This window comes from Aquila chrysaetos, chromosome 17, assembly GCF_900496995.4.
Source record: "Aquila chrysaetos chrysaetos chromosome 17, bAquChr1.4, whole genome shotgun sequence".
Lineage (NCBI taxonomy): Eukaryota > Metazoa > Chordata > Aves > Accipitriformes > Accipitridae > Aquila > Aquila chrysaetos.
In genome coordinates this window covers 27,054,083-27,329,816 of record NC_044020.1, presented here as the reverse complement: position 1 = coordinate 27,329,816, position 275,734 = coordinate 27,054,083, and the positions used below count along the sequence as shown (strand labels likewise).

The 275,734-nt window shown below is 41.4% G+C and overlaps 3 protein-coding genes and 1 long non-coding RNA gene across 14 annotated transcripts; 2 read left to right on the top strand and 2 right to left on the bottom strand.

Annotated features, from left to right (window-relative positions):
* The first annotated feature begins 72,739 nt into the window (after positions 1 to 72,739).
* On the top strand, positions 72,740 to 90,412 carry NUP50 (nucleoporin 50). Of its 4 annotated transcripts, none has more exons than XM_041129442.1 (8): positions 72,740 to 73,004; positions 75,679 to 75,757; positions 76,892 to 76,975; positions 79,693 to 79,885; positions 81,186 to 81,848; positions 82,845 to 82,923; positions 83,995 to 84,113; positions 85,517 to 86,333. In XM_041129442.1, exons 2-8 carry the CDS (start codon positions 75,689 to 75,691, stop codon positions 85,522 to 85,524), a joined length of 1,215 nt encoding a protein of 404 aa, XP_040985376.1. In that variant the 5' UTR covers positions 72,740 to 73,004; positions 75,679 to 75,688; the 3' UTR covers positions 85,525 to 86,333. The 4 variants fall into 4 exon arrangements, with proteins under 4 accessions (XP_040985376.1, XP_029896059.1, XP_029896058.1 ...); XM_030040199.2 differs by having other exon boundaries at positions 72,743 to 72,978; positions 86,280 to 90,412; XM_030040198.2 differs by having other exon boundaries at positions 72,743 to 73,004; positions 86,280 to 90,412.
* Positions 90,413 to 95,939: 5,527 nt separating this feature from the next.
* Positions 95,940 to 173,121, bottom strand: KIAA0930 (KIAA0930 ortholog). 3 transcript variants are annotated; one of them, XM_030040204.2, is made up of 10 exons: positions 172,665 to 173,119; positions 135,767 to 135,915; positions 115,848 to 115,952; positions 114,473 to 114,550; positions 112,134 to 112,235; positions 111,553 to 111,693; positions 109,446 to 109,640; positions 107,064 to 107,226; positions 104,100 to 104,255; positions 95,940 to 100,893 (listed from the first exon to the last, which is right to left on the bottom strand). In XM_030040204.2, exons 1-10 carry the CDS (start codon positions 172,807 to 172,809, stop codon positions 100,853 to 100,855), a joined length of 1,275 nt encoding a protein of 424 aa, XP_029896064.1. In that variant the 5' UTR covers positions 172,810 to 173,119; the 3' UTR covers positions 95,940 to 100,852. The 3 variants fall into 3 exon arrangements, with proteins under 3 accessions (XP_029896064.1, XP_029896063.1, XP_029896065.1); XM_030040203.2 differs by having other exon boundaries at positions 115,848 to 115,955; positions 172,665 to 173,118; XM_030040205.2 differs by lacking the exon at positions 111,553 to 111,693 and having other exon boundaries at positions 115,848 to 115,955; positions 172,665 to 173,121.
* A 4,740-nt stretch (positions 173,122 to 177,861) lies between these two features.
* On the top strand, positions 177,862 to 244,395 carry UPK3A (uroplakin 3A). Of its 6 annotated transcripts, XM_030041526.2 has the most exons (11): positions 177,862 to 178,642; positions 179,787 to 179,836; positions 190,102 to 190,181; positions 194,210 to 194,319; positions 195,964 to 196,199; positions 236,874 to 236,947; positions 237,788 to 237,943; positions 240,612 to 240,891; positions 242,113 to 242,195; positions 242,675 to 242,807; positions 243,607 to 244,395. In XM_030041526.2, the coding sequence occupies exons 6-11, from the start codon at positions 236,893 to 236,895 to the stop codon at positions 243,692 to 243,694; spliced, it is 795 nt and encodes a 264-aa protein (XP_029897386.1). In that variant the 5' UTR covers positions 177,862 to 178,642; positions 179,787 to 179,836; positions 190,102 to 190,181; positions 194,210 to 194,319; positions 195,964 to 196,199; positions 236,874 to 236,892; the 3' UTR covers positions 243,695 to 244,395. The 6 variants fall into 6 exon arrangements, with proteins under 6 accessions (XP_029897386.1, XP_029897387.1, XP_029897388.1 ...); XM_030041527.2 differs by lacking the exons at positions 177,862 to 178,642; positions 179,787 to 179,836; positions 190,102 to 190,181 and having other exon boundaries at positions 194,197 to 194,319; XM_030041528.1 differs by lacking the exons at positions 177,862 to 178,642; positions 179,787 to 179,836; positions 190,102 to 190,181; positions 194,210 to 194,319; positions 195,964 to 196,199 and adding exons at positions 203,505 to 203,887; positions 225,544 to 225,658.
* Positions 244,396 to 272,873: 28,478 nt separating this feature from the next.
* On the bottom strand, positions 272,874 to 274,978 carry LOC115352603. Its single transcript, XR_003927198.1, has 2 exons — positions 274,755 to 274,978; positions 272,874 to 274,236 (listed from the first exon to the last, which is right to left on the bottom strand). It is a non-coding gene; the product is annotated as an uncharacterized LOC115352603 (long non-coding RNA).
* Positions 274,979 to 275,734: the final 756 nt, after the last annotated feature.

Below are 275,734 nucleotides of genomic sequence, written 5' to 3'. Positions count from 1 at the left end.
GAGTGAGACATTACTTTTCCCAGTCAGTTGTTATCCTGCATGTTAGAAGACCCAGGGAGCTGACACTGGGAGCACGACAAGCCCCCAGGTGAGCAGGTAAAGCTGCATAATGGGCACCCCTTCAGAAAACCCAGTCTGGCAAGCACGTCTGGCGGAGGGGCTTCTCGTGAGGTTCAGTTCACTGCTGCACAGACCACATTTTTTTTATTTAAGCTCATTTAGACTAATTTCAGGGATTCCAGTAGCAGTTCCACACGCTGGGGAGGGAGGCGATGGAAAAACAGCATTGAGCAGGGTGGACTGAAATCTAATTCAGGCAAGGCTGGCTGAATTCCAAACTAGCAAAGGTTGACAAAGCAGCATGTCACTGTCTGAGTGAGCTCTCTTGAAAATAGAATTCCCACCTCAACAGATAGCACCACTCAAATCCAGCAGAAACTTTGGTGGTGGTGTTTAACACCAAACAAGTTTAAGGTATTTTTTTGTACACAATTTTCATTTTCCACTACCTTGCATGTCCTTATTCTATGTAGAGCCAGGAAAAGAAATGCAAACACACTTATTGTGCCATTACTGAAACAAAAAGTAGAAAGGATCACATTCTCAGACCTCTAAAGCAGCTTGTAGGCTGTAAATGTGCATGCAGTTGGCAGAACCATCAAGGTTTTTGGATGTCTATTAATCCTGACAGTTTCACACATACAATTAGAAGTCAACCAACAAAAATAAGAAACACTTCACATTTGCATTTACAGTGAGTGATTAATTGCTTTATGGATATGGTCAGTTTATCGGCATACAGTACATAAATAGAATGCATGGCTCTGTGGCTACCATTTTAACACAGATTTCTCAAGTCAACTGTGTGCTTACGCAAACTGTTTCTCATCTATTAATCCTCTAAAAACCAAAAAAATCAGCTAATAGCATCTTAACATGCATCCTACATTAGAGACAATCCATGGCCACCCCTTTTCCTGACAGCCTTTCCAAGTAGTCAACAGCATTGTTTATAAGCAACAGCAATCGAGAGCTAGCTCTTATTCTAGCCAGCACCTTAATTCTCCAGACACCTCAACAGATAAAAAAAGCAATGGTCTTTGGCACAATTAAAAAGAAGATTCAAACACGGTTCTTGATTCAGAACAAAATGATGAAATCTCTCTGCCTCCATTCTCAATAAAACCAGGATGGTAACTGCAAGGTCTGTGGTTTGGCACACACTAATTTCCCCTTGAGAATTTCTTAGGCGAGAATTTCCTTTCTTGGTTGTTTTTCTCTGCTGGACAACACCACTCACCAGAGTACCCAGCAGTCCCTACTTGGACATTTACAGGAGCGACCAAATTTTCAAAGTAACTTGAGACTTTCAGGATTGAGCTGTTTCACAAGTCTAGGCTTACACATCCAAAAGAATAGCGAGAATCTACAATTGAATTTGATGAACTCTCTTCATTGAAAGCCAATTCCCTCCTCCGACTGCTACAACAGTATAACACTGATGCAGTGTAGTGAGGCGTCAGATCCAGCACACGCTCATAACCACTCAGAGCAGTTCTACACACAGATTTTGTGTATGCATACCTACTTTGGGATATAATTTCTTTTGAAAGACATTATCATACTGGGGCACTCACTGTTCTAGGATAAATACAGTTAGAGCAGCATTAAGGCAATTTACACCAACATCATACTTATTCTTTTTCTTTCCTGTATGGAAATAAACAATAGTTATAAGAAACACTTCCACTAGCACACCCATATTAGCAACAAAAGATCTGCAGACACGTTTGTGATAGGAATTACCTTGCTGTTTAGTCACTTGAGGGCCCCAGATGGAAGTCTTCTGAGCACAGTTAATGCAGTAGAAGATCCCACACACTATACCCTTAGTCAGAAATTAACACACTCCCTCACCTGCTAACAGAGTAGGCTTTATAAGTGCTTCCTAATTTGCTTCAGGCAAATTCACCTGGATCACCCTAAGCAGCTGAACCTGGTCTGAGTTATCAGCCTGATTTTGCCTGCAGCATTAGGGACAGCTGAATCCAATCAAGGTATCTACCCTCACCTGACAGACATCCTACCCAAGGCACCTTGGCTGATGCCTCAGCACATTACCTAGGCCATAGAGAGAAGCACCGATCCTGCCTCGTGGCCGTGGAGAGCCTCTCATAAACCCAGGGCTACAAAAGTCTTGCCAGATGTGCCAGCTGTCTGACAAAACCAGCCGTGCTCTGCACAGGAGCACTGCATCCACCACCTTCGCCTTCCGTCTGCGAGAAAGTTACTGATGGTGGAGTGAGTCTTTGAAACATAAGCACCAAACTGCTATTTCCCTGTCATCTGAATGGGTTATTTCAGAAAAATGTCAAAAGAAGCCTTTATCTCTACCACAGAAAGTACATTCTTGCTGGTATATTTAAATCCTAAAGGAAAATTTGACACAGACAATTTCTGACAATGGTTTATAATCTCACAACCAAGAAGTACTAAGATGCTTCTGAAGGAAAAAAAAGCATTAAATTACAACAGATCTTCCATTTACCATCCTACATAATGGGCTGACGCAAATCTCACACAGCCTTTCCTCCTGCCTGTACCATTGAACACATTGGCATTCCTCTTTATTACCCAAGCTTTGACTGAAGTCAAAACCCTTAAAGAAGTGACAGTCTACAACATTTTGTTGCATAAATGTTTGTTAACTTTTTGGCTGTTTTGCTGTATTTTTTGTGTTGTGGTCATTGCATGTATGTTCTTCTGTTAGAAACTGTCATTCTAGTCATTTTAATTTAATTGTGCATCTGATTTTGAAGTCTGTCAAGGATTTAAATGTTTCTGAATCTCTGCTAAGAAAGAAGCAAAAAGACCTGTGATGGTATTTTCCAAACACATATGGGCTCCAGTGGCTTTGAATAGCCTCAAAGCTCCCGCTGCCCTCGCCTGGCTGTGATGCTGACACAGTCCCTGCTATCATATCATGGTATTGGCTTGACCTTCTCTCACCCACAGAGGCTCCACAGAAAACAGAGTGACAGCTGTAGCTTCTACTCAAAAACACGGCCACAGTATAAGGGCTGAGCAGCAGTATCACCCTCCTTTTCTAATTACGACCACTCGGTATTTGGAAGTGCCAATGGAGTACTACACCATACGTGAAAAACCCAGGTTTAGGTTTCTATTCTGAACTAGAAGCAACCTTTCTAATCTTCTACAAGAGTCCCATCAATGTTACATTTCTGTTCATTCTCTCTCGCTACCCATGGATTTATTTTATTTTTTTTTTCTATGCCAGGTAAATTGGAAAGGTTGCAGGAAAAAAACCCTGCTCCTGCCTCAGGTAAGTCTTTAACTTAAGGGCCCCTACAGAGGTGAAGAATCAAACCCCTGTTTAGAGTGAAAAGGGTTAATGTCACTCATTTAAAACAGAGAAGTTTCTCCTTGAGTTTTGATAGAAAGCGTGGGATTTCAAAACCAGCCCTGATCTCAGCATATCATCTTTCTTGTCTTGAAGTGGCAGCATGTGAGCTGGTCCTAGTCCCCGTCTCTTACACGGACCCCATGAAAAACACCACCACTTATACATACGTACCAAAGCATATATATGCACACACATATATGCATGTATATATATATGCATACCCACACATATAGCTAGCATGTCTAACTTAGCATAGGGACATTACTCTGGAAACCCACTGCCTACAAGTTAGTCACTGTAACTCAGAGATCAGAAAAAGCCTGTAGTCAAACAGAAAGGGAATGCCAGTGCTCACGACAGCTGGGCAAACAGCCTAACAAGTGGTCCCCCTTTCCCACCCCGTACTGGGGGACCCAGCTGGTAAGTTTAAAGGACAGCACCCCATCCCACGACCACAGGAGGTCGGGGTGAGGACAATGTGCTATTTAGTGTAAGGCTGAATGGCTTCGTTCATTTGCCTCCAAAAATTAAAACCGAGAATAATAACTAACACAAAAAATGTCAAACCAACAAAGGAATCAGAAGGACACTCTACCTCAGTTTCCCAGAGAATATATTTATACTGTCCCCAGGTGGTACCTGTCTTTAAACAACAGGAGGCATGGCATGCTGTCAGAAACCTGTTCCTGAAAACATCCACACCCGTCAGAGGACAGCAAGTTCAGTCGATGAAGACTAGAGCACTCAAAGGCCTTAGCAATTGCAAGTGAGGGCTCTCCATCCCCTTTGCTCCATCACCTCTGCGTGTTCCCACAGAGGGAGGTTGGGAGGAGACCGAGGAGCCAGAGCACGGTAACTGCTAGCCAGAAGGGTTTTGACTTGCAAAGAGGTGCCTTCAAAACAGGCACTTTGGGGCCAAAGCAGCTTCTCCCTCTCTGCTGTAAAGACGCAGAAGAGAGCTGCACGCGTGCCGGGCAGGGGTCCTTCAAAACCCCGACGAGATCCCTGCGAAGAGGTGATGGAGGCACCGTGCGATGGCCGTGAAAGATGAAAAGGGTTTCTCAGCTCTGAAGGAGCACGATGTAAACTGAGCGTGAGGCGGGGAGTGCTTTGGTGCTGAGAGCACGTCTGAGGCTCTGTGGCTTGAAAACGGGGGCTTCCCTGTGAGATGCAGGGTTACAGGTCCACAGGACAAAGAGAGGTTTCCTTCACCCTTCGCAGCTGGCAGTCACATTTTTCAAATTGTCCACATAGTGTAACTCTGTGTTCATTACTTATTAAAAACTCCTTTTCACTTATTTTGCCACCAGTGCTGAAAGTCTATAATTACCTGGTTTCACCGTTCCCTGTTTCCCTTTGCCTGCAACTGCAGCGCAAGCGAGTGTGGATCAATCGCAGCTATCTTTAAGTGAACTAGAAATACATAGCTATGCAAATTGCCCTCCATGGTAGCCAGATAACATGAGAACTTTGAAAAACATGGGAGAAATGTGCGATCTAAATGTTTGGTGTCATTATTTGCTCTTAATTACATATTGCTTCCTACCAGCTGTTTGGCATGCAGCACCTGTTGTTTTAACATTGCTGGAATAAAGGGTCTTTTAGCTGCTATGATGCCATTGCTAATCACAGTTATTAGCGAGGACCAGAACTTGACCCGGGCTATACGGCACAGCTGTGCAGAGAAATACCTTTGGACTAAGGGTGTCTGCAATACTCCTAATATTTTTCCAGGATACATCCTTTTTCATTTGCATCACAAAGACTATAAAGCACTTATACATGACACCTCTAAATCCTTTATAATGCATCACGTCAAACAGCCCATTTAGTAGCGACTCCGTGGTATAAAGCAGCACAATACACTGAAGTTGCTATGCTGAGTTGTGTCAAAAGATCTGCTTTTTTAATTCCCCCATAATCTTGTGGATGGAAATAGCACATTGTAGCAGTTCAGAAGCTCTTCCAGTGTGGCATGTCAAATGTTACTGCAGCACTATTTTGACGGTGAGTCATCATGCAAGACAATGAATTGAGACAAATATTGATGTGCCACAAAGTTTTCTTCCCCCCCCCCCCCCCCCCCTCTCTTTCTCAAATCACCATGGTGGAGAAAGTAAATGAAGTGAGTGGGAGCAAAGTGCAAAGTGCGGTTCAGAAGCAGCTGACCTGCCATTAACAAAATGGAAAAAAATTACAGACACATTAAAGCTGCCACTTGCAGCAAGTAAAGGAAAAAGAGTTCCCACTGAGACGCCCTCTCCTCTCATGCCCTTCTGCCGAAAAGCCTTGCGCTTACACAGCATCTGCTCCAGCATGGGGGAGTAAGCTGAAAGTAACGGAGCAGCTTTAATTCAGGATTTCCTCACCACTGTAAGCCGAGAGAGACCTTTGACATTCCTTCAGACTATTCTCTGCACGTAACCTTCAGCCAAGGCTTAGCTGAAGAGGTGGGACAGGTTTCTGATGAAGAAACTGAACTGGGGTGCAGGAGCTCTGCGCTTAGCTCCCAGTTCTCTCACTGGAACTGGCCTGTTCCAAACCGGTTTCCAGACTGGAAGTGTGGAAGCACACTTTCATCAGGTGTCTAGAAAAACCGCAGATGAGCAGAAACACAGCACTCCAGCCAAGAGACTAAAGGGACAATAAAATGAACGCAGTGTATCTCGACAGCAACCTCGTCGCCTGCAGAAAAGATTCAGGATGAAAATCTTTGCTCCATTCACAGGAAACTCACATTTTCTTTTATGTAGATTATCACAGTTCAAGTTGGTTATGTAACCGGCAAACAAATTCACATGTTAAGACCCAATTCACATGTAGGCACAAAAATAGAGCTGGCTTAGTGAATTCACTTATTCAAGAACTACAGCATTTATGGAGATTTCGGTGTTTTGTATGCAACTCCTAGAAGCAAAGAGAATAAACTAATGTCCTGCACCTTACCTAGTTTAAATGAGAATGGGACTACTCTGGTTTACATGACACATCTGTCTGAAGAGAGTCCTGTTTCAGGCTAAACCCAAGCTAGTTATAGAACTACTGACAAAGGGAAAGCAGAGAAACGGGTGTGACTGCAACATGCACATTACACCATTAACTAACACTTCACATCCCGTTTCTCTTCTGCTTCTCTGCCCTCCTTTTCTTCAGCAGAAGGTGATCATTGCCTGTTTGTAGCTAGTACGGTCAAATTCGTGCCAAGTGAAAGCAATCTAATTATATTTGTTGGCATGCAAACACAGCCTACTATTGCTTAAGCAGGTTTCAAAAATATAGTCATGCTAGTAATTAATATATGCTATAAAGTGAGATAACAGCCATATGACAGAGAACCTTGCACTTATTACATGTCATATGCATTACTGGCACACAAATCTGAATCCTCATGTCCACAGCCAGGTTCCTAAATACCTTCCGAAGTAAGCGATCGGCTACTGAGTCCACTTTCACCACAAGGAAAGAGAGTTAAATTAAGCTGAAATACATGAGCAGTGGGCTAAGCATGTGCACACAGTCAGTGACTGTGACTCAGCTGGCACGCAGTTATTTATTTATTGTGCTGCAGTAAGTTGCTCGTGTCTTCGAAGACCTCACTGGCAATACAAGACCAGCTCAGATTTGGGATCAAAGCCTCTGTAACAAGAGTATCTACCTGGACAACGATGGCACGAGGTGTGTTTTTAGTGGCTGTCAAAGGATGGGGCAGTGACACACCGTTGCTGTTGCACGACTGGCAGTAGGGTGCCATCATGGCTAGGTGATGCAGTGGCACTTGTGGTCCTGATCTAAGGGCAAAATGGGACACCTGAATGCAAGGGTTTTTTTCAAAACATAAGACTTCCCCTCTCATTCCAGGACTGGACTTCCCCAAGCAGTTTCCTTTCTACAGCCTTAGCAGGTGCTTTTGAACTTGAGAGCAGCACATTTGTCCTCACCAGTTGCCAAAATAAAATACATCTTACAGTATTGGCTCAAGGTAACCTATGCAGCTGCCCAGAGCCACAACAGCTGATGATCTTGTCCATCACTATACGCTAGCACTGACATCATCTGTAGACATGGTATCCACATCTCACCTAATTATACTGCACCATCTGATTGATGCAAGCCAAATTTTTCAAGTCATCTGAAATGTCATCCAGAATGGAAGTGTGAAGAACACAAAGCAAGCTTTTTGTAGAATTGCTTCTTTCCCCCAAAGGCATGCACATGGCTCTCAGTGGTTTTACATGGTCTCCTGCAAAAGCCACTCGCCTAGCTGTGTAGGAGGATTGCCCTTCTGATAGCTAACAGCCTCTTGTCGAACTGTCCACACAAGGGTTATAAATACCTATTACACAAATACAATGAATGTTACCTTGGGATTTCCGTCTGTGTGTGTAACTTGTTTCCGTACTAACTGAATAGCTATTAATATTGTTGCATCTGTAAGATGTCCTCTTTTCAGTTTAGCATTGAATTTGTTCCGAGACAAATAGAGAACTGCTGTCTCTTGTGCTGTCAGGTTGGTACTAAATCCACTTCCTGCAGACACAGGTATTTTATGTTTTTCTTTCCATTCGTGGTGATTACTTTATTGTGTACTTATGTCATGCCTTAAACTTCTTTCTAGGTACATTCTCTAGCAATACGTGTGTCTTTTTTCAGCTGAGACACTCTTATGATGACAAGATGCACATCCAAAATGCAACTGGGCTTTGTATTCATTAGAAAAAATAGTTGATAAAAATATATGACCAAAAAAAAAGGAAAAACCCATGAAAATCTATGAAACAAGGATGAAAGAGCTAAACTATGGATCTGCGTTTTCTTCTCAATAAACATGCCCAATGAAATCTCTGGCTGACTCTGCCAAATCATTTTTGTACTTGATCATGATATCAGACAGTTGCAGATTGAGAGTAGGAAACATAGTTCCTTCTCCCCCATAACAAATCACGTGACTTTTTAAAATCAAATGATCTTTCAGGGACTCCACGCTTTTGAGTCTAATTTCCTTGATAGCTGCTCTTAATGCCATTGCCGTACCTTTGCCAACATCATATACGTGGTCCCCTATCTAATGTGTCTTCTTTCTCTCCTCTCCTGTAAATCAACGTGATTAGCTCTTCTTGGCTCATCGATCCTGTCAGCTCACTTTTCCACAGTGTGCTTTTATAAACTTCCAGCAGCTTCTTCCCTGAAACATCCCCAAAATTCCAATAAAACTCCCTGGGAAGCCTATCGCTCCGACACTCCTTGCCAGCTCCAAGGCACATTAGAGGCTCGGATGCTGTTTTCTGCAATCCAGATTGCAATTGTCTTACTTGTGTAGAATAGCATCTTCCGTCATGAGTAATTCCCACTGAGCCCAATGGGTCTATTCATGATATATAGCATTCTCATGATATATAGCGTTATTCAGGAGGAGTGACAGTGTTGCAGTTCGGCTCCTTCCCCAGTCTTGGTTCCACACTAAACCCAATGGCAGAAGCTCTGTGTGTTTCACCGGACTGGGAGCTGGACTCGGGTATCCTAACAGAGCTTACTTGTAGGCATAGTTCACTATATTGTGAACTACTCACCTGCAGTGAGCAGTTTGGGAATACTCACTTGTACCAAGTTTCTCACATACAAAAAGTTTTCTAAAATTTGGTGTTAGTTTTTATTGAGCGCTGACAACTGAAACCCAGTTCTATTTTTCCAACTTCTGTTTTCCCTTTCCTTTCTTCAGACTACTGACATTTTTACTGTAATTTCAGTTACTCTCTTCAAATCACTTGTAACCACAGGCTTTTCCTCACAGAGGCAGCCACCTCTTCCCACTGTGGAAATTAATGGCAAAATTATTGTTGACTTCAGTAGTACCAGATGAAGTGTACTGGCTTGTTTGTAAAAAGAACAACTGGGTTTCCCGTCAGCTCTGATTCGTCCCTACTGTTCTGCATCGGATTTTAAAAATGGTTAACTTCTGTTAATCATTAATTTTATTTTTCTTGCTGCCTTCCCCTTTCATTCCCACCTGTATCAAGAGTCTCTGTTGACTTTTGGGAGCGTAGACAATGTACTATCTTCTTTAGAGGCCAGAGGATGTCCCTTGGAGGAGATGCTCACAAAGGAAACGAAGTTAAGGAAACCTAACAAGCAAAAAGGGCTTTAAAAGAGTAGAAGTCATTAGGGCTTGTCAGAAGTGAGTGAATTAAAGGAAATTACGCACAAATGGGGCCCATTCAGGGGAACCAGGAGGAGCACTTAGGACAAGCCGTGCTAGCCTTGTCTGTGTTTGCTGACAGCAGGAAAAGTTGAAACTTGGGGACCGCTCACTGGGACATCCCCATCCCAGTGTTTTGCTGGACCAAGGTTAAGTTCTGCAAAAGAGCATCTCCCTGTGCCCTCTTTCAAACAGACTTTCTTCTGAACGTAAAGATGTTTTCATGTTGACCTCTGCCCTGCTAAGGTTGCCTCCCATTTTTAAATTCTCTCTTCAGTGAGCAGCCACTTTCCAAAACCCAGGGTATTTTTCAGCAGGACACCCCCGTTTCCCACCCCAGCTGCCCCACCAGAGTCCAGCGAGGAGGCATTAACAGGACACCACAACAGCTGGGCCACCCCTGCTGTTTCCCCTTTATTCCTGCAGACCCAGTTGCTCCAGTCAGGGAGTCCCTTTGGTGGGGCATCATGTGAGGGACACGGTCATCTCCATCCACGCCGCTCCGGCTCTCTAATTAAACGGAGACCTTCCCTCTCCAGGCCTGCCGGCGCAGCTCCTTTCATGATCGCTAAGTTCATGTGCACAAAAACGAACAATTAGAAAAGCCAGCTTGTCTTGGCAGGAGGGAATTTAGCTCCACGAAAAGACAAGCAAGCCACGCGGAGCAAAAGCCACAGGGCTCTGGCTGCCGGACAGCTGGGAATCGGATCCAGTGGGGAGGAAGGGTGGCACGTTCTTGCTCCTCATCTGCGGGCAGAGCAGAGCCCCCGTGCCACCCCTCCCTTGAGACATTTACGCGGACTGCAGGGGAAAGTAGCCTCCTGGGGCGGCTCTTAGCCTTCGAGGGGTAAATACAGATTATCAACTAATCGCCCTAAGCCTTGAGGATTAATGGATGATCTAATCTCCAATGATTTAATTCAACGTGGAAAGGCCATCGGCACCTGAAGCCTGGAGCGCATATATGCTCGCTGAATTTTGGCTCCAGTGGAGTAAGATAAATCATTTTGTATTTTTTAAGCAGAGCTGCAAGACAGCAATAATGCTTCCATTTTAAGTGGTCACCACAGCAGCAAGTAAATATTTTATCAGTGTTTTACAAACCAGACTCTATAACGGTACATATATTAACAGTGTTAGCAGTGCAATTATTAATTTTTCATATGGTCTCAAAGTGTAATTAATAAAGCCCGGCTTCTTCTCAGACCACAGCAGGCGTAGTTTCATGCTTTAGAACAAGTTTCTCGCAGAGGATGGGAGGAGGCCAGATGCTCAGTGTAACAATCTCCACTTGCAGACCTTACAGCATAGCTGATGAAGACCATCAAAATGAACCCTTGGCTGGGGACCGTCAGACCATAAATTTGGTGCACAGGTAAGTTGATCTGTCTGACTTGAGGAAAAAGGGGCTCACGTGAGCGTGTGCCACTAGCATCAGCCAAAAGGGTCGCAGCTTTTTCTTGCCCCGTACAGACCCTCAGCTCCCGCTGCCCCCCATCCCAACCTTTGGCTGGCAGCGGAGTGAAGGTCCGGAGCAAGTTTGCAGATTGGAAACTTCCCACGTGGTCATCGTCCTGGGTAAAATCCAAACCCAGAAGAGGATGCTGCGCTAAACGTGTTTGCAAATGTCGCTGGTGGTACAGCGATGGTTCACTCCTTGAGTATTCAGCATCTGCTGGAGCACCAGGTGGCCCGTAAGCCCACGCTGGGTGGCCTATGAAGCAGATGCTGTGTGGAAAAAAGGAAAGATAACAGAAAATTTTTTAAAACCAGTGAAAGTAACTTTTCCTACATTGAGCTTTTCCTAGCACTTTCCTCATCTTAAAAAAAAAAAAAAAAGAGAGAAAACGAGAATGCAAACACATTGAAAACAGAGTTAAATCAGGGCATCAAACCAAACACAAATGGAATGAAGATTGGCTCAGATAATTTTTTTAATCTCAAAGTAAAACTGAACCATTAGTTTAAACTTCTTGACACTGGATTGGAGTGGAACCAGGACACAGATGACACTAAGTTTGACCTGAAGAAAAAATGAAGCAATTCAGCTTCCAACATTCAAACAGAGATTTTCAGAACCACCTAAGCAAGCTATACCAGTGAAATCTACTGAATCTCCAAGCATGTGAGTCACAGATCCTAAAAACAATTAGGTACTTCACTAAGTTGGGTGATAAACTCCTATTAATCTAAAAAAAAAAGCCACTAAAAGAGAGATGTGTAAGGACACCTGAACATCTGAACCTGGATGACTGGAGTTCTTTGAAGAAAGTTTAATTTATATATGTATCTGTTCTGTTTGTCCTCAGCAAAAGCGGTCAAATACCTTTGCTCTTCTCTAACATTTATTTCCTTTTGTCAGAAAATTAAAGTTTTGACTGACAATTGAAAAGAATGGTTATTGTAGCAATTGTCAGCTTTGAATTTTTTTGTCAAAAATTGCTAGTAGCTCTTTTCCATGCAAAATTAAATCCTTTTTTTGATCATGTCTGCTCTTGAATTCTGTACCAATGGTTTCCTGGAGAGCATCTGCAATACCCTACAGCTCCCTGTCCCTCTGTTCACCCACCTATAAAACCATGCTAATAACAATATTTACCTCCCTCACTCAAGTGTTGTGAAGCTTCATTAAGGAATGTTCTCGAAGTACTTTGAGATTCTCAAATGAAGGCTGCCCAGACAGTATAAAATTCAATTACACTAGAAACTAAAAAGCCATGATTTAATATTTAGCATCTGGGTAAAACACAAATCTAAAAAAATACCTATTATAACTGGAGACCAGAAACAAAAAGCACAATACGAGAGGTGGAGCTGTGAGCACAGTTAATATGATAACTGCTTTCATATAATTTAGCTCAAATAAATTAGTTATGGCTTGTCAAACCGAATCTGCGGCTAACCTTATGGATAACAATGGAGAAGCGAGCCGCAAACATGCCTGATTACAAACCGAGCAGCTTTTCTCAGCTAGAGGACCTGAGCCCAGCAAAATCCAGCACCTTGAGGCAGATGATGGAGGGTTAGGGAGCAGGAACAGAAATTTGTATCTAGGCAACATCTGGAAGCGTGTATTTGGAAAAAAAACATTCTTTGTTTCTTTAATGAAAAACTGTGTTAGCAAGGACATGTAATTTGAGGTATAATTGGCTGAGAGATATTAAAAACCTTCTCACCCCAATGTAAAACGTGACTTCGGGATGATCATCAAACAGTAACAGGCAAGAAGACAACACGTACCTATGCCAAAGCATTACCAAAGAGCCTACTGCCTACTCAAAGTTCGAAGTTTGCTGCTTTCCTTTGTGTTTCTTTCCACAGCTCTCCCAGGGAAATACGTGACCGCAACACATAAACCATTCGATCCAAAGATTTATGCCATGCTCCTATCGTTAGCGTGACAGTCAGTGGGCGCAGTGCCCCGGTTCAATAATTTACTGTGAATCCGGCTTTTGGTCTTCTAACAGTAATCAAACCTGCCCTGGCCGCGTGACACCGCGGTGCTCATCTCTTACCAGCTCATCCTGCCGCTTCACAGCGTTTGCGGGTTAACGTTGCAGTAGGGTCTAGGAAGGATCGAGTATCTCTGTCACTGACCCAAACCCAGCATAAAAGGAAAAAGCCAGGAAAAACTGGCAAGTTGTACACTTTGGTTAATTGAATAGAAACCGGATTGCTTGCTTTGCCTGCTCCTGCTGAAATATCTGTAGTGAGCTGATGTCTGAGCTCACAGATGTGGTATTAATAGTTCTGGAAGTCTGGTCCCAGGTGATGGGCAGCTCAACGCAACAAACTTGCTATCTACCTACCGTCAGTCCAGGTAGAGCCGGTGAACTTCACAGCACCACGTGGTTTGCTATACAGTCTAGGGCCTGATCCGGCAAACCCTTACATACACGAAGGGGGCTGCTGCCATCCTTTAAGTTACTCAAGTGTGTAGGAGTTTGCATGACTGAAGGAGGAACTCCTTGTCTTTCGGAGATTTCTGAAGGATGAACTCCTTCCTCACGGCTTGTCTTTCTGTTTTCTAAAGGGTTAGAAAGAGCTGCAGAGGCAGCTTTCCACGCACCGAAGACTTGGGTTTGTTTTAAAAATGACGTAGACAGAGGTACGCCAACCTGCTAGATGGACTTAACACCACGTCTTGGACGTATACACAACTGCTTGTCGCGTGACGGAGTACAGTACAATTCAGCCTCGGCAAATTTCAGTTGTTGTCGTGCATCAGATGACAATCATTTCAGCCCTGAAATAAGTTCAAATCAAATAAAATCAAAGCAGTTTTTTTCCTTGATACTCTTACTTTCCGTTTCTCTGATTTTTCAGACCTCGTTGATATTTCTTGAGTCTACAAAGTGGAGAGCAGAGAGCTTTTTAAATATGTGTTGCTGATTCCCAAGGGACCTGGATTTTTTCTCCTTTCAATCGTTTTTGCTCTGAGCCCCATCCAGGAGAGAGGAAGGGGAGGGTCACACACAGAGCACAGGCTACAGCCTGGCAAAGGGCTACAGCCAAAGCCATCCTGTGTTACGGGGTAGGGTTCGGCTCTTCGGTGAAGAGTTTTATTCCTATGCCCTGACTGAATATTTTATAAGTTAGTGGCTGTTTTTTCTCTTGTCTTCCCAGACATTTACTTCTGATAACTGTTAGGTACCAGGTGGGTTTTCGTGAAAAGGAGTACTTAAGTGATCTTTTCCTGGTGTCCTATCTTTTAAGCCTGAGCAAGCGTTAGAAGTACAAAAATACTCATAAAGCTCAAAATTTCTGATGCAGTCTTAACTGTTCCTTATCAAAATGCTTATACTGTAGCTTACAAGCTAATGAAACCTTCCTGTGAGCATGTGATATTTGTGCTTTTTTTGGTTATTCTCCTACTTCTATCAGGTTATTTATATGACAGAAGCCTGTACAACTGCTTTTATTTAACCTTGAAACAGGAAGACTCAAGGGCATATTTATGATCATACCTACAACACAGAAAAAACTATCGAGTTCCTCTTTTTTAGCCAGCCAAATACACTAATAAAATCTTTTCCTCCACGGTATCCAGATAGAGATTAGGCAAGACAATTCTTCCTTCCAGCCATAACATCGTACAATTGTCTAAGTGCGTTACTCCTTGTTTTAGTTTTTTTTTCTGCAAATCCCTATGGACCACACGACAAAGCCAAAGATATCAGGCATGAAGCTGATTAGGAGTTCTTAATTCAAGAACAATAATTAGCCAACTTACAAAAAAATCATAGTGGAACTAGGCTTGCAATCTCTCCAATTTTCCATCCACTTCAATGCTAAGCTTGCCTTGTCTTTTACCAGTGGGAGGTGATAATGAAGCTTCAGTTCATGGATTTTCATGAGAAGTGGTCCCAATTATTTGCCTAGACAGGCAACTCATAAGACATAAACTCAACATTTTTATCCCAAGCAGAAATGACTATCAAAACCATTGCAAAGTACAATTTTTTTTTTTGAGCAGCTCTTCTCACTAGAGACTTTCCTGTCGAGTTTGACGAGGAAAGGCACAGGTACCACAACTCCTACGTGACTTCCTTGAGACGCCTTTTAGCAAAAGTGTTTATGGAGATGTACTGCCCTAGCAGCAGCCTCGTCAGATGAAACACTTTCTTCTTTATTTTACCACGGTTTATGGAGAAGGTGTTCTGTCGTGACTCTTGGCGAACAACCGGGTGCCTCCTGATGCCCAGGAGGCCGGACCATGGCCGCCCCTTTGGTTGCCCAGCTGGGCTGTCGGAGCAGGCAGGGGGTGAGCAGCCCTGCCCAGCCTCTCCTCCCAAAGCAGGTAGCCGTTGCTGAAGGACCACGAGTGGTCAGAAACAGCGGGGGGTTTCCTCACAGGAAAGCTTGGCGAGAACGAAAACACGCGCCTCCTCAACTTTTTCCACGGAGAACTTCAGCTTTTCACAGGCCAAAGCCTGAGTGCTCTCCTTTGAAAAACCAGGGGCAGCTACAATCGGCTCTCCGCTGTCTCCTGTGATGAAGGAGCGGATAACCTGCACAAAGCCAGAACAGTATCCGCAGCAAATTAAACCACACAGTGGCAGCATTAAGGGGGAAAGAAAGGCTGAATAGCCCGTTAATGCAACGCCTGAAATTTCCTCAGTCAGGACCAAAGCAAGCAGCTGAGCCCATGCAGCGCAGAGGCGCTCAGACATAACCATAATGCTTGGAGAGCCAAGCTGCGTCACGCAGACCTAGTTTAAGTGCCTTTGTTCTCAAGGCACAGTTAATCCGAATATATCCATCTTTGGATTATTTATGGTAGGACCCATTTGAGTTTTGGAAAGGCTGCAAGGGAGAATCATGGGAAGTATAGTTCAGGTGTTCCCATATTGCTGTTTTTCTCTGTGGGACAGACTCTACACCCCACCATGCAACATGGCCAGAGAATCCCACAGCACCCATCAGTAAGTAGGTCAATAAGAAAAACATCCCTTTTTTTTCCCCCCCCTGTAAAGCTTGTTCTACCAAGTACATTGTATAGTGCTAAACTGAACCCTAAACTCAATCTCTTGCAGAAAATTAGTGGGCAGTGTTTTTATTTTTAATGTTTCAGCCAATCCAGAACGAGAAGAGCACTTTGCCCCTGAAGACCCCACTTTCTGGGGCAAGCTCACCAGAAAATAGCAACGATTAAACATTTACAGTGTAATTAGCAAGTACTCAGATGCAGTAAAATACCCATGAAGCATTTCCATGGTCTGATAGGGACCTAGGTAAAAGAGAAGGAAAGAAATGCATAGTTTTTCATATGACTCCATCCCTGGCTCTCACAATAACCAGTTCTGTTCACCACTGCCTGCCCCTAACTTTGCGGCCATTTTTTAATTTTAACCTTGGACCTTTAGTCATTTTACAATGTGCTAAGGAAATTCAGTCTTCCCAGTCAATGGCTGGAAGAGTAAGACTCACTGACCCTTTTCGGATGCAGTTACATTTTGATCTTTGCCTAATAAACCAGCTCTTGGCTTATAGGTCATCTGCCTGCTTTCAGATATCCCTGGTTTCTCCTAGGTCATCTGTCTCTAAATCCAGATGAACCTACAAATCAATACGCCTTTTCATCCTAAATTTTGGCATGTAACTGTGCTAATAGTTTCTTTTTGTCTCAGGTCCCACTCCCACTTCAACAAGAGCTTTATCCTTGTAAAAGCAGTAGGCATAAATGAGATTTTGCATTTTCTATTTGTGTATTCTATAATACTGTGAGATTACTTGCTAGGAGATAAAGATTTGAAGATAGATACAGCATTTAATGTTAAGTTTGGATATTTTGGTCACATAGACAAAAAGACGCAATCAAACTTAACATTCACTAAATATATATCTTGCCTTGAATAGTTATTAAAGTCTAAAATTAAATGAAATTTTGCAGATACAAAACAAGAGTGGAATCTGGAAGCTGTAGGGTTTTGTCTGACAGTATTGAAATGGTTAAGGATTTTTTCTGGAGAACTTTAGAGGCACAATGGAGAAGCACAGAAGCATAAATCTGAAGGTTAAATTTGTATTGGCTTTGCTCCTCCTTCCCATAGGAGCACAGATGGTAAAAACCTTAAAGCTACCCCTGCTATTATCATGGAATAAATGAATTATCAGGTTTCTCCCTCACAATGCTAACTATGGAAGGCGCCTTCCTACTCACAACATGATCAAGATCATTTAAATGAAGAACTGCTGCTTGTTTGATCTGAAAAAAAAAAAAAAGAGATCTCTAAAAGACCTGATCACCCTTTAGACTTGGAGCAATCGCTTCCACACAGTTGCCTAAAGCCACAAAGCCAGCCAAGCCCACTGGATTTCTAAAATGATGCAAGGCGCTCTCTCCTTAGCTTCTGCATCAAAGAGCCGCTGTTTGTTTGTTGTGGTGGCTGCAAGAGATGCTGATACCTGAGAAGTGGCATTCCTAGAGGGAAGGAAAAGAAAAAAAAGAAATCAGCCTTGCATGTAGCTTCCTGGGAAGAGAGTGAAGCAACGTGAGGGATAATGAAAACAAAGCAATGCAAAGCACTAAGAAATGTACGGGAGGGAAATATTTTCTCTGATGCTATGATTAAAATTATCTGTTGGAAACGATGAACCCCACTCTGCTCGTGCTTCTGCAAGCCTTCGTGCACAACTTAAGACCACTTTAACTAACATTAAGACCCTGATAGGCTTCAGGAAAGCATCTCTCTTCACAGAGCACATAAGCAATTAAAGTAGATGAAACTGGGATTTCAGCTGATGTTCCAGTGTCAAAACACGGATGAAACACAATCAAGATTTAGCTCTCTATGCCAATATTTTTTTTCTCAAATTCAGTGAGAAAAAGGAGCAGACCATGCGAACCCAGTCACATGGGTCTTAACTAAATAACATTACCAGTTGAATCCCAAAGGTTACAGTGAACACTAGCTGTTGTGTGCACTACCTACAGTTACTTAGTTGTTCTTATCATCTATTCTCAACCCTCTATATAGCGAAATTTAAAAAAAAAACAAACAACAAAAAAAAAAATGCTGGAGTTTCACTGTTGGTTTTTTTGCTCTGGATGTCTGGGGGTTGTATTTTTAAGGTATTTTCCACCACCACAAAAAAAAAAAAAAAAAAAAGCTATGCAACCAGCCAGCTAATCCCAGCTGAAATTCTCAGTAATGACCTTCTTCCAAGAGCTGCAGCTTCATGAGCAACTTGAAGAATCCCAGCTAAGCAGGAGGAGGTGGCAGCCAGCAAAACCTGCTTATACGTTTGCTTCTGTATGTTCTGTGAAGGTGACTGTTCTCAGTGAACACTGAACTTCATATTAATAGTGACAAAGAGTAACAGTTCTCTTCTCTTCAACTGCTACTACTGTGCATGCCTGCGGATTATTGCTGCTGTACGGCGAGCGTGTGGGTAGGGCTGTACTCTGCTTTCTGGGTAGAGCTGTGCCCTGACGTGTCCTAATGTATGAAATTAATGGGGTTGTGTTATGCAGGTAATTTATAACTTGAGGTGTCAATGAGATAGCTATGAGCTTGAAGAAATGCAATTGTAGTTTAAAAGAGGGGGACAATCTAAAAAAAGATTTGTTTTTCTTCAGTCAAATCATATATAGGTCCCTTTTGCCTTTAATTGCCACAGTATATAATTTGGAAAATATTAGTCATTCTTCTTTCAAAAATACAAGTAGGGAAATTACATGGGCACTGAAGCATTCAGATGTAAGTGATATCATTAAAAAATAGCAGAAATACAGTAAGGAGAAAATTAACAGTTAGTTGTTCTCTTCAAAAAAGTTCAGCAAAATTATGAAAAACTTCCTCTGCATTATGAATTTAGTAATTTGTGCTGCATTATTTGTACAGATGAAAGCAAGTTATTGCATGATTGAATAACACAATTAGATTTTTATTGTTGAGATCTACTGAGCCATTTTACAGCCGTTGTCTGCAGCACAGCAACTGCCCCCACCAAACAGGCTTGCTGGGGGCCTGGTACCAGGATATGTAGCCAAAACCCAGCAGGGCTGGAGGGAGATCATCCGCCGATGGCCAGCACAGGTGAGTGGATGGAGGGAAACTGAGTATCTTGAGCACAACAGAGACTATTTTTTGCATTAAACCCTCAAGTAGTAAGCGTGGGTTTCGGCACTAGTGTTTTTTCCTTCGGGTACTTAGTACGGCTGGCATAAGCTTTTGGCCAAGGCTTTTGCAGCCAGCTGCTTATGCGTGCCCACTGCCTTTCTTCAACACTGAGGTTTCCCTGGCTTCTAGAAACTGTCCCTCTGGTCCCTTTCAAAGTCCCAGAAGCCCAAAAAGGAACTTCTAGGGGACACAGCAAGGAAGCTACTTTTTTCCAACTTTTCTGTTTCTCAGATAAGTGCTTTTAACATCATTGAGCCTCACGGATGCCATGTAAAAAGCAGGATGGGTACAGAAATAGTCTCAGCAGTAGTGGCTTTTTTGGTTGTAGTTCTTGTTCACGCCTCATTTTTTGTGCGCCTGAATTTGCAGGAAGCTCACAGCCATCCCCCCTGTATGTTCTGCAGCCCCTAAAGCTAGAAAAGCAGCGAGGACAGCCAGCAGCTCTCCCCTCACGTCTAGCTCCTCAGAAGCACGACTGCTCCTACAGCTCTCCGAGAAACACGACCTGCTGGCTGGCAAACCGCCGCCGCTACGCTAAGACGGATCGAGCACCACATCACTTAGTAGCTTTATTGCAGAGAGCAACAGGGGGAAAAGCTTGCTGGAGAGAGAGCAAAAAATAGCAAGAGGGAGACGGTAGGGGATCACTATTTAACCCTGTGGGATGAAAACTCTTAACGGATAAAGAATAATATTGCATCTCTACCAACGGCGGAATTTCAGCAATGGAGCCAAAACAGTGATGGGAGAGAGGCAGCGCGGCAGGGACAGAGGAGGGGTAACACGGGAGGGCAGTAAGAGGGAAGGAATACAGCTTGCCCTGGTAGACTTCCCATGGATAGACAGGACAGTTTCCTGGTTTCCCACCTCCATGTCCCACTCTGAACCCTGCTGTAAAGGCACAGACAGGCAAAGATCAGCCACAAATGGCGGGGCACGCAATTTGTATGGACAGCAGGTAAACACCGAGCACCTCCTATACAATGAAACAGCGTGGAAGAGGGAAACATCCTTGCCCAAGAAAACCAAGGCAACCTGAGGTGTGCTTAAGTGAGCAGAAATTGTTCGAGATGCTAGCTGCGGCAGAAACAGAGGCCTCTTTGAAGAGGAACAGCAAGGTAAGGTGTAAGGTATGGGGTACTGCAGCAGCAGCGGTGCAGCGGGCAGTCAGCTCTGGAGTGGAGCTGTATTGCAAATTATAGGGAACTATATATGCACTCAGTAGACATTTCATAGAATCAGATTATCCTGAGTTGGAAGGGTCACATGAGAATCATAGAGTCTGACTCCTGATTCCACACAGGGCAACCTAAAAGTTAAATCATGTAACTAAGGGTGTTGTCCAAATGCTTCTTGGACACCGACAGGCTTGGGGCCATGACCGCTTCCCTGGGAGCTTGTTCCAGTGCTCCACCGCCCTCGCAGTGAAGAACTTTTTCCTAATATCCAATCTGAACTTTCTCCGACGCAGCCTTAGGCCAGTCCCTCGCGTCCTATCACCAAACACCAGAGAGAAGAGATCAGCACCTCCCTCTCCTCTCCCCATCACGGGGAAGTTGCAGACAGCAGTGGGGTCACCCCTCAGTCTCCTCTAAGTTGAACAAACCCAGTATCCTCAGCTGCTCCTCCTCGGTCATGCCCTCTAGTCCCTTCGCCGTCTTTGTTGCCATCCTTTGGACACATTCTAAAATTGGTATATTCTTCTTACATTCTGGAGCCCAAAACGGCACACAGTACTTGAGCTGAGGCCGCACCAATGCTGGGCAATCGCTTCTTTCGACCAGTTAGCTATGCTGTTCTTAACGAACCCCAGGATACGCTTGGCCCTCTTGGCTGCCAGGGCACGTTGCAGACTCATATTGAGCTTTCCATCAACCGAAACCCCCAGATCCATTTCTGCAGGGCTGTATGCCAGCCTCTTGTCCCCCAGTCTATACGTACATCCAGGATTACACCGTCCCAGGTGCAGAATCCATCGGTTGTTCTTGCTAAATTTCATACCGCTACATGCGTCCATCTTAGACCCATGCCATCGCCCGTTCACGCAGGACGTGTGAATAGCTCTACTCCCATCAGCCACACCTGCAAGGGACTGTCAGTGGTGACTAAGAGTTCCTTCAAACTTAATTCTGGACTCATTACTCAGATGCTTCAATAGCAAACAGTGTTACTCTCCAGCACCTAATAAGATCTTTTTCTCTGAACAGTCAAAAATGAAATTCCCTCTGACCATGACTAATCAGCATGAGAACTGCTGCATACTACCTTTCATTTCCATAGTCCTGAGAATGAGCTTGCATGGGAGAGGAGTTTTAAGCCAACACAATCAGACAATAAAAGGCGGGGGGGCGGGGAAAGCACAGGTTCCACCTGAGGACTGCCATACTTTGTAGAGAAGCACTCCATTATGTTGAGCTGGAGGAAGAGAAGGTTAATCCCCAAAATAGAGATAATCTATCCTGAGCAAGACAGAGTATATGGAGGGTGATGAAGGTTTCGTTCATTTTCTCTTGAATATTAAAAATAAAAATGTAATGACTATAATAATGGCTTGTGGACAAAATTCCAGCTAAATGCTTTCAGAATTTCTGAAATAAACTGAGCGGAAGGTTTGCATTAGGGTTGGTCAAGTAACAGGACAAAGAAGTATTCAAAGCATACCAAATCCCATGGAACACGTGAAATTATTTTTCCCTGAATATAATTCCCTGAAAGACAGAGGGGGCTCAGCACTGTAACATTCACTCAACATTATATTTGTCAAATGCTATTTGTCCAGTCCTTTGTTTCACGACAATGTCTTGTCCTGTCTGATTTTACGCTTCCTGTTTAATTAGCTTTCTGTGAGAAAAGCCCAAAAAGGTATTGGTTGAGCATTTCATGCAGACGTTCCTCACCTGCCTCTCCTACTGGGCTTGCACCGCTGTGGGTCTCTGGCTGGCATCGTTTACCCTTCAGCATCCACTTGGGTATGCTCTGGCATCCACAGGCTTAATGACAACCATTATACAAGAAATGGTTCTAATTAGTTGTTTGTCTAAAAGAGGGAAAGATGTGATCTAATAGCATGAACACTAGACTGGGGACGATGATTTCTCAGCAAAACATTAATATCAAATCCCTCTTTAGCCTTCAGCCAGTTACTTTGCTGCTTTGCTTCAAGTTTCCCATTTGTAAAACAGAAATGATATTTCCTTACCTCATGGAGGTGTTGTGAACTACATTCCCACTTCACTTCACCGTGCTCACTTACCCCTCCAGATTGATAGCTATAGTTTTTAAAAGATAAGGCTCTTATTTAAGGAGCAAAAGGATTTCAGATTACTGGAAGTGATGGCGCTCTGAGTTTAAAAGCAGTCTTTCCTTTTAGCTCCTGGCAGTACTGATTTACCCTGGCAGCTTGTAGGCTTTACCTACAACAAAAAAAATGGGATGCAGAAACCATGACAAATTATTTCCCTGACAGATCTTGGGGCAAATTGTGAACCTGGCTGGTGAATTTCACACCCACTGGTATCCTGAGGAAAAAAAAAGGAAAGAGGCGGCAGAGTGTCCGTATTCCTTCTTATTGCTGATCATCAGCGAGTGTTTGAAAACCCAGGGAAAGTTGCTGGAGGTTTGAACAACCCCACCAGAAGGCTCAGTGTGTGCACACATAAGCTGAGGCACCGGCAGGACCTCCCGAGCGGCAAAGACCACGCTCGAACACTTCAACTTGTGTGTGCCTTCACGAGTGAGGGCCTCTGGATTTTTCAGACTACAATACTAAATGTCTCAAAAGAAGTTTTGAATCCTTCTGTTCTTCTTTTACTCCCTGGCCATAGCCAACCTGAAGCGATGCGAGGTCCAAACAAGAGGACCCTGCCCTCTCGTACGTTGGACCGAGCAATTCGTTGCGTCAAGGAGAACTGAGCTTCCAGCTTCTACCCCCGCCACGTGAAGTTATTCCACCTCCACCTCAGTCAAAGGCCTACTCCAATAGATCATCGGTAGACATTTGTCATTAGCGATTCATTACTGGGATTCCCCTTTGATATGTACACTGAAAAATCACTTTGCCCCCTCCTCCTACAATCAATCTGATATGCAGTTTTGGCTGAGCAGGCTGTGAGCCTCGTCGGCCTGGTGCATGAGAAGTAAGGTCGCTGCAATTATTCAGCCGTTAGTTAAGCAGGGTACATTTCTGATTTTTCCTCCCCCTTCTCCCTAAGTTGAATCTCAGAGAAGGTACAACACCTAAAAGTGCTTAATAACGGTCACCCACATATTGGATTTTTTCTGCCTGGTATCAAGTGCATTGACCTCCTCCTTATCTAAGTCGATAGATCTTGATTTCAGTCTCCAGAGAAATTTGGGTATGCTAATTACGATCACCTTCCCCACGATGGAGACCTTGTTATGGCATGTTGAAATGCTGACTTCCAAAGAGAAGAGTGGAATCGTGCACAAGGAGACAAGAGGGTCCCCTTTGAAAACACACGGTGTGGCTTTTCTGCAGGTGAAGGGCAGCCCTCGCTGGAGACACTCGCCTGGAGAAAATCAGCCCTGTACGGCTGTCAGCAGGGAGACCCGCTTCCACAGCCTTCCCTGCTCCTGGGCCTCAAAAACGGACCTGGAGAAACGCGGAGCTACTGCAAAGCGCTGACAGGCTACTTGCAAAGAGCAGCTGAGGTAGGAAGAAGTGAAGCTCTGCTCAAGTCCTCCCACCCTCCGCAGCTCAGGTGCTGCGGGCGCAGTCCCGCGGGGTCCTAACCGTGGGGCGAAGGAGGACGAGATGTCAACCAGAGGCAGCTGGGGCACGCAGGAGAACGGGACGTGCTGTAGGCGGATACCTGCAGGATGCTGCTGACACCGGCGGGCGCGGGGTAAATACGCTTGGCTGCGTGACACCGGGCCAAATGCGCTCAGCCAGCTTCGATACCGGCAAAGCTCCTCAGCATCATGCAAAAGCCATGTAGGCACGCTCTAACGTCACCCGCAGATGTCCACGCATCCGTCACATGTCTATGCAGCGTAATTCAGGGCTACGAAAACACCTGGGGTAGCTCTGGAAAAACCTGCCTGCTAGTTGGAAGGACTTGGTTAAGACCTACACTAGCACCGCTGTATTACCTCTGGCACCTGCACGAGCTCATTTAAAAGTCTCACTTGGGTGTGCACGGTCTGGCATTGTGCTTTGCAAAGACGTACTTTAGCTTATTCCTAAAGAACAGAGTGAATCTAGTTCCTCGTGGCAGCAGTCAGCTCCTCCAGTCCATAAAAACTTCATTTCCCTTCCTAAATGTCCCACCCAAATAACAACAACTTTATATTTCAATCGGAAATGATACGGAGGTCCTACGAAAAAAAGCTGTCTGCATTATAAAACCCTGAGTATACCACTGCTAACATCCACAGCTGAAGAGGCCCCATGGAAAAACATAACACCTGAACTTATTATTAAAGTTTATGTCATACTGCATATACAGGAGGGGCAACCTTAATACTGACATTTCGCAACTTTTTTATGCTTTACTTTGTAACCTTCACGTCATTCTTTTAAATACAGTTGTTTGTAATGTCACAAAAAATGGCAAATACCTTACTTGACATGAGAAGTACCCTCATAGCTGCGAAACACCCTTTTTCTTTCCTGGAATTACTCTTTCCAGCAACTGACAATGAGAGACAAGTAGCAAACAGAGCTTTTTAGGAGTGCCAAACCAGCGAACCTGGGTGTCTTGCAGCTCTCGCCTCTCTCCCACGGCGTGAACCCGCCTGGGTGGCACATCCAGGGGATGCGCGGAGAGCCCAGGGCAAACCGAGGACGCCGGCCAGGCACCGCGGGGAACCTGGGGAAGGGGATGCCCGTGATAACCCCCCCGCTGGCACCCGCTCTCGCCCTGCGGTACTTCACCAAGAGGTTGAGGTGCTGTTACCTACAGCAGGGCAAGAGCAGACGTGCAGATAGTAACCGTGGAGCCGTTGCTGCGTAGTCACTTTTATAGATACTCTTAATTTGCCACGGGTGGGGTACATCCCATAGCCTTGGGCAGAGCGATGGTACCCACCGGCGCCACGCAATGGCACAGAGGCTGCTGCTGAGCTTTGGAGCCGGCTTCTGCCCCGATGCGGAGGCGAGTGGCGAGGGCTGTGCGAGAAGTGTTTCACCGACGAGCCTGATCAAACCATCTGGCGCCAAGGCCCCTTGCCGCCGACAGCACTGCAGCCGCTCCCTAGCTAAGAGCGAAGCCGCGGCTGCTGGTTCAAATAAGAGACACGTACCAGGAGGACTTTTGCCCCCATCTGTCTTAATTATACTGAATTCAATCATTTCTTTGAAGAAAGGAAACGGTGTTCCCTGCCCCCCCTGCGTACTGAGTCACCTTCTCAGGTCCAACCCCACGCTGTAAGTCACTTGCGGATATTCCTCAGCATTTATTACAGGAATTACACCTTCTGAATAGATGCACAGAAGTGCATTTTGGACAAATAAAAGAAAAAGCCCTCTCTGTGCAATCCTGGCTTTGTTCTGTTTGACTAAGGAATGACACTTTGTACTAAATTGTTGGTTGTGTTTTTCTCTACGCGCATGCAGCTTTTCCGAAAGCGTAACCTTAGCAGTTAATAGAGTGACTCCAACACAACTGGCTGCTCTCCAGCATTTCCAGGCTGTAGAAAAAAAAGCCTTTGTGAAAGAGAGAGACATGTTGTTCCTTCCTGCCCGAGGTCTACTAGGTAGCAGAGGTTCGCTGGCAAAGGGGTGTTTGGACATACGTGGTGGGTGAGAATAAAACTGTTGATTAGAGATGCCTGGCTACTGAAATGAGTGCTACTCATTTCTACCTACAGGCACTCGACAATAACTTCCACTTGGTGGGCTGCCTAGCTTTACCCGTAAGCTGAAAAATATCTGAGGTGAGGTGGTGTCTTTGAATCACTTAATAATTAAACTAAGACTGAGCAAAGGAGGAAGAAGTTGAGAAAAACCTGGTTACAGCAAATTGAAGCTTGGCATAACTCAGGTCATAGCTGGGTTCAATTTGGCTTGGTATTTTTAGGAAAAATGTAAGAGGAAAATAATAATACATCAGATTGAGAGGGGAAGAGATGATGTTATCCTACAAGGTGAAGTTGTGTTTGGAATCTTTTTTTCCCCCCTTTGCTTTTCCAGTGAAACGTAATCTTAGTTTCCACCTCAGATGCCAACTGTGCAGCCCTCTGTGCCCCGAGACCCGGCGGACGCGGCCGCGGCCGGGTTTGAAAGGTGGAGCAGTTGAATCCAGCTGAAAAGGAAACCGCGGACACCCCGGGGGCGTTATCGTGTCGGGGTGTCCGGAACAGCTTGCCCCGGGAGCTCAGGGACGCCTGCCCCATGCAGCATGCCTTCTACCTGCTCGGGGAGCTCTCCGGGGAGCCGCGGACCTTCCCTGCCCCTCAGCAGAGATAGACCTTCAGCTTCAGGGTGTCCGTAAAAAAAAACGGCTCCTCGGCTCCAGGAGGACACCACCGTGCCGCGGGGGCTCCGCCGCCGGCACGGGAGGTGGCTGAAGGCCGCTCTGTCTCACCTCTACCAGCTTTTTCGTCCACGCGTTGCAAACCGCATGACGATTCAAGAGGAGGATCCTCTGCTTTAGAGTTTGGGGGGGGGGGTTATTGGTTTTGATTAATATGTAACTCCTCTTAAAGCCGGTATCAAACAGACACAAACCCTGAAAAAGTTGGTTTCTTGCAGCTCTACATTCCTGAGTTTCTAGAATAAATAAAGGGCAAAAAAGGAGGAGGGAGGCAGGACCGAAGCATTAAGAACCGGAGAAAAAGGGAAATGGAAACAGAGGAGCAACTTAAAAAAAAAAAAAAAGGCCCCAAACCCAGTTTTCCACATCAGCTGCGACACAATCCTTAGCCTGGAGATGTTGTGGGCATACCACCTACCTGCGTGACCGATGCGTCCTAGCAGTGCACAGCGTTTTTCCAGCTTGCAAATACTTGCATGCTCACACACCAGTTACATTTTATGGCCTGGAAACAATAGTAATGATGATAAGAGAAATGCCTATCATATAGCAAATTAATATTTCTAGCAAACTGTTCAATATTACCTTTTCCAGCAATGTTATAGAGATAGGAGAGAGCCCTAACAAATTATGTGCACAGTATACAAATAATAAATTAAATTACAAGTGAACAGCAACTCAATATTTTGCATGAAAAATCAATTTTCTCTCTCAGCTCTGTTATACAGCCAGCAAAAGAAAGAACCCAGCGTATTATCTCCTCAGACTCCCAAACTGCCCAAGTAGGGACCTTGTTGTTATTTTTCTAAGCCATTAAACTTCTTCCTTTTGTACTGGGTTTTGTTTTGAATTTCTCCTTTCACCCTCCGCTGACTCCATGATAGGGTAACTTTATAGGTGGAGCTGATAGCACTGCCTAGTTCTTCTGTCAGTCGATATTTGATATTGAGGCCTGTTTTCTCTGCATATGACTTTGCCAAACTTGAAGCATTTCGGGTGAATTTCACCATTCCCGGTTATCAGGCTCAGACAGGCTGCAGGGTGTTTGCATGTGTTTAATTTAATTTCAGTCCAAGTGAATCCACTCTTCCTGTAAACAAAATGATGGGAAAAGACGTGGCCCTACCCCGGTAAAAGTAAACACACTAACTTTGTGCTCCTTTTCTTGAGCAGCGCATCCTTACTTACAATTCATATCCTGAAATTCATGGCAGACAGCTTGCCCGATGGAAGAAAAGCCTTTTGTGGGGAACATGAAATTCTGGCAAAATTTGGCCAAGTTGCAAGACCATTAAAAAAATTGGTTTGTACATGCACAGAAGACTCTTTTTAGGCTTCACAGCTTATTTCTTTAACTATTTTATCCTCACTGAGCCTGATGCAGGAGACATTAGGCAGGATGCGTCCTGAAACTGTAAGTTTAAGCAAAGATCTCAGGAAAGGTGTTTGGAAACAGCAGCCTGGAGCACACTTACCCAGCATGACTGGAAACCCAGGTGGGAGAGGAAACTGGCTGGGGAACCAGGAGGTGGGAGCTGGGGCTCAGAAGCAGCCTGTGACCGGACTGAGGTGTGCAGAAATAAGACTAACAGAGGCTGGGAAATGAAAATTAGGTGGAGATAGCTAAGAGGCAAAGACTGGTGACTCAGAGCTGGGAACAAGAAGGGAAAAATTGCATCTTCTAGGCACTTCTGTGCCAAACACTGTCTTGTAGGATGGGGTGGGACTGAAGAGAGCTCATGTCCCATGGAAACCAGCCTGGAAAAGCAAATTGAGAAGTTTCATCCCTGTTTATGATCAAACTGAATGTCAACACGATGCCAAGCAATGGGATTTTTGCTTTGTTTTAATTTGCTGCTAAAAAACCTTAGGCGATTTCATAAATGCATTAAAAGGACATTATTAAGGTTGAAAAATCTACCATTAAGAAGTCAGAAAAACACCCTTGAGTATACAACTGTGACATGGAATTACACCGCCTTCGTTTTGCCTTTTATTATGTCTTTATTTGACTTTATAACCTCAGCGATGCTTTCTAACGCAGCCTGTGTTTGTTTGCGTGTGTGCATGCAAACATCCAGAGATATTCACCAGTGTAGATTTTACGTGGGTGGACTCAGAAATATCCTCTGCCTGCCAGCGGAGACGGCAACCAGGCTGTGCTCCAAATCCTACCACTGGGCTCCAGCAGGTCGGAGACAAAAAAAAAAGAAAGCATAGCATGTAAAACATCTCCCATGAAACTGGCCCCTTTAGAGTTTCATCCAAAATCCAATTAAGTCTTTGCAAAAGCATTGTTCTGTAGCCCTTTCACTAAGATTCATTTCAGTTAGCTTTGGATCAGGTCATCAGTAATTTTTTTACCCAGCCAGGTGGTATTTTTTGTACCAGTGCAGATTTCACATAGAGAATATCAGAAAGCCATTGAACAGCCATTGAGCAGGCTGCACGGGAAAAAGGGCCCATGCTGTAAATCAAAACTTACTCAGAGACTTTTTTTTCTTTGGATCTTTCACATTCCTGTTGAAGCTTTCATTTCATCACTGAGAGTGCAGTGCTCCCCATTTCTCTCTTGAAATTCAGGAATAAGTTTACCAGGGCGGTCTTGACAGGTTTTATTTTCAGGGGAGCTAATAAACGATGCCTCCAGCTGAAGGCCGTGCACAGCTGCAGGCATACGTTGCTGTTACTAGTTTTGGAAAGCTGCCTTTTCGGGGTCACGTAAACATGAGTTTAACTGAAATATGCGTATCTATCATACTGAAGTGGATGGGACGTAAGCCCAGTTTCTAGAAGTATGGTATACCATACATACGGTACGGTATTTGGGGGAATAGGCGTTACCCGCTTCCTTACCTTGATAAAAATTTGTAACCTACCAAACCTTCTACTGATGCTCCCGGAGGAAGAGCAGCAATGAAAGCACCTCTGCCACGCTCACGCTGGAAAATGCCCTGCTGTGCAAGATGAAAAAGAAAGGGTGTTGCAGAAAAGGCAGGGTGGCCCCAAAAACGCGTAGGGTGGGGGACCGCGAGCGTTGCCCTACCAGCGCCCGCCTCAGCAGCGACCTGTGCCTCCGGCAGCGGCCGGAGCGGGGTTCCTCGCGAGTCCCCCGCGTCCAGCCTCTTCCCCGCCGGGGGCACTCGGGCCCCCGGAGCTCACTCGACATCCCTGGATGTCGAAAGCGCCTGCCCTAAATCCACCGCCGCCGGTTGGATTTTGGGGGAGGACTGGCTCTGCGGAGGACGGAGAAGGCGCACGTATGCGCTCATCTCCCCCTTCCCCTCCAGCTGGATTTTGTGGAAGAAGCGAGATACGCATCTCGTCCCAGCGCGGCAGCTGCAGAACCTGGAGGAAAAGGATGGCTGGAGGATGCCTTTATCCTCTGCGCGCAGCAGCGGGGAGCTGCCCCACGGCAGCGAGGTACCACCACATCGGCGGGCTGCACTGCCATCTAGCCCGTGTACGCTGCTGCGGAGCGCGCTACAGATTTAGCTGGGAGGATATTAATGATCCAGACCTGCAATTTTCAACCTGCGGTGGAAACACCCCCACAGAGTAGGAACAGCTTCTAAGGGGTTCGTGACAGGTCATGCAGTGAAGCAAGCCTGTTGTCAATACACTTAAATCCGCTAGATAACAGGCTGCGCTGCCACTGGAAAATATTTAGGGGACTGCAATTGGAAAATGTTGAAAACTCACTGATTTAGACTTATCAAGCAAGAGCTCAGCTTCTACAGCAAAACGAAAACCACAGAAGTGTTGTGGAAGTGGACACTAATGCACCCGCTGTAAGCAAAAGTATCTGTCAGGACAGATAAAGTCAAATGAGCCACTTCTAGAGTCTGTGTTGGGCCAGAAAATAAAGGCCTATCTTTCCTAGTGTCTGAAAGCATCATACTGTGTTGGCGTTCCTTCCTCTTTAGTGACAGCAGCTGTGGCCTCCTCGCTTTCTGGACATTTTTAATGAGAGCCACGAGGGCAATTTGACCCCTTAGGAAACTTGCATTCAACAAGTACAATTTTCTGGCCCCATCTGTATTTGCATGCTTTTGGAAAAGGCAGGCGCATCGTTCCAGGGTTGCCGTAAGAGGCACTCACCCTTCAGGCTACAGAAGAAATCCAAGTTGCTAATCCCGCGCAGAAGGCACCAGGGTGGTAACGAACGCAGCATGGGCACAGCATCGTTATCTATTTGCAAAGGTAGCGGTCGTAGTTTCTGCCGTCCAAATCCAGGCCGCCGGCAGGAGCATCTATTCCAGGGCTGTGCCAACTCCACCAGGCAGCTCTACGGTTATGCAAAGGACGCACGTGTGAGATGGGTAGGGATGTCAGAGAAGGAGCTGCACACCCAGCTGAGATGTTGTGCTGCCCCGCTAAGAAGGTAACAGGGAGAAGTTTTTCACGGCCTAATTGGCATCACGTCCAGGCTGCCGTAGCAGGCAGAAGGACAAGTCCAGTCCTGCTGTTGAGGCAGGACCCCAAAGCGAAGCTGTCCCAGAAGGCAGGATTTTCAGAGCCTCCTTCAGCAAAGCCATCCCTCAGCAGTACCACGCTCAGCAGCGGATATCGAGAACGTCCTGCGTCCATTCCAGAACACCTGCAGGCTTGGGACAGCCCAGCCAGTGATTCACATCCAGCCTTTCTAGTTATACAAAAAATAAACAAACAACTAATCACACTTTTCCAAAAGTGGCATTTTTATAAATATCCAAGACAGATGCTTCATCTGTTCTGCAGCAGTGTCATCTAGCTTATGTAAGCGGGCAGAAATGTCAGCACGAGAAGTTTCCAAACAAAGGTGCTTTGGGACCAACATCACTTGGACCTTTCCCCCCTCCCTCACAGTTTATATGGATTTGGGTTTTATTACATTTTTGCGTTTAATTGGCTGAACTGTAAGAAGAGGTGTGAACTACTTTACAGTGCTATGCCCAAGGCTCCGTTTTGAAAGGGCCAAAGCGACCAGCTGCGAAATACCAAGGGACCAGTGGGAGCAGATAGCGTCTCCTCACAATTAAGTCACCCTTTCCACGTGAGGAAAAAAAAAAAAAAAATTTTTTAGCTCTCAAAGCAGCTAGCTAAGGCTTAATGAACACTCACAAGCCAGAATAAAATTAATAAGACTGAACCGATGAAGATAGAGATAATCACACAAGAGAGAGGCTCTGCTCCCACATCGAGATGATCACCGCAGCACCAGCATCCAGCTGAAGTCAGCAGCAGGGAAGCCTCTCCCCAGAGCATCCCATGGGCTAGAGGCAAATCTTGCAGCTCTGGAGAGTTACAAGCTCCTCAGACATGCCCTAAAACAGGTTGTACTCAACCAGTTCACAGCCCACCCCAGTGAGAACAAGAGTTTACCTGAGTTCACAGTTCGGGTTATAAAACTTCATGCTTCCAACAAAAATATTCTCCAGAATACTGCCTAGGGACCTGCCACTTGGCAGTCCTCAGGTGCACATTCCAGTGAAATATGGATATAAGGGAAGAGGAAAAAGAGGAAATCTTTTCATAATGTTATTTTTTTAAGGTGCCAATACCCATTTCCTTATTTTAAATTTATTTGGTACCCAAACAGGCAAGGTGCAAGGTTTAAAATAGAAGAATAGATCAATGGTCCATCAGAAATAACAGTGTGATAAGACCTCCTTGACTTTTGCTTTTCTGTTTGTCTTGCTGGAGCCCTGGTCAGCTCCATCATTTTGTCTTTTTATCCTCTTGCCAGTTGTGAGAAGAAATAACTGTTTCAGAGAAGGATCTGCCTCGTCACTAATCGAGACAAAGCTCTGGCGTGAAAGTTTACAAATCTTGGGCACGGGAGGGTGAATTTCTCAAGGCAGTAAACAATAGTTTGCCACATGATTTTTCTTGCGGTTGAATTTTCTCTGAACGTCACCTATGTATTGGAATAGGTTGCCAAAAGTTGCCAAGAGTAGGACACTTCCTCACCCAAAGCGAAGAGTGTCGATGCACAGAATAACTGCGGCGATGCAAACGTCATTTTATCTTGTCCTATATAAACTCTTCCACAAGACATAAATTTTGTACATTTTCAGGCTTTATTCCTTCACTTTGGACTTCTTCTCACAGCCAAAACCAAACACATTCCAAATTTTCCTTAGGGAGGAAAACTTATTCTCTCTTTCAAGTCACACCAAAATATAGCTGACCCAGTTACCACTGTATGCTTTAGAGCTGCTCAGTCAGAAATCAGCTGGGGAAATGACATTCTGGATCAAATACATAATTAAAGGGTACTAAATACAGCTGGCCATAATTTTTCAAAGGAAGAGGATTTTATACAGTCTTCTGTAAATCAACATCTTTCAATGTTTTTCACATTGTCAAAATTTCTATTTTTTTAATGTCTCGCATATTTTGAATACAGCTATTTCTACCAAAAGAGCTAGGAACTATTAAAAAAAAAAATAATAATTGAAGCAAGTTTTCAACAAGAAATTTGTTTTCAAGTATGATTTTCTTTGTGCACTGTAACCCCTCTCCCCTGAAATTATAAATTTATCAAAAAAGGAAAATGTGAATTTTCCTTTGAAAACTTTTCACCTAAAGGTATTTTCTTTTTTCTTTTTTTCTCCCCAAAATGCCTTTAAAGTAACAACAATTTTGTTATTAGATCAATAATCTGTGCTTAACTGATATCTTCTTGAAAAAAGGTTATTTACAATTTTGAGGTGATTATCAGTACTTTCATTTCCCCCAAACTCTACATTAAACTCTACTCTTCTGATTGTTATTCAATGACTGTTTTCATAAAGATGTGAAAAGAAACCTCTGTATTTCTCCATCGCCCGAATATAAGGACACATTTTGAACTCTGCAAAGTGAAACAACTTTAAAATTTAAAAGATATCCTTTTCTTCTCATGAAGAAAAGACCTAGAACCTATTTTTCAAGGGAACCAAGCATTTGCTACTTTCTTCTGTCAGCTTAAATCAATTTAAGTAACTACACATGCACTTACATTGCTGCCTATTATATTATTTTTATTTGATCACATAGCAGCTCTTCCCTTTCAAAGGCTTAACTTCTTCCACTAATAATCAGGAAAAAGTAAGCTCAGAACTTTCTCACAGCATCTCCCTTCTCATTTTTCTTCCTCCTCTGACCTTCCTCTAAGCCTCCTCCCCCCAGAAAGAGAAGAGGGGCGTGAAAGGCATTAATTAATTTATCTATCATACATATTGGTGGAAAGTGTGTCCCCCGAACTGTTTCCTTGTTAGGAGTAAGTGCCTCATCAATCTCGAGCAGACGAACCCTCATATGCAATTAAAGCCAAACAGAGTAACGACGGCTGTGATTTGAGGGCACGCCGTGCGACACCCCGGGAACACGCGCGGCCACGGCTCCTTCGCCGTGAGCCTACGCACCTCCTCGCCTGCTGTAAGCAGTCCTACGGGACAGAAACCGCGCGCGCGAGCCAGCGACGGCTTTGGCCAATTTCCATAACCGTCGCCTTGTTGGGGAGGGATGGAACCCACGAGGACAGAACGAGGGAAGCGAAGACGGGGCTCTGGCGAGCATTTTTCGGGAAAGCTTTCTGGCCCAACGTCACTGGAAACGGGCCACGGGAAGTCACCTCCCGCAGCGAGCGCTTTACTCCGGTAAAGGAGGCTTGTAAGCTCCTCAGCTGATGCTTGGGGATCCTCAGACTAATTAACATCCCAGGCTACTGCTCGATATAAACACAGCTCAACCCTTACCCTGTACGCACTGCGCTTGTTCATGTGCTGCAGTAATTGAAGGACGATAGTAAGATGTACCAAGGTGAAAGTAGAGAAATGAGCACATTTACTACATGGTTTTTTAATCTTTCCCTGGGTATAAAAATCAAACACAGAAGTTTGCCTTGCCCTCCTTTACCTCTGGTTGCTATTTGGGTTTCCTCTCCTGTGTTTAGTTCTCTCCAAGTGGTGTTTTGCAATTTGATTGCAACATGAACAGAGTAGATTATTTTTACTAATTCTTTCATTTAAGAAGCAAAAGTTCACATTGACTGAAGTGCTGATTACAGTTAAGTTGTTTTAGTCAGAACAAGTTCCTAACAGAATTTCTTTTAATCGGTTCAGTCCTGTTTTACTGTTTTGTTGGAAGTAAATTTGATCATGAAAACGTGAAGTCACTTGCAAATGTTTTATATTATTTTGACTAAAAATATCTCCTCTTAACCTGGAAGACAATTAATGCCATCTTGGCATTAAAATTGTTTCGATTTCTTTTACTCCAAACTATGCTTTTTCATAGTTTGTTGGCACTTTGAGAAGAAAACAAGTTCTTTGCGGAGCTCTAGCATTTAGTAGCATATGCGTGTGTCTGCATGTCTGTGTGTTAATCCACAAACATTCATCTGCTCTGGGAACTTGATCTTGGATCAAATCACAGACATGCACACTGCTGGGTACGTGGCAACTGGAATACTCATATTCTTGCTAAGTTTCAAATTCATTTGGGTGGGAAAGTCTTTTCCATTATTACATATTATTGCATCGTAGGAAGAGAGTTGCCCTGTTCCACCCCAGAGAGGATGGCATTGTACTTTAGTAACAGTGCTTTCTTGCTGTTCACTAGATGGGGAATCCCAAACATACATCTAGACTGTAGAAAATTTAGATGTCTAGATGTGGACAGACAAAGCCTATCCAGCTGCCTGCATACAACAGTAGAGAGGCTCCAATTCAAACCACCAGATTTAAACAGGAATCAAGTCTTTAAACTTCACAATTTACCTTCCTATCTCTGAATAGGATAAGCTACAGATTTTATTGTAGAGATTTCTGGTTTCTAGTCAAACCGTACACTATCAGCCTTATTGCAGCCCGAGTTGAGAATTAGTAAGTAACATCAGAAATAAGCAAGAGTGGGACTTACAGTCCCAGATAAATTAGGACAAAATTGCGTAAGAGTGATATTCAAACTAAACTTTTTCAGAAGACTGGAAAAATTCCACAAATTTCTATTTTCCCCTCTCTTGGGTGCAGAATAAGCATTGGTAACTGATACAGAGAATCTGTTCAGAGCCTTCTTTAGTGCATACAACATTGAACACAGAGCAACAGAATCCTATGGAAATGAAAGCATTTCGCTAGTGCTGCAAGATGGATTGAAAAGGAATTTGGGAAACTGAGCACTTGGAAGCAGAACAAGGGGCCTAGACAGGCTAAAAGAAATGAAGTTATCAAAACACGACAGTAAAGTAACACGAGGGATATACACTAAGCTGATGAAAAGCAATACAGAAATAGGAACGAAAGCTGCTTGTCAAATTTAACTAATCAGTAGGCAAGCATTTGGGTGGAGGTTCTCTAAACAGCAAGTATCTGTTGAAAGAGTATTTGAACTTCGTAGCGTCGCTGAAATCCCTTTGCATTAGCTGAGATAGCTTACTCTGAGCTACACAGGGAGCGCAAGATTGTCAGTGTCAGCTGTGAATTTTCTGGCTTTTGCGAGTTCCATTATTTTATCACTGTAGGTTTTGTTGTTGGGGGTTTTTTTCCATGCAGACATGCAGATTATGATTCTGCTCACAGAACTGCAACAAGTGAAGAGAAAACTGGCTGCCCTGGCAGTATATTCCCCAATATACTTTGTGTAGCTGCTGATTGCATTCATGTTTCTCCCACAGCAGCCCCCTGCGTGCAATGAGGAAAACATACAGGCAGTAGAAAAATCACTGTCAGAACAACAAGCTTTGACTATCCTCTCTATTGCCTGTGAATGTGTGTGAAGTGAAGAGAGGTTATGGGGAATCTAACCGTGACTACTGTTTGCAAGTGAATACAAAATTCATGTCTGGGTGACCATCTCCTAATTGATGCTGAATTTCTTTTTTTTTCCAGTGGAGCTGACTTTTGAAGCTGGTTCTTCCTGAGCAGCCTGTGCAGAGCTGGTGCCTGCTAGGAGGCAATTAGCAAGAATTAGTGCAGGTGCTTCTCTTGGGTCCCGTCCATGGGAGTCAGCAGTGCAGCTCGGAGCTCCTCGCCCTCCACGCCAACCTGGGAAGACTCCTCTGGCAGGGATGCACAATGCTGCTTGGCTCCTCCGCACAAAACAAGTGAGACTTACTCACTGAAAGCAAGATTTTTTGTCTGGGCATTGGTTTATTTAAAGCTGACTTTTCATTCCAGTTACTGTCTCTGCATAATGGACAACAGCACTTTAGCCCCTAGCCTTGCTGTTGCTGATCAATATTGATCTGAAATGTAGGTATAGTCACTGTGTATTTAGCATCTTTGGGAACCAGAGCTGAAAAAGTAACAATTTATGCAGGTTTCAGTGCCAGTTATTGGAAGTTAGTCATGGGATAAACAGATTTACTATGCCAGTAATTCCAAGATGAACTGGTAAGGGGAACAAAATGATTTTAGACTTTAGCAGCATCACTGCCTGTGTTCAGCATTAACAACTCACACTTACACTATCACTACCCAATTTTGAAGTGGCTTAAGAGACGGGTGCATATAGATGGAGCAGCTGAGGCAAAGTGAGGTGCAGTGACTTCCAAAGTTGTTCAACAGATGCACTGAGGAAGCTAGGAATAAAAAACAAGTCTTCCAAGCTATAACCCTCTATCCTCCAGTAACACCCCCTCACTTTATGGCCCCTTCATTTTCATCTCCTGTTTACTGTCGTATCTATCCACTGCCAATGTACACAGAAATGGTTCACTCAACAAAACTCCTCAACTCTCTTCTAAGTGCAAGAACTGGAAAACCCACAGTTGTTGAAGAGTTGAACTTCATGAGATGGGCAAGGGCGTGAGGAGAGGGACTGAGTTAATCCTATGTATTTATGTGGTGCCTCGCAACTATGACTGAGGTCCCTAGGGCTAATGCTTACAAACACTAGAGATCCCACAGTTGATGTGTCGATTCTATATCTGATTCTTCAAAATGTTACTGCATGGAAACTGAGTATCCCATCTATAAAAATAATTATTCCTTGAAATACCGACTTCAGCTTACACATGAAGTACAACTTGTGTCTTGTTTTCCACACGTGGTTCCTAAAGATAGATATCAATTCATATTCTAAGAAAAAGTATCCTTGCAGTAGGGAGAGGGCTGCCCTAGGAGTTACATGAAAGATGTTCTTAAACGGCAGGTGGTGCAAAGTAACGCAGGGGTTGGCCGTACGGAGTCCTCGGTTGTTGACAAGTCCGAAATGATAAACTAGGGTAAACACAGGTAGTTGAGATACTGACATTGTACTGGTGGGCTAGAAGAGCACGTTACGTGAAGCAATAGCAAGAGCAGCAGCAAGTCTCAGACGTCCTGGTAAACTGGGGGAGAAGCAGAGCTGTTGAAGTGTGGGCGCTCTCCATCGCTTGTGCATGCACCAGTCCAGATTTGTCTCCCTCCTACCACAGCATCGCCATTCTCTACCCCAAGACACATGCTGGCTGTGCTAAATCATGGCCACTGATAAAATATAAGCACGAATTAGAATTTCTGCAAGAGCTACCTTAACTGTGACCACAAGTTTCCAATATACAGAATTTCATACAGCACACAGAATTGGATGATGCACTAGGCACTTCTCTGTTCTCACCCTTATTCCCTAGCTGTATGTAAGCTGCAGAATAGAGTTTCATTAAAGCAATGGATATATCAGAAACCACTGGCACGGTAGAACTATATTCCCACACAGCATAATTGAGGCTGCAAGAAAAACAGCAGGTTGCCCTTCATAAATATTTTAAAATTAAACTGGAGAAAAGTCTGACTTACACTCATTTTGTGAACTTTAAAGATGACTATTTCTATCTCTACACCTACATATGTTCCCACACAAAATACTGTACTAATTTACAGTAAAAGAACACAGAGGATTATATCCTGACTGAGACTCATGCCTTAAAACACAATAGAAATAGTAATGTTCAGAGATGCAGAAAGTCAGAGTAGAAAGATATATTGGGGGAGGAGGAATAAATTCACAAAATCCACTAAAAATTGGGGTTGCGAGGAGAGTTACAGCTCTGTTGTTGCAGCTAGAAAGGGCAATAGACAAAGGAGAGTCATGCCCTATGATACAGCCAAACCTTGGTTAACATGAATCAGAATTAAGACTATATGCGAGTATAACTTTCATATATGGACTTATATCTGATCGTTTTGATTTAAAATATTACATGAAGTGTAGAAAAAGCGCGTCATAAAGATTAAGCAGGATTTTTCCATTCTTTCACAGTGTTTTTTGTTTACAATACAGCATCCACTGCTCTAGATGTACTTATCTTTGGGTTACTATTTGCATCCTTAGCTTTTTGGAGAGTAAATTCCAGATTCAACATGATATTTAGGTACAAATAGGGCTTTAAAAAAAGCATTCTCTAGGGTGTCTGCGTGTTTGCATCCTGAGCTGCACAAGTAAAGCCAGTAAAGGAGTCAGTAGGAGTTTTTCCACTAACATTAGCTACAATTCTCCCTCCAGCCAAACCCCCAGGACTTTGCAGTTTGGTCTCCCCATTTCCCCATCTCTTTTGGGATTCATAGGATTTCTACCTCTGTTCTTCCCAGGTCTGCCACAGACAGGCTGGAAGGCTTTAAGGAAGACACCTCACTGGGAAACGCTTCCATTTCCCAATTCACAAAAATTGAAATAATGATACTTCCTTCATGTGCTGCAGTCCAATAAGGAAAAACACAATATTAAAACCCTAACAAGTTGTTACAATTAGGAGAAACTTCCCAGGCACAGTTATCGGTAAAAAGAAACAACAGAAATCTTACCTGCCACACCTCATTAGTACCAGTTAAGGCAATCTAACATTTATGACCTTAGAGTTAAGCTGGTTCAAAAAAAAAAAAAAAAACAAACCAGCAAGGCTGTAGCTTTGTGCTTCTACGCCACGATCAAATCCACCACCACCACATAACTCAAAATGCTGACCTAGTGTAAGTTCACTCTCCCAATTTACCTATGTTCAGAAAATACTGACACGAGAGCACGGACTTGGCAGGTTTTTATACTCGAGCAGGTACTCTCTGTGCTCCTACAGCTGGTGGAAAGCTGGAATAAGGTGCTCTGGCTAATTTGGGGAAAACAAACTCATGTGCTCCCACCTGCCTTGGACCACAGTGGTACTGCAGGTGATCAAGTCAGGCGCAGATCTCGTATTAATTGCTGTAGCGCTATAGCCCAATCCCCTGCCTAGCAGAACTTGCACAAGGTTACACGTGGTTTTCTATCTGCCACGTAACAGGGGCCAGCGTTGAGGCCCGCTGCACACAACGCTCAGGACGCTCCTTCAGTCTGCTGGCGGGGACGTACGGTTTGAGCGTGGCCTTGGCACGGAAAGCGGCACTGGACGAAACCAGGATCAAATGGATCAGCTCGTTTGATTTGCTGCAGGCTCTGAGGCAGGCTCCTCCAAGGCAGTGACTTTCTCCAACCCCCGCTGAACAGGATTTTTGGCTTGGGAAGCTCAGCTGCATCACATCGTCAGAGACTGAGAGAGAAAAGAGAAGGAAAAAAAGAAAAGAATACTGAGTAAGTTTCCCACAGTCGTTAAGGGCTGCATGCCTCTGCTCCCTGCAAAACTGCTTTCCGTGTAGCCATCTAGTGGAAGGCAACCGAAATGTTCCCAATTAGGAAAAAAAAGAGAGAGAGAGGGGGTTATTTCAGGCATTCAAAAGACCTCGGTAAAAATACCCTGTAAATCGAAAGGGACAGCCACCTCACTGAAAGTCTTCCTAAAGCATAATTTTCAGTTACACAGTAGCAGTTTTATTAGGCAACCTCCTGTCTTTAAGAAAACATACTAGAGGGTCCCCAAATGTAATGGGTTGATTTCTTCTATCAGCTGGGTTCTACTTTGATGTAACTCTGTTTTACATTAGATGAGTTTGTTTCTGATTACATAAAGGTAAATGAGATGGGAATTGGGCCTATTAAGTGTATATTTACCTGCTTCCCTAAGAAATCTATTTTTGCAAAACCAAGGCTTGCTTGAGACAGGTGTAAACAACTGATAGAGAAACTAACTCGCTGCCTGAAGAAACCTGGTTTTGTTGTTACCATTAGCACAGCCACAGGTGACCCTAAAGGACTAAAGTTTTGTTGCAGCTGTGAGCGGGTGTGTACTGCTCCATTTGGTAAAATACCTTGGGGGAAAAATTCCTACTCCTTTATTAGTGTGAGGCAAATGCACGAAGCACTATACCAACTTAACAAGGAAGCCATGAGGGACAAAAAGGACATTTCTTCAGCTACTGTAGCAACTAAGTGAGGAGGCAGAACAGACTCCGGCTGCATTCTATACCAGGCAAATCTCTCTGTTTCTCCATGTATTAATAAAAAGAGACTGCAGAACTACCTGTTCTTTCTGCCCAGTTCCTTCTTCACTCCAATACTTTCATTTTAATTGCTGGGTTCATAAGAAACAAGTTACGCTGAAAGACTGAGAGGAGCTTTAGGGAAGGGCAGCAGTAACTGAACGTTAATTCTGCTCCCGACTTCCACTCACTTTCCAGACTAGAGCAATTTACAGTCATATTCCTCCCTCAGTTTCTCCACCTGTAAAACAAGATCAATGGCAGGGTGAAAAAACACTAGAAGTTGGGATTCTTTTACTGTAAGGTTGGTCTTATCATGTAAGTTTTGATATTAACAGCTGTGTCCAGCTGAAATACTTCTCTGTAAGATAAATGCTAACGAGTAATCATCTTTCCCTGGTTTTATCTAATTTACAAGTGCTGTGAACTCTAATGGTTTCACACCTAGCTGTGAGTTGTGCCAAAGCATTGATTAAATGACAGGAGAATCTGGTTTAATATTTGCAAAGCATTTTGAGGATAAGACACCAATAAGCTCTAAACTGAGGATTACTGGATCTATGCAGAGGTGAACTGGAAAGGTGAAATTACCAGCATTGCCAGTATTTTCAAATCATAATGTTGGATAAAAACACACCTCTGATTCCTCATGTCAAAAAGTATCTTTCTGACTGATGCCAACAGAGCAGGAGGATAACTCTATATAAGAAACGTCTATGAAGGTTTCAGACTGGGAAGTACGAGGATTGTACTGCTTCATTCTGAGTTCCCTTTTACTCCACGAAAAGCTGAGATAACTGGACAGACTTAGGTTGTCTGAAGGGCAAGTTATAACTAGGCTAAGCTGGGACTGTAGAATTTGTCCTTACGTGGTTGGCTTTTATTTATAATTTGAGCTCTTTTTCGCCTCCAAGATAGTCCCATAATAGAAACAATTACAGACTCTGAGTTATTCTAGGTTTTTGGTTGCATTTTTCCTAGAAACACAAAGGTCTCATTTTTTATTTTTTTGAATTCCCAGGGTTTACTTGCACAACTCCCATTAATATTGATGGGAGTTAGATATCTTAAAAATCCCAATGCACACAAAAAAGAATAGACTCCTAAGTGAATGTCTATTATAAAATGACAAAGAGCTGTAGTCTTTGCAAAAGCCAGCAAAGAGTATTCTTCTGTTTAATGCTCTAATAAGTGTCCTATTATCCATTTAGTTCAATTACACTGAGTCTGGTTTTTCCAAAGCCTTTCACTTTGTTACAGTGAGTACGGGGAGGCTGACAAGAAAGATGAGCCACTGCTAGCTCTTGGGTAGCTACGCTGATCTCTCACTATACCTCAGTGAGAACCACGATCCACTCATTAGCAGAAAGGAAACAGGCATGACAATGGCCCCCAGTAGAGCCCTGGAGGTACCAATCTGACAATGATCCCATTGTAAAGCTCTTATCATCAAAATGTTTTTATTCTCATCCATTACCCAATCTTTATGGGCTCAGACTTAGAAAACAAGGAGGAAATGGCTCTGTTCTGAAGAATGCTCAGAAGAATATAAGACAGTGCTGAACAATTTAAGCCAAGAGCTACATGGTTTTTGATATGCTGCTTAATTCTCAGAAATTGGTTTTGTTGTTTTTCCGCAACAGTGACTTTTTCTTTTAAGACACCCGTTGTCTTTTCAGAAGCAGCCCTCCACGGTGCCACAGAATGGGACACGAATACACAGTGCTTTCAAGTGGAGAAGGTATACAGAGGTACCTCAAGCATCAGTGACACCATCACAAGTTAGTTAATCTTGTCCAATCAAAAGAGTCAGTATTTGAAAATAGTGGATGCAAAATAATTACCAACTGGAAAGAGATTTCATAGTATTTTAGCATTAGCTGTATATTTAAAGGTGGAGTGATTATGCAGACTTCTGTTTTATCCCACTTCGTCTCTTACATTTCATATTTTAGCAATTCACCCAACATGCAGAATACTAGTAGCAGAAATCTTACATATATATATATATTCCATTCAGTAAATAATCCAGTTTCTTAAGTTACTGAAACACATATGTATGCAACGGAGTGTCATTGCTCCACAGAAACCCCTTTAAAATATTGGATAATAACACATTTTAATAATCGGCTACATTTTTTTTTTTTTTTATGAGGTAGACCATAACAGTAACTTGCGAGGCATTACAGCATGTCCGGTAAACCATAAGCAATTGAAAAATTATATTGGTAAACACACACGTACATAAAGATAGGTGCATACATATACACTTACATACCCTGATACGGTTATAGGACTCTATTGCAGGGACTGGATTAAAGGGTCAGACAGATTCCTTTTCTTTCCGTCATTCTTGACTGGGGTCCTGACAAATCCTTGCTCATTTCCACCTACCCAACCTTGGTAAGAGGAACAGCAGCTGGCATCTTGATCCCTTCTGTCCCTGTCTTAGTTTTCCAGTTCTTACTTTCTCAGCTTCCCTAGTTGTCCTTCCTAGACAGGTGAAGAAAGCTCTGTCAGCCCGGCGCGGAAACACTTTTCCCTGTCGGGCACACCTGATCCCTCGCACTCCGTCCCTCGAGCGCTGCCGTTGCCTGCGTGCTGCAGCTGCGGTGGGCTGCAACAACCACTGCAGCAGCCTGAAGAGAAGTCAGAGTGAAGCCGTACCCCTGGCTTCCCCCCGTCCAGCTGTTTAAACAGAACCAACGAAGTTATGCCAATGCACGCCGATTCTATACTGGCTTGAGTATTTCAATCGGAAGAGTGCTTCCACCAGTGTAATTCCCGGGCTATCGTCCCTACTAGAGATACAGTTACACTGACACCGTCGTGTCTTCTGCCAGTTACTACTGTCCTACCCCAAGGAAGAAGCCGTATTTGAGGAGACAAAACCTATTTTAATATAAATAAAATATAAACCTTGGTCGGTTTAAAGAGGTGGCTTCGTTGGATGGTAATACGTATTTCAAACGTTGTACAAAGTGTGCAATGTCAATCAACATTTGACACTGCACTTGAACGTCAGAAAGAGCTTTCTAGAAAAATGTTGTTTCCTATTGATGTCAATTTTCATTTCCATTCATAGAGAATTTGCAAACAAAACAGTGAATGTGACCAAACCATTCTATCTGTGACTACACAACAGTATGTCCCTTTCCAGTAAACTCAAGATGTAATTATTTATGGCCTCACTGATCTCAGCTCTTTATTGCCTTTAAATCCTTTTTCAGTGTATCTTCAGTGATTCAGACCAACTCTTGTCTTTATGCCTATGATAATAACCTAAATGCTGGAGTCTCAAAAAAAGTTTAAACTTTTAAAAATAGTTTATCAATGAGGACTAAAACAATACACAGAAGTATATCAAAACAAACAAACCAACCAACCCAAAAAAGCAAAACCCAAAAAACCATCAGCAGAATTTCAAATACCATTCCAAGTTTTGATAGCTATAACACACTCTAAAGACAGCAGGAAATCTGTACAGGAAAGACATGTCAGCAGGACACTTTTATGAGTTAAAAAAGTGCTGCTCAGGAGATTCAACTCACCAAATATTGAAATCATTGCAAAGACTACCACTGTCATCAATGGGTATTGTACTGATCTGAAAATGAATTGCTACCTCACTGTTGTGCATCTAAGAGTTCATCCTTCCCAACGGGTATTGGCCATGTCAAAATCCTGATTTTCAAAATAAATATACTTGCCCAGCTCCATATTCCTTTTATTTTTTTTTTCAGTACCTACTAAGAGGAAACAGTACGTTGTTGTAACATATTCTTCATAATACTTTTAGCCGATTAAAGGAAAGAAATAGGGCTTAAATACAGTATATCAATAAAATCAAAAGACTGAAGGCCCATTGGTCTTGTCAGCCTGGACAAGGATTATCAAGCAATAACTGACATAGGAGTGAGTTTATATTTATATGTGTTTGGAAGAAAACTTTGAATTTGCTTTTCTATCTTTCATCTTCCAGGAGTGATTGTACTAGTAGTGTTTATTACCAGCAAGTGGTGAAAAAATATCGGAAGTATTTTAGGAACATGTACGGAAATCAGGATTCATTTTGTTCCCTTGAAATCTCATTTTCTTCCACTTCTCCGTAAAAGTTTCAACAGTCCACTAAGAGAGCAAAAATAATGCAACACTGACCTGGGCTGCTTAATACACCTCACAGAAGGCAATCAAGGATGCCACTCAAACATGCAACTTTCAAGTGACACTTGATTTGTCATGAATTTGAAAAAAGGAGTCAAACGATTTGGTTAACAAACAGGCAAAAGTACCACAACATATTTTTGAACAAAATTCTGACAGACTAAAGGTAAATGACCTGCCAGAAGTATTTTTCAAAGCTCTAGTTAACATGGGTTTAGATGCAGGCAAAATTGCTTTGATAAAACCGCAACACTTTTCCCAGCATAACTTCAGTATCATTATTTACTGAAAGGAACAGAGATCCAGAAATTTAATTCCAGATCTCAATTTGGACTCAAATTAAAAACAAACAAACAGGAATTGAGGAAATAGATGTAATGTGTTTAGAAATAGATTTAATGATTTAGCACCCCTGATACTCCATGCCAATTTTTCAGGAGGCTTTAGAGGACAGATAGAAATAAAAGCTTACTCATACATAGTCTTTGAACAAATGCAATGCCAGACCCAATTTGCTGTTCCCTAAAAGACATTCTAAATAACTGCAAAAGGCAAATTTAACTACGATTACACCAGGGATGAACTCAGCCTATTGTTTTCTTTCCTGGAGGCTACGACATTGAGTAATTATTAGAACGTTCCTTATTGTCAACATTTGAAGGGAATAAATGACTGGGTACAAGTGTTTACCTGAGCACCATTTATTGATCAGTTGGCTTCCAAATCATCTTTGGCAGAAGACCACTTCCAGTCTTTTAGTATGCAGCTGAACGCTGGTTATTTGGCAAATATCTACATACAAGCTTCTTCTGGCTACGCCTATGGAGCCTGTAGGTTTCACAGCACCTCGAATATCTTCTGAATAGAGTTTGCAAGCTTGTATTGGTACAGTCAGAATTGTATCTAAGGTTTCATAGAATTTAGAGCGTTAACATTGCAAATAACAGTAGCTATTAGCCACGTAACACCCGCAGTTCTAGTTTCATGAAAATTTGATGTGCCATCAGTGCACAGGTTGAGAGACTGTATAAACTTTATGGGCCATATGAGAATTTCTGGCTGAACGGAAGAACTTGGAGGGCCGCTGGAAGGCACCTCGCAGCTGAGGATTCAGGCTGTCCAGCAGACTCCAGCACCCAATCCTCTCTTGGTGGTTCCTCTTATTCTAGAACAGTGAATGCTAAAAGAAACGAGGCAATTGAAATGCTTTTTCACCTTTAGCGTATTAATAACATAAAAGTTTGGAAGACATCTCTCCAGTGTGAAAGGTTGATATGCCATAGCCACAGATATGCCACCATATGCAAGCAGCCCTGATGATCTGCCCTAAAAAAAACACATAGCACCCGCTTTGCTGTGTCTGGGACAGCACATTACAATTGTAATTTCATCCTGAGCTTGTAACGTTCCTTTCCACCATCCCACTGCAAGGATGAAAAGGGTCTCCTTCATGCATTGCTGTGTGGCTTCTTGAAGGAAGTGTTTTGTATTTTAGAGTCCACCTACTTTATGCTATGGTACAGGAGTTGCCATGGGAGGTACTCGTTACAGCAAATCCTTCCACCCAAGTGCTAATAGCACAAAATTGATTCGCTCTAAATATCTTACCAACTCTCTGAAAGAAATAAGTTGAACCTCTCTTTAATGAAGTAACATGATTATCAGTACAGAGTATTACAGAGAAGTGGTAAGTAAGAGTAAAAAATTGAATTACAGTAATGGGATACTTAAATCATTCTTTACATCCATTCCCAGAGCAGTTGTGCAGAAAACGGCAGCTCTTCGACCAGTGGATTTGCTTTTGTTGGGTTAATTAATGAAATTTAAAGTTTACTTGGGAAATTCCTGTCATGTTTCAGGGAAGATCCTATTTCATAAGGGCAGTTACAGCATGGTTATACTGAGGATATGAAGTGAGAGACTTCTAGGCTTTCTAAAATAAATGTGCTTGTTTTTCAGACAGGGGAAAATAACTTTCCTCTGTTAAGAGACAACATAATGTAACCCATAAATCTATACGCTTTACTATACAGGCAAAGGACTCGGCTGTGATCTAGGCTGTGGATACTTTCTATCAAAGGAGTACCCAGAAAAATTGGCAATCCTACATTGAAAATCTTGTCTGTAAACCTTTCTGGACAGGACAAATAGAAAGAAAGCAGCATTTCATACATTTCATGTCACTATTACTATATTATCGCTTAATCTCTGTATAGGTACATAGATGGCCATCTGATTACCTATTTCCAGGTAGAAAAATGACCACCACATTCAGATGAGGAAACGGCCAGGATGCCATACAATACTTTGTGTATTGGAAACATGCTCCTTAAGCTAGCCAAAAGCCAGCAGGAATAGCCACAATATAGTTAGCAACTGAGGAAGACACAAGCCCTAGCCTGCCCACTGACAGTTTTGGCCTTGAAGATGATGACTGAAAAGCTGTGATCACACTGTTTGTTCTCAACTTCAGATCCGAGACCTGGGTCCATTTTCCTTAATACACTAGATCTGTTACTCCACAAGAAAAAAAAAGAATAATTTTTTTTTTTTCTTCCAGCCATGTAGCTGAGTGGTGGTACAGTATGACACATAAAAAACTAGCAACTATGGAAATTTTTCTTGCATTTAGACTAGTGAAATTTGCATTGGTAGGAAACATATTCCCTACACAAAACTCCCCGTGGCTTTCAAACCTGCTTGTGGACTGATGAGGCACACTGCCAATGACTTTGAAAATTTCACATTTGCTGCAAAAATATAACATTTTTCAGCAGTTTATTATGGTATATTTCCTTAAGGGAAAAAATGTCATAAATAGCATTCTGGAAGAAACACCTTGCCTTGAGACAGGGTGTTTATCAAAACGTAATGGAACCTCTGAGTAGTCCTTTCTCACTGGCACTCAGCTACATGTAACAGAGTAAGAACCAGGGTAGTCAATAACCTTGAAGTTTGCATAGGCTGCAAAGGACATAAAGTTAATTTTTAAATATCGGTTATTGTGATACTGTATTATATAAGGTAATCAGAATGATTAATGTATTTGTATGTTCATTTAATTAATGACAGACTGGCCAGAAAGTTGACTTAAACTATTCAATGGCTTCAAACAAGCAGCCTCCCGCTAAACAGAGTGGAGGATCACTGAAAGATCTTTGAGCTTACCTTAGAAGATGCTGCTTTCAAGACATGACTAAATGCATTTCTTGCCTGGAAACGGTAGATTTGATGACTATGAGATTAGTATTCACTCCTGTTCTAACCCTTGTTTATTCCTCCCAACGTTGTCTTAATCAGTTTTAGAGGTTATTGACACTTCAATGGTTTTGAGACTGCACTCTAAGGCCAGGTCTGGAGAAAGATCTAGGTGAAAATAACTCCTAGGGAGAAAGTAGTAACTACTGAAATAAGATCATCCCCTGACAGTGGAGTAATATACGAAATAATCTCCAGCCCGTGACAGACTACGAGCAATATTAACACAGCTGGTTTTGCCAATCTGGGAGCAAAGTGATCCAAAAGAACAGCAACAGTTAAAAAATGAAGACAGACTAAAATAATCTCCCTGAAGAAATTCCACAGAGAGTAAAGAGCATTGATTCTGCTGTAGGATCTGAAGAAGCAAAACTTCTGTGACTCCGTACCACAGGGCAAAGGCCTTAGGGTAAGAAAGACAGGCATGTAGCTCTTTTATTGCGTTAAAATGCCTTTCTCTTCTGTTCTGTTCTCTTCCGGCTATAAAGATTAAATATGTTGGTTTAAAGAAGCTATTGGGCACTTGAGCACAAACTCTGGAGGTTTTCTGATCTGCAGGATGCTGAACTCGGAGAGGAAGAGAATCAGCGAGCTCTATGCTTTAACACCCAAAGTCCTGGCCTCCTCGTCACAGGGATGTGTGGAGACAGCAACGTTAAAATGAAAGGTTTTGCCTTCAAAATATTCAGTATATATTTCAGCTATGGTTCAATACAGACAAGCCCCCAGCAGTAATGATCCCTCTGGTTAGTATTAAAGTCTCCTTTAATCTTCACAAATACACAGAAAATTCAAAGCATTTGCAATCCCAAGTGCATTGTACACAATATTTTTAGCAAGCTTATTAAAGCTGCCATGCACTTTACACAGGGATGACTGACCCAACTCAGGTGACCAAAGTGCATCAGCTGCCGCAGACTTCTTCCTTCTTGTGTCACAAAAAGCAGCTGGCCGTAGAAAACGCAGCTTTCTGCAGACAGGCACGACTGGTGGGTCAGTCAGCCATATGCATAAGCTACAAACTTATAGATTACCACTCTCTCTTCAGGAAAAAGCAGCATCAAGAGTCCTATAGAAAGAAGAATATTATAGGACTGACGCAGTCATATTAATAATGGACAATACAGCTAAGAAGAGGCTTTTTATTAAAGCCTATTATTTGGTTTAGTGAAAATAATAGCTTAACTGCTGTTCAGTCTGTTTCCCCCCTGAAGAGCATATTATTTCAAGTATTTCTAGATGTGAAATGAGGGCTTTATTATCTTGGATTTTGAAAAATAAAATAAAAGATGAGAACAAATCTTAATGTTTCCTGACATTCTTTCTACACTTGAATCACAAGGTTTTAGAAAATATCTTGTACAATAGCTCTGAGTACCATTTTCTTGGAATATTTGATTCTGACAAAAGCAAATTGCAGTTTCAAGTAATTCAGATATTAAATGTAGCCCCCTTAAATGTTGATTCCCTTAGAGTCCTCATTTTAATATTTATTTCAAAGTTATTTTCCAAAAATGCTTTTTCTTTTTTTGTACAGAACTGTGAACTTTATCATTTGTCTCATTGCTGACACTCATTAATTATACACTCTGTAATGAATCTTCAACTAGCTCAGCTACCAGAAAAGCATGTCTCTCCTCTTGGGGAGAGGCAATGGAATCACATTGTATCTACTGTGCAGCAAAAGTGGCCTCATTGTTGTGGGTGACGGATGGAGAAAAAGGTAATAGATTTTGCAGCCAACCTTATCTTAATTATCGCTAATTCAGATGAAGTCTATTCATAGTGTAGCTAACTTCTTTTATTAAGATAAGAACACAAATGCAATGGCTGCAAACGGAGCAAAGCAAAGATGTAGTATCAGGGTTTCTTCCTGGCTGGCATTAAATGAGTTCACTGCAGTGGAAAGATCCAGTTAGACAATGATGTTTTCAAGAAAGATGATGGAGCACATTTTATCAGAGTACATGATATAAACTCCCTCATATTTTGCATCTGGTTTAAACAGCTCTGATGGTAAGGAAAAGGTTAGTCTTAGGAGTACAGTAATTGCCAGTAACAAGGCATGAGTTGGTATTCTTTTACACACTGATAGCATGTCAAACTTTCTGTCATCTCTTCTCTATAATGGAAATTTGCAATGGTTTCTCCTTGCTAAGAGAGACAAACAAGCAGAGAAGTTAGCAAAGTAGTACTCGAATGACTTTTACTTGCCAAGACAACAATCAAAACACATATCTTAGTAAATTTAGCATCAATGTTTTCCCATCCCATAGATATTTTAGAGATGTCAAATCTCTCCTCATTCTTTGGGAGGGGAAATAGGAGGGCTTCTGAATAACAGAAAGAGCAACAGTCTGACTTTTAAAGTCAGCGTAATGAAACAAACAAAGAAAAAACCCAAAAGAGATATAAAGTGTGCACCTCAGCCATCACCCAGCCATGCTAGTACAAAATACACCGACCACAGTGATGTGTCTGACAAAGCAATAAAATTAAATTATTAACTTTTTCATGACTATTTGTTGGCTCCTTTGGCTATCACATTATACGCCAAATTAAGAAACTACTTTATGTTAATGAATTTAGAAAAAAGCAATACTCAGTAAAGGGAAAAAAAGGCCCACAGTGACAAGTTGTACACAACAATCACAGACCACAGCGGCGATGATGTGTGTGGTGGGTTGACCCTGGCTGGATGCCAGTTGCCCCCCAGAGCAGCTCCATCACTCCCCCTCCTCAGATGGACAGGGGGAGAAAAATATAATGAAAGGTTCATGAGTTGAGATAAGTACAGGGAGAGATCACTCACCAATTACCATCATGGGTAAACCATACTTGGCTAGGGGTAAATTAATTTAATTTATTGCCAATCAAACCAGAGTAGGGTAATAAGAAATAAAACCAAATCTTAAAACACCTTCCCCCCACCCCTCCCTCCTTCCCGGGCTCAACTCCACTCCCAAATTCTCTACCTCCTCCCCCCCAGCAGCACCGGGGGACGGGGAATGGGGTTTACAGTCAGTTCATCAGACCTTGTCTCTGCCGCTCCTTCCTCCTCAGGGACAGGACTCCTCACACTCCTGCCCTGCTCCAGCGTGGGGTCCCTTCCACGGGAGACAGTTCTTCATGAACTTCTCCAACGTGAGTCCTTGCCATGGGCTGCAGTTCTTCATGAGCTGCTCCAGCACGGGTCCCTTCCACGAGCTGCAGTCCTTCAGGCACAGACTGCTCCACCGTGGGGTCCTCCCCGGGCTGCAGGTGGATATCTGCTCCACCGTGGACCTCCCTGGGCTGCAGGGGGGCAGCCTGCCTCACCATGGTCTTCATCACCACGGGCTGCAGGGGAATCTCTGCTCCAGCGCCTGGAGCATCGCCTCCCCCTCTTTCTTCACTGGCCTGGGGGTCTGCAGGGTTGTTTCTCTCGCATATTCTCACTCCTCTCTCTGGCTGATGTTGCACAGCAGTTTTTTTCCCCTTTTAAAATCTGTTCTCCCAGAGGTGCTACCACCGTCACTGATGGGCTCTGGCTTGGCCAGCAGCGGGTCCATCTTGGAGCCGGCTGGCATTGGCTCTATCAGACATGGGGGAAGCTTCTAGCAGCTTCTCCCAGCAGCCATCCCTGTAGCCCCACCACTACCAAAACCTTGCCACACAAACCCAATACAAGACGAGAGGTACCAGGGATCCTTCTAGGCAGGTGCCTTCCAGGTAGATGCCAAATTAGGGCAGCTGTGACTTGCGGCCTGTGGGGAAAGCATGAGCTCACTGAAGAAGAGCAGGGGAGACGAAGGGGAGGGCAGTCTGCCTTCAACTGTTCCTCCCGTTTCTGGCATAGGAGAGGGAGGCAGGAGATGACATATGTGCTAATTCATCTTTGTCCTCTCTCCCCAGACTTTGACCAGATTAGGGCTTTTAGTGCAAGCAAGATGGAAGTGAGGGCAGACAGAGCAGAACCAAATATCCATGCACATTCAGACCCCACATTAGGATGTGAAGAGATAACAGGGTCTCTAAATCATGGAGATGATAGTTGAGGGGAAAGAACTGGGAGAGAAGAACCTGTATCTGTAACCTGCTTTTCAGAGTATGGCCATCTACAATCAAAGGGCATGGACCAAAGAAGATAATGGTGGCCACCATGAAGTCCCTCTAGAAGCAGATTGCAGCCCTCGAACTATAGTGACAGAAGGAAACTTCTCTTTCTACAGATTTTCACAGCCTACTAGGATCACTTTTCCCACCCTCTCTTCTCCACAGCCCAAGCAACCTACTTCAGGCCTCCCCATTATTTCCACCAAGCCATGACCACAGAAATGACCTTTGCTGCTGCTGCCAGCAATGGGATCACACAAGCTACTTTGCCCCTTACCCTGAGGGTGGTAGATCTTCATCTTATCTATACTGCTCAGAAACACTGAACTTGCTGTTTACCTGTGTAGCAAAGTTTTTCCTCAAATGCTTGTCACTGAGAAGAAAGACATTTCAAATAGGCACTCTAAGAGACACAGCCGTGAAGAACACCATTTTCAATGATGTGAGAAGTGTCACTGTTTACATATAGACTACGAAAGGTAACGTTGAAAATCAAAACCAACCAGCAGTTCAGTATACTTAATAACCAGCAAATTATTAGAATAAAATAGATTTCTCAGGACAGAGAGAAGACCCACAGATCATACCCACACAACCAATACATCTGTACTCAATAGGACCCTTCCTGTGAGGAGGAACTACTCACACAAGTCGGGTATGCAAGATCACTGTTCATCTACCAAATCAATAAACATGTAGCTTACTGCAGAAAATACCGTCAACTACTAACAGTAAGGAAAAATGGGGCAGTGGAAGGTTGTGTTGCTTCAGGACTATATTGTTGGCAAAAAAAAAAGGCATTACATAGGGCTGCTACAGCTACATCCAGTATACGAAAAAGGTAAATGCTCAGATGCATTTAAAACTAGAATAAATCCAGAACTCCACCAGGGCTGAGCATTGTTATCATTCATGTTTTCTACTTACAATACAATGTATGCATATTTCTTGTAGACAAGGCCTGGGGGAAGACAGAATTCAAATGAGATATGCCATAGTTTGGCTGTCTGAGTCAGCCTGATTAGACTTTCATATATTCAGGAAGATTTACAAATGGATCGTGTGCCTTTATTTTGAAAACATCCTTGTCTACACGACAATCGGCAAACCCAAAACTGCTGCCCTTTCAAGGACACTTGTCCTGAGCACAGGAAGGTGCAAAAAATATTGATAATGGAGTTCAAAATCTTTCCAGTTTCCCTAAAGGAGGAAACGAAAGACAGTCTGGAGGCTTTGAAGAACCACAGCTAAATATTAAACATCTATTCTGTTGTCTTTGAAAATGGATTCAGTTATAAATACGTAACCACCACCAAACATGCACCTTTGCAACTTTTCCCCTATCTCCCTTGAAACACTATCTGTATTCTCCTTACAATACAATTCAAAGTCTTTTTGTAGCCCTCACGTTTCATGTAACTTTACATCCCCTTCACATTAGCAACCACTGACAAGCTTTAGGATCTTTACCTCCGTCCTCGAGAGTGGAGCTGGTGCAGCCCGTGGTGCAAGGAAGGCAGGAAAGACCCTTGACCGTGTTCACTGCCGCCCTCTCCCATCTCGGGAGCCTGGCATCGGCGTGTGCCATAAGCCCATGAGCTGCCGCCTAGTTTCTTTTCCTTCCAAGGCAGAGTCACAGCCGTGTCCTCTTACTGTTAGCTGAGTTGCAGCCACAAAGGTTTGCCCTGTGTTGAGCTTTCCCGCTGAACCATTTATTCCTTGCCTCATTATAATCTTTCCAAGTCCTGCCAGTAAATGCGCTGCCTCGCCCTCACTTTTCTTAGTGGCTTCATTCTTTTTTTGCCCCATCTTCTTAAATCGGTCACCTGTCTCGGCACTCGAGATGCGTGCTTCGTGCTCTGCCCTGAAAGGTGCCGAGTGGCCGGGCACCGGGGAGCAGGGTGGGCTGGCGGGGGAGCCAGGGCCAGCCCCAGCCCCGGACACGGGTCACCTCCCTGGGGACAGGAGAGGATGCCAGCATCCAGATGCTGCACGGCTGTGGGGTCACTGGGCAGGGACCGACGGCCCCAGGCTGGGCTCAGATGGGGTCTGGGGCCGCGGGCAGGGGTGGGAGGGGGGTCCCAGGTGGGACTGGGCAAGGACAGTGAGGTCCGTCAGGGCCCTGACATTGCTTCTCCGGCAGCTCATTGGCACTGTCCAGGTCATTGGGACACGGAAAATCCCGTACTGTGTTGTGATGGGCTAAGACTGGCTAATATTTCAGCTGCTTTTATATGCTAATATTTGCATACCCACAGAATTCTGTGTACTCTAGTAAAATACTCAATAAATACTTCTTTCAAAACTATCATGTTATAGTATGCAGGTCATTTGCCGCATTTGTTAAAATTTTCCTTCCTTTGAAATCCGCAATACCCAGACTGAAAGTATGATCTTTTCAACTTTGTGTCATATTAAACTTTTCGGGGGTGGGGGGAAGAAAAAAAAGGGAAAAAAAAAAGAAAAAAAGACCTAATTGATGAAAAAGCTATTTTGTCCCTCCTGGTTTGACCGTTGTCCATGTGATCTGAGATAGCTCTTACAAATATCTTCAAGAACTTGGTTCCACTGCTATCTTAGCGAAGATTTCAGTTATGTCTAGCTCTGCGGGACTTAATACTAGAAGTAAGATTCATATCAAGGTTGTGCTCCATCTCTTTCACCTTGATTAGTCTGAACTACTGTGTCCCTGGAAAAAATCCTATGTGCAATTGATTTGGGTCCTATGTTGTTCCTTTGCCTATTTTCTGGAGTTGCTATAATTATTTTCAGTGACATTTATTTTTTAGAGAAAAGTTCTGTAGGCCAAAAATTATAGTAAACAAGGTAGCATAAGCTAGGTCTGCTTGCAGTCATGTCACGCTGAAACCTATACTATCTCATGACTTTGTTGAGCCTCTTCCATGAAAGTAATTTTTGTATACTGTGTGGATTATTCTATGTGATGCGCTAGTCTAGATTCTTCCTCCTGTAACACAAACAAAACTGGAATAAAAGGATTTCAGGGAGGTTGAGGGAATTCTAAAATTCTCCATCCTGCATCTTTCCTTAATTCACTGCTCTCCGCAAATTCAGAAGAAAAAAAACCTCTTGAAATAATGCACACAAACATTGCATGTATTGTGGACAGTTTCCAGCTTCTTAATTAATCTTCCCACAGTTTTACTCTTAGTGTCCGATGTGCATGCCACTCTATGCTGTGGATCACCTCAGTTTATTCTGTCTTGAGAGCCCTAAACCTGCTGTCCTCGGCAGATTTCACCAGCAGCAGCATGCAACACGGCTGTGCAATCAGTGCCAAGGAGCGGCCAGGCGGCAGCTGCCGTTACAGTCCTTGCTCTCGAGTGTGACGGTGTGGTCACTGAGGGCAGTGACACAGGCAGACAGGTTCACGTTGGAGAAGCCTGTATGTATGATACATGGGCACCTATGAGATACCTTCGGTGCTAGAGCGCTGGGATCAGTGTGCAGAACAGGCATAACCTCGGTATCAATTAATATGTATAATATGATTGAAATAACCAGGGAGCTGCTAAAGTCCTGTGCACAGCCCCCATCAGTTAATATTTAAAAGAAGGAAACAATAACTAGACATGATTTAGGGTTTAGGAACTAACTACTAGACAATAGGGCTTTATTGTTTATGTCAGAAGAGGTAATGGATTGTGGTCTGGTCAATAAACCTTGAAGAACCGCTCGGAACTGCCAAGATTAAGGAAGAAGTGGGTAAAACGTAATTCCTACAGGGGGAGATCACGACCCCCGACTCATTGACCACCTACTCAAATGGTACCATGTACTCAAAAGAAGACAATGATGGAAGAAGACAGAGTCTGCACACTAATTTACATGAAGGCTGAAGAAGAAAGAACCAATCTTTAAGGAAAATAACAAAGAACATGTATTAGTTAAGTGTATAAATGTAGAGAATTTTTGAAACAAAGGGTGTGCTGTCTTGAGACAGGCAGCCATTCATGCACATCTATGAAATTAATTTGAAAATACCTCGACTCTGTGTGTTACTGGCTTGCACACTGGGTAAAAGAACCCCATTTGTGGGGCAACAACCCATCCAACCCAAACTAGGGTGTGCTGCTCGCCCAAAGAGCCATGTGATGATCTCCACGGCACCTACCAAAGCAATTCACACACACCCTCTGTTACTCATCCGGCTGTAATTTGTGCATTCATAAAGTCCTATAGCAACTAATCAGGGTTGCCACTAAACAAAAATAGCTTCAATTTAAAGCTTTATTCTGGTCTTTGTGCTGCTATTCCCTTGAGCTGGCAGAATTGTTTCTGCAGCCAGGTGGTGAACCTGATCAGGAAACTCATCTAAGTGGAAACCATCCTGGCAAAGAAATATAACAGTATTAATCCAAACCAGTTCTCTAACCTCAGCTGCAGAAAACATCTGCCAACAAAGAGGAAACAACAGCTTGAATTGGGAATGGGTAGTAGGACTACTTTTTCTTTTTCTGGCAGCGGTGCCAGTTTAAGTGTTTATAAAACTATAGCACGCCTTACTCAACAAGACCTGTAAGGTTAGCTGCAGACAGACAAGTTGTTAAATGTCTTCTTGCAATAAGCTCCCAGAAGAGAATTATATCAGAGAAAAATCAGGGTGAATGATCTTTCCTCGTTACTTTATGATCAACATTTTCTACTTTGTTGTGTTGGTTTTTTTTAAATAGAAGGACAATATTTCAGTCTGCTACCTAATAATCTAAACGAAGCAATCCTGGGCTAAACTGTTACTTGGTTGAAGAGACTCTAGGGAAAACTGGTGTTACAGAGGGTAACACCAATAATATGTAACCTCTGCATCAGCTAGAAACTTCCTTTTTCAAGTCCTGTTTTAACCTCCCTGCCTCCTCAGCTTGAAAGAAGAAGGAACAGAAAATTACCATAGTTGTTGGGAAGATAAAGGACAATGCTTTTGCAAACTGTGAAACCCCACTATTGAGTCATTAAACGATTACCACAAAGAAATACAAAGAAATACTAAAATCTTTTTTCTTTCCCATCAATTTAGAAACACCTTGCTAATGCTCCTTTCAACTTTCCCCCCACCCCAACTCAACTAAATCTCCTTACAATCTCACCTGTCAGCTATATTTGAAGACAATACATAACACTTAAACAAAACTATTAAGAATTTTTTGCAGACAATTGGAGACCCAATTCAACTCACAGTGATATCAGGAAGATTTTTTTCACCATCCTTTTATCAGTGATTTCATTTAAAGGAGTATTCTGTGCTACTGGCAAGATCCTCAAGTGTAAATGAGGAGCATTTAGAACACTGAATAATGGATGGATGCGGGAGCATAGCCTCTCATCAGTTTAACATAAGATTTACCCCTAAATGTGTATAAAGTTGCTCTCTGTTAAGTGCAACAATTTGAAGACAAAATTATTTCTTTATGTCATGACTAAAGAGACAGATTTTCCCTTGCTCTCTTAGCCAAAAAAAAAACCCAAACCCCAGGATTTTCCCAATAAATGGACTTTCAGTCCCACAGGTGATAGTTTTTCCGTTATTTAACATGCAGAGGAACTATTACAGAGATCAAATGGGTATCCCAAGCATACACAGAGATTTAACAAAACCCCCAAACAGCCAGCATGTATCTTCAGTACCGTGAGACCTGGAGAGTGTTCTAGAAGTTTAATATCTTTCTAAGGTTAAAGTATATTACAATTCCTCTTCCTTTATTAATCTATTGTGTCTGATCTTCTATCTATCCATTGATATTGCAGTATATCATACTACAAAACAGGACTGTATTTTGATAATGATGCCTAGAGAAGCTAGTTTTCCAAGCATGGATCAAAGTGTTTTAAAACATTTTCTGTACTTTGAAAATTATTAGAAAATATTTCCATTATAAACTTATAAATAAAATTTGTTCACTTTAAAAAAAAAAAAACAGGACATATCAAGATCTGATAAAGGAAATTTTATTTCCATCCTTTGGTAACTGAGAAACTTCCTAAAAAATGACAAAGCCAAAAAGGCATTATCCATTAAAAACAAATTCAGGGAGGTTATATATCGTGTGATGCATTTACATTTGCTGAAATTTCTGCATTTATGCAGGCATCTCACAAAACAAGTTAATAGCACAAATGTACATTTTTCAAATGCATGGACATCTTTTCAGTCAGGTGAAATGCAAATAAAAAAACTATACTCAAGTGCAAAGCACTGGTCCAGATCCCTCCCCTTATATCTGTGTGAACAACAGAGTTATCTATCACCTCATTAAGAAAAGCCAAGTACTTAAAAGCAAGAAAATGAGTATTTAAGGATCCTATAAATCTCAGGCTGCCTACATCATAGACGCACTATTATTTCTAGGTATAAAGAAATGTCTATTTCATCATAACAGAACAGCCTTAGCTATAGAATTCAGAATAAACATTATTCTCTATGTAAACATAGAATAAAAAGCCCTGCAAAAAAAAAGAAGCATGAAGGTATGCAATATGAAACATTGTTCAGCCTAAAAAATAAGACAAATGTAAATAATTTTACTATAAAACAGAAGACTGTTCCTCTTGGACGGCAGGTATAGTATTATTGTCAAGAAACAGCACATATAAATATTTTATCACATATTTCTTGATGGTTAGAGGCTTTTTTATCAGCAGAAAGGACATGTCCATACTAGTCTGTCTGCGTGGTGTACTGTATTATCTATAAAACTGCAGACACTATCCACAAAAGCATGTTCCTCCCACTGTCCTCCACACCACCTTCAAGTTCACTGCCTCGCAGAAAACAGCTGTCATGCATCATAGGATAGTTACTGTGTACTATGGATACCCTACATTTCTGTTAAGAAATATTTTGTGGTTTCCCCAATATTTGACAGCATTTTTAGATCTATTTCCAACAGGAACCCACTTCATTCAGCACACACGGTGGATGATAGTCTCATAACACTTTGCTTTTTCCTCATTCAGTGAGAGACTCAAGCCTTTCTTACTGCATGCTATTCAAATCCTACTCTAAAAAAAAAAATTTCTCCTTGCCCCGCCCCCACCCTTAAGATTTCTTAGCAAAAGTGTGCCTGGTTGTCTCTTGAGTAGTGAGTTTACTCTTAAAAATATCTAACAGGTACAAAGAGTGTTGGTGGTGGCAGCTGAAGACCTGAGATCACAAGAATCCACTGATTTTAACTGCTAAATTGAGGCATTGCTTCCAAAAGAGAGGGCACCACCAGCACAGAGTATCACTTGTGGAACGTGATTCCTAGGGGCTAGTGTTGAACTGGGCAGCCTGCCTTCTGCATCTTTCTACTAGTTTTGGATTTTTAGGGACCAATTGCAGTTTCCGTCAATCTGAAGTCTCACTGAAGTACTTATCAGTGAATTTTATGTATGAAGAATGGTGTGGCTTTAAATCCATTTGAAAATTGGAAAATCTTACTCAAGGTACAGATTTTTTACAAGTGATCACTATTAGCATTTTTCTCATTTTTGCATCTCTAGATCAGGGATTACAATTTGCAGATGTCTCAAGCACTCACAGCTGTAAATTAAAACAATTGTCACTGTGCCTAAATATATGAAGTACTGAATAATACTAATTGCTGTAAAAAAAAACAAACAAAAAATATCATGCTAAGAGATGTCTCTCTTAGCAAACCACTTCTCTTCCTCTCCCTTCCAGCTCCATGATTCTTAACTCATCATCAAAACTGGTCATTAGACAGCACACCCTTGCACAGGGTACAGCAAAACACAGATGACATGACACCTACGTACATTAGGTGATAGGCACAGATAATGCAACGAAGATATGAAAATATATTGCTTTTAGATGCAACGTGCCTCATAAGCATGAGTGTTGCACATCTGCAGCACAAATTTTCCAGAAACCTGGATAATCCACCCATGGATAAATCAAAAGCAGACTGCACATCAATGCAAAGACCACGTATGATACCGATGGTTACCAAGAACCTTCAAATACTCCAGAAGAAATGTTCTCTAAACCCCTCAAACTCCCAAATCTTTCACCTATTCTTTCAGTGGCATTTTTCTTTTCTTCCCAGAAAAATGTTTAATTTGCTCCCTCTACCCTAGTAATAAGTGAGTCTTAAAAGTATTTAGTTTGATTCTGGCTCTGAGGCTGATCCTGTTGATAGGGTAAGTAGGTTACTGTGAGGAAAACGTGTTGTTCTTGGGCAATAGACAAAATATTGACTATCATGCAGAAGCTTAGTTTTAAGGCATAGAGATATCCATAAACACCTTACTAAATATATATCACTGCTTCTGCAGAGCAAAGTTGAAGCAAAATGAAGACAAAAATAAACATTCATTTGTAAAAAGCTTAACAGCTCGATTTTTTAAAGCTTGTTAACTTCTTTTAAGCTTTTTATTCTTGCTGTCGCAGCTTTGGAAGAGGTTTTCCTTAATACTGACTGAAAATCCTAAACTCCTTTCTTAGATATCCCTTAAGCTCAGTAATTCACTTTTGCTATATATTACTTTGTTCAACAGCTTCTTTTATAATCTATTAAAAGCAAAAATACAATTCCTTAGGGAAAAATACCATTATGCCTACCCTTGGTTTTCTGGGAAAAAAAGAAAAAACAAAATCAAAGTTAACAGATACATCAGAAACAATTATTTATATAACTGACTTGGTGTTTTGTTTTACTCTTGTCTTTACTCAGTTCCCCTGGACTAAATGGTATTTTGAATTAGTACACTGATAAGATAAAATAACCTTTGAGTTTTATCACATTTTGAAAGCTGTATGGCTTTTTGCAATGGTGGTCAACAGCACACTAACACTGAAGTTGAAGGCTGACTGTAACCAGTTTGTTAAAAGACCCCAGAAACAGGCAAGGCTACAAATTTTCTAGAAGACCCCAAAACTGTAACTACCACTGCAGAGGGTAGGTACCACTTTCTGGCTTGTATTTCCCCTTACTGTGAACTGTTCCATTACCTTGGGAGAGAGAGAGATCCAAGTCAAGCAAGACAAAGCCCAAAAATGTGTGGATGCTGAAAGTGTTTGCAGGCATATAACCTCTATAGTGGAACAAAGGGAGACAGGAAAAGTGCCTGCTTTTTGAATAGACTGGACAAGCCTGGTCTCTCAAGGAAGAGATTCTATAGCAAGCAGCAGAAGGACCGTAAATTGCTTTCTGCCAACATTAGGTGAAGAATGATGGTTTCCACTGTGTCAAATTCCAGACACTTATATTGAAACCTGTCATGAAAGGCTGTAACAGAGAGACTAGAGGCAGGGTTCAGTTTTGAGATAAAGACATAAATCTAGGTGTCTACATGCAGGTGATCACACATGCACTTTGTCTATAAGGTTGCATTACAATCAAATGGAGATACAATCAATATTACCTAGTGGTATCTAGAAAGCTATTGAACTGACCTGCTATAAGGTGTCTAGAGTAACTGAAGTCAGTCTCTGGCCTCCACTGACTAAATTACACAGTCTATGGGAACTTATAGTCAAAGAAAGCTCATGCATGTAGAGCACAGGCAGAGGCCCAGACCGTTAATTCTTGAGAGTATTAATCACCTTATTTACAGTGATAAAAGAGAGAGAGTCCAACCATGAGGGAAGTGGCTTCCTCTGGCTCAGGCAACCTCAGTGAGTGGCACCAGTCATTTTCACAGACCTGTTCATCACATGAATTAGGTTTATAACCAGGTGGAACCCCTGCGGCATGAGATGGAGCAAAGGGATCCTCATCTTGCTGAGCAAAGCAGAAGACAGAATAACTTTGTACTACCAGTGGGGCCTCCATTTATCCCATGTGGACTAGGTATGAAGAACAGCAAAATGTAATGTATTATGCCTGAACCTCTCCAATCAGTTAATATTCGTATGTGCCCTACAATCTAAACTGCTTTTGAGGAAGCCTACTGGGGTGAAGTATGCTTGTTGAGGAAATTCAAGATTGTACATCTTCCTCTGACCTTTCATTAACACCAGCCTATGCCAGGAATGCAGAAGTAATATAGCTGGCCCTCCGTGAGCTAGGGTTCACCAAGAATTTTGCTAGGGAAAGACGAGTTGGTAGCAAGGAACAATGGTGCAGAAGACAAAAGTGTGTAAGAAGAAAAGAGGCTGCTAGACTGTTAACTGCGTTAAAGGTTTAGAGTTCTCAGAAATACAGGAGGAGGACATGCGCTTACTAGGGGTGTGAGACTGATAACTGAGTCCCTTCAGGTGTCCAAGTGCTAAAACATCCCTAAGCCCCCTATAGAGGGCTTCAGTGATTTAGAACAGTACCTAAAATACAAATATGTAATTTAACAGGGGTATCATTAAGCAGCTGAAGATCAGGAAGATTTATAAAATGTATGCAATATGCAAAAAGCCATGCACCAGAAACGGTTTTGACAGAGTTTCAGGAGGTCAGCCTTACAGACTGCTGCAGCAGTTACAAAAGAAAAGCTAGGAAAGAACTGGCTAAGGAAAAGCAGGGCTAGGAACAGGATTAGCTATGTAACATTAAAAAAAAGTCATCATGAAAGATATTAATGGGGAAATGGACTGACAAAAGGAATCATTGCCATTCTCCCTCCCCAGAATTTTGTGAGTCTATCCAAATATGCACCCAGCATCATGAAAGCAAGGCCATATTTAATGAAAAATATCAACAGTTCAACAACTTCTACTGAACTAATTGCAAAGTATTTGAGGCTTCTAGAAGTTTGGCCCATGACAGCGAAGATATTTTTATGTATTGAGAAGTCTACTCTTGATTTAGCATGTCTTTACCTAAATGCATATATAAAGTCTCTTTAACGGTAAGCTTGCTGTCACTTTACAAAAACCTTTATAAGTTTTGTGGTTAGGAACTAGGACACAATAAAAATCATACAAACAAATGAAGATTCATAATAAAATGTGCATCTGCCTTGTCCACCAGGTCAAATCACCAGTTATCCAGAGTTCTTCATGCACAGTGGCTTGAGTTTTTTGGCTCAGAACTGGCTACAAATGCTGCCTAGCAAATGGGTTTTCTGTTGAATTTCCCCGAGCTTTCTTCAGTCAATAGGAGATGGAATTTCATTTTTCTAACAATGACTATAGACTTAGAATAACAGCTCTTACATTTCTAACAGAGATGATGGAAAGCAACAACAACAATAAAAAAATCCCACACAAACATTCTGGCCATCTGGACACTGAAGGGCAGAAATAATGCTTCTCTACAGCTAGGCTCTTGTAACATGCCCACAGTCTCACCGTGGGTAGAATTAGGCACTGTATTTCTACAAACTGTCATATGTAGATAATAACATAACTTGATATGCATAAAGAAATAGTTTTCTATAAATATAGAAAATTTTAGTAAACCTGATGGTTTCCTAAAATTTTATGGAGATGCAGCCAAAACTATGACATTTGTTTGTAAAATGAGAAAAAGCTTATAAGTGAAAAATAGCTCAAGTAATTAGTATTTTTTAAATTAAGACAGTTACTGCTGCAGAGATCTGCAAACTTGGTACAAACTAATCTTTTGTTTGAAGTCTGGTAGAGCAGAATTTACATTACAGTCAGAGAACAAAAAAAATTGACAGTCTTGACCTATTTTGCAGCTAAGACTGAGCAGAAGAGTGCTGTAAGCACTTTTGGATTGCTGAGATATGTTACTATGTCAAAATATTCCATTCTTTCAGAACACGATTCACCTTAATACTGGTGTGTTTGTAAATATTAATTAGGGCTAATGACCCCACTTTGAAGTAAGTAATTACTATTACAATGATGATAAAGTGGAGTTCTAATAATGTACAGAAGAATCTTGAAAATGGTATCAAAGAAATCTCTCTTCACAGACATTTTTCTAAGTGAGGTAGCAGAAACAAAACTGAACGGATATACCCCTGACTTTAAATTTTGACTTTGAACTGGTCAACTACGTCTTCTTTGGACAAATCCATTATATAGAATTAAGTGATTGCATATTAGTTGAGGAATATTTTACTGAAATCATCCCCGCTCCCCAATATAGGTGAGAGTCCAGAAAAATCCTGCTTTTTGCTTTCCTTTTCCCAATTTTTTAAGAGAATTACTAAAACACACAAAAAAAATGAATGGAAACATTTAATTTCATTTTGGACAAAGCATGTCAACTGGTCCTCAATTATTTTCCTTTGCCAACAAATATTTTTCAAGTTAATATGAAATTTTAATTTTTAGAATATTTTAGGGAAGGATAATTAATTATTCACATAGTTCCTCTACTGTACTGACCCTCTGTCTCCTTGGGGAAATGGGTGTTATGTCTTCCAGAGCTCTTTGATACACTGTGATGAACATGCCTTACACATCATCCCTTAGAAACCTATATAAATGTGCTAACTAGCCTAGACAGCCATCTTTGGCACTTGGTAGCACTGGAGATGAGTGCAACACATTAGAAATAGTTTATAGCAGGGACAATCCCATTAGGAGACAACAGGAATGACAGTTGTGCTCATTCCCTCCAAGACTATTATAAAAAGGTGAGTTCTCATACATTCCCAAACATCTTCCTCACTGGGGAGAACAGCTGTGTTTAAGACACATTGGTTTTAGCAGAATTGAAAAAAACAAAACAAAACCAAACCAAAAAACAAAAACACAGGAAAGAGGTTTCAGGCCTAACTTTACATAAATTAACAGGGAATCGAGATTAACAACTGGAGTCAACACATCTTACAGACCACTAGAAGAAATTTTCCCATTTCTTAGCAATATTAATGGAAAATGTTTGGATATTCTTGTGTAAGTACAGGTTATTTTTAATGTAAACATTAATCCTTTTCTAAGAATTACATTTCATTCTCATTTTTTTCATCAACTTCCAAATTTCTCAGTCAATATTTTGAAATGCAACTTTTGTAAAAGATCTCTCATATGACCCCTGACTTTGAAATTGTGATTTTTGTTATTTAGAAGTTATTTAGTTTTGTTATTTAAGTATAAACTCCATTTCATATTCACTCATATTCTTCTCACTGAGGACCAAGAGACAACATGGTATCCTGAGGGGCTAATTAAAAGATTGGTGGTGACATTTTAGCAAATCCAATTCCCTGCTGAGAGATACTCCTTTAATTCCCTCTTTTATAATTTTTGGACTAGAAAGAAACAGCCAAGAAAAAAAAGCTTTTTTATAGGTAGTTACTTTGAGGTACTTGGAGTTTTAACAGTTGATCAGGTAAACACTGCAAAACAGAGACAATGACAAGAGGAAAACCTATAACGACACTCTAACCCTGGATCAACACTGAGTTTGTTACCTGCCAACAGAAATATAGGTGCTAAGGCCTGTGTTGTCACACAGCATTGAATATTTCTAATCATCAAGTCTTTTGCATGGTGTAGATCAGTAGTCCTTATACAACATAACAGGCACATTTCCAATTAAAATACTTGCTAGGAATTCCTCAGAAACCTTCCAGGCAACAACATCCAACCATACAAGCATAAAAAAACCAATGAGGAAATGCCTAGAATCCTACTGAGCGACCCCGGAAAATTCCTTATTGAAAGAACATTTTATAAATGGACCTTTTCTTAAGCACTACGAGTACTTCAGTTACAATGAATATGAGTTGACAGGTAAAGCAATTTAAAAAGCTACACTTCTGGAATAATAAAATGTGCAAACAGTGGAGAAAATGTTTATCTACTTTAATAAAAAATGTATTTAAAAATAAAAGATATTTTTTTCTTTTCCTGTTTATTACATTTCAGCATGATAGCTGTATTCGACTTCTTAGCTTTTTTTCAGCAAACTACACCTGAAATGCCTCACCCTTGGTAAAAACTGATGACCTGTCAAAGCCTCATACCTTTAACGGACTGGGCATGGTGGGTGATGCAATCATGTGGGCAGTGACCTTTTCAATTTAAATCGAATGTGTCTTGCGAGGGCAGCGCTGGATTCATCTTTCAGTTCCTCTTTACGTGTTCTCTGCCCCCTACTGAGACAAAATTACAATCTTTATTTTCAGCATTCAGGCTGAAGACAGAGTTGGATGCAAACCCCTGTCTCCAGGTGATTTTCTTCTTGCCTCATACAGTTATTTCTGATTATTATTTTTGCTGCTGGAACGAGACACTATTTAGCATTTTCTAGAATGGGACTTCATACAGCTCCAGCGTAGCTGCAAACCAGAAGCTTGGTTTAACCTGGCTGAACAAAGAGCTCAACTGCAAGCCTTGGAGTGAATCCATATTTCTCCAGCGCATGTTTAGAGTTGGTGTTTTAACTGGAGCCAGTCCGAACATTTCCCAAACTCACTCTCTGGGGAGGTTTTCCTGCATCACTAAAACTGTACCTAGGCAGGTACTCCTGGGTTTTGATTACTCAGTTCAAACACTTCATGGGCTAGAATTTCTCCTGTGCCAAAATCTGCTAAGGGCAGGTTATGGTTCCCCTAGTCTGCAGGGCACATGCAAGTCATGGGGTTGCTCTCGCTTGTGCCAGCTGGCAGAGGGACCCGGTGGGCCAGCTGGCAGCCAAGGCTGGCTGGAGTGCAGGCACCCCCCAAACACCCCTTCTCTCGCTTTCTGCTCGCTGGGAGACTGGAGCCAGCTCCTAACTACCAGAGCACGATCAGATGCAATCTCTGTCTGGCAGTGCTGGGTTGCCCCAGAGGGGCTATGCTGGAGGTAGAGTTTGATCTTAGACTGTTGCAATAATGAAAGGGAAGGATTTTGAAGCTGTTCTAATGGGATATTCTGATCACAAGAGAACTGCATGGCCTTACGGATTGCAAACATCAGTGTTGCCTGACGTGGATGTGAAAATTCAGCTCCCTAGGCCAGCACAAAGTATTTTCATGTACTGATCTTTGGTTTCTCATGCTGGAAAATAATCAGTCATTACAAAAGCATAGGAGTCATCTCTGGCTTACATCCAACCAGGACGCTACTGATATCTTTCACTGTACCGGGGTGAGTCTTGGGCCAGTTCTACAAATTGATACATAGGTCGGCGTTCCCATGAAAATCAAGTGGCTTAATTTACTACATAAAGGATTGCAAGGTCTCTGACACACTTATCTCTTTTCTCAAAAGTATATTATTTCTTGAATCCAGTCTACTTATACTAAGTTTTAACAAGATTATAGTACAGAGTTGTAAGACTATACAAGCTGTGATCAAACCCAATAAGCTTATTTAGTTTTATTCTTTACTTCCCAGAAGCAGCATATAAAAAAATGTGGTGCTAGAGCCTAAAAAGGATATTGCCAATATGAGTTTTGTTGTGTTTTTTTTAAAAAGAGGATTAAGTACTTAAGCTTTTCATTTTTGCTTTTACTTAAAAGCTTAAGTAAACCCTATACACATGTACAGCTAGTTTACAGTGAGGTCTAACTACAGCGATCATTTTAGCAGACATTCATCTGAACATAGTGGACTATGCGGATGACAAATATAGAGCTCACTTCAGTTCGGTGTCTCTCAGAGTAAGACCCTGAGCCTCTTAACACCCACACCTTTGAACAGGCCAACTGAGTTTAAGACTGCTCAAATGTGTTAGCACACCAGATTCAACACCTAAATTTAGTGCTATTGCATCCAATGAAAAAAGCATTACACATCAGGTGGTAATATTTCAAGACTTGGTACAAGAAAGCACTCTGGGAAGAAAATGGTATGTAACTTTCATGAAATGTAACAACAACAAAGTGACATAAAGCAGGGATGACTCAATTTACACTACAAGTTATTTAGAAATAGATAGCTTTGTATTTTTATGTAATTGTCTACCATACTGTACTACAAGGTGAGTATATAAACCAGGCAAAATGTATTCATAAATGAATGTTTAAAAGATGACTAGAGACATCAAACGTCTTGTTTTGGGCCAGGTCACTACCTCTGTCAGTTTTTAAGTGCTCAGGGTATCAGAAGTTGGGACCCAGCAAGAGACTTGCACAAAACCATTCCTGAAAATGTAGTCAAAAGGGCTGATTTACAGGAGCAGAAAAATACACGTTTATACAACTATGCCAAAATATCAGCTCTTCCTTTCCCAATTTACTTCAGCTCTAGTTTATGCTCCAATCTTTAAGACGTATGAGTTCAGTAAAGGCTAACTTCAACCTGTAGCATAACTTGTTGAGAGAAAATGACATCCTATATAGAGCCATATTAACTGTGTTAAAAAGCTGCCCTAAAGAGTATGCATGGTGGAGAATTCCTCTTGTGATTACTCTAACGTGTGTTTATTATGCAGACACGAATACTTCTTCTGTCTGGATTCCAATGTGCTGGGTCCTGTACAAAACTAAGAAAAACATTGCCTATCCTAAAAACTTTATAAACTGAACTGATAATGTATGTATCTATTTAAGAAGCACTGTGAATGTCACTGGGAGACTGCACATGTAAATAAGCTGTACAGGTCCCTGACTCAGAGAACACAGAGTACTGGAAGAAAATGGAAAGAAAAACAGAAGCAAGTAGGAAGACAATACAGCAATAAATCTACTGTTTGCATAAATCACATGGGGGTTGCCTTTAGAAATTTGTTATTTTGCATGAAAATGCTGTATGTTCCCATGCATTTCTTAATCAGTATGTTCTTTCTGAAACAGAAGTAGATATATTTTGGTGTAAGTTTGTTCATTTTAAGATTCGCATAGGCATTTTGCTTCTGACAGTTATTACCTTGTCACTTCGTTTTGCTTTGCAACCAGATCGGCCTGGAGGCGTACCTGGGTATCCTCACAGTACCTTGAAATTGCTCAAAGTACACCTTAACTACATACAAGAATAATGCTGGACAAGACCTCCAGAAATTATAAAAAAGGTAACTGAAAGATATTTGTCATTAACCGGTAATTAAAAGTTCTAATGATGAATAGCTAGCTATTTTTCCTTGGTAGCCTGCAACAGATCTGGACAAAGTATTTCACCTGAGGGCTTGTAATTATTTGACTCTACTCATTAGTAAACTTCCAAGCCCTAATTCCTCTTAGAATATTGTAAAACAGTGCTTGTGGTCTGTTATAAACTCCCAGGCCTCCCCAGCCTGCTTCTGTTGTACCAGTTATTCCACACTCTGCGTTTGTGGAGGGCCTGTTCCTTTTATTTCTGAGGTGATGATACACTTTTCATTTTCTTTCTGGGATTTATAAAGTTATGTGCTCATTCTTAAAACTCTTTTCAGTTGCATCAGCTATGTCACTGCCTTCCACTGGGAGGAATTTCCACTGGCCAATTGGACTTCTGAACAACTTCTAAGTGTTCAGCACCGACTGACTGTAGTATTTCACTAAGCTGAACCTCTGTTCTTACATTATGAGATGACATAAAAGTAAGATCATCCTATTCTACCATGACCATCATAAAGACCTCAAGAAAATGCCTTCTAAAACTTCCTTTTAACTAAACTCCTTTAAACTGTGTTTTGCAGCATCCTCTCTTTAGTCACTTTTATGTTTGTCTTTGAAACCCAACCAAGAATGGGGCTCCTCTGTGTGGCAGGCACCGCTCAAAGAAAGAATACTAACCCTACAGAGCTTTGCAAGCAGCGTGCTTCAGAAGAGCACAGGATAGAGAAATGGGATATAAAACAAAGGAATAAAGCATAATGGTTTTATGTGGAGGGAGAGAACGAGACAATCGGGGGAAAAAAAAGTCAATAGGGTCTATATGGGGGGTATGGCACAGGAAAAGGTAAAAGGACAGGAGCTGAAGGAAACTGAGCTGAAGAGAATATGAAAGAAGGAATGGGGAAACAATGTGACCCGGCGAAGGCAGGACAGATGAAGTCTAGTTAAAACTGCAGAATCCTCTGAATGCCTGAGGCTCTTTGCTTTCGTATTCTTGCAGCCATGCCTGCCTGCTGGCATCTGCAGACATGAAACTTGGCTTCACTGACCACTTTATCATCTCTCTTGACACACTCTCATTCTCATCTCAGCATTTTTGAACACAGGTAACAAAAAATACCTATAAATAGTACTGACCTCACCCACAGTCACCCTTCTTGTTTTGTATTACACTGAGCCTCAACATAGCTACTAGGAAGGACAACAAAGAAGTGCATATTGTTTGGGGACCATCTGATCCAGAACTCATAGGGACAACATGGAATGTTTCTGCATGTTTATGCAAATTATGCTTGATTAGGGTTATCTGCTCATTGTTGTGCTGTTATCTGCGTGGCCTTAAAGAACTAACTTCTGTGCAGAGAGTAAGGATCCTGGGAGGGGTACAAATAGAGCAGCCATTAACAGCTCCCAGCAACCACAGAGGTCAGACAGCAGCTGAATACAACAGTAGCTACAGCCAGAACGAAAGGCGTTCTTCCCACATTTCAAAGAGAGCGAGTGGAAAGCAAGCAAAAAATACTAGCACCAAGTCAGTCTTTACAAATTAGAGGGGAAAAAAGCTCTCTAAGCAGAAACTCAAGAGAGCTTGCCTGCAGAAGGAAGCAACTTTGAGGTTTGAGGGCTAAACAAACCAAACAACATGAAATTCAGGGAGAAACCTCCATGGCTTAGACAAAAACGTCCAGGAACACAGACCTGAAAATCTATAAATCTTCTGGTGTGATCAGACAATAGGGTCACAGTGTTTGTTAGTAACAGAGCCTTGCGCATTGTTTGTGCCAACAGCAGCAAAGAGCAGTTATTGTAGAAACTCTCTTGAAAGACTGCGTCTCTGACTGTTGCTGCAACTATGAAGGGCCAAACTAGAATGCACCCAAACTCTGGGAAAGGATAACCTTAAACTATTAGGAGCCTGCAGGAGAGTAAGTACAGGTGGTATATTTACCACAGGTAATAGGGATATTTCAAGGATTTTATTTTTTAAGCAAAAGAGTAGAACTTTTGAAAAGGGCTGCCAGATAGACAATGCACCAAAAGGCTAAAGGAAAATGGTTTTTGTGTTCCTGGACTAAAGGAAATACTAAAAACACATGGAGTCACTGATGGCATCTAAACATAAATGGGATTTAAACCAACTGAGTGCCAGTTAGAGGAAAATTTTGATGGCACTGTGACAATCCTACCTTCGACACCAAGTGATATGAGATACTTAGGAAAGATTTAATTTTAAATTCAAGGCATTAACACTGGCTTATGCCATCGTTATGCAGTGAGACACATTTTAAAACAGTGTATCTGAAACCCCAAGAGGGCAGGTAAAATGAGTTTTCCAAGTTATTACCTGAAGATGGTTCAAAGTATTTGTACATTTTATAAAGAAGAAAAACATTTGGTGAAAATACATTGTTTGAAGGTTAAAACTACATAACACAACTGAGGAGTAGGTCTACGTTTCAGGAATGTTAAGAGTCCTAGATATGATAAAAAAATCAGTGCCTCTTATCTACTGCTAAAGGGTTCCTTCCCCCACCCCCCCATTTAATGAATTTATATGCTTTAGAAGAGTAAGGTCTTCGTAAAAGTAACTTCTTACCCTTTTTTAACAATTTTGGTTTAGGTCAAGGTGTTTCGGCCTGCAGGCTTAGCAACCCAAGTCTTAGCTGTAAACTAAACGGGGCATGAGAACCGACTGCCTTCATTTTCATCGTTCTAAGGGAGTATACGATGGCTGTACATGATGCAAAAGCCCATCACTACAGCAAAGAACATTACCTGCTCTCCAGCCGCCTCACACCAGCACTAATGCCACCTACTATTATACCACAGGGAGAAAAGGCCACGAGCGAGGCAGCCAGCGAGCCAAGGCCTTTATAAGTCAGTCAGCCACCAAGCCTGGCAAGCAACTTCTCCGGCCGTAAGCCAGGCGGGAGCCGGCCCTGCCCCGTGAGTCAGCGCCCGGCCGGGCACAGCCAGCGCGGGATGCGACCTGCCCCCCCCGCCCACGCGTGGTTCGGACACCCCTCCGCCACGGTCCGGGGCCTCATTTGAGGCCGTGAAGCACCGCGGCCGGCGGGAGCCGCTCGCCCGCCTCACACAAGCCCGCGCCGGGCGTGAGGGGGGGAGAGAGAGAGAGAGATCGAGGCGCCGGCCACGTGACGAAAATTCGAACGGCCGGCGCGAGACCCGTCCCTTCCGCAAGGGAGCATGCGCGGCCCAACCGGCCGTTGGCAAGACGAGCCCGCCCATTGGGCTGCGGCGGCCACGTGATCCGGCCGCCGCCGGCTCCGCCTCCCTTTCCCCCTCCCGCAGCTGCGCTGGGGGGGGGGGTGGCGCATGCGCGGTGGGGGCGGCCGCGGGGACGGCGGCGGACGGCGCCTCTCTCTGTGTCTCTTTTTTTTTTTTTTTTTTTTTTTTTTAAATTTCTTCCCCGTCTTTCAGGAGGGACAAAATGGCGGCAGCAAAGCGTCTGGAGGAGCCGGCCGGGGGATGGTGAGCGGTCTCCGGGCCCGGGTAGCCTGCGAGCAGCCTCCGCCTCCTGCCCGCCGCAGCCTCAGCCCCGGCCCCGCAGCCCAGCACCGCGGGGGAGAGACGGCCGCCCGCCCCGCGGGGGTACGTGCCAGCCAGCCCTCTCCTCTCCTCTCCCGCCGGCCTCACACAGGAGGACTGCAAGCCGGAGGGATGCCGAGTAGGGAGGGGGTTCGCCCGTGGAGCCTCCCGCCTCCGTGGGGGCCCCGTTTGCCGTGCCCGGGGTGGGGGGACGGGACGGACGATGGCGTTTTGGCGAGCTGCAGCGGGGCGGGGGGGGGGGGGGGGGGGCAGGAATACATCCCGTCGCGTAAAAAAGCGCAGAGCTCCTCTGTAACGTGCGTGGGGCGGGTGGGAGGGAGGAACTTCGGGTGTTAAGAGGGGGACTGCGGCTAGGCCTTGGGAAAGGAAGCAAAGCGGGACCGTGTGTGCGTGTGTTAAACCGAAAAGGGCCTACGCCGGAACGGAGGATCCTCTCAGGAAAGGAGGAAGGTGGGCCGGCTAGCAGGCGGCAGCTCTGCGCACCCCAAAATACCGCAGGGGTTTCCTGCTTCGCCAGGCAAGCTCGGGACTGGAACGCGTCCGCAGGGCTAGGCCTGCGTGTCCCCCCCCCGCGCCGCGCCGCGGAAGTCCCGCGAGGACCGTGAGACGCCGGTGACTTCTCCTGCCGCCTGGTTTTAGGTTGGGCGCTCCGGGAGCGCAAGTTTGGTAGCCTTACGGTAGACAAGGGGGTATTGGGGAATGCAAACGTTAAATCAAGTCTTATCCTCAAACTGCTGCGTTAACTAGGGCAGCTGTAGTTACTAGGTGGGTTTTAGGAGTTCAACAAAACATCTATATTGCGGGGTTTTTTTTAAATAAAAAGAGCTGTTTCTCAAAATACTCCCATCTCGACCTCTTCAGAACATTTGCTACTAGAACTTCTTGACGGTTGTGATTATCAGATAGAGGTGGTTTTGCGCTGCTTCCTGTTTCACAGGCTAGAAAACTCGTCTAGGATTCTCTTGCTCCTCTCTTCATATATGTTAGGCTCTGTTGTCAGTATTCATGTAGAGAAATCGTGTAAACACAGGTGGGTGCAAAGTACCTGGAGCCAAGGCCAACAGGTTTACCCCTCTTCTATTAGTGGAGAACAGGCTTTCTGGTTAACGTGCTTGTCCTGCTTCAGTGGCCGGGTTAAGAGTGGTAATTTGATCTTCTGTGGAATCCAGTGGTGTAATTCTAGGTTTTACTAGCCTCTGAGCTCCGGCTGCTGCCAAAGACATGCAGTCTTGTCTTCCTCTGGTTGCAAGTGTTTGTATACACTTGTGGGAAACTGTACTGGGGAGCCAATATAACTTTAAAATAAGTAGCTGTGTTTTTTTTTTTCTTTTTTCAATGAGTTAGATTTAAATAGTTCCCCAGTCTGCAGAGAATCAAGCAGGGCATGGTAGGACCTCTGCTTTCAGGATGGTGTGGATTAGGGCATTTGAAAGTGTTTACACAAAACAATCTTTTGTCACTGTACTTCCAAAAGATCCTAATAACTTGACCTTATTTGTGAAGTGTCAGACCAAAATTCATGACTTTGACATGTGATCTCTGTAAGACTGCTGTGCAGCTGGATTTACTGCTCTGTTTAAAAATACTTCATCCGCTAAACAAGATGTTCTGTAACCATGTATTGTTCCCATTTTCAGCTCTGAAATTCAACTATTTGTGGATTATTATTTTTTTTTTTCAATCTGGCCAGGTCATAATCGCAAACCTAAGAGGGTTTTTTTGAAGAGTTTTAATTTCTCTGCTCACTTGAGACTTAAATTGCTACAAAAACACATCTTTTCTTTGGAAAGTTTTCATATTTAGTGTCAGATGATATAATTAGTAAAAAAATTTTTTAATATAAAATCTGAGTAATGTGATTGCTTGCCAAGTTTTTTGGATACAAAATATCATAGCTGCATTCATTCTTTGTTTTTGCACAGCTGATAAGTTGTACTTTAGTAAAATGGAACTCAGAACTGTTACAGACATTCGTTCTCCAAAGTTGATTTCTCTTTACATTGCAGAGAACTTGCAAAATGATGATTGGCTGCTTACAGTAATTGCTTTAAAATCCATGATATGTTTTATATGTCCTTTGGAGGAAAAATAATACGATTTATATGTAATAGAATTTTTCAAATTTCTAATCGGTAATATTCTACTGATCCTGGTTTTTTTAGGAGAGCTTTGTCTTCATTCTTACCCAAGCTTTCTGTCCAGTTGCTTCAGTAGGCCCTCATCGGTATTTATTTTGGATACCATAAAGCAACTTAATTTTCTCTTGCTGCTTACATGGGTATCCTGAGGCAAGATGGAGTGGAATATGGAATGTTTTAACCAGATCTTTTTTCCATGTTTTCGGTTTTTGCAGCCCTTCAGAGTAAGTGGTGACCAGGTATATGGGTTATGGGACTGAAAGGAATTTCTCTAGCAGCATTGCTGCTAAAGAAAACTTACCCCATAATTAAACTGCACGATTCCATAGTTGCTTAAATTTAAGATCAAATATGGCTTATGACCACAACTTTAATCGCAAGTGCTGTTGATTGTTGCTGCCACAACAGCTGTTAGAAACACACTTCATTTTCAACTGTCATTCCAGTTTTGACCTACTTCTATATTAACTCTGGTTCCCATTATTTGTTCTAAGTAATACAAATGGAAGATGACTGTTGCTTAGAAATTAATTTCTGTGCGATTGATTCTATGCTTTTTTTTTTTTTCCCCCACACAGGTGTGGAAAAATGGCAAAGAGAATTGCAGAGAAGGAACTGACTGACAGAAACTGGGATCAGGAGGATGAAGCTGAAGAGGTAAGATACACATTAGATCCTCCCCCCACCCCTGCAGGCAGTAGGGTAGTTATTTACATGTGCTATTTCTCGTGGGTGAAATCTACAGTAAAATTGGTTAAAAGTGTAGTAATTAAAGATAATTTTTTATAAGTGATTTCTTTTTATAAAGCATCTAATATATGCAGACCATATGGCAAAGCAGCTTTTAACAGTTAAAATGACATCAGCAGCTCAGGGGAAAGGAACTTTACGTTTCTAAAGGGAATCCCAGGCTTGTTAAAATGTATAATGCTTTTGAACTCTTCAAATGTGTGACGGGTATTTATTGAGTTCACAAGAAAAGTGGTTTTGATTTCTTGAGATAAGTTTTCTTCATGTCTCATGTCTTTTTTTTAAAGGTCAGTAATAGTTAATTTCAGAAATATGATAATTTGGAGCACTTAGCCGAAGGTCCCTACACAGCCAGAGGAATTAAGCAAACAGTCAAATGCTATGTTTCATCTGATTGTAAAAAGATATTTTCACATTTAGCGTCTCATGCTTGCTTATGGCTCATATATTATCTCTAAACAAACTGCTAGCTTTTGTACTACTAAAACTATTAAATGTTTAGGCCTATACAATGTGAGAAGGAAAACTGACAGTACACTTCCAGAAATTTGAATATAAGAAAACTTAATTTCTTCATTTATTACAGGGTAGTAATTAGTCATTAGCTGCCTTTGCTAATACTTGAACTACAGACTGCAGGAGGTTGACTTACAGCATACATCTTAATATAGCTTCTCCAAACTGAAAATTGTTTGTAACAGTGCAATACTGACAGATTACCTTCAGCAAAGGCATCTCACGTCTTTGTTTAAAAAACAAAAATTAAAAAAAATTCCTGAATTATTGTCATAGCAAAATTGAGATTGCACGAAGGGAAATGTAATGCAGAACAATAAAGACAAGAGGTTTGAAAGTATCAACTAATATCCAAGTAGCTGGCAAGCTAATCACAGTACTATATTTTTTTTTATGCCTTCCCTTACTTGTTAGGGAGCAGTGTTACATTTGCATTCAAAAACTGATCTCAGCCATCTCTTCAGTGTGTGATGATTTTATGCCTTTCAAGAATTTCATTAATGACTCTATAACTTCCTCTTAAAGGTGGGAACATTCTCAGTAGCCAGTGAAGAAGTCCTGAAGAACAGAGCTATTAAAAAAGCAAAGCGCCGAAACATTGGATCAGAGGTAATGTAATCACTGAGCATTAGTCTTGTAGTTTGACTCAGCTGCAAAATACAACATCCGTGCTCAGGTTTTTACTTATTTCGGCTTGTAATAATACTGTATAAAGCTATCGTGTAGAATGTATATGCAGCTAGTCAGCTCATACATGCAAATTAATTTTCGCTTACTGTTCCATAGCAAGAGTAAGGCTAGAATGAAAAATGGGTAATGCTAGTACTGACTGGGTGAAGAGAGATGTGTAATTTTGAAGTATAAATGCAAAGTGTTTCAGACACGATGTCATCTACAGATGTAAAACAGCATTCGAACTGCTCCAGTTTCATTTTTTGCAGAGATGGAAGCCTGGAAATTGAAAGTTATTAGTTACCCATACTGGAGGGCTGGGGGATGTTTCAGAGGCTAAATAAGTAAAAGCCAAAATACTAAGCTGTTCCGAGAATGAAAAATGTGTCTTTTGTTAAGAATGCTGCTACTTCCCCCCGCCCCGCCCCCGCTGTGAAGAGCTTTAGTGCCACCTACTCTTTGCAATAACAAATTGAAAATTGAAAGGAAGTTGGCCTTTGTGACACGTTTAGTCCCTGTGAAAGTATTAGCCCAGTCCAACCAAACTGTAGTCCTTTCAAAAATGCCTGACAGATGCTTTGTCGTATATATCTTTTTGTGAAACTTTCTTTCAACAGGGCATGTGCCATGTTTGAAATAGAACAGAAACTTTACCTATCACTCAAATTGCTTTTGGAGTGAATGGGACTAGGCATAATTAGGGGCTAGATAGTTTTCTCCTGTGCTTTTGATTTTCCTTCTGCTGTCCAAGCAATGTAAATGAGGAAGCTGTCCTATCCCCCTTTGGCATATAGTAGTTTTAACCACAGATGTGGTAGAGAATGCAGTTAACTAAAGGATTGTACTGGGAAGAGGTGATGCAAGAAATAAAGCACAACTTGAACAGGAGGGATTCAGGGGCAAATGGAATGGGAAAACCAGAACTGACTGAGAAGGGGGACCAGGTGATTGTAGCAGAAATTGTCAGGAGGCTGGGAGTCAGCTGTTAGAGATCAAAGCTGGAAGAAGAGCTAGGATAGCCTGGGCAAAGTCCAAAAAGCAGAATTGATGGCAGGACACCTGAGGTTGCATAAGAAACCAGTGAAATACTTACAAAAAGGTAAACTTGAAATTTACTGATGTTCCTAAATGGAGCGAGCAGAATGCTGCAAAGAAAAAGACTGCAGTTCAACTTGCATGTCCAGAGAGGGAGGTAGGTAGGATTGATCAAAGAGAGACAGAATAAAAATAGCTACCCAGAAATGAGAAACAGAGGACTGCACTGGAAAAGGTAAAGCACAAAGGGAAACAAAAAGAGCTTATACCCACAAGGCCAGATACTGGAATAGAACCTAAAATTGGTAAGTTTTGCTATTTCTTCAGTGGCAAAAGTAGATGAAACTCAGAAGCAATTCTCCTTTTCCTCTGATGGCTTTGCAGAGACACTGAAAGTCTACTTCCAGTAATAAGTGCTCATTACCTCAAAAGACGGTATATGTAGTACCTAAAAGTGGCAGTGCTTATTTGTGTGTTAATCACATTATATCTTTTAAGAACATGTAAGAAACCATACCATAAAGTAATATGGTTGTAAAGATAGCGTTTAGAACTAGGGAATTGTTGTGATTTAACCCCAGCCAGCAACTAAGCACCACTCAGCCACTTGCTCACTCTTCCCCGCTTCCAGTGGGATGGGGAGGAGAATTGAGAAAAAAAAAAAAAGATTAAAAGCAATGTAACAAAAAAAAAAGAGAGAAATGCACCCCAAGAAAAGACAAGTGATGCACAGTGCAGTTGCTTATCACGTGCTGACCAATGCCCGAGCAGCGATCCACCCCTCTTGGCCAGCTCCCCCCAGTTTATATACTAAGCATGATGTTCTGTGGTATGGAATATCCCTTTGGCTAGTTTGGGTCAGCTGTCCTGGCCGTGCTCCTTCCCAACTTCTTGTACACCTGCTTGCTGGCAGAGCATGGGAACCTGAAAAACCCTTAACTTAAGATAAGTGCTACTTAGCAACAACTAAAACATCAGTGTGTTACCAACATTATTCTCACACTAAATCCAAAACACACTGTACCAGCCACTAAGAAGAAAATTAACCCAGCCGAAACCAGGACAGTAAGGAAAAGGCTGCAGAAAACGTACATATTATGTTATCAAGTACAGTCTATTATTGCTTCTTCCATCAGTCACATTGGAATATTTTGGGTAAATCACTTAAACGTTACATAGGTGACTACAAAGTATGCTGTTTTGATGAGTGGCTTGAAGTGTTGGACTCTTAATTGCGGTTGTAAATGCTAAAAGTTGCTGAAAATAAGCCTGCAATTATATATTGCTATGTAATTATTTAAAGAAAACAAGATGCTATGAATGTCTAAATAGGTAGTCAAACACATCCGCTGCTCTGAACAAGTTTTATGTATCCACTTCCTAGATCTAGTTTATTTTCATACCAAACATCTGAGTCCTTTAAAAATAGTAGCAATATGTGTCATAAGGAAGCTATTAACTTGGTTTACGTAGCTGACTTAGAATAATGTATGAAATGACACACTGAACCAGGCTAAAACAAATGGAATATCAAGTGGGGATAGGATTTTTGTGGATGAGATATATGTAACTGGTTGTCTTTTTTTTTTTTTTTTTTTTTTTTTTTTTTCCCCCCCCAGTCTGAAAGTGGAGGAGCTTTTAAAGGATTTAAAGGCTTTATATTGCCTTCTGGAAAAGGAGGAGGTGGCTTCAGTGGATTTGGTAATGGTGCAGGAATAAAGCCTTTAGAAGGGCTGTCTAATGGAAGCAGTAGTGTCTCTAGCACTCCTTTCAGCAGTTTAAAGACCACCTCTGAAACACAATCAGCATTTGGTAAGTTTTAAATAAGCATACATATTTATCAACAAATTCAGCCATAAAATCTGTAGGGTTATTTTAATAGTGAAAAAACAAATTCAGAAAACCCTGTAGTTCTGTTTTAAGGTTTTGAGACTTTATTCATTCCTCTTTGTAAGATTTCTTAAAAAGGTTTTAGACTGCTGGAGGGACAACTTATCAAATGCATGCAGTTTTAAGAGGTGGAAACTAAATTCGTATTTGATCTAATACTGGAGGTAAAAGCTTTATAGGCACAAATGGGAGTGGAAGACATTGGCATAAGACACTGAATAGTATAAAACAGCTGATAACATGTTCCAGTTAAATAATTGTCCCAATTCTCTGAATTTAATTAAAAAAAAAAAGGCAGCTAACGGAAACTGTCCATTTAGTAGGACTGCAATTTCTTTGTGTGATTTCTTTTTTTTCTTTTTTTTAAGGTCTTGTTTCTGTATTTTTTTGCAGTTTTTGGTAAATATATGCTGCATAGCTACAGTCTTAACTTTTTTTCCCTGTACATCTTATATCGCAAACAGTCTTACTAGGATTTTATCTGTTACATTTATACCTGCATTTTAAGACACTTGAAATATTTTGGCAAGTCTAACTCTAGTCTCATGCTTTGGTAGTCCCTGAAGAATACTAGTTCTATCCCTTTGTGTTAGAGATGCAGAAATGTTAACCATGCCACAGTGTTTGAGTCGGCATGCCACAGAATAGAAATGGTGGAGTTTGAAGTTTAGAGTAACTTAGATTTCAGTGATCTTAACTAAATTGGGAGAAACGTAAATATTTAATGACGATTTTCTTAATTTGCTTATTATGGTTTTTATACAGAAACCACTCAAAAATGTGCAAAATCATGGGCTAGTGCATGCAGAGTTTTTTAAAGCACAAATAGCAAGAGATAACTGAATATTTTGTTTTAATAACTGTTTTAGCTTGGTAAAGCTTGAATTAAGATTTTGGGGGTTTAGGTGAAATAAAAAACTTTCTAGTTTTTTAATGTTATTCTGTACAAGATTTCTTTAGACTTATTTTATACATCTGTGTGGTCCATCTACTTTGCCTGTCCCTGAACTAACTAACTTTTCTAAACTTACTGAGCTTAGGTCTCTGCTTACAGCACTGCTTGTTTACTTGTGGTTCACAGTGTTGTGATCCAAGAGAAGGTACATAACTGAGCAAGAATAAGTGATTTCATAAAGAAATATGGAGAACATTAGTTAGGCTTTTATGAGAACTCTGCTTTCTGGGAAGAAAAATGTTCTAAACCTTGTTTTTCTTCTAATAGGATCCACAATGTCAAATGGTCCTACTACTACTGCATTTACCGAGAAAAAGGCTGCAAGCCCAAAAGCTAATGGTGGCAGTCAACCGTCCTCATCTGGCTATGCTCAGAGTAAAGTTTGTAGCTCTAGTGTTTACCACAAACAGTTAGCAGCTTTAAACTGTTCTGTGCGTGACTGGATAGTTAAGCATGTAAACACAAACCCACTGTGTGACCTGACACCAATCTTCAGAGACTATGAGAAGTATTTAGCAAATATTGAACAGCAACACGGAAGCAGTAGTGATAGTGGCTCGGAAAACGAAAGCAACAAGACACCTGGCTCTCAGTCAGTTTCTACATTTGGGAATTCAAAGCTGCAGCAAGGATCAACATTTTTGTTTAACAACAACAAAACTGAGGATACCTCGGACAAAAAACCTGAAGCTGCATCAGAAAAAAAAGATCCATCGTTAGGAGCTACGTCAACTGTCTCATTTAATTTTGGCAAGAGTGTCGACAGTTCTGTTTTGGGTTCCCTTGGTTCAGGAACGCTTAGTAGTTTCTCATTTTCTCCTGGGAATTCAGGTTTGTTTGGAAAAGACACAAACCAGGCTAAGTCTGTCACTGCAGTATCCACCAATGTATCGGAAGCTCAGACGGAAAGTGGCAATAGCGATGACAAAGGTAAGTTCTATTTTAAATTATTTTTTTAATGGTAAGCTGTGAATGTTACTTAAGAATACTGCAAAGATGAAGTAATACTAAGTTGAACTAGATCATAATTGTGCTTGAATTTGAAACTGCAAAACTGTACCACTTACCTGGAAATACCTGGTTTGCCTACTGTTTTAAGTAACACTAAAAGTATATGCTTATCAAAACCTATGTATTTGTGTCAGATTTATACTTTCTGTAATAGAATATAATTCTCCTGCTGAATACAAGACTTGAAACGACGAAATTTAAAGCAACTGCTGTGTTCATCTTTGAGCCTGCAGGACATTTCAATCCTGCTGCTTTTCCCAGTGGGTTTATCAAGGGATGCCCTCAGCAAAATGTGTAAGATACAGAACAATTTCATACATCTTGTGTAATAGACTGTAAGGCCAATAAAGTTACATACTACCTGACAGTTTTACTCTTGCTATTTACTGAAGCTGAGTACAGTAAGTTGTTAGAAATCCTAGCAGTTGAGGGACCAGAAAGGCATAATCCTGCCACTGTCTCTTGGCTGTCATTCCTGCCACTAATTCCCTTCCCCGAAATCAAACCTGGCTGCTGAAGTATTTATTATGCTTTACTTGTACCCATTTGTGGAGACTCTTCTTTGAATTGTTGTAACTGTTTTCCCCCTGACAGAGGGTTTTGACTTGTTAGACTTGTTAAGCTTTATATTTTGGGGTTTGATTGTTTGGTGGGGGTTGGGTATTTTCATCCCATTTAAACTGAAGATGAGCATAAAGTTGCTTAAGGGGTGTGGCTGAACAAAAAGAAAGTAAGACTTTTTTCTGTAGCTGAAGCTGCTTCAGAGCCCACATTGACTTAAACATGTATTGGCAATCATTGACAGGCCACACATCTATATGTCAAATACAGCATGCATAAGCTAGTTCTAATACAATGCCAAAACTACCTTCCAGATTATATACTCATTAACATATTAAAACTTTGTATTTAAAGGAGGGGAAGAGGAGGAGGAAGAGCCACCAAAAGTCATTGTTAATGAAATAAAAGAAGATGATGCTTTCTACTCAAAGAAGTAAGTGACTTTAACTTGGAATAGTGAATAGAATTATAACTTGGAGAATAAAATTCATACCTGCATATTGCTGTTCTTCATCACTGCAGTGCATAATTAATGATGTATATGTTCTTGGACTTCGTAGTTAATAGAGCTTGTTAGGAAGCCATATTGAATATGAAGTTCCACTCATAAAATAGAGAACAAAAATGTGTAAGATCTTACTAAAATTCTTGTGTATCTTGGACACAACACTAACAGCTAGTTTGCGTTCTACTTCCGATCAGTTTTTTACAAATGAAGATGATGTTTCTGTCTAGGGCTTGTAGCACAGAAATAACATACTGTACTTCTGAAAAATCAGTTAGGTGCTCAGCTATTTGCATAGTCTAAAATAAGACTCTTCAGTTGGAAAATGCTGATTATTGTATGAAGGAGTGAACAAGTTGTATTTTGAAGTTCAAAATGAGACTAGCTCTACTAGAAGGAGTTTTTCAAAGCATGTTCAGTAGTCCAAGTAATTGCATGTCTGCTCAACACTTAGCACAGAATTTGTCCTCCTGCAAAAAGTCATTTGCTTTATCTGAGAGAAGGTCCATGCTAATTTATGAAGAATGGCATTAGGTTTATTAGAGCTTTGCTTAAAAAATGTTTTTAAATTTTACATAAAAGTCCTATTATAACTTTAGAATGATACAGCAAGTCCTTATGGTTTTGTAATTAGTGTTTTTAAACAGTAGCTTACAGTTACTACTCCTTATAGACCCTGAGTACAGGTTACTGTGCATTTTACTTTTCCCTGAAAGAAATGACGTTTGTTATTCCAATACTGAAAGAAAGAATTAACTTTCTTGTTCTGAACTGGACGTACAATCTGTTAGCACATGAAACAAGGTCAAGAAGAAGAAAGATTTATGCTACTCGCATCATGTTAACTCCTGATTATTGTTAAACTATTGGCTTACTGTGAGTCAGAGGTATACATATATATGTGTGTGTGTATTTGGGAGATATCTTTCATATCTTTGTTTTTAATTTCTGCATATCTGCACAACTGCACAAACAAGGCTTTTTTTTTTTTTTGCACAGGTGCAAACTGTTCTACAAAAAGGATAATGAATTTAAAGAAAAAGGTGTAGGAACATTACACTTAAAACCTGCAGGAAATGAAAAAACTCAACTCCTGGTCCGAGCAGATACCAATTTAGGTAAGTAAATTTCTTCTAGTAGCAAGTCCTGATGTGAAATTCCCTGCTAAGCACTAGGATTTTTTTGTTACACAGCATAACAGACCCGATTAGTGAACACCTTTCTACTGTTTTTTCAATAAATTCAAGCATTGAACAAGCAATAGGATACCTCTAATGAGTATGACAAAATAGTGCACATGAAGCAGTGCAAGGAAGTAAAAAGTTGTCGTGTATGTTTGGGTATTCATTCCCCCTTACCCCTTTTTTAATTTGAAGTGTGGCTTAAGATCCACAGTGAAGTATACATGTATCAGGTGTGATGAATGAAGAGGAACAAATTTTGTGCTAAAATGCAGGCAAACTGCCATTTCTCTGCAATTCATCCTGAATATGTAAATAGTTGGCCATGTAGGCAGACATCCCTTGTACTTGGGGGTAAAGGGGATCATTCTATAGATCAGGCACGCGGGATTTTGCTATATGCATTGCTCTTAAAATGCATGCTGAAGTCCAACTGTTGAATGGTGTTTTAGCTAACTTCAGTTGGATCACAAATGGTAGGTTGACTACAGAATTAGAGTAACCTGTAGTGTGATAGTTTCCTCAGAATATCTTTAATTAAAGAGAAAAAAACCCAACCATTTCTTTGCTTTTAAGAAATTAAGGGGAATTGATGTATTGAAGTTCTTAAGGTGTAACATTCTGGCTGAGGAGTGTTTACACACTCAAACTGTGCAAATCAATGTTTCGATACTTATTGTTGAGAAACTTTGCTCTGCTTCAGTACCCAATTTCAAGAAACTTGCATGTGGGGTTCACATGCACTTGACAACTTCCATAAAACAGAGTAAATATTGTGCTTATAGAAGACCTGAGAACTAAAGCCATGCTGCACTGTAGGCCATTGGTAAATCTCACCTCACTTTCAGTTTATAGTGCACTCTAGTGAGTGTATATGAAATCTCTGCAGGCCCATTAGGGGCAGTTTTCAAATACCCAGTGAGATTGCAACTCCTGTGTTAGTCACTTGTAAATCATCAACTTCTTTCAGTGGAGACAAGGTTTGCCAGATAAAGGGCAGTTCTTAGCAATAAAACTGAAGGCAGATATATGGCAGAGTTGGCAGTGCTTTCAGCATTTCCTTGGGGATTTGAATGTGTTGAATAGAGTAGATGAAAACTTGATTTCTCCAAGTTACCTAGTCTTTAACACAAGTCTTGATTTTCACTCAGCTGATGCTAATTTTCATGATGTTGATTTACATTCCCTCTACCTTCATCTGAGGTGATGTATTAGGAAATCTTTCCTTTTTCTTCAGCTCGTACACTAAGACATTTCGGCTTGGTGTTTCCAAGCATTGCTTTCTAGAAGCTGCTGCAGTCATAATGATGCACACTTTCCTTTTTGCTATCTTCACACAGTGCTATAATCCTTTCCTAAAATCTCACTGTGTTGAAAAACTGAACTGGAAAGGAAGGCGAAGACTGACTTTTCCCTAAATACTACTACCGTGTTCTGAACTATTTACCAGGTTTACAAAATGTGTGCATCTTCTGTGGAAGCAGATTTGAGTTTGTTTGCAACTGTTTTAATAGACCACTAATACTGAAGCTCTCAAACTCACTACATAATTTAACAAGTTGACATAGAGCTGCTGTTAGTAACCTGGTGGTAGACCACATCAGATGTGTTGTATGATGTGAGGATACAAAGTACTTATTCTACCATAGTTTGTCCAATTTTAGATTAACATGTCTGTATGTGTGTTAAAGCTAACTTTTTGCTTCTGCTTATGAACTGTGCTTGACGGTCAGAATGAGTAACTTGCATAAGCATAAACTAAGCACTCTGATGGGATTCCTCATTTGCTGCTTCTCCCTTGTCCCCTTCCCTTTTTCCTGCGTGTCCCTACTATCATTTGATATTCTTCAGACTCCTCCCTTTAAAAAAAGGAGGACACAGTCTTTCCAGAGATTTCCTCGTTCCTAATGAGGAAAGAAATCTGTGAGAACAGTGGCCATGAGCAGATGCTTAGGGAAGAATAAGACAAGTATATATGACATTTGTGAATTGCCTTCCTTCCGAATACAAACTTAAATCCCTATTTAGTAAATATACTAACATCTGTATTGCAGTAAAAGCTGAAAAATTGCTAATTGTAATTTTTTTCCTCCTCGTATGCAGGAAACATACTGTTGAATGTTCTAATTCCACCTAAGATGCCATGTACAAGAACCGGAAAAAACAATGTTCTTATAGTTTGTGTTCCTAATCCACCGATTGATGAGAAGAATCCAGCTGTTCCTGTCACTATGTTAATAAGGGTGAAAACAAGTGAGGATGCAGATGAGTTGCACAAAATCTTACTGGAGAAAAAGGAGGCCTAAATAAGTTGCAGTCATTGATTTGAGGAATTATTGCCAAACTGCTGCTGCTCTTTTTTTCTTCCAGAACTTCACTTGAACACTTAACTCTTTATTCTGATATTAAGAAACTGTTACAGGAATTCTGGAAAAATTCTGTGAGGAAAAGCTAAACTAGCTAATAAAAGCTTTAATAGAACACAAGTCTTGGACTGTGCTCCCTCATTTTTCAGTATCTAAATGCAGGACCTCTTCTGGATAAAGCACATTAATTTAAATCAAAGTGTATGTTTTTAACACCGATCGATTTGACCGAATGGACTGAAATCAGTACAAAAATATGGTACCAGAGCTTCCTCACAGACTGCGGTGCAATGCAACAACCTCCTGTTTTGAGAAGGGAGGATGTTGAAGTTTAACTGTTGAAACTGTTTCTGGACTCAGATTTTTAATTTTAATTGGTCTGTCATATTCTGGTGAGACTTAATTTTTCAAACTTGGTGACACCAGTGCACCCCAAGAACAATATTGTGTATATTATACTGTGTTTTAATTCTTACAGACTTGTGTGCTTTTGGGACTCGGGAGATGGCATCTCCAGATATTTAAAAGAAAATTTGCTTGCGTAGTCTTGTTGACAGTAGTGTTTCTTAGAGAAGAACTGTCAGTTCTGTTCTTACTGTAGCAACAAGCTAATGATGTGCAATAGTACAAGCAGACAACTGGAAGACTGTTCATCTTGGACCACAACCACAGCTGGCATTCGCTGACTTCTGACAAGTCAGAGGCAAAGGGTTGCAGTTGCACTTCCATTAACAGTCCCTCCGAGGTATTCTTCCCTAGTCCCTTGGGCTAAAACTGAAACCCAGCAGAGGCAGAGTTGTAAATGTTGTTGTACTTGTCTTGCTTCTAGTACTTTTCTGAAGATTCTCTTTTCACAAACAAATTTCAGGATTTTTATAGATCTTTATATTGCCTCTGGCCATTACCAGGAAATACATGCATAAATGTGTATCAGTAATTATTTTTCCCATGTGCTAAAACTACAGTGCTTTACTGCATTACATTAAGCAGTAGTTTGCAGCTTTAGGGACAAGCTTTCTGTTGCAAGTAGGGAGCACTGGGTTAACTTGTAACTTAGTTTTCAGCTGTGTTAAATGAACTGTGTGGCAATAATTTGTGGATCAGAACATCACTCTGTTCTCAGTTTCCATCTCAAATTTATCAGACTGTGTTTGGTTATTTAATCCTTTTTCAAATCTTGTTTGCTGGAAACTCCTTCCCTAATAGTTGTTTTTCTGCTTCACTTTCAGCTCTGGGAACTACCCAAGAGCTAGATGTTAATATTAGACTTGAACTGCTCTTGGATCTGTCACACTGACCAGCTCCAGGGAGATGGAAGCAGCATGCAAACCTGCCTCTAGCTAATGCGGCACAGAGGAAAAAAATCCTATTCTTTAAAAAAGCAGCATGATGCAATTCTCACAGGGGGCCTGGAAATCCACAGTAGTGGCATCCTGTGGGTGGGGAAAAAGGAGTAGCACCATTTGATTAGATGCAGCACATCTTACCTGCTCCCCACTGCTCGCAGGGACGGGGCTGGGGAGGACAGGGGCAAATGCCTGCCTTTAGTCCTAAATCACTGTACAATCCAGGTTATGGCCTTTTTTTCCCCCCTTAACTAAAAGGAGGAAAAACTTTATAAGATTTATAGCCCTCTTGACCAAAGTTCAAAAACGAAGGCCTTCGCTTACATTTCAGCTACACTGAAGTCACAGGAATTGTATTTTTGACACTCAAGTGTAAAGGGAGCTCAGATAATATTTGAAATATAAAGTGGTGCCTTCTTTTTTTTTCATCTGGCTCAGTACTTAACCATTAAAAGTAAGTGACATTACTTTCCTCAAAATAATGTGCTTTTTTTAAAGTCTTGCTAAATACCTAAATTGGAGGCCAAAAGCTGAAGGCATGCATATTAATTGCATATGAATGAAAAGCAGAACATTGCCTGAAAAGTTTATTACAGGCTCAGGTTTTAACGTCCAAGGGCTCAGTTAATTTTGCATTTGTCTTCTGACTGTAGTGTCTTAAACACGTCGCCATGCAGAAAGGTTTTGAGGCTGGAGCGCTGGGTGTGGTAAGCAATTTGTTACGCATCCCACTTGAAGAGCAGCTCTGTACAGATTTATCGGTGGTCTCGGGTTTGTGTTTGGTTTACTTCCAAAAGCTCACGGCTATGTAACTGTTTCTTCATCCACTGAAATGCGGACCAACTAACTTGAACAAGTGAGACACAAACTGAACGTCCCGTGCATCCTTATGATTTGCCTCTGAAGTGAGGCAGTCTTGGGGTTATGCACACATGTATTTGGCCAAATTCTGAAGCTGGCAAACTGAATAATGGCTAGTCCATCTCTGTCATGTTTTCAAGGGTGGACATTCTGAGGGTGAGCACAGAGTGTAAGGAAAAATAAGTAGAAGAGCAATAAATTGGGTTGGAAAAATTAAACTTTACAATATCCATGGTAACAAGTAATACCTTCTATTAGCTGTGGTAAAGACTATTTGAGATGAGACACCTTAATTCGAGATGAGACACCTTAATTCTTTAGCAATGTACGTATTTATCAGTAAAGCTAGGAGAAGGTATATAATTTGAATCTTGTGTTAATTAGTATGTCAAATATATGCATAAACATAAGATTTTAAACATTTTTACACTGGGAAAGTTGCCACTAAAAGAATAGGGAAGAATTTTACTGCAAATTAGAGATTTTAATCAACACCATTGATAGTGACCCTGCAATTATCTGGACTATGAAGCAGGAAAAGGAAGCTGTGCACTTTTCACTTGGTGTTCAGTTATAAAGCACAACCCTTCTCTAGTACTGTTATAAAAACAAATTTTTGATAATGCTTCAGTTTCTAGTTAAGAAATAGTAAAGTATATAAATACTGTAAAAAGCCAGAGATTATTACATAGAAATAAAGGCCTAAAATGAGTTAAAAGCAAAAGTTAGTGGAGAACATAGAAATCAATATACTAATGCCTTTGTTACAAAGCGGGTACATGGAATTCTGATCAAAATTCCTTCCTTGAATAGCAACTTAGTGAGGCATTCCTGTATCTTGGTAGATACTTAATATATTTAACAGCTGGATATCAGATACCTGATATTAAAGATGCAAGTTTCCTCCCTAATTTGAGTTAATGCTTTCACTGTTTCAGCTGTACATAGGTGTTGGAGTGTCTTAATGGATCATGCATTCTTCCTTCTGCTGTGATTTTGAAGTTTTGGCTGCGTAGAAATCTTTCCTTTCCCTCTCACCTCCCCAAAATAGAAAATCAAGATGTCTGCTGCTTTTAATTATCAGAATCATCTGTAAGGGAGATTATTACAGTTGGTTTGAATTTTATTTTGAAATATTAAATGGCTATATGCAGGGGGTTTTTTTGTAATGTACTTAAAATTATCTATTTGGGAGCACAACAGGTGTTCCTATAATCCCTTTTGGTTGATGAATGTGAAAACGTAAATGAAATTTACAGTTCAAATGAACACGTAGAACGTAAACCAATTAGGAGGTACGCTTTACTGTTAAGAACTTCCATTCAGCTCCCTTTGCAGCACTGTAACATTTAAAATGTCCTTAAAGACTTTCTTTCTGATGCCTTAACTTATTTGCATTTGCTAAAATTTTGTAGCTGGTGCCTGTGTGCAGAAATTAACTCACATTAAACAATTTAAAGTGGCATGAGCTAGCATAAATCCAATGAAAATGCTGAATGTGACAATTTGTTAATTGTTAATAGATTTCAAACTGCTCTGAATTTTTCAGTGGATACTTAAGTTTCACATAACTTGTCATGTAACAATGTTTTCATTAGTTCTAATACATTGAGGAAGTGTACAAAAATCCATGGAAAATGTGAATAAATGAATGGGAGATTAATTGTCTCGTGTGTATCCCTTTCGACTGTATAACACTGTATTAATAAAATGAACTTTACAATCAAGTTGCTTCCAGGTGAACTCCTGCCTGGAAAATCCTGCGCCCAGCCTTACTGCTGCTAAAAGAAGCAATGTCTTCCCCCGCCCATTCCTCAAGCCGGCTTTCAAACCTGTCACATCGCTAAGAGCCAGTTCAGCAGAAATGCTTTCTTCTTCAAGGTCAGTGAGCTGAATGAGCTCAGAGGCAGGAGGCAGGGCTGCCTTTGGCCAGAGAGAGAGAGAAAAACTAGTTCTTGCATGCTAAGAGAACGACTGTAGAGATCGACCTCTAAAAATCCTTCCACTTGCAATATTAAAAAGATTTAAGAGCAAAAGTAATCTGTGTTTGCCTGATGGCATATGTAGAACATATTTCTAGATCTAGCCTAAAAGCGCTATCCCAAAGCCAGGCCACAAAGTGATTGTTGTCTTCAGTGGCTTGTGACAGTCTGGCAAATGGGGGGGGGCAGAGAATAAGATCAAGACAGACTTGTTATGACAAGTGTAGATCATCTTTCCAATGCACTGGGAACTGCTGAGACCACGAGCAGCTGCCATCCAACTGTACTTTCTGCTGTTGGCCACCACCATGCTGTTTAGCCCTACCTTAATTCTCTTTATAGTTCTGGAGCTATCCACTTTAGGTCCACAAACGGGAGCTACTTCTTGCATGAGGATACAACTATTGGTTAGCAAAGGTTATCTAGACATCCCCTCAGTTACAATGATTGGGAAAACTAAGAGCTTATGTTGCAGTTTTAAGGATGCAGTTGCTATCAAGAGCATCACATTTCTACTTAAATTGCCCAGTACTTTTTCTTAAAACAAAAAAACAAAAAAAACCAAAACAAAAAAACCCACACAAACCCCCCCCCCAAACAAAACCAAAACAAACCCAAAAAACAACTTCATGCACTTGGGATGTTGGCATTATTCCACATTTCTGGACATCTAGTTCCTTCTTAAAAAGACAGCCAACACCACTTACAGAGTCTCCATAGTTTTCATCAGCCATAAAGAAAAGAAAGCAAAGTAACAGTTCTCGAGAGCAGAAACAAGCTTATTATTCATTTCAGGCAGGGGCAATCTGGGACATCAAATGCTTAATGCTTTGCTAATCACCAAAGATTTTACCACTTGAACAACAGGAAGGGGCAAAAGTAACAGTGCAGAAGACGGCAAGTCCTCAACACCCAAACTAAGAAAATGCAACACTCCAAGAACAGTCTGCATTCATCAAAATCAGCCTCTTTCCTAACAGAGCAGACCAGTTATAGCAACCAAGTCATACAGAAGTCAGAACTGATTCATCTGAAACACACATCAAGTATAAGCTAAAGGCTATGTACATGTCATCGGCCACAAACACAGCGAAGGGGAGAAGTAAACTTTAATCATGATCCAAACAATGCATCGACAGACAGGTTACCTGCTGTAATCAATCTCCTGCTAAAGACAAAACTGAAAGCCAAATGAAGAGTAACAGCCAGCCAAGTAATTTTGACTAACACAGCCTTACATATGACGCAACACTTGAAGCTGTGAATGAGTTCAGACTCAACGTTTGGTAAACAGCTTGCTTTGGTAAAATGTTTGCTTTGTAGAAAGGTCATAAGACAGATAAGACAAAGTTTAGGTGGAGAAGAGCAACAAACATCTTTGGATATTCTGTAGACGACAGCTGGATTACAAACCTCTGCACTACTGCACAGGTTACAGTACGTGACTGTGTGAGCACCCGTCACTGACCGACCTGCATGACATACAGGAGGAGCGGCACACAAAACCCAAAGGCTGCACAAGAGGAGTGAAGAGGTAGAACAAGAATTTACATTGTTTGAAGTAGTCATCGATATACGTATCCAAGTTTCTGTTACGGTAGTATGCTGCTCATTTTCCTAAGGCATCATACTCCTTTAGAAATTTTTATTTGCATCTGAGCATCCCGAATAAGTAGTACAATAAATATTCCTAATCATCAGTTTAGTGGGCATTACCATTAGGAACATCATAACTTTTACCAAGAGGTAGCGCAGAAATGGATCATCTCTGGAAGTCTGCAGAGGCTTCAAAGATATAAATAGAATTTGCCTGCTCAGGCAGTACCACTAAGTAAAAAGTCTCTGACTGTGGCTTACTACCTTATATCATAGATGACATAATACAGTACAAAATTTTTTGTCTGTTGGTCAATGCTAGTTTTGGAGCCCTACCTGAACTGGTGGGCGCTCGGGGCATTCTTCTTACCCACAAACGGTAATGCTGTTGACTGCAGCTCCAGGGAAAACTTGCAGATGGTTTCTCCATTGTAAAAAGCAAATTCCTAACACTGAAGAGAAAACGGTAGATCATACACCAAATTTAATTACTGTGGCAGTTTACAGAAGAAGTGTTTCCCTGCCTTTACAATGAAGTCAGAAATGACTACTGTGAACAGTCACCTGTGCTGATACCCTTACGTGCTGGGCAGGTTAACTGTGGAGGTACTCACCAGGAAGCACATAATTCAGAATTGTTGCTGTGAAGGAAGCTTGAAGAATAACTCTTCTTGCTTCTTGATGCTACATCTATCGCTCTCATTTTCAAAGCAAAACCTAGTCTGACACTTGCAGTGATGAGCAGGGACGGAAGAGTGGGTTCTGCCAACACCCTTGTCTTTCGGGAGCAAAGGAATGCCTCTAGACTTGGTGCAGGCTTAAGGCATTCTCTATTTCTAAGTGACATAGGGTTTTGATGAAGACGCTGGTTGCATCTGAATTAAAGGTTGAGTCTGAGACTTTGAAGAGTCTGTAGACTAGCGAACTGCTTTTGCTGGATCTCCCCAGCAATATTGCTCCAGCAGGAAAAGCAGAACCACGAACAGCCTTTTGTCTCGGGGCGAGATGGGAGGCGGAAGAGCATGGGTTGAGTAATCACATATTGTGAAATACCAAGTTATGAATCACCAGAATCAACTGAACGTTGGCCTAAGTAGATAACAGGGAGAACATTAAAGCAGCTGGAACTAACACTTTGAGACAAAGCTTTTTTTAAATGTAGGTGGTCTCCACTGATCTGTGCAGGGTGACTTGGTCTTTTTGACAATTATCAGCCAGCTCCATTCATTTCAATAGGGTTTTAAAACTGTTTATTCCCATCTTACCTTAACCAATTTCTTTGAAGTGAATTCAGGACCATGCAAGTTAACTACTTGCCTACTTATTCACAAATTTACGTTACTGTCTAAAGTCCATCTAAAGCAGCAGCATCTTCAGCAGCATGCTCACACCTCCGCAGGCAGCAGCCGCCCCAGTCTGCCTCCCTTAACAGGGTGCCTCCTCGCCCTCTCCCACCCCTCGCATTCATCCTACACTCCGACAAGGATGTTCTGCCGAAAGATCATTCTTTTTGGGTAGGTGCCATAGGGTATACATCGCATGCAGGTACAATGACGGCTATGTGGCTGGCCAATTTTGTCCTCTGCAGTGGAAGTGCAGTAGAGGGAAGAAGTCCACACTCCTCACACATAAGTAAATCCCATTTGAGCCCACAAGCACTTCCATCTTGTCTGAACAAGCAAATGGATCATCTGCCTGGGTTTTCATACCACCATCTCAGCCAACGTTAACCCTACTGGAAAAAGCCAACTCGCTTGACTTGGGGAAGAGTGTTCTGGCTTAACAAATCATAAATGACTTATTTCCCATGATGAGATCACCAGATCCCATCCTTACCCCTGTGAGGAACCAAGCTGGGGACAGAACTTGAATTAACTCATATTTTCCTTGATGTATTTTAATATCTTTTCTTTACTGAGTAGCATCTGCTCCTCCCAGATTCTCATCTACACTGTTAATGGAAAATCGGACCCACAGTCTTCCTGCATTTTACTCCTTTGCTTTCATAACACTTTTAATTACAAGTTTCAGGAATGACATTTCTGACAGGACTACACAAGTAACTACTTGCTAGCAAAGATGCGTATTTTTTCTCCAATCTCCAAAGTGTGATTTTACTTTGTAAAATCAGACCTTGATGATAAGCTTGTGTGCCAAGCAACATTATGGTATTTCTTGGGAGCATCTCTCCAGCTGAGGACAGGCAAGACACAACGCCAGAGGACAAAAGGACATGAGTTAACTTGGCTCCCCAAAACAGGCACTCTATTGAACAAGATACACTGCCACACCGTTAAAACAATATTCTTCTTCTAGCATATGAAAGAAATTAATTCATTAAAGTTGTGAAAGCTTTTCAAAAATGTATGTGCCAGACTTCTATCCCCCCAGCATTTGGATTAAAAACCAAAACCAAACCAAGCACACCTTTTCCTGTCACTAACTCTTGAAAGACTAAACAGGTGAGGTTTATTACCATGATTTGTAAGCTTCTGCTGCTCTTTGCCTTTTGTACTGTTTTAAATAATGCTTTCTCCACCATGGCTGCTTTCAAAAGCTTTCAATTTAAAGCATTCAAGGAAAATCACACTGTTTGTTTCTAAGCCATACTTTAGTATTTCCCAACCAGTGAAGATGCCTGTCCAGTTGCAGGTGCATACACAGAACAACACTGCCAACAATCTGCTCAAATATCCATATAAAGAACTAAAACACCCTGCTCTCCTTCCTAAGCTCTAGGTTTTAATTTTGCCTAATATACCACACATCTCCAAACGATCATGCATGGCTTAGCATAGATGTTGTTACACCACACCTGGGTTAGTAAACCAGTCCTGGTCTGGGATTCTTTGAAATGGAATCATCAGCATGTCAACTGGTATCTATAGTTGGCAACATTTGTTTGACGAGTGTTTAATTTTAACTAATTTAGATAGAAAAATCCCCTGAAGAAGCCTACTGTGAAAGGTTAATCACAAAAATCAGGTGGAGAGGGAGGATGCAGTGCCTTGCAGGTCTTTAAACCAAAAGAGATTCAATATCAGTACACACAATTTAAGGCAGAGTAAGCAGTTTAGACCTGAAGGGCAATCTCATTTTTACAACATTGCACAAACCCATATTGAAGTTCTTCCTGAATTATCAGGAAGAAATCATTACAGCCATCAGTCTCTCAGTGTTACACACTGCACAAACCTAAATGTTAATGACTACATAATTAAGTTTAAAACAAAACACAGATCAGTTTAGAAAGGCTGTTTGGGGTTTGGTTTTTTTTAATGCTACCATCTAAAGGAAAAAACAAAAAGCTTTTTTTAAACAAGTTCAGGAGTACATTGACTTTTACCTTCTTCCCCCTTACACAATGTCGAGTTGTCAGAGGCTGATCACGGAAAGATTCAGCAAGCAGAGTCAGAAGTTGGGCTTCACTCACAGTGGAATAAGAACGAAGAGTTAAAGAGGCCGCTTTGCCTCACGAGTGTCTATTTGGCAATGCGTACAACACTGAGGGCCACAGAGCGTTATTCCACCATTTATGCTTGCCACCAGTAAGGAATACATTCGAACTCAAACACCACTAGGCACAGTAGAGAGAAAACACTATTAACAGAATTCACGGTCGTTTAAGAGGTCTGTTTATTGGCTGCAGGGTCCAACACTTTCTTCGCTGCTGCCATATGCAAAGTCAACTCCATTTTTGGTGCACAAAGGTTCTCCTTGCTCTTTGTTCAAAGGGCTCAGGACAGTGCCAGCATGATTTTCAACCTATCACCTTTTAATCAACACTGATGATCAATGAGGCAAAAAAAACCCAAACCATGCAACATGTGTTAGGCTGATAAATTAGGCTGAGAATATTTATATATTTACACAGAGAACGTTCAACGTTGTAACGTGCTTGCAGCCTTGTATTATCTTGACCAAGCATCCAAACAGCTACATTCTGGTGTAAAATACTCTTTTGTTTAAGGTTTGGTGTAAAAGCTACTTATTTCACAATGCCTTTACCTGGATTCTACCGCACCTATTTTTGACACAGAATTTCTACACACCAGTGCCACACACTTTCAGTCATACCTCACAAAACAAGATAAGGCATTCGCAGATATCTGACTGCTGTGATCACAAGAAATCAATTTTCCAGAGCTTTCAGCCATGACCTTTGGAGACCATGAGAGTCTTTCAAACACAAAGGGTGAGTCCGTAGGAGACGGCCAGTTCTTCCAAGAACTATAAACTTGTCATTTCTTGACGCTGCTACACAAAACACAGATAGAATTTAAGACTACTTTATTTATTTCCTAAATAAAAATTTGTTCTTAAACCCCACTGGATAACAGGGCTTAGGCACTTCTGAAGATTTTATCTTATACTATCTTTAATAAGGGGAAGCTTCAGACTACAAAATACAGGACAAGTAATCATCTGGAAAGGGAAAAATTAATGACTGGCAAGAAGCAGGTCAATAGTCTAAAAGTGTAGACTATTTACGTGGACTCCACATCCATATAGAACTTCAGTGACCAGATGGGATTCTGGGCAAGGGTCTGCTGGAAGAAACCTGTCTGCAGGGCCAAGGACTTAACTATCTGAATTAAAACTTGGTGTAAGAACACACTTTGGAAAAACCATTTTACTGTGAAAAGTCACCTGTGCATTCAATTCTCTTTTCTGGAAAGCACAGCGTGCCCAGAAATGGAAAAATGAGTAACGGTGATCCAGAGCCCAACATGCTCAAGCCTTGTAAACAATGAAGACCAGGAGAATAGAGAGAAGGAACATGAACCCACACGAACTGGATTAGCCAAGACAGCTGAAAGATTTGTGGCATTTCTAAAAATGGCAGCTTCTTTTAAACGGAGACTTGGAACCCACCCTGCGCTGGCTGGCAATACGAGAACACAATTTCACAAACGTGGTGGTCTCTAAGGCAGAGCAATAATCTGCTAATACAAAATAATTGATTTAAGAGTTTTCTTTAAAAAAACAAAGGCTTTTTACTTGTTAAATTGATAGCAGTGAAAAACCTGTTAAGGGTGAGAAGATTTACATCCTTGCATTTGACATCTAGCAATATACATCATCTATGGAGAGCTCAAGTAGTAACCCTCAATCTCCAGATGGAGTGAATAGGCAGAAGGATCGAAGAAATTAGCTGAGTAATGAGGTATGGTGGGATTCTGTAAATAAAGCTGTTCTGCAAAGCTTCCCGAATTTGTTAACTGTGCTGCATTCTCAAGCATCAACATAACTAATGAAAACCCCTGTGCTCCAACGGTTAAGACATCGACAGCCATACAGCCTTTATGGCATGCAGAACACGCCAGTTCATTCCTCAGCAATTATTTACAACGGCCAGCAGAGGCTCAGAATGGTTTACCGCTTAGGAGCTACAGAATTAAAAACCCCTCCAAATTAAAAGGGTGAGAGGTTCCTATTAACATTCCCTTTTCTTTTTTGGTATAGTGCAATAGCATGCTAAGGGCCAGCTGTGCCACCTGGACCCAAGCAAAACTCCAATCATCTTCCCTGTCAGTCTGTCTATACGAGGACAATAAATTATAATTTTCAGGGTTTGTTTAAAAGCAGAACAAAATGTTGAATTTGTTTTCCCCCACTTGATAACAGAAAGTGGGAACCAGGGGCTGTACATAAGAAGCTTAAGTCAGCTGTTTAGAGAAGGAATAACTGAGAATCTGGCATATCTACTTGTTTCTGAAAAGCACTATTGACATTCAGTAGACTTTTTGACCTTCTTTTCTGTGGATGTCCATCTGGGCATACCTGTAGCCCTTCTCTAATAAAAAAAGGTGAGTCTTCAACGTACCTATAGCATATCCTCTAGCAAGATACAAGAAATAAATTGACTTTTTTTAGGACATTTATATTGCAGCCCTTCAAAAAATAGACATCAAAATCCACCCACGTACATGTAACAAAGCAGAGGATACCTCCTGCATAACAGACCTGGGATCTGAACTGTACTTTCTGTAATGTTGCCTTCATACTAATGTACTAGTTTAGAATCATTCTTCATTTGCTCTGAAATCTTATGCAGCAAGACTTGCTCAGTCTTCCAGATCACATGAAATTAAGCTACCTAGATGTAATACACGATACCAAGAAAGCATTACAAATTACTGTTGACTGAGAAGTATTCCAGCACCTATCACTCAGGTTCCAATCTGGATATATTTCCTTTTCTCGCGTGTTATTCCTCTGGCTGTTTGACTGAAAGATATCAATTGTCACTAGCAGTACAAATACTAACCCTCTCTCTCCCTTCCCTCCCCAATGAATATTTAAAGGAAAACTGAGCACTGATTTGCCCAGCTTAGCAGTATGAAAGCGCAGAATAAGGAGCATCTTGAGAGGCTTCAGAGTAGGACTGGTCTCCTAGCTGAAGACTGGTTTAATTCTCGGCACGGGCATAGGGGGAATATTTGTACCGACTGACATTAAGCACGCTACCTGGGGATCTCAGGTAAGCACCGAGGCTGCCTAGCAAGTTCCTTGGGGGCACTTCAGCGGCTGATTTAGGACTCCCCCTCTCCCCCGGCTCAGGACGAAAGCCTAGGCACCCGAGTTACACGCCTCGGCTCAGACCGTGTGAACGCCCTCACGTACACGCACCCACGGAGCAGAGTTCAAAGGCTGCAACGTGAAAAGCGGCCGTGCTGGTCGTGACGAAGCGAACATTTTTTTAACGCTCTTGCAACGCGTTTGAAGCGAATTAAAAACTGGTCAGGCATCCCGGCCATGCACTCGTGCTGCCCGTGGTAGAAATGCCATCACTCTGCGCTAAGGGGATTGCTTCCAGGCCTAGCCTCAAATGAAAAAAGACCTCCTTACCATGCTGGATTCACCGTGTTGGGCTGAATGATAAAGTTAGTCTATCTTTATGCTGAAGTGGAGCTATTCCCATGGAACCTGGCCTGAGGAAAAAAAGCAGAAAGTCCTATTTGAGAGGTGAAGTCATCAGATGCTATTGAAAGAACAACAACAAAGCACTTCGGGAAAGGCTGGCTACGAGGGAGACAAAGGTCCAGGCTCAGAGCACAAGCCATTTGGTAACTGTGGCAACAGCATTAAGTTTAGGTGCTCAAGAGTCTGAAAAGTGACAAAAATGGCATCTTCGCTCTGCCTCTGTGCGTGTACTGGAGTCTCGCGTGCTCTAAGCGACACGCTACCCTACCCATTGCTGTGCCAGTTATGCAGTCATAAATAAATGGAAGTATTGCTGGCTCCCATATCAAAACAGTGAACCAGGCTGCAGTAGTCTCAGTATTCAATCATTCAACTTTCAAATGTCAAGGACAGCAGAGTTTTGCTATTTAGAGAAAGCTGCATTTTACCTGTAAACATAAGGCTTTTTTCCTGAGAGCTCCTGACACACCATTTCAGACCTCCCACTATGCAATTTTTAGTCACTTTTCAGAGCAGAATTACATTTCAATCTTTTGTCTTTCAAGAAAACTCTCCGTGCTTCGGCATGTAACAGTACAGCGAAACACCACCAGGAGATGAAGAATCCGGGCAAGCTGCCCAACCATTAATCAGCTCTCATGCCCTCCTTGGCTACAAACGCTACCGCAAGTACGACTCTACGTACTCCGAAGTCCAGTGCACGCAGGAGGACGTTGGTTATCGGTAAGGTTTTTAGGTTTGAGTCCGATTATGGCCTCCCATTTTTCCACTTCAGACTCAAACTTCTATCGACTCAGCTAACAGATAAGCAGCATTAGTACTGGATATGAACCTCGGCTTTACTATAGCAGCACATTTTAGCCTTCTTTTCACTGGCTTATTTTCTTAGCCAGTTCTTGAGGATGAAAATGTTGCTGTTCTTTGGTAGATACGGAAATCTGTCAGCGGAGTTCACCTGTCCTAACAGTGACACATGAACAAATGGGAACATCTTCAGCCTCTCTCAAGCTCTGACCTGACCTGCTGCACATACCAAAATGGCGACGTATCTTTGTAGCATCCTTTTCCTTTTCCTTTTCCTCCCTCAGTAGGAAATTATTCTCTCATCCCTTCAATCCCCCCCCACACGCACACACACTCACACGCACGTTAAGCCAAACCGACACAGAGAGCGTATGGGCAAGAGTCTATGGAACGACGTTCATTAGTACATCATTACGAAATTCTCAGGTTGTTTCTCTCAAAGAATATAAAGTTTAACACATTCTGTACATATTGTTGGTTTCTTAGTTATAAAGTAAACACAGTAACAAACTGTCCATAAAGAGTTGACTCATTTTAAACACAGCCCCTTGTCGTTTTATCTTGCTGAAAGTCCTCTTCCAGTCAGAAACACTCAAGCGATGTACTGCAAGTGGGCATACGGTGTATGACAGCAGAGGAAGGAAGAAAGAGGCACTTTTGATCGGCTGGTATTCTTGGACTTCCCTTTTTCCTGCGGAGGTTTATGTTCCTGACACTAGATGGTAGTGTTAGCACAGAAAACCGCTGTGGTTAGGCACTTGGCAACAAGGCTCCAAGGCAGTGCCCGCTCTCTGCTATGTCATCAGAATTGGTTTCTGCCGCACTTCCAGGATATCTGGGCAAGGGAGAGAAACAAAGAGAGACAGCAAACTTAGGAGGCTCCCCAAAGTAGCCACAGTACCAGAAAGAATCAAGACCTGGAGATGCGACTGTGGACTGCAGCACAGTCCACGCGTTACGCCACTAAAGGAATTTAAAACACAACGAGTCTGCGACTTTGCCTGTTGGAGTCCAATTTAATTCCTCCCCAGCTGCACCCTAGTTGAGAGATGGTAAGCCACAAATATATCCCATCACGTAGATATGACAGCTGATCTACTAAGGATCATTTACAGCGGGATGAAGCAACATGTGTCAGACACGGAGTGGCGTAATCTTCCAGAGAAACAAATGGAAGTGCCATTACAGGAGATGCCAAGGGTTCTCCCTTTCTTGAAGGGAGAAATGCACCGTCACCGAGAGCCTTAAGGAGACTTTTGGCTCTGAAGATGTGGGTACAAATAATTCAACTGTTTCATCCATTCTCCAGCCCAAAGCCTACATTTCTGCACTCAGAAAGCTGCCACAAAACCCACTCCTTTTGTTGGCTCCTCAGCTCCATATTGTCCAACTATGACAGAATATGAACCTCTAAAATATCTGTCACAATCATGGGCATCTTTCCAAATGTGGACAGTAAAACCAGCACGCTGGCATGGCAGTACACAGAAATATCTGGAAACTGGGCTACTATGTCCTTTTCAAGGCTACACAGAGAATAAAGAACATGGGAAATGGGAGCACACACTTAATTAAGAGGCTGATCACACACAGCTGCATAAAGAGGATGACGTGAGTAAAAATTGATCCACAGCTCCAGAGGGCTCTAGCCACACTTGTAAAGGATGAAACACAGTGGAGTGGGTCCAGTGAAGGGCCACAAAGATGATTAAGGGATTGGAGCCTCTGACATACGAGGAGAGGCTGAGAGAACTGGGATTACCTAGCATGGAGAGAAGGCTTAGAGCAAAGGAAGTCTTACCAATGTGTATAAACTCCAGACGTTTTAAAAATGTACTTTGATCACTATGACTGGGATTTTAATTTCTTAGTAGAGGCTTCCTAAACTACTCAAGGGAGATGAGTATCTTTCCCACTTCACCCTGCCCCACGTGTAATGCTCCCGCTTGCTAGAAAGCTGCCACTGGCGCAATGCATTAATTACAAAAAGGCACTGGCAACGGGCTCCACCCGACGTGTCAAGCTAAAGCAAATGCAGGTAGCAGAAAAACTGCAGATTAAAATTCTGCCTAACAGCCCAGACATTTCATGTCCTATTTCTGTGCATCTCAATATACATACTGACTCCTGCAACCTTATGTTAAACAAATTACATCTCGGAAAGGATGTTCAGGCTCAAAGCAAATATTTGAGCATGGAGGCATTTATGCCACCCACTTGAGCAAGTATGAAATGCCAGCAGGAACAATGCATCTTCTGTGAACTCCAAAATGCCGGTGGTGAGAGAGGGAGTGAGCGAGCTCGATAACTCCAGCTAACTAGCTGTAAGATTATCAACACAATTATCATAAGGAATAATAACGTATATTGCTGAAACAGTGTTCAAAATCAGCCCTTAATTACAGAGGATCAATTTTTACTGGAATCTGTAATTCTAAATCAAAATAAATCCCTACGTACAGTGAAGGGGCAAATGTAGAAACACCTCTTTGCTAAGTATAATTTCCACTTCTACCTTATCAGCTACAATTTCCTCCTCTGTAGAGTAAGAGCCAGTCTACTTTTGCAAGAGGCTCTGACATCTCAGCCTGCAAACAAGGACAAGACTGCAGCTATTACTATTACACTAGCATAATACAACCAATGACATTAATACCCATACTATCTTCTCATCTCTTTTAGCAGCAAATTAACCTGTTTAACAACAGATTTCCTAACTCCTTTCCTTTTAGCTACCTTTCAGGAACAGTCTGGAAATAACCACTGTGTAATAGATCAGTTTTGTTTTCAGGTGTGTTTCCTTTTTAGACCCAGACAAGAAAAAGCAGGCACTGATCAAAAGCCCACAATCCAGACAAACCTATTCAGAAGTCATCCCATCTGCTGGATGGGAAGAGAAGGAAAAAGATTAAGTTCTTAGAGGAAGTAACAGTTATAAGGATCTTCCAAGGTTAGAGACAGGACTTTACATTGCTCTGGGATCATAACTTCATTCTGGTCTAGATTTTGGAGTTGAGCAATAGTTCTGCCTAAGATACTGCTGTACAGCTGGATCAAACTTTCTTTCTGCCCACAATGGTCAATAAGAAGGTATTTCAGGGCTTCACTTGAGAAGAATGAAGAGAATGGATAGTAACACTAGTAATGTCTATATGAAAGAAACCGCCACTGCATTGAGACAGAGGAGAGAGTCCTTAACCATTGCTGCCTTCTCAGTTTTTAGACTTGAATCTCAAGAGTCCCATGAGCACCCTCACACTGCAAGCTGTATCCCTGAAAGGCTAACAGGCTTGCTGATGGGTACAGTTCAAACAGACCAGTTGTTTTCTCTAGTCCACCTGTATTTGTAGGCAGACAAGAGTTATCTGGATGAAAATCAAAACTTCAGTACTGCCTGCAGACTGTAAACCCCAACTTACTGTGCTATCCTAGCCCAGCTGAACAAAGTTGGCCGTCATCAATGTAGTAATTGGCATACTTAGACCAACACCACAGGGGACTCTGATTATTCATGGTAGAACACACAAACATCATTATGTCTAGCTGAAGACATTGGACACCTGACAGATTTATGGGCATTAGCGTGGGCACTTTGATCAGTCCAATCAGCTTACATGGAAACTAAATCTAAGAGTCAAAATTGGCAAAGGAGGTCACTCCAAATTCCAGAGCTGCCTTTCTGCAACTCTCTGTCACAGGTTTCTGCTACAACTATTGCTGTCAGTGGATGGGCTCACAATGAGTTGCCTTGCACTAATGAGCTGGATGAAGTTTGAATTCCAGTATTAAAGCAACTACTGCTCCTCTGGAAGTTTGTTACAACAATCTACAAACTTGTTTGAATTGTCACCAAGCAAAATCCACCCAAAGCTAGAGAACAGGTTGACCCCATTCCACTTGCTCACACAGATTTGCTGCTATACTATTTCCCTTACAGAGAAATACTTGTTCCTCTGTCTTAACAGCAAAATCCCACAACACAGAAGGCTGTCTTGGAATCGAAGGACTCTCTGTTTATGCAGAATACATGTTAAAATTCACCTGTTAAAATTCGATGCAATGGCAAAGTGATGTAAGTTAAGTGTGCATAGAGTAGAAAGTTTTCATCTGTTCTGTTCAGCTTCAGCCATGAGCCCACCAGAGACCGTCCTGTTCCAGACAAAGACCGCGACCTCAGATTTGTTGCATTGTGCAGATCTGTAAAGGTAGAAGATAGCAAGCTTAAAGTGATTGTACTTTCTGCATTTTATTGGAAGACTTCTGAAAGTCAAAAAAAGGAAAGCCTACTATTCGTTGTCTAGAGATAAGTCACATGCAGGACACTTATTAGAGTGAGTGAGCGGCTGCGTGGTGCTTAGTTGCTGGCTGGGGTTAAACCACGACATATTTTTATATTTTTTAGATCAGTCAGATCTTGCCTAGCACAGAATTCACCACTTACAGTGAAGATAATGAATAATACCAACAGCTGGCAGCAGTAGTAGACAATCACCTGCTAATAGAGCGGCCAGGAGAGGGAATGAAGCCTTTGCTACCACAGTGCACAAGCAGAATCCTAACCCAGTCTTCCCTCATATACAAAATAATAGAATATCCCTAAAATTAAGTAGTTACTCATGCAGAAATTCACAAGTGTAACAGAAGAAAAATTGTTTCTTATGAAGAAAACTGACATCTACCAGACAGGGGTAGAGTCAGCATTAATAAGCCAGTTTACTGCACGTCTCCATGCATTTCCCAAGCCAAACCTGGGACTCTTCAGCAGTGCCATTCTTCTCATAATTAGTTTAGAGGTCCATAAATAACTTTTAAAACAAAAGGATACCGAGTCCATTGTAAGCTAGAGGAGTTTTTTATAGCTGCAGATGTCTCTCACAGCCAGGAATGCATACACTGTATTTTTTGAGTGTTTCTAAACTTTCCCTCCATTCCCCTGTAAAACTCAGCCCTGTTGCCCAGTACTAAAAGCAGATGTTGAAGTGAACATAATAATTCTGGACCAGAGTGATTCAAGCTCTGGGACTCATTTGTTTAAAAGTGGGTCCTGATCCAAACAAAGAGGTCCTAGCAAAGCAAAAATACATAGTGGCAGCTGCTCTAGAAACATGCATAACAATATGGGAGGAAAAAAAAAAAAAAAAAAAATCTGTATCTTGTTTTCCCTCCTTCCCTAAAAATGTGTATAGCTAAGCAGCCTATTCCCTCTCCCCACGCATTACCGCTATGCCAAGAGCACTGTGGTGATCAGGTCAGAAGGGTCTGACTCCAGTAGCTGGAATAAGTACAATTCTTCTGCTGTGTCATGCTTGCACACAGCAAAAGCAAGTGAAGTGGGCCCTCATGGGCCACAACAGGTCTGTCTGCATCTGCGGCAGCACTGGCCAGACCAAGGACACTGGCTGATCTTTAGACAAGCAAGTTATCCTCCACCCATGAGGCCAAGATGCCCCAGAATATCTCTGCTTCTACAAAACCCCATCACTGGGTGAACTGAAGTCAGCTTTCCCACTCTGAAACAAGAATTTCACCACCGCAGCTCCTGAGCAAGCACTGGTAGGACACGCATGTTTCTGAAATTTGTAAAGAAATCTCATTTAGTTACTTCTCCTTCTAGAAATCTCATCTCTGAATAAATTAGACTTCCTAGCATAAGCTGTTAAAATATTCCTGTTTATTTTTAGGACCAGGAACAATAAGGTCAAAACATTTATAACTAAAGTGAAACCACACTTCTTGGTATTTTATATGCGTGATATAAAATATCTGGAAAACCTGGAATTTGTTTACTTCCGTAAATATATTCAAAGGAAAATGAAAATAATAGGAATGTTCATCATTATCATTAAGTACGCTAGGATCAAACCCTGCAAAACAATACTGAGCAGACACTACCACCACCCACGAGGGCCTTGAACTCCATTCTATCCTGTGCAACCTCCAGGAGAGAGGTACCAAAAGCAGGACTCCATCTGGGAAAGCTGCCCTTCTCCCCGCACCGTAGTAATTGAGCCAAGCCCTACCCTTTGCTTAGTAAAGCATGCTAAAAACATGTCTCACTTGAAATAACAGACATCTTGACCAGGCAAATTAAGGAAAAAGAGATGAGGAAAGGTTTCTATTGACAGAACCCTGAATCAGTTGTAAACAGTTTAAGTTGCACAGAATTTGAATTAAACATTATCACTTCAGCTTCTTTTTAATGTGCAATTCTTTATTAGCTAAGCCAGTCCAGTACCACTGATGCGTAATACCTTTGCTACTACGAACAGAACTTGTGATCTGGAAATTACCTTTGTGTTTCTCTGTTAGCATGCCAACAGATAAATTTTTTTGGCTTTTCTACTGAATTGTTTTTAAACATTTGAAAAGCAGTTTGGACTTCGACATTTGTGAGTTTCCCCCCTAACAAAACTGCAATATGATTGGATTTATACACTATATCCTGAATCAGAGTCTATTTTTTATCCTGTTGGTTGTTTCATACTGAGTAACTAGAATTCAAAGGAAGAGTTCCACAAGGCGTTAAAGCACTATATAAACAAATTCAATAGGTTTTCTTTTTAAAGAGTTCAGAACTGATCCAAAGCCAGTTGAAGTAAATGCTTTTTCACCAACTTTAACCAACTCTGGATCAAATCAGGGAATTCGGAGAACTTGTCCATGAGAGCATGCTCTACGCCACTATACTGTGATATCTGGACGAGTGTCACCTGAGAGTGTCGTACTGGGTAAGGGGGAGGATCTTTCCTGCTCAAGTTTCTCTCAAATGAGTCTATATAAAAGGGGGAGGTAAGTTTTAAATATGTGCAGGAATTGTTGGTCTCCAGCCTTCAAAAAGATGCTAAGCCTGTGAATAACCCCATTTTCAGAGCGGCACTGGGTTGGACTTTGTGGAGCCAGGTTTTTCACACTGCAAATGTTTTGGAAAAAACGGCATTGGGATCCCTTTCCATAGCTCTGTGCCCTCTCCAGACAAGTCTGTTTAGCTGATATTACTTCTCTCACCTCCACCATCATCATCTCTGAAGAACTCCTCGCTGTCATTTGCTGAGTGGGATTTTTTCATCTCAGCAATTCGATTTCGGGGCACTTTTCTCTTGAGGGATGGGGAGAAAAAGGATGGGCGATTGTTGCGTTCTGGGGTTGGTGGTGTGCTGAAAGAAGTGACCTGAAAGGGAAACAGAAGGAATGCTAGAGAAAGTTTTGTTTTAAAAGTTCTATGCTTCTAGTAAGAAATAATCAGTCTTGAATATGTGTCATGAGGCAGTCACATGCATAAAAATCAGAATGACAACTGGTGTCTAGCTGTAAGTTTTATCAGAGTGGCCAGAGAATGTCAACTGAACAGTGATCTCAGCTTCAAGATGCTCACCAAGATGAGAATATTTTGATATATCATCACCCTTAACTGTTACGTCAATAATGAAAAACATCTCTCCTCAGCTGATCACTTTTAACAAGGATTTATAGGCATAAAGGAAAAAAAATTATTAATTTCAGCACCAAGAATGTCAATCTTATTTTTGCATGTTGAAATTCAGAAAGACTTAATAGGCTAAGAATGTATTGTATTGGACACACTAAAATTGTGCATCTTCATTTCTTTGGCAAACGTGAGGTAGTAGTTTCCCTGCTTAGAAGGATGCCACATGGGATCACTGTGAAAGGTCACAGTGCCTACGTGAAGCAGGGTCACAAGGCAATTACTTAGTCCAAGATGCTGACGCAAAAGTGACATCAACATACAATTATATGTATGTCACATTTCAATATAGGATGGAGAAAAACAAGTCGAGATGCCCCTGATGATTTGGTTTGTCTAAGTGATGACAAATGCAAGGATATAATTGTCTATGGTGAAACACAGGTTAGGGATGAAACTATAGAGACACCCTTCCTTCAGAGCAGTAGTTGCTCTTGAGTAAACCGCAATTATAGTCAACGATACCCATTTCAGAAAAAACTGAAATGCAGTGCTTATTACTAGCAAAACCAGTAGATATTTTAATAGTTTCATTTCAAATGAAAAAAAAAAAATGGGGATAACTACTTTGCTAATGGAGGTGAGCAACTTCTATCTCATCCTTCCTTTTACACACAGTTAATTTAACAATCCCATAACTCTCCCTGAGATGACACCTGATATTGCTCATACCCGTCTATACAAATAAGGATGGAGGTGACATGTGAGCGAGGACAACAGCCAAGCCAGGTTGGTGTTGCACTGCAGAAACACTTTATGTTGTCCCTCTATCATTGTTTAAAGAAAAAAAAAAAGGTAGAAGCATTCTACCACCCAACTGATCCTCATAGTGCACTTGATCTCTAATTTGTGCTTGTCTCTATTTTTAATTCTGCAGCTATTTCATACTACACCTGCAGGGAAGACCAGAAACAGGCAAATCACCATTAAAACCATTAGCAAAAAGCAATGATAATACATTATCAAATCCATTTTGACATTTTCCAGTTGACACTGGAAGTCTTGGAGCCAAAAGATCAGGAAGTCCCTCCAGGCCTGACTTCTCCAGGCTGTATCTACTGCAGACAGCAAGCACATCCAGTTAACAAGCTCTGTGCCAGCAGCTCATTTTGCCTTTAAGGAAGCCAGAAACAAAAACCAAGCAGCTTGCATGGAGACATTTAGAAGCAGTCCTGCAGACCTTTAAACTACACAGGTTAGCTATGTTACACAGGAAACTAGACTAGAATCCATCAGGAACTACCCAGCCCAGGTCAGGACACATCTGTGCAGTTATTTTGAAGACATGTTGCCTAATCCCCATTAACTAGGTAAAATGCCTTAATGGAAAACAAGGCTCAGGACTGAATAAGGACCAAATCAGCACCTGTGGACTGTTTCTATTGGTATTTTACTGCACTTGCATTAAAATTAAGCATATGCATAAATATGGTACCGCATCTAGATCCATAATCTTTGCTTTAATATACAGGCTTCACATTGGCAGCATTCGTCCGTGGCAGAATCTCCTAACAGTACCATTTCCTGTGAGGTTTAGCAAGCAACCTACATAATAGACAAATTCCATGTTTCTAGGTAAATCCCATCTTGTACAGAAATGGAATCTATTAATTTTCATAGAAAACCGGCAGAATCATCATTTTCCCTGGCATCAACATCGCTGCTGTTTCAACAAAACACTCCTCCAGAAGTATGAATCATCCAGCTATCTCTGTATTCGGTATTTGCTCAAGGGAAACTGCTAAAAATCCATCTGCATATACCAAGTATGTTCAAAATATACACAGGCAAACCTAAGTTCAGAACCATGATGTGAGTTAATCCCAGCTTCAGTCCATCTACTGGCTTTGGAACAAAACATGTTCATGCTTAACCTTAAGTCAGTATTTCTGTCTGCTACTTACTCTCTCATGCACTGGGGATTCTGGATTTGAATCTTCTTCTGTCCCATACGGTGAAGTGTCACCAGTAGAAACTCTACTCACTGCCATCTCTGCATGTCCTTTCCCTTGTGGCCCTTTCATTCGGACAAACTCCATGTTGTTATATTTATAAAAGCCGAAAGACATTCTTTGAGCCATCTTAGCTGCAACACTCACCTGCAAGGCATCAAGACAGGAGAGAAAACGATGTAATATCATCTCCATGTTTCAAAAAAAAAAAAAAAAAAAAACCAAAAAAAAAACCCCAACATTTTCTGAAAGCAGTTATCTAAGAATAAGTAAAAAACATAGTGGATAATGATCGTTATCTTAATTCTTACAAGTATTTTAAGCCACAATGTGAAGTGATCTCCAAAAGGGAAGTAACTTTACAGATACAAAAACAGGCTCAGAGAAGAATCAACTCCTTCAGCTATCCAAAAGGCAGAGTTACTCAATGGCACGCTGAGATAAAAAGAAAGGTTTTTATCCAGACCCCCACAACGTGGCACAGCAGAGCACAAGCAAGCACGTGCATGACTCAACACAGCCTGCGCAGGGACACTTGTGTGAGTCCAAAAAGCAATCGACACACACATGAGATGCTTCAAACTACCAGAGCGCACTGCACAATTCTGGCACTACTTTGTGGCAAGTCAATTCGGACTTTTGTGTGTCCACACTGTCAAGGCCAAAGCGTAAAGAACCAGCCCCCATGCACAACTAACCTGCATCGCATTGCTCACCGCAAAACCCTGACAGCTTTTGAACCCTCTCAACAGACAGAAGGGCTCAATTTCCAGTTACCACAACTGAACTGAAAACTGAACTGAGAACTGAAAAAAGGAACAGACCAATATGAAAACAGTCAAGGTTTTGCCAAGTGAAATAAGTAGGACTTATCTGTAAGTTTAAGTGGTTTATCACAGCTTTCAGCAATTTATCGCCTGAAAGGGCCAAGATGCTCATCATTTAACACAACTCGTATTGTACTGAGAATTAATACAGACACAACTGAAATCAAGCAACCTTCAAAAGCATAGAGAGCTTGCTTCTGTTCTGTTAAAAGAATGGTCAAATTTCAAGTTCTGCCTTTGGCCATCATTGAGTATTTGAAGAGCTAACAATTTTATTTCACCTAACAGAACAGTGTAAAGTAGCTGTGTGGTCAAACAGGACATTCCTAGGCTATGAGGTAGCTTTACCACATCAAATCTTGTCTTTCCACTGCAGGCCTTTCTTCTTATGTTGTCTTTAGTGATTCTGCATTCCAATGTATTTTAATAACGCACCTGCTGATTGCGTGAGGCCATAAGATGACGGTGGGACAGAGAAAGAATTTCAGTTTCATGTTCTCTCAAAAAACTGCTAGAAGAGTATAACTACTCACATTTAAAGCAGGGAAAAGGGAAATTATTTAAGACCTCTCCTGACAAGGGTAGGAACAAAGGAAAATGAAGTTTACAGTCACAGCAGATATTGTGAGGATTTTTTTGTTTCTTTTTAAAATTTCTCAGGACTGTCTTCATAACAAACTGAGAAGTTTATTGGCTTTTGCACTCTCTTGACTTCAGCACTAAGTACTGAATTTGAATCTGAAAGTGCTGGCATTTTGTGTTGCTGTAGGAAAGCAAAGAAAGCTTCTTTCTGTGGCAATGAACTACAGTGGTCTTTCGAAAACAGCTGAGTACAAAACACACTAAAGAAAAACTTGTTTTACATATAGCAAGGTAGTTACCAAAGTTTAAGATCTCCCTGCAAAACATGCCTTCTCTGAAGTAACTAGAAATATCTATGACCTTTCAAGAAAATGAAGGGGGTCCCAGAACTCTGTTATTCAGATCCATTCCTGTGTCACACTCTTGACTCCACACCTTTTGGCAAACACCAGAGTAATATACCTTGATCTGAATGCTCTCAGCTGTCTGAGCCAAAAGCATTAGCTTTCAGGCACCTTTCAAAGCCAAAAAAGACAGACTACGATGCAGATGATCTAACAGGACAAAAAGCTAACAGCCTCAGCAGCAAAGAAAAACTGTGGTCAGAGTATCATTGTGGCAAAGGATGTTGTCTTTCAGAAGCACCTTACCCTATTGTCATAGACCTTCTTGAGTGCTTCATAGCGGATGGACCCCTGAAAAATCACCCCTTGGAAGGTGTTGCTTTTGTCACTGGCCACTAGCTCCACACAAACCATTTCTCCTTCTCCCACAGTCATGTCACTGAAAACCTGCCAAAGATGCAAGATGAAACACTTCAAGGCAAACTGCAGCTGTTAAAGTTCAAATATATTCAGATTCCCATGATTCCCCTCAGGCCCAAGGCAGTTTCAATGTAAATGGCAGAAAGCAAGGGAGCTGTATGCTCTGCCCCAGCCTTTCAAAAACCAGACTTCAGGCAGTGCACACTGCAAATCATGTGTTGAGATAAGCAGCTCTCACATCAGCCTGTCTTGCTTTAGCCCATCACAAAGACAGATGCCAAAATCCAGCTTTAAGCTCAGATTTCAAACATTAAAGAAAGAGGAAGGTCAAATAAAATAACATAAACACTACTGGAAGATTACCCTCAATTAGCCAAGAACATTTGTTCAAAAGGTACAAGAAAACAGCTAATCAGGACATAAGACTAGAATAGGACAAAACTCTGCTGCTGCAACAAGGAACTCACCTCTTCAAAACTGTCAATCATGAAGAATATGTTGGGGTAGCTGATCTTTGACTCCTCTCCTTTACTGTCCATGGGGTGTTTGCTAGGAGACGCAAACACTTGCTGACAAAGACATGGAAAAAAAAAAATAAAACTTCTCATGTAAATGTGCTCAGGAATGGACGCACTGAATTAACACCAAAACACCACAGTCCAACACTGCTCGGTCAGCCACCATTTTCACTTACGCTAGAGATTCTGGACATCCTGCAGGCAAAGCTGGGCAGGTTTCTGACTACAGCCTGTTTTGCAATAATGACAACACTCGTAAAATCCTTGAGTTTTCACATGCAAGTTATCAAATACTAGTTGCTCCACAGTAAATGTCCCCGTGTGTACCTGACCTCTCATCATCCTATGGTACAGCTAAGGTATATTCCTTTTCATTAACAGAGAAAACCACCTTGAGCTGCCTTTAAATTACTGCAATGCGCTGCAAAGTAAAAGCACACACAGCAAGAAAGTTACTGTGGAGTAGCTGACTTAACACTACTTGTTTGTACAGTTAATTTCATTGTTATTGTTTGCTTAGTACCACAATAAGATCAACACCACTCTCTGATGTCACAAGACTCCTCAGAGATGACACCTGCACCAATGCCTGAAACAAGGACATCTTCCAGGCATCTTTGCTCTCATGCCATCCAAAGTAAAGCAAAAAAAAAAAAACCCCAAACTCATCTCCAGGCAGACACACCTGAGGAAAATACAGTTTGTAGAGATCTTACTGTCAAGTCAGCAGAGAATCAATGTAGTCTGCAAAATAATTAGGGGAAAGTCAGCCTTTTTTACACTGGTTTTGTGCCTTAGGTACTCTACTGGTATGAACACAGTAGCTTTGTCACAGGTCTGGAGTAGCACATCAAGTCCTATGCCTGAGGAGTGCTTCTACCTGTTCAACATCTGGCTGCACACTAACAGGATAACATATGTTTTCTAAAACAAGAACCATCAGAGCAGTTATACAGATCCACAAAAGTCGGCTTTTGTTCATTTAAAACTAAGAGCTTCAATGATGCATGTTACAGTGAAATGCCCTACTGCAAATATGCTTTCCACAGTATATGGAATTGGCTTTTCTCTCTCCCTAGATCAACTTCATGATACTGACATGTTACTAGTATGTACTTGTAAGTTTTAATGTGTGCTGAGTTTCTCCTAGGAAAGGGGAGACAAAGAAAAATTTATAAGCAGTCCCACAGTATGAGCCTCTAGGAATGAGGAACAGAAAAGCCCCTCCTTATTCTGAACTCTGCTCACACGCAGTAAGGGCAGGCCCCTCATCCTCATCTTCCTAGTTTCCAAATCTGCAAGTAATATTTACAGATTTTTCTCAAAAGAGTTTTGCAAAAGTTAACTGGGGATGAAATTTGGACTAGTAAACAGTGGAAAAAGCGATGAGAAATAAAGGGCTTACATCAGTGGTGTAATATGGTGTCTCAACAGCACCAGAAGGGAATTATGTGCCTAACTAACGCAAATTACAAATACAATAATCAGTGTTGATAGTTTTGTTTGTAGGCAAAGCAACAATTGTTTTAAAATGGTAAAACAAAATTAAAGGATTAAAGAGCACTGGTTTATTTTAGGTAAAGCCATGCAAGCAGCTGAATGAGCTAAAGGAATGGAAATGCCTAGGAGAAACAGGAACAGGAACCTTTTAAAGAAGAATTTCTGCCAACTAGGAGTTGTTGCAAGATCTGCTAGAAACTGAGTGAAGAAGTCTGGGGCTTCTTGCTGTTATCCCCTCCATGCTTATTATTCAGTCTCCTCCACTGTGCTAAACCCTGGATTAACTGTATGCTGCACACAAGCAAGCGATAAAAGCCTTTGGTGTGGAGATGGAAGGAATGAGCAGTTTAAGAGAGAAAACAAGAATCTCATAAAACAATAAAAAGGTAAATCGGTAATCAGCAAATTGTCTACCATTTAATAGCCCTAGACGACAGATTTACCCTGAAGGTTTCTCATAATTCAGGTCTCACAATTTCAGGTTTACCTGCAGATTGGTTAACAGTTGGGCATACTCCACCCCCTCCCCAATCCAGTAGCAAAGACATAAATCTTGAAAGCATGCAGAGGTCTTTACAATTTTTTGAGAGGGACTATAAAGAACATTTAGATCTCACATTTAGATGACTGGCAGGAAATGTCACTAGACAAATATTTAAGATGCTTCACAAGGATGCATCTGTCAGAGCACAGCCTGAGAACACTGGCCTGGTTTTGATACAGTTTTTAGGATTAGGTAATACTGGATGCCAACCTCTTATCCACAAGTAATAACAAGGTAATCTCACCTGAGATTTCTTTTTGTGAATGTGAATATCTCCTCCATCAGAGCGTGTGCACACAGCACATGTCACCACATAATCCAGCTGAAACAGGGCACCAGATAGAGAAATAAAGGTTTAGCGTTAGAAAAACAAAACATTCATGTGCATGAAGCAGAACACATTCTCTCTTAATTTTTTTAGCTAAAAAGTAAGATGTTTTGGTATTGCCTTTTTCTTTATTCTCTTTACTATACTGAAACTCCTGCAATTTTCAAGCCTGTGTTTATTAACTCAGTGATACTGAAATCTTTTGCACAGATGCTTGCTGAGGTGCACAACCTATAGGTAAAGAAACTCCTGTCAATATTGTTTAACAATAGCTTACTGGTCAGCTGGGGGGAATAAGTATGGCACGCACATATAAGCACACTTTAAGGTAGAAATGGAAAAGATATCCTCCCTTTGAAAAGGGAAAAATAGAAACACTAATGAACACAAGCAGCACATCAGAGAGGTCAGAAACCATTAACACAGCCTGCCAAACAACCCGAAAAAACTTGTAAGGAGCAAGTATGATAGCTCTGGACAGCGACGCCCAGCTGTAACAGCATCTCTGAATTTTGACTGTAGCAAACGGATTCTGGTTTTATTCAGCATCAAATAAAGGCAGAAACTGCTCTCTGCAGAGTTGTTCTGCAACGAGACTTTTAGGAGGAAAGGGAGAGAATGAAAACAATTTGGTTTTCAGGATGTGTGCAATAAGCCAGCAGTCTCTCATTTCAAGATCATAATCAACAAAACTTTAAAGGGATCTCGAATGACTGTAGTAATGTTCAGCTTCCCTAAGCGTCAATATAACATATGCAATAACTGAACAACCTATGAATTTAATTAAAGAAATAATTTTTGCTAGCTTCATGTTTCCACCACCAACAAAAAAAGTTTGATTAAAGTTCTGATGTCAAGAGCAGCAAACTTTGTGTAATACGTAACACCTTAACTGCATTTCTACTTAGCAGTTCCCTCTCTTAGCTGCACCTGTATTATGAACTCTAACGGAAATGTTGCTTGTCTAACAGTCTCGTTCACTCTCAAGAACTACTAAACTTGACAAAGCCTTCCATTTTGCAGAGCTTTGTTACAGAGCATAGAATTCAGCCCAGCTTCACTGGATATATTTAAAGTTTTTTGAGGAAAGCTATTAGGACTGTACTGAAAAAAAAAAAAAATCTCAGTTTATGTTCATTTAGACTCTGAAAGGCAAAATTAAAGCCATGTTTTTTCCTCTATCCTTCAGAAGTGTTCAAATCCCCCAAGCTAGGGAGGAGACAGATCAAAGCCTTCCCTGAAACCTCTCTAGCATAAATAGCCCACAAAAATTAATAAGCATCACTGTTACCTTCTGTAAGATGAGGTTCAAGTAGACGCTCTCTTCCCAGTCAATGTCAGGGTCTCCCAAGCCAGGAAGCTTCTTAGAATCTCTCCGGTAAACTTCAACTTCAACCTGCTACGAAAATATCACATCTCCTTGAAAAATACTGCCTAAAGATACCTATATGCTTACATAAAACTGACACCAGAAGCTGCATGTTGTGTAGCTTCCTGCTGTATTTTTCTGTCAGGATTGGATTTTGTTGACCGTGGAAAGTCAGCTCTTGTGGAAGGCTTTGCATGGACGTGAAGCTGGGGGGACAGGGGATGTGAAGGTAAACAGGTGAGAAAGGCAGGTCTGTGCAGGGGAATCTCAGTTTTGGACAGCAGCTTCACTTATTCCTTATAACGGGTATGTTCTGGCAAAAAGGAAATTAATAAAATGAGGGATACACACACATACGTATTTCTCGTAACAGAAGTCCTCAGAACCAAACGTGTCACTAGACTAATGCTCAACTTCATCTAGCAGGCAGCTGTTGCTTGTTCCCCCCTGGGGCGGGAGTCTCTGGGAAGATGAAGTCCACTAATTAATGCCTCACAGAGGACATTTCGGTAACCCCTCTTCTAAAGGTTTCACACCGTCAGTACCGACTGGACCCAACTCCATGTGAGATTTTCAGCTGTACTAAAAACAAGCAAATGAAAAATCCCAAATAATCTCAGAAAGCAGGAACAACTCTACTGATGCTAACAAATCGAAGCAACTGAGATAAATATAAAACTTGACTTGATGTAGTACAGAGCTGAACAGTAGTTTGACACTTGGAAAAAAAAATATCTGCAGCACAGCTTAATCTCTGAACTGGTGTGTAATACAAAATAGGGTGACAAGTACCACACTTAACACGTCAAAGCTATGCACTGTCTTAACAGAATACCTGAAAAAGCATTTGTTTCTCTTTGCTTGTCAAATATCCTTTTTTGTTAACACAGATGTTTAAGAAATATCCGGAATACTGTGACCGGTTGACACAACTATAAACAGGGCAATTCATGAACCTTTTTTTGCTTTGGTCAGGGCAGAGAAAGAAGGGTAGAGCTGATTTGTTAGAAAACAGATTGTCATAAAGGTCAGAATATGTGAATGGAATCACACAGAGTAAGATTAAGCCCTATAGTAATTGAAAATAAGATTAAGACCTATAGTAACTCTGCATCTATTTCAAATCCTCTGGGAAGGATAAAGCTACAACACCGAAATACAGTGTAGAACAGTGAAACAGTACAATATTTCAGGATTGACACTACCATCAGATACCATGAAAGCTGAATGCACTGTTTTCTATCATTCTTCTTTTAACTTACAAATATCTTTTAAAAATGCCTATAGACTCATACATCATTCCTTTATTTTGTTTTTATTTCTTCTAAAGCTCCTAACCATGACTTTTTTCTATTGGCAATATAATTGTTCAAACTAATGAGAGTTACTGTAAAAAACTAAGACACGAGCATCTGAAGGAAATAATCAAATTTAAATTCATCTCCAAATAAACAAAGGTGATATTTTGCACTTTTGTGCCTAAAAGCATGGAAACATCACATTCACAAGATTCCAGAAATACCCTGTGAAACAAAAGCCATCTTGTCTCTGAAGGAAAGACGCAGCGAGAGGACCGGGTGAAGGCAGGACTGAGTAGTTGGAGGGTAAAACTCCAGCTCTAAGCAACCCCAGGGTAAGCGAGACCAAGTACTCCGCAGACACCACCTCAGTCTCTTCTGCCTCCATGTCTGTGCAGCCTTTATTGTAATCCAGGGAGAGTTCAATCATCTCTTAATGATGAAGTTTAAAACCTCCCTTTGCACAAGTCAGCCACCTATTTTTTCTGCTGGTGGAATTAATTCACACGCTGAACTACTTCTTCCCAGCAATTACAAAGCCATTGCACAACAACTCTTTCACAAAATGCCCCCCCAACCCTGTCACTGATAACAACAGAAAAAGGGCCTTTCTTTAATCACTTCTTCCCTACGCGCTAATTTAGGGCAGGATTCCCAGGCAGTACAACCTGTGGGTTAGGGCACGGTGGATCACCGTGAATCACCACCACGGCTGTTCCCTGAGCCAAGCGCTTAAGCCACACTGTATTCCAAAGGAAATTAATTCAGGCAATTTAAGGAATTCGGGTTTTTGCCAGGCAAAAAAACCGCACAGGGTACAGATCTCTGTTCAACAGGTCAAACCAGGCAGGACAGGGGCGACCTCTTCCCGGAGAGAAAGGAACCGTCAGCAGCCAGAATTGAGAGGCAGCACTCATCCGACCTCAGGAAGACAGAAAACAGATTTCCAAATGCTCTCCGTGGCACTGGCACCCGCGGGATGTGTTTCGCGGCTCTGCCTGTGCCCAGGTAAGCGTCCTTGGAGAGCGTCGGGGGAACAAACCAGCCCTACCCAGCACTAGGGCAGCAGTTACACCGAGAACCCAGCGTTTGCTACAGCAGCCAGTAGTTTCGGATGCTTTTCCTTCCACACCACCAAAGGATCTGCTTTATAAAGCACAATGAGCCCTCGCCAGGGTGCTGTAACGAGCAGCACTACCGCTCCCCATCTGACTGGTAATACGCTTCACAGGGCAGGCACACACATTACAAGTCACTTTTGGAAAAAATCTCACCCCTTATCTCATAAACACCTCTATCTGCAACATCTCTTTTACTCATTTCTAAACAATTCTTCCAGAAATAGCAAAAAGGCATCCATAAAGCGTCTCGACATAAAGCAAAGTGCTAAATCTGGGTTGGCCAAAACAAACAGCACTTTCCAGGGGCTCAATTTCCCATGCAAGTGCTGTAGCTCAGAGATTAATCTCAGATACCCTCTACCGCCACAAGTGCTGGACATGTGAAGGTGGCCATGCGATATTATGTGAAATAAATCAACAGGCTCGGTTCAACTCATAGCAAATGATCCTGCTGTTGCTGGCACACTGTCAAGTCTCAGGCAGGGCCAAGGACGTAGGAAAGACTGGGGCTGACTCCATTCAGACCCTGCAGCCACTTGTTCAGCATTAGCCAGTAAAGGAGGCATCCAAATCAATGGTTAACAAAAATAAAAAGTTTGAAAAACCTCACACAAAGAACTTTAAACACAAATTTTCACCGTTCCGTACATCTTAATCACTATCGTTTAAAATGAGCAATCTAACTTTCTTGGCAGGCTGACCTAATTTGCCCATGTCCCAAGGAAGCTTGCTCAGCATCTCTACACTTGTCTTCCTGGTACTATGTACAAACAGCATATACGCCAAGAACATAAAATCAAAACCTGAAGCCTCAGAAAGCCCCATTACTCAGGCTCCTTACGTGCAAAAGAATTGCAGTTGTAAGATCCCATAAATACTGCAGAAGTAGCTACCTGAGCTGTCACCAAGGGATTTTCTTCATTTAAGTCCCAATCCAAGGGGTAAGTACTAACCTTTTAAATTTCAATGAATCATTTCAAGTGAACGTAGGCACTTGGGATTGACAGCATGGGAAACAGAAGACTGATGTGTTTGCTGTTCTGACCTCTAAGTACTCAGACATCAACAAATAGGAGCACTGTCAAAATCTCAGTGAGTTCCCACTAATAGAAACCATTACATGAGTTTAAGTAAGTCAGTGTTACCCATGCTGAGCACAGCACTTCCTAAATGAAGAGAAGTGCCTGTCTTACAGAAGCGTTGCCTTATATTTACATAGAAATAGCATGGTAAATGGGATTTACCCATTTTAATTTTATATTTATATATATATATAAATATATTTATATATATATATAAATATAAAATTTTATATTTACATATATAAAAAATAATATATATATCAACATAGATATAAAAATAAAAAATTAGAATATAATTTCTTAGTATACCTTATACTTTTCATCAGAACACCGTTTTGTGATATTCTAGGCTTAATTCATGTTGTCATGTTTGGCCTTGCAGAGTTAAGAAATTACACAGACTGGAGAACATGCTGGATTTCAGATAGCTGAGTCCTCCCAAGAAAACAAGTCTCAGCCGGGGATCCAGGAGACACTGGGTCTTTTTCCAGGTCTGCTGCTGATTCACTTGGCCATGCCTCACCAATATGCTTGTTTATCTGGCTTTAGGTTAGATGTGCCTTCCTGCAAGTGTGAAAATTTATTAATAGAAAGAACTACGTAAATACTAATTATTTATTCCCAGTGAAATCCAAAAGCCAAGCTGGATATTTCCTCATTCAAGTCAAGATGATGATCCTTCCACAGTTTCAGCAAGCTGAAATCCATTACGCCACCTTTATAAAGTTTTCACGGGGTTACCAAGCTAAGGGGCTGTAAAGGAGAATTACATCAGCTAGGCTGACCTCCTACATGTCACAGGCATTTCACCCTGTTACTTCTTCACAAAACCCAGTTAATCACATTTGACTAGACAGTGCCTGGGAAAATACCTTATTTTGAGAACTTGTTCCAATGATTAATCATCCTCTTGGCTGAAAGTGTGCAACTTCATTTAATTCAGCTGCTTTCCTTTTGCCAGCCTCTGGTTCTTCTCATGCCTATTTCCACTGTATCAAGAAGCATTATAATACTCAGGTTTGGTTTGTGGGTTGTGTGGGGGTTTTGGGTTGGGTTTTTTGTTTTTTGGGGGGTTTTGGGGGTTTTTTTTTTTTTTGTTCGCCTTCCAGATAAACCAGACAAAACTCCTTTAGGTGGCCTCCGTGGCTCTCAGCAGGGCACCTCTGCAGAACTCGTGCTCCTTTTCCACCCACCCTCTCGGTATTTCACCAGTATTGGAGTTTTCTGGTACCGGCACAGCGCTGGTGTCCGCACTCTTACTACTCCCTCAGGATTGCACTTTTTCTGCACAGCAACACGACTGCATGCTAAATAACGTGCACTCTGTGCCTTGCCTGTCCTTTCCCGAGCCTGCGTGCACGCCTGGCACTGAAGTATTGAACTGTACTAATAAATGGATCCGTGTCTCCCAGATATCAGGCTGCGCAGTCCGGCGGTCACGCCCTTATAATTTATGCCGCACCAATGCGCGTCATCTGCAAGCCCGAATCCACTGTAATTTTATCATCCCAGTCACGGATCCCCGCACAGCCCCCTTATAAACACCCCCACCCGAGATCGCCTGCCCCTTCGCCCGCTCCATTGTACCACTCCTGTTCGCCAGGACCCGCACCGTCACCCTGCTTTTCCTCAGCCCGTTCCTTCTCCGTGCTTGGCGAACGTTCTGGCCACCTTCTTGCACGTCCTCGCGTCCTGGTACGCTCCGTCCCCGGGACCTCACGGGCTCCTGTGCCACAACGCTTGCACCTACGCCTAAGTTACACCAGAGCTCCTGGAGAGGAGCCCCACGGCTACTCCCACCCGCAGCTACTCCCACCCGCAGCTACTCCCACCCGCAGCTACTCCCACCCGCAGCTACTCCCACCCGCAGCACGCGCTATCATGGAAACTCTCGTCAGGAGTTATCATCTGCACAAAAAGCGCATCCCAAGTGCAACGGAGCAAAGCGTCTATTAACGCTGATGCGTTTTATTCACAGAAATATGCCTTTCAGAGATGTATACATTACGGACTGGTTATCTTTACTAAAGAACTCAAGCCACACAAGATCTTGTACTGGAAGCCAGTATAACACACGTGTTAAGTTATACGTTTCCAGACACCTGAAACATTTTTATCATAAAACCCAGAAAAACCCATCTGAGACCCTAGTCCAGGTTTAAAATCTTTGCGATAAACTAGATACTTCTTCCAGCATGCCTATTTGCTCCCTAAAACTTTGAGAACACAATCAATCTTTTAAATTGGTATTAATAATGTGAACACTGGGATATCTAGGCCCTCCCCCGCAAAAAAAAACCCTCACTCGGGAGAACATTAATTCTATATAGTTCCCAAGGCATCAGAGCTGTTTGATGAAACCTGTGTGAATTGAAAATCACCTTGTTTGCACAGCTTAGCACAAAGCCTTTGAAAAACTCCTGAAAAGAAATCTACAGTCAAAATTGATACAGGCTGTCAGCTGGGCAGCATGGAAAGCACGGGGTAAGAAGAAGAGGGTCTACAAGAAGCACTATTTTGTTGGCATTCAGAAGGCATCCAAAAAAAGCAGATTCTGGTTTTCTGTTAATTAATGGGATTACAGGTCTATCTAGTAGTAGCACCACTTTTCAGGTTTTTTTCAGACCACATTCACTAAAAAACAGTAAATGGGAGGGGGTTGAACATGAAAAGGGAGAGGAAGATGATACAGTGAAAAAAATTCAAGACTTCTTCCACAATATAAGTTCAGCAAGGAAACACTCCTACTATCTCCAGAGCCAGCTGCAATACAGAGACCGAAATTTGATTTTTAGGATTTTACATTGACAGGTTTGGTTCAAAAGATCAGGAAAATACAGCAAAAGAAAAAAAGTTCCTTTCAAAAACCGGTCCATTTTCTACAAGAGCAGAATTATCCCCCAGCATGTGCTCACCAGCACAGTTTTAAAAGCCCCCATCACACAGCGCGTCCAACTATTGTGAAGCCTAGCGGCTTTCAACATTAGAAGCGCCTTTCTCACTTAGAAATCTAATTGTGCATTACCTGCCAGCCGCTCGTTTTACCTCTTCCCACTTTAACAATCCCTGTTCGGCACCGAGGTACCTTTAAGTAAACGGTGTAACCCAGACGGACGTTAACAGAGCAAACTGGCATTACCAGCACGTCTCCGTTTTCTGGACAACGCTTCACTCTGGGACGCCCGATGTTTTGTACCTCCGCAGGCGCTCACTGACGTGCCTAATTTTTCCTGGAGCCAGCAGGACAGCGGACGGCTTCGGCGCCCGCTACTCGGCTGCTTTCCTATCAATATAATTGATACATACCATGCTCCACGCAGCACGAGGCATTTAGTTACCAATTCGGACAGTGAAAGAAGGTTACGTTTTTACCAGAATAAACAATCACAATAAATTTTCTCTCTTAGGGAAATGAAAGATACCTTAAAAAAAAAAAAAATCAGAGAAAATATTTTAACTACAACAAAGAAATGGTGCTAAATGCTAAACGCCAGCCACCAAGCAATGTCAGGACAAAAAAAATTAAATTGTATTTAACTGTAACTGCAATATTAATGTAAGTTCTAGTTATACCTCCAAGCTGGGCAGAACATTAAAACCCCTTTTTCTTCTGGATCCTTCGAACACACGCATTACAAGTAACTTGAAACACTTCATACAACACCAGTAGTGCTACTATAGTAAGACAGTTTATGGATGTGAAGAAGAGAGAATTTGTGACTACAGCAGCTTTTTATTAGAACCAACTGGTTAGACAGCAAGAACAAACTTTGGGGCATAAACAGCCACCTTTGGCTCCTTCCGCCACAAAAACTAATTTATTTTTCCCCAACCTATGCAAAGACATCAATTCTCACTCCCAAACCTCAGGTCTCCAGTAACGTGAAAATACAGTACCTTCAATGGATTCTCAAAACCCAACATACTCGTGGACTTCTGCATCATCTCCAAGACTAATGTCACCAAGGCTATCATTGATACAAATGCATTGTGGAGGCAGCAGTCAAGCTGTAATAAGCTGTTGGAATGCTTAGAAGAGTCTTAAAAAAGACATTAAGAGAAAAATCCAGGTCTAGAAGTAGACCTCCATTAGAATGCAAATGATAGAGCATTCACTTTCTATATTTTACTTTCCCTGTAGCTCTGAAACACTTTAAATCCCAGTAGGCTTGCTCCTAACAAAGTTAGTTAAAAGAAAAAAAATACATGCACACCCCCTTATAACTTTCAGAATATTATTTAATTTAAAGATGTAGCAACCCTAAGTTTTGAATCTGCCTCACAAATGTTTCAAGCTAATTTAATACACTGGTGATGGGAAAAGGAACGGTTATATTGATTTCTGCTTCTAAAAAAAAAAAAAATTATCAATAAGCTCCATGACCCTGATTTAATGCAGAGCACTCTACCCTGGTCTGAACATTTTATGGTATTTTTACCAGCAGGTGTCAGGTCTAAGATTAGCAGATATTAGAAGGTAGACTCAGTCTGAGCCAAAGCTACCCAGTACCAGAGAGGGTTTGTGCGCAGTGATTCCTGTTCATCTTGCTCTTAGGGAGGGGGTGGAGGTAATTCATTAAAAAAGAGGAAACATGGAAAATAAGACTGCTGCCTGAAACCCAGCAGCAATCCAGATCTGCGTGACAAACGCTGAAATCTTTGCAATATCTCTGGCTTCAGCGTCTCCTCCAGCTCATTGGAACAAGGCTGGCTGCACAGAGGCTGACCTGCCAAAACACGTCCAAACTTTCCCTATAGCGTGGAGCCGCCGTTACAACACCGTTTGCTTCTTTGGACAAAAACTCCCCACCTCCAGACCACCGAGATGCAGGTCACTCGTTGCTTCCTTGCCTACGTACTAGAACATACCAACAACATGATGCAATTCAGAGGGAAAAGACAGTATCCAAGGAACTGCCAGGACTCTTTGGCACAGAAATAAGACATCTTCTCAGAACAAGAAATCACCATGAATGTCATGGAGATCACTAATCTCCAAAGACTTTGGCCTCACACATATTTAACAAGCTGGGAGAAGTCACAATACCACAGACCTGTATACAAAGCAGTGTTTTTGTGTTTTGTAACAGGCTGCCAAGCATCATTGTAGAATATACACCCAGTAAGACAACATGAACTGATCTGACTAAGTCACCCATGAAGATCCATCTGCTCACTCATCCACTCGGCATCAACAGACCTGTCTCTATTAAATGGGAAGAAAATCAAAGTCTGGTATTTTCTGGAGCATGCAGAGAAGCCCTATGGGAAGGGTGCATCCCCAGTCCTGTCACATAGAGAAGCTGCAGAAGGGACAATGACATTGACAACAGATTAAATTATAAGCCTTCCCTAGAATATTTATATTCGAGATAATATTTAAAGAGGACAACTGTATTTAACAATGCAACAATGTACTAAAATGAAAAAGAAAGATTCTTTCAGATGTCATGTAGAGTTTTCTTCTTAGGATTATAGCTACCGTAATTTTCACTGGCAGTAACTGTAGATGACAACAAGAAGAAAGCCCTTCAAAACAAAATTCTAATTTCTTTTTCCCGGATACTATTAATTATTCAGAAGTTGCACCTGAACCTCCTGGAACGCACTCTGGAGCCCACATAAAGGCAGCATAATGCCCAGTAGCTATGGCAACTTGACACCCACCTTGGCTATAAAGCTGAAACAAAGCCCACTGCAATAAAGCGACTGTAAACTGTTTTGTGCAAGAGGCAAAGTTCAGCTACAGAGAAAACCATCCATTTTCTAAAAATTTGTTTCAATATTAATTATTATCTCCCCACAACTACTTTGTACAATCAAAAGCCAAAGCAACAGAAAGAGCAGTAAATGATCTAAAAAGCTGACTGTAATTTCTAGTGTCTCTGGACAAATCAGAACAGCAGGAAGATTTCTCAGACTCCAGTGTCTTGCAGAGGTTCTTTCAAAGGTCCAAATGGGACAAATTGCATGCCCACCAGCAGTTGCTCATCTTTTCCGTGATGCAGTTACCTAGGAGAGTCTATTCATAGCTTTGGACTCCCTCTTCCATTTGTTGGCATGAGAAATGCTGGGTGACCGTAACTTCGGCTACTCATTCACGACCTGCAGGCGAGAAACTTCGCAGCCCAGATCATCCCCAAAGGCAGTATTTATGCCCTACCTCTGCCAACACCATGCTGACATTTAGCTTCAACATTCAGCTTGAAGACTTGCTGCAAATACTATGTGTACTTGTAGGCAAGGGCACAGGAGGGTGTTTGCAGGTGGAGTAAGAGCCTTGGAGAATGGCAGTGGATCATCCTCTTCGTCACCCAAGTTGCAGGATGGCTGACGACACATGAAGGGTGTTGCTGCACCAGACACCGCTCCCACTCCAGCCCATACTCATCAGGAACAGGGGGTTCAGAGGCAGCTACCAGCAAACAGGCTTTTGAAATTGAAATGTAAACAAACAATTCACTCTGGTTTTTCTCACTTACCTGTAAACGGGAGACCCATTCAAGTCAAAACGATCCAGACTAGGTTGCAAGAATAGCTGCAATATTTTCTACCCTGGAGAAGGCGTGTTAGTTTAAATAAGCAGCTGAACTTGCAAAATGTCTTCTCCCTCCCTGTCCTCTTTCTCACATCTCTTGCACGTACTTAGGACTTCACACCACCAGCAATCACCTCATGTGAACGTGGGATTACCAGAGAGATGTCATCTTAGAGCAGACTGGCTATATGCATAAAAAGCCGTAGGGTTACTGATGTAATGGTGCATATATTGGGGAAAAAAATACAACATCTGGTTTAAGAAAGTGGAGCTTACACAGCTGAGTCCCTTCCCACTCTCACCCATCTTTCAAATACATTGGCCAACTTCGGACAAACTCGAAGGAGGTCTCACAGATTGTATCATCGTGACAATCAGCAATCAAACTCCACGTTACCACTGCTGCTGAAGAAGGGCCAGGGAAGCTCCACCTTTCTCAGACACCATTTGCCATGAACCACACACAGCACCGGCTACCTTTTGCCTTGGTAACAACCGAAAAGACAGAAAAGGACTACGCAGGTTAAGAGGCACGGTACATTGCTGGAAGGACACGGGGGACAGAGCAGGGAGATGAGCTGTATTTTATTACGGCACAGGGAATACTGCAGGAACAGAGTCACAGCAGATGAGAAGTAAGATTAGTCAAAGGGGATTTTTACATGAGATTAGACATATCTATAAGCCTGGCTATATCTATCATTCTGCAACTCAGTTTATTTTACCCTCTATATTTAACGGGAAGGAAATTCTTGCCCACTGAAGTGAATGGCAAAATTCTCAGCAACTTCAGAGGAGCTGGGATTTCATCTCAAGATTTTCCAACTATTTGTAACTTACAGACACACACCTCAAGGTAAACTTGACATTGGTGTATCTACAACACCCTAGATTGAAATGTTTAAAAACCAGGCAAACCACTGTAACTATGATCAGATTCCAAAGAGGAATAATTACATATAACATTCATTAATATGAAGATTCACCACACAGGACCTTTTCTTTTGGACCAAAGTAATTTGCTGGATTTATAGACCTATTTGTAGTCCTATCGCTAAAAGCCACAGACCTTGTAAGGTTTATTAGTCTTCATGTGAGAAATATATAAAGCAACAGTAATGACTGTAAAAAAGGTAATGAGTGCTGGGGAAGCTAAAAAGAAAACACATGATTGTATAAAACATTTCTATGTGGTACAAAAATGCAAACGGCAGTAAAATATCGCATTATAAAAATTTAATTTGTATTTTGTTGTCACTTAAAGACTCCACTTGCAACTATGAAACTGGACAGATATGTTTGGGAAAGACAGCCATTACAAGGAGAATCATTAGCATGATTTGCACTATTTTTTTTATTCCCGAAGACTGATATTAGTTAAGGAGGTTAAAACAGGCAGTGATTTCACCATATTTGATAAGGTTCAGCATGGTTTCCAAACACTTAAGTTTAGCTTTTATCAGGCAAAGAGCTAGAAGTATGCTTTCTTTTCATAGTTAATTTGGGATTTTAAAGAGAGTAAGATGACTAGGCTGACTGCTCTCCCTTCTAACAATCAAACAGGACTTAAATCCTTAAGGGAATAAGATGATCATGAACTGGATGGCTTGGGAACTTTTTCCTGTGCTAACCAAGAGCTTGTAGGGAGAAAGCCTCATACACCTGTGAAGGAGAGCAAAATTCTAATCTTGCACCACTTCATCATACAACCCTCCTGTACCTTCCACGGACCAACGTGTGGTAACGCTGAAGGGCTCCGGCTGGGGATAACAGAGGTAACTGCACCCGCAGACCAGTTGACTCGTCGCCTGTTCACTGAACGAGCACAGTTGCAGTCTAAGCTTGAAAACAACAAAGTCAACTCACATGTAGCCTTTATTCCCTCCCATTTCTTTTCCTCTTGATACTCAGTTCTGCAAAGCTATTCCCACTACTCACATGGATTTCAGTGCTTCTGTAATTCCTTACAACCTAATCTTTCTCCTGTCATTTATTGATCTGGTTGCAGATGACGGCTTAATGACTTAAGACTGCCTTAAAGTCAACACTTGAGTTTACCTTAGAGTGAGAAATGCTCTGATTTGTGAAGTCCAGCCCCCGAAATTCAAGGTTAATTACGCTGCTCACCAGCCCAACCCCTTTCAGAAAGGATGAGGCATCACTGCAAACATCCCCCAACCTTGATCTGTTGGCATCCTCTCCTTCCACCCAACTGCGCTTTTGGGGGAAGAACAGACTTTTGTCTATGACTAGGTCTGAACTGAACGGTAAACTTTAGAGATAAATGGGGTCTGACTTTTTAATGAGACAAGAGTAAAAGGCATGCAGGGCAATCTATAGCATCAGTTGGCAGCCAGAAACAGCAGCTTCTTCCCTCTTCAAAGACAGAAAACACCTATCTGTAACGTTTGCACTTCACCAATCTGTAACAAAAAATACTGTTCTCCTCCCTGATTTGAGGGCACACAGCAAACATTAGCTTTCAGATCCTGCACTGCCTTGAGATTGAGTTTTCTCACTGAATTCTCACTTTCTTTCTTCATTATTACATAAGTTTATATCTCAATATTAATCACCTTAAAATTAATTATAGCTCTTGCAAAATTAATTCTAATCACAAGGAATTCCTACCAAACATATTGTTTTCTTCTTTTTAATGAGCACAAGACATTCCTTCTGGATCGGCAAGTCATGGTCACAGAAAACAAGGTTTAACAAGCCTATACATCTAACTGTTTCCAGTATCTGTATATTGTACATGAAGAAGCAGAATCTGAAGCAATAAGAAGGACAAGTAAATTATAAGACTGAGAAAAGCTAATGGAACCCACAGAGTTCAAAGTTGACTTCAGCCAACCATAACTGAAATTACTTATGTGAAAAGAAACCAAAAAGTCATAGTTCCATCTCTGCAATTCTACCAATAGCAGAATAGGTATAAAACATTAAAAACGAGAAAAGTGCAAGTTGTTCAAATTACTGGGAACAGTCTGAATGCTTGATGATGCTCACCAAACAAATGAGGGGAAAGGAACAACATGCAAATCATAAGACACACAGGATGTGGAAACTGTTTTCCCCCAGCACAACTCTGGCACCAAGAAAGCCATTGTAACTGTGGCTAAGCAAGACAAGGCTGAGAGTTAAAACATGCTGATCAGTATCAGCAAGGCAAGAAATCACTGAAAAAGTAGTCCCAGCTACTGCCAGAGACTTGTACTCTGTGAATCACATCAACTTTCATTCCCCAATTCAAACACTCCACGAATCTGCTAAATCACTCTCAAAAATTGAAAGGATAGATACACGTGTGACTATTTAAGCATTATCAAACGTCGCCCCAGACCACAGAGTAACCAATATTTTCAGATGTAACAGGTTGCTCACTGCTACCTTATTCCTATAATATTATTTCCCAGCCTTTCTGAAGTCCTCCCTAGAAAAGCACACATGCCTGAAGCAACTAGTGTGCCGCCTGCAGAATACAGCCAGCAAAACAAGGGAAGGCATGCTACATCAGTAACAAAGGCAGCAAACAAAGACATAAGAGAAATAAGATTACAGAATGTTAATAAATCATTGTATTTCAAACCATCTCTGTTGAATGTAGAAATGCATCAACTGGGTTACTGACCAGAAAGCGTAGGAGGGGCGGGGGGGGAATACTGGTGGATAGACTAGACATTTAACTTCTAATTACTAGTGTTGTTAGAGTCTTGATTACAATATTCCAGAGCTTCAATTCAATTGCGTATTAATTTCAACACTGAAAACAGGCATCTTCAAGCTGCCACTGACTGTAACCCACAGATCAAAGACACTAAGTGCTCTGCTGAACTAGCAGCCTGATGAGGCTTTCAGGGAGCTCCAAGCAGACACTTTTAACTTTTCCAGGGTGTGAAGCCCAGCCTAGCAGTCCCTCAACCCCCCAGTGACTCAGATATGCTGCATTTGCGATACTGAATTATTCATTACAATTCTATCAGATGGGAGGACCGGGTCTGGGCTTCTTTTCTTCCCAGTGAAGTTTCTCTCTACTGCAGAGAATAGAGCACCTTCTCAGCCAGATGACTCGGGGCTGCCATGTTTCAGTGCAATTCACATTAAATTCTCTTCTGATCCTGGCTTTCTTGTCACCCTATTTGACTGCTTAAGAAGAGTTCTTCAAAGACTGGAAGCAATAAAAAGCAATTCATTAAAAATGCCCCTGCAGTCCACACCCGCTTCGCGAGTCCGGAGTTTACTGACTGTGACACCACAAGGATATTTCAGCTGCATGCTCGCTTTGCCTCAGACATGAATTTACGCTGGAAATAGGACACAATATGAAAGCATCTCCACCCTGAATGCTCATTAGCATGCCAGGTAGGTCAGAAGCATATTGCAGGTCACAGACACTCAGATCCAGTTCTGCGTGGAAAAGAGACGTTCTTGGCACACCTGTGGCAGTATTCTTCTCTTCGCTTTTGCCAAGCAGTCTGCCACAGCACACGTACGAAATGGAGATGGTCTTGCAAAAAAATGCACCATAAGCAGAGGCTGTCAAGTAGCAGCTCCTTTACGTTCATGTATTTAGACAACCAAACATCAGCAAAATAGCATGAGAAAGCAAACGAAATTCTGAGAAGGATAATTGTAAAAGAAAAGCCAAATCTTTGTATTTAAGATGTTGAGCCCCTTACAGAAAATCATATCAATCTGATAATGCCACTGTTCCTTTTTCATGTTTCAAAATGAGAGCAACGTGTTTCTGCTGTCCTCTGCTGCAGAAGCCACTGTTCCTACTCACTGCAACACCTCCACGAACTTCGCACAACAGAAGAGTTGAGGCAGAACAGCTGCCTCTGTACTGACTTGCATATGTTACAATCATTGTTTTTTCCCACATACTATCCATGTACAAGGAGAGAATTTATCTGGCAAAAAAGATGCCTTTTTTTGCCGTTTGTTTCTCCGTTTCATTTAGATGGTGATGTGGAAGTGCCATGAAGTATACCAAACAGCTCTTCTGGAGATATCCTGTTCGCTCACAACGTTCAAAAAAACCAAAAGCACTGCTCTGAAAGGTACAACAAAGACAGCAACGTAAGATTTTTAAAACTTGCATTTCTGCTAGATGCTGAGTTCAGGTTGTCAAATTTTCCAGCCAGACAGATGGTGACAGTGAATTAGAGATTCAGCTATGAAAATCCTGTGATTTTCAGTGGGAGTCATGTGCCTGAAGTCATGTAGCTTTGGAAACTAACTGGTCTCCCGCCATAGCCAATATTTGTTGTGTCACAGGTCCAGATGCACAAAAACATGTAAACCATGGCTCCTGTTCAGTTCTGCTTCTGAAGCTGCAGCCACAACATCAGTAGGTTAAGCTTTTTAAAGACTTAACAGCCTGAATGACTACCCCATGCATTTGGCAGCAACTCTACTCCTCCACATTTACAGGGCACTGAAAAAAACAGGACCTACTCCAAAATCGAGGCAAGCTCAGAACATATACCAACAGTGTCTTAAATTTATCTTTTTTATTGCTTTGCCCTATAAATACAGCACCCTTTTCAGGTGACAAAGCATGATGCAAGGCTGAAGGGGTTAATACAACCTAGCTCTGCTGGTCTATATCACTGAGGTTTTACCTTAGTTTCCCTACTCAGCAGTCGTCTCTTAACACCATACTAGCGTCTTCCATACTCCCGTGAGAAAGCAAAGCCTCTCTCTACAGAAAGATCAGAAGCTTGCAGCTGTAACAAAGCATAATCCTTTATAAACGCCTTGTGCACTGGAAAAAGCCAGAGATATTAAATCTTGATCGAATACCATTTTAAAATCAGAATCCCAAGTCCAACCACTCTAACCTTTTAAAGCTGTAGGTTTTGGCAATGTACAGGACCCTTAGTAAGTGAGGATCAGGGCTTACATTTTCCGGTAGGTCACATCAGCTGGTGCGTGAGGCAGCAAGCAGGGTTTTTTGAGTCTTGACTTAACAGTGCATAAAGAGCTACAAGTCAAAGGGATTCCACCTTAAAAAAGCGTACTAAATCCCTTAACCTTGAGAAGAGCTGTGCTCCACAGTGCCCTGCCTGCACAGATCCTGACAGATGGGGTCTATGGTTTTGCTTAAAGATACTGAGAGAAGAAATATCTTCAAAGCTTGGCAAGAAAAACTGCAAGAGTGTTATCAAGACATGCCAAGGAACACGGAGTTGAATGCACTTCTCCAGAATCCAAGTCTGTGTAATGGATATAGCCCAGAATTCGATGTGGCAGTTCTGCCCTGGCATAGACCATATTAACAGCTTAATTGCTGTTTCACCCATACATGCGCAGTTTAGAAATTAGTGGGTTGGAAAAGGGAAGCAAACGGAAAGTCACTTAGACCAGGGGGTCTACAAAGTAGATTATTTAAAAGGCCTTTTAAAATAAAATTTATGATGGTAGAGGAGTTTACCATCATCGCTACCAAATTGTGAGATTTATTACTTCAAGCTGTTGTGACTAAGCTGCATCCAAAGCCATTCTTATTCAGCCTTAAAATTGAACAGAACCTCTAATCTTGATCCTATCAGGTTGTCCTAGTTTCAGCTGGGATAAAGTTAACTGTCTTCCTAGTAGCTGGTACGGTGCTATGTTTTGAGTTCAGTATGAGAAGAATGTTGATAACACACTGATGTTTTCAGTTGTTGCTAAGTAGTGTTTAGACTAAAGTCAAGGATTTTTCAGCTTCTCATGCCCAGCCAGAAAGCTGGAGGGGCACAAGAAGTTGGCACAGGACACAGCCAGGGCAGCTGACCCAAACTGGCCAGCGGGGTATTCCATACCGTGGGACGTCCCATCCAGTATAGGAACTGGGGAGTGGGGGCAGGGAATCACCGCTGGGGGACTAGCTGGGTGCCGGTCGGCGGGTGGTGAGCAATTGCACTGTGCATCATTTGTACATTCCAATCCTTTTATTATTGCTGTTGTCATTTTATTAGTGTTATTATCATTATTCGTTTCTTCTTTTATGTTCTATTAAACTGTTCTTATCTCAACCCGTGGGTTTTGCTTCTTTTTCCCCGATTTTCGCCCCCACCCCACTGGGTGGGGGGGAATGAGTGAGTGGCTGTGTGGTGCTTAGTTGCTGGTTGGGGTTAAACCACGACACAGGTTTTTTCTGCTTATCCTCTATTACACCTCAACTTAAAATCAAACATTATTGCTGACACTCTTCAGCTCCAGTAAGCACAGAAAAAAACCCACAAGAAGGAACGACTGTTAATCACACAGGACAGCCATCAAAACCTGAAAACCGTTTGATAAATCGATACTTGTTTCTCACTGACATGAACCATCACACCATGGCATGCAAATGATGCAAACATGCTGCATGAGCTCGTCATCTCAGAAAACAAACATCACCATTGTCAGCATTCAGACAAACAGCCCCTCCCCGCTCAATCCGTTTTTGTTGTCCTTGTCATCAGTCCTACAGAAGATTACTGTGCTCAAAGCTGTGCACATCTTATTTTCATGAATATAAACTAATGCTCTGAGATGTCATAGGACAACGATTCACCTCACGCATCTCTGCCAGCGTTCTTCAGTCAAAACCTGCAATTGCCAGGCAACTGCAGAGCACATATAGAGCATCTGTGCAAGAACTACAATGAACTCGCTTCACTGTATACCCAAGCTACAGAGAGATGCACTTCTACAGTTACCTAATAGTCAACTTCTGCATGGCCCACGGAGAAATCATCACCAGACCGTTCAGCACAGCCTGCGCACAAGGCAGGAGCCAACAGTGCAGCTCCAGTTCCAGCCCTTCGTGGTCCCCAACAACTCTGAACCTTTGCCCTTCACCCGCCTTTTCGGTCTACCTCTGGGGATGTAAATGAGAGCACACATTGGTGGGTGGCAGGGATGCTTGAAGATATATATATTTGGTTTCTATAAATATCAGTCTCTAGCTTCTTCCCCTTTTAATGATGTAACTTTGGTATTTTGACTCCATCTTTCAAGAAAGAATGGCCAAAACTACAAAGTAAAGTAAAAACCTATCTAGTCATAATTTAAAGAGTAGGGGTAGTTATTTGGCGCACAGAACAGGCTCAAAAATTAGATACAAGAGGAGTTGGAACTGCAAAGCAGTCAGCTAATACAAAACCGGAGGAGAGCTGCACACATACCAAAAAAATCACCAAACTATGAAGTTTCACAAAGCATCTGAAGTACTTCACAATCATTTCTCAGAGGCTGAGCAAAATGCAAACAGTCAAGGGGGAGTTATAAAATACTGCGTGTGCTATGAGGCACACTCCCCATCTTAGTTGTTACAGCAAGCGATTCACTACTGCTGATTTTGTAACGACTACTACTTACGAAATCCCCTCACAAATAAAAATTATTTATGATGCTTTTAGGAGGCTTAAACAAAGCTCTGAGAGCAAATGCAAGGGTTTATTTCACTGTCTCCTCTCCATGAGAGGTTCAAATACTTTAAACTGATTAATAAGTTAAACAGACGTTGACCGGGGGTCTGTGAATGAACTTAAGTGACTGGGCTTCCTCTGAGGTTCACCCACCTTCCTTGTTGGGAAGGAGAAGAGGTTTAAACAACCCATGCTTTTATTAGGCTGAACAAAGCCACAATATTGTTTGATGAGAAACAGGAATGCATTCATAGCCACTTAAACAACAATTGGGATGAAAGTTTCCTCCAACAGCCTTAAAGCTCTAAGTACACTCGCCGAAGACTACTAAACAATTAAGCTGACAGAGAAAGAACAATATTTTGCCATCTTCTCCTCAGTAGTTGTCATCATGGCACTTGGAGGGGTCAGGGGGAAGACAAGATAATTCTGCCCATTCCTGTATCTCTAACAAAAATGTGGGAAAATCTTCTGGGATCCTTTTCTCAAGGGAGTTGACAACTATGGCTCTTTATGTCACCACAATTAAACCCAGAGAACCCTGGTATACCTTGTTAAAAACACTCTCGCATACACCACGTGCATACATCTGTGATTCAACAACAGTGTAAATTATTTACATGTGTCAGGAAGTTAAACCCAGTCTTCTCTTCCTGCATTTATCTTCCTGCTTTTGATTCTCTGCAGCCATCTCCTTAATTCCCAGTAAAACCATCATTTCTCTTGCTTCTGTTTCCCTCACCTAAGATGAAAACTGGCATGAAATGCTGAGAATTTTCTCAAATCTCTAATGAGAACATACCTGTGCAGCAGCACTAGGCTACCTGATTATATGTTTTCAAGAAACAGTACTTCTATAGGAGGGCTTATCATCTTAAATGTAAATTATGAGAATACAGTCATTTATCCACTGTATCCCAGCTCCAGGAGGCTGCATGTATTCTGCTACTGACTACCCAATAGGTGTTCATTCCCGATACTCTGGTATCTCAGGAAGGGTTCTTCCAGAAATACCAGTGACCATCTTCCTCCTCCTTTTTTCCTCCCTTTCTACAGGTTTAAAGTTTCAATTTATAAAGTATCATCATTGAAAAGCAAAACAAAAATCAGCATGTATGTTCTCCCCTTCCCCCTAAATGCAGGCTGACCAACATAAAAGCTTCCCAAAAAAGCACGCAAACTCTCTGATCTCCTCAAGTCTGTGATAGTGAAGCTTGCTTGCACTGCTGCTGATGTTCACAGCATTAACCACGGTATTTCTCTATGGGCCAATTTTGCGTAACTTCTTGTGGCGGGCAGAGCTGGAGATTCCTTATCCTTCAGATGCGTCAGGTACTCCAGAACACCAAATCCCATGGTACCTTAAATTTCCCAGGTTAAAATATATCATTACTTACCTTTTTCCCCTCTGTGCTATCACCACTGACATAGGACAGTTTTCGACGGACATAGAAGAGCATATCGTCTTGCCGGGGGGCCCATTTCTCCATAAAATATGTTGAAAACATCCAAGTCCAGAACACAATACGGTCATCTTTGAAACATCCTAAGCGGCATAAAAGAAAGGAGAAATAAGAGTTGTGGAATTAGCATGCCACATTTGATTGTGCTTAACATGACACCCGAAGTCTTTGCTACACATGGTCCAGTCGAGCCCAACAGTAGCAGAAACACTCTCTCACAGCTCAGAGTAAGTTTTTCCACAGCGTACAGCATAGCCGCCATTCGGCACGAACCCACAGCCCGTCTTTAGCCACCGGCAACCAAAACCACCTTCTTGCAGCTCAGGACCCATGAGTGTACCCTGGTTATGCCTGTGCCATGGAGAAGGACAGAACCAGCGCACTGAGAATATACCAAAGAAGCACTCAAGGAGTAATTTCAAAGGCACATAGTGCCAATATATGGTCCAGTTAATGACGTGAAGCTGTCAGCTACCAACAGGTTTATTCCGTGCTCTCAGGGAGTATAGCCAATCCTTCAGGAACTAGCAGCTGATCCCTTCCTTAAATCAATACACAGGAACAAGAACGTACCCGTGGCAGGGGTGACTAACTCACCCTCTCTCTGACAAGAATAAAACCCAGCTCTTCCTCAAGGAAACAAAGAGTTTTGAAGTCCTGAATCCCAAGTAAACAAGAAAAAGCAGGGGGAGAAGGGGAAAAACGGGAAGAGGAAGATGCAACGAAGTTTTGTTCAAGGAGACAGACAAATTACATCAGCATCAGCAATAGCACGGCAGTTGGCCTCTCACCAGGAAAAGGAGGCACAGTAGCAGTGACATCACATTTTGTGAAACTCTTCAAAGCACTTAACGATAATAAAACAGCAAAAGGTGCTGCACCTCTTCTATGCTGCAATGCTTGCACACTGTTAAAGACCAAAATTTATACTGACAAGGAGGGAAGTCACTACTCTGCCTGGTGACAAGGGAGATGAATTTCTCCCACTGCTGCTCAAGTCCTACTGGAGGCTCCTTGATGGAGTAATTGCATCCTCTCCCCAAAGCCCTACTGAGAGATAACTGCGGCTGTTAGCCAGAGTCTAGCTGTTTCAAAACCTGTGAAGAGAGAAACACTAAAAAAAAAAAAAAAAAAAAAAAATTGTATTGTTGAGAAACAGCAAAAAGCTGAAATGGATGATGGATAGTCATGTTACGTACAAGCCAGCAAGACAGGTGAGGTGTGTGCATGTACACCCGCGCAGCTGACAACCCGACCTCCAGAACATCTATCCCTTACAGTGGCTCATTTCCCTAAAAGATACACGCTGGCTGCCAGGTTGGTACCCACGTCGCTCCCCAGCCCTCGGCTAGCGTTCAGGTTGGTGGGTTTCCCTCCCAGCGGTACACTGCACGTATGAAATAGTTCTGCAGAGAGGAGAACCTTGCGTGAGACCGAAGTGACGTTTATTTACAGCGATACCTGGATTCAGCTTTAGAAGATTTCCCAGTCAATTGCCAAGCAATCTGACACATACCATAACAATGAACATGATTTTTCTTAGACACTGGTGGCTAACTTCAGGGCTTCATAAAGCAATCAATCAAACTTAATCCACAAGTGTAACTCAGCACATTTTCCTACTTCATTGTATGTGCAATATTTGCAAGACAAATCTTTCTTCCCATCTTTAATTACTGTGGTGGGTAGGAGATTAGACTTTCAAATTTTTTAGCGGACAAATAGGTGATTGAAATCAAAATCTTAGGTCTCTCCAGCTAAACCCATAAGTAATATTGAAAACAAAATTAAATTCCACTGATGGACCGTGCACAGAATACATTAGTCAACATCAAGTAGGATGGTATTTGAAAATATATATATAGTTGATTATATTAAAAAAAAAAAAAAATGAAAAGGCTGACAGAACAGAAAAAGGACAAGGTAGGTAGTTCCCAGTGCAGGTTAATTCCAGGCCATGCTGCAATTGCTTTATTTGCATGGCTGCAGTGAAGTCATTTCAATTACTTAAGGCGGCATAGAACGTAATGCGCAATCGCGAATAAAATCTGCAATACACTTAAGTACTATCCAGTTTTTCCAGCAGAGGAAGGGAGTCAAGCACTGGAGAGATACGGGATGCTGGGCACCTGTGCCATCTGAACCCCTCCCTTGGGCACAGGTGAACAGGACTGTATGGCAAACAGCTATATTTGAGAGCCTACCACGTAAGAGTGGATGCAAATGTGTTCATGCAGACTCCCAAAACTAGGCTGAGAAAGGACAGGATTCTCATCGGTCAGTATATTCACAGTAAACACTGAGAAGAGAAAAAGAACAATTCAGGTTTAAGGATATACTGCTGACACAAGGACAAGTGGCTCTAAACTACCCACCAATACATATGTAGGCTGGAAATTCCAAGTTGATTCCTAAGCATTCAAGCCATGAAGTTCAGGAGCAGCCCCCTCAGTTGGAATAGTGAAGGCAAAAATCCATACAGCTGCAAAGATAGAGCTCAACTTGGTTAAGAAGGTTCATGTGGTACCATGACAGCTGAGGACACCATGACCCAGTCCTGCCTCTGTATTTAGCAAAGAGCAGAAAACAGGGCATGCATTCATCGTGATTCATTAAAGTTCTCAAAGAAACTTATTAAATCTCATGGGTTTTTTGAGTACCTGAATTCCCAGCCTTAATTAAATGGGGAGGAGGGAGGAAAGGGGGAAAGAGGATTGCCCTGAGTTCATCTGGAGTTCTAGGAAAATCAAAGGAAAAAGAAAAAAAGAATCTACATTCTGTAAAAATCGTCTCTGAAAAAGTTATAGTGTTCAGAAGTACACCACTTTGGTTTTGCTTCATAAATGAATGAACAAAATAACCCTACCCAAGCCACTCCTAAATTTATATTAGAATGTTTTTCTATTGGGGAAAATATTTTTCCCTTGAAAAGCAAAAATCATCAAGTTATCGAAACCCAGCATTATAAAAGAGGGTTAAACCACTTTTAGATTCTGGCAGTACCTGCAAAAATCTGAGCCGTTCTCGTACAAGCTGCTTACACCATCGGATACGTTTTACACAATAAAGCCCATGAATTAATATGCTCTTCTGAACTATTTATGGGGGGTTATAACAGGGCATTAATACATGCGGGAGAACAGCAGAACAGGGTAAGGTACCAGGACTTTGTGTGTGCTTTTACCCTTGCTGGGGAACGCAGAACAAACTGATTCAACGTACTCAACATTAGACTAAGCAGAAAACCAGGGGACAGAAGTGCTGCAGCAGTGAAGCTACTTCAGCACTGCAGCATAATGCAGGGCAGAAAAAACCTGAAAACCCTTACAGCAATGTTGGAAGGCCGTCAATTCAAAACTCTACCTGCAACAGATTAGATGTAAAATTGTCCTCCAAGCTTCAGGGATATTTGCAGACATTGCTGTAACTAAAACCAGCCTGAGGATGTTCTAATTGTCCTGACTGCAGTGGCTAAAGGACTTTTCTTGAAGCCAAAAAGAGCCAAATCACTGCAACACAGCTGCTTTTATTAAACTTTAGTAGAAGCAGGAAGGACGGGGAACAGCACACAAGAAGAATTAGCCTTTAAAATCTACTATTAATAAATATTAATATTTATGCTATTAATAGCATTAACTTGGAAAGGAAACAAGAAAATTTGTAATTGTAATCCAGACTTCTTAAAACTTGAGAGGGGGCGGGAAAAAAAATCTATTCCAACTTCAAGCCAGAAACCGTCAGATCCAGTATGTCCACTCAAGCTCGCCTTCAATTATTAGATCCCCAAAAGCATGGCGTACCCTTACAGTTATTTTGGTAGTTTACAGCATCTCACTGGAAGCCTTCCAGCTTTGCAGAGAAGAAACTTGGAAACTGCTTTTAAAATTGTTTTGGGTAATGGCTTTGAAACTGTGAGGCTAACAGCCCAGCAGACAAAGTTATTCTTTTCAACACACAGAAGAAAGCACAAAGCCTTAATTTCTCAGCCTTTGCCACAGCACCCTGCCACGGGGCCTCAGCACCCTGCGGCGGGGCCTCGGCTGCACTCAAGATAGTAGGGCTTGGAGAGCAGCTCCGTGCCCATTACGTGCCGCCCACCAAAGAAGCGGACAGAGTTGGCTCGCAGTTGGACTGCTGACGACCTTACCCCTCTGCTAATATACTCAATACTGCTTCTAGCCACCTGGCAAGGACTGAGATCAAAAACAGAAGCAATTTTTCATAGCCCGGACAATCGTGAGTTGGCCGCAGCTTTCTATCACATCGGTCCATTGCCGCTTGCACAACACTCAGAAGATGTGCATGCACACGTATATACTACTGTTAAATTGGAAGCCCCTTAATAAAGCAGCTGGCACCTGAAGCCCTGGAAGCTTTGACTTCAGTATTTGGGGAGACCTTTTAAAATGCTAACAGTTTTATTTTTGCCAGAGGAGAGTTTGAGCCTTCTGCAACACCAGAATTAAATGATACTTGCAAAGGAATCAAATTCCATCTATAGTTGAGAGCATGTAGCAAGACGGCTTCCTGAAAACACTCCTCCCCTAGCAAATTCTGCTTCTAAATTAATAAAATGGAATTAAGAGTTCAGACTATAAATCTTAATACACTAAAAGTTGATTATATAATTATGAGACCTTTGTCTTGAATAAATCCTAATTACAACAATTTACTGTAATGATTCATTTACATGGATTTTATCCTCATTAGAAGCAAGATTTATGCCAGCTGCTATGTAATAAAGGTCTTTCTTTTTACCTACTAGATTTTTATATTGAGCATTCATTTTGGGGAACTGACTCCAGATCCACATAAGAAGTTGTGGTTTGGTTTTTTTTTTTAATTAATACTTTACAAAAAATCAGTGGATAAAGAGAAGCGTCAGCATATTATTTCGCTTCAAAGGAATAGAAGAAAAGATTTCCCATTTGGTGGATAATAATTTTTGCAGCATGTACCACTCAGAGCTGAGAGGAACAATAATTTCAGCTAGACAGAGTTTCTTCCTATGCTTTTATTCCTCTAGCTTGCCATGAGCTACTCTTAACTGTGAAACATCATAAAACGCCTTTCATCCAATTCTGCCACAGTGCTTAGCATCTGTAAAATGAGCATTCTTAGATGTTTAGGGGTTAATTAAATGCTTATGAAGATCTTTACAGCCCCAGCGTCGAAAGCAAACTAGAGTTCTAAGCAATTCACACTGTATTTAATTTTTGTTTTGAGTTTAGCCAAGTATTCTGCAAGGACAATATGAGAAGTGCTTCATATAGATTAAAGCTATCTTTGATATTATAAAGTTATAATTACAACTGCATAAAATCACAACGGATGTTCCCTGTCCAGTGATAGTTGCCAGCTAGCCAGATCACTAGAAATCTAAAGTTCAGTCTTCTTCCCACGCCTACATAAAAGGACACCATTTAATCCCTTCAGCTTCCCCCTATACAAACACAGGACTTCACCAAACTTTCAGAAGTTCGCTGGCAACCGACAGTTCAAGAGCAGACGCACAGAGGGAACGCGCTGCCCAAGGAGAGGTCCCAGAGCACGTCCCTGCAGCACGTTCCTCTCCTCAATACTGGGGCTGGGGAAGGAGCACCACCACCGATGCCAGCTGTAATGACACAGCACGGCGAGAAGTGCGCTTTTGCAAGCACGGAAGCCCTAAATCTGTCAGAAAAGACAACGTATACTTTCAACGTAAGTTTTTCTGGCAGAACCTTAGCTAGAAAAGGAAGGCATCATGGTAAGAGCAGTGACAGGGACAAGACAGATGCCACAGATTAAACATCCAACTCCGCCACAGAATCAACCCCCCTCCTCTTCTCAGCCTAAAATGGAGGTAACTATCCTCCCACCCCATCAAGTGTGGCATGCGCACATCCATTAACGTAATATAAAGAGGATAAGCAGAATATAATTAAAGATGAGAGAATAATTTGATAACAAATACAGCACACGCTTCTTTACTAACAGACAGTAATTTACAAGGAGGATGGATGGAAGCTCATTCGGAGTTGAATGAAGAAGAACAGTCTAAACCGAACAGAAATGTTGCTGCTCTTCCCTTTCTTTCTGTAGGCCTTCTAAGAATATATCCTCTGTCATGCTTTCAATAGTGCACACACATATATTAGACTTTTTTAAAGCAATATAATTGATTTAAACCTTGGCTTCATAGCATATCTATGAGGGAGCTGACAAAATTTGAGCTTCAAGTATTGAGTCATCAATGTTAAAAGGCTGAGAAAAACATTAGGCCAATTACTCTTACAGCTGCTATGCCATATTTACTCATTTGCCAATAGATGATATCACCTCTCTCATATTTATCACCTTCTTGGAGCACAACTAAATGGTAGGCATCACTAAAATCCCCAGAATCAATACGCAATTTCAGTACACACCTTAAATTTAAAGCCTGTTCTCACCAGATAATTGACTCAAAGGCCCAAAATAACATGAGCCAGAAGCTGCCACTTGGATCAAAGACAAATGCGGTCCTCTGCATGGAGAGGGAAAGATAAACATATTTCTACGCTCAGGAATAGACTATAAAGTCATCCACAAAGGCCTGTGAACAATTCCATGAAATAATAGGTCCAAAACACTTTGAGGTTCAGAGAAACTGAGCTCGTTTTCAACGGATAACTTCCATTTCCTGAAACACAGAAATGACTCAGAGCTGACTGAACAGAGCTGTGCTTAAGCCTTATGCGGAACTAAACAATGGCAGATAAAATGTAATTCTGTTTTAAAGATCACAGCTTACCCTACCCAGTAATAGTTTCTCTCCTATACCATAGAGCTTTAATTTTGAAACTCTATATAAAAGTCAAGCCAGGGTTGTAGCAAAGCAACTTCATGGTCCATACTTATAAAGCACCTGTCAATCACATCACATACCTATCCCTACTTGCAAAGTGATGTAATTATATCACTCTGGAAAAAAAAAAAGAAGGATAATGCCACAATGTAAAAACTTTTGATTCTGAGAACCGAGGTAGAACCTTCAGGTGCATTTGACATTCACTAGTGATGGCTCTCTGCTGCTCCATGCTTCTCCTGACCCCTCAGACTGTCCCCTAACCCTAATACAACACATTTTCATTCATATAATTAGATACAGACTTTGCCTAGATTCTGAAGTTTTCTCTTTTACCCACAGAGGCTATACAATCAGGGTCAAGGCTGATGCATCAAGGGACATCTGTCGCAGAGATGGCTTTTACGAGGTATAGATTCCGTGCACCGTAACCATACCCCTACCTAGCCACTTGCTCTTTCATTGGATGGGATAGATTTGTGCCATGAACGTTAAGACAGAACGCTTTCGTTTCAATATAGCAATTTCCAAACATCTAAACAGCAGACACTTCACAGACAGTTTATCTTGCCACCACGATTTACCACCTTCTTCAACATAGCATGCATGTCAACTACAACCAGTTTCCTGTCTCCTTGGAAAATATGAAATAGTTCATTTATATTGCAGCATCACTTGGGGTATCATAAACAACCTCTTCCTTTCTGCCTAGGAGAGAAAATAATTCATACAAATTAAACTTTCCCAATATCTCCCGAGGTTGTTGGGAGTGCATATTCTTCCCAACTAAGAATCATCCAGGAATAACTTTGATGCCACAAAATGTACCTTATAAAAATACCAATAGAATGGAGATAGATGAGAATCAGACAACAAAATTTACATCCATCTGTCGTTTACTTAAAAATTCCTTCTTTTGTGAAGGGTCTGCAGAAAACAGTACGAGGTATATTATACACAGAAGATGTTTCTAATATTGACTGTGCTTGCTTGCATTCCAACAGCAAGAAAACGCAAGGATAACAATTTCTAGAGAAATAATCTCTCCCAAGAGTGACACATATTTTGGCCTAAAATTTAGAGCAACATCCTCCCCATAAGACCAAAAAGAAAAAAAGTTTTGTTCCTTTCCCTAACTTATTTTTTTAGGAAAAGATAACAGTTTCACCATCATCATGTTTCTGGAAAGGGCCTAAACAAGCCTGCTTTTTAATAGCTATAAATTGAAGGCCAAATCCTGAATTTACTGAACTTAACCACTAAGCTTTTAAGGGTGCAGACTTACGGGTCATCCATTGCCTTGGCTGTTGCCTCTATCAGTGAGATGGGGAGCAAATTCTGCCTGTTGAGGTATCTGTTCTCAGTGCTCTAATGCTACTAATTACCCCCAATTGTAAAAAGGAACAATTAACATTATATGTATCAACAATCAGCAGATGTTCTACACTTTTTGGCAAGAAACACTTACCGAAATTAGGCTTCAAACTGATACTTTCTGAGCTTTTCAGGTCAAATGTTACAATGATGAATTTAGCAGCACAGACAGGATATAAATATTGAAGTTACATGATGAAGAGTGATTACTTTATGGATAAGGACCTACAGGTCCTATCAAATCACTTGAAGATGACAGTGACCAACTTCTCTTACAAAAAATTCTAAAGAAATCCAAATGTTTCAAGACAACTATCATGTAATAATGAACTCCTTTCAGTGAAACCAAAGATACCACTTTTTCATAGTAGCATTAAAAAGTGTTTGCCATCTTGCCAGCAGTATAAAAATAGTATCTGTTAACATGAACAATAACATAAACCACCAGCTATGTGGAACATTTGCTTACTGAAGACCAAAAATACTTGCCAATTAAGCTAATAAATAAATAAATAAGGTATCTTGAACTTGAAGAGATCATAGGGGAATACTGTTAAGGAAACACATGAAGGGTAAAATATGAGAACTCCCATTCCAGCTCAAGCCTGGCAGACCACGGAGCACCGCATTTTCTTTCTAACAGGGACCAGGAGTCTCAGAAAAGCAAGAATTATTTCACAACCAGTAACCTACTGCACACCCAAGTCTCACCCTAGTGCTTAGCAGCTGGATCTTGCACTGCACCTTAAAACATGAAGATTTTTGTCTTTGAGAACCTTGGAGTTACCCTTATTTTCCTCAATAACTTGGGAAAAAAATCTTATGAATATAGGAATTCCTGTCTGAAACTCTGCAAGTTCTCAGACTCAATTAATTAATTTGGTATAAAAGAGCAGTGTAGTTTTGGGGTGGTGGTTTGGTTTTGGGGGTTTTTTGGGGGGCGGGGTTGGTTTTTTTTAATATTTCATAACATGCAGAACTAGTTTTGATGAGAGGAATAATTGAAAAAGTGATATGGCTCATGTCAGAACTTTTAACTTTGCCACTTCTGGAAAAAACACGTTGCAAAACAGCCAGGTAGAGTGTTCCTACAGGAAGATAAAATTCCTCTTGCAGCTTACAGGAAACAAGTGTACTGTCATAGCAACGGATTAGCAATACTAGCTCCTGGTTACTAGTAGCAGGCGATAAATGTATAATTTCCAGGGCAATGACCATGGACTAACACAACAAATTTTAGTGTACAGCCAAAATGTTCCCCAGGTGGTTTTGCTACAGATAGCCATTTCCATATTGACACAAGCAAGTACAATCCAAGCACACACTAGGCTTCTGAAAGACAACAAGATGCACTTATCACAGCAAATGGTAATACTTTAAAAACACATCTAACTTAGAAATCCAGATCCCATTTCCAAGCAACTGCAAACACTTGCAGTGTAAATTTCATGGAAAGTCAAAGAACGCAGGTTTCTAAGTGCCACTCTATTATGTGACATTATTATTGTTTTTAATATTATACACAATTTCCCTCTGCTCTATCCCATGGCTTTATTTCAAAATTCCCATTGTACGTCTCCTCTTCCCTGAGAAGACACATAAATAAAATCAGGATATCAAACCAGCTAACTAGGAGACAGTAGATAGAGTCTAGAGTCTTTTATAAGTGCAGAGAGTCTTTTAAAACCTGAATACATTCATGCATGGAATCTGGAAATTAATACTCTCTCCCCTTCCAAAGCCCTGAATTTCTCCATTAAATATGATTTATTTTAAGCTTTTTTCCATAAAGAGAAATGAACAGATTTCTTCTTTTTTTAAATGCAAACAAAAGCATCTGGGATGAAAATGAGGGACTAAATCAAGATAACGGAAAGGTTACTGGAAATGCTAATAGATCTACTGAGCCAAGACAAAGCCTGCCACAAACGATGCCAGATTTTGCAAGCTGCCATCATTACCAGAACTGGTGTAAATTCTAGCCCTATTCTAGTAGCCACGTACTTAAAAATATATGTCACTTAAGAACACAGGATAGTAACGGACCATTATTATCAACATAGCAAAAGAAACCCCTTTTGGATGTATTACATTTAACATACCTCCTCTGGCTACAAAACAGGAATTTCAAATGGACTGTGATTTGTTGCAAGCGCACACGTAGACCGGGAGTGACGACTGAACAGTAAATACCTACATCACAAGATCAAACTGGAGTTAAGAAGTCTTGAATGTTTTATAAAACGCAATGCAAAAGACATGCATGAAATAGCTCTTCCAGTAAACAGGAGTGTTTCTTTTAAAGAAGCATTCAGAGGTAACAAGCAGTGAGAACTGAGACTATAAATATCCTGGTAGAATAGGATTATGTCTTAAAAATCCTTACATTCATACGCTTCAGGAGAAAAAAAGGCTGGTTTTAAAGCAAACTGCTAACCAAAGGTAGCAATTATAATTTTGCTCTCCAATGCTAACAAAAGACCACACCAATCTACTTTCAGATGCTAACCTTCGAATGTTAAAACCAACCATGCAGAAGGAAATAATCAAGCGCACTTCAGAGCAATAGGTGGCCCAAAGGAGAGCTGCCATCACGGCCAGGACTGCATCACTCACCGACGCTTTGCTTTTGCTTTAGTTTCTGTTGTAGGCTATTTTGGCTACCTTGGGAAGCTGCCCACTTTCCTCTCAGGAAAACAGGGTAAGGAACACCTTCTCTTGTGGTTGGCTTTGCTGCTTTAAGTTGCAAAAACGCATACAGGGGTGTTTTTAAATTTTATTTTTCCTTTTCAAGGCTTTGTATTTCTCTAATGGTCTCTGAGTTCTCCACTAGTGTAGTACTACAGGCAATGAAAGCTATGCTGACTAAAAAACCAAGATGAAAACGAAACGCACCCCATCCCTACTTTAGTCCCATTCTGTAAGCTTTAAGATACTATTTCAAGACCTTATCCAACCCTTTCTGCTTGACACTTGCACAGATGTCAGTAACTGCACCGCATCCCCACGTACGCACCCCTTCACCTGGCACGCTTGCATGCTCCGCCACTGGTTGCTGGGACATGTCAATACTGTTTCCCATTCACAGCATAACAGTGACACCAGAATTACATGCCAGCTCTCCACAGGCTGAATGTCTAAAATTCCTTACACTTAGGCTGCAAAGGATAAGAAAGGATATCCCTCCTGGCTGTTTTTCTTTCTTTCCTTTTTTTTTTTTTTTTTTTTTTTCTTTCTTCTTAGCCTTCTAGCTGTGAGACTGAGCCAGAACCAAGCTTCCTTTCCAACAGTATGCACAACTGCTCCAATACCTAAACTGTACTGAGATTTTATTGAACACTGCTTGAATGCTACCCGGGCACATCTGAAGCAGGGTATGAATAAAAAACAAACGGTGATGACACCATCAACAAGCAGGCCATTGACAGGGGAGAGCCCTCAACACAAGCCTGTTTGCCAAATAGCTAAAGTAGACTACGCAGTGCACAGCAACATCTATTTTGTTGGTAAGTGGCCCTACAGACTTACCTTAAAGTGAAAGAAGCAAGATAGGGGTACAACAGAAACAATAAAAAGGAAGGGGAACACGATTAATCTTACATCTTCTAACCTCATTTTGTTGGTTTTCTCCCCATAAAGCCCAGATTTATGGCACCATCGCAAAGTGACAACTGCATCCATTTACCTTCCTTGCATACCAACATCCAGCTTTCTCTGGTATTTGTATTACCTGAGACCATGGACCAAACCACAGATGTTCCTGCATATATTGGGGAAAATATGGAATCTACCATAAGGCTTTGAATGCCATTTTGATGCAAATACTTCTCGCTACGTGGAATGAATGAATGAATTTTGAGTCAAATACTCTTAGCCAAACACCACCAAGATTCAGAACATCTGAAAGATCAAAGCAAGAAAAATAACTTAAGGAAGGGAGAATTTAGTATTAAAAGCCATAAATACATAACAATTATTCTACAGCCTTTCAACACAGCTTAGAAATGCCGGGCATTTCCCTGAAAGGCATGTGCTGAGCAGATGAGAGAAATGAAATATTTCTGGTTTTACTAACAAGGACCCCAACCTTTCTTGCTTCTGGGGAAACAAGAACTTCATTCCATTAGAGAATACACCTAAGCACATGTAGCCGAGCGAGTGGCTGGTGTTTTGGGCACACAGGGCAACTGAAAGAAAGAAAAGGAGTATAACAGTAGGGATAAACAGCTTCTGATTTGCGAAAGGGGGAAGATGGGAGGAAAAAAAAAGTTACCACTGAGACCCAGCACTTGCACTTCACAAATTAGAAACCTCAATTCATATCTGCTCCCCCATCCAGATCTCCTTTGTGTAGGAAATCTGACATCTTGATACCTTTGACATATGCATTTATTTCTGCAGGAAAAAAACTGAGCTTTCTTCACAGTGTATCAGTTGTCAAGCTGTCGAGATGACTAACGTTCACATCACTGCCACATCACTATTGTTGTCCTGTTTAAGCACTAAAAGCATTTGTCAGAAATTTTCTGTCAAATTAAAATACAAAAAAGAAAATAGCAGGAATCATTGTGAAAGAGGATTCCCAGCTGGAGAAAGAAAAAATAAAGAATAGATCAGAAGCTAAGAATGAAATTCTCTCTCCTCCAAATATTAACATGGATAATTGTAATACCTGGAATAAAGAAAAAGTTATTCCTAAACCTAATGTATCAGGACAATAAATTACCATGAAAAAGACACCTCCATGTTAGAATTTTGTACACTTAGATGAATCTCTTGACTAAAATGTGTAACGAAGGAAAGTGGAAGAAAAACCACAGCCTTCCTCTAGCACAGCATTTACTGAAAATAGCCTAGTACACTATTTGAATCGCAGATTTTCTCCTGGGATGAACTAAAGTTCAAATCCTGAACACTAGCACAAGTAGCCTGGGGACAGGAGGGAACACGTGGAAGTACCACCTTTCCACCACACATGCACACAAGGCGACTCCAAATACACTTACAGAAAAAATTCAAAGGTTGTCATCTGTGGCTGATGGTTCCTTCTTCCACCATAAATTACTGCCCTGGGAGCGGGGACAGCAGAACAGATGTTGAATTTGCACCTCAGCAGCTGTAGTTCAGAGTATTAACATGAAGTAACATTGGTTTCTTTTTTTTTTCCAGTCTGCCAGGCTGTGAGCACCTGAGGAACAGACCCAGTGACCATTCTGCAACCTCTGCGATGGAGGCAATCATCTCCAGCACACAGCAGGGTGGACACAGCTGGGGCTGGCAGCCTCTCAAATCCTCTCAGCATGAGTCTGCTGATCATCTACTACGTGTCTTTTCACATTAATTCCAGGTATTTGTTCTCTAGAAGCCCAGCCAGTAATCTCACAGATAAGTAGTGCTTACAGGAGAGAACTGCCTTCTAGAGCTCATAGAAAAGACAGCAAATTAAAGGCACTAAGCTAATATTGAGTCTAACTATTTTATTATCCCAGCAAGAAAAACTGAGCTCTCTAGCTTAATGCTTATCCAGAAAACAGCTGTAGATGAGCCAAGAAATCCATAAAAGCGTGTGTAACCTGGCTGCAGTCAAGCAAGTATTGATTTCAAGGAAATCCATACCTGCACACTGTGCTATAAAGCTGTGTAGTTACAAATTCAGGAAGTCATCCCACAGCGTCAGCGACCTCTTACCAAGTTTGCAGCTTCATACCAATCAAATTATCTGGACAGAATTAGAATGGGAAGAAGCCGTCCCCTCTCTCATAACAAAAGTGCGAAAGCAATCAGCCCCCCTTCCTCCACCTGAGTCTGGGAAGATGAGTTTCTTTCCTCCTTTTCATTAGCTTCAGAGCCTAAAGAACCTCATGGAGGTAAAGAGAAAGAAGATCAGCAGAAGGTACCGCTACAGAGAAGCAGATACTGAAGAACTCCAAGGGTTTTCTTATGTTACTCCACCCAGAGGCATAAAGACTAAGTGTCTGAAAAAGTAGAAATTGCCTTTCCTTCAGCCTTCAGGTGATTTTCAGCATCCCCCATCTCCTCCTCTGTGAGATCGGATTCTTTCACGCATCCCCTAGACATTGCATCGGAAGCCCTGCCAGGTCCCTCCAGCCTCCCAAAACTCCACAAAGAACGGCCACAAACTGGCATGTTTGAGCACACACGTTCCTCTCGGATCTACGCACCCACCCGTCACCAAAGATTTTCCAGCGCTCTGCCCCACCAGACGGGAATGATTCGGTGTCATATGCCACCCAAATCTTCTCCTCCTCAGGCTCCCAATCCTCTCTATCCCTGCGTTCAAGGTATCGTGCATGCTTATGTTTTTAATGATAATGGCAAAACTGTTTCAAAACCTTAGATAAGCCGCATTAAAAGGCTCATAAACAATTGAATTAAATCACTGCAGAAAACACAGATGACGCAGCAAGCAGGAGAGTTCTATAAAAGCGTTTAAAGCAAACTTACCATCATCATCTGCACTCAACAAAACACTTCAGAAAAATGCATCGCCTCCCCTTTGCCACCCAATTCTCGCTGAACACTTTATCCTCAGGTAAGAGAGGAGGTAGGAAAGCCAAGCACTAAAAAAAAAAAAAAAAAAAAAAAAACACCTGCTCGAAACCTGCCCGGGTACCACCAGAGCCCCGCCGGCGGGGCGGCCTCTGCGCCTCAGGACCAGCGTCTTGGCCTCAGCTCAAAAGGAATTCCACACGAAGCGCACCGAGCTGGATGTAACATCCCAAGGATGCTCGTTAGGTGGCATCTCTAGATGTATCACAAAGCATGAAAAAGCCATACGTTTTCAAAAGTAAAAATAACAATTTCAACCCACACTTGTTGATTTTAACCCATATACAACCCTTTCAATCACTAGCTGTCAGAGCAAACTGGGTCATCAGGAATACTGCGTTTAACTGACTCGCAACATTTTACAGACCTTTTGAAGTAGAAATGCACATTGGAAACTCTTATTTTAGTCCCGAATCTGAAACGCAGCACCATGCAGGCTGGTACGAAGAAAGTTAACTCCACCTGAGCCAGACCCAGTACACGGGTCTATCTGGTGAGGTGACCCACGACATCTGGGCCAGAGACCTCCAACGTAAGCACAAGCTGTGGCAAGCCAGGCTGGGGGAAGGTCCTCCAAAAGACACCATGCCCAAGAGCTACCACGCTGCTGGTCCCTGCTTGGGCTGCCATCCTTCTGCCCGCCACCATCAACTCGTTCGTTTTACCGGTTCATCACTAACCGGCCGTTTCTCCACTACTGCGGCAGCATGCATCAACTTGGAACCATCACTTAAAATGATCAGCTGCCCAAAGCGTTGCCCAAAGGCAGACCTGCAAGTTAGTTAAAAGCAACAACAGAGGGCTGTCCTAAAATTCTTGTTTTGTGTATGACAGTGACTGAATCGCCACAAATAAGACTGGACTTCCCTGAAGACTGATTTTCACAAAACAACTCCCTTCAAAACCAACCTAGGGTTACTGCCACCATTTTGTTCTCACAGTTCTCCCCAACAGTGCATCTGAAAAAGCTCTGCTCTGCTCTCAGTAGATGGGCTGCCACCTTCCCCCCCCCCCCCCACATTGATTTTAAAGATTTGGCCAGGCTTTTGGCCGAGAAATTTCTTTTATTGGTTATTTAACAAACAGATGAGTACAACAGGTACCACAAGAATAGTTTCACACTTGGCAAAGAAGGGTTTCTCTATTCACGTCACATAACAAATAAAATGCCTTTTCTTTTTTTTTTTTAAAGGTGACATTAGATACGTTCAAAAACTAGACAAAGAGAAAACAAATCGAAGCTAGAATAAACAGGCTCCACAAAAGGCGTTTCCTTCACCGAGGGGGCCGTCTTCGCCATCCGGGGGTGCGTGCACCACGGGGGGGGCTGCCTTCGCTCTGCTGGGCTTGTTCCATCGGCGCAGCCGAGCGAGAAGTCTCCTCCACCAATTCTGCCTCAGGGGTGGCCGGCCACCCTTGCCAATCCGCCCACGCTCCTCCAAGACAGGCGGGGAACCGGTCAACGGACCTGCCGGGGCTGAGAGCTCGGCGTCGGCGTCGGCCTCTCTCCTCTCCCACTCGCGCTCCTCCCGCCAGTCCCGGTGCGGAGCTGGGACCGGACTCGCTCGGGGCGGCCGTTCCTCCGCCCTTCCCTACGCGGCACGGCTACCGAGGCCGCTCGGAGACGCAACCGCGGCCGCCGGCTTCTCGAGGTTGCTGTTCTTCTCGCGAGGTTCTCCTCGCGGAGCCCGCCGCTTCCACGGCCCCCGGGCAGAAGAGCTCCCGAGAGCGCACGCCTCCCGCCGCGACCCCCCGACGCCTTCGGAACCCCCGGGCCGGTTCCAGCCGCGTCTGGCCGGCGAAGGGAGCTCCCGCGGACGACGTCTGCCCAGAAGCGCCACGGAAACGAAGAACCGCTCCGCTCGAGGCCTCGGGCGCGGGGCGAGGACGAAGCTCGAGCTCACCTTTGCAAGCCACGGGGTCCACCTGGAAAAAGCAACCCGAAGCACCCGCGAGCCCAAACTGCCCGAAAGCCAGTCCTTCCTCACAGTACAGAGGCGAGGGAAGGACCCGGCAGGCGGCATCCCCTCTCCTCCGCGTCGCACACGAGCGATCCCCGCCTCGGCGCCGCTGACGACGGCATCCTAACACGCGAAGCAAACCCGGCGAGAGATTCGGCAAAGCAGCGCTGCCTTCCCCTCCCGTTCGCGGTCACGCCGCAGAGGTCCCGACGCTGCCGTCCTCCGTCAGACCCTTGGTCTGTTTCAGCGACGTTTCTGGCTCTTGCTATAAGCCTTCGGAAAAGCCCTTGCCAAGCGCCCCGGGGACGATGACAACCAGCCCGGCTACCCGAGCGCGACGGGGGACTCTTCTGCAGGGAACTGCCGACGCATCGCTCCCCGGCGGCTCGACCACCACACGGCCGGCTTCTCCCCATCCCCATCCCCTCCCCGAGACGGCTACAGGCGAGGAAGAGGAACGCCAAAACCCTTACCCTCCGTTGCCTTCCCGTACTCAAGCATTACACCAGGGTTTTGTGTCAATCTGCCTTGATTAACAAGAAGCTTGGCTGCAGAACTGAATTACCAAAAACAAATAGAGACAAGGATAGCCGGTGCTAATCTAACACATGTACACAGACTTCCTAATAAGTGTAATTATAGTATTTCAGTAACACATTTCGGTTCTTTCTTTCTACCTCCTAATTAGCCACTGGCAAGCAGGAAGAGAAGTGCAGACACAATCAATGCCAGGAGATCGGAGCACGGTTCCTCTGTGAAGCTGCTTTCACCCGACTCGGTACCGCGCTAGCAGAAAGGAGATATTTAGACTGTTGACCTGTCAGTTATTTCTGATTTATTAACAGTATTGGTAATGATCTACCAAATACAGAGAAAGCACTGACCCCCTCCTCTTGCAGACTTTTGCAAAAGACATACTTTGTACAAAGAACAGGAAAAATGGTAGTACGTTTATTCCACCACTTTCTGCTGATTTTGTATAAGAGTACTTAAATATAGTCCAGGCACCTAATTATATGTGACTATTACCAGGTATAACTAGCTATTATCCTCACATCTTGAGCAAATTTTTTTAGAGGCTGTCATAATTATTTTGTTTAAGTGTTTATCACTAGAAAAGTAATTCCCACATTCATAAGTCAGGTGCTGTCTTTTGAGTTACTTTGCCTTTTATATTTGAATAATGTTTTTACTAAGTTAAAGAAGTTGGTCTTCTTATCCTACAACCATCTCTAAAACCTACAATCTGTTTACCTACCTTCTCCTGCAGCTCCTACTGTTTAATCTCTCCTCCTCCTCACAGAAACTCCCTCCTTTCTGTGCATCTAGACAGAAATAATACCAGACCACAGCTTCTAGATTCATTAATATAACACCATGCATTCTTTCTAGATACTGTACATTAATACTGTGCATAAGAACACAGTGGTAGCACTTCTAGTCAAAGATACAACCGGTTAACGCATGTCTAATGCATGTAAGGACTTAATTCAGCCCCAATGTTATTACTAAGTTCAAAGGCTTTTAGAAAGGGAAAAGGAGGCCACAGGGCAAAGAAAATCCTCAGACACAAGTACCAATTCTACCATTTGCAGCACTCACTTTGGGAAAGGGAAGGCCTTAGCAGGTTTTCAACAACAAAATACAGTACTTCAGGATTAAAAAAAGTGTAAGAGGTGGCTCTAGCTCACCTGGGAAAGGCCCCAAGGAAGAAAAAAAAGCAACCAGAAGAGGTTCTGGCCTTGCAAACATCCCCAGGGAGGGAACACAAAGTAGAGGGCAAAGCATAGAGCAGGGCTTAACAACTCAGCAACTGAAGGGTCTTTTTCAACATTTATTTTTGGGCCCAAAAGTGTAAGCACTTCCTCAGTGGCAAAGTGGGGGGAAGAAAGGCACAACACTGCTGCACACCTAAATCAGAAGAGAAAAGAGTCCAGTCAGGAGTAGATGAAACAGTGGGGAGCAGAGTCAGATAGCTATAACCACAGCACCTGACCATTTTGGAGGAGCTCTTTCATATATTTAGAGACTAAGTTCAAAAAGAAGCATTCCCAAATGATCCTGTTTTGTACAGAAGGCATGAAAGCTTGGATGGCCTCGCTTTCAGGCTTGCCTGCATAACATTACTGAAGATTCAACTTTTGCAAAGTTGACCAAAAAAAGAAAAAATAAATCCGTGAACTTCAAACAAACCTCATAAACACATTAACGGAGGGGTAGAAGGCATTATGCTGCCCTTTATATGAATCCAGAATTTTACTGAAAAAGTTAGCATTCCAGAAAAAAGCCCAAGTCAAAAACCACCAGAAGAGGGTTGTCTCCCCCCGTCACTGACTTTTGGGTCGAGTAAGTCACTTAGCAGCCCTGCTTGACTCTATTCCATCTGTCAGGATAAGACAATATTTTCATCCTTTCACGGAGACAGATCAGTTCATAGAAAAAAAAAAATTCCTCCAAATATTTCGTTTGTAGTTAAAGAAAAACGTGCTTTAAGCTATTCTTTGTCAAAAACGCTCTCGGTTTTGTAGATTATGACTCCAAAGTAGCATAACCATAGATGAGCCTAAGAGCATCAATGGCAACATAGGAAAGATGTCCCTGCTCATTGCAGGGGGGGGTTGGACTAGATGGCTTTTGAAGGTCCCTTCCAACCCAAACTATTCTACGATTCTAAGATACCAAAGATCTATTTAGACACTGGTTAACATAATCGTCATCAAGTGTCTAGAACTACCACTTTGGGTGTACTGACAAGACACCACAAAATTGCAGTTTAACCTCTTCCTAAACCAGCTCCATGCCAGTACCTTGATCTGCCTTGGTTAATTAAACAGTGACACAAAAGAGCTTATTTTTTCTTCTCTCTTATTAGCTGCTTGGGATTAACACTGGGGTATTATTCTGTGGCAGAATTTCTTACACTGGGTTTAATATTCAAAGTTATATATCCAGTAACTCCACAGAGTTACTACAAGAACAGCATAGAAATAGCACAAAGCTAAATTCAGATAACCGGGAACTGAAAGTATGAAATTAAAGATGAAATATTTCCAATTCTTTCTGTATTAAGCCATTACCTAGTGAAATGCTAGTACAGGGCATTCCTGGTGATGAAATCCCTTGGAGAACATTTTCCTTTCAATTCCAAGGAATACAAAACCAGCACATAAGAACTGTGAGTCAAGACCAAAGGGTGTTTATCCCAGTATCATGCTTTAAACGGTAGGCAATGTAGCCGGACAGGGAGTAGAGGACGAAGGCAGGAGTACATCACCTCTCTCCTCAGTACCCTCACAGCCCCCAATGACCTGCAGGTCAGCGGCATTCTGTGCTGAAGACCTGTGTATGTGGCAGCTCCCACTGAATCTCTTTTCTACTCACCTGTTCACGCTCCCCTTGGACCCACATACGCTTTTACAACCTACAACTGTCCGTGACAGTGAACCCCACAGCTTTTACCATACATTGTGTGTTTTGGTGTTTTGGGTTTTTGGGTTTTTTTACCTACCAATTTACAATTTTATGCAATGGCTTTCTTCACAGGAAGACACAGTGAGCAATTACTGCCTATACACTGTATTCATACCACCCACTTTACAAGTCTCCGTCACACACAAGACCTGAAGCATCCTTTTTCCAGGTTGAGAAGTCCTAGCCTACCAGTAAAACATCCCGTGTGCAGAAGCCATCCCCATAGCACCTCTGCTGCCCTCCTTTGAACCTTTTCAAGTTTATAGCATTAAAGATGAGCATGTGCCATGGAATAATTCCGTGGCAAAAAACTGTTCTCATAACTTCTAACACCCGAGTTCCTCTTTTGCCTGCGTTCAGCAGAGGAGCTATTATGGAACAGCTCCAAACCCAGGTAATACCAACTTGCTCTGTGAACTTAATGTTTGTAAATCAGCTAAACCCAGTGGCAGAGTTTCTAATGCAACCAGTTTTGGGGCACATACGTGCTTTTCCACAAAACTACCTCCTCTTCTTCCCTGCTCTTCAAATCTTCTCATTGCAGAGCGCCAGCGTGACTAGAAGAAAGAATCTACCCTCATGCACAGCCAGGACCAACGATTGAGATTTCAAATGTGCTCTTGTACAAGAGGACACATTAACAGGCCTAGAAGAGGGTATAATAGAGCCCTCACAGGCAACACTTAAAATACAACCATAGCATGAAATTGCACAGCTTTGTATTAAGGAAGTTCAGCCCAGGGCTCTTTGGTTTGAATACTCTTTATCAACAATTTGTAACATAGGAAAAGAGCCCTAACAAAAAGGAAAGCTCAATATTTAATATGCTTTAATTTTCCAAGATTAAATTCATAAAAGCCCACTGCATCAGCAACGGAAACAATTCCACCTGAGGAACGCCCTTGGAACTGAAGAGCAATCAACCAACACAACATGTTTCTCCGTTGCCTCCTTACTCTTAAGATCTTGTACAGCTGTTTCTGAATTCAAACCATCCTTTTCCACTATTTTCTGTTCTATTGAATCTCACCCAATTGAGAGAAGTGTTTCACAGAAGTTATCCTGAGTGTGGCTTTAGGCACATGTGTAATGTACAATGAAAGAACAACAACACACAACACAAAGAGAAGTTCTTTCACTGACTGAATTGCTTTTTCTAGGTCAAATTGAGCACCTCCTTATACAGAAAACAGCTAAAAACCAGTCGAACAACTCCCATGAAGAGCTTTTACCTTCTGAGAGAAAGGATACCGTGGTTCAAACACTAGATTTGGTAAGCACCCTCTCGTAGTTTTGGGGTTGTTTTTCTTGCTTCCTATTTTCTTACTAAACTAAGATTTTTCTGCCCAGTACTCACCTCGCCATTTTAGATACCAATAACACATCTTATCTACGTCCTCAATTGCTTTCCTGAAGTACTTCTGGTCACCTCAGAAAACCTCAGCTTCTGGAACACACTGATTTCTGCTTTGTAAACTTCACATACCACCTGCCACTTTTATCACCTTTATCATATTTGTTTTCACTTTGTTTTCTCCCACCGAGAGGAACGCACAATGACCTCTGTAGAGGTTCATGTATTATCCAAGTCCAACTCCTCAAAACATTTTTGTGGAAGTCATGTGAAGAGAACAACTCAGCCAATCCTGCAACTCATGCTAAAGTATATTCTTCTAAGCATATGAATACCTGTACTTAGCAACACAAACATTAAGGTGAATGCTTATTTTTACATGACAGCCACGTAATATCATTTATTACAGTGCTGCACTACATCTGCTGCTGGCTGCCAAAATGCAATGGACATATAAATCTTTGTGCAGTGTTTTGAAAGACCACTAAAAGTGACAAAGAAAGGTATAACTGAACACACCTGAGTTTGAACACTAGCCACAAAGTTTGGCTGGGGTTTTAGAGCTCCCTCAAATTTGGACCCTTTTTTGATTCCTCCCATCCTGGAAAAAAAAAAAAAAAAAAAAAAAAAAAAGAAAAAAAAAACCACTTGCTTATTTGTTACTTCATTTCACGCAGGTAATGAGAATGTTGAAGGGAAACAACTGTTTGCTCATACAAAAGCATCAAGAAGTCTCAGTGCTCGGATGCTGGGCACTGTGGTTTTCTCCTTTATTTTCCTTGGGATGGTTTCTGTATTACTCAGAAGAGGAAGGTGCAGGAGACCTTACTTTCTCTCATCCATATTTGTTTCAATTCTCCATTTCCACTTGTTCTTCTCCCACTGCAGAAGATTGCTGCGTATCAACATGACTGAAGATACAAACACAACCTCCTCTAGAAAACAAAATAATTGTAAAACATAATCTTAAAGTTCATATCTCTTCCTGTCAGTCTTCTCTCTTCTATTACTACATATGCAGTGGAAACCATCATTTTAGTTAACACTTAACATTGAATCAAAGCCCACAAGATTTAAAAGCATAAACTACTGCACACTATCTACAGATTTCCACTTTGAAAAAGTGGAATTAAAACTGAACCATAAATAATTTGAGAAATATTTTCCAAGACAGAGCAATCCTAGATGTTACATTTAGAGAGAAATAAATACAATAAATTTTGGTATGAAATACCAAATCAAGACAGCATCTTACAGGCATCTGCCAGTTTATATATCGAATCATAGCAAGGGTCAACACAATTGACAGGATACCGTTATCTGCTACTGAACTGTAGTGCACAGAAATAATAAACTCATTTTCATCCAACTGTCATCAGCCACTTTGCTGTACTTCAGCCTCTCGTAGCACATGGTAGTTCAGTTCCCCAGAACCTGCATCCAAACCTCACTCAAACCCATGTGCGATTCCATGAGGGACTGAAGCACCAGTTTAACAGATTTAATTTATTCATTAGCATAACACCAGAGGAATCACCTAGTTACACCCTTCACATAAGAAGCTAATGCAGAAAGTTTCTGTGTTTCCAACTGACATAACTGTGAGAATTTAGTGCAGGTGTAACCATCCTCCCTTAATAGAGGCAACCTCAATTCCACTGGATGCAATCACTTTAAACCCAGTGGAAGAGGGACAAATGGTTACAGATTCCCTACTGCTGCTTCCAGGATCACCGAGCAACAGTCCCAAACTTTCCAAGACCTAAATCCAATCTGGGAAGATCACTTGGTAATTTATGAAGCATGCTGGCACTGCTGGAGTGCAGAAACTTGTCTGTAACAGGACAAACGTGCATTTTCAACACTACATATACATGCTATTTTTGTTCTCTGCCAAAGCAATCACTCTGTTCCAAGGCCGCTAGTCTGTAAACTTATGACATCCAGTGTCTCTATTTTCACACTTAATAAATACCACTGTCAAAACTCTGAGACACTATTGTGGTAGGTCAGGTAAAACCAGCAAATCGCATTTTGGAAGAACTCCAGCCTTACAAAACTACCGAGTGTGGTTGTTACTGATGTTTTCATGTATGTACCTCCCCTAACGTTTTATCTTTGCTGTGGGCTGCTAATTAGCATCATGCTGTCAAGGCAGAAGGAAGGAGCAATTATTACAACAGCAGTTTGCACAGAAGCAGAGCCATTTCCTGCACATGCCTACTATCACACACTGGTATTTTCCAAATTCAGTTTCTTTGTTCTAAGTAGAAACACTGGCAGCAGCTTCCCGAATGAGCACTTGGCAACTTCACCCTGGAAGCCGTAATTCTCACTTGCCTTCTAGACCACAAACCCACTCGCTTTCAGAAGCTGACAACCAACACTTTCACCCATGTTGCGGCCAAGATTTTTTTTAAAAAAAACAAACTGTTTGACACTGCATCTCTCAACTGGTTGTCCAGCTTGACACGCATAAGTAAGAAGACTAATCTACAGAAGGACGTACTTCTTTAAAAACCATGCCCTTTAGAAATCCCACTTTGGGTTGCCTTCTAAAGTCTTCAGGCTAAAGCAAAGTGGTTCTTAATGTCCAACAAACTGAATGTCTTTGCCAGTGCCTAGCTCCTTCAGTTAATTAGGCAGCACTCCCTTTAGCATTTCCATTATTATTAACCAGGCTTCTAAGATAACAAATATAGCTGTTTAGCTAAAAATAAAAACGAACCGTGTCTGCCCACTCACATACACCGCAGTGAAACCTCCTCTTACTGCAAAAGCAGGCCCCTCTCTTTAAACAAACCACATTCATACAAGGAAGAAAAATGTTTCCTCTAACAGCTTATCACTTCACTGTGAAACCATCAAAGGGGCAAAAAACCAGTCCAAGGCCAGCCTGTAGGCACTGCACGTAGGTTGCCAAACTGCAGACCTGGAGACCATCAGCCCCCTTGACAGCACACCAGCCTTTTGTGCTGCAGGCACCTTGTACCCGTGAGGAAAGGTATTGTTCCTTGACAGCCCCCAGTAAAGCACGAGATTTTAATTTAGTCCACAACAGAACAATTGAAAACAAGAAAAACTGGCTCTCTGGGGAAACAGTCATTATTGGTTAAGAGAGAAAGGAGGAGAAAAAAGGAGGAATTTTAGTAACATCCATGACATACTAACTTCGGTCAGAAATAACCCAAAACAACTGCCCTAAAGCCAGCAGCACCCTACTCCTTAAGACACAGAGCAACTACTGCAAAGCTATTATTCGGTTTAAGAAGTGGAGGTTTATCCTACCATTAACACGTTAGCTGCTGAAAATAGGCCATCCCTTTCCATTTGTAACCAGCATCACTACTTCAATTTCTCCTCCAAAGAAGAGACTTGCACAGCTGTGAATCCCTACAGATCTGGAAGGCTTGCACATGGGTGCACTACAGTGAAGTGGCCCAGGGAACATGATAATGGAATAAATATTTAAGAGGCTTCCTAGCTTTTTGCCTCCAACCTGCAATGTGGCTACAGTCTGACACTTCAGCTCTATTTCTTCTGCCCTCCCTCCGTCCCTGGGTCTCTCTCCCACATACCACATCACCCTCAACCAGCCATTCTCTCCAGACTAAAAAAAATCATTATGAAATACAGTTTATAAAACCAGAAACAGTCACAACCTTTATTTGTTGAGAAATCACTACCTCTATCTTATGACAGCTACAAGATCTCAAGTAGGAACATGTGAGTTGAGAAAGAAAGGTCTTATTTAGAAAATTCCTCAGCAAAAGCACAAGAAGGCAATGTCTTTTTCTGCTTTTCCCCACCATTGGGCTTACCAACACCCTCCCCTGTGATTTTGATTACATAGTTTACTACCTTTTGATGTTGCCACTAGAGTTTTGAAGTAAAGAATATAAATCTTAATATTCTTCCATTCAATCACCAAAGCACTGAAGGATAGATCTTACATTTGAAGAGACATATAAAGGCTTCAGATACAGTCACAGAAACTCTGATTTCCCCTCTGTCCTTTTGTATTCTGTAAATTTCAGAAAATGCCCTCAACCTCAGATTTAAGAGATAGTGACAAACAAGTATAAGGTAAGCATTACACTTTTAATTGCTGCATTTTTCACAGGATTTTGCTGAAGAAGAAACATGTGTGATTCCTTTTGAAGTTTCTTGCTAGGGAAGTAGAAAGAGGAAGGACATGCCTATGCTTGATTTCCCCCTTTTGCCCCAGTCAGAACAATACAGGATGAAAAATTTGAACCTGGAGTTTTCTCCATCTCTGGCAGGTACATAGAATAATTCAAGTTGGAAAGGACCTCAGAATTCAAGTTTTGACCCAAAAAAAACCATAGACAACACTGTTTATGGTTTTTGTTAATAAAGCAAAATTTATGTTATTTACAGGCATTGTTTTTGTTCAGACAGAGAACAAAGCCATGAAGTCACTTAACACTGCAACATATGAACTGTCGGTCTTCTGTTCTCCTTGCTATTCTCATTTGCTCAATCTTTCTGCCAAACCCACGAGCTCAGGACTGAAGAGGACAGTCCACGCTGGACGAACCCGCGCCTTCCCTAGCGCGCTCCACTGTGGCTATGCTATTCCACTCCTCTGGGATGTTGCTTACAGAGGGAGCTCTCAGCTCCCACTCACCCTTTGTCCCCAAGATATTAGTAGAGTTGTCAACCGTAGGAGAGTTTTCCCTCTGAGGCAACGGCTCAGTATTTCCCAATACCAGATGGGGAACACAGGTGCGAAGAGTGCCAGCGACTTGCCCAAAACCACAAAAGAAATCCACAGAAGAGCAGACACTAAATCCAGACCTCTGAAGTTCAGCGTTAATGGTTGGTATATCCCTCCTCAGTGCATGCATGCAGGGTTATAGACTCAGCTGTGTTCCAGTTTAGAGAGTGACTCATTCCTTCCCCTCCACCTGTAGTGCCAGAAACATCCAGTAAAAAGAACTATGAATGATAAAACCTCAGGTCGACTAAGGACTCAAAGTCTCAAGCAAGCATCAGATGGATGACAGTCTTCTATCCCCTGGCAACTCTTGTAAAAACTTTCACGACAGTAAAATATCACTAGCTGGAGGTGGTGTTCCCGGCCATGCCGCAGGAAGGAGCGGCTGCCTCTCGTGCAGAGGATCGCACAGCTTCCAGAAATGGAACACAGCCTGCTCAGAGTGCAACGCCTACGTCGTTAGTACCATTTACAAAAGCCAAATCATAAAGCCTCAGAGCAAAACATCAGAGCGAGCTTCAAGACAGGATACCAAGCAATTTAATCTCTTTCTATTGGAGATACCTAGAAATGTTATTTTAGAAATAAATGCAAAACAGCAAAATTTTAAAAGTGGCAAACAGCGTGCCTGGAATCTTACACTTTGCCTGCTTTTTTACTTTTTCATGTTAGGCTCACAACCACTTTTTCCCCATTGGCTTCTAGGAGCAACTAGGTGCACTCAAACACGGAACAAGTACTGAAGGCATCATTCTTCCATAAAAAAATTATTTTTATCAATGCATTGAATCGTGTGTGTGTGTGTGTGTGTGCACGCGCGTCTGAAACAGCTGTTGAACAGAAGAAAGTTAAAAATTTCACAATCATTATTCCGATCCTGGAACATTTTTGCAGCACCTGCATTCCCAAAGCACCTCATGTACACCTTTAAGTTTCTGTTCCTTTTTTAACTGAAATAAAAAAAAAAAGCTGTTTATGAAACAATCCAGTATGAATCTGACAAGTCTGACCAACAAACACAGCATAGTGTAATCTATGCTTGTAATATCAGAGGATGAAATTAGTTCCCCTTTACGCACGTAAAACATGGCCTACTAAGAATTCACGTGACACTTTGACTAGAGTTTAGTCACCCTTGTTATGAAAAACACAGGTCATCCATTCAGATCTTCATTATTTACACAGAATTAAACTTCTCATTAAAAGCAAGGAAAAAAAAAAAAGTAGTTAAGCATTCCTGTGAAGTATATAAAAAGCTGGATCATGATTATTCAGGAAGCCACTGGGCTTACACAGAGCTTTATCTCCAAGCAATGAGCTTGCTGCTTTGTTTCTGAAAAGATGAGCTCAGGCAATAAGTAGAAGTGACCCTTATGAGGCAATAAACTCATCCCCTCAAGACTGATTACTTAAATCACACTAAACACCTCCATTATTACGGAGTGCTGAGTTTTACAGAAATTTAAAGTCCACTTCTCAAGGTCCTTTAAGGCAGGTAAGTAAACATACTCCTTATTGAAAATACAACAGTTGTTTAACATTCAAGAACTCCTGTATTTGTTCTCTGAAAAAGCAGAGGAATAAATTTCTGGTGAAATCTTTCACGGCTCTTAGCAGAATACTGTAAATGCATTTCAAAACACTTCCCTCACCTTGATGATGTTTCAGCATCTCCAGGCAATTAAATCTAATTCTTCATAGTGCGAAGATAGCTCAAGCTTCATTGGCATTTTAATCCATTTCTCAAGTTCTGGCTGATCACATGGAGCCCTGTGAGATGGAACCAAGAACTCCCAACTCACTTCTTTTTAGCCAAGCTTGGTAGTTAGACATGCGAACAGAGATTGGAGCTAAAACAATCTATATTACTTCCAGATATAAATAATCAGAAGTAATACATCTTCCACACCCATTTGATCAAGGGAAACACCACCCAAGTGTTCAAAGGCTAAGCCCTGCCAATCTTCTATAGAAGACCCTACATGCTGCAGCCCCAACGCATTGATAAAGCCGTAGCAATGCCTAATGCAAATTTCCTGAAACTGAGAATCCAGGCATGGAGGCAGCCTCCAGCAATTACCGATATAGGGCCTCTCTCCTCTGCATGGTAGCTTACAAAAAGCTAGGTCGCTATCGAGCCATAAAGATTTTCATCACCCAAACCCAGCGGCAGCCTTAGACCGACTCTCTGAGCACATCCTGGTTAAAGGGGAGAGACAGTAAGTCCAACGATGGAATTTCCCACAAGGGAAACCAGACAGCACAACAGATTAGGTGGCCTCAAACGCACTTCTGAACATTGAGCGCACCGTTATACCTGGAAACACCCTGGAATGTTTCAAAATTGGTCCTCATGTGAAGGACTACTGATTGCCTGCTGTGCACTATGCTTTCCGATAGATCCAGTTGTAAGAAAGCAAATTATTATGCAAAGACTATTTTGAAACACCAGATACAGCCTAAATACCAGCTCCAGTAGCCGTTTCCTCATTCTGCAGTGGCAGGAAGGACACGGCCCCAAAAGGAATCGCTCTTCATGTCACAACACGCTATCTGCCTGCAAAACAATACATTCACCTCAAAGGGATTTAACTTTGAGACCTGTAATGAAACTTGTTTAAGGAACCCCCAGAGAAGGAACATAAAGAATATTATTGTTTTCAGGGTTCAACTTCTGCATAGCCCTAGCACACATTCAGTACTACAGACCAGGCAAACCAAATAACAGGAATTTCAGTTTTAAAGCCTTGTTTCTAAAATGGCATTGCAGAAAACCCTACAAAACCTTACATGTAGTATTCATGCCTTAAACAGTAAGAACTCGGAGAAAAAAAAAATTACTTAGGGCTGTTGCTGCATCTGATTAACTTCAGTCAGCAGAACTGCTGTTGAAGTGTGCCCAGGCTACCACAACGTCTCTGTAGAAGCAGCATGATGCTGTATCTGGTGTTTCCGCATTCCAACTGCATTTTATTTCCCGCATCAAGAAAAGTAATCAATACGTTCTCTGAGATCACACACACAAAAAAAGAGCAACCTTGATTCTCTGACATTCACCCTGTTTAGCACAAGGGGCTGCAAACAGACCAAAAGCAGCTTGCTTCACGTTCTTTTGAATACCGACGGGAAGAAAGCAGCTTCGCTATTCAGTGGGCTCCTGAGACCACAAATTGATTTTGCGCAGACTTTCACCTTTACACTTTATCATTCACTTCATAGTAATACTTTCAATGTCAGTGAGCTGCTACCCTGATCCTACTTAACCCATTTACAAGGATAAGTAGAGGCAACAATCATTACTAACTATTTAATTGCAGGGTTTTTTTGTTTTTCCTGAAATGTGGCCAGAACATAAGACACAGTGTATTTCAACTGTTGAAAAGTCTGCATCCTCTGAGCTTTTTCTATTGATCAGCATCCCGAACACAGACGATGAGAGGGGAGACCAAACACACTTCATCCTTCAGGAAATTAAATTTTCCATTTATTTGGAAAGAATCCAACCGGATATACTGTTAAATCCTTAGAAGATCCATCCTGAACTGTAAAGGTAAGCTGTATTTTAATCCCCAAGACAGACCTCCCATTCATCTTAAAGTTCAAAACAGAACCCAGACTTCAAAGTGGATTTGCGACTAGTACCCTATTGAAGATTTAGAGAGTATACTACTAGAAGAACAAAACCAAACAGTTAAGGTATCAGTTAGAACTACAGTATTACATATATAAGAAATGGGTAGTTTAAATTCCCCTGACTATTCCCATTGTCAGGCTTACAGATTCATAATTCAGCCCTGAGGGACTCATTTTCAAAAAACTGGGCATCCAGCAACTTCTGCTAGCATCCAAAAATTAACAGCGGCATGCCTCATTTTAAAAACTAAACCTCTTACTTAGTTGGGGCAATAATGTTCTGAAGGGTATTTGGGGTAATCTTGCCTCCTTACCTCACCATCTGTAGTCTCACTCTTATAATTTGAACACAGATATTCTTGAGCAGGACATGAGAATCCCATAAAGCTCCATCTCCATTAAAGAGAAAGAATAAACTAATAAACCAACTGCTCAAAAAATATGTAAAAGCTGTAATAAAAAAAAAACCACATTATATTATTGATCTGCGATGATGTCTGTCAAGCTCCTGACAGAAGCTAACCTTCCCAGCCAAATTACAAATCCCCTGAAACACTGATGTGTAATGGAAAACCTGACAGGCCATTAGTGACAACAGTATGAACAAGGTTCTAATAAACAATGAAAATGGAATTTTAAATGAACCACCATAAAAAAAAAAAAAGTATTTACCCCTGAGGGCTGCAGCCCTAGAGTTTACCCCAGAATGCCATTGTCCGTGACTTGATCTTACACAGATATTCCGAAATATCCCGTGCTTGACTGCAGAAGTGCAGGATGGGATCCTAGGGCACAAGAACAATACTCCTTCTGACACCAGTCATTTTCTCTTCAGCCTTAAAAGATCATTTTTTGCCTCTGTCTGTAATCCCACACAATCCTATCCCAAAATCACAAGGTGTCCCAGTCCCAGTGTGAGATCCTCTCATTTGTCCCCCTCTCAGTCCCCACCACCACAGCAGACACACACCACAGCAAAATCAGAGCCCCTCTTGTGCCCTGTGATACCAACAGAAAGAAATCTCACCACCAAAAAGCATGCCACCTAGCACAGCTGCCAGAAAAGAAATTTCCCAACAGTCGCCTTCAACTTTGTCCTCACTGATGCATTACAGCATGAGACATTACCTTAAAAATTGGCACTGCACCCTCGTTTTAACACTACCCGCTCCAGCCCTGATACAAGTGTCCAAAATTACCCTCCACGGGACTTGCCCGAGTCCGATGTCCTCGGAGTACAAACCGTACTCCTCGCAGGAGCACTATTTGCTGAGGCTCTTCCCAGGCCAGCACCACGCGCTCCTCCGTCCCACGCTCTCCCTTCCAGCGTGGCCAGCCTGGCTCCTCGCCCCTGCGCCTTAAAGCAGGACGGATCCTTCGCAGGACCTGGCGAGCACACCCCTCGCCCCGCCGGTCCTGCGGACAGGGCTGCTGGACAAGCAGAAACACGTTCCCACCCCACGGTCAAACCCGCTCGGTCTCAGAGTTGGCTCCAGCTGTGGTTTCCCCCACACTTGCGGTTTCTCCTACACCACCCTATCCAAGCACTCAACTACGCACAGATGTCTACACGCACGCTTGATCTCAGAAATTTCTCCCACGCAGTTTTCTATGCCAGGCAAAAAAAGCAGCTTAAAGTCATCTTCCCCTTCTACCTCTAAATAAAAGAAATAATCACATTATACCCATTTTCGCACTGGAATTTCTTTGCTGTTTGCTCATCTTTCCCCAACGCAAATCTGAGGTTCAATACGCAGGGTGAGCTGGTTAAATCACGTTGACTTCAAAGTACCTACTTTAACTCCGATTTAAATAATCTGTTCTGATCTTGCTTTGCATTTGTACTTTGTAAAACCTTTCCTGGAAAGAAATACAGATTCTTCCTGGCTGGAACACTGTGATTTTGGGGGATTTTTTTTTTTTTTTTTTTTTTTACTGATTAAGAAGCTACTCTATAAACACTTTTTTTTTAATTTTACTATTTATAAGTTACTTACATTAGTATTTTTTTCTCTTCAGTATTTGTACAAATATTAAGGTACAAGTAACAAAAACCGTATTTTAAACTCAAATTAAATCCTTCTAAATGTGTTGAATGAAAAGAAAGTAAATATATCAACCTATTTGTATATTAAACCAACTCATTACAGGGAGCATTACCCATAGTTAGTGAATTTGGTTGTAAATGTCCCTCAAGTTTTTGTTAGGACAGATGTAATTTTCATACCTTATTGTTATTCATATATCAACAGAAAACAAAGCTTCCCAGCTTTTGTAGTTTCTCACCTTTGACTGGACAACTCACTGAACTAACTCCAGGAAGAACCACGAATGAATGTTTTGTTTCTGCAGGAAAGCTACTCCTGTCAAACCAGTTCTGTGCTGCAGCAAATTCTCAGCAGACACTTCCACCTACTCAGTGGCTACATTTTCTTCAAAGTTTCAGAAGCACATATATCCTTCTTGAATACTGTAATTTAATTAAAAGTTATTACACTATGATAGAGTTAAGGCCTCAGTTTAGTGCTTTCAAATCCAAGTTATTAATTCTTCTTTTTAATTCTTCATTTTAACCTCTTTTGCTTTCCAAAAGCTTCTTCAACCTTCTACCCATATTTTCCCACTTGGGTCTTTATTTTTCCATCATATTTTCATAACACTCACATGCACGAGCGCTTACTGTATACCACCTCACCTTTCCTTCTCTCGGGAAGGCTAGAGACTTATTTATTTCCAGGATTTATTCATCGAGATGATTCGGCATATGAATCACCCCGCCGTCTTTACTCACATGACAAGCCCCGAGGTGCACTGCTGCGCGAACAAGTCCAAGCGATCCTCAGACTTCGAGGATGAACCTTCCTCCTTCTGCTGTCCCCACGCCAAGTCCACCCTCCTCTGCCCCCCTCTCACCAACGGTCGGTCAAATACGAGAATACCTCTACCGCCAGGAAACCAAACAGAAGAAACACTTAATTACTGATAAGGCTGTAGGGCCTTCTGCAGGGTCCGGCCCCTCCACAAGCACCCGTGAGGACGACCACCACCACGGACCTCCAGTGCCTGGTGGCAGCACTTCTCAACTGCTTCCTTACTCCGGGTCTCCTGCAGCCCACGGGGCAGCCGCCTGCTTCTCAGCATCCTTACGACTTCTCCGCCTTTTGCCCGGCTACGCATCTCCATTACCGGTCAGCCACGGTTCAAGACATTATTCAAATGTACCTATTTATTTTTTCTTACTCATTGTAAGTTCCAGTATGCACAAAGTCACACCTCCACCCAAGAACACTGTGCTACGCTAAAGGCAGGGCAATTTGTCACTGGAGGACAGAAGGACAGAGGGTAATTAAGCATCTAACAACATTACACAGTAGTTTCAAGCACAACCAAAAATAAAACTCTCCCAGTTCAGGGCTTTGCCAAAAAGGTAACTTCAGAGACTTACGCACAGCCTGACTGAGGAGACATATAGCAAGCCTGCCATTCCCCCAGAAGGAGAACTATTTTGCCAGAGAAATGTTCTAACAAATGGCATTTCAGAGTGAGCTTTGTGCACAACACAAGCGTAATACTCAGCACAACTGCATGACACTAACATCCAGCCACAACTTCTTCTCAGAGAGGCATCATCCTTCCCCCTAAGCAGCTTGGTAAGGAGTCACGCATGAGTCATTATTTTGAAGTGCAATGTCAGATTTGCTGTATTTTCTACATTACACAAACAGGACAATATGAAAAATCCCATGCAAGGGGATTTACACTTTTGGACAAAACTTGTCCGAATACTCGCGTGATATTCCTGAAATAAAGCAACTGCTCTCACCAAAACCCAGTGTCAGCAAAAATAGCAATTTCCTCCTTAGGCTGGGGAGTAGGGGCTCAACCCAGCAAGTCCCATTTTATTGTTGAGGGGTTAACAGCACTCAGGGAAAACCCAGAATTTAACATGGTCAAAGTCTTTGCCAGCTGATTTCAAGAGAAACTCACAACACCTTTAACCCACCAACACAGCTGAAAAGGATTTGGCCACTACAGAAAGAAACACCACTAATATAAAACCAGCTGTGGGTATGCTGCTCCTGCAGCCCAACAGGTGATATGCCACAGGTTGGATCATTGGGACTGTTTTGAATAACAGAACCCAGGCACAAAGAGCAGACAAAACCTCTGTGTTAGCCACCTGAACCCATATGGGGCTGCGACTACTTTCATGAGTACTGAACTCAAGGAGAAGCCTTCGCATCTGCTGTGCTGCTGGTGCCCAGCATATTCCGGAATAGCCCAGGCTACGCCGACTGCGTTGCATGCCCTGCAACGGCATTTGCTAGTGCAGTCCAGACATGCATAAATTTAAGCCATTAGATTACACCCGATAACCTTCTGTTCATCTACAATCTCTGTTGAGCACCACTCCAAAAGCTCAGTATTTTTACTAAAAGAAGTATTTAAACCATTTACTTCCCCAGTAATAAATCACAGAATAGGGAAAAGAGCACTCATTCACTGGGAGTGACAACGTTATGTATCAGGTAACATGCAGCACACAATGAAATGGAGATCTTGGAAAATCCGTCAATATACGAAAGTGGAGATTTATAGCACAAAGAGATTCTCTTGTCTCCTAGGCCTTAAGGAAGCTTCCCAGCATGTTCCTCCCAAACTTTAAGTAATAATATGTATAGATTTAAAAGAGCTGGTCAGATGCTGTGACAATTTAAACATCCCTATGGCAACCTGAGTCTGCAACCTCTAATCCTTAGAGGGGTCCCACTTTGTGACTCTGCAGCACGTGGGGATTAGCGAGGGGAGTGCCAGCAGGAACTGATATTCGGCAACTGCGCTCAGAAATACCCACTGTAGAACAGATTCTCCCTGCATTAAAACCACCACGCCGTCCCACAACCACCACAGCTGAAGGTCCATCACACCCGCAGCTGCCCAGGGCAGGGAGATCTGTGGCACTTCTCCCCCTGCAAGAGATTGCACTCGTGGGAAAGGCATAATGGCTTGGCAAACTGCAGTGTTTTCAGCTAGAAGTTCAGCTCCTTTCCCTGGATATAAAAATTGAACATCCGAGGCACTCCTGTGGTGACATATAACCTATTTCCACACAGGTACAGACACATACAGGCAAATCTCCACAGCCAGGATCAGCCCGTCAGTGCAACGAGCTAAGCAGTTCTCCTGAGGTTTTCCTTTCAGGTCTTCATCTCGTATAGAAGAGAGGTGCAATAATGCCCTATTACTTGTGTGATTACCCCAAAGTTACACAGCAGGACTTCTCATGATGAGCTATTGTGGATACGTGTGTTCAAACACACACAGAGAGTCAACATTCCTACATTCTTACCAGCAACCAGTTTTTCCCTTTTCCAGTTTCAGTAAAAGAAGGCAATGGTGGTATTTCTATTCCTGTGAGTCTTTATTTTCATCCAAACACGATATGGCCAAACATGAGCTGACAACGGCTTCTCAATGAATGCAATTTCACAGGCACTTAGATTTTGTGGGGGTTTTTCCTGTTTTGTTTACAGTTTCTTTGCCACAAACACTTTATTTGGCCCTGTAACGTTTTTACACTGCAGTAGAGCCTAGAGATCCGATTCCATTAGAAAAAAGCACAAAGAAACAAGACTCATCATTTCTCTCTGTTTGCACAAGCTTTCATTACGTGCAAGGCAAAAATAAAGAAGGGAGAGCCCATTCCTCCCTGGGGAGACCACAGTAAAGCACTGGCAGACAAACTGATAGCTAAAGGTCAGACAGAGAACCAGAGAGATTTCCCATGCCAATCCACATCACAAAGCCAGAAAAACTCCAATAAAAACTCATTCTGAGTTTTTAAGGAAGACTCAGAAATGGAGACTTTTGGGACCTTATAAATGAGTTCAGGAAGGAGGAGCCATTAATAAAGGCCACATGGAAGAAACGAGAGAAGTACTGCACATCGGTGTTCATGATTTAAAGCCCTGACCCTGCGAGGACTTCTGGGCATTTATCCCCTTAGAACACAGGTCCAGCCCCAGATATACAAAAGTTCTGAATAAGGTAGAAACCATTCCTCACATCAAAAACTTCTATGATCTCTACTGTCGCACATAAAAATGAATGATTTCTATTCATTAGCCTAGCCAGAAGAGTTTCCCGATGCGAAGGATTTTGGTTAAGGGAGCTGTTGTACCACTCTTTCCCTAAAGTCAACTGAATCTCAACTTCAAACTTTTATTTTGCGACGCGTAAGCTTTGCCAAAAGGTAAATAAAGATGCGTCATGTAGAATTTGCATCAATCAGGATGCAAATAAACAAGACAGCCAGAAAGCTAAAGAAAACCTCCACGATTATAAAAATTAACTGACCACCAAGAGCCACGACATTACGAGCTTGCTAGACCGTGGCGAGCGGTGCGAAGTCATTTACTCCGAGAAGGGAGGTGTCTGACTCAGGAGAGGGAAAAAAAAAATCTACAGGGATCATTTGAGAGCCGTTCGACCGTACGCACTGGGAAGAGCGACGGGAGATTTGTTGCGTTTGTATCCCAAAACGGACGATACGTAGTTTATGCTTAAATAGGTACAGATGTATACCGGCTGACGCGCGTAGCGCCTTCGGACCGTTCTCCTCCAAGGGCGTTTCAGACAATGGAGCAGACGGCCCGCTGCTCCCTCCGGCTCTCGGGGACTCGGCAGGGAAGAAGGGCCCATCCCCGTGACAGCGGCGCGGCCCGGCGCCACACAACAGGTTTCCAGGCCACCGCCGCCGGCTGCCCGCGGCGAACCGGGACACCGAGCCAGCCCGCGGAGGGGCCGGGAGGGGGGTTTCCCCGCTCCCGCCGGGGGCCCCGGGACGCCGCGCCCGCCCGCTCGGCCCGGCGGGGAGCGCCCGCCGGCCGCCGACTCACCGAGGCCGCTGATCTCCTGGCGGAGGCCGGCGCGGCTCCGCTCCTCCGCTATCGCCCGCAGCATCTGCTGCAGGGAGCGGTCCAGGTCGCCGTTGGCTTCCTCGTCCCTCGGCCCGGCGCGCCCGCCGCTCCTGGCAGAGGCCATGCCGCCGCCGCCGCCGGCGATGATCTCATGTCAGGCCGCCCCGGCAACCGGCGCTGCCGCCCCCGCCGCCCGCACGGCTCTACCCGGCGGCGGCGGGCGGAGCCGGGGGAAGCCGCCCGGCGAGCAACGACGAGAAAACCTCCGGGACCCGCTTCTTCCTCCCGGCCGCGGCCGCAGGGGCGCGAACTCTCCTCGGTTCCCCCTCAGAAAGTTTCCCGGGCGTCGCCAGCAGCCCCCCGGGACGCCGCCATCGCTCGCCACCGGCGCTGCCCGGCTGCGCGCCGCCGCTTCCTGCTACGGCAGCCGCGGGGGCGGGGCCGCCGACTCTCCGCCCCGCCCCCGCCCCGCCCTTTGGGCGGGGCGGGGGCGGGGCGGAGAGTCGGCGGCCCCGCCCCCGCGGTGGGCGCGCCGTCGTTCGCTCGCAGCGTTTTTCTGGCAATAATTGAATAGAAACCTGAAATATTTCCGCGAAGCAAACCTGCTGGAGGCCCGATTCCTCGCTGCGCAAACGCGCCTTCAGCTGCGTGGCTTAGGAAGGGAAAACTTTTCCTCTGGAAGCTAGAAAACAGAGAAAGAAAAACCAGTATGGTACCAGCGATGAATCGGTGGTCCGGGGATGTTAGCAAGAGCCCTGTCGCCCGGTGGAAACCCCCTGCTCGTTCCCCTGATAGCATATTTCCATACATTCTGTATGGCATGTCTAAATATTTTGATGGTTTTAATATTTTGTACCAGCCGTGGAAACTGGTTTGCTGCTAGGTGACTGTAAAAGTGAGATTTGGTAAATAATTACTAGAAATCTTATACTAACACTATGATTGAAACAATAGACAAAAGTATAGCCATGCAATTAACTAGTAGAGGTAGTTACTCATAAGTTTTGCAGTTCTTTGCTCTTATGACTAGATGTTCCTGTACGCCAGATGAGAACAACGTTGAAACTGACCACATGTGATTGAAGCTGCGTTAAGCTTCAAGATCAAAGAACAAGGACAAGAATAAAGACTTCAAGGACAGCCAGCAAGAACTTCAAATGGGTCGGTGGTCGCAAAAGCAGCCCTTCGACTCAAATGGATCCTTCATTGCACATGATCGGATGTAGGCAGTACTACGATAATCAGTTGCAATAATTTTTATGTATATGTATACTAATCTGATTAATATGCAATTAGTTATTCTATATAACCTGTTTGTGCTAAAGCTGTGGCATGTACGCTAGGTGGAACTATCCCCCATGCATCCAGCGCTGCAATAAAGAATGCCTGCTTTCTAAAACTCCAAAACGAGTCTTAGAGAGTTTCTTCGACCGGCTTTTCAGTATCACCCCCATGTTCCCACCCACAAGTACTGCTCTTCATGTGCTACACTGGTGAAAAATACCTTTTCCTGTGGGAAGAACCAAGCATGGCTGAGCGGAAAACGCAGAACAGTGTTTCAGGTGGTCTGTAAACCCGCAAGGCCGAGCAGAAAGATACGAAAATCCACCTGCAGGCAGGGTCTGCGAGGAGAGCGGAGCCACACGCTTGACCCTCATCCAGGGCAGCCCACGCAGTCCTGCGTCCCTTCCATCTGAAGATCATTTGTTTCCAGTCAGGTTTTCTGGACACCTTCTTCCCCATCCTTCCCTCTCACTGTGTCCCACAGATTTGCTCTTGCTATGGCAGGCAGAGCTCTCCTGCCTGCCCCGCTGACATCGAATCTCCTGAACTACTGCTTCCTTCTCGCTCGCCTGTCCCCCACCAGCTGTAACCGTACGTGTACAGCACCGTGGGGACAAAACCCAACTTAAGGCATCCCCTGAAGCGTCCACCAAGAGCCGGGTCACCTCTTAGCATTAGCACATCTTGCTAGTGAGGTGTAATGTAAATCAGGAACGGGTGGTCTCAGGGAGTAAGTCAGCTTGTGCTGCAGAGATTGGACCCCAAGCCCTGCTGCTGCTGTTGCTGGTTGCTCCCAGAAGATGCCAACAACGGCCAAAACTTCCTCAGCTCGTAAATTAAGGATTCGCTAAGCCACAGCTGGAGATAGCAATACAACTGCCTGCCCAGTTCTTCTGCAAACAATTTGCTCAACATTTTTTTGTTTCTAATATTACTTTATGCTCTCCTCAGTTCCTAAAAGTGGTGTAAGCCTTATGCAGCGTTTTCTTCTCTCTGAAGTCCTATTTGAAGGTGGCGGTGGAAAGGAGAGAAGGGGACAGAGGACTTAAGACTTGAGTTGACATCATTTGAGAGCTGGGCTTTTTGCTACAGCTTTATAAGAAAGAAAAGTCTTCCAACGCTGCGTGATCATTCTCCAAAATAGCATACATTTACACTGCGTTTGCAATTTCAGTTTCATGTCAACTTCTGACACCAATAAACTAACAATCAGACACCTGGTGAATGCTATTTACAACCATATACCGATTTCCCATTACAGGGGTACAGACAAGAGTATTTTCTATGGAAGGCCCCTATGCTGAATTGGACACGTGACAGAAATTTTAAGTCGATGCAGCATTTTGCTAGTAAAATATCTAGTTTTTTACAAAGCAATGGAAAGCATGGACATACACTCACGGGACTTAAGCACCTCTTCCATTGTTACATGTGATAGTTCTCTTTCTCGGAGAGAAGGAAGGTTTGCAGTGACACGCTGCCCCTGTAAATGCATTCTTTATAGTTATTTATCCCACTGGCTTACAAAGGGGAAAAGCAGCAGAAGACTGTCCTGTACTGTTAGCCTCCAAGTTGTTCCTGACATTGCCAAGATATGACGCTTGAGACGGGAGGAAGGAACGTCTCTGCTGCCAGAGGAGCTCACAGTCTCATTTACCTTATGTCATGCTGTACTAGCTAAAGTTCGGGCATTTTCCCCCAGTAGATTACTGCTTGATCCCAGCCCCACTATCATGTTAGGGGTATGTGGAAATACTTGGCACTTGTGTCACCAGCCAGTAGACAACCCTGCAGCAGTTTCTCCAGAGCCTCCAGCAGTTCAGCCCCTCTGCTGAGCCCTGAACACTCGCCCAAAAATTCCAGCAACCCTGCTTAAAAAAAAGCAGTTAAGCAAACCTTCTGCTGCCCCATCCAGGTCTTCTGTATAACAAAATGGTACTCCTGCCCCTATTCAGTTCCTAGCCCAACATTCAGTTTTCTCCAGCTTCTGCCAAAACAGGCCCAATCTTCAGTTGTTCTATTTCTTGTAGGCCTGCCAAGCGCACCTCCTAGTAGACCACAGCTCTTGATCAGAAGATAGAGGGATGAAGTCTGTTTTCTTAAAGGAGCTATTGATTAAGTACCCTTAGGATCGGTTAGAAATCCGAAATGCTAATTGATTTTGGTTTTTAAAGATCCCATGGTACATTTTAAAACAACAAACCCCTCTGTCTAGCCAAACTCTTGATGGAGAGGGGGGATTGTGTTCTATCTTTACATATTGCTCCTAAAGGTCTTCTTCACCAACACTTAGCACCATGTTATCACTATAACGGGTATCAGGAGCCCTATCCTACCATGCGTGCTCTCACTGAACTCAGTTACACACAAAATAATAAATTCTCTATCTTGCGAAGAAGTAATGGGTGTTAGAGCCCTGGGGGCACTAATAGGCCTTAATGGCCCTGACCAGCCTCACCTGGGGCCCCCCCACACTGGCAGGCTGAGGACTCTATTTAATCTGAGCCCTGAGGCTCTCCCTGAGCTATGGGGAGGGGGTGTTGTTCTTTGGTTCTGTTACAGCTTTAGCTACGGATGCTGTTGATACTGGACCCTGATGTGCAGGCTGACTTCTCAGCTTGGCCATGGACCTGCCCTGTGACCGTGGTGGTACCTTTTGACCTAGGCTCTGATTTATTCTCTTCCCATGCTTGGGTTCTGTAGTGCTGAGCTGTAGCTCCGCAGAGCCCTGCCAGTCTGGGAGCCTCCCCCCACTTCCCTGGCCCCCAGGGAGCTTCCAGCCTGCGCAATGCCCTGACAGTAGATCCCTCTGCTTTCTTACATAATAATGCACTTTATGTCCTGATGTGAAATGTAGCTATTGATCAACAAGGTGGATAGGCTACGGGTCAGAGAATAGGCTAGATGCATCTTTTTAACTTCAGATGTGTGTTCTATACAGCAGAAACCTAAAACAGTACAAAACCTCAAGTTCATCATAGGTAACTAGCTGACAATGTTGTGAGGTATGTTATCTGAATTAGTCAATAATAATCAAGCTTTGCTATGCTTACACAAAAGTCAGGCAAGTTATTTATATAAGGCTATGTTTTCTTTACTATATTTATTTTAGTAGCAGCTAATTGTGACAGTCTGCAGTGCATGTTGATAAGACCACATGGTGTGTGAATACCTAACAATTAAAATGAGTTTGCAAGTTAGCAGATATGGGCTTATTTAATGCATTTGAATGTATTTCTAATGGATGAGGCCTATACTATATATGCCTTACAGTACTGACCCTGTCAAAACTTGTGTAGCTACTTATAGCCTGTCAAAGAGATCAGCATTAGTTATGTGCTTCAAGCTTTGTATGTGCATGAACTTTTGCAGGAATAGACTTTGTAATTCTGAAGCTTTGAAAGTCCTGTTGAACCCATTAAAAGCATGCAAAGTACCCTTATTTTTTTAATGTCTGTCTTTACTGATAATAATGAATTCAGATTCATAACAGCTACATTTGACAAATGAATGTTATATCTACTTTAAAGATACAGGGTATGAAACGCAGTTTTGTGCTGAAGAGATTAAACAATTTGCTTAAAAATCCTAACTGTATTTTAGTCATAAATTGGGGTATCTCTGTCTTCAACAGTCTGCTGCTTTCTGCTGAAGGCATGCTTGTGGGTCAGTGAGCCATCCTGTGAGTTTATATGCAAAAATTAATTCTGCAATCTTTACTTAATTGCCTCCCTAACTGCATCAAGGCATTTTGACTTAGGACACAGACATTTTGGGCCTTCCATTATAAATTGTGTTAAATCGGTCAGCTTGAATGATAATTCAAAGTTACTTCTGGAACTTTCCAGTGTTCAGCACAGGACTAATTCTGCTCCCAAGATTAAACCTACAATTAAAGCTTCTAAAGTTCTATCTATATAGTGTTACAAGATTTTTTTTTTTTCAGCTAAAATTATCCTTTGTAGTTACTCCTCCGAATGCACAGCAGAGTACTTAAGGTCATGTATTTCTGAAGTTAGAGGTGTTCTACCTGTTTAGCTTTCTTTTGTCCTTCCCCCTTTCTTTGTACTACTCTTGTCATCCCTGTCACACTACTTTCATCAGTTAATTGCCACGGGATATGCTGAATGGAAGCCAGAGATGCTCAGTCTTGCATTGTAGGAGTAGAAACATATGTCTGAACTTATATGAATAGCTTTCAGTCCAGCCTGATCCCTCTCTTCTGCAGCCAAAACCACTGAGCCTTCTGCACCAGAGCCTTTTGTCCTAAGTTGCTCCTGTGCTGCTCCTGAGAGTGTAATTATCTTAATAGGATTGAGATGTGAACTGTAGCCTTGTGATAACAGGCTCCTGGGTTTTAATGCCACTTGCACAGAATCCATGTTTCATTGTTTTCCTTGAGCTGTACTTGTACTGTACCCAGAAACACCTTGCCACTTATGAACCTACCTGAAGCCCTCCATGAGCTCAGCAAATTTGAAGTCCAAGTAGGAATTCATTATTTTTTGATTACATAGCTAAGCTTGCTTAAGAGGAAATGGGCCAGTCCCTTGATAAAGGCAAGCCCCTCACGGGAAGGCAGCCCCTGCCAGTCTGGGTATGGCTTTGCATTCAGGGTACAGGATTTTGCTGAAAAAACAGAACTGGCTGGGAAGGTGCCTCAGACAGCAGAGGTAACATGGAGCTTGCACAGGCCAAGTGCCTGCTGAGAAGCCTGTCCAAAGCAGTGACAAACTTAGCATTGCTTTTCACTGGAGTGTTACTTGATGCTAATATATTGCTAAGTTCCTTCAGGTGTTTACCTTATCTATGTCTTGCCTTTATGCATGTGTGCTCTTTAGCCTGTATGTATGTTGCAGGCTTTGAGTGCACAAGCAGTAATAGATAAAGAAATGTTCACCGCTTCTTAGGGACACGGGATTTCTGAACTGTGAATATGTAAGAGTGCTCAAGTGTTACCTCTATCCTCTGAGATGACAAGTCTGGTTGAAGAGAACTGGGTGGTGAGTCTGCAGGGGCTCAGCAAAATGGGTCAGTGGTGAACTGACCCTGTGTATGCCAGGCTGTCCCAATCTGGCTGCTGCTGCTGGGACCTTGCATGCCTGCTGTCCTCTTCGGATGATGCTGAAGGCTTATGCGCGATCTCTTTGTAACCACAAAAGACAGGTTTCAGCCTGTCTTAAGGAGAAAGTTAAATCCTAGCAGACAGTAATAGAGGGTATAAAAGAAATCACTTGTTCAGAGAAGTGATCAAATCACGCACAGTTTATGACGAATGCGGTGATTAACTTCTTAATTCTTTTGGGAAAAGATGTGTGATAACTTTCAAAAAATAAACTGAATTTTCAGCAGTAATTTCTAAATTATTTTGGAGTTTAGAAATGAGATTTTAAACTCCTGACTTTTTGTGTATGCTTCTAGAAATGTAGGGGGAAAATCAAATTTGAGAATGAGTAACAACTGTATGAATGCAACTAGTAATGATTGAATCTTTTATTTTAAGAAATATTTAATGAAAAGGGTATTTGAAAAGCTTACAATTTTTGTAATAGAACAGTATTTCTATTTTACTGGTTTTAATGTTATGTTGATTATACTATATTGTATAGTTATGTTAGTATTTCAGTATTAATTTTAATGAACACTAGTTAATAGTTTAAATAACAGGCAAAATAAGAAAGAACCTGTGAGAGGAGAGCAAAAGAAATCATACTCTCCAGAAGATCTGCTTTTATAGGCTGGGTTGCTCTAATAAATGGCACTAGCAGCAGCTTTAGATAAAGAACTTGGTATGGTGGGTTTTCTTTGGATTCATAGTTACTTAAGCAAACATTCAGAGTGGATCAACCACATTTGAGAAAATTCAGGTAATTTTCAACACTTTACCTCTAGGACAAAGGTTTTCTTTACAGATCACTTGGTCTGAGCAGAGTTCAGCCGCCTTCTTTCACTGACATCTAATCAGAATATTTCTTCACCTTTGCAAAATATTCTGGTACTCATATAAATATGTATAATACATGAATTCGGGCAATCAAGTTTCAAATTAGAGAAATTCTTTCCTGCTTAGGAAAAACAATTTTATTGTCAGGAAGATCTTGGGTGAAATTTGGCCTTCCTGGCTCAAGTTTGTGAAAGGAAGATGCCAGTGGGTGTCAGTGAGGTCAGGACTTCACCTTGTGATTTTTAAACTTACTCAATACTCTTTCTGCCTCTGTAGAACATAGGTAGTAAAGGTCTCTTACAAAGGCATCAAGCCATTTATGTGTGCAAGGAGCTCAATCTCTGATTTGGTGATGGAGAAGTTGTGTTCAAGTTGTAAAGCAAAACAAAAGCTGAAGGCTCAAGGTATTATTAATGCTTAAAGGAAAGTGTATGAAATATTGCTTTTTTCTCTCAAGAGTCAAAACAATGATCTTTATTTTGGTTAGAGGTGGGGAAAGGAAACCTGTAAAACAGGAATTTTATTTTGAAGATGGGTCTCCAACTGTTATGGTATGTTGGTGATTTTGAGTATCTTATTCATGATGACATTATGCATTTTTCTCCACACTAGCTCCAGGTTAGATGCTAAGGTATTAAGCCCACTCAGTTATCTCCATGAGATCTTCCTTTTCCATCAGTGCTAATGATTCACCAGTGGTGAACTGAGAAAATGCAATTAGCTAGGGTAGCTATAGCCTTAAGCTGTGAGAATGGTCTCATTTGTTTAGTGGCTTGTAAAGCATTTATTAGTGCCCAGAGTGATTATTACTTCTGAGAACTCTTAGCCATACTCCTTTCAATAAGTGTTTTGATAAATCATGGGATGTGCTATTCTTGCAGGAAAGTATAGAAATTACACCTGTATGTATTTCTTAAACTGGTTCCCATCTAGTGAGTTCACAACAACAGTTTATCATCACTTCAAAGCATCTGAACTTTTGTTCATCCAGTTTAATTACAAACAATTACCTCCTAAGTTTCAGACTATATATTTGACAGCCACACATTCTACTTTTAGTGTATTATAAAGTAAGTTTTATGTACAGCAATGCCTGGAAAGTCATGCCTTGTATTTGAATTAACTGTACCTCTGAAAATGAACATATTTTTAATAAAATTAAGCAAGTTCATCCTCATGAGGTGAGACCTAAGGAAATAGATAAATAAGAGTTAAATCCTGGTGAGGCCTGGATGTCTCAGGAAGCCTTGCACCTTACTAATCCAAGCAGAGTACACACCTGCAAAAAGCTGGTCCTTACTAAACACAAAACAGAGTGAGAAGGGAAACTGCAGCAGAGGGAAGGACAGTGACTTCTGAGGTCAGGGAAAGTCCAGAACCAAGAACTTGCTTTGCCAGAAGGCCAGCACCTAGCCTCCCAGACCAGTACACTTGACAAACCTGTCTCTAATGATACCATGCACTAGTTCTTAAATTCTTACTTAGCCAAGCCTCTAGCTAGTATAATTCTGGGGTTTTTTGCATGGACACAGGAATTGGTGTGTCACTTAAACTATCATATTAGTCTGTATTACTTTAGACTAATTTTGCATCAGTGGTTGGCACTACATCCATAAGGTGCGAAAATGCAAGATGCTTTATGCTGGCCTCAGTGTCACAAATTGCCTATCAGTTTGATTGGCTTATTCTGAGGCAGAAAGGTAACTTATTTTGATGGAAAAAAAGTTTTGAAATTCTAGTAATGGCTATAAAACAAACCTAGACTAAAAGTTAAGTCTTCCTTTATGAAGACCACCTGGATATAGTGAAAGGATCTGAAGAGTAGCAGGTGTACTTCAGCATAGACCTTGGTTATTTACACAGGTGTAATTAGTGACAAGGAAAGACATAAGCTTTTTGAAAGAACTAGAACAGTGGACTGGGAGGCAAAAAGTATAAGGAGTCTTGCATTTTGTCACTGATACACTACATGTCTGCACAAATCATAATGACCAGAGCGTTTGGTGCTACCCACCTTTTTTGGAGCTCTGGGTTCCCCATCCATGTAAGCGTGTGGTGTTACTAATTGAATGCTTTGTTAACAGTTACTGGCATTTTTAAATTCTCAGCAGAAGCAGGCTATTGAGAGAAAGGAAATATTAAAAAAAAAAAAAAATTCTGAACTTAGCAGCAGCAAAGAGTCAGTGTCAATTGAACTAGATTTCCACGACCTGTTCCAAACTGTTAACTTTTCCCAGCGTATTGATATGAACAGATCTAAGCTAAGTTCCTAGTATTTCCTATCAGCCTGGTACTTACAGCTGAGGGCAACACTAAGCTCAGATTTTCTGAGACAGGGTATCTTTAAGTGTATGCTGTGTATGCAGCCAAACTTCTCAATGGAGTTAGAGTGGACCTAATGCTTTCAGGATCTATTAAAATGTCTGGTTTTCAACATTTTCATATTCAATAAATGTCCAGACTGCTAAAAAATGCTATCTTAAATCATGAAAGTTAGAATAATGAAATTAATGGCTGGCTTGTATCTTTGTCACCTTTCTTTTTCTGCTGATGATCCAGAGGGACCTATAGGAAAGTGTCTTTAAATATCAAGATAACCCTCTTTGGTTTCACGTCTTCCTTTTCTTCATCTCACTCCCTGTGCTTCTCTCAAGCCATCACTGAAATCCCTCTTCCTTATGGTCTCCATTTTACTTCTTTTACCCTGGCATTTCTTCTTACTCTCTGGTAATATTGCTTCCTCTTTTTAAAGCCACATGCTTCCAGCGCCTCAAACCCCACATCTTCTATCAGTGCATTATTTCTTTCTTTCCAAGACACTGTTCTTTTCTCACTCCCTTTTCTTGAACATGACTTTGTCTTGGATCCCTCTTCTGCATACGCTTCCCCAGGTGCTTAACTTTAATCAGCAAGTACTAAACAATGACCAGCCTAAAGTGACAAATTTTGAGTAACATTGGCTTATTTCATCTACTTATGGTGCACATGAGCATGGTCATTTGAATGGTAAATTTGTTCACCACAAGAATAATTTGATGGGAAGGATAAAGGCTAAAACTGGAGATATAACTGGTGTCTGCTGAACAAGCAGAGAATTTGCTCTTATTTGTTCACCTTGCTGTTCTATAGTCATAGGTTTAGCAACATGCAGAGGTTTAAGAACAAAATGGGCCAATAGCTCATCTCATTTAATTGTCTATATGTCACAGGCCATTACGCTTCATGCAATAAACCCTGCACTAAGCTCAATAAAACCAAAGAAGAATGTTAATCATTTAAATAGGTTTTTTTTAAAGGAAAGCATGTTGATAAAAGCATAAATCTGGAATATACAGTGTCTTATCCAAGGGTCCACCAATCTGAACTGTAGTGAAATTAGTTTCGTTTTCCATTTTTTCTATAGGCATGTTGGTAGTTTACATAAACCAGAAGTTATTTGAAATACAGTAGAGCTTACTGTGGCTGGACATTATGGTTTTACTTCTGAAGAGCGTGTGTGTGTTCCTAAATTGTTTAGACATTGTCTCCTGTTAAAGGCAATTTATATACATATGTATAAATCTTAACTGGGCTTGTAGCCTCTTTTCACAATGCATAAAGAATTCCCTAAATGGTATTTTGGAGGGATTGTGTGTCTTAGAAGTGAAAGTTTCTTTACTGTTTGTAGACAAGCTTACTCTCTCCTGTAAGGCATCTGGGTCACACCAGGACTAAAGAGTTGAAACATTTGAGACTTGAGGTGTCTGGTGCTCTTTCTGTGTTAGTGGCAGGTTTTTCAGTGGCCAGCTGTACACTCCCACACTTTCCTAGGGAATGCTGGGCTTGAATGAGTTATCCTATTCTAGGAATTATGTGTAAAGATTATTTTGCCAGGGTTAATAGCAAAAGCAAGTAACTACAAGTCAATTCTTATCAGAGATGAGATGCAGAGCCATGCATCTGATGAGATCCCACAGCCGTGACTGTTGTGAAACTTTAGCAGTTTGTGTCCATCTCTGCTTGCTACTAGCGCTGAGGAATGAGTCTCTCTGACTGAAGCAGAACAGGAAGAGATGGTTTACATCATCAGCAGAATCTAAGGCCATTCATGGTTTCTGGGTTCCCCCAGCATAGCACTCCTTCATGTAGTGGTGTTCTTCCTTAGCCAAATATTTTAGATTTTTAAAAAGTGCTCCTCAGATCAGCTTAAAAGATTGTATTGGGTTTGCGTGGCAGAGTTTTGGTAGCGGGGGGATTACAGGGGTGGCTTCTGTGAGAAGCTGCTGGAAGCTTCCCCTGTGTCCAACAGAGCCAATGCCAGCCGGCTCTAAGATGGACCTGCCACCAGCCAAGGCTGAGCCCAGCAGCAACGGTGGTAGTGCCTCTGGGAGTACATTTTTAAGAAGGAAAAAAAGTTGCAGGGCACTCAGAAACAGCAGCCAGAGAGAGGAGCGAGAATATGTGAGAGAAACAGCCCTGCAGACCCCCAGGTCAGTGAAGAAGGAGAGGGAGGCGATGCTCCAGGCGCTGGAGCAGAGATTCCCCTGCAGCCCGTGGTGATGAAGACCATGGTGAGGCAGGCTGTGCCCCTGCAGCCCATGGAGGTCCACGGTGGAGCAGATCTCCACCTGCAGCCCATGGAGGACCCCACGCCGGAGCAGGTGGGTTCCCGAAGGAGGCCGTGACCCCGTGGGAACCCCGCGCTGGAGCAGGCTCCTGGCAGGACCTGCAGATCTGTGGAGAGAGAAGCCCACGGAGCAGGTTTTCTGGCAGGACTTGTGACCCTGCGGGGGACCCACACTGGAGCAGTCTGTGCCTGAAGGACTGCAGCCCGTGGGAAGGGACCCACGCTGGAGCAGGTCATGAAGAACTGCAGCCCATGGGAAGGACTCATGTTGGAGAAGTTCATGGAAGACTGTCTCCCGTGGGAGGGACCCCACGCTGGAGCAGGGGAAGAGTGCGATGAGTCCTGTCCCTGAGGAGGATGAAGCAGCAGAAATAACATGTGATGAACTGACCATAAATCCCATTCCCCATCCCCCTGCGCCGCTGTGGGGGGGATAGGTAGAGAATCCAGGAGTGAAGTTGTGCCTGGGAAGAAGGGAGGAGTAGAGGGAAGGTGTTCTGAGATTTGGTTTTATTTCTCATTACCCTAATCTGGTTGATTGGTAATAAATTGAGTTAATTTTTCCCAAGTTGAGTCTGTTTTGCCTGTGATGGTAATTGGTGAGTGATCTCTCCTGTCCTTATCTTGACTCACGAGCCCTTTGTTATATTTTCTCTCCCCTGTCCATCTGAGGTGGGGGGGAGTGATAAAATGGCTTTGTTGGGCACCTGATGCCCAGCCAGGGTCAACCCACCACAAAGGTAGAGACATCTGTTAGATTTAGGGAGGTTATTATGTGCTTATCTCAGGCAGAAGGCTATGGGATTTCTTTCCCTGATGCAGTGTAATGGAAAAAACAGGCAGTTAAGGAGCTTCAGGTGGCGAGATGCCTCTTTCCGCTGAAAAAAGGCTTCCCTTAGCGTATTTAACATAAATAAGCTGAGGAACATCAGTTTGAATTTCACAGTTCTAATTACTTGTAGAGCATTGAATGACTACTTGATGTCAAATTCGGGCAAAAAGTTTTCACTCTTGAAACATGAATTTGATTCCTAAGGCCAAAAGCAACAGTGTATTGCAAACATATCTTCCTCTATTCACAGATGTCTTTTTCAATCCACCCAAAGTGTGGTTGTCAGCTTCTCTCCTGGAAAATCCTGTATCTAATAAGTGTTGCGTGTCAGGAGTGCCAAGGGGTGCTGCTATGGCTCCTTTGAGTGGAAGGCTTTACTGCGCATGCCAACTCTTACGTCTAGTTCTAGCTGCTTACAGGGACTGCTGAAGTTTTATGAATGTCAGATGCCAAATGCACAGAATTATTTCCTGTGTCTTACTAGCTCTTTGTGGAAACATTAAGGGAGAAAAGCAATTTCCTGTCAGGAAGAGCTAATGTCTCTAAGTGCAAGCATTAAGTCCCTGCAGAATGGTGGTTTCACATGCTGTATCTACTTGCAAACTCAATCAAGTAAATGGAAAGACTTGGTAGGTAATTAGCTAGTGTTTCATTGTCTGTTCATGGATGCCTGGCTGTATATTAACTTTGACAAATGCTTTCATTCAACAGTGTAATTGATAACTGCCAGAGTTTCTCTTAATGAGCTAGTTTGATGTTATGCTTTATTATAGTGGCTTGCTTGCACCTTTGCAGATAAGCCTGGGTCAGGACTCCCATTGTAAGGACCACATGTTCAGAGGTGTAAACACAGCTGTAAGTCTTTGCAATGGGTGGAAAGGGACAATTCCACATGGGAATATCATATTCATTTGTTGGGCAGTATGAAAAGGATAAGGGTAATATTTTTAAATTAAACTAAAAGAAAAATGCCATGCATATAGCTTTGAATGCTCCAGTATCCCATGCAACATCTAGAGGCTTTAAATTATGCTGGGTCTAATTATTATGCATGCACAAAGGAAGAGGTAATCCCTGTCCTGAAGAGATTAAACAGACTAGTTATTTCTTATGCATAAAGCTTTAGAAATTAGATGTTAGAACTATTTAAAAAATCCAACATGACAGCAATCAAGATAAAGAAATTGTCATAACAAAAGCATCCCAAAGTGTCAGGTCTTTGCTATAACTTGGATGTCACCTGACATTTCATCCACAAAAATCTGCCTTCCATATAGCTGTCTGCAAGCCTCACTCCCATTTCTTATTTTGTGGGTTTTTTTTCCCATTCTCCAACCTTTTTGTCAAAGCTAGATGAATTCTGCAACCCATGAGAGAAAGGAAACCTGTTTACAGCTCAGTCTGCTCACTCTTGAAATGTTTTACCACATCTTTACTAGCAAACCAAGCAGACATGAGACTAGCCCTGAACCTGGCACACAACTCTTCCATGCTAGTAAGAGTCACTAGTGCAGCTTTGCTCTGGGGAAATGATTTCCAGCTGTGGTTTGGGGGCTTGCACAGGACAGTGACTTTTGGTGGCACCTTGTCCTGCAGGATAAGGGAGTTTAGCTGTCTGGATGTCAGTTGTGCTAGTTTGTTTAAGGGACAGAGAAAGGTCTCTGTCCAGTTTTATACGCTAGCCTCTGAAGCTGCAGAATTCAGAAAGAATTCAGGGTAAAAAAGTTCAGTAGGGGAAGTTCAAACTAGTGAGCAATAAGACCTCAATTGTGAAAATATAGGGGATCACATCTTCAGGCTGGGGAACTTGCTGTAGTTGAATTCAAGCACCATGTACCACATCCTCAAATATTAGAGGTATAATAAAAATGTAAACAGACTTAACAGCGTGCAAAGGAACAAAATAAGCAGAGCCTTGTAAAGAGGCAGAGCTGACATAGCATAAAAATGTTGAAAAGCTGCTTGAGAGACCTGTCAGAGCCCTGGGGCTTTGAGTGCCTGGGCTCAAGGCCAGCCCAGAGCTGATGTAGCTGGTAGCCTTGAAAGAAAGATAAGCCTCAGCAGAGGCTCCCCCTGAAAATCTCTGCTGAGAAGCCTCAGTGGGGGCTCCTCACACTGCTTTTTGGAAGCTGCTTTCAAGCTGAGGCTCACACCTTTAATAGCTTGAGCTTTGCTGCAGCCATGCCTGTGCCTGGCCACGGGCACATCTAGATCAGCAGGGTACAGACCTGTGGTCTTGACTTTCCAGCCTGTTGCCATGAACTTGCCAGACACTCCGGGTTAGGGGCTGCCCCTGGGCACCCCCCCAGATCTGCTCTGCTTCCTGGCTGGGGGTGGTGGGACAGGCTTTAACTGGTGAGGACCCTGCACTGCCAGCCCCAAGGAAATCCCCTGCAGCTCACGGCTCTCCTCTCGCAGAGCAGCCAGCAGTCTCAGCACCCAGACAAGAGCTACTTTTGGTAGTCGTTCACCAGTGTGTGACCCTGGAGAGGTTTTCAGTCATGAGGAACGTGTGCCAATGTAAAGAAGTTTTGACGCAATGCTCCTTTAGCCCTCAGGAGCATAAGGGTCTGATGTCATTGCAACAACTGTAATAATCTTGCATTATAATAACTATTGCATGTGGTAGGTATATGTAACAATCTAATATTGCTGGCTGGGTAACGACAGCAGGTTGCCACAGTAAATGTTGATTATTTTTTTGACACTAAAATACATCAGCCTGAAAGTAGAACACTTCGTTTTGGAACTAACACTGCTCTAAGACGAGTGTGGGTCTGTTGCCCAAATGATCCAGCACTGAGGGGGTGCCATGACAGTGTGGGCTAATTGAAATATTAGTTACCAATTCCATAGAAGGTTTTGTTTTCAAATTAAATATATTCCTTTTTAGTTATATATTTTTTAACCAAAATCTCTTCATATAGCTGCACTGGACTGTTTGGGACAGCTAACACTTAACAGAAACTCCCTTATGTCTTTCCTCCCCTTCTTTCTCAGGAGGAGGGAGAATCAACAAAACTTTCTATTGGAGAACGATTCAACATTTTTCTGCCATGGTGATAGCTCCATCACATGGCTTTCGATGCATCCTGAATGTGCACCAGGGATTAAGGAGCACTCTGAATACATGTGTCTATCTCAGATTGTCCTCCTCTCCCAGATTGAGATAATACCTGAAAAAATTAGGTGAGAGAGAACCCGAGCTCTCTTATAAGTAACTAAAATGGGTGACTAAGTAAGGAAAATAAGATGGTGAAGGAAAGGAAAAAGAGTAACAAAAAATGATCTTGTGAGTGACACCAGGAAATTTCCTGGCTATAATGGAAAAATGCTGTTATTACCATAATAATGGTAATTATCATTCCCAGATCCTTTTTCTGCTCAGTATTATATAAACAGAACAGAATACAAACTCTTCCTCAAAGAATGTATGATCCAGCCACAAAACAAGAGAAAATGAACAGATACAGATGAAAAGACCACAGCAAAATACAAAACAGTAGCATGGACACTACAGAAACATTTCCAATGCATTCAAAAGTAGCTACACTAGAATTTTTGCAGTTGCTATCAGGCAGCCTCTGGTCATTAGCATAGCCTGAAAAACATCACAGGGCAGATGAATTCACAGATTGTTCCTTGTTAAATCTGCAGAAACTCCACCTTCCATACAACCATACCTGATGCTGGCACTTGTTGCAGCAATAGAGAGTTTTCTAGTCCTCAAAGGTATTACTGGCTACCCCACAGCATGTGCTGTTCTGCTGGGTGTTTTATGATTGCTACTTTTCATTACAGCAAGGTAATGAGGCTCTGCAATCCATACACGGCAAAGATTAGAAATACCTTCTCAATCTAGGAACGTAGGAAATCTGGATTCTGCTCCTGGCTGTGCCACTGACATGTCGGTCAGTCCTGAATGAGTCAGTTTAGAGCAGTGTACCTCTTCTGTGTCACACTTGTATAGACAGTAAGTAGTGATTTATTTCCCCCCCTGCCCTCCTTCAGGAGACTCATGTGTATGCAGCCTAGCATAGCTGATCATTTAGCATGATGGATCCTTTAGGCATTGCCATAATAGTAATACTAAAAAGGAGGAAGCTCCCTATTTAAGCAGTGAATTATATATATGGGGGGAACTTCAATACAAGCTTTCCCACACTTCTAATGTATCTATATCTTGGACTGGAAGGACAAATCCAGTGACAGAAAATAATCTAGCTTCTCAGCCCAGCAGCAGAGTAGGACTTGGCTCCTTCCATTGCCAATAAGAATGTGATTTGGAACTGTGCTGCCAAAAATGTATAAAAAATAGCTTTGCCTTATATTAGGTCTTTATGATCTGGTCAAAATGACAAGTGATGTTAATGATATTAGGCAACTGCATCCAGATGTCTCATCCCATTTCTAGAGTCAAGAATGGATCACATTAATGATATTTCCTCTCATTTCCAAAACAGTTGACAAAAGTGCTGTTCTGAGGTAGAAGACCTTAGAGTTATCATTCATTAGTATCCACTCCTGTAATGAGGAAGACTTTAGAAACAGAAGAAATGAGCACAGCACTTGTGATGTTAATTTTATTGAAATGTTTTAGGTATTCAGGAGCAATCATGATGCATGACTACTCAGATTTCCCATGTGGGCCCACTACCTGGCACGTAATATTTGAGAGCAAAGTACTGATAATTCTAGTGTGGTTATGTTCAGTAAACAGTGTGGTAATGGAATTAATTTGTTCTAACAGGCCTATGAAGATACAGCATCTTTAACCTACAGTATCTACTATATTTAAGAAATCAAGCCAGTCATGGGACTACTTTAAAGGTGAGATTAAACAACAGAGAATTTCATGTGGCTCCTGAGCACATGAGGTTCTGTAGATAGCAGAAATGGTCCTCAGCCCTTACCTTGTCAAATGTACCTTGCTATAATCAACTGGGCTGAAGTAGAATGATGTTAGACATAGACCTTTTAACAGATATTGCAGCATTTTCAGTTACATGCTTCAGTGTTTTAAATGAGTGATTGAACCTGTTGCAAATCCTAAAAGTTCAAGGGATAGAAAGAGGCTAAGAGCAGGAGAGCTTGTTGACTGGAAATATGAAATATGAGTGACTTGAATCTGTCAATAGGATGACAGCAATTAGAAAAAAATGGCAGAAAAACCCACTGAAGAGCAGTAATTTCTTTTTCCTTAAGAGCAGTAATTTATTTTTCCTTCATACAGGAAAAATTAGCAAGGACTAGAGTTCACCTGGTTCTGACCAAAGTGAATCAGCTCCTTTTGTGTCCTTCAGAGATCCAACCCAAAGTCCTTTGTTAGTGACGGTGATAGAATCATAGAATGGTTTGGGTTAGAAGGGACCTTAAAGATCATCTAGCTCCAACCCCCCTGCTTCTAACTTAAAATGCTTGGTTTGTATCAAGAAAAAGAAACATATCATGAAATACCTCTCTATGTTTAACTGAGTACTCTGAAGTTCTGAAGTTTTGCCTGTGTTTCCTTGTCTTATTTTCTGATTTTAAGTAGAATCAAAAAAGGTTGCCCAAAGCTACTTAAGGAAAAAAGCAAACTTGATGGGTCAAGATGGTTCAACAGCCAAAAGAAACATCCAAAATTTTGAACCTAGGCTATGACAATTTAGAGTTTATTCTCCCCTTAATTTCTTTGTGCACAAAGACTTAGGGATTCTGGGGCTTACTTGGCTATGTATATACTAGTAAATAACACAGGCCAGTGTCTACTTTTTTGGGTAATTATTATGACAGTCTGCACTCAAAGCTAAATGTTCTTGCCATTCAAATATGGGCACCTCCAAATTTCCCTACTAGGAATGGTCTCTGAGCTGCATTAACTTGCTTGTGATGTGTGAGGGACTGCTGTTGGTCTGGGCTGAAAGCTTGCAAATGACTGTACTAACAATTTAATTGTATGGACAATCATGTGCCAGTGCTCAGGGCTATATCCTCACCCTATATACTTATTGTCCATACAGATGTTACTTTTGTTCCTAGCCAGGCTGGGCTATGGATTTCTGTGCCTGTTCAGTATGTTTCTGTGGGAATAGGAGGTGTAGAAGGAGGAGTAAGAATTAGGTAGGACAATCAACATCCCAGACTTGGGAGGAAATCAAGCTTCTGACTGTGATTTGTACATGAAGTTCATACCAGTACAGATAGCCATGGCACAGCACATTACTTAAACTATCGTTTGTCCAGGATGTTCAAAATAACTCAATGCCCACAGCTAAGTGGGGTTTTCAGAAGTATTCCATATATCTGGCAGTGATTTCTTTTGAAAAAATGAGAACAAATATAATAAGTGTTAGTTGTGGTTGCTGAACTTTGAAAAATGTAAGGAGTTGCTGATGTTGGTCAGATAAAATGCTGATCTTCAGCATTTTTGAAAATCTGGTTAGATTTTGAAGGACTTCCTGAGACTTCTACTGATTCATAGACATAAAAACCTTTCTGCAGAAAAGTAAATATCCTGTGTACAAAAATATGAAGTAATTGGTTTTCTGTTCTTCAGTGAAATGGTACAGTAGATATGTTTTTCCTTCGTCTCTCTCTCTCTCTCTAATATACTTATGTATTTCATTACACTAATGAAATAAATTAGAAAGATGCTAATAGCTGCCATTAGGTGAATCTGATGCAAAAATTATAGCAAACCTAATCAAAGTAAATGGGTATACTAAGAGGCAAAAAGAGAGAAATATTACCTTCCCTATACTAGACAGGGGACAGTATAAGGTCTGCTGAAGACAGTGTTGTGTGGATTGTAGAAAATGTTAAGGATACTTTATAGCGGAATGTATATAAAATAGGCTATGAAAGTTAGCAGAAAGCTTGGGAAAAGTATTGATAAGAGCATGAGAAAACATGGAGAAGCATATTTGATGTTCTTCCTGATCAAAGAAATGGTTAACTATTGTTTCCTTTCACAGACTTGTAGATGAATTTTTATGAATAAACAAAATTCCTCAAAAAAGATACATTCCTTATGACATCAATATTTGATTCAAATGGAAATCAACCTGCAACTCTGGCTATCTGGGAAACAGTAATTTCCTGTATGTTGAGAGACAAATGTATGATGGTTTGTGGTTTCCAAACAACTGAAAGAAACCGTGACAATTTATCATCTCTGTGCATGTTTTTTCATTATGGAAGGTTGACAGAAAACAGCAACAGATCAAAATGGCTGCATTATTTATTCTGCACTGGCTAAGCAACTATACAAGAACAGTGCTGAATCTGTCTTATAATTCTAGCTCCAAGAATTGCATATGTCTACAGTGTATAATGTGTAGAAGTACCACAAGTAGCTTGAAATAAGCTAGTTCAGACTTGACGGCATTAGCAGGAAATGCTGCTTAGGGAAGGTCACTCAAACTTTACGCTAGGTTGGAAGCTGCTCTGCCATGCGTTTCACTGAAAAATGTAGCCAGACCTGTACCACTGAGAACTGTTCAGACTTGGACAGCATTTATTTTGCTAAAGGGGACAACGGCTCTGCACATTTTCTCATATTAGCTGCTTGTAAAACCAGAACTTACAACATGACAAAATCACCAAGAATTGAGATCAGGACTTGACCAAACTTTTTCTCTGGATAAGTACATTTTGAAGGGATAACTTTCATCTTTTCCTACTCTATCAGTCGAAGTTGAAGTCAGAAGACTGACTCTTCCACTGTCATCTGTATGCAGCTTCAATGCATGGCTGCCTTCCAGTGATGGTTCAGCATTTGTCTCACATCTTAACAGGATGTTATAAGTTTAGCCTGTGGGCAGTGCAGGAAGTGCTTTCTTCCTGCTCTGATATCACTGGTATGATAAGCAGCGCAGAGAAGTATATAATTGCCTAATGACAGGCATACTGCACTCTAAGCATGGCTTTAAAGGAATTACAGTACATAGCTCTGCAGCAGTTCAGCTATTACTAGCCTGACACAATTAAGGCAGAAAATAGTCATGCTGGGCTTTGGTTTTGTGTTGGTTTTTTAATTTCTGTCTGTGCAACACAACCTTAAAAAAAAGCCAGAGCTTTTCATTTTAAAGGTATTAAAATTGTTCAGTGTTGAGATGCCATATGTATTCACGTACCTTCTTTTTATTGACATTGGTTTTAATTTTAGAACAGTCAATATCTTAGCTGGACAGCAAAAAAGGTAAATTATTTAATGCAATGCCACAATGTCTTTGAAATGACTGCTTTAAAGTTACATTATAACTTGCAGAATGACTGATTTTTAGGAAAAGTCAATGAAAAGATACAAAAATCTCTTTTGAACATACATTCACACATGCACATGCACACTCATTCCTTGTTGTCTTTGTTGTTATCCAACTTAAGGCTTCTCTCCTACTTCTGCTTGGTTTCCTGGTTATATATGCGTTTTGTTAGTAGTAAATGACACTCAGACTTTAGCTGTTCAGTCTGGGTAAAAAAATAAAACCCTGAAGGCTTTTATTTAAAAGCTACATCAGTTTTACTAAGCCTTGGAAAGTAGGCTGCAGTTTGAGTAGTGACAGACCTTAGGCTGCCCAGGGTTCCCCCTAAGTACCAAATGGACTGGAAGGTACAGAAATCACACTGATGTAGTGATTGCCATTATCTTTGCCTGTTAGCAAATTGTAAGGAATATCTCACTGCTGGTGTGGGGCAATTGGAGGAACACAATGAGAAATACTGGGATTGCTGAATGAAGATGAGCAGAAGGGCTTCTGTGATTGCAAGGGAATATTGTCTTCCACGTGGGTTCCACTCCTTTCAGCCCTTTTGTTCCACTGTCTGCCCACAAATACTGTTGAACCTACTGTCAAAGTGCAGTATTATCTTTCCAGCTACAGGTCTGTATGAGGGGTGGCCCCTGACTACAGTGGTGGTCCTCCTTCCAGGTGAAGCGACAGAGCAATTTGCAGCATATCAAATCTTCTAAACCTGATGATGACTTGTGAGTATAAAAACTAGATATATTGATGGGTTTTGGTCATAATTTTGATCAACATTTTTAAATGTTGGGCATGGCATAAAGGCATGAGAAAAAACAAAGTAGCACAACTCAAGTGCTCAGAAGTTCTGCAATACCTGTGTTAACACAATTTGTGCAACCTGAAAATAGCTTTTTCACTTTACACATCTATTTTTAACACTTGACCCCCCAACCTGGAGCTGCACTTGGGTCAATTTAGGATTGTGTAGAGAACTAGCTTGTCATCTATAATATCTCATGTTCAGATGTTGCAGAAACTAGGTGTGCATCTAGTAAATATGATCTCCTGAAGATCAACTCAGTTGAAACTGAAGTCCCTGCTTTTTGTGTCTGGAACAAATCACACAAAATATTACAGGTGAAAAATAAATACTTTTTGCTTTCTCACCCAGGGTATTCCAGATGAATGTAACTTTTTTCGTGATTCTTTCTGTCCCTCAGCCTTCCAATGGTAAAATGAATATTTATCATTGTCTCATGTAAAAAGATTTTATGAAAATGCAGTTATCGGTTTTGAAATAATCATATAGTTATGATGAACACTGTAAGAATGTATGTAAGAATATTGATTATTCTATGGTAGAATGAGTTCAAATTCATCATAATAAGACAGAGTCAGGCAATGATTATTGAAGATAAAATAAGGTATCAGTAATCATTCTATTTACTGGTCATAATCCATCTTGTTCTATGAATGAACTTAGGGTCCAAGGAAAAATAAAAACATGAGATATAATGAAAGACTTTGAAATCTGAACCCTTCTGTATATTTTTGCAATTAAAATACTCTCCTGCTATAAACTTTGAGAATGCAGCTATAATAAACTACTCAAATGCAAAAACATCACATATGTCCATCACATACATTGTTTCATACAAAAAAATACATAAAATGAGGGCTTTCCCTTTATAAAAAATAGACCAAAAAAAAAAAAAGATAGAGTAAAGAAACAAAGCCCTCTTTAAATTGATAATAATTGTTCTATGACTGTCCTTGGGGTAAGATTTTGAAGGTTGGGTTCTCAGCTGGTATGTATTGGCTATGTACCAATGGAGCTGTGCCAGTCCACGAGTGCTAAGGATATGGCTATGTGTTGGTAAATATCATAAATCTCTCGTATAACTATCTTGGATACACTATCCGCTTTTCATAGCGTGCAATGTACTTGGGTTTTGGTTGTTAATGAAGGAGGAGTGAAATTTCACAGCTGATTTTCTAAGAGGTTTATGAAAGTCAAAACTGAAAGGAGAGCTGTAAATCAATACACTATTTCAGAAATGAAGCTCACATTCTATTGTAATCACCTTTGTCTTTTTGTGCTTTTCTGATCTATGTCATTCCTAATAGGACCTACTACACTGTAATACTGTACTGCAATGGTCTGACTGTACCATAAGAAAACTCAGCAAATATATGCATAAATCAAAGTAACATCTACTGTGGAGTGCACATGTACATACACAAACACACTGGTTTTGAAAACTAGGTGAGGTCATTTCTCTCAGCCAAGGGGATCATTTCCCCCAAAAGATCATGTAGGACTCGGCTTTTGAAGTGCTTTCCAGTTAGCAAAGTGGTTTGTATAATAATTCTGCCTCCCACAGGCTGACGTACTGGGTGTGGGAAGCCCTCCCCTCCCGGCTGGCTCTGAGCCGGTGGTGCTGCAGGACGGCTGAGGACAGCCAGGTCTCCTGGTGCAGCTTGTCCCACTGCTTACTCATTCACAGGTCACAGCGGAGCGGGGCTTCTAAGCAGTGAAGCAGCTTGAGATTGCCTGAAACGGATGTGCCTAGGGAGCTGCACAGATTCCTTCTGGTCTGCATGAGGATCCAGCAGCCCAGTATGTATCCTTGTACTGTGTTTTTTTGTTGTTACAGTCTACGCTCATTAATGACTAAGAGAAATGTTTCCTTATAGTTGTCGCTCCACGTGGCCATCTTATGTCCTTTGTGCCTCAGGGAACCTGTGACAGAAAGGTGGGATGCAGACGCAAGCTACTGAACACCAGAGCAGCGCTTCATCTCCTTGCCCCTTTACTGCAAGTAAAGACCTTCAACGCATCTCACTCCTCATCCCCTCCAGTCCCACTTACACCAAGTATTAAAATCCCATTTGAACCCTGCCCCCTGAACCGGCATGGGGAAGCACCAGGGTCCAGTGAACAAGATACCAGACTGCCAGTCTGGGGAGCTAGACCTGATCTCTGGCTGCTACTGATGCAGCATGAGTTGTTGATCAAATAACTTCACTTCTCTGTGAGCTTTCACTAAGATTTCAGGACTGTTTATCCTCTGCCAGTCAAAGCTACAGTGTATGAAACCAGTCAAAGACAAACCTCACAACATATTCAGTTCTTGCATGAAACTACTAAGCCTTTGCTAAAATTAGGAACCACAAGAAAAGCTGATTCTAGCATGACTTACACTAAGCAATGCAAGGTACAGAACAGTCAGAAAAAAATGACATTTCACAATGCGTGGTTAAATGTAGGCATTACTTTGATTTACAGAGGCACCTGTGGTGCTCTAAATTTAGAATACATTCCTGGGGTTTTTATAGGGGGCAAGCCATGACTGCAAACATGCCCTGTGACATTATCATCACTATTGCAGGAATCTCAGTTCTGGCCTCTGCCTGGGTATGCTTGACCCACTAATGACTCAGACTATATGACTAGGTCTGTGTTTGTGTCTATATGTGTTTACATGTGTGCTTGCATGGGGGAGCAAGGTGTTTTTTGAGCACAATAGTCACTCTTATGCGCTTATCTGATAACAGTATTAGGGTGGGATACTTTTTGATGTGGGCTTTATTGCTTTATCTTGATGACTAGCAATAGCTCCATAACTGCAACAGACTTTTCCTTTCTGAGACGAGATTCAGATTGTTATAATGATTTCTCAGTCATACCCAGTGGAAAAAGAAATACCTGGTTTTCACTTTCATGGCTGTAAGGATGGAATTAAATGACTGGAGAAATAATAACATAAACCCAGTCAAACCCTCAGTTCTCTCCAAGAAATAAAAGCAGTGTCTAAGAGTCATATTTCAAGATAAGATCTGGCTGGGTATGTGCTCCCTTTTCATTTGGAAAGAAATTCCCAGATAGTGCTCTTTCCATGCAGCTTGAGAATTCGCTCAGCCTGCTGCTGTGCAGCTTTTGGATGATTTCAGTTTCTATAAAAAGAAGATGATCTCATCTTCAGTACTTAAAGATGTATCACCCTGTCTTTTCCCCTTGCCCAGCACAAAGGGCAATTTGAATTTATGAAGCCTGAAGCCTGGTGTGACTGTAAGAGGATTGACCTGAATGACAGAAAAGCATTAGCTTTAACCCCTTCCCCACTTCCAGCCTGTACAGGCTTGCGTCCTGGCAGGAAGAACAGTCACTTAAAGCAACTGGCAATTGAGATTCATGCAGGGTTTGTACAGCGGGCTGCAGAGATGCTGCATTGCTCCATTGCAGACACCATTGCTCCCATTAAGCTACAGTATCACTGATCTGTGGCAATATCTGGGTACAGACAGCACATAGTGTGCTCAGCTCTAGAAAAAGAGATCGGGATAGACCACCCAGTGCATTCCCTGGATGGACTGTGAGGGTATGGGTAGCCTCCCAGAAGGGAAATATTCTGTATTACATGTATTTATCAACATTTTCAAAACCAGGAATGTACAGTTTGAACTCTGAATTTGTATTTTGTCACACCCACTATGATCTGATTTTCAAAAGACCTGTGGCACTTTTTTGTCCGTGAGACATGCTTAAGGTGCTTAGGCTTTTGAGGACCATGATATTTATTTAGGGGCCAGATAGTAAAAGGTCTTTAGGCTCCAGAAACCTCTTGATGCTAAATTTGAGTTAGGTTCTTAAATCCTCAATTTAAAGCATTTTGGCCTGAGGGGGTGGGGGGGGGGGGGGGGGCCTTGGCCCATATGTATGCAAAAAGGCTGATTGCAGAGTAGCCATTTCACCTTAGCTACCTGCTTGCATTTTTATAACACAAGGGTGCCTTTTTTTCAGGGTCATTTAGTAAACTTAGTCTAATTCCAAAAAGAGTTTTTTAAAAAAGTAGAAGGGACATATACTGTGTTGAGAATTTTTTTGCACAGAATACCTCTTGCATCCAATGTTCAGATCTTTGTGTATTCTACAGTAGTTTCCCATGAAGACAAGGCCCAAGAGGAGGTGGACTGTAATGCAGAACTGGTCAACAGTACCATACTTGTTGCATTTACTCGCTAAATATTCAACTCTTCATATCTTATCACTACTTTGTTACTGGCTACCACTGACAGCACATACCTCAAACTGCAATCCAGTCCTATGTTTACATTTAAATTCCTTCTGGTGCATTGCTTCTTAAGAAACTCCTTCATAACTTCATCTAGTAGTTTCAAAATAGGCCAAGACAGATGCTGAGTTGTCCTGAACACAATAGGTGTACTAAAAAGAAAGTAAGTCTCCAATATCCCAAAGTGTCTTTTTTTCTTTGTTTTTCCCCTGAAAAACATGAATCTTTCAGGCTGGTTCTAATCAATACAGTTTAGTCATCTCAATTTACCTCAGCCAGCAACATGCTCAGAAAGGTTGCTCTATATCAAAATTCATTTTCTACTGCCTTTGAGCCAAGGCTCAGATCTTGCTGCCATGTGCAGCACTTCTCATTAAGGGTATCACTGTTAATTTATTACAACAGGAGAGACAGATCACATGGAAGCACTGTAGAAAAGGGTAATTTCAAAAGAAATTATTTTATACTGTGAGCAGTAGATGCTGATGTTATGTTGGGTTTTTTTTGTAGGGGAAAGAGAGCAGCTGTGGATCACTCTTGCACAAAGCCTGTTTTCCCTTAGGTTTCTCATTACCCATTCCTCAGTGCTGTCACAAACACAGCTCAGAAGTTTTCCAAGCACTCTAAGTGACTGAATTTCACATACTAGAGAAATACATAGAGCAATAAAAAGGTATTCAAATAATAACAATTACTAATAAAAATACTTCACATTTGTATAATGTCCTTCAACAAGACATTTCAAAAAACCTTTTTTAGCATTAATGAAGTCTTGAATATCTTTTAAAGGAAGATGAAACCTGTATCACCAGTATGTGGTTTACTGGTAAAATACAGCTGCTGTCAGGGTGCAAAAACCAAGCTATATAATATCTTACTGTAACGTTACAGTTCAGAAAGGGAGGCGTAAGGATTCTGCAACTGAAAACATAGGCTGAATTACTAGGAGTAAAATACAGAATGATCTTGGCTGAAAGCTGGCCAGAGCTCCAGAAATTACAGTTCCATGAGGTCTTCAGTGACTGACAACAGTGAGCAGGCAGGAGTCTTGTTCTGTGTTACATCCTAACTGGGACATTGCTAAGACTACAATAAAACAATAGATCCCTTCAGATTCTGAGTAAGGGGATCCTACTGAACCCTTTCTAGCAACGATACCATCACCAGAAGGGAACAGATACTTTATTAAAATACAGCTAAACATTTCCTTTTATGACAAAAAAGTATGTTTACGGAGAATAAACCCATCATTTGACCCTACTTTGGGGCTTGAAGTCTGGAAGTTTGGCTTTTTACATGACTTTTGGTACAAACACCAAAATCCAAACTAAAAGTGGATTCTTTCCCCACATACATCCTAGGTAGTTTGCTTTAGGGGCAGCTGGCAAAAAAATTTACTAAGGAATAAACTTTGAAGCAGAAAACTCTGTTCAAGTTTGAAAAAAGATATAGAAATAAGTGAAAAAGCCCAAAGAAGAGTCAAAAGTTGAATTTGCAGTAAACTGTCCAAATTAGAATGCTATATTACTTAAATATCACCCATTGAATGTTGTTTTGTCAAGAGATGCTTGGACCTATGAAGAATTGGGACTTCATTTGCAAATGGATCTTCTCCTTCTATACTAAAGCCAAAGCCACTGTTCAGAGCACTTCCCATTTATGGATTGCTAAAAATCTAGATGCAGATACCTTGAGATAGGATGCCACTTAAAAACAGCATCTCATTTTACTGTGTAAATGTGGTCCCCCCGAAATATCAGTAAACCAGAAGGGGACAAACTGCTACACAATAACCCCCTTCCCACACATTTATCATGTGATTTGTAAAATATATTAGAGTAAGTCTATTACTCAAAAGACTTCCTAAAAGAAAAGATAAACCTGAGAAGAGGAATGGGCTTCCTGAATTATCCCTCTATGCTTCAAAGGCAGTCATTCTCAGGTAAACTTAAGAGCATTCCGGCAGCAATGTCTCAGATGCAGCACCTCAGGCGAGGTCCTCTGAAAATAGGGGATTTTTGTGGTAGACTTTGAAGCATCATTGACATTCAAGAGCAATCAGGAAACCTGGGATATAAATGGAGACGGGAAGGTAGCCTTGGGCAACACCCTCGAGGCTGAGTTCTGTTGAGTCAAGCCCTGCTGGCTGCAGCTAAGAGGTGCCCCAGACAACCCCAGACCAAAGCCTAAGGCTATATATACTCAAAGTCCCTGTTTCTTGCTTTTATTTCCAGTTTTAAATTAAAATTTAACTCTGTTTTGTTTGAATAAATCTAATTGTTTTAATTTTGAGTTTCTTTGCTATTTAAAATTAATTCCACTGAGCTTGGCAAATTAGGGATGCTTTAGATTTCTGTAGAGGTACCTACTCAAATGAAGCCAAAGCAGTGCTGCAGATAAACCAGGTGGGTGTTCTAGGAACTGGGGTATATCTTCACCAAAGCTGAAATGCCAATGTGAGGCAGGTATTGTCAAGGGCTAGAGGGGAGAAGTCATCCCTGTGAACTAGGAGAAAGACAATCAACAGCTTCAGATAATCTCATACTATTTAATGCAGTTTGCAGTTGACCCCGAATCAGCAGTATTATCAGCAGTATTTTTTTGCCATGAACACAAGAAAAAAAAAAGGTTCTTTTCCCCCTTTCTTCCCAGCTTTTTCTCCTTTACCACAAAGAAAGAATGACATTAATGATGCATTTTTGAAACTCATTATTACCTTGTGAGCTAGAATTCCCAGATGAGACTGCTGGAAGTACGCAGCCTAAGGAATCAATGAACTAAAGTGAAAGACGCTAATACAGAGTTATTCAAATGACATTTTAGCGGTAGCAGTTTTCTCTAATTGCAGAATCTCTAGAATACATTATGTTACATTACTTGAATAATGATTTTTTTAAATAATTGTGAGCCACACCATAAAAATATAAGAAGCTGTTCTATTGCCAATTGAATAGAGAGCATGAAATGGCATGAAATACATCTGAGTTTTAAAGAGGAAGAACTGTTTAGATCCATGAGAACTACAGTTTTAAGTAGTCATGAGCTTTCACTTGTATTAACTGGAAATACAGCTCCCCCACACTTCTGAGGATTAGTTCTTAGTCATCTAGTTCTGATCAAAAGTAATCCATTGTAAAACCAATATTTGCAAATATTTACTTAATTTTGATTTCATGAAAGAAGACTATAGTCAGAAATTTGATGGGTAAAAGAATACATTTAGTATATTAATAAGTCTAGCATCCCTGTGTTTAACATCTCCTTTAATGATTGGGATGATGGGGCAGAATGAACCCTTGGCGAGTTTTCAGATGACACCAAACTGGGAGGACTGGTCATGCTGCCATCCAGAGAGACCTCGACAGGCTGGAGAAATGCGTCGACAGGAACCTCATGGAGTTCAACAAGAAGTGCAAAGTCCTGCACCTGGGGAGGAACAACCCCAGGCACCAGTATATGCTGAGGGCCACCCAGCTGGAAAGCAGCTTAGCAGAAAAGGACCTCCTGTGTGTCCTGGTGGACACCAGGCTGAACATGAGCCAGCAGTGTGCCCTTACTAAAAAGAAGGCGAATGGCATCCTGGGTTGCATTAGACAAAGTATTGCCAGCAGGTAGAGGGAGGTGATCCCTCTCCTTTATTCAGTGCTGGTGAGGCCACACCTGAAGTGCTGTGTCCAGTTCTGGGCTCCTCAGTACAAGAGAGACATGGACATACTGGAGAGAGTCCAATGAAGGGCCACAAGGATGATGAAGTGACTGGAGCACCTCACATGTGTGGAAAGACTGAGAGCTGGGACTGTTTAGCCTAGAGAAGAGACGTCTCGGGGGGATCTTATCAATGTATATAGATACCTGAAGGAAGCGTGCAAAGAGGAGGAGCCAGGGTCTTTTCAGTGGTGCCCAGTGCCTGGACCAGAGGCAATGGGCACAAACTGAAACACAGGAGGTTCCCTCTGAACATCAGGAAACATTTTTTACTATGAGGGTGACTGAGCACTGGCACACGTTGTCCAGAGAGGTTGTGGAGTCTCCATCCTTGGAGATGTTAAAAAAATATGTGGGCACGGTCCTGGGTAACCAGCTCTAGGTGGCCCTGCTTGAGCAGGGGGATTGGACAAGATGATCTCCAGAGGTCCCTGACAACCTCAACCATTCTGTGATTCTGTGATTCTGTGTTAAGCTTGGGCAGAAAGTTTTAAAAAAACCCACTTTCACATTTAAGGCCCACTGACTGGTAGTGATTAATCCCATGAATCCCACAGAACTGATTGCCTGTTTGTGAGCTGGCTGAGTTCATCTTGGATAGCCAGCAGAATTAGAAGAAGCCATTCTGAGTTTGTCTTCTAGGGAGAAACTATGGGGCAACCCCTTCCTGAAAGACAAAATCAAGTCTTTTGCTTATTTTCTACCACTGCAGAACTGAAGGCTACACTCATCACATAGTAATGTTGATCTAGAAAAAATATTAGTCCACTTCCGTTTCACATTCAAGGCTTGTTTTCTCTTCTGTTAAAATCAGAAGCAGTAAGGAGTACCACGAGTACCCTAGTCTGACACTTAAGCATGAGGTCCAAGGCTGTTATTAGTCCAGCTCTCTAATTACCCACACTGTTTGCATGGAGGAGTCCAAGTATGTTTACCACCTACCGGACACCTAACCTCTCCTTCATGTAGTTTCAACAGTTGTGTTAATATGTTCACGTAAATACCACGGAAACAGCTGATGTTTTGTTTTTAAAGTCTCTTGTAGACCTAACTATGGCAATGTGTATATAATGCATTATTAAAAAAATAAATAATTGTTTGCTCACCAAATTAAGGGACATTCCTAGGATAATCAGATGCAAAATTATCTTGCCTCCCAGGTCCTTGTCTCTAGCCCTTTCTCAGTTTCATTTAGCTCAGATTACTTAGGAAGTCAATGCATGACTCTTCGGGTGGAATGTATTTCTCAAGCCTGTAAATATATTATTTCACTGTAATGAATATGAAATGCAAGTTCATCATTCAGTATACAATGTGCATATCTTAAGTGTTACCCAGGGATGAATAAGTTTTATTGAGCAGATAGAGCTCTGAATGGATGCTGCTTTTGATATGCCTGCAAGTCCAAGCAGTGCTAAGCTGTGTTTAAGCTGGGGAAAGCTGTTATTGTCTTGTCTAATTAAACCTCTTCTGGTATCACCTTTATCACTATTGATGACATCTTTCAGAAAATTTGAACTGAAATTTGGTGAGTTCTCGCTAGATTTTTGTCATTACTAATTATTAAGGCTATCTTTTTGGTTAATATTGGACAAGCTCTTTTATAACCATGTTGGTAGGGTGGTCGCAGTATCATCAGCAAAATCTGAATCAAGCTTACTGTTGTTAAGCTATCTGGTGCTATATAAAACAAATGTTAAATACTTTCTCATATAATTACCCATTCTCATAATGAACAAGCAATTCCGTGAAGGTGAAACAAGAGAAGACATTTTCATTTGACACTGAGTTCTATGTTAAACCATTTACTGAAGCTATGTTTACTTAAAATAGATAAGCCTTGCTATAAAAGTTTTCATGTCTATTATTTTCATTGGATATCATAACATTTTAAGATGTTCCAGAATGACATTGATGCCGAAGCCTGTCAAAAGCTTTCTTAAAATATGTGACGTTTGAGTGGCTTTTGCTATTCAATTATCTCTTTGATGACTATTCTTAGGATAAAAATCTGGTGGGCACATGGTTTTCTGGAAAGGAATGTGTCTTGCTCTTCCTTGACTTTTGCCTTAGTTCTTTAATTCTGTTTAAGTCAGTACTGTCTTTGTCTGCGGAAGATTGAAGGGACCCTAAAGCCTGCATAGTTGTTGCATATGCTTAGGTCTCTTGGCATTTTGAATGAAATGCTGTTTTCACACTGATGTAAAAGCTTCTCCTGATCTTATAGGGTTTTTTTAACAGTTTGGTGATTTTACTGATAACCTTACCAATTCCAGCTTTTTGTGACTGGTTTCTTTTAAAGTTTTTCATCTTTACCTGAAACTGTATTAGTTTTACAGATTATATAGCTTTTTCACAGCTTTATTTGTGATGTGAAATGATTTGGGTTTTGGCTCTGACTGTTTAATCTCTTTGTCAGCATCATTGGTTTTCTGTGCTGCTTGCTAGTGTTCCATCTCTTAAGTATGATTTGTCCATAGGCTTGGGTTTTTTTCTGGTTCTAAAATTTTTCTGTTTATTTGTAACAGGTCTTCCAGTTGATATAAACTTGCCAGTCAGAACTCTGCTTTCCTTAATTGATTTAAACTGTTGCCTTTCAGAAGCTTTTTCAGCTTTTGTAATAATGTTGATTCACATATTTGCTCATTTCTCCTAGCACTGCTTTTTCGCAATGTATGTTATATGGGGGGGGGGGTTCCACTTCTTTTTCTTGAGGTATTTTTGAGACATGGATGCTAGCTTCAGCTCGCAGCTCTTCTTTCACACAGCTCTATGTGTCTTCACTCATCAAACTTCAGATTTGCTTGTCTAGAAAAGAACGGCAATTGTTAAGGCTTCCCCAGTATTGGCACAGCAAAGATGCTATGCCGATTTCTTGTACTGGTCTAACCATCTCAAAACTTATCTCATTCTTTGGTTCAATTTTATATTTCTTTTGTTATGCTTCTATGTTAATTTTTTGCCCTCTGTAAAATGTTAGAGCTTTGAGGATTTATGTATTTTTTTAGTTTCATCTCAAATTTTACCATACATGAACTATTTCTGCTTTCCACGTCAACACCTGTATATGCTCAGACATTCCTGGAGGGTTTCTCCAATGAACCTTTTCGGGGAAGTTCTCTGGATTAATTCAGGGGGTTGATTTTAACAAGAACCAATTCACTGTTCACCCTCACAAATGTTCGTGCAGTCACAACAGACAACAGGCATGCAGTGACAGGAACAGATGACCACCTGCCAATGACTTTTATCAGCTCCTGAACTCTGATGTTAGCTTCCTCCAACAGTCTTGAAACGACATTTGTACATTTTTTGCCACCTCATAACTTTTGCTGTTGCACCCAGTTTTCTAAATGCCACAAACCTACTTTGCTTTGTCTCTAAAAGGAAGGATTCTCAACACTGCAGTTACCTAGTAGCTTTTGCAGGCTTATCAAGCCTGCCAAGAGAAAACCCATTATTTTAGCAGGCTGCTTGCCAGAATGGCTATCTTATTCTGTTCCTGCATCTTAATTTGTTTCTACTGGAATAGTCTGTGAGTTTATGATGGAGCTTTTGACCTTGACAACCACTGCATCTGTGGTTCCTAGTTTCAAATTGTCCAGTTTGTATGACTCTTTCCAAGCTAAACAACCTGCTAGCACAGAAACTGGTAAGCATTTTCACCGTGATAGTGCATAGTCCAAAGAAGAAATAGTATGTCTTGAGCAGCATGACTCCTCTCCTAGAAGGAAATGAGAAGTTTACAGCCCTTTTCTAGCACTCTATCCCATCTGTTTGGAGTAAAGAAAAAAACCATAAAATTCTTATTATTTCCTTTTTTTTAATTAGCAGAGACAGTTTGGGAAAACTTAAAACCCACTTGTTAGGCTCGAAAAGTCAGACCCAGTTCTGCTGAGAGGTACTGGAAGTATTAAACGTATTTGTGTAGGTTAGCCCACCTCCAGCTATGTCCCACTTCCCCTTCCCAGAGTCAGTGATATACTCTACAGTTTCCAACTTCCAACAGGATATAAACTTTTCCACATTTTCTTTATAGAAAATGTATACATTTAATTCATACAGCGAGCTCAGTCAAATTCCTTATCAAATATGGAAAATAGAGCTGCTCATAAAAATAGCTTGGGAAGTCTCTTGGAGAAAAATGACTTCTTGCCACCCCGTAACACAGACAATCTAAGAAGCTCTGTAATTTGTCAACAAAAAAGTACCTTATCTTAAACAAAAAATACACCAAACAAATACTTCTCCACGAAAAACAATTTTGACGGGAAATATTCAGGAGCCTTTGTGTAGGCAAGTGACTCTCTTGTTACAACTCCCACCTCCTGCCCACTGCCTCATCTGCTGCCTGCTCGCATGGGAGCCTGCTACTACCCTGTTCAGAACACAGAATGCAAAGAGAAGGCAGTAGAGGGCAAGGGAGTAGCACTGGACTCTTCCTCCTTGGGAGAGGTCTTACTTTACCTTGACAATTGTATTGCTTCAGAAAGCAGAAAGGAGGCAGTGAGGCTTAGTTTAGAAGATCATATAATGCTCTCCTGTCCGTCCTTCTGGCATTAAAGAGGCTGATCTCACACACAAAATGCAGAAACGTGGTAGGAGCAGTTAGTCTGGAGTTACAGTACACTGAACAACTTCAAGAAAGGGCTGTTTATGGGAGCTGTTGAAACTGAGGTACTCTGATTTCCACAGTGAACCTTTATATGCTGCATAAAACAATAAGCCACTTTATAGCTTTATAACTGCTTGAGATGAGAATATTCCCAAAGAGCAACCTGCTCATGGGCCTCTTCCCTCAGGCCTTTTCAGAGGAATTTGTTGGCAAATAGCTATGGACAAAGTCATAAGCAAGAGTTTGCTCAGGAAAACACTGACCAGGAAAAGGTGTGTAGTGGTAGTATGAGTGACTGAAACCTCCTTACAAACCAAACTCAGTCATTACTCTTGACACTGCAGTATATCAAGTAAGTGAAGAGGGTAGCCCCCGTGGCAGATATACCTTCCTGCAACAACAACGCATTTCATCAGCCATTTTCAAAGATTAGAGGACAAGAACAGTTTGGCAAGGCACGTGCACAGAATAATTACCAAATGCTGACTCAGGCATGAAAACAAGGCAAAAAAACCCTCCCTGAATTCTTTGGGAGAAGCTGACAGAAATATCATAAAGGCTGTTTCAAGCAACAGTTCAGTCATCCAGCTGTGCCAGAAATATGTGTCTCCATAACAAGATGTGAAAGGGCTGGGATGTTCCATTACTGAGATTCCAATTAGCTAAAATGGGGATAAAATTGGTTAATACTTAAGCTGATTCAATCAGCCGTCTTTAAATTTAAAACCCAGAATAGTAATCATTTCAAGCACGTTCTCAGCCACACAATCATGACAGCCTGAGGATGAGCCAATTCAGAAGATGCATCCAGTGAAGCTTATCAAGAGCTAGTTGACACACATAATTTGATTTCTGTTTTGGCTTCTGCCTTTTGAGTCAATCATTTTTGTGTTGAGAATTTACAGTGATATACTCATCAAAGCACTGATGAACTACCATTAACACACATAAAGATATATAAATCTTACATACCAATAGCAACCCCTTTTTATTTTCATTTTGCTAGGGCACTAGAAATCTAGGCACGTGGCCTCTCTTCTAGGTTTTGTAGCTAGCTCACTGTGGTTATGAACTCATATAGCTGTGTGGTTTTTAACCTCCTCTCCAAGTCACCCAGAAGATGAGCCAGCTCCCATCCGGCAGCCAATTCCCAGTATTGACATGACACAACGCCTGAGCTGATCTGCCTGGTCCTCTGCAAAACCTCTCCTTAAACTCAGCATTGCATTAACAGAAACTCGTTTGGGTATTAGTTATTTGTTGAACACAGGCAATATCCTTGTTCTGAACACAAGCTGGAAATATTCCCTGCTCTTTACATTTGTGTGTGAAGCACTTAGAACACTCAGGTAGTCAGCACACACACACGGAATTGTCCACTCAGTTCACACCACTAGTCTCCTTACTCATTTAGTCTGGCTTTACAGACCAGTCTGAAGAAACTGGGAAAAAGCCCATTGAGAAAAATTACAAATAACCTGTCCATCAGAAGACTTTCTCTCTAAACCAACTGGTTAGTAATTGCTTTGTGTCTTTCACCTCCCAATACAGTTGCTGCTGTTTCATTGTGCAGTCTATAGCTGTGAGAGGGGGAAAAAAAAGAATAAAATTCGCAGGCTGACAAAACAGTCTCTTCATACCTACAATAATAAAAATCCTCCTCTTCAAAATATCCCTTAGCTGCTTACTACAGATGGTTTGTACGTTAAGAGAACATGTATTGTGTTCTCAGTAATATCTTTGACATCTTCCTGTGGTTAGCATCTGTGTTTACTTTTTGAACCAATTGTTGTTTCATAGAAATGCACTCAGTCTTTTGAATGTGCTGTTACCATTAAGAAATATTTCATGTTTATTGGTATACAGCCTGATTAAGCTTTAAGAAATTATTAAAGGTGCCATATATTAGTTTATTGTTCAGTTCCTCCACAACTATTCTTCACTCACCTGAAATCATGGCATGCTGTGGCACATGTCTACTTGCTCTAGAAGTTGTTAGAGCTATTTTAAGAAGCATATATGTCATTTTTTGGAAACATGCGAAGCACTAGCTTTGTTTCCACTGATATTTTCAATTATATATTCATTTATGTATTCATTCTGAGGTTTCAAATTCATGAGTAATATCCCTGTGGTATTGCACAATATTATCAAACATAGATCAAGTACCTTTCATTCTATGTTATCTGATTTTATTCCAATACATCTTCCTAAATTCTCTTTAAACTAGAAAGTGTCAGGTACAACATGGAAGATGAAGCTTCTCTCTGTCTGCCAGAATACCATTCCCTAGAGCAAATCACTTATCAAAAGCCATTTCCTGTTTTTTTTTCATTTAATTACATTTCCTTTCTCTATTAAGGATAAAATGTCCCATGTTAAAGAGATATCCAGTGCAGTGCAGAGAATATTTTGCTGGAGGGCCTGCAGTCCTCAATCTGGTGTTTGATTCTTCTAATGACTTCATTTGTCTTTGGGGATTTTTTTTCTCTTTTTGGTCTTACTGAGTCACTTTCTTCTTCCACTTTCTCTCTGTGATCTCAGCTCAGACTATACGTTAAAACAGACTCTTAATCTGTGCATACATGATAATTAAAAATAGGTTCTCAGGAAATGATGAGCAAAAAAGACCTTTGCATGCTTTACATGCACTGAAAGACAAGAGAGCACAACCAGTACTACACAACATCACCATATAAATTCTGACCGTTCTGTTCCTTCTTCACCCCCTCACATGATCCTGTGGCACACAGAAATAGGTGATTTAGTTTTATTTCCCAAACCAACCAAGTTTGGCTTGCATTAATAAATTTTGCTTGTCCTTTGGGAAATCTGGACACCATATTCACTTCTGCTAGCTTGTTCTGTGTTTTGCTATTAAAAGATTTCTCCATGGCAGAAATCAGACCACTAAACTTCAGACTTCTATTACAAAGTCCTTTTGCATTTCCCTGAAAGAGTCCTGATCATTTTAATAGGCCAAATTACAGTAAAATGTTTAATTTGTCCTAACCCCGATGCTTCACATTATCATGCGACTTCTGGGAGCAACAGCTTGGGAAGTGTTACAGCTGAGTAAGAACATGTGAAAACAAAGGGATAAAAATAAAGCAGGACAGGAAGAAAACTAGAAAAAAAAGAAAATACTTGGGTTTTTTAATCACACAGAAATAAAAGGCAAAGTAATACGACTACAAATGCACTATTTTCAATATGGTTTCCCTTATAACCACAACTCATCCATATCACACACAATTTTAAGGTGTAAAAGTTGGCAATATAAAAATATCAGCTAAAGTACCAGTCAAAAACTACAAGTGCTTAGGCTGCATAAGATGAATATATGTGAAGTTATGATGATGTGCAAAGCACCCATGTCCATAACTAAACATCCAGGAGCAACTGAGCTGTGCCTGGCTATTTGCAAAAACAATATAGCCATTATGAATTTCCTTTTGTATTGCCAGTTGTGGAAATGGTTTGAGATACTGCTGGAGGCAGGATGGACTACTACAGGAAGCTCTAGAGAAAGCATTCAAAATTACTTTGAATGTGAATCTGAATGAACAAGTAGTTTTTCTCAAACTATGTCACCTCTAATCAGTCCTATCAGAAATAATTAAGCCTGCTTAATTAAAAATCAGAATCAAAGCTATGGAAGAGCTCTGCTTGTTGAAATGTGGTCAGTAAAACTAGAATGACACTATTAGTTCACTTCTCTCCAGGCTGATGAACACTGCTGAGATCATGAAGAGCTTCTTCCATCCCTGTTAATCCTGGGCCATGCTTTACATATTTTCTAGATTAAAATCAATACACTTTCCCTTCCTCAGTATTGTTCAGCAGAGGGAATCTTTTGATTGACCTCTTTCCTTTTATTCTTGGACTGCCCAAAGGCCTGCTTGTCACAGTAGATACTTTGGCTTCACTTACGTTGTGTCTCACATAGTTATCCATCTTCTCTAGATAAAGCTGATGGGTTATGTGACAATCTCAACAGTTGCTAAGAATCCATTATATACACTAACAAATGTTTTCCTGAGGTACTTGTCTTCAGAAGGCATTCTGAGATTTTTCAGAACATTGGTGGATTTCCAGGTTTCATAATCAAAGATAAAGGGTGAAATAATCTTTGAGATGAAGATTTACAATTCAGTTTTTCCTTTGCAGACTCTGTAGTCTTTTTGGAGTTGATGACAGCACCCCTTGCTTTGTCTGCTTATAAAATTATTTCTTTTCCTCCTCACTAGCTTTAATGCAAGCTAGCTTACTATCCAATTAAAGGTAAAACATGTTACTGTGCATATACACTAAGAATCTGACAAAACTTATGGTGGATTTCATCCATTCCTAGTTTAGCATTAACTATGTAATCTAGCCCGGCACTTTCTGGAATCTCAGCTCTCGGATTCCTTTCCACCACTCCCAGATGTCTTCCCCACGCCACAGTGGGTAAGGCAGCCCAGGAAACTTTAGTTTTCAGCCTGCTTAATTCTATCCAATGCCACACAGGAAGGATATTTGAATCTTGCTATATGCCCACAGTCACAGTCACAGTCACACTCCTAATTGTGCAACACTTATGAAAGATGGCCATAAAATCATTTGTTGAACAGTGCTTGTTGGCAGTAAAGACATTTATACCTCTCTCTAGGAGGAAGCTCAGAATTACATTGTTAATCTAAGACATCATGGAATTAAGTTGCAGGAATATTATTAGTTCAGCTACTGTCTCATTCTGTTCCACAGTCAAGGGAAACTTGCTTTCCGTGACTTGCTTTACATGGAACGCGGCATTCAGCACCTGGCAGGCTGCAATCTTGATTAATTAATATCAATTCAGAAGGGAAAAGCAATAAAATAAGTAGCTGACAAGAAAACATTTCTGTATTTATAGCTGCACTAAAAGTTTTTGCAAGGGGTTTATGCAGCACAAATAGCAATAGCCATGAAGACACAGTTCATAGCTCAATGTTCAGAATAACTGGTGATTCCTCTCAGGGGTTTGTTTTATCTTGAAGGACAAACAGAAACACCAGTTCTCTTTTGTTACTGTTGTACCTGCCATTTGCAGAAATGGCAGAAAGGAGACAGGTGAGGATTAGGGCTTGGAAAGAGAGAGAAAAAAAGAGGCAATGTTAGCTGGCATGAGAGAAGAGAATGGGTTGTGCACTTGAAATGAACAATCTGAAAGGCAGACGAGTATTTAAGATGCTGATGGTTAGGCATGACAGTTTGACAGCCTCTGCTAAAAACCTTTTCCTCCATACCTCTTAGAACTCCTGTTTCTCCCTGTCCTCGTCAGAGGAGAAACGGAAACTGAGGTCCCTTGGGCCTGACCATCTGTTGTTTGTGAGGAAGGGCAAAATAGGACCTTAACTGGAGCACCTGCAGACTCCTCCTCAAGCCCATTCTTATCAGCGTAAGTCCAAGAAGCCCAATGGCTTCTCATCCTGGCTGTAGGAGAACAGTTTGGTTGGCTGGCCTGGTACACAATATGGAGTACAGCTTCATATAGTTAGATACAGATGCATTTTAAGCTTTTCTAAAGTCCCAGGGATTTAGATATGAGTGTTTTACTTTGCAATTGGTATGTGATAGTACTGAATCTGAAAAAGAGTTTGGGGATGTTCTGGCAGAAAAAATAGGAGTCCCTATGGTTGCACACCTGCGTGTCTGTGGGATTGCAATTCACTAGAGGGAGCCGTTGCCATTTCGTATCAGTTAGTAGCTGCTCCACCAAAACCAACCAGAGGAGACAGAAAATTTGTGGTACAGAATAGTAACTGTCTTCTGATGTCCTCTCAGTCACGAATTTTCTTCTATATGACATCGAGTTCCCCTGCTTTTGGAAGAAAGATTTTTCTGAGAGGCTGGCAGTCAGTTGAGTACTGGATACAAAAGTAAGAGCTAGGCTCTTCTGTACTTAACATTATTCACCTCACTCCCATTTGAGACTTCGACTCTTTTATTCTCTTTCCATCTAATTTAAGTCCATTTTTACATATAATGCATTCAAGATGCAAAGTATTCCCTTTCTTCCTATAAAAAATACATTACAACCTTATCTAGAAGAAGTCTCTGACAGTCAAAGGAGATATCTCCTGAAAACTGAGATTAATAGTAATTTATTTTGTTAGGCAATATGTAAACCAAAAATTCTTAATTAGTGGAAAATAAAAATGACAGTAATTAAAGGCCAACTATTGCCTACTTCAGAAGTAACTCAGTTACAGTAATGGATGTGAAATAACAGGAAATATATCCCCTAAGTAAAAACAGAATTGGATCCTATATTATGAGGGAATAAATTATGAAAATTAAAGTTTAAAGCCTGAAGAATAATATCTGTAATTCTACTTTTATAACACTTCCAACACAGGGAAATGGCTGGAAATGAGATGACACTGTTTTAGATGTGTGGTGGGTTGACCCTGGCTGGACACCAGGTGCCCACCAAAGCCATTTTATCACTCCCCCCCAGCTCAGATGGACAGGGGAGAGAAAATATAACAAAGGGCTCGTGAGTCAAGATAAGGACAGGAGAGATCACTCACCAATTACCATCACAGGCAAAACAGACTCAACTTGGGAAAAATTAACTCAATTTATTACCAATCAACCAGATTAGGGTAATGAGAAATAAAACCAAATCTCAGAACACCTTCCCTCTACTCCTCCCTTCTTCCCAGGCACAACTTCACTCCTGGATTCTCTACCTATCCCCCCCCAGCGGCGCAGGGGGATGGGGAATGGGATTTATGGTCAGTTCATCACATGTTATTTCTGCTGCTTCATCCTCCTCAGGGACAGGACTCATCGCACTCTTCCCCTGCTCCAGCGTGGGGTCCCTCCCACGGGAGACAGTCTTCCATGAACTTCTCCAACATGAGTCCTTCCCATGGGCTGCAGTTCTTCATGACCTGCTCCAGCGTGGGTCCCTTCCCACGGGCTGCAGTCCTTCAGGAGCACGCTGCTCCAGCGTGGGTCCCCCGCAGGGTCACAAGTCCTGCCAGAAAACCTGCTCCGTGGGCTCCTCTCTCCACAGATCTGCAGGTCCTGCCAGGAGCCTGCTCCAGCGCGGGGTTCCCACGGGGTCACGGCCTCCTTCGGGAACCCACCTGCTCCGGCGTGGGGTCCTCCATGGGCTGCAGGTGGAGATCTGCTCCACCGTGGACCTCCCTGGGCTGCAGGGGGACAGCCTGCCTCACCATGGTCTTCATCACCACGGGCTGCAGGGGAATCTCTGCTCCGGCACCTGGAGCATCTCCTCCCTCTCCTTCTTCACTGACCTGGGGGTCTGCAGGGTTGTTTCTCTTACATGTTCTCACTCCTCTCTCTGGCTGCCATTTCTGTCTGTCCCAGCAACTTTTTTTCCCTTCTTAACTATGTTCTCCCAGAGGTGCTACCACTATCGCTGATTGGCTCGGCCTTGGCTGGTGGCAGGTCCATCTTAGAGCCGGCTGGCATTGGCTCTGTTGGACACAGGGGAAGCTTCCAGCAGCTTCTCACAGAAGCCACTGCTACCAAAACCTTGCAACACAAAGCCAATACAAGATGCTACTGTTCTCAGAAAATCTGAAAATTATTCTTGTTCAGAATGCGCAATTTAAACTCAGAAGGAAGCACTAAATGATTCAGTCTCACGCCTGTATGTCATGGAACAAGGCTTTTGAACCACTGCTGCATTATCCGTGTAACTTCTGCTTTCTACCTTACAGTTATCCAATAATGATTTGAATTCACCAGTGATTCATTAGTGCATCATTTGTCATGGCTTGTTCAATTAGTTTATGTTTAAAAACATGTCAGTTTTTCATGGACAAGGCTTTGCCAGGCTTTGTGTTTGCCAGGCTTCATTTTCCTTCCTCGCTTCTTCCTGCCTTTCTCTTAGCTGAAAGTAAGAGATTAGAGTACCTGGTCCTTTCTTCCTGCAGATGCTCTCACATGCTGTAACCAAGTTCTCTCTTCATGCATTATTTTTGGACAAACTGAAATCTTTGCCATAAGAAATGTATGGCATTTTATGCAGACATATTTTTTTCCAGTGATCTTCATCACGTTGTCTTAATATTTTAGTAAAAATATCTCCCAGTTTCCACTCACAAAGAATGACATGAGTAATTTTTATCTCAGCATCCCAATGGCAGTTTTCTCTCCAGTTCATTCCTCCCTGTGATTTTTCAGTCCTTCTCAGAGTGACTGATTCGAAGCTTCGTGTTCCCCTGTCCATAGACAAGGTTTACCTTCCATGTTCAGATGTGTAATATTTGTATCTGGCTATGCATTTTACTAGGCTCTCAAGCTCAGTTTTTGTGTTGCTACCATTGTACACCTTTTTGCCAATTTTAGGGTCACCTGCAATTTTATCAGCAGTGTCCATTCCCTGTCATAAATGACAGTTTTCTGCTACTTTCATTTACGCTACTTCAGCAGTACTTAGCTACCACTGGGGAAGAAACTCTTATGTGCAAATGAAATTACAGAACTGTTACATACTTCTTGATAATAACTGCCTACACCATAACTGGAACACACCTATATATAGGATGTCCTTGGTGTGCCTCAAAGATACATAAGTTCTTACCTTACAGACCTTTTTTTGAAGCTGAACACAATGTTTTTATATGTAGCAGTGACACAACTATGTGTAGGTATTGACTATGGAAATCTTTAGCTATAAAATGCCTTGGAAGTGCAAAGTACGAAAACACCTATTAATTTTCTGACCTCAGCCAATAAATTATCTTGGTCTTAATACTATTCCAGAAAGACTATTCTCCTAAAATTAATGTGTGGTTTCTTTGAGAAAAATGATCTTTTAATTCTACCAGCTTTTCTAATCAGCAAGTTTTTTGCAGTTTATAAATGAAGCACCTCTGTAGCCAAACCTTTCCCCTTCAAAGTTACAGTTAAATCATGTTTGCCATTTCCAAGGGGTGATTTTTTTTGCTTCTGAGATTTTCAAGTGTTCCACTCCTGTAATTTATTGCTTCATTTAGTATTAAATTGAACAAGGGGTGTTTATTTGAGGCATTACCTTGTTGAGATCTTTCTTTTGTCAATCAAATTACTAATGTGTAAAATGCAATGTCTCTTAAAGAATCTCCTAGGTGCCAATGCAAATTAGTAAGGTTGCTACTTGCAATAGACATGTTGTCAAACTATGATGAGTCTATTGACTCTTGTTTTCCTAAGGAGCAGAAATGCAGGGGGTTTTACTTACCCTGTACTCCATATTGCTCTTGAGAACTTCAAAGCATAAGGAAAGTAGTGGAACAAATGAGGGAAGGTGAGCCAGATGGCAACAAAGGCACAGAGAAATCAACCAAACGTTATTTTAGTGCAGAGGGATGAATGTTATATATTATCAGAGACTATGATACTCTCTATCTGTTCACAAGTTCCGTGATGTCCGTTTCATGTTGCCACATTTTTTAGTAATAAAAGCAGACTCACAATGCAAAGCATGAAGACTAGGGGCATTCTCAGGATAGCGCAGTTGAGGCACATGACAATTAAGTGACTTGCCAAAGTCGCACAGAAAGCTAGAAGAGATTCAGGAACTGGAGTTCCCAAGGCCAAATATAGCATCTTAGCCAGAAGTTCTCCTTGTATCACACCCCTTTCCTGATGTTTCAGGGTCCTGACGGGGGCGGGATTAGGACCCGATCAGAAGGCAGTTTCATTACTCCTGCCAAAACATATAACAGTGACTGAAAGAGATATTTACTTCCCAAACACAACACGGAGAAAGTGTCTTGATCATAGCAAGGGAGAGTGGGAGGGAGGCAGCATGAAGGCCAAGATTTGCAAGGCAGGTGAAATAGAAGAGGAGAGGAAGAAAGACGCCAAAATGAGCAAGGGGAAGGGGCTGATGAGGAGGAAGCTTGTTGTTGCAGTGGGAGAATAAGAAGTAACAACATATCCTACTGCAATGGTGAGGTACCAGGCAACCAGTGTGCAGTTAGAGGAACTTCAGTAAAAATTCACGAGCCTGGGAGCTGATGAGAACTTTCCTGGGTTTGCCTGTGTTTGGCCATGTAGCAGAACATCAGACCTGCAAACGTGCCAGAAAAGACTCTCTCCACTCCTTCCCCGCAATAGTTACATTTTCTGGGCTTCCCTTTTGTTTTGCCTCAGAAAACAACAACAACAACAACAAAAGCAAAACCAAACCAAAAATCTCAAACGGGGAAAAAAAAAAAGCTCCCAGACCCCCGAAAACCCAAATGCAGAGCAGTCATGAAATCACCTTTGAATTCACTAGGTGGCAACACGGAGTAAGAAATCAGCACTGGAGTCTTCAACCAGAACATCTGGTTGGACCTTCACAGCCCCCCTGCCCCTTCATCCCCACCAAACAAACTCAAGTTCTGGTTGATCAAATGACCACCTTCTAAACACTAAATAAAATACACTCCTTGCAGATGTATAAATATTGTCTCAGTTGGCCAGTGCTCATGCTGACTGACTATCACCACATTTATCTGGTTTCACTCACAGCCACCTTTGTGTGTCTTTGATGTGGCACTGAGGCTACCAGCTTTGACGTAAGCCTTGGATCTGTAACTCTTTTTGCTTCCTGAAAGCAGAGCAATTACTTTCCAATCAAGCAGCTTAGGAGTGGGGAGGAAAGAAATCATTCATTTTCTTGAAGTATAAATCAATTACATGTGTTGAAATGTTCCCACTTTACTGAATATGGATTTCCAAGGGAGACATGGGCTTTCTCTTCCCTTGTTCTGCTTGAGTAATGGCAGCTTTAAGTCAGTAAACAAAGTGGCACATGATTAAAATTTATATTTTTCTTTCAGTTAAAATATACAGGTTTTGTCTTCTGCCGTGTAAACCTCTAAACTGAGCTATTTATAAGAAGAAATAATACCAGCATGATATGATTCAAACTTAATGCTCTTTCATTTCCTTGTAAATGGAGGCAACTCTACAGAAGTGTCAAAGCCCTGAGGGCACAAATAGGCCCTAATGTCCCTGACCAGCCTCACCTGGGGCCCCCACCACAGCCCCTGCCCATGGGCCCAGGGGTCTATTTAAGCCCTGCCTTGTGCTATGGTCCTTGTCTGAGCTCTATGGTAGGAGTGCTTGTGTTCGGTCTAGCTGTGCCCTTGCCTGGCCATGGACCTTGTTGATCTAGACCTGTGGGTTGACTTTCTGGCTTGACCGCATGCCTGCAGTGTCACCGTGGACCTGCCTGGCGGTTACTGGGATCTGTCTGGCCCTGGTTACCATCAACGGATCTGATCCTGACTCATGGAATGATTTCCTGTCTTGATGCTGGACCTGTTTTGTTACCACAACCTTGCCCAATGGCCCCGGACCCTGTGCTTCCCCAGCACTGACAGGCCTGCCCTGCTTGCCTGGGGCTGCGGAGTGTCCCCTGCCTGCTGAGGACCTTGCCCTGCTGGCTCTGGCACCCCCTCGGCTCCTGGCCCGAGGGAGCAGCTGGCCTCTGCTGCGCCCTGAGGTGAACTCTGGAGTTAGCACCAGTGCAAAGTCTGCTGCTATGAAAGCAAGTGAGAATAGAAAAAGCAGTTAGGTGTGGGGGTACCCACAGTCTATGCATGCTGGAACTCATCCTGCCCCTAATGAGCAGGTGGAGATGAGGGCCAGAAGTCCTTTTGAAATCTGCTGCTGATGGCAGTCTGCTCCAAACATCAGCTCTCTCATAGACCTTGCAACCTTCTCTCCAGCTGTCCCAGTTGTGCAGATTCAAACAAGGAAAGGGTGCTGCCTTTCCGATGAAGGGCTTGGGAACCTCTGGCCTCGGTGACAAACCTGGCACACGGCTGACTTCTGGATGTCACAACATGGCCGCTGCAGACCTAGGCCCAGGGCCCTGCAACCTCTTGAAAGAGGTACCAGCACAAGTTAGTGGCTGTCCTGGTTTCAGCTGGGATAGAGTTAACTGTCTTCCTAGTAGCTGGTACGGTGCTATGTTCTGAGTTCAGTATGAGAAGAATGTTGATAACACCGATGTTTTCAGTTGTTGCTAAGTAGTGTTTAGTCTAATGTCAAGGATTTTTCAGCTTCTCGTGCCCAGCCAGCCAGAAAGCTGGAGGGGCACAAGAAGTTGGCACAGGACACAGCCAGGGCACCTGACCCAAACTGGCCAACGGGGTATTCCATACCATGGGACGGCACATCCAGTATAGGAACTGGGGAGTGGGGGCAGGGGGATCACTGCTCAGGGACTAACTGGGTGTCAATCGGCGGGTGGTGAGCAATTGCACTGTGCGTCATTTGTACATTCCAATCCTTTTATTATTGCTGTTGTCATTTTATTAGTGTTATCATTATCATTATTAGTTTCTTCTTTTCTGTTCTACGAAACTGTTCTTATCTCATCCCATGAGTTTTATTTATTTTCCTGATTTTCTCCCCCCATCCCACTGGGTGGGGGGGGAGTGGGTGAGCAGCTGCGTGGTGCTTAGTTGCTGGCTGGGGTTAAACCATGACAGTGGCTGTGAGCTCTTGGTTCCCCTTGAGTTTCCAACTCTGCTGAAGTTACTGCCTCCTACGGAGGCAAGCTGTCATCTCCCATCTGAACAGCTTGGGAGCACCTCAGAGCCCCTCTGGGCTTCTAGCAGCATGCCAGCCACTCATCTGAGGCAGAAAGATATACTCTGGCATGTCACCTCCACTGAGCTGTCAGCCTACTCAACGTACAACTGTCGAAGGATGGAAGAGAGACATGTTCAGTTCCTGTGCCATCCCCCTCCTTCCTGTTCAGTCCTCCCATACACTTGTCAACTTAGTCTGCTCCAGCTCTACAGCTGTAAAATGGGAACAGCACTTCTCAGCCTCAGACAGCTGGGATACAAACCCACCCCTGGCTCTTGGACTTCCAGGCAATATTGTCTGTGGACTGTGTAGCTGGGTACATGAGCAGCTGGGTTCTTATGGTGAGTGATACTGGAAACTGTGTACCAAAATGTCTCTTTCAGATGTAGATCTGTACGCAATGTTTATTTAGCCAACCATTCCTAACCCCACCGAAAAATGTCAGCTTCCTTTATCATGGACTCAGCAATGGCATTGCAATTTAAAAGTGCAAATATGTATGGGTAGGGATCTCATGCTAGATTAAATCTAAGCCAGAGAAAGATGGGTTCATTCTTGGGTAGTAACAGTGCTCTTTATCTATATCTCTTCTTTATCTTCACTAGATAAATTTTTAGTCCTCCCTTTCTAGAATTGCTAGTCCTATTAATGTCAGGGTCATCCTACTCACAAAGTGCTTATAATGTCAGTAAACATTTTATTGGTTTCACTCCCAGCTCTCTGACCTGGTGAGTGAGCATGTGCTGCATTTCTCACTTCCCTTCAATCATGAGTAAGCACAGTGACTTTTTTTTTTTCCTGTAGGGTATCTTGAAATATATTCACATAGGCCCAATCAATCAGCCATGGAAGGACTACACATTGACTTCAGCGGGCATAAATCATATCATACAAAACGTTGCACAAATACAATAGTAGTTACAGCAGAATACCAATTAGTAATATAGTATTATATCAGCATTTACACTTAGGGACAGAACTACAAGACATTTAAGTGCAGTGATCAGGCAATGCTGAAACAGCCCTGGTTGTTAGGATCTTCTGATTTATGTTTTTTAGTGCTTCACTTCCTAGTTCTTAACCAGATATTAATTATCTGAAGACAATTCCCCTTCCATGTTTTTGCTCCACATCTTTTAAATATGTTATGTCTGAAACTCTGTAAGGAACACTAAGAAGCTTGAAGTGCTTTATTTCCACAAGTGCAACTTTAACAAGCACACTTTTCATTACCTGTGACCACATAGTCACTGTGTATGCCTTTAAGTATGCACCTGCGGACTGAAAGGACACCACTGACAGAAAAATGGCAATTTAGAAACACCTGTTCTCAGAATCCTGGCACCATAATTAATCTCCTCTGTTGTTTGGTTTTTATCTTGGCAATAACAGCAATTGCAAGTACTACCTTCTAAGCTAGATCACTGCCATCTGCAGGGTTTATTCAGAAGGACAGGCAATACGGATCCTCAGGAAAAGAGAGATTAATAAGGTGAGGCCTAAAACCAGGGGCTGGATCAAAAAAATAGCTCTCTTGTGCACAAAAAGGAGACTATGAACCCTGTGTTTTCTCTCCATGCATGGTGTAAAGCCATTCTGTGCTAATCTGAGTAACTCATAAGCTTGAGCTGGAGTGAAAGCATTTCTGGGGAAAAGGAGAAAATACCTCATCTTCCTGCAGGGCATAATGGAGTTGGACTGCATGAACGGAGAACCATGCTGCCCACCCAGTTCCCCCACAGACACAGACCATACTACCATGGGGAAGTAGGAGCATGGGTCAAACTGTTCAGAAATCCGTATCTAAAGCAAACTATAAATCTGAGGAGTCATTTGGAAAACAAATCTCTCTTTGTAACATCTGGGGCTTTTCTGGTAATGTCACTAATAAGACAACAGTATATGTTGTTGGTAGGAACTACACTCTGTGCATGGCTCTTTCCTTCCTCACTTACCTATTTATACTGCAAGCTTTTCAAGGTGGAGGCTATTCTTCTGTGTTTATATGGAGACTTGCACAGCAAAGACATTGTCTCTCATGGGATATCTATGTCCAGCTGAAATATAATAGAAAGATAAATATTAATTGCAGCAACTTAAGATATACATAATGGAGAAGTGCATGCAGTTTATTTTATTCAATGTGGTTTCTTTCCCTCTGTTACTTGGAAAGTATTTGTATTCTGTGCCATATGTCTACATCATAAACACTATTTCATTGTAGGAAGACTTTCATCCTAAAATTCAAGCCTCGTCTGACTCTAATTCAATGTCCAAAATAGAATTCTAGTAAAGACAGATTAAAAATTCATTGGCTTAGATAACTAAGCCTTATATGTCAAATGAATTTTTTTACCCATTTAACTCATGCTACAAATATAATCATTGTATTTCATTAAAATAGTGTAAATTTTTTGAGCAACATTGTCTAGTGGAAGGTGTCCCTGCCCGTGGCAGGGGGGTTGGAACTAGATGAACTTTAACATCCCTTCCAACCTAAACCATTCTATGACTGTAAATACAGATTTAGAAGCCCAAGTTTCAATGACTTTAGATCTCAAAGAGCTGGAAGATTGAAAGGAGCTATACAGCCAGCCAGTAGAACTCTATTCTTACAGGTCAGGTTGAAGTATGAGCAAATAAGTGTGTATACACCCAATCACACACAAATACGGTCTTAAATTAGGACTGACAGAAACCATTCTCTTTAAGTCACTGTAACCTTGACCACTTTCAAGAGCTCTGAACTAGGTTGTAAAGCAAGCTGGCTTTAGTGCCCAGTTTCATCTAGATGAGAAAGTGCTATATAAAGGTGAGAGATTGTTATCACTAAGCCCTGTGTCTTCAGCCCTCAAGCTATCACTTCATTCATCATCTAGTATTTTGCTGCAAGGGGGGAAAAAGAATATTAAATGTTAATGGAGATGCTAACTTCGCTCATAAATATTTCAGTGGATGAAAAAATGCTTTAAAAAGGGTTGGTGCAGCTAATATGCTCTATAAAAACAAACATCTATTCTTCCTCAGACTATTTTTTTCTTTAGATGAGCCTTTTCATAATGCTGGTAAGATGAATTACAGTTCGCCTTTTATAGTACACTTCTTTCAAATCATTATAGACTCCGATCTCTTCAAAGACGCAGGACTCTTCATTTTAGCAGGCTTTGGATCAGATGTCACTGCTTCACTCAAAGAAAAGATTTTTGGAAGAAAATATGTGATTTTTCCTGAGAGATACTAGCCTATTCTGCAGTTACAGTGTAGAGTAAATTCCAGTATGAAACGCTTCATTGGTTTTATATCCCTGGATGCCTCTAAGACAGAAGAATATCAAACAAGGGCCATTCCTTGGCAGACTGAGATGCGGAAGCAAAAGGTCAAATTCTGACATATAGCTTCACAGAATGTATGTTTACATTCCTGACAATGTTGAATTCACCCTTACACTGATGAAACTGTACATACAAACTGCCTTGAAATTATATTCTTTGGTTATCATCTAACCAAAGAGATCCTTCCCAAATCCTGAGTTTCAGACTGCTGCTTAGATCACTGGACCAGAGCACGGTACATTCACGTACGAATGTCAGTGAACAACATCCGTACAAAGTCACAGACACATACAATGCAAGACTCTTTGGGGAACTGTTAGGGAAACTAGGCAAACTAAGCTATACGTAAAAACTAGGCTTCAGAAGAGATTCTGATGACCTCTGGGTCTCTGTGGGTTCATTTCAAAAGGCAATGAATTTAAGGGCTACAAACCCTACTTCAGAGAACTCTTATTTCTTCTTAAACTCACATATCTATCCCAGCATTCCCAAACAGTTATAAAAGGAAGGCGGGGTGGGGATGGGGGGTAGGGAGGTACAGCTGGAGAGGAAATAATTTTATAAAGAGACTCAAAACCAGTTCATTTCTGTTTACAGATAATGTAATGCAACTCATTAGAGTAATATTGCCAGACACTTTTTCTCGACATTTAATTGTGATCTCCAATGTAATTAAATAATTAGTATAGCACTCATTATTCCATGAAATTATTTACCTGTTGGAATAACAATTTAAGTTATTGCACACTGCCTTAGGACTTAATATTACTTTTAATATGTTTTATTAGCACATCTTAATGTCTCTATGTGTATTCTGTGGAATAAAGGAAGCTTTGCTTAAAGGATGGACAACAAAACAGAGCCCTCTATTCTTCCTTAGCTTTTGCTCAAACAAATGTGTGCCTGAAGCTGACTGTAGTTTAGCTTGTGGTAAGATTAAGTGTGTGTGTGGGAAAGGTCTGGATCTATAATAATAAAGATAAATAGCACCCATACAGCATTTACTCATCATTAGTAAATTATTCTATTAAAAATTGTGTAGTATCATTTCTCAACCATTAACAACATAGTTTGAATTCCCTATTTTTACAAATTCATTGGAACATCATTTGCAGACAGCGGAAAAGACTGTTCTTTACCCTGCCTACCAGTGTTATACTTTGTAACCCATTCCCTCCTGTCACCATCACAGGATGCTGTCACCATTTGTACTTAAGGCTGACATCAGTGTTATTTTAACCACAGATTTTTCTCCAGAAACCTTTTTTGATTACCTGTTTCACAAACTACCCTATTTAAAATGAACTAAAGCCGATCTCAAAGCTGAGGACTTGGAAAGAAGCATTGGCATTGTCCTTGCCCTACCTCCAGGGCACTCCTGCCGCAACTCTTTGGACACACCTGAGCCTCAGACTTGCAGTGCCAGCTGGTGGGGTAAATGCTGAGAGACAGTGTGAGTACAGGCAGACAGCAGTGACGATGGCCATGAGGCACCTAGAAGCCGTCTCTGAACTATGTGGCAGATGCAGGGGGCAGGCAACGTCTCTGGATGATGTACAACATTTGGGAACACTGCACAGAGAATAAAATTTCCAATAACTTTTAAGGTTTTTGTTTCTATTCTACTACTGATTGTGGTTTCAAGCTAAAAGTATATATAATTCCAAACTCTTGTCCTTGGCTATGAATGCACTTGCAACTTGCTTTGCTGTGAGCTGGAATATTTTCTATAACTCAATACTTCTGTGTGGATTACCGCTCCGACTTTCTCCTTTTTTGTTTCAAAAAAAGCCCTTTCTCCTTTACCATCTTACCAGCTTGTAAGTTTGAAACGCTTCCTACAGCAGCACTGGTTTTGTTCAGCACCACCTGATATGTGTGACGTTCCCACAGCCTGGCTGAAGGCTCAGCACTGCTTTAGCGTTACCCGCTCTCTGCTCCCTGGCAGTGGGAAGGGACACGGGGGAACTGCAGTGCCAGCCACAGGCGTGCTGCTTAGGAGGTCTTTGCCGCTCCTCTGCTTTCTACTTGTTGCTTCAGGAGCAAGTCACTGTGTTTGGGATGTGTAAGGTAATTTGTTGACAAATAGGTACAGAAAGGCTGTTTGACTCGGTATGTGCTGGCTTTCTTTTCATGTTGGTCATGGAGAGCTTTGTCTCTTTTTTTGTTTCTGACATCATGGAGCTTTTTGCTTTGGTTGTCAACTTTGTGTTTTCAAAATCTTTGTTCCACCACCTTCTCTCCCCCAGTTCTCTTCAGCAAGTTCTGCTCTGTTCTCTCCTCTCCTATTCAAGAGCCCTTTTTAAAGAATTACTGGCAGCATCAAGGAGCACAAAGAACATCTGGCATGTGCAGTTCATTTCACTTTTTCACCCCTTCCCCAAGGAAAGGTTTGTGCATGCAGAGTAACGCTTTATTTCAGGAAGGTTTTGCTTGCATTTCTTATATATATGGTGCTATATATGCTGTGTTCTTGGATGGAAGGAGGTTCATTTTCTGACAGTCATTAGTTTTCATGGAAGTCTATTATGCAGGCTGAGAAATCTGTCTCCCTCACGTACGTGCTGTATCATGTCTTTCATCAAGCCTTTCTCTTTAGAGGAAATACAGCTCTGTCTTCGCCTTCCCTGTGTCTTTCCCTCTCATTGTTTGCAGAACACTTAAGAGAGACTACGGTCAATTAAGAGGGATTACTGCTTGGAGGACACTACAGATGTAACACTTGATATAAATCTATGTAGCTTCATTGGGTTCGGCTCATTTTGGCTTTGTAAGTGGTATTCATGTTTATGATGTTGGATTTATGATGCTATCCTCCTGGATGATAGATGTGTATTGCTATGTGGTAATACAGCTGGGATAGTGGCAATGACTTGTTATAAAACTAGATGGATTATATACTTTAAAATGTATTTTTGCTGCCCTGATTAGTGAGGTACTTTAGCATTTAATGTAGAAAGCCACGCATGATAACATTAAGCCTGCATTACAAATGTTCTCCAAATTCTGACATGTCAGTGTCAGTATCACTAGTCAGCTTTTAGTAGAAAAATTGCTTTGACCAAGCAGGACTACAGCTGTGTAATACAGCTGCAAATGCCTGAGCTGCTGGATGGTTCTCATTAAATACATTGTCCCCCATACATCCATTGCATTTAGGAGAACTGATTCTTAAGAGGAGACTTTAGCCCTTTTTGAGCTATAAATGCCCTTACAGAAAGCTTGATGGAATAAAGATCTATAAGAAGCAATCTTCCTTGAGATGCGCAATTCTTTGTTAATAGAATAATTGAGATTAATGGAAAGTAGAGCAAAAAATGTGTAAATAACTGGAGCTGAAATGCAGCCCTCTAGTAGGTGAACAAATAAAAGGCATGCCATGTGAGAGAAGCATCAGGACATAAATTAAGCTTTGCCAGGTTGAGATCTGAGTACAAGTTTGGAGCTTTTCTTTGGTTTTTTTGTAGCTGCTTAAGTCTTGCCACTACTAGACAGGACACTGAAATAGCAGAGCTATTGATAGGAAGTTGTCAGGTTGGATGAGTGCTAAGCTAAATGTAATCCCTTTTTAAAGATTTCCTAGAAGAACTAGGAAATGAATTAAGCTTGCTCAAACTTTTCACTCTCAGGATACCAGTGGGATTGATCTGTGATCCATATATATAGACAGTTGCAAATGATCAAATTTCCCCATTTTAATGCTCTACTATTCACCAAATAATACACAATAATTGGCAGCGTAATGTGCTCTTACACTGCTGCAGATGTGTAATGAAACATGACAGGTTAAGTGATTTAAGTTAACTCATTTTACTCCACAATTGCAAAGGCCTGGGAGATCACATACATCCAGCTCATGTGGCTCAGCTGACAAGCTGGAAGCTGGTAAATCACAGCAACTTACTGATTACCTGTGATTACCTCTATGCAGTCACCAGGTAGTACAATCGTCATACCAGTTGCAGTGAAAGAAGAAATTGGGTCTATTTCATTCCCAGTTTTAAAATTATTTAAGGCTGGAATAGCACACCATCCCTTAATGTTTATAATGACCTGGGGTGCTGGACTTACTCTAGAATTATCTGTGCTGAAGCTTAATAATTCTACCAAACAGAAATGGCCTTCTGGAGCTATGCTTTTCTCTTGAATGTTTAACAACAAAAATAGGGGAAAATATCTTAAAAATTTTAAATGCAGAAGACAGCAATGAACAATTCTGGTCTGTCTGGTAGAACAAGAAATACAGCCATACTGAAAGAAGTGAAAAGCTCTTATGCATTTGACAAAGTCTATTTAACACCTTTTCATTATCATTTTCAGGACTTTTGTACTAGACATATGCTTTAGCAGGCACTGTGTAAGAATGTTTACTATTAATCCCAAAACCAGCATAGCAAATGAGATGCCAAAGTCATCTGCTTTTGTTTTATCACCAAAAGCAGCACAAAGGATCTGACTTCCTTCTTGTCTTTGCATGAGGGACAAGGATGAGCAAAGATGTGTTCTCAAATAAAATTGTACACACTCGTCCTGGTTTTGGCTGGGATAGAGTTAATTTCCTTCTTGGTAGCTGGTACAGTGTGTTTTGGATTTAGTGTGAGAATAATGTTGGTAACACACTGATGTTCTAGTCGTTGCTAAGTAGCGCTTATCTTAAGTCAAGGCCATGCTCTGCCAGCAAGCAGGTGTACAAGAAGTTGGGAAGGAGCATGGCCAGGACAGCTGACCTGAACTAGCCAAAGGGATATTCCATACCACAGAACGTCGTGCTCAGTATATAAACTGGGGGGAATTGGCTGGGAGGGGTGTATCGCTGCTCAGGCATCGTTCAGTGGGTGGTGAGCAATTGCATTGTGCATCACTTTTCTTGGATTTTTTTTTTATTATTATATTCCTTTTCATTATTATTATTATTGTTGTTGTTGTTATTAGTATTTTACTATTATTTTACTTTAGTTCTTAAATCATTCTTATTTCAACCCACGAGTTTTACTTTTTTTCCACTTCCTGATTTTGTGAATCAGGTTAGTCTGCTGGGTCTCTGGTCTAGATTACAGCAGTTTTGGTCCATATAGCTCCACACGGGCATTTTCTAATCTGACATTTGATTATCCTTACTGCGGTATAGTTGAAAACAAATTCACATCATGCTGCATTGCAGCCTTCCTGAGAAAGCATTTCTAAATAATTTGAATGAGTTTTAGAGAAAGCCTTTCCTTCTTAGTTAGCTGATTGTTTATACTGCTGATGGGCGCCCCTTTGTACAGACTCCAGTAAATCCATTTGGTCTTGTCTTTCCATGTGCTTCTTCCTTTGGCTACCTTCTTGTTATAGGCACCCTCTCATCAGGTATTTATATGCATTGATCAGGTCCCCCTGAGCTTTCCCTTTTCAAGGCTAAAAAACTGCAGCGCACTCAGCCTCTTATGCGAGATGCTCCAATTCTTTAATCATCTTAGTTGCCCTTCCCTGAACTCATACCAGTAGCTCCATCTCCCTCTTGTACTGGGGAGCCCCCAACTGGACACAGCATCCTAGTTGTGGTCTCACCAGGGCTGAGCAGAGGGGAAGGATCACCTCCCTCGACCTGCTGGCAATGATCCTCATGCAGCCCCACATGCTGTTGGCCGCCTTTGCCGCAAGGTCACACTGCTGGCTCGTGGTTAACTTTTTGTCCCCCAGGAGCCCAGCTCCTCTTCTGTAAAGCTGCTTTCCAGCCAACTGGCCCTATTGTGTACTGGTGTTGAAGGTTATTCCTTCCCAGGTGCAGGATTTTGCAGTTTCCTTTGTTCAACTTCATGAGATTGCTGTCGGTCCATTCTCCACCATGTCCAGGTGCCTCTGGATGGCAGCACAACCCTCTGGTGTATGAGCCACTCCTCTCAGTTTTTTATCATCTGCAAACTTGCTGAGAGTGCACTCTGGTCCATCACCTAGGTCATTAATGAAGATATTAAGCAGTATCGATCCTGGTATTGACTCCTGGGGTACACCATTAGTGACTGGCCTCCAGCTGGACTTCATGTTGCCGATCACAGCTCTCTGAGCCCGGCCATTCAGTCCACCTTGCTGTCCGCTTATCTGGTCTGCTCTTCATCAGCTTGTCTATGAGGATGTGCATATCCATATATAGATAGCTTAAACGTTGAGTTTCAGAGTTTGCACTCTTGGTGTGTGGCTATACTGAAACCAAATTGCTCAAGAATCAAGCCCTGTCATGCAACAAAATGCTGTGTGTATGAAAAAAAACCAACTGGGTCTCAGCTCCTGAGCAGGAATATCTGTTTAGACTGTGTTCATATGAAATTCACTCTTGGAAGCCAAATGTATTTAAATTATTTCAACAGCTTGTACATATGGCAAGCTGTATCGTGAGGACTTTATTTCCAGAGGTTCTGTGCAGGAATGCTTGGAAACTGAAAGTGAGTTTGAGGGTTGTATTCTATGTCTGCCCAAAATTGACCAGTGAATTGTATTACATAATTCTTTTAAAGGCTAAAATAACCAATACACGGACGTAGTTAATAAAGAATACTCTTTCCCCAAATACATATAGTCTGAATAGACAATACCAAAAGCTGAGAGCAGAATAATTTTTATTCTCATTTTACAGGTGGGCAGCTGAAAAACAGAGATTAAATAGGTTGCTTTCAGAGGGAGCCTCTAACTATGCATAATCTTTTAGATCTTCATCCAAGGTCCAAATCACAAAACAACTCTTCCTTAAGGGAGTAATTAACAACTGAGAGCTGAGACAAGTGCACTGCAGTGGCAGGCAGATTTCAACAAAAAGTCTCTCACTGAGTCCCATTAAGAGGAGAAAGAGAGGGTTTAAATACCTTTATATAAGAAAAAAATTAGTTTCTGCCTACCAGGTTAAGTAAAAATATCTAATCATAAAGTCCCCTGAAATAAGCTTACAGTGGAGTCAGCTCAGCCCATTAGATGCTGGACTAGGAGCCATGAGAGTTGAGACACAGGCTTTCGTTACTACTGTAACACTCCAGTCAAGTCATTGCATTTTAACATGCATCAGTTTCCTCATTGAGACATTGGTCACAGCAATGCTTACTTTTTTCATATAATCTTTTTATGATAAATATAATTGGATTTACTCATTCAGTTTTTATCTCCCTTTACAGGGCTCTAGGTTTAAACCTGTTGACTGCAAAGAAACTTACACCAGCATAGCTGAAATTCTAATATTGTTTTACCTATGGCATCCCTCTCCTAGCAGCTATTTACACTGAATCCTGCCTGTTTATTATTAATTATTATTAACTTATATTTGCCATTAGTATCAGCTGAAAGCTTAGAACTTCAGAAGCATATGAGTCAGGATAAACATTGTCTTCCTTTTCTTATATTGTTCCTCGAGTGGTTGTTTCACTTTTCAATGTAAAAAAAAAATTATTCTGGGATGTATTTTTGCAAATGCCTTCTACAGCATCAGACTGACTTTTCTTCCACTTTCAATCACTGACCAAAGATATTTACTGCCAAGCAAACCCACTATGCACATCATCTCAAAGAAGCTGTAGAAAAACACTGAAGCATCTCAGTCTATTGCAAACTGAAAGTCTATAAATGTCGTGTTAAACTACAAACCACACGAACACAGCTGGGTCAAGCATTTATCTTCCTTTCCTAGAGCAACTGTGAATCACAGTGGTTTACTACATCAGGATCCTTTTTTCCCCAAATCTCTTGTTCTTGCCATATTCCAACTGTATTTGTGCATGAGAAGTTGCTGTATATCATGTTATCAAACCATGAGAATGAACTCCTTAAAAAAGCAGTCTTTTGGTGCTGCTCATTGACTTACAGACATAACTCAATACAGGGCTGGCAGCATTCCTGTTTGACATGTTCTCATGGCTTCCATTCAATTAAGAGTTGAAAAAGAAGTCACTGCTCAGAAGTATGTCCTCTGAATACTGAAGAGGAACAGACATGAAACTGAGCCATTTAAACTTTATCAGTAGGAACCTATATGCAAATTCTATAGAGGACTTCATTATCAAACAACAAACAAAATGAGCATAAGTAACGAGGAATATGGATGTTGTTTAGAACATAAATTTTGACTAGCAGCAGATGGGCATTCAGTACCTACGCTTACAGATTACTCCATCTTCCTGCATAGTCTGCACTGGAACCATGGACATGAATACCATGGACCTGCGTATCAGAATAGTTTCACGAAGCCCTTTTACACCTCTTGGAAGGCAAATGAACGAGGCATTTCTGTGATACTGTCTGAAGAACGAGGATCCAGACTAAGCAATACCTGATTCATGTACTTCTTTTTAGGGGGTAGTTCTGGTTTAGGCGTTTTTTATCTGGTTGTTAACTTCAAACAGCATCTATCAGAATTTAGGATAAAGCATTTCAGCTACAACATAAAAACTGTAGTCAAAACCAGCATATACTTTCTGTCCTTCCGGAACAGTGAATTAGCTAGTGCGTTACAACTCAGTGAGTAAAGGAAGTCCTAACAGAAAGCTTTTTCCATCTTTAATTACAACATTATGAACTCAATTCATCATTTGGTTAGAAAACTTTTACCCTGATCCGACTGCAGTGGAATTTGGCACACTCATCAGTACAGGAGCCTCGTTGTATTGTACTTCACATTCATATAAAACCACAGCAATTGCACCAAAGTTCAGCTGAGTCTCAAGGGTATTAAACTGGCTTCATGAAGTGATATTTCAGGACTTTAGATTTAGAGAGGGATTCCAAGCCCTAAAAAAAATCTTTGTGAGGAAAGGGCCTACTCTTCAGCCATTACAGAGAGATCCTTCTTGAACCGCAAATATTAATCAAGTTTCATGTCATTAAAATTCACTCTTGCTTGCAAACCCAGAAAGCTAAATTTTATTTACCTGGCAAAATTAAACTAAAAGGGCTCCATTATAAAAATAATCACGTGCAACCTGAGGATGAAGGTGAAGGATTACACCCACCGCCTAGGGAGGCGTGCCTCCTCACATCAGCCAGGGAAAGGGTCATTGCATTGACCCATGTCATGCCAACACAGTCAAGTTACTTTTGCACAAAGCCAGTTAACAGAAACTGCAGCCTAGGGAATGTAGCCAGTTCACAGGCCAGGAAGATTAACTCCACCCCCTGCCATCTTTGCTTAGTTCTTCATCAAAAGCCAGGTTACTTTTGTCATAGGTATGAAACACAATTATGCAGCCAGTCTGAATTACCAAAGATACTTTCTCTTCTTCCTCTTCTGCAGCAGTGTGACTCCTCATTATAACTAATGTTTGGAACAAGCCCCTCAACCAACAGTGGATTCACTGAAGTATCATTTTGTAAGTGAAGAAACGTGGGACCAATCTACATTGACCTGCCTGGCACAAATGATCCGTCACAAGGGGCAGCTCTGAGAAGGCTGCAGCAAATGGTGCTTGCTGTTATTAGGGACATCTACACTATCACATAAGCCCAGGACTTTAATAAAAAGAAGTACTTCTTAGTGGTTCTTAACAATATGAGATGAAAGTTCAAGCAGATAACTGTAGATAGCAAGACATTTCCTCAGCAAAGAAAACAGTAACTTCTGTGTAACAAAGAGGCCTTTCATTCGAACCCCTAGCTCCTCCAAGCTGCAGATGTTTCAGTGTTCTGCGATTGTGTGGGGTTTACTGGAGAGATAAGATCTTATATGTGATTTCTCAGGGGAATGCAAGAAGGACTGGTTCTTCTGTTCGTAAGGAATCTACCTCAATGGAGCCATGCCAATTTATATTGGACAAGGGTGTGGCCCTGATTTCTTAAGTAGAAAGTTATTTTTCCCTTCCTGATGTTTCCACTGCTTGTCCTTTCGGGTTTGCACAAAATTAATTCTCACCAGATGATAGAATAAGTTCCAAGTTCTCATCTTTCTAACTGAGCCTTCTTATTTCCTTATGGACACATGAAAGATTTCTAATTTACGGAGATCAGTGGCTCAGTGAGTCATGCTGCTCCGATCTGTGCACAGATGGGACCCCCACTCAGCACATAAGTCTGTTCCTGGGCTGAGTGAATGTAGGATGGGGCTTATCTCCATCACACCGGTCCCTTTTTAACAAAGCAGTTTGCAGAGCTCTTCTGGAGATTCATAATCTGTACACGCAAAGGAACTTTACTAGGAAAGGAGCAAGAGAGACCCTGAAAATAAATCCTGAGGCCATGTTAATAGGTGTGTAGATTTTATGATCAGAAGTTAATGCTCCTTGTGGCAGCAACGAAGGACAGAAATACTTCTCCAGGAAGCCAAAGACATATCAAAGAGATTTCAGAACTGAACAAAAGTACCAGGCATCCATGTGGCCTTTGTGCAGTGGATCTTGTGAGAAGTGAAGCTCCTACTGTCTTGAAGTATTCTGGGAAGACTTTGAGAGAGAGAAATGTCATAAAACATATTTCACCTCCTGCTTCAGTGAGGAGTTTTATCCCTGGATAAATGGGAAATTTCTCCCTTTTATCTGCAGCCTTATGATATAAATACAGTGCAGTAGTGTCTGCAAGTTATTTACCATTAGATGAAAGTTTCCATTGCCAGAATAGCTTGGATTTCCAGACGCTGCCCATGACAATCTCTTACTAATACCAGCCCCCAGAACAGCCACTTCTGAAGTCTGTAGTAGCTGACCAGTAACCTCTTTGAATAGATTTTTTGGTTTCAGTGCCACTCTCAAATGGACTGATGTACAGCAGTATGACAGCTGCTTCCCTTGCAGTTAACCTCTGCAGACCAGATGGTGCACAAAACTGAGCAGTAGAGGTGGTTATAGTTCCTGCCAGATCATGTCTGAAGAACAGTGACTGGACAGAAGGAAAAACATTTCCATTGTTTCTCATTCCAGCTTGTCCTCACTTTCACAATATTTTATAATGCTGCATCTCTGTACTTCCCCATTTTTTAACTGTGTCAGCTCTCCACCACTATCCCAAGCTTTGATCACCTGTTTTATCAACTTTTTTTTAACCATCTCTGCACCCTCGTCCAGATGTCCCATATTCATAGAATGCTTTTTAAAAATTAATTCACAAAGGCATTACTTGTCTCCTTTTTCAGCCCATTCCTCAAGGTCTACACCCACCAGGATATCTGCAGGAAATTACAAGCTAATAATAGCTATGCAGAAAACTAGTAAGGATCTTCAAAATAATTTAAAATGGATTCTATGTTTTATTTGTCTTCCTCACCCTTTGGATTAGATTATCTCTTGACTGGTAGATGTCACCACCATGCTTTTTAATCTCTTTATTAAACACTGTAATGTCTCTACATGGAGCTGGGCTTGTAAGTGGCCCATAAATTTTAGCCCGTGTCGTGGACCAGAGAGATGGAGCACAGCAGAGTATGGAGGGTTATCTCCACTATGCCCACAGCTGAGAATGTAAAGAAGGTTTGGACTTCAGATCCTGGAGGGTTCCATACATTTCACGGCCTTTCAGGAGTTCAGGCCTCATCCTCCTCAAACCCTTATGGGCTTCACACAGCCCTGGAAAGCCAAAGCTACAGGCAAGTTTTGTTCTCACAGAGCTATCAATCCAAACTGACTCTGGAGGCTTCTATGAATTAATCCAGAATTGCCCACAAGGCAACGTAGAGCAAGAAAATTGGCATTGTTGCTTAAACGAAGACATAGGAATTTACACTGATTTCTTCTCTTGCACTTCCTTTGGGGAACACTGTGATTTTACTGAGGTTTAGTTTGTTCATGGTAACATTCTTTAAATCCAGACCAGCTCCCCTGACTTCAGTGGAGTTAATATGGATTTACGCAAGTGTAAGCAAGGATGAGATCTGGTCCTAATTTAGGACACATCTGCCAGCACAGATGGAGCTGAGAGAGTTTATTGTCATGTTAATTTTCTACCTTTGTTTGAGATTCTTCTGAGCATGGAACAAACCCAACAATTTTAAAATCTTGCAACATAGGCAATGTTATCCCTCTTATTGTGGCTGGTGAATTCCACCAGAGCACAAGATGGCCTTGTACCGAAGTAAATCATGATGGCTTAAAAAAATAGTGTCATGGAAAATAATGGCTAAAATTGTCATCCTGTAGCCACTTTGAAAGGTGATTAACTTTCTGTGATGAGCAGCTCTATTGACATACTCCTGGCTGTTTTCAAATGAATCGCGTGAGTAACAGTTTGCATTACTGTAGCCCAAAGAGCAGTTTGCCACACTCTTCATCCAGGCAAGACTCCAAGAAGGTCATGCAGAGTTTTGCCTGAGTAATAAGTGCTAAATTGATTGTTTGATGGCTGTGAATCTAAAAAACGTAATTGCTACCTTTAAATTAAATATTTTATTGTGATTCTGGGCCTTAATCTGTTGATTTTTAAAATTGATACCTTTTTCTGTTGTCTGTTTTGATGCTTTAGAAAGTGAATGAGGGAGCAGTGCTTTCTTATAAAACTTGAAAAAGTATTTTGTAGTACATGCAAATGGCTTGCATGCCATGAAATAGAATATTGCATTTTCTCTGCCATCCAGTATGTCCTGGTATCCTTTTTTTTTTTTTTTAATTAGGCAAATAATGTGTCTATTTTCTGTCTTAAAGGAAAAAAGCTACTGATTGCTCTGGAAGGGTTACTTGTGTAAAGAATTCAGGATCTGATTTTACAGGAATCACTGTTTGGAGAAAGTATTGATTTTATGATGGAGAAAGAGATCTTGTTGTTCTTAAGCTCTGCTTTTACTGTGGAGTCAGAAACCTTACAGGTTTTGAGCATTATTATAGTGCTTTAAGGGATCAAAACATTCTTGAGCAGATCAGTACCAAGTTTGTACAACTAACCCCCCTAGTGTAAATGTTAAAAATCAGATTCCTAGGAATAAAAGACAGAATCTGGTTTAATCTGATTTATCTGAGTATTAATGCCAGCACAGGTTTGAGTGCATTGTAGAGTGAGAAGGAATACTGCAACTCATTCTTATCCTATAGCAGTGCAAATCTAGGGTAACTCCTGTATTCAATATTCTCCCTCAAAAGTAGTGTGAGAAAAAAGTCAAACCAAACACACTGAAGAAGATGTGCAGAATCTGAAACAAAATGAGACACATATGGGGAGGAAATTGCATTATAATAATTTGATTACATATTTCAAACAGATTTCTGGGGCCCATGGCATACCCATAAAGGAGATGAATTTGGTAATGTAACTGTAGTGATATTAGTGTAAATCTGGAGTTGCTGCAGTGACATCATGTTAGCCCCATTAATTCTGTAAAATCTTGCTGATAGTTATTTTTCCCCCTCAGCCTATTTTAAGCGGGTGATTAATAATTTTGTAATCTGAGCTCTTACGTAATAGACCATTCATAATAGCAGTTACTCATCAAGAATATTCTCAGCTGAACAATTTGGTACAACAGGACAGATTCAGATTTCCCAGTGGTTTGCTCTTCATGTAGTTGCCCTGAATCACATTAGGGTTAACCAGAAGCAGAAAGCTTATGTTTTTCAGGATGTAACCCAGGAAACACAATTCAGAAGGCAATTGTAACCTCTGTTAAGGCTGCCCAAATTTAGAGCTCTGAATCAGAACCATCCATGATGCAGCCTGGATGAAGGGTTCAGATATTCAGTTCCAAATTTTTCCTACATGAGAGATTTCAAAAATTTTTAGACAGAAGGTGAAGAACAAAGCCACCTATCAATGACGCAGGTGGGGAAAAAACTCTTTACACCCATAGCACCATTGAGAACTACACTGGTGCCCACTATCAGGTGGAAATCAAAACTGCAACACCCTTCCTCACCTGGGAGCAAGTAATAGCTGGGGGATTGGTGACATCTGAGCAGGAGGGGCAATAAGCATATAGGGAGGTGCTGGGGGGAGTAGATAACTTCTAACCACAGGGAGCCTGTGGAAAGGAGTAGGTGTGGTTGACTTCAGGGAGGGAGTGGAATTGGGAGCTCTTCAATGGGGGCTGCCTCCCAGCATTGTTTTTCCTTTCCTGGCAGGTTTCTGGAGGGCTCAAGCATGTGCAGCTCTTGGGTTGTATTAGCCTTTTGCTGCTTGGGACAGCTGTGTGCAGGTAAGAGGCATCTATCTGCAGTCTCTTCTTTCCTGTTGCTCCTCTCTTTGTACCTCTTCCCTTTCTGTTTTTCTTGTGGTTTTTTTTTTTTGTTTTGTCTTGGGTGTCAACTCTCTGCTCTAAGACCTGTGTTGGGAGGGGAGTTTAGGGCTTCAAACATGTATTCTGCTGGAATACTGTTCAAGTGTCTCTACTGCAGCTAGGCTGGGAAGGAGGAGGTGCTGCTGAATCTCTCTCTTTGTTTTTAGTTAATCTTCCCCAGGAGACTGGAGATGGGATGAGCTTGTGTGGAGAGGGAGGAAGTATCTGACATAAACTTTATTCTAAGACTACTTGCTCTTTCCAGTGCCTCTCCCAGACAGTTTTCCTTTTTTTGTAAGGTTTTGCTATATCTCTCTCTGAATGTTAACAAGCCTGGTCTTAAAAACCTTAAGATTCCTTACAGCTAAAGGATTTGAGAACTGACTGTACCGCTTCTGGTTCTGCCACTGGAGGGGGGAGGCTGTATGTGGGACCCTGAAGACAGATGTTCAAGTATCCCCTATAATGAGGCTTTGCCTTTCACCTTCTGAGGTGATGTGACCTGTATGTTTGAGGAGCAACGTCTCTTGCCTCCTTTCCCAAATCCTTGGGGTCCCCGTTTTGCATTAAAGCAAACCTCCTAACTCTCAAACTTTCACAGGGCAGGTAGGCTGTTTCCTGCTCAGCTGCAGTTCATATCCCCTTTTTATGCTTTAATGTTGTTTGTTAGTGCTGCCAGATCCTCCCTTTTGAGTCAGAGCTTGCAGGGGGAGAGGAGGAAGATTTTTCATACACTTTTTTGGTAACTTTCTCTTCTAGATCAAAGCCTGAAGCCTCAGCTTGCAGCCCCTCAGCTTGCTACAAACAATCCCACTCTTACTACAGTTGCCCTAGAAAAACCTTTCTGTATGTTTGACAGCTCATTGCATCCAAATAAATCTTACACCATCTACTTGTATGCAATGAAGGAAACAGGTGAGTATCCAGCATTATGCCTCTCTGGAAGATAACTACATTATGTGGCCATTGCATGCAATTCTTCACAGTTTGATGGGAGTGGGTTTGAATGGGGGAAAAGAGAAAAATCTGTAGCTGTAAGCTATGTACAAGCCGAGCCTCTGGCCTCAGTTTTGTCTAGGGTATTATTACAAAATATAAATAACCATAGTATTTCAATGGGGCTGGTTAATGATAGCAAGTGTTAGTACTGTGCTAGCTGACTCCCAGTAGGTGTGGAGCAGCGCTATCAGCTATAAGCCTTTGCCCAAATCTTGCTGATGAAACCAAGTGGTCCACAGTCTGATACCTTACCTTTGTTTAAACACAAATGCCTTGTATAAAAGTCTGAATTCCCCTAAGTAAACCTGCTAAGAGAAACTGGGTAACGCTGCTGTTTGCATCATAGTTAGGGTAGACTACTTTTTTTTTTTTTTGTAGACAAAGGTAAGTCATGCTAGACTTGTGGTCAAAGATGCCTGTCCCATGGGCTCATTCATAAAATGAGTTTCATAACTGCTTGGCAATGAAACATTGCTGGCAGTGACCAAGAACTGCCTTCTCTGTTCCCTGCAGTTCTGGCAGACTGTTTTGAATGTCAGTTAGAGCTACTCCATAAGCTGACAGAAACAAATTACTTCCTTATATCATGCCTTCTCCCCTGAAGGCTGTATGCAGCCTCCTTTTCTGAGAGGCACCGAGAAGAGATCTTGAGGGGGCAGTAGTGAAACCAACCAACAGACAAAACAGGCTTGAAACTTCCACTGCTGATTGTTGCCACTTTGGACAAGGTGGAAAGAGGATGCCTTGGACAGGCAGAAGCCGTAATCAGAGACACCATCCCATACAGCTAACATAGACAATTGTGAATGCATGGCCTTCTGAGACACATCCCATGACTGAAGTGCACATCTTTATATGTTTAAAACAGACTATAAGTGCATTATAATTATATAAAAGGCTACTGATACCTAGTTAGACCTGCAAATAAGGTTTGTGTTAGAAATTACCTCAACCACCCCATCTTCTGCAGTTTCTGTGGCAAAAGCTTCCTATGCAGATGGATGAATCCCTACAAAAGGGGTTATATACAGAGAAATCTCTTCTGCTGCTTTTAAGGCAAGCAGACACAAACTTGTTACTTTGCAGACTGGGAGGAATTTTGTTTGGATTTATCTTTGGTCTGCAGAGAAGCACACTGGCTCACCCTTGGATGCCTCCTGGAGCAGGGAGAGGGAAAATTTAAGAGAACTTAATTTTCTTAACACCTTATGTTCAGCTCTGCTGGTAAGGAAATGTGTTGGCATACTAGAAAGCTGAGGGTCTTGCAAATTTCTGAGGAAGTAATGTAACTTCTAGCTCTCTTCTTGTTAATGTTGCTAGTAAACCTAGTAAAGTTAAAAAAACCCAAACGAACCAACTAACCCCCCCCCCCCCCCCCCAAAAAAAAAAAAAAAACCACCACAAAATGAACTTGCTTAGGCATCAGCTCTTACTTGCTCACCAGAGCCAGGCTAAGTTATTCAAGTGGATGGAGACTGGGAGAGCAGTAAGACCTAGCTGTGAGAAGTATAATTTGGGGAAGCAAGCCCAAGAATAGAGCAGGTGTTAGCTAGTATTTGCTTTCATGTTATTGGCTTCCATTGAAGAGAGGGATGTCAGAGCTCAACTAACTTGAGCACTGACCCTTAAGTTGTATTTCTAACCTGTGCTAGAAACTTTTCCCTTTTAAAACAGGTTTAATTTTGCATTGGATCATAGCTAAAAACTCATGACCAAGCAGCTGCAAGAACTCTGCTCCAGGAGCACAGCAGAACGCTTCCAAACTGAAACATTCCAAACAATGTACCGCGGCTTTGTAAAAACTGGCATTCTTTTGCTGCTGACACCACTGAACAGCTGGAAGGAGCTCTCAAAAAATTTAACCTGCAGTTGCAGAACTCAGGAGCATGTCTTGGGATTCATGCCTTGGCTTTGCAACAGGGAAGGTTTGAGAGCTGCAACTGAGCTTCCAAACTATGCTTTAGGGCTGGGCACAGATTCACACTTTGCTTGAAGCTGTGAGGACTTTCAGACTTTGAGGCATGCTGCCTGGAAGCAGTGACATGCCTCGCTGGTCAGAAATGGAGATACTGCATCCATTCATGCAGCTCCTACACACTGCTCCGTATACTGTGTGGTTCTGGGACGTCCAGCTGCTGCATGACCAGAGGTCTAAGGGTTTCTGTTCCAGGAGATGGGAGAGTTGTGACTCTATAGGAACTCTGCCTTGGTTATAGTATCAAATCTGAAATGGCAGCATTTACTGAATGTTTATTGGAGCCACATGTGGCATGGCCTTTGCCACCCTCCCCCCTACTCCACCAGATTCTCCTTGGAAAAGAGGAATTTGGGGAGGGTGGCTACTAAAGTAGTGCTCTGAGATACTCTATAGATCCCTCACAGTTTCTGAGGGACAAGTGTAAAAAGCTTCATCACCAAATAAGGAGGAAGGGGTAAGATCACTACACAGCCAAATTGGTAGCAGGTTTTTTGTTTCCCTTTTGAGTGTTTTGGGGTAGAAGAGCAAGTTGCCAAGTAAATACAGGGTGAATGGAAAGGGCTGAAGTAGTTCTAACAGCCTTGTTAAAAAGCATCTCTCCTGCAGCAAGTGCAATAAGCTCCCTGGTGACTGACAGCAGCGGCAAACCACTCGACAGCACCTTCCAACAAACAAGTGGCGGGCAGCTTGGACCTTACAAAGCTGCCTTGTTTGATGTACCCAATTGTGCATCGCCTCCCAGATTTGCTGATGTAGGAGATGTCAACAAAGTTTCTGATGTCCTGAAACAATACCTCTTCAGAGTCGGGGATGATGGGACATGTTTGTATGACCCAAACTTCCTAGCAGTCTGTAACCCACCTCTTGCACCAGATACAACATACAGGTATAATTCTTATTTCTTACAAGGTGATTGCTGCTCTTAAAATACAATAGGAAGCAATGGAGCAAAATAGGAGTTTGTAATGTTCTTTTGTAATGGTATGATGTGAATTACCAGTCCCTAACCGAAAGGCTCTATTGCAAGGGTAGTTGTGAAGATGGCTTGGCTTTGGTCTAGCACCCTGCAGATGGTGCCCTGTGGTACCCTAGCAGTGGTGAGCTCTGTCAGGTTCAATTCAGTGATCAGTAGGAAAATTCAATGTGTGAACTGCTGAATCTATACCTATGTTGGAGTAGGTAATCCAGTGACAGCATCTGATGAGAAACTGCTTGTAGAAAAGGATTTTGACTGGAAAATGATGTTGAGATTATTCACCATGTATTTTGTGTAAGATGATTCTGCCAAATTGCAGACAGATCTGGCTCTGCTTGCTTTGTTTTGATGGGATTCTGGGAAGCCAAAGCTCTCCTTGGTCTCCAGCCCCAGGAAGCCACTAATGTTACTGGAGTCTTCACAGTGGCTTGCAGACTTGTCTGACCCCTGTTGTCTGGGGAAGCTGGCCATCTGGGGAATTCAGGCACACTGACAGCCGTTACCCGAAACACTTGCTTTGCTCTTGCCAGTTACTTAAAAGCTGTAGTAAAAATGGCAGTCACATGGAGCCACATCTGCTGTGGAGACCTAATACACTTCTGAAATAAAATACTATCGGCTCTTAATTTTGCAAAAACTGTCTTGCCTCTTCTGTCTCTTCAGGACATTTCTGAAAACTCAAACTATTGTGGAATGGAAACTTAATTTCTTTGCCAAATCTGACGCTGGCCTGTCTCTTCAATACTCTTCTCTAGCAGTGAAAGTGCCCAAGATCTCTATTGTTGGACAAAATCTTTGACTTCCATATGGAAATCAAAACCACTTGTTGTCCTAAATAATGAGGCTCTTCACAACAGGAAATAGCAAGCTGGGAAAAACTGTTGTTGGAAAGCTATCATCTGCCAAGGCTCAGAAGAACGAAGAGCAAACTGTGCATGACATAGCATGGAATGCTTTTCCATTATTAATTCTATTTTTTCTTTATAAGGTCTCTGAAAATAGTCAGTTACCTTTGTCTCCATCTAATGCTTTGACAAAACCTGCAGTCAGACCAGCTAATCCAATACCTTTAAAAATGCTGGTAAGAAAGCTCAAATTTAAAATACCTAATTTAACGCTTTTTCCCCATAGGTTTAAATATGTGTTGCTAGATAGCACTGAAGGTATCATGAAAGACCAAACTCTCTGGTCTGATCCAATCAAAACCAGAAGAGGTAAGTCTGTGGCTTTGCTCAGATCTTCTGAGTAGTTGTGCTTGCCTTAGGACACTATTGCTCCATGAGCAACACCTAGTCCTTTCCCAAAGTTTTAACAATTTTGTCAGCTTTTCAGTATTGGAGTAGCAGACTTAAATATAGAATAATTCTCTACTTTTGTGTACTTCAGAACAATTCTTTTAGTAAAGAGAAAGTTTGTACATGCAGTTTCAGATTTGATGCATATCATGGTATCTGGTGCTGTTGACATTTCTCAGTAATACAGGTACTTGTCATACTGGCTGAACTGCTGAGGAAAGCTTATAAACTCTAAATGCTGACATTGAATCTTAAACCTGTTTCCCATAAATCATCTAAGACTTCAAGTATAGACATAATCAGTTTGCCTCTCCTAAATCACCAGCTTTCTCCTATTTGGTAGGGGCGTTCATGGTCAAAAAATAGATCATAGGAACAGTCTTTCTATGCTTTTCTAGTTAAACTTCCCTTGAAAATTGACACCTGGCCTGGTCGAAGGAGTGGAGACATGATTGTCATTACATCGATCCTAAGTGTTCTTGTGTTCCTTCTGCTTGCTGGCTTTCTTGCCTCTGTGTCCTCTGCTGCCATGTAAGTACTGCTACACCTTACAACTACCAGTAAGAATACCTAACCTCTCAGTCATCAGCCTTCTTCCATATGGCTCCAAGTCACTGTTGCTGGTCTTGTTTGAGATGACAGACCAGATGGTGTCCTCCAAATTTTGAAGCTGGTAACGGGAAAAGACTACTTTATCATAATCTTCCCTAAGATCAGCAGCTCTTGTAATTATTACACAGCCTTAAGCTTACTAGCTGCTAGGCTTTAGTAGGGACTACTGGAAAAAAAAACCACAGTAGAGTTGTACATAAAGCCTGTGTATTTTTTTTCTTACATATTGCAGCTTTCCATCTATTCAAGAGTTTGGAAACTGTCTTAAGGAGTGCAGGCATTTGTAAAGATTACATAATGTCCTAATTAATGCCTTGATTTTAATTTATTTGCCTCCTCCACAAGAGAAATAAGTTACCCCTTTCAATTAATAAGTGAGGCTTTGCTGGAGCTGTATAACTCAACTAGTCTATGCATGTTCATTTTGGAGGGAATTAACTAAATTTTAGAAATGGTGGGTATCAGGGCTGCTAACACTCACTTCTTTCATTCACTTGAAAATGATGCAAGTGCTCTGTATTCTGTCAGCTCTGCCAGGCTCTCCTGGATTAAAGATGTGGAAAGCAAAAACTGCATTGCAAATGATTATTTAAAAAAATCTGTGGGCTTCTCTGATGCTAAATGATTTAAACAGCAATCAGCCTTTGCAAAGTGTTGTGACAGTAGGCTCCACTCAGTCTCTACTGCAACTTAATAAAGCTTTTCACTTGCCCACCAGGGGATCAAAAGATTCTTCCACAGAGACAAGGTGCATGTCTCAGACTATTCAACAAAGTGAACCGAGACCACAGTTGAGCTCTGAGTGAACAACCTGATTCAAGTCAATGGTGGAAATGCAACTGAATTGCTATATGTGCTAGACCTAAGGGACTGTCTCTTCTACTCAACACTAGTCCAAAAGAAGCTACAGAACACAACCCAGGCAACTGAAGATGAATGGCATACATGAAATAAGGACAACTTTTTTGAAGTCTTGCAGTATGTGATATCTTGTCTTGTCCTAATGAGATTTGATTTAGTTAATTGCCCTGTATAGAACATATCGAATGCCTGGACTGAAGAAAGAATCATCACAAGATCCTTCAACTTCAGTGGTGTGATCAGAACTTGTCTAATACATGCATCTCATCTGGAGTAAGCATTACTGCAGACCTCTCATCTGCTTCTCATGATCAGATGAACATGATGTAGCCTTTTGTGTCTCAACCTTTCTCTATATTAACTGATGAGGAATAAAGAAAAACAGGCTGCTTTAGAAAAAGATGTTCTTAGAGAAAACTAGGGATTAAAAGGTAGACAACAGGGAGCTACTGCTGCTTCCTCAGGATTTTAGTGACTATTTGTGTCATAAGACTTCCCTTTTTTTCCTTTCCTTCCCTGAAAGAAAGCAAGCAAGTGCCCTGTATGTAGCAGAGTAATTCTGATCTCAAATACTTAAATACCCTCAAACAGCTTTGCAGGGATGAAAGCTAATAAAACTGCTTCAAAGAAGGTGTGTTCTTTCAGAGCTCTGTATAATTTGTTGGTGGGCTAGTGAAGAGGAGATACTGCTTTAGTGGGACACATGAGTATATTCACTGTTGTCAGGCTTAGCCTCGTTCTTTACCTTAGGCAGCTGCAAGCCAGCACTCTTCGCTACTTATTATCTAGACTGGTGGGGTTTTTTTAAGCTAATTCTCTTCCTTCATTTCATGATCTCAGTTGGTGACTAAAAATAAATCTTTGCCCCAAGTTTGAGTTATGTACTGCTTTTTTTCATTGATGCCAACTTCCATATGCAGTTTTGTCTCTACAAAATACTTGAGGAAGATCCAACTTCAAAGCCCTACTTTTTGCCTCTTGAGTATGTATAAGCAACTGTCCTATTGTAGCAAGCACTTACTTGTGATAAGTACAGAGCTGCCACTTGTTGTTATTGATGTCCTCCTAGTTTATCAGTAAACTTGTTAAACTGTCTCATTATAAATACATAAGGATTCTGTTTTGACACAGGTAGTTCACCATCACTGTCATGACTGGATGATCTTGCACTGATACTTATTTCAAGGAGTGGGACTTATTCTCTTCAGATTTTGAAAATTAAAAAGTTTTGTGTAAAGTCAAACGTTGTCAGGGTGGAGTGTTGAGATTGTAGCCTGGTGATTGCAAATTTTTCCATTTTAAACTTCAGGACTTAGGCCCAAGAGATTTGTATATGAGCTCCTGGTGTTTGGATATTCTAACTACAGCATGTTAAAGCTTGCCTGGTCACCATCTTGGTTTCAGCTACGCAAGGGCTGGCAGGGAGAAGGGAGAAAGCACTTTAAGCGAGAGATGTGTGCTGTGCCTTCTGACTAGAAATGGATGTTGAAGTACCTGGAATGATATTTTTCTGGGTTTTGGCCGTTGGTGCCTTTCTTGTAATTTTCTGCCATACAGGCTGCTACAAACACCATTCTGAGGTGCTTTATCATTCGTGTATTGGGTAGTAACTTGGAAGCAATGGATATTTGAAGAAAAAAGGGAGTATGAATTGTAGATGTGCAATGCTGAACATTAGAGTACTTGAGAGATCCTTGGAGTGTTTGCCTCCTTTATAAAGCCAAAGTAGTACTTCATTGCTATAGAGTACTCAACTCCTTGCTCTGGACCCAGTGGAAAAACAGGCTAACAGTAGGATCAGTAAAATTAATAAAGCCAAGTAAGTATCCTTTCAACTGCAGACAGTCAATACATTATATTGGATGTCATATCAGTTAATTCTATTACTGGAATAAGTTCTCCTTCATTTTGTTTAAAAGAGTTGCATGAGACTGTATGTCAGGACATACAGCTATCATTTAAACTACAGCACTAGAATAATCCAATCCGGTTTCTGCCAATATCTATTAAGACATACACATCAAGCAGTTTGTCTCTCACTCAACATATAACTGATTTTAGTCAGTTTAATCCTGCTAATGGGCCTAATTGAATAGCTTGTATTTCTTCCTGTGCTTCTCTTACATCTTTCATTTAAAAGATCTTAACTTCATTTCTTTATGGAAAAATTCAGAATGGATTATTTGGGTTGGTTTTTTTTTCCTCCACACAAACAAAGCAGAATTAACAGTCTCAGTTGTTCCTATATTGCCATGCATACAGGCTTTGCGAATTTTTATTTTAGCTTTTCAAAACTTCCCCAGTGTTCATAAAGTTTGTGTGAAGAAGAATTCTACCTTTCACCAGCTTCAAAACTTAGGATGTTTCTTTCTCAAAGAACATGGGAAGGAAGAGAAACTCTAACATATTATGATTTTTATGAAAATTTCCTGTTGAAATATTTTGTTGAAAATGACAACTCAAACTACTTTTTCTATGCAACCCTGCTTTTAGACAGGGAGAATTATGCTTGGAGCAGCTCTAGCTTTTCGCAGGATCTTGCATGTCAGTACCCATTCATTATGCTGTGAACTGTATTTCATGACTGTGCCCAGCCTAAACAACAGTCATGATAAATACCAGAACAGGGCAACAACTACTTTTGCCTCTCCATGTGGTATTTCCATTGATCTAAATACTGACTTCTTTCTGCTCTGCTTTTGACTCCTCACTGAAGAAAGTGTATGGAAATTCCCATTTGGAGCCTATCAGAGGTATGTCCTGACTCTTATCCTGTCCATGCAGAAGAAATACAAGGTATCGATGATTAACAGCATTTCTCTAGTACATAGACTTAAACAGAAAGGTAAGGTTGGGGGGCACTGCTTAATTTTTGAAGGAATGGGGGTGCAAAAGACTACATTAGGCTTTTTCAGGACTTGTTGCCAACATTGTATTTTTGTTCAGATGTGCCTTTCACAGTCAGCCTGCCACACTGAAGGAAGGAATATGTATGGATAAAACAAAAAGTTCTTGAGCCTTATGTATTTACATTAAAAGCATCAACAGAAATGAGACAAAACTGAACAGTGATATTTGCTAGGTATTCCTAGGTATTGTTCATCTATTCCTAGCTGTTGCTTTGGGCACTCAATGATAGTTATCATTCCTTCAATGAGCCTGTAAAATGTATTGAAAATTCTGATTGCAAGTGCTGCTATATGGTAGAAAATAAAGATAAGAATCACACCTATGGAGAGAGTCCAGGAACCACTACCGAAGTCCTGCTTACTTAAGACTTTGTTTAAGACTTCAAGGTTGTGCTTAGGTTTTATCAATGTTACAAGTGATGGTTGTGAACAAGTTGAACTTGAGATCTCTTTTCAAGAGAAGCTCTAAGAAGACTTTGACCCATGCCTGCTGGTCTGCACTGAGATGAATGTAACCCTAATAGCATTAAGTTGCTAGGAGTATAGTTGTATACTCCATTTCTGGTATCTTTTACTTGGGTCCTGGTATTTGTCTGGGCAGAAAGTAAATAATACGAACTGTGCTGTGGAAAAAACTCGTGCTGGGATGAGGTTATTGTACATATTTGCACCTGTACTCCAGGTAAAGATTCAAATGCCTGGTCTCCAGGACTGAAAAACAACTTGCATTCAATTCTCTTTGCATCACTCGCTCCAGCACGCTCTCAGCTGAGGCCCTGGCAGAAATGCTGCTTTAGGCCTGTTTAGCAGATGGACTGACCGCACTGAGATTTGGTACAGTTGAAAGCTGAGGTGGCCCACTGGCAGTTTTGTGACCCAAGTTGTCTGTGGAGCTGCCTGAGCTTGGATGTGGAAGAAAAGTGGGAAAAAGACTGAGAGCTAGACAAGATTTGTGTGGTTTGTTTGGTCCTGGGGCTGTCTGCTGCTAAAACATGGCTGTGCGAGTCTGGAGTTGACCAAAGACTCCTTTCTGTGCCAACTGTAATAACTTTTGTGAGGCATTTATAAGCATATTGTTAAACTGTAGTATACCAAATAAAAACAACTTTTTAATGGGGGATGAATGAGCAAAAAGATGGTAAAGATGTGAATATGGAGAGGTGTTATAGTGTATTTCTTGAACATGGTGTGTTCATGAAGATAATGCCCTCTGCATCTTCAAACAAGTCTCTTCTGGTCTACTTTCACCAGGACAAATGCATAATTAATCAGAATTAATACATGGGAGGGTGAGGGAAGAGGTCATTTCCTTCAGAACTACTTGTCTTTTATTTAGTAAGTGATTCTGCAGATTATTTAATTGACTAGTCATCAGTAACATTAGAGACTTTTTTAAAAGATCCCTTCTTAGATAAAGGAGGAAGCAGCTCATTTGATTGTAACAGGTGATGTTCTGGGGCAGACTACAGAAAATTAGCATTCTCAGAAGCTCCTGGTAAGAAACTCTGGATTATACTCTCAGTTTTATGGGAACTGGGCTGGGAACCTACCAGATGCAATATTTAATACTATTCTTCAGTTAAGTTGGGGCATATAGCATTAGGTTGCTTGGATGCTGAAAGAACCATGGCCAGTTTACTGAATTAGCTTTGCTTTTTGTTTAGCTTGGGCATAAATGCAGCTCACTTGCTAGATATATTTAGAACCAGTGAATGAACCTGAGGAAAAGGATGCTAGTGAGAGCCATACTGTCAAGCAGTCACAGTACTTTTTATCAATATTCATGATAGATCTGGTCAGCTGTGATCGGGAAACCTACCTCAAGATCAGGACCAAACTGCAAAAGGCATTTATCAATGCCTAATGGTACTGAGCGCTGGTACAGTGCTGGATGCCTTTTCTGATGAGCGAAGAACGTGACATTTCCTACTAGAAAGAGTTTACAGGCTTGTTCAGGAAAGAAAAACAATCAGACAACAGAATACAAGTTTCCCTGTGGGAGGAAAACCTGCTCTAGAAATTAGGTATTCAGAAATTAGTAGCATGATTTTTGAAGCAGTCTGAGCACTCAGGACCTCATATTTCCTTATGGTTTTACCAAAGAAATGTAAAAAACTCTCTGAAAAATTTTTTTTTTTTTTTGGTGTATGGTACTTTCTCAGAAAAGTACTGACTTCCAGGTGTAGCTCTGCCACTCTGGTCACTGCACTTGAGCCATCTTCATGGCTCTGACTGCTCTTTGCTTGTATTTTCCTGCTTCTACTGTTTAGTCCATGCCTATGTCACTACAGCCAATGTAGTAATACATGCACAATGTTAAGGTCCATCATTCACTGGTGAACTCCCATTTTGACCTGACCTACCCTCTAATGCTTGGAAACAGGACTAAGATGCAAGACATTGGTCTCAGCAATACAAACAACCTTATTACTAAATTTCCCATCCTTTGAATTTATTTAAATTGTTCCTATTCTTTTTAAAATTTTGGAAATTATTTGGGAATTCTGGCTGTAACTGCATACATAGGCTGTTGTTTCAGAGAGACCCTGGTATATTTTTCTTCTACTTAGACACATGGGCCTACTTCTGGGGAAAAAAAAAAAAAAAAAATCTGAGTGCTATTGCAATAGAAACTACAACAGCGTGCTACTGAACTGCTGGCACTAATTTTTCAACTTGGTTACAGTTTAGTTCTGTCTTTGCAAGGTCACAGTCCTATGAGATATCAAGACATCTAGCAACTACAGAGAAAGTGTAATAGTATGGCACCAACACCCCCCAAATCTAAATCCTAATCAATTATAGAAATGAAGTCTTGGCCCTAAGTAAGCAGCTGTCTTCTCACTCCCCTCCCTTCTTGCACCTTGTCCTTTCTTGTAATACCTGCCTGGGTAAGCTCAATGTTCAGCTGTCCTGAAAAGAAAAGTACGCTTGCTATTACCTGACTGAAAAATAATAACAGGCTGGCACGTCTTTCATGTACAGTTCATGCATAACTGAAGCTGATTGTAACCAAAAATTATTATAATCAGCTGGCTGCTTTTTTGGGAGAGAAGTTTGAGTTTCGAGCCATTCCCATTTGAACAAGTGCGCATATACTACACATCCTCTCCTGTAATTAATACCGTCTTTCACTTTCGTTGGCAAAAGTTTCAGCAGAATGACCAGCTTTCAAATGTTTTTTAAATAGCATTCAAGCCTTCTTTGGTTATGCTTTGTAAAATGCACTGGCCTCCATATGTGATTTATTGCTAGTTCTGACCCTGACAAAGTCAAGTATGATAACTTTCAATCCTAGTATTGCCAGTGCTTCTTGAAGAAATGCTCTGACCTTTTACATATTTGCCTGCAGGGGCTACGTGCTTAGCTAAGCAAAATAACTGAACTGAAAAGTGATTATGTCTCATGCATATGGCTGTTTCTTAGAGTGATTCAGCTTTCACAGTAGGTGAGTCAATGTGTAAAGAGCTTTTGAAATTGTCTGGATTAAAAAAATGTTAGTTTGGTGTATGCTGAATGCTAGGTAGAGTTTCTCCCCCTTCATATATTATATAAATTCATGGATAGGCCTCTAAATGGTTAAATTGAACCTGTCTTGATTCCTTGTTCTAAAGGGAAGTTTGCAGCAAGCACCTCTATACTAAGCTAGTTAAGATTTAATGACAGAAAAAGGATGGCAGTATCAACACACTGAGATCACAATTACTGTAAATGTCCTTTGGTCTGACATCATGAAGGTGATTTTAAGTCATGGCGTCATGTCTTGAAGTTAAAATGCATGAACAAACTTTGCCAATGCCACAAGTATTCCAGATGTTATGCCTCCACGAGCTTTTTTGCTTGCCTGAGAGATATGATGTGAGCCACACAATGAAAAATTGCTCTGAATCTGGGAGGATGAGAGTCTACCTGGAAAAGGGGAACAGTCAGAATAAACTGTGGCCATCAGGATCAATCAGAGCAGTTGCTGGCTCACTGTGTTTATCCACTCAGGGATACTGAGTGGAAGGCTTTGCATTAGAAAACAGTACCAAAAAAACCCCACAAAACAACTTTTCTTCCAGACGCCCTTCAAAGGGTATTCTAGATTGGGGTACAATGTGGTAGACATTCCTTGTTGGCACCATTATAATGCATTGGACAGCAGCTTCCCAGGCATGAAATACCTATAGAGTGAAACTACAAAACACTTTGCAACAGAAGATCATCAAGCTTAAATTTGCTGGTGTGATGTTTATCAATTATCAAAATTATCCAAGCATTACCTTCCTCTGTGGGTTTGTTGTCTCATCTTGTATCGGGTTGTAAATTCCTCAAGATAAAGACTGTCTTTTGGTAACATATTAGCATAATACACTGCCGTTTCCCAACTAGGCATACTGTGATGCATAATGTTGTTAATACTGTCAACAAGTGTTAACGCTCGCAGATGAATTTGCCTTAGCAGAACGTAAGTATCTACGACTTGTTTGGTGAGGGCACTACTTTTATACTCCCATCCTGTGACATGAAGTTCTATTTGACTGCAAACAATAGCATGTCATTTATCGTCATGCACTTCCTCAATGTCCGGCACCAACGTTTTCATCTAATGCTATTGTCTGCACAGCTCTAGACCTAGCCCGGTTTTAGTAACGTTGATAAATAAGTCTGGAGTGTCTGATTTTTATTTTCTGTTTTCCTTCCATATCTATATATATCCAAATCTATACTATTGCTTCTCATGCCTCAGTCAGTATTTGAAGGCTGAAGTTATTTGCTATCACTTCTTCCTCAAGCCTTCTAAAAAACAACAACATTCAAAAATGCCAGAAAATATGACTTATGTTCTCTGACAAAGTTGACTATATTATATGCATTACTACTATAACCCAAAGCTGGATGTAAAGAATAAGGTAGAAAGTGTCCCTAGAAACTTTAATGTATCTTATTTAGAAAAAACTTTCTGAAAACTAGATGGACTTTTCCACACCTTTGGCTGATCCACTCATTGATAACTATCTTCCACATGCGGTAAAGAAAACTGAAAGAATACAACTCTGATAAGAGGGTAGTGTGTTGTTTTCTCATATTATCATAATTGATAAGGACCTCATTATATTAGTCTTCTTGCAATAACCCTAGTTCTTTCCAGGATAAGATTCCTAATCTCTTCTTTATATAAATAGTGATTTGGAAAGAGAAAACGGATGTCACACTTCTAGCAGAATATTATAGTTCTTCCCTACAAACTGTACAAACTCAGCTGACGTTTCCTCCAGTCAAAAAGTAGTAACCAGGGAACTGCAGAATCATTTACTCCTATTTGTCTTGTCTTTTTTTTTTTTTTTCAATGAATGCATTTCCTGGTGAAATTTTTGACTTAATGTTGGATTGTCTTATTCTTGAAACTGGCTGTGGCATCTTAAAAGCAAATGCTTTCTGTCGGACTGAATTTTTTTCATTTTAAAAAGAAATAGGATTCTGGCTTGTGCTACAACATGGATCTGTTATCTAAGTATCATTTACTGTGAATTATTGAACAAAAGTTTATTAATTTCTGAGCAAGTCAACCATCTTTAGCATTTAATATCAAATATAATTTTTTTGTTAAAAGTTTTTTGTTAAAAGTTTTTTGTTAAAAGTCTACATGTGATAAAAAGTATTGTCTTAAAGAGTACATACATCAGCATTTTCTCTTTCCCTTTTTTTTGTATCTTCCTTCTTTGCTTCTATTTAATGAATGCAAATCTCTCCCTCCCTCATGTGATACCAACTTGACAGCCCCAGAACTACCTCTCAATTGATGGACAAGCTGGACTACTTCCCCACTGTGTCCTATTCCACTTGGAATAGGAAGGGCTGTTCAGTTTAGACAATGTCTGTAGGTGCCCTTTTGTCATCTCAGCAGTAATGAATAACATTTTGGTTTTATACTGTAATATACACCAAATTGCTATTCGGGGGGGTTGTTAAAGAATATGTTGTAACTGAGTAATTGAAATCTAGAGGACAAGGAAATGGCAATACTTAGTTTTATATTCTGTAGCAATTCTTACATACCTAGTTCTGTGTGTGTGTGTATAGCTGTATAGACAGCTGTGTTGGAAACTATCATTTCTTTCCATTGAAAATAATGATTTGTAAGAGATGTTTGTATGCATTACAGACTTTATATACAACCAAATTCTATGAAAATAGATCTGAAGTATTTCTACTGATGTTAAATTAACTACTAAGCTGAAGAAATTAATCATATATTTAAAAAATATTTTTATAATTTAGCATTATTAATGCTAAATTATTTAATAATTAAATATTAACAGCATATTTTAAAAGTAACTTATACAATCATTTTCATGGTTGCTTCTGATGGTATTAAAAATATTAATAATATTCAACTAATTTTCTGGATACATGCAGCTATAGGGCATATTGACCTTTCAAAATACATAATAATAGCATACCTACTGAAGAACACAAGAGGACTGAGATGGCATCATACGTGGCTAAAAAGAAATAATAAAAAAATCTTGTACTTTCCTAATAACTGTGTTAATTTGGCCTGAATACAGGAACAACTTTCTTCTGAGGTAGCTTGCAAGAGTAAGCTTGGGATAAGCATGTGCTGCCATATAACTGTTTTCCCCAGTCCAAGCAGAATTCAGCAGTAGAGATCTGAAGGTTTAAAAGCACTAGGAGTAGTTTTCTCATGATGAAAGAAGGCAAAAAGGAAAATTGTTTATAATCCCTAGTTCTGTATCAACAGGTTCAAGATTAAAAGTGGGTATGGAGGTATATGGGTGCAGCATGTAAGTTTGTTATTCCTATTCACCTGAATTAATTCACCTGAATAGTTTTATTTATGATTTTAATACAAGAGAGACAGAGATGGTATTATATTCTAGGAGGCTGATATTTTTGAGGGTAATGCTTTGTTTCCTCATTTATCCACAAGCTAGTATTCATAAACAGGATCTGTGACATTTCATTATTGCACTTAGTCATATGGTGCCTTATGGCTAAAACGAAGCACCAGCTGAATTCAGTTAGTCTCTCCATTGATTTTTTTTTTTTTTTTTTTTTAAATAGCTCTTGTATCATGACTTTGGAGAATGATACATATTTTGTTCAAAACATTGTAAATTCTTTCTGGATGAAAGGAGTTATTTAAATACAACGGGTTGTTATTTCCTTAATGGTATGAGTAACTTTGGGATAGATATTCTTCCACACTTGCCAGCATAATCCAAGCCAAATCCATTGAAGCCTGCCCATTTTCTCTGCACTTACACAAGCATGTCTTAGCAGCTGAATGTATTCAGGACTGCAGCCCTTTCTCAGGAAACATCCCCACTGAGATTTGCCTACAGTTTGAAAGATTATGCACAGTTGGAATCAGTTTATCAATATATGATTTGTCCCACATTTCCTCCCACTCCCTGGCATCAGAACAACTGGCCAGAGCCCAGCTAGAGCACGCAAGGACTAGTCCCATAGAAGAACATCACTCTGCAGTCTCGCTGAAACGGTGGATCTACTCTTGGCAGCTGCAAGAGAACCCTAGGGTTTTCTCAGATTTGGCTCAGGAAGAGGAATTCTCAGCTGAAATGTCAGTAAAGATTCATGCATTACGGATAGCATACGAGGTAGTTACAAGAGAATATGATGAGGCTAATTCTACACATTCTTGTATCACTTTTAAACCCTAGTTTAATGAAGAGTTTGAGCCTGAATCTAGTTTTAAGCATGTGAGTATTGGAAAAAGACTTTTCAATACACAGAATTCTAGCAAAAGGTATTGTTTTTATCAGAAATGTGTTTTCACAAAGGAAAAAAAGAACCTGAAAAATGTCCGTGAACATCGAAACACTTGATCCAGGTTATCTGGGGGTTTTTTGGTTGGTTTTGGTAGTTTTTTGGGGAGGAAGGCAGAAATAATTTCCTAACCAGCTGAAATAGAGATGTTATACTCATGTTTTACTAGATTTCTGTCCATCACACACTTGCGTGGGAAAGAATTTACTCTAATGTTGTCTCTTATTTTAACATTGCCTTTCCGTCCACTTAATGAATAAAATTATAGCAACAAGAATGGTTATTTCTTATGTTGGTCATATTCCCAAAAGTATCCCCCCCACACCTTTTCAGTTTATACCCAGCCATCAAGGCAGCAGAAGCTATTCTTGTAGATTGAATTGCTGCACCAAGTACTTCATGTTTGCCCTGTTTATTTTTGGATTCACAGGAGTTTTTGAACTTATTGGAGCATTACCAATTAGAAATGTGGGAAAGTCTTGCCACCCTCACAAATATGTTTCTGATCTTCACTGAAAGTCAAGGCAATGAAAGTGTCTTCCTCATCTATGACTTTCTAGCACATCGCCTCTATATGGAAAAGGTTAGTTCAATGTCTGTGTCCATCATGCCTTGGTGCTTCAAAGGATTTAAGAGCTAGTTATAATTTGACGGCTTCCTCGCATACAGCTTGCAGTCTACAACGAACTGAATGAAAACCATTTAGATAATTTCAGATGTCAATGTCTTCCACTTGTTTCCCAGTAGTATTCCCAGGCAAGCTTTAACTGAGAACATGCCCATAGCAGACTACAGTCACCTCCAGTGTACTACTGCTGAAATCATCACTGTGTAGGAAGACCATGGGATCATGCCAAAGGCAATGCTAATCATTTACTGGTGCAAGACCAGTTGTCCTCAAGTTTAAGCGAGTCTTTTTTAATGCATTGGTCACCACTCACCTGACCTTGCATCCTGAGATCAGAATAGGTCTGTCTATGTATGTCTGTTCTTTATTTTTATCATTAAAATGCACAGTTAAACTAAGTTAACACCCTGCAACATTTAAAAAAAAAATTTAAAAAGGAACAGATGGACGGTGTCAGATGAACAGTGACTGTATGTCTTAGCCTGTTGGAGCTGCAAGCAGATGACTAAATTGCTGATTAGGCCCTGGCCTGAGGTTAAGCTCACTCAACAGGATGTGAGAAACTACTGAAAATGATGGGAAAAATTGCTGGATGTGACAGTTAACGATGTGAGAAGCTGACAAAAGTTACAGATAGTGCTGTGAGGAGTGGCTGGACTTCACATGCGGTTAAAGGGGGAGTTATATGAGAAATGGACAAACTTCGTGGGCGATTGGAGAGCAGTGCTGGGGACCTTTAAGGGAGCAGAACCGTGCAAGGCCATCTCAGTAATATCTTAAGGCCAAGACAACCTAGGAAATCATATCAGAAATTACACATTTGCATATGCATGTAGCAAAACTGGGACTGGTAGGGAAAAGTGAGACTATTTGTTTAGGAGGGGGCTGAGCTGGAGAAAGGGATGGTTAAGAAACACAAAAAGGTCAATAAGGCATGCAGATACTTTAACTGGGACTGTCCATAGGTCACAGGCAGCACTGTGTTTGATCATTGCAGCTTGGAACAGGACAATAAGCCAAACCTGTTCTGATGTTGCCACACGTCAAGCCTGCTTCCACAGTTAGGAGAGCTGCAGTGCCTATCCTTGCTAGCAAGCAAACACCCAGGACAGACTGATGCTAGTGATCGCTGTGTAGGAGCCCTTTCCAGGCCTGACAGCACCATCCTGACAGAATTACCGTTCAGATTATGCTTTTTCCTGTGTTGGGAGGGATACAACATGTGACAGCTATCTTCAGCTGGCTTCCCTCCTTGTGCCACTGCTCAGCCAGACATTGTTTGTGTCTTGGAGGACAAAATATACCCCCAGGGACGCTGCTTCCCCTCCTGCTTTAACACCCTCAATCTCTTTACAAAAGATCTCTTTGTACAGCTGCCTTTTCCTGACACACTTTACTACAATTTATGTTACATCCTGAGCTAACACTTTCATAGTCTAGTATAAATATTTTGTTGTGCTCCTTCAATTGCACAGTTAACACTTTCATTTCCTGCTATTCTTTGCAAGCTGTGCTGGACATGAATTGGATCACATCTGCATAATTTCTCTACGATACAAATATACTGCTGGGGAGAATCCCAGTGTCTTCTAGTATAGCAGCTAGGAATCTTTTTTTTTAAATGGACATTGATGGGAACTATAGTGTGATGACTGTTACAAGCTGTTAGGTGGGGCTCTTCCACAATCACATCCTTAAGTCATCATCATTTTAAACGTATTGCATCAGCCAAGTGAAATAATAATATTGTTGTTTCATTTAACTTGTTTAGAAGCTTTTACCTCTTAAACAAATAACTCTTACGCTAGTACCAATGATAGGAAGGTACAAGGGTTTGTGGTGGACAGGGGTTACCTACTTGCCTAAAACTAAAACATCTTTTCCTGATTGCATTCTATCCTTACGTAGAACTAGGAGATGTACTGGAGAATTATAGGAATGACTAGTCCATAGGCAGTAACTTTAAAAAAAGTACAGCAGAACTGATAGTAAGAGAGACAGTTCATTCTTAAAAGCAAAGAGATGTTTTCTTGTCTACAGTCACAAATTGATATCTGATCACTCAATGCTCATGTATTACTATGTGACTAAGATATGAATTGGGTTTTATGTTGCACCATTTCAAGTATGTCTAAATTCTATCCAGAATGTAACGCATTAGCTTCACAAACCTCTCCCTTTTGCCAAATACCATGAATAACAGTTTCCAATTTTAAGAGTGTGAGATTTACAGCCTAATTCCAAACACACTAAAGTCTATAGGAGTCTGTCTTATGATGGATGGCTTTAGACCAGACTCTTTAAATTGTCTTGCTGGTAGAGTAATGAAAGGGCTGTATTTAAATGGATAACCTAAAAACGGATTGAGTGACTGTATTTAGGTTAAACTCAGAAGCACAGGTACAGATTTAGGATAAGTTTGAAAGTAAAAATAAACATTTCTTAAGAGGATAAGAAATAGTGCCAAATCTAACCCAAATTATGTTTCCAAAACTCCTTCCTCTGAACAACGTTAAATCGAATCCCGTGGAGGGCTTTGATCTAGATTTTTCCAATGACTGATATCACATGCTCCTGGCCTTTTCAGTCTCCCTCTTTTAAAACAATATTCATTAGCGTTCGGACTGGAGCGACATAATAAATAGAACATAATATATAGACATAAAATATAGAAAAAAACATAATGCAGAGATAATGAATAAAACAAATACAGTATGCTAATTTCATAAGACTCTACTAAAGTGACTCTTTGTACTCTTTTTGGTCTTTCCCATGGTTAAGTTCTTTATTTCGGATGAAGGAGCTACAATACTCACACATATTGCCCAGTCTTTAAGATCATAATGTAATTGTTCAGCTGTTCTCATCAATTCTCTTTGTTTGCTCTTACCTTGCACTACCTTGCAGTAGACACACCCAGTACTGAAACCTTTCTCTAAACAATAACCTGGCAAAATTTCTACTGCTCTTTTACAATTCACTTCGTATAACTGTTTACATATGTACTATATTCAAATGGCAACATTTATTTTCCAAACTGAGTCAGATCCCTGGCTACATCCACACTGGTAAATAAAACAGATCACAGCCCTTTCTTTGACCTTCACAGCAAGTGACACAGCATGGCTTACTTCCACCTGGCTAAACACCTTCCTCTTGAAACAGAGGGGCATTGTCCATACTGTTGTGGGGAATGACACCTGGGTGTCACCCAGTCCTGTCACCAAGGTTCTGTCTGGACATTGATTTTGAGAATGCTAGTTGTCATAAACCAAAACTCTGCCGGGAACTAGCCTGGCAGTAGAACAGTATGGACAGCCATGGGGCAGAGCTCAGGTTCATAATTTGATCCTGCTTATTAGTATGTTTGTAGCTGGTGGTTAAAGCTGCACTGATAGCCGGCATTGATTCCTGCCCACCCAAGCCAGTATGAGCTAAATCAACATTTTACAGTCTGCACCACAGCTCCCACTGCAGCTTAGATCAAATGTAGAGGACTTTTAGGAGTCAGCCTTCTCTTTTCTGGCCTTCCTTGTTCATGGGCAATAGCCTCTGTCTAAATTGTAAGGCCCAGCTACATCCTGCTCTATGTTGAGGTGAGACCAATACCCATCTACTCTTCCCATCTTTCATTTCTACAGGAAAAAAAACTTCTCAGAGGGCTGCACTGTGCCTTGCCAGTTCTCCAGTGTGTGGGATGAGGGAACATGAGTGTGTCCTAGAAAACACGTGCCTCATGGTGTAAATGTAGCCAGAGAGAAGAGCTGTGGAACAGTGTAGAAGGAAGGTGAGAGCTGGAGGACTTCATGGGCTCAAGAGGTGTCCTGTGCCCAGGGAACCTGCAGACCCAAGACAGTGAAGGGCAGGACTGAAGGGTGAACACTGACAAAAATATACAGAAGTTCCAAACGGCTTCTGCATCTGGACAATATTGCTCCAAAGGGTTGATACACAGAAACTGAACTTGCATAACACACACACATATATGTACGTATATATGTAGCAAATTTTTCTATCACAGTAGACTTCCCTTAGAAGTCTGTACTGTAATTGTTCTAGAGATAAGAAAAATCTGTTTTGGTTCAATACTTTATTGATTTAACATTTTTCCTAAGACATCTAAAAGCTTACCTGTAGGCAATATATTACTTTGGCTTAATTATACAGACTATAAAACTTAGTCAATCCATTGCAATATCTTAATGAAAGTAGTCTTAGATCAATTTACATCTAATTTTACTAAAATAACCCTGAGTCATTGCTGCATTGACTGAGTCCAGTCTTACTGAACTTAATTTCTGTAGCTGACATAGTTAATCTAAAGACATACCTTCAGCTAAACTGCAATGAGTCGGAATACATGAGTGTTTAAATCCATATGTCATGGTTTAACCCCAGCCAGCAACTAAGCACCACACAGCCACTCACTCATTCCCCCCCACCCAGTGGGATGGGGGAGAAAATTGGGAAAAAGAAGCAAAACCCACGGGTTTAGATAAGAACGGTTTAATAGAACAGAAAAGAAGAAACTAATAATGATAATGATAACACTAATAAAATGACAACAGCAATAATGAAAGGATTGGAATGTACAAATGATGCGCAGTGCAATTGCTCACCACCCGCTGACCGGCACCCAGCTAGTCCCCGAGCGGCAATTCCCCGCCCCCACTCCCCCCAGTTTATATACTGGGCATGACGTCCCATGGTATGGAATACCCCGCTGGCCAGTTTGGGTCAGCTGCCCTGGCTGTGTCCCATGCCAACTTGTTGTGCCCCTCCAGCTTTCTCGCTGGCTGGGCTTGAGAAGCTGAAAAATCCTTGACATTAGTCTAAACACTACTTAGCAACAACTGAAAACATCAGTGTTATCAACATTCTTCTCATACTGAACTCAGAACATAGCACCTAGCAGCTACTAGGAAGACAATTAACTCTATCCCAGCTGAAACCAGGACAATATAAAATCTTATATTTAGTTTTTTAAATACTGTTTATATTCTTACTCTCAGATACAGAACCAAAAAAGGCAACTTTGAAAATCTGCTGCACCTTCTTTAATGTCTTGTAGTTTTAGGGTTTGGGGTTTTTTTTTTGCTTTTTAGTGGTAAGTTTCACATAGGATGGGTCATTTGAAGGTCAAGTGGCAAGAACATCAGTGAGTGCCATTCTGCTTTTTGTTGTTAGATGCTTCCTGTTGTTTGATTTATTTGTAGCAACATCTCTTGAAAGTAAAAAAAACCAAACCAAACCATAAAGCAGCCAAATCATGATTTACTTCCAGATAGTAGGAACTGCAAATATAACAGAACTGATTTTGAAAATAACATGATGTAAAGAGTAGTATATCATGCAGGTAGCATAAATAATTAGAAATAATGCAAACTGGGTAGTGAAGATGTGCAATTTATGAAGTGTGTGCAGTGACAGTTTTTACTTCAAGTCCTTACGGAAGAGATGAGCCAAATCAAATCTCTAAGCCCAAGATGAACAGTGATGATTACTTTGAACCTTTAATTAATGTCCTCTGGGGCATAATAGAAAACTTGCTGTTAGTTGAGATATTAATATAGGAGAAGGCATAACTTCTAATTTTTTGAGAACTTCTGACAGAGAGACCGGACTTTGCATCTCAACATATACATATATGATGTGTAATAGCCAACTATGAGCATACTGTCCTGGGTATGTATCCTTTGACATTCTATTTATAGCCTTGAGTCAAAGGTCATCTGCCTTATAGATTCAAATCTAATATTTCATATCAGTACGACAATTTATGATACACTGTAGTGGTGTCTGATCTTCAGAGTACCTGAACATCAGTTATTCTGCTAACTCGGCTCTGCAGGCTCCTCACTAATACTTGAGAGCTGCAGGCCTCAGCCCATCTTCAAATCCAGACTTATAGCTATGCTGGAGATGACCTGAGGAGTTGCCTGCTTCTTGTGCCAAATTACAGTATCATTTAATCTCCTAAACCTTCTGTGTCCATTACCACTTGAAAGATTTTGGCGGAGGCTACCTAGACTGCTCACATAACTGATTAGTTTTCACCTGCAATAGTTTTGCTGGTTGCAGATCTGATCTCAGTGATTAGAATTTATTTTGGTCTTATAACAGTTGCAGTTGCATCTAAAAAGCTTCTGCTGTGATCTCAAGGAGGAAAGATGCTAAATAATTTTTGCAAAAGAAAGCAATGTTGCAAATTGTTATGGTGATGCCTGAGTGAATAAAATAACAATATACCAAGCCTCTGCAAAATTCTGTAATAACTTTCATATAATGTATTGTCTATAATTAAGTAGAAATTACAGAAATTGCCCTCAACTTCAATTGACCATTCTCACTTGAATTCTATTCTCAGTCCAGCCCATGAAAGGCCCATTGAATTCAATGGGACCTCACATGTTTAAGCACAGACTACTACTTTGGAGTTGATCCAAAGCCTATTGAATTCCTACAGAAAATATTCTGTACACATGCAGTGGACTTAAAATTAATCTCTTTCTGGTTTTTATCCTTCAGAAAATGAACTTTTCCAATACCTAAGAATTAGCTAAAGACAGTAATTGGTGATTACTTTCATAAAATGACAATGGTATATCAAAGTGCATAACAACCCACAATAAGAAATAAAAAATAATTATGCTAATAGAAAAGTAGCTGTAGTTCTCAGATAACCCATACCGAGGAAAAGAGTCCTCTTCTAGCCTATATTGGGGAAAGAGAGCTCTGCAGCACTCCATGGAATGTGCTGACTGATTTAAAAGCCATAAATACAATGCTAATTTAGCTTACACTTTTGCTGAAATAAAAAAAACAAAACAACCCACAAGCTATACACCTGAAATATATTAACAGTGATCTATTAGCAAAGTTGTCTTGTATCTACTGATACCATTATTTACAATTTACTATTTCACTACTCAGATTCTCACTAGGCATTCACATTTTTAGCTGAAAAATGCACAATTATCTACATTTTATGGTCTTGATAAATTATAACATTTGGGTTTTCAACAAATGTGAATTCTTTTCCTACTTCTCCCACTCCAGTTTTCCTTCCCCCCACACTCTGGCCATTACTTTGAGTGTCAAGTAAAAATGAGTGATGTTCATAAGCTGAAGATAACCACAAATACATCCTAATTCAAATTGCAATAACACTGAATCTTGTTTGAAAGAAAGACTGTTCTTTAATAAAAAAAAAAAGATTAAAATAATTTGCTTGTAAAGGTGAATTATTAAAGAAGCCAAAATCACATCTTAAAACATTTAATAAGAATTTTTAGTACCTTCTATATACTTTCTAAATTCAACTAGACCTGCTCAATACTTGAGAGTTACACCTATGTTAAAGTGGGCTATAAATTTTTTTTTTTTTTTTATATCCTATGAAACCATATTTACAAGCAAAAGCTCTTCTGTGGATGTAACTGCATATTCACACTGTGGGTGTCCCCAGTCAGTACTCTAGGAAGCATACTTGTTATGTGTGAGAGAGTCTGAGAGTATTTAGGAAAACAGTGATTGAAAAGCAGCTTTGACAAGCACTGTATCCCAGCTGGTAGCATCTGCCATAGCAGAAAGCTTGGCAAAGGCGTGGGTGAAGCAGAAGTTGGCTGTTACTAAAAATTTTAGATACAGATACGTTTTTAAATCCTAGTATAGAGAACACCTGAACTCTCCTATAATGCAGTCAAACCACAGGTGATGGGTCAGTTTTAGCCATCTATGACAAGTCTTGATACTGCCTTCTGTTTGCTAAAGAAAACCTGAAGATTAGTCCTGGAGTACCCAGATAAATTATTTCCTTGGTGGTGAGGGCAGGGAGGCTCATCCAAAGCCAAAGGTACAACTGACACTCGTAGCACTGACCCGGAATCAGAGGAGTGGTGGAACCTATGGATGGCAAAGATTTACTCGCACGTGACATGAAAAATACGGTCCACTCAGGTTCATAAATATGCATTTTAGAGTCTGCAGGAAGGAAGGTGCATTCTCTAGTTCTGAGACTCACCCAACATTCAGGTGTGGGAGATGCCAGCACAGAGATTTGGACAAGCCAAACCCAGGTAGGACCGTGATGTCAGTGCCAACAGATGGAGCCAGCGTGTTGCCTGCGGGACCCCCACTCCGTGCGCTGGGAGCCTGGGCGCTGCCCTGGGTGGTGTGACTGCTGCCACACAGCAGAGGTTTTGCGATGCTGGTGCTGAATGTAGCAGGGCAGGAGCATCTCGGTGGTTCTCACGCTGCTTAAAACCTAGGCCTGAGCTCTGCCGTCCGATGGCAAAGGCAGAGCTGGCTCTTAGTCACTTAAAAACTGTCGCAGAATACGTGACTTAGCTGAGAAAACTGCAAAGCTGATGAAAAGAAGGCTTTCTCCCACAGAAGGCAAACAGAAATAGGGCACAGCAAAAGAAAAATAATGTAAGGTAAGACAACAAGATTACTACAGATAAAGAATGTATATGCAGTAATATTACTGAGACCTAGAAGTAAGCTCTTATCAAGCCAATGGATAAGAGGGACTGAGCTGGTGAAGGTGTGTTTGATGTGGAGAGGAGGCGAGGGGTGCTCAAGCCCCTTCTTTCAGTAGTGAGATGCCACTGCAGTTCCCGAGAACAGAGACTTTTTGAACAGTAGAGACCTAAAGTGTGACTCTGAAAAGGTTGATCACCTGAAGGAAAGAGTGTATGTTATTGATGCAGCCTAACTTTTCCCTTGCACATAATTAACTACAAGCACCTTTAAAAGTTTTTTGAGGCCTAATGTGAGGCAAGTTGTATTCTGTAGCTTTCTAGAAAGATTAAAACAATCTAAGTTGTACTCTGTGACTTTATGGGAAGATCAAAGCAATCTAACTTTCTGTTGTAGTTGTGGCTTTATTCTACATCACGTCCCCCTCATTTAATAGTCCACATGTATTCAAAGTGAACACAAACTGTTACTGAACCATGGTGTGTGGAAGATAACCTCCACACGCACACGTGCAGACCTTTGCTTCTGCATTCCTGTGCTGCACTGGAACTTGGTCCTTTGGAAGACAGGTAGCCACGCTAGCACAGCTCTGAACCTGTGATGGTATGTCCTATTTCCCAGCTAATTCACAGCCCCAGAACCAGATATGGCTGGTGGCAGGCCAGCTCAGAACTACATTTGCAAGCAAAAATCTTGACTACACTCATTCATGTAGATATACCCTAACATCATGCTAGTACAAGTTTCTATACCACCAACAGAATAACAGAGGCCAATATGTTTTATTTCAAGCAGAGAAACTGGTTTTAGACCCAGGAGAGAAAAGTGAAAGAAGGCACTGTGGTATTTCTTAGGCTTCAAGAAACTCTGATAGTTCCAAATATTGCCTTGGAAGTTTGTACCTGCAGTCTTGTTAGTTTGTTTCTCTAGCGCTTTTAGGTGCTAATTACTTAGACCATTTTGAACTAAATGACACACAAAGCCTACCTGTGTACTGTTAATTAGTACCTGATCCTGGATAGTAAAGAATTTCTCCAGAGAAGTCTAAAAGGTTCTCAGTTAATAGGGAAATCTGCAGATATATATCTACTCAGGGTTAAAAACTGTGTAGGAGAATCTGTGCAGTGCATAAAAAAGCCACAGTAGAAGACAGTAAATTATTTGAATTTCATATAGGTGTTTTTAATAAGAGCTAGCTGGGATTTTTAAAGGTCTAAAATATTATGTCTACAACTAGTGGCAAAATGTCCATTAGCTTCCATGAATCTAAGATTTCACTCTTTTTTTACCTCCAGATTTTTTTTCCTGTTTGTGAAAATTCATGGTGAATTCTGTCTTTGCTGATGATTGGAAGGCTTGTGTGCTATACAAGGTGAGAGAAGAGCACCTATCCTTCTTATCACTGACAACGTCAATACGGGGCATATTTCAATAGCTTTAGCAGATTAGGCTGCCAATAAATTACATGAGGGCATCAGACTCTAAATATTTATTAATAACCTGGATGATAGGATGCAGTACGCTTTCAGCAACCCCAAATTAGAGTGAGCAATCAGTATACTGAGGGACAGGGCTACTATTCAGAGGGACTTTGACAGTCTGGAAAAAATGGCTGACAGGAACCTTATGAAGTTCAGCAGAGGCAAATGCCAGGTCTTGTGCCTGAGATGGAATAACCCCATGCAACAGTCCAGCCTAAATGATCTCCAGAGGTTCCTTCCAACATAAATTTTATGATATGATACTGTTTACATGCTCACATATACACACCAGGAACCAAGTGTGTATTGGTTTTGTAATACAGAAATAAACTACCCACAAATGTACAATTATACAGTTAAAAATAAATATGGTATGAACAGAGTACATAAGCTATACAGCAGAGCTGCCACACATATAAACTATAATACAAAGTGCATCCTCCAAACGATTATTATCAGAATGCATGATAGGTCTTACTTTTCTCTGAAGACCATCTGACGGATGCCTCGGCTGCAGGGCATTATCCCAAGCAATGCTTAAAATGTCCTAGAAGTCATAAAGCACTTTGCACAGAGTTCATCAATAACGGGAATTATTTCTGCTTGAGTACACAGCTATGGTTCCTAGGAAACTATTAAGATACACAAGGCATCGAGAGTTGAACTACTTGTGTAATATATACTGTTGCCTTTATTGCACTGAGATGGTCTCTTGTGAAAACAAGAGCTCCTTGTGCTATCTGTTCTGCAGAGAGCAAACCTGGCTCAGACTGTAGGATGGCACAGTGCTGCTTTGTTTGGTACCACAGAATCTGCTCCACACAACAGAGAAAAGCTCCAGATGCCATACCTGGAAAAGACTTATTTTTGCAAACCGCTGTATTCTTATACACCAGGTTATTAGTATGGAGTTAAATAACATAAATGGAATGCAGGATCCCCCTTATATTATTCAAGATACTTCATCCCAGGATGAAAAAGATATTTGCTTGAAGATAAACATTTATATCATACATTTTATTACTTTAAGCCCATATATTCCTTTTTTTATTCCTCCACTGTGTTTGAAACCTGGGGTATTGCATATGCCTGGCACATTCCCAATGTTACGCACAATTTTCTTAGAAATGGAATATTAACATCATTATTTCCAAAGACTTATCAACACTGAATCATCTATAGCTGAACCAGTGTATATTGTTTCGGTTACAATGCCCCCTGGGCACTCATCCCGCAAGTCCTGGATTTGTGCCTAGAGAAGCAGTGGGTTCTGGGAGAATTTTAAAACAACTTTTGAGCTGTTGGAAAACAGACAACCCAGTAAAATTTTAAAATGCATTTAGTTAACAAGATAAAACTCCAGGAGACGTTTAAATTTTTTTACTGGTAGTGTTCTAGTTTGATTTGGCAAGTTATATCCTGCATCAGCTTCATGTATTACCTATACCAAGCTTGCTCATGTATAGCAAAGCACATGTATTTTCAGTACATACTACGCATTATTACTGATCATCTGAAAATAGGAGTCAGGTAAAATAGCTCACTGTTCTGTCTGGCCAGAAGTTTAGAAGGTTTCTTCAGAGCTGAGTAAATCTGGAATTTCTACCATGTCTCTATTCTGTGAGCTATCTTTTTTATAATAGCACTGATAATAACATATACAGGTAAGTTCTCCCACCACTTTCCATTAAAGGACCCAGTCTTTAGCTACTTTACGATCTTCCCAACATCTAACCATTCTGGCTTACATTTTGCAATAGGCTAAAAAATACTCTAGAAAATAGACTTAAACAATTCAGCACTTTCTAAGAGCAAGGCTGAGGAAAATCATTTGGTTTGTCCCTGTTTTTTTTCCCTTGAGTGCCTGCAGCACTGCAGTGTTTTCTGCCAGGAGCTTGAAACTTCACGTGAGAGACAAGAGGAGGGGAAAAGGTGTAGCATACCTGCAGAGTAGAAATTGCCTCACCTTCTCCTCATAAAAGTAAATTGTAACAAGCTAAAACATATTTAAATAAGCTTCCATGTGGAGAAGGCTAAGCAAGCTCCTGGTAAGACCTAGCAATCTCATCATCAGACTCTGCTCTCACCTTTCAAGTGCCCCTCTCCAAAATGGGGAAATAAGTTCCAGCTGGAGACACCAGAGGGTCATCAATGGCTGCCCGTGGCAAGGGCAGCATGGCTGTCACCTTTAGCTCTGGGCCCAAAAAATCTGGCAGCCCAGGGACCAAAGGTTACATGGCCCTGTGCCTGGCTGCTGCATAACCAGCTTCTACTTGACAGTATTGGGGGGGGGGAGGCTCTTTTTCTGGTGTTTGAGAGAAAACAGGGCTGAATATACAGATATCTCTTGGAGAACTGGGGGTGAAGCAGAGCTTGGGGGCCGCAGGGAAGCTGGCAGGCTGGCAGGGACCCTGGTTCCCAGGCACGAAGGGACGGCTGAGGCAAGATGGTGCTGCTGTGGCTGTGTGGGGGGAAGATGGCGCCTCGGGGCTGCCACCGCCCTGGCGGCAGGCTGGGGAGCGGGTCCTGGTTCTCAGGCAGACCGGTACCGAAACGCTGAGGGGACTAATCTCATAAAGGGCTGTTTTCTCCATTAAGAAAAAAACCAGTCCCAGCTACTTACAGCTCTAGCTTGCTGAGGCGGCTGAACCCATCCTGACAGGAGAAGGGTTGAGTTTTCCTGAGCGCAGGCAGGAGAGCCAAGCAGCCCAACCCGGGCCCCGAGAGGCAGCTACCAGCCACGGCCGGCAGCCACCAGACAGGGCAGGCAACCTCTGGAGAGTCGAATCTCGCAGGGCCCAGCTCTGTGACCCTCCCGAGGGGCTGGCTGCCGCGGGGGGCAGCTCGGGGCTGCCGTGCCCACCGCTGCCTACGGCCTCCAGCTGGGAGCCGGCGGCTGCCATAGCTGAAAACGCACCAGTGAGCAGCTGACGCCCACCGGGGTGAATGATCTCTGCTGGCGCCTGGGCCGGGAACTTAAGCTCCCTTTTATTTTTCAGCTTGATCACCTGTGGAAATAGGGCACACACCATCGCGCCAGGTCCTCCAACAGTTCTTGAACCCACTGGGCGCCTCCAGCCAAGTGAAGTGTGGTGATCTCAAAAATAATTATGATTCCACTTAATTAGCAGCCACGGCAGCAGCTGGGCAGAGGAGGTAAGTGCTCTGCTACAGGGAAGGCGGGCAGAAACTGTTGCCTCTCCCTTGGCAGCCGAAGCAGCATGGATCTGGCTTTAAACCAGCGGCTGCACTGGTATAACTAACTCATTGGAAAGACGCTAATGTATAGGAGAGCAGGTTTGTTAGTTCTGCTGATTAGGAAGTAATTGACTGCAATTTATTTTCATCTGGCGAAAAAAGGCTCTCCCTGGTGTTTCACTGCAGCGGTAGCTGCTTTCATTTGCCGTTGCTCCCCACGCTACGGACCAGGGTTTGCTGGTCCGCGGTGGCGGGAGGGTTTGGATGGGTCATGAGATGTTTCCCACAGGGCCTGCCGGAATCCCTGGCTGAGGCCACGGCGGTGGCAGCCGTGGCGGCGGTGGCCTTGGTGGCCCAGGTGCGGTGCACGCTGCCCTGTGAGGCACGGCTGTGAAAGCCTGGCTCCTGCCGGCAGCAGGTATCCGTGGGCCTCACCCTGTTCCCCACCCTGAGTGAGCTGTGAGTGAGCCGGTGAGGGTGCTTTGCCTCAGGAGTACAGCTGGGAGGCTGCCCTTCCCTGCAATGGTTGCTCAAGGGCTTAGGTTACTCTTGACAAGATTTCCCAGGGGTGATCTTGTCTCAGTAGCTACAGGACTGCAGAGGAGGGAGGAAACCCTTTGGGTTAAATGTCTCAAGGGAGAAAGTGCATATTGGGAGAAGGAAGAGATAAGGGCAATCCCGCCTGGTAAAACTGGTATTGATTGGTAAAACTATGTTGAAGGGAAGGATAGAGAGTGATTGTGAATGGGATTTGTGGAGCAAACAGACCAGAATTAGGCAACGGGAAGAAAGGGAAGCTGAAACGTGATGTGCAGGGTAACTAAGATGGGAAGAAACCATATAGTGGGGCGATGGCAGAGGAAAAGAAGAAGAGGGGATAGCCAGACCTTGTTGTCCGCACGTAAAACAGAAGGAGGGACTCTGTGACTGTGAGGGAAGCAGATGCCTGTGATGGGCAGTGAGCCTGGGGAAGAAATCACAAGTCTGACAGGGAGCCACGATGCTCAAGGAAAAGAGGGTTGTTTGACAAAAAGAGCCAGAAAACGGACAAAGTAGGACTGCACCTCATGGTGCAAAGTGATGCCAGTTAAGGGTCTTGTCTGGTAGTTTTCCATCAGGCTCAGGCTTCAAAAGAAAGGACAAGAGCAGGGTAAGTGCTGTGGGATAGGGAAAGAGGAAACTAAATGTGACCTGGCAAAGAAACTACATTGAATGTACTGAGAATCAATCATTCTTTCTCAAAATCAGAGTACTGCTGGCTGGGTAAAGAAATCAAGATTGGAATAGGAAGAATGAGAAACATAGAAGGAGCTAGGGAGAAAGGATCAACTTGGAATAGAGGCAGGACCCTCTAACAGACCAGCAGGAACAGAACGGAGGTGGTGCTGCTGCGTGCATAAAATTGGGAATAAAATGCTTCCCTGCAAAACTGAAAAGGAGACCAGGGTTCCTGAATCTCACCATTCCTCTGCTGTTCCTGGTATCTGTGAAACCTACAGGGAAAGAGCTCTAGCCATCATAAGTATCTGTGTATTTAGAGCATGCTAACTCTTCTCCTGTTATCAGTTCCTTTCTTCACTTAGGTGACAAAGGTCCTTGAATTGCTTCTAAAGTCTCCAGTCCTAAAACCACATAATGCAATTTCATCTGTTTGTCTTTCACTAACCTTACACTCATAACAGTGTTAAAAGAACGCTATGGCTGCAAAGTCAAGTTAGTTAAGAGTAGAAATCTGTATTATGGATATTTCTGCACTATTAATTTAACATCTTACCTATAGGTGTTATGGTACTTGAATTACACAGTCACAGATTATTTCTTCTGCTTCTGTCTCTGCAGATGAATCAGGTCTGTATGCTAGATAACACCACTGCTTTGGATCAAACAAGGAATGAAAAGAAAATGACAGTCTCAAAGTTCAGGCAGTCCATCCCTACTCAGGACGTAGATTCAGTCTCTTCAGCTACCATAGAGTTCTTGTGCTAATCTGGACAAAACACCTCAACAAAAATTTTTTAGTCTGATCAGTAGTACTTTGTTCTTTGTTATCTGGGTACAAAGTTTGAGGATCCATATGTGATTTGGGCAAATACTTAACACTCCCACCTACTGCTGTAGTCAGTGGAAACCATGCTTTGAATATTTAAGGTACTATAAAATGCAAAGTAGTAGAACAAAATAGATTCTAGTAATCTAAAAATAGGCAACCAAATTATAAATTTATAATACTTTAATTTCTACATGCATTTTTTCTCCCATCAGTCAGAGATAATTTTCCTCTCCAACTCACAGGAATTTAAAAAATAAATTACAAGACATTATATAAAGAGAATATTTCATTGCAAATACGCAAGTAGCTTCATCTTCAGTGATGGTTTAGAGAATGTGCACTATGTTAAGCACAAAGGTTGCACATTTGACAATAATGAGAAAAATTTTTGAAGCAAACACCATCCATCCTATGTACTAAAAGATGGAGAGGTAGGACAGGGGAAAGAAGTATGCGTTCCTATAAAGTAGCATCATAATGCAAATCCATGGTGAAGCAAATCAGGGATGCACAGGCAATGCTTCCTTTTCTATTTCCTGGCTTCTTAGCATTTGAGCTTGAACCTTACTTTAATGTTCTTTTAACACAGTTTTGCAAGGGATTTATTTGAATTTGCTTATATTAACATACAAACCTTGCAGTGGGTTTCTCCAAGTTAGTCTGCAATTCTCTTCAGTCTCCAGTTAAATCATTTATTCTGCTCACTTTCAGTCCCTTAAATTACTCTTTTTAGATTAATCATTAGTACATTTACATAATGCTTTCATTACAAAGCGTTTAAGTCAGCTAGCGACTGCTGTGCCCACTGGTGCAACTCAGCTTCCTACTGTTTAATAATACAGCTAAAGAACAGAACTGGACTTGTAAACCCAAGGGATTCTTTCTAAACCTATTCACTATGTTCCTGTATAAAATCATGGAACGGTTTAAGCACATGGACAGGAGGCATCCAATTAAAACTGCTAGAGGAAGTTAAACAGAACTGAACTATTCAACTAGGGATTTGACTAAGTCACAAGTATTAATACTTAAGTCATTTAAGTTTCTGTGTCATCAGAAGAATAGCACAGTTTGTTGTTGTTGTCTTCCTTGAATTTTGTTTTAGTTAGTATGGGCAAAAGAAAGATCTTGCTGACTTACCTATGGGCACCAAATTCTATGTATACTAACTGTTGCTGTGAACCCCCTTGCTCAAATACCAATTTCTGTAGCTTGTGCTATGTAACAGGAACACAGCCCACAATAGGATGGCTGCAGACTGAATCTGACCTTTCTGTGATTGTTAACAGCCTTGCATTACTACAACATACTCTGATGCCTTTCCAGGAAATATTTCTGGGATGCCTGTCTTTGCAAATATTCTTTATAAATGTTAACCAGACAGATATCTGTGGTGCATATACCCTTATGCTGTCCAGTCTAGTGATAGTACAGATTTTCTTTTTTATTTCTACAGATCTTTTGTTGCAGAAAAATCAAAAGACTGGCTTTTTAGTTTGCCAAGAAGTTGAAGAGTGAAAAATAAAAGGCAATGGCTTTTTGTACGAAAACTCTTGAAAAGCTTTAATCACAGTGCTGGTTCACTTCAAGACACCAAATCAAACCTTAGCCTTTTAAGCAGGAGTAATAGAATGCCATTGCACAGGATTTCTTCTGGCTCTGGCATCTCATGGTGTGCAGTTCAAGTATTTGCTCTAGCTAGCAGGTGAGGAGATACCGAGTGAAAATGAACAATGAGCCTAAATGATATTGAAATCTTGGGAAATTCCTGTTACTCAAACCTTTTAACTGTCTTATCTTTCCACAAAAACCAGGACTAACAACTTGGTGAAACTACCTGGAGGTATCTGGATTCTCTCACAAGGAAATTTTTCAGCCTGGAACACACTGCACAGGTAAATTGGGTTTGATACGTTTTAATTATTTTTTTTCATCTCTACTGCAAAGAGTCACTGTAAGGGACATAGCAGAAGGCAGCCATTTATTAGGAAGCTGACTTTTAAAAAGTTACCCCCAAACTAACTAGCACTTGCTATAATCAAGATTGCATTAGTAGAATAAACCTAATTCTACTTTCATTATTTCTTATTAAGAATGAGGAATTCTGGAGAGAGCCATATTACAATATGAGTCTCTACTGGAGTTGATAACTTCCACAATAAATCCAGTAAAACCAGAGAATATGGAGCTTTTTATGCCTCATCTAGTTAAAAAGACCCAGAGCCAGTTAACAAAACAACAGACTGGAAATTTCTTACAGTATTTTACTAGTATACTACAATAAGAAATTTCTTACAGAAATTTCTTATTGTAGTATACTAGTAAAATATTTAAACTCAAAAGTAACCTTTGAATTTTTTTTTTTCTGCTGTAGGATACAGGACCTTCATATTATAACTCTTCAAGCATTTATGGGTTACATAGTATTCAAGCAGTTAAAGGTGAGGCCTGAAGACATCGCTAGGATAATGCTGCCTGAATGTCTTCCTTCTGTGATATAGTATCTATGAGTGTCTGCGTGAAGGCCCAGATTCTCAAATGAAAAAATAGAAGGTAAGTGTCCAAATATCCCTGGGCTGGGATCTGTAATCTTTATTGGAATGATAGCATACATTACAGCAAAACACTTTGTTACAACATGCATTAAATGAGATTTGTAGCTGAGATCTCACACCAAAAATCATATACGATACATAACACGGTTCTCATCTGTTGGTGATGTTAATCCAAGCAAGTGTAACGTAAATGTGGTATAACGCTTCATTTCTCTTTACGCATACTAGAGGGTATACGGCATGGCAGCTGGCTGGATACAAAGAACTTTGCTTCTTGAGTAAGATTTCATTTGGCTTACCTCCCTGGACTTAAGTGCTACATTTGCAGCTTCCTTTGTAGACTTGATCCTGACTTGATAGGAATTACAAATATAGATAACCTCAACTATACCCCAAATTAGGAGTTAGGCACAAATATTTAAACTACAGGAGAGATCATATTACCAACCACCTCAACCCAAAAGTTTGCTTACTAGAAAATACATGAGATCTGGGCAGTCAATAGTATTATTATGCAAACAATTCTGCAGTGATCCTTCGTACAGTGGATCAGACAGCCAGTCTGACTGGCCACCACTGCAGAGGGTCATGGGGTTCCTGTCCTCAGGGCTCCTTTTTGCTGCAGTTCAAGAAAAGTCGAAGATCTTAACCTATGCTTCTCCACTGCACTTCTGCACTGCATACTGGACCCATGTGCTGGTTGCCCTTATAGCTCTCTGCTTCCTGATCTGTTGATTGTGGTTTTAATCTTGTTAAATATATGCCTAGGTAGAAGAAGTAGCCATTGGACTACAAAAGCCCAGACAAACAGAAAAAAAAAACCCCAAACCCAAAAGTTATTACTTAGTACTGCACCTGATATGTTCTAACGGAGTAACACCTCTACTTTTGTCCCTATTTTATATATATTTTATTTCTGCAAATATTTTAGCTAACATCTTCAACATCTGATATTTGACAACCAAGACAGACGTTTATGCCAGTTCACCAACAAGTTCTTAAAATAATATTCCCACGGTTCATTTCTCTGATCTAGTTATGTTTTTTAACAGCAGCAACTTATTGAAGCAAAATTTGAGAATTTGCAACTTCCTGTCTGGCTTTGTCTCTGCCCATTCTTTACAGTAATATGCTTGATTAAAATCCATTCCTTCCAGTCTCTATAACATTTTATTTCCTTTTACCTTTTCTCTCTCTCTTTTTTTTTGTACTGTCTCCTCTTTGGTTTTGTTTTTGCTCCTTTTTTCCATTACAGTTCTGCCTCTCCTTTGAAATGGCTTTTCTCCCTTTCACACTGCTTCACCCGTTGCTGCTGTTCAGAACAGATAAGGACCTTGTGACAGAGCTCCTTTGGTTTTTTTTGTCAGAAAGGTGCAAAAGACAACCTATTTAATCAAAGGACATTCCAGTCAGTTACACTCCTTAGTTCTTCAAAGCAAACTCATATATTCAGACTTCGTTATGAACAGTTCAAACTAAATTCAAGGTCAGAAAGACTGCACCTAACAGACCCAATTTCCCCCATCATTTTTTAATATGTATTTTTTCCACATATGACTATACTGAAATGATTACACTCTCACTGATGCTAATGTTACTGGACTCTAGACAATGGATTTTAATTATAGGAATTAATTTATTATTAATTATTAATTAAATAATTATTAGTTTAATAATTGTTAAATATTGGATTAATTTATTATTGGGGACAAAAAAAGCCATGGTAAATGGACTGAACAGGTTGTATTTAATCATAAAAGGGAGCATGCTATAAAATTATATTCTGGCCTTTTGTCCTGTATTCAGTGTAGAGTCAAATCTGTTATTAAAGCCTTTTACTATTAAAGCTTACACTGCTATTCAAAAGAGACCTCAAAAAATTCCCCAAGAAGCTGTAGCTTACCATCTCTTCCCTGTCTCATTGAAAGCATAGGACAGCAGCAGCAAATTGTACACACTGAAGAATACTGACTGCGATTCAGACAGTGTGAGAGAGGTGGGTGCGAGGTAATGCAGAACTTGCATGTAGTTATGCTCTGTTAAGTAAAAGTTGACTGTAGGGAGACCTTGTTGGTGTCTGTCACTGAAGATGTGCTTGTCACTTGGCAGCATTAAAAATAAGCTCTAGCGTACACCTGCAGTTACATACAGAATTATTTTACACATCATGTCACTCTGCAGGGCTTAGACACACATAATGCTGGAAGTAAAAATTAAAAGGTTGTCTTTGAAAATTAATCTCTATCTTCAATCATAGGTAAACTCTAAGTGAACTGACACTGACTTTTGAAAACATACTTTGAATTTCTGATAGCATCTTTCTTCTTCAAAGCATTTTATAAACTATTCTGTTTACAAAGATGACAAACTAGTAAGATCCAGTCAGCTCCGAGGTAGAAAAAAGTACTCGCCTAACAGGAAGTAACTAGCAGTTCCATTGTGCATGTAGAAGGAATTTTATCTCAATCAACAGGGGCAAATTGGCTTCCTGCTATGAAAAAAATTACGACATGAGTTAGTTGGTGTCTTAAGGACACTTTTCAGCAAGCTCAATAAACTTTCATTAGGAGTTTTACTTGTTTTCTTTCTAACCAGCAGTTTCTGGCATAATGTAAACTAGGGTTTATTTTATCATAACGTATTAAACAGCAAGATGTCAAAAGTAAATCAACATTACATCTTGGTGCATAAAAACACAGCTGAATAATCAGACGCATTGGCTCTTCCAGCCAAAACCAACCAGCTGCATTTCTTGTCCTGATTACATCACTTTGAGTAGTATTTCCAAAGTCTGCAAGAAAGCCCAAAATAAACAACTGAATTAACATATTGTTTGGTACACTTGGATAAACATATGAATTTACTACAATATGAGAGATAAAT

Bases quoted from the DNA above. Each gene is read 5' to 3' on its own strand.
- UPK3A (XM_030041525.1), top strand. From the start codon at position 236,833: ATGGGGGCTGCCTCCCAGCATTGTTTTTCCTTTCCTGGCAGGTTTCTG. The intron at 240,892-242,112 runs GTATAATTCTTA...TTTTCCCCATAG, and splicing joins GCACCAGATACAACATACAG to GTTTAAATATGTGTTGCTAG. The intron at 242,196-242,674 runs GTAAGTCTGTGG...ATGCTTTTCTAG, and splicing joins TCCAATCAAAACCAGAAGAG to TTAAACTTCCCTTGAAAATT.
- NUP50 (XM_030040199.2), top strand. From the start codon at position 75,689: ATGGCAAAGAGAATTGCAGAGAAGGAACTGACTGACAGAAACTGGGAT. The intron at 76,976-79,692 runs GTAATGTAATCA...TTCCCCCCCCAG, and splicing joins GCCGAAACATTGGATCAGAG to TCTGAAAGTGGAGGAGCTTT. The intron at 82,924-83,994 runs GTAAGTGACTTT...TTTTTTGCACAG, and splicing joins GATGCTTTCTACTCAAAGAA to GTGCAAACTGTTCTACAAAA.
- KIAA0930 (XM_030040203.2), bottom strand. From the start codon at position 172,809: ATGGCCTCTGCCAGGAGCGGCGGGCGCGCCGGGCCGAGGGACGAGGAA. The intron at 104,256-107,063 runs GTGAGAGAAGTA...CTACCTTTACAG, and splicing joins CAGAGATGATGATGGTGGAG to ATCTGCACAATGCAACAAAT. The intron at 100,894-104,099 runs GTGAATTTTAAC...TCCCTTGCCCAG, and splicing joins ATTGCATCGAATTTTAACAG to ATATCCTGGAAGTGCGGCAG.